Below are 288,358 nucleotides of genomic sequence, written 5' to 3' on the forward strand. Positions count from 1 at the left end.
ACTTGTGGCTGCTCCATCTTGAGAGGAGAAGGCTCTAGGGAGACCTTTAGAGAGGAACCAGAAGGATCATCTAGCTCCAACCCCACTGCCATGGGCAGGGACACTCTACCCTAGAGCAGGCTGGCCAAAGTCTCATCCAGCTTGGCCTTAAACACCTCCAGGGATGAGAACTCAACCACCTCCCTGAGCAACCCATTCAAGGCTCTCACCACTCTCATGCTCAACACCTTCCTCCTCACCTCCAGTCTGAACCTACCCATCTCCAGCTTCGCTCCATTTCCCCTAGTCCTGTTACTCCCTGATAGCTTAAAAGTCCCTCTCCTTCAGATACTGGAAGGCCACAATAAGATCACCTGGGAGCCTCCTCTTCTCCAGCCTAAACAGCCCCAACTCTTTCAGTCTATCATCATAGCAGAGCTGCTCTGATCATCCTCATGGCTCTTCTCTGGACACACTCCAGCACGTCTATATCCTTCTTGCAATGGGGGCTCCAGAACTGGATGAAGAATCTGCTTAAAACAATTCAACTGCAGATGCATGCTTAGAGTGTCAGAGCTATTCATCTTTATCATGGATTTTAGAACACTAAGAGATTGTAGCTGACAAAGTCCTGTGGAGGAATAAAGACTGTGAAGAGTTAAAAGCAAACACACAGTCCTTAGAACTTCACATATAGCAAGAGCACAGTTGTTTGTAATCTTGACTCACTCAGATAAAAATATATGTATAGAATAAAGAAATGTAAAACATAGCTGCCAAATGAAGTAATGCAATGCCTTGAGAAAAAATCCAGACACCATGAACAACCCTACAGTTAAGTAAGGACAATGGTGTGACAGAAGAGTCTAATGTATGCTGGTTGTCAGCCTATTCCACTCTTGGAATTTTACCCTGACAGAATCTTCACATAGTTACACAGGTTTTGAATAAAGGCTTCTTACTGATGGGTCTTAAGTTGTCTGCACTTCCAAAACAGGATGAAGGATGACAGTTGGAGAAAACAGTGAAATCCCTTCTATGCGATCAGTAGATGTGTAGCCAGAAGAAAAATCCCTTGTAATTTTCACCACTGTATGTGACAGACAAGTAACTGCTATGTAGAATTACACTGCCAGGTTGTTACAACGCTGGGGGAAAAAATGGAGGGATTACAGCAACAGCTACAAATTAATTTGGAGTTAATAAATAAATAAATAAATTCTTGAGATGAGATTTAAAAAGATAGGTCTTTAAAGTGACCAAAAAGTATTCTCTGATATTGGTTAAATTCAGTGGTATCAATGCCTTATGGATAGGCTGTGTCCTCTGGTTCTGTCACTGGTTGCCTGGCAGAAGAGGCCAACCCCCACCTGCCTGCTACCTCCCTCAGGTAGGTATAGAGAGTAATAAGGTCTGCCCTGAGCCTCCTCTTCTCCAGGATGCACACCCCCAGCTCTTTCAGCATCTCCTCACAGGGCTGTGTTCCAGCCTCCTCACCAGCCTTGGTGCCCTTCTCTGGACAAATGCTTTGTCCTTCTCTGTGTGTTGAGTAAGAACAACTGTTCTAGAACTTGTGGCATAACTTTATCCCATACTCTTTAACATGGACTCTAAGGTGTGGAAATTCTACCCTCACCATGCCTTTCAAGATTGTTGCCTTGTCCACCATGGAAATTAATAAATTTTTTTTTGGTTAAAATTCCTTTCTCCTTCAACAGGGTCTTAAGTATTTATTTTGCTCTACATCAGTGTCATGGAGGGGTTTTCTCTATTCCTCCCCTGTTAGGGGGAGGTGAGAAATTAATTTGAGGCAGTTTTTATTTTTATAAAATTATTTATTAAAATTAATATTTACAAATTTACACCACCCCAACCACTCTGAAATCCAGGGTTCGTTTGCAAGATTATGAAAATAGCTTGGGATATCTACAGGGATTGATTATTAAGTGGAAATATCAAATTATCAACAATTATTGACAGAGAGAAATATGTCTTAGGCTTAATGCCTCTTAACAACTCTAGTGTTTGCCCAGCAAGGGCTGAAACTGTGTGTGCTCTTTAGATAGAGACAACTTATATTACAAGAGAATTAAAGCTTACTTATGTGTGGAGCTCTTAAGTATTAATCATTAATCACCCTTACGAGAATCTGCCTCAGCGTGTGCCCAGTCTCTGGGGACTTGATGGAGCTGGAGATTTGTCCCGGCTTGCAAGGGGAATTGATAAGGATTTTCCCAGTCTCTGGGGTAACAGTATCTCTCTAACCTTCTCTTCTGGGGTGAAGGTAGTCTCTGCCTCGGTGCTGCCTTTCTTCTGGATGCTGTGTGTGTCCAGGGATGATCAGCTGGCAGGTTTTTCCCGATGCAGGAGAAGGATTCATCCGTGTAGCTTTTGACACGATTTGGGCAGCTAGCAGGCTGCTTTCGCAGGTTTGCAAACCATCTGGAAAGGGGTCTGCTGGCTCTGGGTCTTTCCAGAGTTACAGAATAGCTGGCAGGCAATATCCATGCTGTGCTGCAGGGAGATTTAACTCCATAGCTGAATCAAGATAGCTCTAGGCTAGGCAGGGGGTTCTTGGCTCCCCATATATGTATGGTGCAGGCATGAATGTGCTCTGCTTCTCAGAGGGCTTGCAGATAGCTTGGCTGCACCTTGAGATCAATGAATGAGGTCTAAGCCTCTGCAATGCTTGCGAGTGAGTGAGGCCTGATCCTGTGTCTAGGCCAATGCAAGCGGGTCAGGGCAGCAGGATGCTGCTGTGGATCAGAGCTGAGTCTATGTGCTCTAAACTAATGAGCAGTTTGAACCTCTGAACACGTGGTGCTACTATGCACCCCTCTTTATAGGCTCTGGGCTGAGATTTGTGGCTCATTGGACATCTAACATGACCAATCAGGTTGGCCATAAGGCAAACCTTGCCCCAATAGGCAATAGAGACATGCCTGGACCCTCTCAATAGGGGATTACCTGCCCGGACCTCAGGGGTACATGGGCTGGACGTGTGTGTGTTATGCAACTTATCTGCTGCCTCGTGGGTCCTGGCAGAAGAGCATGTCTGGGCATGCAGAGGCATAGAAAAGCCTCAGTTTTGGGGCTGCTGCCCCTCCACCACAATCAGTCTTACCATATTTCCCTTAAAAAACACTATTTTCCCCATATCTTCAGGAATTCATGTTTTCTATCTCTTCTCTTTTGGGCTCTCTCCAGCACACATTAACTATAATGTAGCCTCCTAAGTACTGAGTGATAGGATCATTTCACTTGATTTTTGGCTGTGTATTTGATTAAAGTGATTAAAATAAATATGACTAAAAATATATGTGATCCCATAAATATTTGATCTTGGCATATCTTAGATTTTAAGGGTCTATTTTTGCCTTGAGTACTGTGTTCAGTTCTGGGCCCCCCAGTTTAGGAGGGACATTGAAATGCTTGAGCGTGTCCAGAGAAGGGCAACGAGGCTGGGGAGAGGCCTTGAGCACAGCCCTACGAGGAGAGGCTGAGGGAGCTGGGATTGGTTAGCCTGGAGAAGAGGAGGCTCAGGGGAGACCTCATTGCTGTCTGCAACTACCTGAGGGGTGGTTGTGGCCAGGAGGAGGTTGCTGTCTTCTCTCAGGTGGCCAGCGCCAGAACAAGAGGACACAGCCTCAGGCTGCGCCAGGGGAAATTTAGGCTGGAGGTGAGGAGAAAGTTCTTCACTGAGAGAGTCATTGGACACTGGAATGGGCTGCCCGAGGAGGTGGTGGAATCGCTGTCCCTGGGGCTGTTCAAGGCAGGATTGGACATGGCACTTGGTGCCATGGTCTAGCCTTGAGCTCTGTGGTAAAGGGTTGGACTTGATGATCTGTGAGGTCACTTCCAACCCTGATAATACTGTGATACTGTGTGATACTGTGATACTGTGATGAATGTTCTTTAAAAAGTTGAAATAAAATAAAATAAAATAAAACCCAAATAATTCACCTGTGTAATGAGCAGTGTTGAGACTTTTAGTACTCAAAACTCTTTAAGTACTGGAGAAACTTATCAGGATTCAAATGCACTGCTGTTGACATGTGTGTTAACAAGTTGCTTCAGGCATGCATGAAGCCAAAGCAAAAAAAAAAAAAAAAAACACCTGTCAAGGCATGGTAATTTCACTTTGATTTCCAGGTGTCTTTCTATTATTTAGCAATTCTCTTGACTATCCCAATAACAGAATTTCAGACTCCCAAGCAGCTAAAGAAAGCTTCATCAGTACTTTTGTAACATTCAGTCTCAACATTAGCATTACCAAATGTTTGTTGTTCTGTGTTTAAGCTGTTGTTTTCAAACATGGTGAGAGTTTCTTTTCCTTGACAAGTTTTCATAGAATCATAGAATCAGTCAGGGTTGGAAGGGACCACAGGGATCATCTAGTTCCAACCCCCCTGACATGGGCACGGACATCCTAGCCTATGTCAGTCTGCCCACAGCCTCATGCAGCCTGGCCTTAAACACCTCCAGGGATGGAGCCTCAACCACCTCCCTGGGAAACCCATTCCAGGCTCTCACAACTCGCATGCTCAACAACTTCCTCCTCATGTCCAGTCCCAACCTCCCCACCTCCAGTTTTGCTCCATTCCCCCTAGTCCTGTCACTACCTATAGCCCAAGAAGTCCCCCCCCCCAGTTTTTTGTAGGCCCATTTCAGACACTGGAAGGCCACAAGAAGGAGGTCACCTGGGAGCCTTCTCTTCTCCAGACTGAACAGCCCCAGCTCTTTCAGTCTCTCCTCACAGGAGGGCTGCTCCAGCCCTCCAAGCATCCCTGTGGCCCTTCTATGGACATGCTTCAGCACATCCACATCCTTCTTGTAATGGCTGCTCCAGAACTGGATGCACTACTCCAGATGAGGTCTCAGCAGAGCAGGGTAGAGGGGAAGAATCACCTCCCTCGACCTGCTGGCCACACTTCTCCTGATGCAGCTCAGGACCTGGTTGGCCTTCCAGGCTGCAAGTGCACACTGCTGGCTCACATTAAGCTTCTTGTGCACCAGCACCCCCAAGTCCCTCTTCTCAGGGCTGCTCTCCAGGCAGTCACTGCCCAGCCTGGATTTGTACTTGGAATTGCCCCAACCCAGATGCAGGACCTTGCACTTGGTCTTGTTGAGCCTGTCCAGGTCCCTCTGGACAGCCTGGCTGCTGCACCACACAGCTTGGTGTCTTCAGCAAACTTGCTGAGGGTGCACTTAATGCCTCTGTCCATGGCAACAACAAAAATGTTGCACAAGACTTATTCCTGGGAGACTCCACTTGTCACTGGCCTCCACTTGGACACAGACCTGTTGACAGCCACTCTTTGAGTGCAGCCATCAAGCCAGTTCAATCTCCAGTATGCAGGTCTCCAGAAGACAAGGGTTAGGGTTTGGGATTTTTCAGTTGTAATTGGCTTTAATCAAACTGTGGATTTGCTTTTTCTTTCTGCTTTCCTCTTCCTTAGATTTTTTTGCACTTCCCTCCATACAGCTGAGAATGAATTCTTTCTGAGTAGCTTTTAATCCACTTATGATAAATGGAACAAAATTCCAGCTTTAACATCACAGCATCCAAAAAGCAACTTCTCTCAACATGATCCTTCAAATCTATGGTTTAGTATGGTTTGATTGTGGCTTGTACTTGGAGCCTGAGTTCAGTGCAACATACACACACCAACCCACTCATGTAATTATGGCTTCTGTGCCTGGTGCACTGCATCATTATGTTTTCAAGGCTGCACCTGTTTCTTGAGAGTGTAGCTTCTGTGCAGCTTCTCCAACTGCCACTTTTACAGGATGGGTATGCTGGAAAATTAAGACCAACATTTTTACATCTTGTTACAAACATATTTGAAGTCATAAAGAGACCTGTACACCTCTCAGTCAGTGCCAAAACAACTCTTATCCCTTCCCTTCATACTCTGTCTCTGAACAAGGAAAACTCCAGCAATACTTTCACCATGTCAAATTCTGCAGATGTAGAATTCAGTGATAATTTAGTTTTAAATCACAAGACCTTATATACTTGATGAACCTGATAAACTTGATGAACACCTGAGGGATCTGGACAGGCTGGAGAGGTGGGCACAAGACAACCTCATGAGGTTCAACAAGACCAAGTGCAAGGACCTGCATCTGGGTCAGGGCAATTCCAAGCACAAATCCAGGCTGGGCAGTGAGTGGCTGGAGAGCAGCCCTGAGGTGAGGAGAGGGACTTGGAGGTGCTGGTGCACAAGAAGCTCAACGTGAGCCAGCAGTGTGCACTCGCAGCCTGGAAGGCCAACCAGGTCCTGGGCTGCATCAGGAGAAGTGTGGCCAGCAGGTTAAGGGAGGTGATTCTCCCTCTGATCAGACCTCACCTGCAGTATTGCATCCAATTCTGCAGCCCCTATGACAAGAGGGATGCGGAGGTGCTGGAGTGCGTCCAGAGAAGGGCCGAGAGGATGCTCAGAGGGCTGGAGCAGCTCTGCTGTGAGGACAGACTGAAAGAGTTGGGGCTGTTCAGTCTGGAGAAGAGAAGGCTCCCAGGTGACCTTCTTGTGGCCTTCCCTTATCGTCTGAAGGGAGCCTATAAAAAAGCTGGGGAGGGACTTTTTAGGCTACAGGTAGTGACAGGACTAGGGGGAATGGAGCAAAGGTGGAGATGGGTAGGTTCAGGCTGGAGGTGAGGAGGAAGCTGTTGAGCATGAGAGTGGTGGGAGCCTGTAATGGGTTTCCCAGGGAGGTGGTTGAGGTCCCATCCCTGGATGTGTTTAAGGCCAGGCTGCATGAGGCTGTAGCCAGCCCGACCTAGGCTAGGGTGTCCGTGCCCAAGTCAGGGGGGCTGGAACTAGATGATCCTTGTGGTCCCTTCCAACCCTGACTGATTCTACGATTCTGTGATTTTATGAACTGACAGGTTTTGTGTCTTGTTCATGTCTTGGCAAAGATATTTTATCAAGGCTTTCTGTAGACAATACCTTCTCCTAGGCAGAGTCTCTCTAGTCTTGTATGATAAGACAAGTTCAGAGCTACATATTTGCTCTGTAGTATGTGGAATATTGATACTTTATCCTAATACTTCATGTAAACAATGAAGTTCTTTCCTTGGCTGTTTACTTGATATGTTCAGTCTGTCCCACTTTTATTTTTCAGGTGCCAAAACTAAAGCTTTGAAAAATAGAGCACTTCCTGCAGCAGCGCTCACCCAAGCTATGCCTGTATCACTCCCTGCTAGGGAGCTGCAATCTACTTCATCAGCCTCTCACCTACCCTTTCAGTCCCTAGAAGTTCCTAGCCTGCCTCTCAGAAGCATCAAGCCCAGCTCCGAATCAATGTAAGTGAACACAAACACAACCCTCAGATTCTTCATATTCTTATGTTTTTTCTCTCTTTTGCTTAGCTCATGTAGCAGCAGATTAAAGCTCTAGGAGTCCTAGGTTTCTGGGGAGTGAGGTCTCACACCATTTTCCATCTCCTACCATGCCCCATGCCTGTTTTGAGCTAGTTGTTGTGGAGGCAGGGAATTAATGTGGCCGAGTCAGGGATTTACACAAAAATAGAGTTATTTTGTTTTCCCAAAAGCCCACCCCCAAACTATGTACAGAAATTAATTTAGTTTTAGTTACCAGATTCAGTTCCTTTGAGAAAATCTACAGAATACCATCGATAATCTGACTATTTTGGAAGTCAGAAGTTGGAAAAGGCTTTTTAGCTATTAAATGAGTAGCGTTTCCCACTTAATAATAAAGCTGAGCCAAAATAACTCACAGTCAGGCTGACTTGGTCCAGTGACCTGTGCTCTCCCTCTCTCTTCTGATGCCGTCGTTAAGAGATGTTAAGAGGTATTCAGGCGCAGAAAGGGTGCCAATGGTGGGAAGCCTTCCTCCCACCAGGGGCTCCTGCTCCAGAATCTATACAGGCCAGGCGAGGTGGGGGGAGAAGCCTCAGGCAGGCACGAACGTTCAGGCAGGGGTGAACTCCAAGGCAGGAACCCCAAGAGTGGGCAATCCCCCAATATTTATACCTTTCCTAGACAAAGAGCAAAGTTACCACTGCCTAGGTGTGAAGACCACAGCCAATCCCAGCCCGATTCCAGCGCGGGCACTGCACAGGCACCCCTCATGCCGGAAGGGCCCCTTGCTCACCCCCTTCATGCCTGCAGGGTGGGGGGGGAAACAGGTGCATTCGTGCCTTTCCCTCTCCCAGTCAAACCACAGAGGGAGAGGAATTTAGGGGAATACAGTACTCCAGGACATTAGTACAAAAGAGGAGCCTCCCAGTAACAAAGAGTTAAAGCAGTCTGGACAACTGTCAAAACTGAATCTGAATAACAAGCTGCTCTCTGGCCAGCAATGACCACAAACAGCAGCAAGTGGGAGGACATGCTTGGCATTAGAGAGGTGTGTGTCAGCATTCATACTGTATTTCAATGCAGATCATTTCGTATCCATACAGCACTCTTGCTCCTATGCTGAGAGATGTGGGAAATGCCTGACCAGCCCTGCTAGGCCAGCCTCAGGAGCTGCAATCACCACTCAGTCAAAGACAGGGACCTCAAAAACTTACCTCCACATTGTGATTCTGATTTGACATTCCTGCATGCTTCCTGGACTCCAGCCTCTGCTGAAAATGTGTGCCCCAGTGCTGACACCTTCTTTTACCTTGTTTTGGGAATTTCAACCCAATTTTAATAATTCACATTCTACCATCAAGTCCTTTCTTTGATTACACTTCTTTGACTGTGACTGTCAGCCCTGGCTTTCTGTTATCAGAGACTCTTTCTTGGGCCTAATCTTATACCACACTTTCTCTTGTCTGTTGCTTGGACTTTAAGCCTTCTAAGCAAAGCAAATTATATTTCTCATTGAGCAGAAGTCTGGTGCATTGTGTAAGAAGCACACACCTGTGAAGAAGGTTGAAAAGCCCAAGAGATTATTTTCAGTCCATCTACCTATTATATTTTTCATCCTATATGCATGTCTATAGTACCTGAGTACCTTTGGCACATTTTCTTCTTTTATATTCAGGATCAGGGTGGCCTCACGTGAAAAAAAACAAATTGTAGTCAGGATCAACATGGAAAATATTGTGGGTACCTAAGCAGCATATAGAACCCACAACTACCTGAAGGGAGGTTGTAGCCAGGTGGGGTTGGTCTCTTCTCCCAGGCAACCAGCAGCAGAAAAAGGGGACACAGACTCATATTGTGCCAGGGGTGGTCTAGGCTGAGTCTTACGAAGAAGTTGTTGCCAGAGAGAGTGATTGGCATTGGAATGGGCTGCCCAGGGAGGTGGTGGAGTTATCATCCCTGGAGGTGTCAAGCAAAGCCTGGATGAAGCACTTAGTGCCATGGTCTAGTTGATTGGACAGGGCTGGGTGATAGGTTGGACTGGATGATCCTGGAGGTCTCTTCCAACCTGGTTGATTCTGTGATTCTATGACCCCACAGACTGTATAGCCATTGTATGAAGTAGCTAATAAAACCATCATAAATCAAAGGGAATTGAGGATGGTAGGCTAGAGCTAGGGGTAAAAGCAGCAGCCCAGCTGAAGTGCATGTACACTAATGCACACAGTATGGTAACAAACAAGAGGAACTGGAAGATCTGGTGCTGGAGGAAAACTATGATATTGTCGCCATCACTGAAACGTGGTGGGATGGCTCACATGATTGGTGTGCTGTAATCAGTGGCTACAGACTCTTCAGGAGAGACAGGCAAGGGAGGAAAGGTGGGGGAGTGGCTCTGTATATTAGGGATGCTCTGGATGTCATGGAGGTGGAAATCAAAGATGATCAAGTTGAGTCATTATGGGTGAGACTTAAGGCGAAGGCCAACAAGGCTGATATCCTGGTTGGAGTCTGTTACAGACCACCCAACCTGGAAGAAGAGGTTGATATATTACTCTTTAAGCAACTGGAGGCTGCCTCAAGATCACCTGCCCTTGTTCTGGTGGGCGACTTTAACCTACCAGACATCTGCTGGGACTTCAACACTGCAGAGAAGAAGCAGTCTAGAAGGTTTCTGCAATGTGTGGAAGACAACTTCCTATCCCAGCTGTTACGTGAGCCTACCAAGGGGGCAGCCCTGCTTGACCTGCTGCTCACAAATAGAGAGGGGCTGGTAGGGGATGTGGTGGTTGGAGGCTGCCTGGGGTCCAGTGACCATGAAATTATAGTGTTCAATACATGGAGAGACCAGGAGGGGCATCAACAGAACCTCCACACTGGACTGCCCAAGGGCAGACTTCAGCCTATTTAAGGAACTAATTCAGAAAGTTCCTTGGGAAATAGCCCTTGAAAACAAAGGGTCCAGGAAGGTTGGAGCTGCTTCAAGAAAGAACTCCTGAAGGCACAGGAGCAGGCAGTGCCACTGAGCCGGAAGATGAGCCGACGAGGGAGGCAGCCAGGCTGGATGGGCAGGGAGCTGCTGAAGGAATTAAAGATTAAAAAGAGAGTGTATCACCTTTGGAAAAGAGGGGAGGTGTCCCAGGAGAAGTTCAAGGAGGTTGCTAGGTCTTGTAGAGGAAAAATTAGAGAGGCAAAAGCCCACTTGCAGCTCAGGCTGGCCACAGCTGTGAAGGAAAATAAAAAGTGTTTCTTTAAATATATGAATGGCAAGAGAAGGGCCAAGGACAACCTCCAGTCCTTGTTAGATAGAGAGGGGAACATAGTGACAAAGGATGAGGAAAAGGCAGAGGTGCTTAACACCTTCTTTGCCTCAATCTTCACTAGTGGGACAGGTTGTCTCCAGCACAGCTGGACTCCTGAGGTGACAGATGGAGTCAGGGACCAGTACAGTCCCCCTCTAATCCATGAGGAAGCAGTAAGGGACCTGCTGAGACACTTGGATCCCCACAAGTCCATGGGACCGGATGGGATCCACCCTAGGGTGCTGAGAGAGCTGGCAGCTGAGCTGTCCAAGCCACTCTCCATCATTTATCAGCAGTCCTGGCTCACTGGAGAGGTCCCTGAAGACTGGAAGCTGCCAATGTGATACCCATTCACAAGAAGGGTCATAAGGAGGAGCCAGAAAACTACAGACTTGTGAGCCTGACCTCAGTGCCAGGCAAGGTCATGGAACAGATCATCTTGGGTGCCATCACAAAGCACCTACAGGATGGCCAAGGGTTCAGGCCCAGCCAACATGGGTTTAGGAAGGGCAGGTCCTGCCTCACCAACCTGATCTCCTTTTATGATCAGGTTCCCTGCCTGGTGAATGTGGGGAAGGCTGTGTATGTAGTCTACCTGGACTGCAGCAAAGCCTTTGACACTGTCTGCCACGAGAAGCTCCTAGCCAAGCTGGCAGCTCATGGTTTGGACAGATTCACTCTGTGCTGGATCAAGAACTGGCTGGATGGCAGAGCTCAGAGAGTGGTGGTGAATGGTGCCACATCCAGTTGGCAGCTGTCACTAGTGGTGTGCCCCAGGGATCAGTGCTGGGCCCAGTCCTGTTCAATATCTTTATTGATGATCTGGATGAGGGGATTGAGTCCAGCATCAGTACGTTTGCAGATGACACCAAGCTAGGAGCAGGTGTGGATCTGTTGGAAGGTAGGAGAGCCCTGCAGAGGGACCTGGCCAGGCTGGATGGGTGGGCAGAGGTCAATGGGATGAGATTGAATAAGGCCAAGTGCAGGGTTCTGCACTTCGGCCACAACAACCCCAAGCAGCACTACAGGCTGGGGACAGAGTGGCTGGAGAGCAGCCAGGAGGAAAGGGACCTGGGGCTGTTGGTAGATAGTAGGCTGAAGATGAGGCAGCAGTGTGCCCAGGTGGTGGAGTCGCCATCCCTGGAGGTGTTCAAGCAAAGCCATGGTCTAGTTCACTGGCTAGGGCTGGGTGCTATGTTGGAGTGGATGATCTTGGAGGTCTCTTCCAACCTGGTTGATTCTATGATTCTATGATCAGAACAATGATGACTGAAAATTAAATCATAAAACCATCTTCATAGGTTTCACATGTTCTCTCTTTTGTATTTACAGCACTTCAGACAACCAGGAAAATTATGATGATGTGGAATTTGTTTCACGGGGTAAGGTACATGTATTTTAACCAACAGGAGCTATGAGAAACTCTAAGAACTCTGTTATTTATAAAGATAAGGAAAAGCACTTTGTATTCAGTGGCAGCTTGTGTAAATAGTTGTACTAGTTCTGCAGTAGTAGGGGTGAGAATGGTTGTCTTGTAACAGTTACTGCTTTATGATTAATATGACAGACTCATTAACTGAGTAACTCAGTAACTGTTTCCCCCTTTTTTTTTTTTGTGGTTTTTGTTGTTGTTGTGGGTTGGTTTTTTGTTTGGTTGGTTTTTTTGTTAGGAACATGCTGGGACTATAAATTACCAGAATTTCAAACCTGAACCAGCATCAAAGCTGCTCTTTCACAGTTGAGGTTGTGTGCTCTCCAGTGAAGCAGGCATTGCTTTATACTTGATTAAATAAAATAATTGTTGACTGTGCTTTTAAAGTCTCTTTCTGGTCTGGCTTCAATGTGAGGCAATGTGCCAGTCTATTGTACCAGGAGCAGCCAGAGAAGCAGGTTGAGGCAGAAACAATTTCAATCTGCCTTCTGATCTTTGCTTGGGAGGACTTGACCTGTACCAGGCACATTATGCATTGTATAGAGTGTTAGCCACCCATGCCATACAGTGACCTGAACTATGCAGCTGAATCTAAATGCCTCTTTTCTTACTTAACTACCTGCAGAGTAAGAAGTAAGTGAGAAACTCAGTTTCTTGCCCCCCAGCCCAAAGTAGAGGCTAGCTTTCCAAAAGAGACCTTGGCCTGGCCTCCTTATTCAGCTGGTGGACTATGACAAGCAAGTTGTTCAAAGTCAGACTTAGGGAGTCATTCTGGAGAAGAGGAGGCTCCCAGGTGACCTTCTTGTGGTCTTTCAGTATCTGAAGGGGGCCTACAAAAAAGCTGGGGAAGGACTTTTCAGGCTCTCAGGTAGTGATAGGACTAAGAGGAATGGAGCAAATCTGGAGATGAGTAGGTTCAGACTGGACATGAGGAGCTAGTTCAGCATGAGAGTGGTGAGAGCCTGGAATGGGTTGCCCAGGGAGGTGGTCGAGACCCCATGGCTGGAGGTGTTTAAGGCCAGGCTGGATGAGGTTTTGGCCAGCTCAATCTAGGTTAGGGTGCTCCTGCCTATTGGCAGGGGAGGTTAGAATTGGATGATCCTTGTGGTCCCTTGCAACCCTGACTGATTCTCTGATTCTATGATTCTCTTTAGATTTATAACATTATATACTATTATTTCATGTATAGATATTTTTTGTAACCAAATAGCACAGGTAAATTCATCAATGTTGCCAAAGAAGCTTCAAAATTCATTTTCCACTTTCAACAATACATACCAAAATATCCTGGTTTGTAGGTACTTCTGGTTTGCAGTGTACTATAGTAATATGGAAGAACTCTGGACTTTGCATTCATATTGTCATTAAAAGCCAGAAGCCTGCACATATTTCTAGCTAATATCACTGGCATTATTAGCAGTTTGTAAGTACATCATGCTAGAATGCTTTCTGTACAGCAAAAATAAATACTCTCTTTTCTGTTTTGTCATATAGGTCATAGAGACACAGACGGGGTAAGTGTTATCTTCCATAATCACAGAATCACAAAATGAGAGGTCCTGGAAGGGAATTCAAGAGATCCTCTCCTACAGCAGGTTCACCTAAAGAAGGTAGCACTGGATTGTGTCTGAATGGGTTTTGAAAGTCTCCAGAGGCAGAAACTATACAACCTCTCTCAGCAGCCTGTTCCAGGGATCTGTCACCCTCAAAGTGAAGTAGTTTTCCATATGGTTAAGAAGAACTTCCTGTGTTCTCTTGCCCCTTTTCTGGGCACCACTGAAAAGAGTCTGGCCTGATCCTCATATTACCTGCCTTTTAGATATTTCTAGGCATTAATAAGACCCACTCTAAATGGTCTCCTATCCAGGTCTCCAAACAATAGAGACACTCCAGTTTCTTCATTGTCTTTCTAGCTCTCCATTGGACTCTCCAGTAGTACCTTGTGTCTCTTGAACTGGGGAGCCAGAACACAGTATGGGACATACTACACCAGATGTGACCTCACTAGGGCAGAGTAGAGAGGGAGGGGACCACCCTGTACTCAGCACTGGTCAGGCCACACCTTGAGTCCTGTGTCCAGTTTCGGGCTCCTCAATTCAGGAGAGATGTTGAGATACTGGAACGTGTCTAGAGAAGGGTGATGAAGCTGGTGAGAGGCCTGGAGCACAGCCCTGTGAGGAGAGGCTGAGGGAGCTGGGGGTGTGCAGCCTGCAGAAGAGGAGGCTCAGGGCTGACCTCGTTGCTGTCTATAACTACCTGAAGGGAGGCTGTAGCCAGGTGGGGGTTGGTCTCTTCTCCCAGGCAAGCAGCAACAGAACAAGGGGACACAGTGTGAAGTTGTGTCAGGGGAGGTCTAGGCTGGATGTTAGGAGGAAGTTGTTGCCAGAGAGAGTGATTGGCATTGGAATGAGCTGCCCAGGGAGGTAGAGGAGTTGCTGTCCTTGGAGATGTTCAAGCAAAGCCTGGATGAGTCACTTAGTGCCATGGTGTAGTTGGTTGGACAGGGTTGGATGCTAGGTTGGGTTGAATGATCTTGGAAGTCTCTTCTAACCTGTTTAATTCTATGATTCTATGACTCAACCTGCTGGCCATGCTGTTCTTAATGCACCCCAGGGTTTTATGATTTCCAGATTTAATTCAGAGAGCACCTTCCTCTTTGCATCCCTACATACTCCTGCATTACTCCAACTGATGAGTCATTTTCTTCACATTTCCTTCTTCCACCTTTTCCAGAAGCTTCTTGCTCACCAGTGCAGATCTGTGTTCTTTTCCTCTGTTAGATGATGATAAGACTACCAGTGTTAGCACAAAGTTATTAATTTAGTAAAATCTCTTCCACATGTTAGAAAATTAATTGCAGAATTAATCCAGTACACTGACAGTAAATTGTAGAAGCACTTGCTCATTGTAAAAGAGAAAAAAAACAAGGTCAGCAGGGCAAACTGAAACTAATTACCAAAGCTGGATGAATGCCAAAAAATGATTTAAAAAACCCAACAAAACAACAAGCCCACTTTTTCTGTTTCTACCGACACTGAAATTCACTGAATTTTTCCAGAAGCAAGGATCTTTCTCTGTTCTAGTCATGAAGCACTTGTTTCTGTTAAGCACAGGTTTGTATCAATGTCTTTAGATTGGAATGGGCTGCCCAGGGAGGTGGTGGAGTAGCCATCCCTGGAGGTGTTGAAAAAAAAGACTGGATGAGGCATTTAGTGCCGTGGTCTAGTTTATTGGACAGGGCTGAGTGATGAGTTGGATTGGCTGATCTTGGAGGTCTCTTCCAACCTGGTTGAGTGGACAGGACTGGGTGATAGCTTGGACTGGATGATCTTGGAGGTCTCTTCCAACCTGATTGATTCTATGATTCTATACACAGCTGCACTGAAACCAAAATGGTCTCTGGGATACTAACCTAAGTCCCATTTAGATCCCTAGTGTCCTAGGTCAACCCCAGTACCTTCATCATGGCAGTGCAATCATCAATACAGGTAAAGACTTTCCAGGATTAACATCATACTTAAAACCTCCACCTTAGAGTAATCGAGTATGTTGCTGTGACTGTAACAATCCAGGAGGTCACAGCTGTGGTATTGTGGAAACAAAGTGTAGTGGTTTAAGGCTGATTGGAATATTCTAATGAGAGAAATTAGATCATTGGTTGTAAAATGAAAATAACTATAAAGTCTATATCGTTCATTGGTTTGCTAAAAGGGATATAAAAGCCAAAGTATAATCAATCCTTTGCTCTTTGCTCTGGGGCACTTCTTTCTTTGCTTCTCTTTCACCTTGCTCTAACTTCTTCCACTAATCTTGGCTAATACAAACCCTATGAGGAGAGGCTGAGGGAGCTGGGGTTGTTTAGCCTGCAGAAGAGGAGGCTCAGGGGTGACCTCATCGCTGTCTACAACTACCTGAAGGAATGTTGTAGACAGATGGGGGTTGGTCTCTTCTCCCAGGCAACCAGCAACAGAACAAGGGGACACAGTGTGAAGTTGTGGCAGGGGAGGTCTAGGCTGGATGTTAGGAGGAAGTTGTTGGCAGAGACAGTGATTGGCCCATCAGGAATGGGCTGCCCAGGGAGGTGGTGGAGTTACCATCCCCGGAGGTGGCAAGAAATGACTGGCTGAGGCACTTAGTGCCATGGTCTAATTGATTGGAGAGGGCTGGTGCTAGGTTGGAGTGGATGATCTTGGAGGTCTCTTCCAACCTGGTTGATTCTATGATTCTATGTAAGTTTTCATGATTGTTTTCTGTTTTGGGGAGAGAGAGGGTGTAGTGTTTGGCCCATTCTGGGATTCTTTTCTTTGTCTGGGAGAGAGGTTTGGATTCATAGAATCATAGAATCATAGAATCAATTCCTGTATTATTTCTCAATTGTATATAATTGTAAAGACTTGTAAGTATATTGTGTATATATGCTTGTAAATTTGGCTTTTCTGTAAGGAGACCTTTATCTTACTTTCAAGCCACATGATATGGTCTGCTAAATTTTTGTTTGGGGGAAGGGAAGTTCCCACCCCATGACACAAAGTCAGGAAAAAAAAGTAAACAGCTGGTCTGACTAATATGGTAACTTGGTTTGGGAAGATGAAGTTAATTTCTATTCACATTTTGCTGTGACTTTTTTTGTATTGTTTGTATGAAGCTTAGATAGCAAGTCCACCTTCTTCATGTCTTTCGAAATGTATCTGAAAACTCATTTTTTTCCTGAAAACTGATTTATTTTTTTTCTGCAGGGCCAGGAAAGTGATGTGGAGATGTATGAAGAAATAAGTGCAATGAGGTAGTAACCTATATGATATTTAATAGTGCAACTGAGATAAGAGAAATCTGATTTCTGATCTATGCAACATGTCTGGATCACTGTTTGGAACTATAACCTAGAAAGTAAAAAAGGCTCAGTTCCTAGGGTACTATGATCCCAGATAGGGCAGCCACCCTGAAAGGGGGACTGCATTTACTTTTCTTGTTTTCTAGATAAATGCACTTAGAGCTCCTATGAGAGCTAGATTTACACTTCTCATTGCCTGAGTCCCCTGGCATAGCTACAGCAACAGCATATGAACTCTGCTCATTCTTCTGCCTTTGAGCCCTTTAAGAAGTGTCTTGCCCTGCTGATGTCTAAACGTATGAGATTTACTGTATGACAACAGCCAAAGAGAAGCTCAAGTTCCCTCAAAGTAACAGTCTAATGTTACCATACAAAAATGCTTCATTTCAGATGCAGAATGCCTAAGTCATCTTTAGCCTTTTTTTGGTTTTCTCATATAATTTGAGCATATCAGCTTAACAAAAGTATCAAAAAGGAAGGAAGAGGGGGCCTTGCTGTTGTGGAGGCAGGAATTAATGTGTGGCCGAGTCAGGAATTTTTATACAAAAATAGTTATTTTATTTTCCCAAAACCAGCCCCCCAAACTATATATACAAAGATTAATTTAGTTTTATTAACAGATTCAGTTGCTTGAGAATATCTACAGGGATACCATCGATAATCTGACTATTTTGGAAGTCAGAAGTTGGAAAAGGCTTTAGCTATTAAATTATAGTGTTTTCTTACTAATAAAGCGGAGCTGAGCCAAAATAACTCACGATCAGGCTGACTTCGTTGCAGCCTGTCCTTCTCGTTCTCCTTCAGAAGCTGCTGAAGAGTCATTAAGAGGTATTCAGCTCTTACAAAAGGTGTCAATGGGTGAAGCAATCCTTTTGGAGCAGAGCACCAGGTGGGGTTGGGAGGGGGAAGTTTCAGGCAGTTATGAAGGCTCAGGCAGGGATGAACTCCAAGGCGGGAACGAACTCCAAGGTGGGAACCCCCAAAGGCGGGAAGACCCTCTCTAGACAAAGAGCAGAGTTACGACACCTTAGGCGTGAAAGCGCACAGCCAATCCCAGCCCGATCCCAGCGCGGGCACTGCATAGGGCACTCCTCGTGCAGGCAGGACCCCTTTGCTCACCCCCTTCATGCCCGCAGGGCAGGCGAGGATGGGGAGAACCAAGTCACAGCAGGAGAGGAATTTAGGGGTATACAGGAATCCAGGACACTTGCTCAGTCAGTTTCACGGAGTTTGAACTGCAAAGCTCTTCTAGCTAGATTGCTGGCAGCAAGTGGCAGAGCTGTAGTTACAGTTTTGATTACATCCCAGAGCCCAGATCTCTTTGTGATGCAATGCAGAAGACTGACTGTCATTTGCACAGACTGCAGAAGTAGGTTGCATTTAGGTTTAAAACCACAGTCCGAAGGTAGCTCAGGCTTCAGTTCAGGTTGCATCAATGCTCAGTGGCCTAGGTAAGTGCTTACCATCTGCAGCCAGTGCCAGAACACTCAGACTGCTACCAGCTTCCAAACTTGCTTCCCACATTAACTCAGCGATGTTTGGACACACACATGTAGAGCCAGATAACATTTTCTGGCATACTGTCCTGTTCAGAACAGCCATTTTAAATGAAGTATGCAATATAAGAGGTAGAAGTTTTCTCTATCTGTTGCAGCCATACTTGTTGTGGAGGGCCTGTAGGCCCGAAAATAGGCTTATTTATGCCTTGCCCTGCCTGGACATGTTTTTCTGCCCAAACCAGAGGTAAACACATTAAATGGATCAAAGGGGCACAATAGGCCTGGTGCCATGAAGTCTGGTCTGCCAGGACCCCTGTTTGTAGACATGTTGTGTCAGCCCCACATGCCCAGCTCCTGCCTGCCTAGTGCTAGGCCCATGTGACTACCATATCTGGGAGAATGCAGGCCTGCGGTGTTTGTCTATTATGGTAAGCTTTGGCTAACTGCCATAACCCGATTGGTCATTCTAGTGGCCAAAGGGCCATTAATCTCAGCCCACATTCAATAAATGGAGGTACACAGGTAAACAACGTGCTCCAACCCTCCCCCTGCATAGCTTGGACTCCCACATTACTTGCCTGCCTGCATACTCACTTGCAGAGCTCACTTAAGCCTGCCTGTGTATATATGGAGCCCATAGTCTCCCCAGCAGCAGTGCACACCTTGCATGCCCGCTGCCTATCATTGCCTGGTAAGCACCACTGCTGCCGAGTTACCAGGAAGCAGGCTCTGAATTGTCTGCACGTGATCAGCCTGTCTGGCCAGTGTTACATCATGCTGAGACTGCATGGCACATATTCCTTCTGCACCTGAGATCCTGCCTAAGAATCCCTGGACAGAGCATCCAGAAGAAGTCAGCAGCATATGGTCAGAGACAGTCATTTCCCCTGAAACTGGAGGATTTCAGCCTCAAAGTCCATGGACAAAGACTCCCCTGAAGTTTGGACACTAGGCATAGGCTGTGACGTAGCTCCAGAGGGTGACTGATAATAAGAATTGTGAGTAAATGCTTTGATGCCTCTGTAATAATCTGTTGCCTCTGCCATAGAGCAGAAACAGTTTCCAGCCCACTCTGCTGGGCAAATAGTGTGTAGACCCCAAGCAGCATTAAGCTGCAGGGAAACTCCTCTCTCTGTTTATAGTTTGAATGTTCGCTCTTATTAATAACTTATTAATAAGTTATAGTGTGATATCAATCCTAGAATGTTTTCCTGACTGTGTAGAATCCCTTTAATATTAAATACAGTGTTTGGGGGTGGCGAGAGTTCAGAATATTGAGTTTAATAAATATATATTTTTATTAATAAATATATATTTTTATAGACTATTATCTCACACCAATTAATTTCTCCCCTCCGCAACAAATTGGCATAGGCAGTAGAATACCCCTCCATGACAAGTACTAGAGTATAAAATTCACAGATTTGATTTCACTGGGAGAAGTCTTTCCTTCACATGTACTTCTTTATTAACATTGGGCAGCTACGCTCTAAGAAGATCTGTTTCACATCTATATTCAGTCCTGGCAATGCACTTTCAGATCACCAAGGGGAAAAGCAAACAAGATGGACAAGGAAGAAAAGAGAAGAATGGACCTAGAGAAGAAACAACAAAAGGAAAAAGAAAAGCAAGAGCAGGAAATAAGGAAAAAGTTTAATGTAAGCTTTTTGTTTCATAATCTGGCCAAAGACATGTTAAGAACCATTACTTAGAAATGTCAGGTTCAAACCACACTCTTTATCTGGCTTCAAAACTATTTCTTACTATAGACAATTCAAGCACCTGGATTAATTCTGAGTAAAGGTTTAAGATATGCTTTTGTGTTTCCTATATACCTGTTCTTCACAGAAAGAGTGATTGGCATTGGAGTGGGCTGCCCAGGGAGGTGGTGGAGTCAGCATCCCTGGAGGTGCTTAAAAGGAGGCTGGATGAGGCACTTAGTTCCATAGTTTAGTTAATTAGAAGGTGTTAGGTGATAGGTTGGACTCGATGATCTTGAAGCCCTTTTCAAACCTGGTTAATTCTGTGTGACTACAGCCAAAGATCTTTTTGCAATGCTTGCATAGTTTTCATTAAATTATCTTCTCACATTATTTCTATATAAAAAAAAAAAAAAACACTTAAAATCACTCACTTTCACTTTTCTGTTTAAAAAGCATTTACATTGCTAGAATGGCATCAAAAATCCTTCATGAAAATGAGAATTTGAGCCCCTACATTTGGTGGGGATTTTGCTTCACCGGAATCCAGCCTGTAAGAGATTTCAACACTGTATTGGGACACATCGCCCTTGCTTTGATTTAGAGGGGCCTTAAGGGAATTCTGATCTAAATGGGGAGGAAGAGAATAGGACATATGTACGAAATCTACACTCGCTGCCAAAGTCTAGAGGCAAAATGTTAAGGCAGTTCCTTCTGGCTTGTATGTATATATATATATATATATATATATATATATATAAATTAACTAGACATTTTCAGTTAATTAATGCCTGTTTATTTCAGTGTCATTGTACATAGTGGGCAGCTTTGTGCTCTTTTTAGTTGGCTGTTACACTCTGTACACAGTAAAGGCTCAATGATTCTCTCATGTCATGGCCTTGGTCTGCTGTGGAGTGACGGACATTTACTGAGGAGCAAATATTAAAGGAAAATATTAATAGCTCATGATAATGAGTTAGCTGGCATTTGTCAGGCCCAAGTCTATTTCTCACTTATGTGAAGTTTAGACATAAGAGCACTGAAGGCTTCCAGACTGCAAAATGCTCTCTGGTGGCCAGTGGAATTATGTTACTGTTCTTAAATGCAAACAAATATATTTTAGTGCATATTTTCTTTCCTGTTTCTTCAACATCTACAGAGCTTACTATTTCTGATCTAGTCTATAATTGTCAAAAGCCACAAGCACCTGCAAAATCACATGCAGCCAGGAAGAAAAAGACCTGGGGTTACTGGTAGATAGTAGCTGAACATGAGCGAGAGTGTGCCCAGGTAGCCAAGCGAGCCAATGGCATCCTGGCCTGCATCAGGAGCAGTGTGGCCAGTAGGACAAGGGAGGTTATTCTGCTCCTGTACTCAGCACTGGTCAGGCCACACCTTGAGTCCTGTGTCCAGTTCTGGGCCCCTCAATTCAAGAGAGACGTTGAGATACTGGAATGTGTCCAGAGAAGGGCGACAAAGCTGGTGAGAGGCCTGGAACACAAACCCTATGACGAGAGGCTGAGGGAGCTGGGGGTGTGCAGCCTGGAGGAGGCTCAGGGGTGACCTCATTGCTGTCTACAGCTACCTGAAGTGAAGTTGTAGCCAAGAGGGGGTTGGTCTCTTTTCCCAGACAACCAGCAACAGAACAAGGGGACACAGTCTCAAGTTGTGCTGGGGCAGGTTTAGGCTGGGTCTTAGGAGGAAGTTCCTGCCAGAGAGAGTGATTTCCCATTGGAATGGGCTGCCCAGGGAGGTGGTGGAGTCACTGTCCCTGGATATGTTCAAGAAAAGAGTGGATGAGGCACTTAGTGCCATGGTCTTGTTGACTGGTAAGGGCTGTGTGCTAGGTTGGACTGGACGGTCTTCGAAGTCTCTTCCAACCCAGCTGATTCTATGATTCTATGTATCTTACAGCCACAAATACTGAAATCCAAAATGGCTTTTTCATAGCATACTAAAGATTTGTGCTGGTTTGAAGCTAATTGGGATATTTTAACGAGTACACTAGATTACAGGCTGTGAAAAGAAAACAATGGTGATGTCTACTTCACTCATATGTTTGCTGAGATGTATAAAAACAAGGATGCAAACATCGATGAGAGAGTCCATCTGTTGGTGCCTGTCAGTGTCTGTCTATGTCTGTGGTTTTTTTCCTAGGCTTCTGTTGCTCTGCTTGGATCTGTGTAACCCAACTAATCACATTCTGCTTCTAACCCCCCTTGCCAATCCTCCCAACTCACCTTGCATGTAAGGCAGGCTGTGGGATAAGAGAAAGGTGTGGGAAGAAGGTGGAAGAGTGGTTGGGAGCCTCTCCTGGGCACTGACTTCTGGGAGGGATATTGTGTTTCTCTATTGCTTTTAACTTGTCTATTTCTGTATGTAGATGTAAATATTGCAGTGTATTGTATATATCTGCCTATATATTGTTCTAAACTTCATTCCTTAACTTCCAACTGGTTGAGTCTAGTCACTGGGGGGGGGGGGGGGGGGGGAGGTTGGATAGAGTAACTCCCAAATCATTACAAGATTTCACAAAGAAGATCCTGCATTCTCATAACCATTTCTTGTGAGTACTTGCACATTCAGTTCATTCACTTATAGAATGGAACTGTAAACACAGAACGTTAAGTGGTAGATTTATTCACGTTGATTCATATGAGCAGTTCTGCTGGAAATGTGTGGAACTGCCCACCGGAATTTAACTCATCTGCTTTATGAACCTGTGAAGATCTCCATAGATGAGCCTGTTGATTTTAGTCTTTTAGTTGTTGGGGTCACTCTTCAGCTGCTCTGCTGCTGTGTTGTTGCCTTCTCTTTTCACTTTTGTTTAGTATTTAGACTGTGTAGTTGAGGACAGAAGTCATGCCTAGACTATTTTAAATGTCAATTAAACCAATAATCATCATTACAGTTACTTTCTCCTCCTTATGAATATTTGTGAAAGAAGTCCATTTTTACACATCTGTGATTTGTTTTGTTTCTTCTTCTCTGAAGTTAAAAGGACCCATCCAAGCCCTTCATCAGGCACGAGTTCGTGCTGACCACAAGGGAGGGAAGAACGAGCTGACTGTCAAACAGGGAGATCAGATCGAAATCATTCGCCTCACAGACAACCCAGAAGGAAAGTGGCTTGGCAGGAGCAAAAGATGTTGTGAGTTTCTGGTTTTTTTTACTCTGCTTCTGAGTGGGTTTGGTGCATGACTCTAAACATGTAAGCATTACACCAAGGAGTAGCCTTACAAGCACTGAATCATCAGTCACCAGAGTTAATAATTGCCATAATTTACACTCCTGTCTTTAGCTGGCATATGAGGCTTAGTTCATAGTAAGAAGTTATTGTGCAACATAATGTAACATCTACAGGCAATAGAATAAGCTAGGAACAATACACTGGGTTCTTCATGAGAGGTAGTTCCATGTCAGCCTTCAGGACAAGGGGCAATGGGTGGAAGTTGAGGCATAGGAGGTTCCATGTGAACCTTAGGAAGAAGTTTTTCCCTATGAGGGTGACAGAGCACTGGAACAGGCTGCCCAGGGCAGTTGTGGAGTCTCCCTCTCTGAAGACAGTCAAGAACCATCTGGATGTGTTCCCATGTGATCTGCTCTAGGTGATCCTGCTCTGGCAGGGGGGCTGGACCAGCTGATCTTTCGAGATCCCTTCCAGCCCCTGACGTTCTATGGTTCTATGATTCAAATAGCATCAGAATGTGGCTCTGTGCAAGTAACAAGGATCACATTTTTGTCATGTCTTAGTATTAAAAATAACACTGGTGTTCCTAAAATTAAATGCAGATAATGCAAGGTTCTATTTTAAGCACTTGTCTTGTTTCTATTCCTATGGAAACTCTCTGACTGCAAGATTCTATTTTATCTGAAATCCAAGATGTTTCTCAAATTGCATCAATTTCATCAGTGGATCTGGTGAATGGAAGGCTCAGAGGGCATTTTGTAATTATTCATAGGATCATAGAATGATTTAGGTTGGAATTGATCTCAAAGATCATCTAGTTCCAACCCCCCAACACAGGTAGGGACACCTCCCACTAGAACAGGTCGCTCAAGGCCTCATCATAAATATCTGGTGGAAAGGTGTAAAGAAAATGGATCCAGGATCTCAGCAATGGTGCCCAGTGTCAGTGCAAGAGGCAATGGGCACATACAAATTTTTGTCTGAGCATTAATTAACATTTTTCCTGTAAGGATCACCAAGCAAAGGAACAAAGTGCCCAAAGAGGTGGAGGAGTCTCCATCCACGGAGATCTTCAAAACCTGAGGGACATGATGCTGGGCAACCTTCTGTAGTGGATCTTGCTTGGGTAAGGTTTTGGCCAAGATGATCTCAAGGGAAGGGTCCCGTATCAGCTTTTCTGTGGCACTTTGTTTAGTAAACAAGTCTTTTTGATAGATCTTTTTGAACAGAGGAAGGCAAATCTTGGTGAGGATTGAGAGGAGTATTTTGTTGAGCATATGATAGCAATTAATTGATTTATCATTAATTAATTTACTTTTCACAAACCAATTCTTGTGTTAGCAAAACTTTAAACTGTACAAGGCTTCTCAGTGACAAGTGTTAGCAGTACAGCCCAATTTGTTTCACCAGTGCTTCACCTTTCAGTGTTCATAATCCAGCAAAGCTCTGTAAAGAAGACCAAATGACAGAGGGAAATCAGTTCATAGAATCAAGCAGGTTGGAAGAGACCTCCAAGATCATCCACTCCAACCTAGCACCCAGTCCTAGCCATTCAACCAGACCATGGCACTAAGTGCCTCATCCAGGCTTTGCTTGAACACCTCCAGGGACAGTGGCTCCACCACCTCCCTGGGCAGCCCATTCCAATGCCAATCACTCTCTCTGCCAGCAACTTCCTCCTCACATCCAGCCTAGATCTCCCTCAGCACAACTTGAGACAGTGTCCTCTTGTTCTGTTGCTGGTTGTCTGGGAGAAGAGACCAACCTCCATCTGGCTACAACCTCCCTTCAGATAGTTGTAGACAGCAATGAGGTCACCTCTGAGCCTCCTCTTCTGCAGGCTGCACACTCCCAGCTCCCTCAGCCTCTCCTCATAGGGTTTGTGTTCCAGGCCCCTCACCAGCTTTGTCGCCCTTCTCTGGACATGTTCCAGCACCTCAACATCTTTCTTGAATTGAGGAGCCCAGAACTGATCATTTAAATAAAAGCAAAATGTTAACGTGGATCTGAGGTGAAACACACCAATACCTGGGTTCTGTCAGAAGCAGAGGAGTTTTCCAGAAATGTATGAGCATTTTCACCCTTGAGAAATCCCATTTGTACTCTTTCCTGTGCACTCTTTTCAGCAGAGACACAATTCCCAATCTCAGCACAACTGCTCTGGTGAGTTTTCTCCGGAGTCATTGTACCCAAGGGCATAACCAGACGTCTTTAGCTGAGACCCAGGAACAAGACAATAGAAATGCAGTGACAATGTTTCTACCAACCTGTAGAAAATCCATGTCCCTCCCTCCTAGTGACCGATTTGTCAGCTTTGTGTCATGGACTGCCCTAAAAGATGCCACGAGATGGCAGTGGTCGTAAGGTTAGGTGAGAAAAGGGAGTTTGCCTCCTAATTTCTGGGGCCTGCGTAGAAAATTCCTCTGCCGTACGTGAAAAACAAATAAAGGTGAAGTTAACTTCACAAGAAGTGAGAAGGATTTGGGGAGACATCTGAAACAAATCTGAGATTTGCAGCTGGAAACTCAAGCTGAGATTGCTTGGAACGAGGCGTTGCTTCAAAAGTTGTCAAGGATCATACAAAACAATTCGGTCACTGATTCTGAATCTTCTGTTACACCCATCCTTTTACCACGACCTTTAAAACTATCTCTGCCTAATTACATGGTTTCATTCATTTAGATGGATACATTAAAACAGCCCTGGTGGAGATTGATTCTGGTTCTTTGAGAAGAATACAACAGCTATCTGCTAGCACTGCTGTGAAATATCTGGATGTAGACCAAGAAATGAATGATACCGGAGAGCAGAACAGCATTAGCAGGTATGTATAAGGAATGCATGACAAGGAACCAATGCTTCACCTCAGCCAGCCTAGACAGGGGAATCAGAGAATCATGAAGGGTTAGGGTTGGAAGGCACTTCCAAATGTCATCTACTCCAAATCCCCTGCAGTGAGCAGGGACATCTTCCAGATCAGATCATTCAGAGCCTTGTCAAGCCCGACTTTGAATAGCCTCAAATACCTGCCTGGGCAATCTGTTCCCATGTTGGACTACCCTCATGGTAAAAAACTTGTTCCTAACATTCTTTCTAAATCTACTCTTCTTTAATTTCAAACCATTGCTCCTCATCCTACCACTACAGACCTTTGTAAACAGTCCCTCTCCAGCCTTCTTATAGGTGGTTCAGACCCCTGATTATCTTCGTGGCCCTCCTCTGGACCCAGTTCCTCATGGCCATGTTCTTCCTGTGTTCAGGGTTCCAGAAGTCGATGCTTCTTTTCACAGGATCACAGGTTCACAGGATGTTAGGGGTTGGAAGGGACCTTCACAGATCATTGGGCCCAACCCTCCTGCCAGAGCAGGACCATAGCCTCTAGCACAGGTTGCACAGGAACACATCCAGATAGGTCTTGAAAGTAACTCCAGAGAAGGAGAATCCAAAACCTCTCTGTGTGCGTTTTATGAAGGGGCTAATTGAAATCTGACTTTGGGGTGAAATGCAATGAGGCCGATTCAAAAGTTATTAGATAATTTACTAATATATACAAAGATAATTCCCCCCAAACTCATTTACAACTCTCCACACAAGTTCTTGGATGCGCTTAGCAGAACTATCTTACAGAATGTCTATAGACAATGGAATTTTGAAAGGTTTTAGAAATGTCTTTGAAATGGGTTTGTGGCTTTATTCACTGCTTGTGAGGTTAACCAAATTCTTTTAGCAATTTGAATAAAGAGAATTCAGAATACTCACTGTTGTGGAGGCAGGAATTAATATGTGGTCGAGTCGGGAATTTATACAAAAAAAGTTATTTTTATTTTCCCAAAAACCCGCCCCCAAAAGTATATATACAAGGATTAATTTAGTTTAATTAACAGATTCAGTCGCATGAGAATCATCTACAGGGATACCATCAATAATCTGACTATTTTGGAAGCCAGAAGTTGGAAAAGGCTTTAGCTATTAATTAATAGCAGGTTTCTTACTGATAAAGTTGAGCCAAAATAACTCACAATCAGGCTGGCTTCCTGGTGAGGTTTGTCTCTCTCATTCTCCTGCAGAAGCTGTGGGAGAGTCGTTAAGAGGTATTCAGCTCTTACAAAGGTGTCAATGGGGAAGCAATCCTTTGAAGCTTTCTGTATTCACCTTAGGCGAGCGAGGGCGGGTGGGGGAGTCTCAGACAGAAACGAATGTCCAGGCAGTAACCAAGTCCAAGGCAGGAACCCCCAAAGGTGGGAAGACCCCCAATTTATACTCTTGCTAGGCAAAGGGCAGAGTTACCACACCTTAGGCGCGAAAGCGCACAGCCAATCCCAGCCAGATCCCAGTGCGGGCACTGCACAGGCACTCCTCATGCGGGCAGGACCCCTTTGCTCACCCCCTTCACACCTGCGAGGCAGGCGAGGGGGAGGAGCCAGGCGGCTTTCCCTCTCCCATTCAAGCCACGGCAGGAGAGGAATTTAGGGGTACAGGACTCCAGGACACTCACTAGTCCTCAGTCTTTGTGGCCCAAAACGTACACAGGAAAATATTCAATAGAAGGCCTGTGGCAAATTCCACCTGGGTTGCGGCGTGGAATCAGCTGCTGGCAGGCGAGCAGCGGGTGAGTGAGGAACGAATGAGCACGCAAGCCCCTTATTCACCTGCTCACCCTCTTTACAGGACAATGCCTGAGGCTAATGGTCTCACTGGACACACTATCACCCAATCACCTTTGGCAATCACCCAAATATACTCAAAAAAGGAAGAACCCACAGGCTGTTCTCCTCCAAAAATGGGGGGCACATACGCCTTGCACGTGACAGGGGTGCGGGCCTTATGAAACCCCTCTCATGCAACCAGATTAAACCGGACTAGGTTGTCTGGGTTTCTTTGGTCCTGTTTTCCCACCTCTGGCTGCAATGCAGACAGGCAGGTAAACATGTCTGGACAAGACAGGAGATGCTCAAGCCTGTTTTGTGACCTTTTGGGACTCTCCACCACAGTATGCAGCTGGCTTTCTGGGCTCCCAGTGCACATTGTTGGCTCATGTGCAGCTCCTCATCCACCAGAACTCCCAAGACCTTTTCCACAGCGCCCCTTACCACTGTGAATTGCACCAGTGGATGACTGCTGCAGCCCAGGCTGCCTCCAGTCTTGACATTGCTGATAACCTTGCATGCATTAGTGACCAACAGATCCAGTGTCACATCCCCTTGGGTAGCAGTGTCTGTTTCTTGTCTCAGGAGGTTGTCATCAAGGTGCCCACGAGCTTCCTGGATTGTCTACAGATCACTGATATTTTTCTAACAAACGCTGGGGTGGTTGAAATCATCCAGAAGAATAGGAGCCTGTGAGTGCAATGCCTCCTGTAGCTGGAGTAGGAATGCTCCATCAATGGGCTCCTCTTGATTGGGGTCTGCATTAGACTCTGACCACAAGGCTCCTCTTATTGCCTTGATCTCTAATTCCCCCCCATAAGCTTTCAACTTGCTCTTGGCCAGTCTTCAGGAACATGTTTTCACACTCTATCCATTTATTAACATAGAAGGCAGCAGCTCTGCTCCTTCCTTCCCATTCTGCCCCTTTTGAAGAGCTTGTAACCACACTCCAGTCACACAGTTTGTCTCGCCAAGTGTCAATAATAGCCACTATGTTGTAGCCTTCCAGCAGCAAGGTAGCTTCCAATTCCTGCTGTTTGTTGCCGTGCTGTGTGCATTCCTGTAGAGGGACTCTCAAACAGCCCCTAATTCCCTTAAAGTGTTCCTTTAATGTTTCCTTATTTGGTGCTACTACCCCAGGAGGCCCTGGCTCATGTTCAAAAAAACCCTGAATGAGACACTTAGTGCCATGGTCTAGTTGATTGGCTAGGGCTGGGGGATAGGTTGGAGTGGATGATCTTGGAGGTCTCTTCCAACCTGCTTGATTCTATGACTCTGTGATACTTGGGGCATGCTGTTGTTTCCACAGCATGCTTCATGGCAATGGGCTGAAGGCCCTCACTGGCCCACATCCCACCACCCCTGATGTGTTGTCCCCTACCTTTTCACATAAAAGACATGATATTGCCCCCCCCCCCCCTTCACATCTAAGTTTAAAGCCCTGTCAATCAGCCCTGAAAACTCCTTGAGTGATGAATCTCTTCCCTCTTCAAGAAAGATGTCTCCTGCTTGATGTCAACAACCCTGGTGCTGTGTAGGGCATACTATGGTTGAAGAACCCAAATTTGTGGTGGTGACATCAGCTGTGGACCCATGTATTAATGGATTGGATTGGATTTGATTGTTCACTCTAGTTTCACTGCCTGTGACTGAAAGAACAGAGGAAAAGATGACCCATGCCCCAGAATCTTTCATCACTTGTCCCAAGGCCCTAAGGTCTCTCTTAATTGCTCTTGGGCTAACAGTCCTCTCCACCTACATGGAAGATCACTAATGAGTAGGTTTCCTAGTGATGTCCCTAACTCAGTCTCCAGGAAGACAGATCATGTCCCTATGACAAGGGCCTGACAACACAGTGGAGCGTCTTTTCCCCTCAGAAGGGAGTCACCTATGATTATAACCCTTCTTCTTTATCCTGTGGATGATGTTGTGATAGAGGTGTTAGACTTTCCTGAGTGTGGGCATACCATGGGTGTAGGATGCCCATCACCCAAGTCTTTGTTTGGCTGGCCTTTCCCAACCAGAGCCTCATAGCTGTTTTCAGTGGCACCTGGCAGGGTGAGATGGGCAAAGAAGGAGGATGTCTGCTGCCTTTACCGTGAGGCAGACTACATTAATTTCCTTCATCCAGTTTACTGCTTCTGGTCTGACAGGGGCAGGATACAGGGACTCTCCAATCCTGAGTACAACCAGATGGGTGCCCCTGTTTCTGTTTCAGGGAGAGCAGAGCCTGGCTCCAACAGTTTATCTCCTACATGGCCTCCCTGATACTCCACAACCTTTCATCCTCCTTGCGCCGCTCTGCCACAAGGTCTTCTTGAAGCCTTCTCTTCTCCAGGCTGAAGATCCCCTACTCTCATAGCCTGTCCTTATAGCAGAGCTGCTGCAGCCCTCTGATCATCTTTGTGGCCCTCCTCTGGACTCACTCCAACAGTTCCATGTCCTTCTTGTGTTGGAGGCTCCAGAGCTGCACATAGGACTGCAGGTGGGGTCTGACAAGAGCAGAGTAAAAGGGCAGAGTCCCCTCCCTTGCCCTGCTGGTCATTCTGCAGCCCAGCACACAGTTGCTGTCTGGGCTACACTCATACTGCAGGCTCATGTAGAGCTTTTCATCAACCCAGACCTCCAGGTCCTTTTCCTCAGGGCTGTTCTCAGCCATTCCCCACCCAGCCTGTATCTGTGCCTGGGATTGTACCGAACCAGGTGCAGGACATTGCACTTGGCCTTGTTGAATGTCATGAGGTTGGCCTGGGCCCACCTCTGCAGCCTGTCCATGTTCCTCTGGATGGGTCCCTGCCCTCTAGCAAGTCAACTGTGCCACACAGCTTGGTGCCATCTGCACACTTACTGAGGGTGCACTGATTCCTCTATCATTGCTGCTGACAAAGACGTTAAACAGCACTGGTGCCAGCACTGACCCCTGAGGGACACCGCTTGTCACTGGTCTCCAGGTGGACGTTTTTCCCTTGATCACCACTCTTTGCAAGTGACCATCCAGACAATTCCCTATCCAGCAGTGCTCCACCCATCAAGTCTGGTTTTTTTTCCAGTTTTTCTGGTTATTTTTAAAAGTTTTTTCGCTAGTATTGCACTGAAGTATTTTTGCTAGTTTGCATTTGCTAGCTACTTCTTAAAGTATTCTTGTTTTTCCTGTTCCCTGTGTGTATAAGCACCCAAACCATGCTCTCCAAACACTGTTAATAAGTTTTCTGGCAAGATTTAATGTTAATAAACAATTTTCATAGTTATTAACAATCTTCACCTGGATATCAAAATTAATATCAATTAATAATTTTACATATCTCGTAACAATCTGCCCCTCTGCTAAACTGCCAGAGGCTGACCTCAGAGGCTGATCTCTATGACTGCTTTTACAACAACAAAGCAGACTCTTGTCATGGCAGAATAGCCATTTATATTAGAAACTTTTAACTCAGCTATTCAGACTGAAATAGTCAGAGGAACAAGAATGAGTTCTGGAATCCAGCATCTATAAGCACGCATACGAACACGCCACCCATGCTATTTGCAGACGAGCTAGAGTGTTGCAGTTCAGAGGAGAGCCACAAAAATGCTTAAGAGAATGCAACATCCCTCTTACAAGGAGAGGCTGAGGGAGCTGGGGCTGTGCTGCTTGGAGAAGAGGAGACTGAGAGGTGACCTCATTCATGTTTATCAACCTGTAATGGTGAGTGCCAGGAGGCTGGAGCCAGGCTCTGCTGGGTGATACCCAATGACAGGACAAGGGGCAGTAGGTAGAAGTTGAGGCAAAGGAATTTTCAAGTAAACATGAGGAGGAATTTTTTCCCTGTGAGGGTGACAGAACACTGGAACAGGCTGCTCAGGGGGGTTGTGGAGTCTCCCTCCCTGGAGATATTAAAAACCTGGACACATTTCTGTGTGATGTAGTATAGGAGATCCTGCTTTACAGGGGAGTTGGACTGTATGATTTTTGGAGGTTCCTTCCAGCTCCTGACATTTTGTGATTCTGTGAAAATATGAAATGTGCATGATTACAAATCACCTGCAGGAAGTGCAACTCTCTTCCCTCCCTCTCTTTTCCTATACTGCCTTTTAAAGTAACATGCAGAAATTGAAGACTCTAACAGCACTGGGAATATTCACTGCACTAGGCAATTCCTGACTACCCTCATTGCTCTCATGAGTCTTACTGTGAGTCTACCAGTCTTACCACCTCTTTCCTTTTAAAGAAAACAGACATCTGGAAGCACGACTAGGGTGAACCCTCAGAAGAGTGTGGTTAATGTGTTCAGTCTTAAAAATAAGGCCTATGAGATGGATATTCTGAACTCTTGCCACCCCCAGCCACTGTATATTAATATTAAAAGGATTCTTACACGGTTATGAAAACATTTTAGGATGAAATATCTACAGTGACTTATTAATTAACCAGCAAACATTCAAACTATAAACAGAGAGAGGAGTTTTCCCCCGAGGCAAATACCTTTTGGGGTCTATACACTACTTGCCCAGCAGAGAGGGTTGGAAACTGCTTCTGCTCTATGGCAGAGGCAACTTATATTACAGAGATATTAAAGCAGTTGCTCACAACCCTGATTAATTATCAATCACCCTCCAGAGATACGTCACAGCCTATGCCTAGTGTCTAAACTACAGGGGAGCTCTGCCCGTGGACTTCGAGGCTGGAATCCTCCCAGCTTGAGGGGAAAGGATGAATCTTCCCAGTTTCTGGGGAAATGATGGTCTCTGACCTTGTTCTCCTGGTGAAGGATGCAATCTCTGCCTTTGTGCTGCTGACTTGTTCTGGATGCTCTGTCTAGAAATTCTTAGCAGGCAGGATCTCAGGTGCAGGAGGAGAATATTGTGCAGTCTCTAGCATGGTCTAAAGCTGTCCAGACAGGCCGATCACATTGCAGTCAATTCAGAGTCTGCTTCCTGGTAATCTCAGCAGCAGTGGTGCTTACCAGGCAATGACAGGCAGCAGGCATGCAGGATGTGCGTGGCTGCTGGGAGTCTGCGCTCCATAGGTAAAGGCAGGCAATGCAGGACCTGGTCCTGATAACACAGTGGCATGCAAGTGTGCACAGCTGGCTTAGGAGACTATGGGCTCCACATATATATATATATATATATATATAGGCATGATTAAGTGAGCTCTGCAACTAAGGTACACAGGCAGGCAGCTGCAAGTGAGTCAGAGCACGAGGTTCTGAGTGTCCAAGCATGTTGTTTACCTGTGTACCCCTATTTATTGAATGTGGGCCGAGACTAATGGCCCATTTTGCCACTAGAGTGACCAATCAGGTTGGCAGTCAGCCAAACCTTACCATAATAGGCAAAAGCCACTTGCCTGGACTTTCCACAAATATGGGGATCACATGGGCTTACCCCAGGGAAACACGAGCTGGGTGTGTGTGGCTTACACAAACTGTTTACAACCAGGGGTCCTGGCAGAAAAACATGTCCAGGTAAGCAAGGCATAAATAAGCCTCTTTTCACACCTACAGGCCCTCCATGACAGTTACCTGATCACATACAAAAGTCTGCTCCTGTTATGTGAGTCAGCAAACCAGACATCATTCGTCACTATATATTCCTATATGCAGAAATATATACCCCAGGATTAAGATAGCAGATCTGCACATGGATGTAGAGGATTGCAATTTGCAGGACAACAGTCTTGAAGCACTCAGCTATTGCACCTGCTTTTACTGTTTCTCAGTACCTTGACTTAGAGGCCTTTTTGGAATGAAGAGACCACAGCTGGCTAGCTGCTGGAACATCCCCACAATCTCCAGAAACAGCATTTAGAAAGACTCTGCCTCCGGGATAGAATTCTTTCAGCTACTAATATAGCTTTGCACATGACATTTTTCCAGGAATTTCAATATCAGTTTTCCTCCCTGCACATTGGTATCATAGCATCATAGCCTAGCCAGAAAAGTTGCTGTAATTGTTCTGGGTTTTAGGTAAGGGATTTCATTGAAGAAGTATCTTTGGCCAGTCCTTTTCACTGGCATTACAATTAGCCACCTCAATGAAAGAATGTGGAAAATGTCTTGAATTCAGAAGCAAGCAAGAGTGCTTATACTGTTGCATACTGAAATAGCAGTGGAAGGAACTTGGAAGGATGAATGAATTGCTCAGATTTATTCAATCCTTTAAGCTGCATTTTGACATTTTAATCTTCCCTAGTGATTAACAGCATTCCTTTCAGTTCACGAGCATGAATTGTTGTTGAAACCACTGCAAGAATGCCATCACAGAACCAGAGAAACATTCAGATTGGAAAAGACCCTCAGGATCACCCAATCCAGCCAATAACTCTGCTGTGCAAGGTTCACCCTAAACCATATCCCCAGTGTCCAGTCCAAACCTACCCAGTCGCAGCTTGAGGCCATTCTCTCTCGTTCTACCACTATTTACCTGTGAGAAGAGATCAGCAGCAACCTCTCTACAATCACATTTCAGGTAGCTGTAGACAGCAATGAGGTCTCCCCCCAGCCTCCTCTTCCCCGAACTAACCATGCCCAGCTCCCTCAGCCTCTCCCCATAAGATTTATTCTCCAGACTCCTCCTCATCTTCATTGCCCTCCTCTGGACCCGCTCCAGCACCTCCACATGTCTCTTGTATTGCAGTGCCTAAAACTGAACACAATACTCGAGGTGTGGCCTCACCAAAGACAAATCCAAGGAGACCATAGCCTCACCTCCCTACTGCTCCTGGACACAGCATTTTTAGTACAAGCCAGGATGCGCCTTCATCCCATTAATGTTAGCCCACTGATCCAGCCTATCCAAGTCCCTCTGAAGAGCCTCTCTTCCCTCGTGCAGATCAACACTGCCACCCAACTTGGTGTCATCTGCAAACTTACTGCTGACACTTTCTATGCCTGGATTGAGGTCATCAATAAAGATGTTAAAGAGAAGTGCTCCCAACACAGATCCCTGAGGAACACCACTTGTGCCCAGCCACCAGCTGGATTTAACTCCACTGATCACCGCCCTTTGGGCCCTTTCATCCAGCAGTGCTTTATCCAGCAGAGCTGTGCCCATCAAAGCCACCAGCAGTCAGTTTTTCCAAAGGAATTATGTGGGGAAGAGTGTCAAGGGTTTTCAAAAGTCTAGGTAGACAATGTCCATAGCCTTTTCCTCAGCCCACAGCCAGGTCATCTTGTCATAGAAGGAGATTGGTTTCACGAGGCAAGACCTGCCCTTCATAAACTTATGCTGACTGATCTTGCTCCCCTGGTTGGTCCCTATATGGTATGTATTGATGCTAGACATGCTCTGCTCCATGACCTTGCCTAATCAGACTGACAGGTCTATAGTTTCCCAGATCTTCCTTTCCTCCTCTCTTGTAGATAGGTGTCACATTTGCCATCCTCCAGTCCACTGGCACCTCCCCAGTTAGCCAGGATTTCAGGTAAATACAAACACAGCACATCTGCCAGCTTCTTCAGCACCCACATCTGTCCCCATAGACTTGTGTGCATCTGAGTGCCATAGCAGATCACTGACCACTGCCTCCTTCATTGTGATGACTTCATTCTGATTTCCCTCCCTGACTCCTAGTTCATGGGGTTGGGTGTCCACAGCACTGCTGATTTCAGTGCTAAAGACTGAGGCAAAATAGGCACTGAGAACCTCAGCCTTCTCATCCTTAGTCACTAGGTTTGCCTCTGCATCCAGTAAGGGTTGGAGACTTTACCTACTCCTCCTTTAGCTGTTACTAAAGAAAGCTTTATTGAAAATTGGTAATGGATACTGACAATGTGGACTATTTGTCTCAGGATTGGCTATGATAGCGTTAATTTTCATCACAAGAAGTTCAGAGAGGCCATACAGGATAGCCAGCTGAATCAGCCATTGGGGTATCCAATACCATAATCATCATGCCCCTATACACAAAGGGTAGGGAGGTAAGAAGGGGCTGGCTGGTGAGAGCAGTGTCAATGTTTTTTCGGGTGCAGCAGGTTCCTTGGTTTGCAGACCTCGTGAGAGCACATCACATTTTATACTACTCATTTCTCTCTATTCCTTTAGTGCTGTTGTTACTCCTGATGTTCATCCATTATTTGTCTTCTTATATTAAACTCCTCTTACCTCAGCCCATCCACGGTGTTTTCATTTCACTCCCTATGTCTCGTTCCCAGTTCATGGGGAGGGGGAAAGGTAAGGGAGTATTGGGACAGTTGTGTGAACAGCTGCATAGAGTTCAGCTGCTGCTAGCCTTAAAACCACTGCAATGTTCTATGAACATGTGTGCCTTCATTGGCTTGAATCATAGAAGTACAGAATCAAGCAGGCTAGAAGAGACCTCCAAGATCATCCAGTCCAAAATAGCACCCAGTCCTGTCCAACCAACTAGACCATGGCACTAAGTGCCTCATCCAGGCTTTGCTTGAACACCTCCAAGGACAGTGACTCCACTACCTCCCTGGGCAGCCCATTCCAATGCCAATCACTCTCTCTGCCAACAGCTTCCTCCTAACAGACAGCCTAGACCTCCCCTGGCACAACTTCACACTGTGTCCCCTTGTTCTGTTGCTGCTTGCCTGGGAGAAGAGACCAACCCCCACCTGGCTACAGCCTCCCTTCAGGTAGTTATAGACAGCAATGAGGTCACTCTTGAGCCTCCTCTACTGCAGGCTAAACACCCCCAGCTCCCTCAGCCTCTCTTCACAGGGCTGTGCTCCACACTTCTCCCCATCTTCATTGTTCTTCTCTGGACACATTCCAGCACCTCAACATCTCCCTTGAATTGAGGAGCCCAGAACTGGACACAGTACTCCAGGTGTGGCCTGACCAGTGCTGAGTGCAGGGGAAGCTTAACCTCTCTTGTCCTGCTGGCTACACTGTTCCTGATGCAGGCCAGGATGCCATTGGCTTTCATTGACTTACAGAGAATTTGCCTCGTGTCTTTATGTATAAAACATTGCCACTTGATTTACATTAATTTAAACTTATTTACATTACTGAAGATTATATTGATAACTGCTACAGTTTTAGGACAAGGGTCCTAAATTGTAAATAAAAGTTTTCCAGAGAATTTGAGAGTCCAAGAGGATGGACTCTACTCTCTCAAAGGGGCTGAACAAAATATAAGAGATCGATTTATCCCATTCCATTGCTCTGAAAATTTCTATATAGTTGCGGTGTGTTCTTCTCTCTCTCATATTTTTTTTCTGCACTCCTCTGAACTTTGCTTTACTCTCCTGTGTTGATGATTCTCCCCCTCTACTCCACTCTCCTGAGACCCCACCTGGAGTACTATATTCAGTTCTGGAGCCCACATTACAAGAAGGATGTGGAGATGCTGGAGTGTGTCCAGAGAACGGGCACAAGGATGCTCAGAGAGCTGGAGCACATCTCCTATGAGGACAGACTGAAATAGTTGAGGCTGTTCAGTCTACAGAACAGGAGGCTCCCAGGTGACCTTCTTGTGGCCTTCCAGGATCTGAAGGGGGCCTACAAAGAAACTGGGGAGGGGCTTTTCAGGATATCAGGGAGTGACAGGACTAAGGGGAGTGGACCAAAGCTGGAGATGGGTAGGTTCAGGCTGGATGTAAGCAGGGAGTTGTTCATCATGAGAGTGGTGAGAGTCTGGAATGGGTTGCACAGGGAGGTGGTTGAGGCTCCATGGCTGGAGGTGTTTAAGGCCAGGCTGGATGAGGCTGTGGGCAGTCTGGTCTAGGTTGGGTGTCCCTGCACATGGCAGGGGGATTGGAACTAGATGATCTTGGTGGTCCTTTACAACCCTGACTGATTCTATGATTTTATGATTCTACGTTGAGATACTGGGACATGTCAAGAGAAAGGCAACAAAGATGGGGAGAGGCCTGGAACACAGCCCTGTGAGGAGAGGCTGAGGGACCTGGGGGTGTGCAGCCTGCAGAAGAGGAGGCTCAGGGATGACCTCATTGCTGTCTACAACTGAAGGGAAGCTGTAGCCAGGTGGGGTTGGTCTCTTCTCCCAGACAAACAGCAATAGAACAAGGGGACACAGTCTCAAGTTGTGCTGGAGGAAGTCTAGGCTGGATGTGAGGAGGAAGTTCTTGCCAGAGAGAGAGTGATTGACATTGGAATGGGCTGCCCAGGGAGGTAGTGGAGTCACCATCCCTGGAGGTGTTCAAGCAAAGCCTGGATGAGGCACTTAGTGCTATGGTCTGGTTGACTGGCTAGGGCTGAGTGCTAGGTTGGCCTGGGTGGTCTTGGAGGTCTCTTCCAACCTGGTTGGTTCTATGTTACTATGATTCTATGAACACTGACTGGGAGCTGCAAGAGCTAACCCTGTTACCCGGTAATAGTTCCTGACCAGGGTGGGTAGCTGGGCTATTGTCTCATTGTATATGAATATATATATTTGTATATGTTTATTTCCTTTTATATTTAGCCTACTTTTGTAAATAATAACTTCATTGTACTTCCAAATTCTGTGTAAGCCTGGTAAATTACTTTCTGGGGGTAAATCCCAAATTCTCTGTGACGCAAAACTACCACAGTGATCTTCTCTCTAAATTAGCATGAAAGCCATTTTAAAACACTCTTTTCTGATCTATAATTACTTCTTTCTCAAAAAGGAGAATAGGGAGGAAGGGAAACAAAACAAACCAACCAAGTAGTAAAAGAAAAAACCACAAACAAGTCTTTTCCCCCTGGTTTACCTAACTCTACAACAAATTAATCTTCCTCCTCTTAAAGCCAGTTCAGTTATGAATCAGACAACACATTCACTTTAGAATTACTTGGAATGCAAGTACTATTTGACCCTAAGATGCTAGGGTGAGTGTGGTGAAAACTGAGATCAAAATAGAACTGGTGCATTTAGCTGTTGGCCATATAGAGCACAGAAGTATGTGCCTGAGTGTCCAGTGAACAATTTGTAGTGCTCAGCTGGCCATGGAGACTGGTGCCAAAGACAAAAGGTTTAGAATTAATAACTATAAAAGTGATAGGTGATTGTGATGGGTTTTTTTTCCCAAGAGATGACTGTTCCCCTCTAAAATGTCTCTTGTTTCCCTTTGCAGTCAGTCTGGTGATCGAAGTGGAGTTGGAAGTAAGTTGTACAGAGGCTTTTGGGGGAAATGTTCACTGTGTACTGTTTATCTTAAAATTCAGCCCTCTGCAGCTTCCAAATAATGTAGCAATTATTCATAAGCATGGTAAGTGGTAGCTAACAAGCAACAGAGAACAGAGTGGCCAAATTAACTTTCTTCCCACCTATGGGAAATTGGGCAAGACAGAAGATTGGTCTTGAGATACTGTGAATCAGAAGCACGCCAGAAGATGACTTCTAAATTTCTCTCTGTGTGTGAAGGTGAATCATCTCCTAAAAACATAATAAAAATAATTGGCAAAATATTGGCATGAACAAGAGAGTGTGTGCAGGAGAAATGCAGTTCTGAAATATTCAGTGATACTTCTAATTAAGGCTGCATTTTTCAGACAGTTAAGGGGACACTGGAGTCCTAACCGGTGTGGCTGCAGTAGTGTCACACTGTCAAGAATACACATTCAAAGCCAGTTTCCCCTTTGGTAGCACATGTATTTATGTGGCATTCTCTGTTGATCACAAGAGCACAGCTCATCTTTCTCAGAGTTTAGATACTAGTCATGGCACAAGCATCCTCTGGCAGTGCTAAATGAAGCTGCTGCCAGCTAAGTACAGATTTCAGTGATTACTCTGATCAGTGGGTAGAATTGGACATGGAAACTGAGCTCACACTGCACTGAAGGAAGTGGGACTCAAAGGTCAGCTGAGACCAAATTTGGAGTTTACATGCCCTTTCCTCTGGCTTCTGTGGATGTCATTCGCTGACAGTGTTATCTTCACATGGAGAGGCTGAGGCAGCTGGGGTTGTTTAGCCTAGAGAAGAGGAGGCTCAGGGAGGACCTCATTGCTGTCTACAACTACTTGAAGGGAGGTTGAGCCAGGTGGGGTTGGTCTCCTCTCCCAGGCAAGCAGCAACAGAAGAAGGAGACACAGCCTCAAGCTGTGCCAGAGGAGGTCTAGGCTGGATGTTAGAAGGAAGTTCTTCACAGAGAGAGTGATTAGCATTGGAATGAATGGGCTGCCCAGGGAGGTGGTGGAGTCACCGTCCCTTGAGGTCTTCAAGCAAAGCCTGGATGAGGCACTTAGTGCCATGGTCCAGTTGACTGAATAGGGCTGGGTGCTAGGTTGGACTGTATGATCTTGGAGGTCTCTTCCAACCTGGTTGATTCTATGATTCTACATCTCCAATCATCACCTGAGTCACACACACAAATTTAGAAGTCATCAGTGATCATACTGATTAGGCCAAACCCAGACATTTAGAACCTAATTGAATTCAGTGTAAGAACACTTGTTTTCAGTATTTGTGTTCTTGTGATTGGCAGTACCATACACAGTATGGTAACCCCAACTGGGAGAAGTCTAAATCACTTTTTCAATAAATAGGCTGTGCTGGTTTACAGAAAGATTCTGTTTGCAAGGATATTACACAAACTGCACACACACATCTGACATATTTAGGAGGTCGGTAATGAATGCTCTGTTCAGTCGTGTTAAATATGAATCCGTTAATTCACTGTCTGATCTGTTAAAGATGATTTCCCACCTCCTCCTTCTGAACAAGAAATGTATCATGGGATTCATGATGAAGATGATGTAGCTAGGTATGTTTCTATATATTTTATGTCATTCTCTTCAGTAGTATTTTCATTTAAGTTGTTAGTATTTTTGAAGAAGTTATACTAATCAGCAAGTATTAGGACAGTTGGTGTTGCAGAGGCAGGAATTAATATGTGGCTGAGTCGGGAAATTATACAAAAATAGTTAATTTTATTTCCCAAAACCCGCCCCCAAAACTACATATACAAAGATTAATTTAGTTTAATTAGCAGATTCAGTTGCATGAGAATTACCTACAGGGACACTATCAATAATCTGACCATTTTGGAAGTCAGAAGTTGGAAAAGGCTTTAGCTACTAATTAATAGCGGTTTCTTACTAAAGTTAAGCTGAGCCAAATAACTCATGATGGGGCTGGCTTGTTCGAGGTCTGTCCTTCTCCACCTTTCAGTGGCTGCAGGTGAACGATTAAGAGTCGTCAAGGACCATTAGGCTCACAAAGGTGTCAATAGGGAACAGTCCCTTTGAAGATCTCTGCAGCCAAGGCAAGGAGAGTGTGTGAGCTCAGGCAGACACATACGTCCAGGCACAGGCAAACTCCAAAGCGGGAACCCCAAAGGCGGGAAGACCCCCAATAGTTATAACCTTGGCTAGACAAAGGGCAGAGTTACCACACCTTAGGCGCGAAAGCGCACGGCCAATCCCAGCCTGGCTCCAGCGCGGGAACTCACGGGGCAGTCCTCCCCCCCTTCACGGCTGCAGGGCAGGTAAGAGGGGAGGGAAACCAGGCGGCTTTTCCCCTTTCCCCCCGAAGTCCGGGCAGGAGAGGAATTTAGGGGTACAGGACTCCAGGACAGTTGGGTACTGTGCTAGTTTGAAGCCGGATAGAATCTTTTGGTGAGAAGAACAAGATTAGAGGCTGTGAAAGGAAAACAAGGCTGATGTCTACCTCACTCATAGGCTTGATGACATGTATAAAAACAAGAATCCAAACATAGATAAGTCACCTCTTCTGCTGGGGAGCTCTGAGATGCATCTCTCTCTAACCTCACCCTGTCTCTCTGACTAATCCACTTTGCTTCCTAACCCCCTGGCCGAACCTTCATTCTTCCTTGGGACTGGGATAAATTTGAGAGGTATAGGGGGAAGGTGGAAGGGCAGTTGGAAAGCCCCTCCTGGGGACTGAGGTTTCTGGGAGGGCTGTTGTGTTTCTGTATTACCTTTTAGCTTGTACATTTCTGCACATAACTGCATATACTGTAAATATCTGCTTGTATATTCTGCTAAGCTGTAAGTAATAAGCTTCATTCAATTTCCAGAGGTGACTGAGTCTAGTCTGGGTGATTTCCAAAGTGTGTGGGAGGTGGGGAACACCCAAACCATCACAGGTACACATCACAATAGATTTGTAAAACTAAAAGAAAGTGTTCTTCTGTCATTTGTACAGGTTTTGTTCTGCATTTAATTTGGGCATGTCAGCAAAAGCAGCTGCAGTCATGAAAATCCCCAAATCCCAAACTAGACACAGTAGCTCTGAAATGAAAATAAACTAAAATATCATTTTGCTGAATAACATCAAAAGACTGAGCAGAGTAATATTTATACCTACAGATATGTCTTAGTATCTACAAATAACTTAAGATACATACTTATAGTTTAGCAATAAAGAAAGTCTCCTCATCGGTAGTACATAAGTTGTTGGCATTAATGAGTGTTATCACAGAATCACAGTAACATCCATGTTGGAAAAAACCCTCAGGATTACCAAGTCCAACCTGTAAGCCTACTCTACAAGATTCACCTTAAACCATAACCCTAAGAACCACATACAAAAGACCCTTAAACATATCCGGGGTGGGTAACTCCACCACCTCCCTGGGCAGCTCATTCCAATGCCTGAACACTCTGTCTGCGGAAAACCTTTTCCTAATGTCCAGTCAAAACCTACCCAGTCACAGCTTGAGGCCATTCTCTCTTGTTCTACCACTATTTACCTGTGAGAAGGGACCAGCACCAACCTCTCCACAATCACCTTTCAGGTAGCTGTAGACAGTAATGAGGTCTCCCCTCAGCTCCTCTTCCTCTAATTAACCATCCCCAGCTCCCTCAGTTGCTCTTCATAAGATTTACTCTCTAGGCCCTTCCCCAGCTTCATTGCCCTCCTCGGGACCCACTCCAGCACCTCCACATCTCACTTGTATTGTGGTGCCCTGAACTGAACACAATACTCGAGGTGTGGCCTCACCAAAGTCAAGTCCAAGGGGACAACAGCCTCACCTCCCTACTCCTGCTGCCCACAGCATCTTTAATACAACCCAGGATGCCATCGGCTTTCTTGCCTGCCTGGGCACACTGCTAGCTCACATTCAGCTCCTGTCTATTACAACCCCCAGATCCCTTTCTGCCAGGCAGCTCTCCAGACACACCGCCCCAAGCCTCTAGTGTTGCTTGGGGTTGTTGTGACCCAAGTGCAGGTCCTGGCATTTGGCCTAATTGAAACTCATCCCATTAATATTGGCCCATTGATGCAGCCTATCCAAGTCCCTCTGAAGAGCCTCTCTACCCTCAATTAAAATAAACACTGCCACCTAACTTGGTGTCATTTGCAAACTTACTGCTGACACTCTTTATGCCTGACTCAAAGTCATCAAGAAAGATGTTAAAGAGAAGTGGTCCCAACACAGATCCCCAAGGAACACCACTAGTGCCTGGGAATTATGTGCATCAATTTGAACTGGACCTTTTAGAAAGAATGTTACAATTTACATTTTTACAATTCCATGCATGCTCCAAAGGTCTGTATCACAGCATGAAGAATGATATCTGGTCCTGAGGAATCATGAAGAGGTTAAAGGTCAAAGATGTCAAAAGGAAAGTGTATGAGGAAAAAAAAATTAATCAAATTCAATGTGGCAGAAGATAATGGAAATTCATTGTAAGAGCCTGTCAGGAAATCACAGTGCACATTAACTAATTCTAATAAAGCACTGATCACATGCTACTAATGAGCTCTCCCAGCAGCCTAAGGAATTGTGCATCAAATTTCAGCTCAGGATGGTATTTTTCTGCAGAAACTCTGACCTCCTTTCTTTTCACCTGCATAATATAATTATTCCTTTAAGAAGCTGTACTTGTTGCATAAGTAATTAAAAGTGTACCCCCCAAAAAAAGTGTTGCTGAAAAGCACCAAAATAATAGGTGATTTTTGTGCCACTCTGGTTTGCTGTATGCTTAGTTAAAATGTATTTTGCTTACCAGGACAATATAGCTGAGATAAGCTGGTAAATTGAGTCACATTAATCCAAATTTTTGGAATAATATGCCAAACAGAAAAATGCAAAGACTCCTCTTCTTGCCTAGAGTTTAGATTTGCAGCTGGTACTTTTACCGTCAACAACCCCAAGCAGCGCTACAGGTTGGGGACAGAATGGATGGAATGCAGCCAGGAAGAAAGGGACCTGGATGTACTGGTAGATAGTAGCTGTACATGAGCCAGCAGCGTGCCCAGGTGGCCATGAGAGCCAATGGCATTCTGGCCTGTATTAAGAACAGTGTGGCCAGTAGGACAAGGGAGGTTATTCTGCCCCTGTACTCAGCACTGGTCAGGCCACACCTGGAGTACTGTGTCCAGTTCTGGGCCCCTCAATTCAAAAGAGGTGTTGAGGTGCTGGAATGTGTCCAGAGAAGGGTGATGAAGCTGGTGAGGGGGCTGGAGCAAAGCCCTATGAGGAGAGGCTGAGGGAGCTGGGGGTGTTTAGTCTGCAGAAGAGGAGGCTCAGGGCAGACCTCATTCCCTGTCTGCAACTACCTGAAGGAAGGCTGTAGCCAGGTGGGGGTTGATCTCTTCCACCAGGCAAGCAGCAACAGAACAAGGGGACACAGTCTCAAGTTGTGCTGGGGGAGGTCTAGGCTGGATGTTAGGAGGAAGTTATTGATGGAGACAGAGATTGCCATTGGAATGGGCTGCCCAGGGAGGTGGTGGAGTTGCCATCACTGGAGGTGTTCAAGCAATGCCTGGCTGAGGCACTTAGTGCCATGGTCTAGTTGACTGCTAGGGCTGGGTGCTAGGTTGGACTGGATGATCTTGGAGGTCTCTTCCAACCTGGTTGATTCTGTGATTCTATGATCTTTCATTCAGTCCTGCACCAGTTTAGTTTGATTCAGTGGTAAAAATATACTTTGTCCATGGCTATTGCTGGTCTCAATGGAGCTTCACAATGTCTGGAGATTACTTGGAGCCCTTGTGTTTTAATCTTTTAAAGTTATTTAAACTATGCAAAAGCATAGTAATGTGATATAAATTCTTAATAAGTTTTTATTTCTTCTTTGCAGCAGGTCTCCTTCAATGGAACAGTTTGAAAAAGGTAACTAATACCTTATTGTTCAGTCTCCATATTTTTTTCCTGTATGCATTACTCCATATCATATCATGGACAGGCTATGAGAGTCTGGAGAAGAGAAGGCTTCGAGGAGACCTTATAGTGGCCTTTCTGTATCTGAAGGGGGCCTACAGGAAGGCTGGGGAGGGACTATTGACAAGGTCTTCTAATGACAGGATGAGGAGGAATGAGTTTAAACTGGCAGAGGGGAGATTTAGACTAAATGTTAGGAAGAAGTTCTTTCCAGAGTGGGTGGTGAGACACTGGCACAGGTTGCCCAGGGAGGTTGTGGCTGCTTCCTCCCTGGAGGTGTTCAAGGCCAGGTTGGATGAGGCCTTGAGTGACCTGTTCTAGTGGGAGGTGCCCCTGCCTATGGCTGGGGGTTGGAGCTGGATGATCCTTGAGGTCCCTTCCAACCTAAACCATCCTATGGTTCTGTTAGACACAAAAACACATCCAAAGTATAGGGTTTCCCATTCCTTATCCAGCTCCAGAAAATGAATTTCAAAGATCGTGACTGATTTGGTTGCAGACTACACTGCAAGCTCTCTAGAACATCATTTGATGTGTTTTTAAAGAAGCTGTGTTTTTTCTGTGTGAGACTTCCCCTAGTTCCTTTTGTTTGACATTGAGTGTGAACAGGTACAATTGGAAAGAAGTACTTAATGCAAGACTTCAGAAATAAAAAGATTCTTGTAATTATTATCACTGCTTGCAGTATGTTTGCAAGGCAACATAGAAATATCTGTTCAGCCATGGAATGAAAAGCACATTCTTACAATTTTTGAAGCTGTCACCTGAACCAAACTTTAAATGTTTTACCTCCTATTGAATCATAGAATCATAGAATCAATGAGGTTGGAAGAGTCCTCCAAGATCATCCACTCCAACCTAGAACACATCCCTGCCCAATCAACTAGACCATGGCACTAAGTGCCTCATCCAGGCTTTTCTTCAACACCTCCAGAGATGGCAACTCCACCACCTCCCTGGGCAGCCCTTTCCAATGCAAATCACCCTTTCTGGCAACAATTTTCTCCTAACATCCAGCCTAGACTTCCCCCAGCACAACTTGAGACTGTTCCCCCTTGTTCTATTGCTGGTTGCCTGGGAGAAGAGACCAACCTCCACCTGGCTACAACCTCCCTTCAGGTAGTTGTAGTTGGTCATTGATTTGATGAGCTGAACAATTCCCTCCTCTTTATCAGTGATGCAAAGTGTGTTATTGGGATAGGAATTCTTTCACTGCTTGGGCATTGCAAGATAATCTGAAAACTAACGCACATATGATTCATACTCACTTCTGAGCAACACCAAACCAGAGTGCTATAGAAGTGCCTAAGTGTGCATTAAAATCAAACCCCAAAAATACACTTTGATACAACACAGTGGGAAATGGACTAATTAGGCTGAAGATTAAAGGCTATTGCATTAACCAACATGTGCTAAAACTTGCTCCAGCTTAAGAAGATTAAAACATCAGTGAATACCTCTTATTATGAATAGTCTTATCCTGAAAATGTTGGCTGGTGTTTGCTTTACACAGTGGATTGTGAAAACCACAGAACCTGCAGTTACTGCAGCCAGTGAATGGCTACAGTAATTGCCATAATTTCTATCAATTTAGTTATACTGACATGGATTACAACACAATGTAGTCAATACTCAAGGATTTAGTAATGATTTTTCCCTTCTTTTAAACATTGTCGTTTCAGATCAAGGAGACAATGATGTTTATGATGACGTAGATTCCTCAGACTTCCCTTCTCCACTGCCTGAGCTTGAGTAAGTGCAAAGGGTGCAGAAAGAGTTAAATCCCATTGGCAGACAGGCACTAGTGGTGTTTCTTGGGGATCTGTGTTGGGACCACTTCTCTTTAACATCTTTCTTGATGACCTTGAGTCAGGCATAAAGAGTGTCAGCAGTAAGTTTGCAAATGACACCAAGTTAGGTGGCAGTGTTTATTTTAATTGAGGGTAGAGAGGCTCTTCAGAGGGACTTGGATAGGCTGCATCAATGGGCCAATATTAATGGGATGAGTTTCAATTAGGCCAAATGCCAGGACCTGCACTTGGGTCACAACAACCCCAAGCAACACTAGAGGCTTGGGGCGGTGTGTCTGGAGAGCTGCCTGGCTAAAGGCATCTGGGAGTTGTAATAGACAGGAGCTGAATGTGAGCTAGCAGTGTGCCCAGGCAGGCAAGAAGGCAGATGGCATCCTGGGTTGTATTAAAGATGCTGTAGGCAGCAGGAGTAGGGAGGTGAGGCTGTTGTCCCCTTGGACTTGACTTTGGTGAGGCCACACCTCAAGTATTGTGATCAGTTCTGTTGTTTCAGTTCAGGGCACCACAATACAAGTGAGATGTGGAGGTGCTGGAGTGGGTCCAGAGGATGGCAATGAAGCTGGGGAAGGGCCTAGAGAGTAAATATTATGAAGGAGCTGGGGATGGTTAATTTGAGGAAGAGGAGGCTGAGATGAGACTTCATTGCTGTCTAAAACGACCCAAAGGGACATTGTGGAGAGGTTGGTGCTGGTCCCTTCTCACAGGTAAATAGTGGTAGAACGAGATAAAATGGCCTCAAGCTGTGACTGGGTAGGTTAAGATTGGACATTAGGAAAAGGTTTTCCGCAGACAGAGTGTTCAGGCATTGGAATGAGCTGCCCAGGGAGGTGGTGGAGTTACTCACCCCAGATATGTTTAAGAGTCTTTTGTATGTGGTTCTTAGGGTTATGGTTTAAGGTGAATCTTGTAGAGTAGGGTTATAGGTTGGACTTGGTGATCCTGAGGGGCTTTTCCAACCTGCATGTTTCTGTGTGGTCCTGGTGAGATCACAGAATCATAGAATCAACCAGGTTGGAAGAGACCTCCAAGATCATCCACTCCAACCTAGCACCCAGTCCTATCCATTCAACCAGACCATGGCACTAAGTGACTCATCCAGGCTTTGCTTGAACACCTCCAGGGATGGCGACTCCACCACCTCCCTGGGCAGCCCATTCCAATGCCAATCACTCTCCCTGTGAAGAACTTCCTCCTAAATGGGAACTACTCTCCTGATTGGAAATCTGTGATATGCTGTGACACATATTCAGAGTATTAACTAGAGGCAGTTGCTTCGTCTTGCCAGGTTTTGTAGTTCTTGTAACCTTATGGTTGACAATGGCAGCTGAGTGCTCCTGCCTTCATTTCAGAATGAAATAATAATTAGACTACAGAATTAATGAGTATGCTTTGAATTTCAACAAATTCAGTCCCTGGTGGACAAGAGGTAGAGGTGAATGAATGGCCTAAAGGTATTTAATTGTAGAGTCTCTGCATGAAGTCGTCTTCCTCTTGAAATGTGGTAACTGTGCAGAGAGGTACTTGATCTCAGCTGCTGCAGTATTTTAAGAGGAAAATAGATAGTGGTAGGTACAATAACCATGAAATGCATTGTAGACGTAAAGTCATTGTGGTTTTAGGGAACAGAGAGAACTAAAACAATTTTACTATCAAAGACAGTAAAATAAAAATGCTTTTGGTGAACTGGAGTGGAATACAGAGTTAAAGGTGAACAGGAAAATACAGAATGCGTGAATCCTTCACACTTAATACAGCTACAGGATACATGAGAACTCCCTCAAAAGCTCCCCCCTGCCACAAACATTTTAGACTACCAAATCCCACTGCTCAAAGATGTTCAGCATCTTTATTGATGATCTGGATGAGGGGATTGAGTGCAGCATCGGTAAGTTTGCAGATGACACCAAGCTAGGAGCAGATGTTGATCTGTTGAAAGGTAGGAGAGCCTTGCAGAGGGACCTGGCCAGGCTGGATGGGTGGGCATAGGCCAATGGGATGAGATTGAACAAGGCCAAGTGCAGGGTTCTGCACTTTGGCCACAACAACCCCAAGCAGTGCTACAGGCTGGGGACTGAGTGGCTGGAGAGCAGCCAGGAAGAAAGGGACCTGGGGGTATGGGTAGATAGTAGGCTGAAGATGAGGCAGCAGTGTGCCCAGGTGGCCAAGAGAGCTAATGGCATCCTGGCCTGCATCAGGAAGAGTGTGGCCAGTAGGACAAGGGAGGTTATTCTGCCCCTGTACTCAGCACTGGTCAGGTCACACCTTGAGTGCTGTGTCCAGTTCTGGGCTCCTCAATTCCAGAGAGATGTTGAGGTGCTGGAAGGTGTCCAGAGAAGGGCAACAAAGCTGGTGAGGGGCCTGGAACACAAACCTTATGAAGAGAGGCTGAGGGAGCTGGGGTTGTTTAGCCTGCAGCAGCGGAGGCTCAGGGCAGACCTCATTGCTGTCTACAACTACCTGAAGGGAGGCTGTAGCCAGGTGGGGGTTGGCCTCTTCTCCCAGACAATCAGCAACAGAACAAGGGGACACAGTCTCAAGTTGTGCCGGGGGAAGTATAGACTGGATGTTAGGAAGAAGTTCTTCACAGAGAGAGTGATTGGCATTGGAATGGGCTGCCCAGGGAGGTGGTGGAGTCACTGTCCCTGGAGGTGTTCAAGAAAAGCCTGGATGAGGCACTTGGTGCCGTGGTCTGGTTGACTGGGTAGGGCTGGGGGATAGGTTGGACTGGATGATCTTGGAGGTCTCTTCCAACCTGGTTGATTCTATTAATCTATGATTTTCTCCCACCCCTCCCTTGTTGTCTCCCATTAGGCCTGATCATGCAGCAAGAAACTTGCTGCAGCCTTGAAGGCCACAGGCAGGTTACTCCCTGAATTAGTTGAGGCAATTAACGAGGCAGTAATTATAAAATATATAATTATTTTATTTCTGAAAAGCCCCACTCACAAACTATATACAAGCCAGTTACATCTGGGTTCTAATTCAGTCAGGAAAATCTTCACAAGGATGCTTTTGGGCAATTCAGTAATGTAGGAGATTCAGAAAATTGGAAAAGGTTTATCCATAAAAATGGCTCTGCCTCACTTATAACCAGGCAGCCTGGGGCCCTAGGGAAAGTCTGTTCTACTCATGGTGGTGAGTCAATTTTAGAGCTAGTCCCTGGCTCCTTTGTGGTGGTGCTGGAGCTGCTCAGCATGTTCCCACAAACGGTGATGGTTTGCAGCAGCAGCAGCAGCAGGTCCTTCCAGCAGGAAGTTAGGGTGCAGTGGTCTGAAAACTGGGACTGCAAGCTTTCTCTTCACCCTTCTCCAACATGCTTCTCAAGGTCTGCCTAGGCAACGTGTCTTCTGGTACACTTGCAGCACTTTAGTTTCCAGGTAGTTCATAGAATCATAGAATCAACACAGTTGGAAGAGACCTCCAAGATCATCCAGTCCAGCCTAGCACCCAGCCCTACCCAGTCAACTAGACCATGGCACTAAGTGACTCATCCAGGCTTTTCTTGAACACCTTCAGGGATGGTGACTCCATCACCTCCCTGGGCAGCCCATTCCAATGCCAATCACTCTCTCTGCCAACAGCTTCCTCCTCCTAACATCCAGTCTATACTTCCCCTGGCACAACTTGAGATTGTGTCCCCTTGTTCTGCTGCTGGTTGTCTGGGAGAAGAGACCTACCCCACCTGGCTACTGGTCTGAAGAACAAGGCAGACCATGTTGTCTGAGCAGAGCAGAACACATTGTCCAAGCTCAAAGCAGTGAGGCAGGGCAGAGCAGAGCAGCTTAACTGCTTGCAACTTAGCTTCATTTGTAGCATTTGCTGGAGTGTAATGGCTCCTTTGTCCACAGAGATTCACCAACCAGAATGGCACTTTGCCAAACTGACCATATTAGGTGCAGCCAGGGCTTGCTCACCCTCATCTGGGGAAGCCACTCACAAGTGCATCAATACCTGTGGGTACCTGTTTATCACTTTGGAAGGGGACATAATGGCCCCAGCCTTTTTTTTTTCCTCTCGCCCTTGCTTCCCCCATCAGCAGAAGGGTGGGGCAAGCAGGACATGTTTTAGGCCTATTAGCCTTCCATAACACTCTCCCATGATTTTTTCAGATAAGAGTTTCTCTGGAAAGCCGAAGGAAGGGAGAGAGATAAGAGAAAGGTTTGGCATTGCTACCCACTTGTAAAGTGATTGCAGGATTATGGGCTTGAATAACAAAATTATTATTTCTGGGGTCCACCTCCTGGACCTCTCTGGTCATCTTGGAGAACTCTATGCCTTTCTTGAGGGGACCTGGGTGAAACCACCACACAAGCTCAGCCTAGAAAACTTCAATTCCTGAATGAGGAAGTTATGGCCATCGCTGGAGCACAGGTCCATTTATGAATGTGATTACATACCATGTTCTGTTGTCACTATGTCCACTCAAGTGGAGCTACAGAGTCCAATAAAATTTAGTCTGGAGGCATTAGAGAGAGAGAGCTCTTTGAACTGTGTATCCAAAGGAAACAACAAGTCTCTCCTAACCTGAATCTGGGTTACCACACACATCCGTGTAACATTCATCATCAGTGAAACTGTCACCCACAGAGATCAGTAAGGATTAAAAACTAAACTCTGACTGTAACTTCCCAGGTACAGGATGAGGAAGAGCAGTTAGGGCATGAAACACTTCCATGCTCATTACCACAAGACAACACAGCACCATGGACGTGACAAAAAACAACAGCATTTGAGATGGAGCTTCTAATGCAAAGTCTTCTGTGTGCGCACAGGACTAACGCACTGTATGAAAGGCATTCCAGCTTCCTCCACAACAGGATGTGTGCTGTTGAAAGATACACAGACTTCACAAAAGTTGCCCCTTCTCTATAGAGTCTAACATGATGGTTACTATTTACCTAAAGTATTTTTGTTAGATATGAAGTTCTCATAGCTGTAGCAGATAGATACTTCAGACAATTTTTCCTATTTACCTATCTTGCAGAACATGAGGTTCCATCTCAACACAAGGGGGAACTTCTTTACTGTACAGGTCACAGAGCACTGGAAGAGGCTCCCCAGAGAGGCTGTGGAGTCTCCTTCTCTGAAGACTTTCAAGGCCTGTCTGGTTGCATTCTTCTGTGATCTCTGCAAGTGCAGTGTGCATTTGCAGCCCGGAGCGCCAACGAGATTCTGGGCTGCATCAGGAGAATTGTGGCCAGCAGGTCGAGGGAGGTGATACTGTGACCTCACCTGGAGTACTGCATCCAGTTCTGCAGCCCTTATTACAAGAGACATGTGGAGATGTTGGAGTGTGTTCAGAGAAGGGCCAAGAGGATGCTCAGAGGGCTGGAGCAGCTCTGCTAGGAGGACAGACTGAAAGAGTTGGGGCTGTTCAGTCTGGAGAAGAGGAGGCTCCCAAGGGACAGGAGTAGGGGGAATAGAGCAAAGCTGGAGATGGGTAGGTTCAGACTGGATGTGAGGAGGAAGTTCTTCATCATGAGAGTGGTGAAAGCCTGTAATGGGTTTCCCAGGGAGGTGGTTGAGGCCCCATGCCTGGTTTAAGGCCAGGCTGGATGGGGCTTTGGCCAGCCTGATCTAGGGTAAGATGTCCCTGCCCATAGCAAGTGGGTTGGAACTGGCCAGTCCATGTGGTCCCTTCCAACCCTGACTGATTCTATGATTTTATGACTCTATGAGATTGTGTTGTCCCTCTCTGGTTGGGGGGGCTGGATGAGATGATGTCCTTGGGTTCCTTCCAACCACTAGCATCCTGTGATCCTGTGGTCTTATAGATACACTAACATCAGAAAAAAAGTAGGAAAGGCAACCCCAATTTTTTATTTCCTGTGATACCAATTCTGTATTGTATTATCTGTATTAGTTTTGTAGAGCAACCAAAGCATACTAAATACATATGAAGGCAAATGCATTTTCACTGCAATTATCAGAGAAGTTGTAAATACCGCAAACACGTTGCTAATTTTTTTTGATCTGTAACCTCTTGTTTTAGATCATCACAATCAGCAAGCTCTGGAAAACATAAACAAACATCTAAAAACATAGGAGGAGAACAGAGAGAGCTCAGAAAAAAAACTGAAGTAAGTTTTGCTCATACAAAACATAAAGCCTCAACCCTCTGAATGGTGTTCTCTAATCTGTAAATAAACCAGTAGTTTGCCTTTGAACTATTATTTCTTGTAAAAACAGTGGTCCAAGCTGTCCAAAGGACAAGCATGGGCATGTAAAGGTAGCACAAACAATTATGTGCCTAATTCAGAAACAAACAAAAAAAATTAGTAATAAATGGGAATATATTGATCAACTGGCTGGATGGCAGAGCCCAGAGAGTGGTGGTGAATGGTGCCACATCCAGTTGGCAGCTGTCACTAGTGGTGTGCCCCAAGGATCAGTGCTGGGCACAGTCCTGTTCAATATCTTTATTGAAGACCTGGACCAGGGCATTGAGTCCAGCATCAGTGAGTTTGCAGATGACACCAAGCTAGGAGCAGGTGTTGATCTGTTGGAAGGTAGGAGAGCCCTGCAGAGGGACCTGGACAGGCTGGATAGGTGGACAGAGGCCAATGGGATGAGATTTAACAAGGCCAAGTGCAGGGTTCTGCACTTTGGCCACAACAACCCCAAGCAACACTATAGGCTGGGGACTGAGTGGCTGGAAAGCAGCCAGGAGGAAAGGGACCTGGGGGTACCGGTAGATAGTAGGCTGAAGATGAGGCAGCAGTGTGCCCAGGTGGCCAAGAGAGCCAATGGCATCCTGGCCTGTATCAAGAAGAATGCGGCCAGTAGGACAAGGGAGGTTATTCTGCCCCTGTACTCAGCACTGGTCAGGCCACACCTTGAGTGCTGTGTCCAGTTCTGGGCCCCTCAATTCAAGAGAGATGTTGAGGTGCTGGAATGTGTCCAGAGAAGGGCAACAAAGGTGGTGAGGGACCTGGAGCACAAACCTTATGAGGAGGGGCTGAGGGAGCTGGGGGTGTTTAGCCTGGAGAAGAGGAGGCTCAGGGGTGATCTTATTACTGTCTACAACTACCTGAAAGGACATTGTAGCCAGGTGGGGTTGGTCTCTTCTCCCAGGTAACCAGCAAGAGAACAAGGGGACACAGTCTCAAGTTGTGCCAGGGGAAGTACAGGCTGGATATTAGGAGGAAGTTGTTGTCAGAGGGAGTGATTGGCATTAGAATGGGCTGCCCAGGGAGGTGGTGGAGTCACCATCCCTGGAGGTCTTCAAGAAAAGCCTGGATGAGTCACTTAGTGCCAATGTCTAGTAGACTGGATAGGGCTGGGTGCTAGGTTGGACTGGATGATCTTGGATGTCTCTTCCAACCTGGTTGATTCTATGATTCTATGAAAAAAAAAAAGCCTTATCATAAGATTTACATTGGTGGTATTTAACCGACATCTATTTATTTTTTTTTTTCATTTCTTTCAGTTTGGAGGTGAAATTAAAATTCCTTACCTTACCAACACAGTGTGGAATCTTTCCCAGAGAACTCTGGGATTTAAAGACTTAGAAGTTAAACCAGGGGAGTCCCCTGAATTGATGGAAGATGCAGAGGATAACGAGGTTCTCCGCAGGAAAAAAGAAGGAAAATGTAAGTTCTTTTCTTGAAGCAGGTCCAACCTTCCTGGACCCCTTTGTTTCCAAGGGCTTTTTCCCAAGGAACTTTCTGAATTAGTTCCTTAAATAGGCTGAAGTCTGCCCTTGGGCAGTCCAGTGTGGAGGTTTTGTTGATGCCCCTCCTGGTTTCTCCATGTATTGAACACTCTATAATTTCATGGTCACTGGACCCCAGGCAGCCTCCAACCACCACATCCCCTACCAGCCCCTCTCTATTTGTGAGCAGCAGGTCAAGCAGGGCTGCCCCCCTGGTAGGCTTATGTAACAGCTGGGATAGGAAGTTGTCTTCCACACATTCCAGAAACCTTCTAGACTGCTTCTTCTCTGCAGTGTTTAAGTCCCAGCAGATGTCTGGCAGGTTAAAGTCTCCCACCAGAACAAGGGCAGGTGATCTTGAGGCAGCCTCCAGCTGTTTAAAGAGTAATAAATCAACCTCTTCTTCCTGGTTGGGTGGTTTGTAACAGACTCCAACCAGGATATCAGCCTTGTTGGCCTTCGCCTTAAGTCTCACCCATAAAGACTCAACTTGTTCATCCTTGATTTCTGCCCCCCTGACATCCAGAGCATCCCTAATATACAGTCTAAAGTTGTGCCGGGGGAAGTACCGGCTGGATGTTAGAGGAAGTTGTTGCCAGAGAGAGTGATTGGCATTGGAATGGGCTGCCCAGGGAGGTGGTGGAGTCACCATCCCTGGAGGTGTTGAAGCAAAGCCTGGATGAGGCACTTAGTGCCATGGTCTAGTTGACTGGCTAGGGCTGGGTGCTAGAGTGGATCTTGGAGGTCTTTTTCTACCTGGTTGATTCTATGATTCTATGATTTTTCTAAAAGCTGTAGTACAAATAAAAATCATCAGGGAATGATTAAATCAGGATGTGTAAAAGTCCTTTCCACTGCCATAATAATGCAGAGGCTAATGCTTGTCTTTGTCCTTACTTGGTGATTGACAAGAGGCAGACTGTTGTCAGTCCATTATTGTATTTTAAGAGACGCTTACCTTAAAAACTCTAAACCTCCAAAAGACAAGGCTTAGCAAATGTGAGGAAAAGGATGACTTACATAATATCTTGCTTCAGACCAACTATGATTAGCAGATGTTTTTGTTGTTTCTGACTATTTGCCAAAAAAAAAGTACAGCTATGATGCATCACAGAATCAAGTAAAAGTAAAATCCTACCTGCACCCCTGGGAAGCAATTCCTATTGATTGTGGACAAAGGAAAATCAATGGCAAGACACTTACTTTAGATTGCCATATAGAGTTTATATTTTTTTCAGGAAGCTGGTGGGGAAACTGTTTAGGAGCCTTCCCTCCAGCTCTTAGCAGATCCAAGGCATACATCCCCATCGCCAGGAATATTTGTTACAGGAGCAGTGCAAGGCCTTTCTGTGTTTCTTGGAAGTCCATGGCCAGGCTGAGCATTGTCAGAAGGCTTTGCATTTTTGGAGAAGTCTACCAATGGTTCAAATTTCTTCACGTGCTCCTATTGCAATGCTTTACAACTCTTTTGTGTATCATAGAATCATAGAATCAACCAGGTTGGAAGAGACCTCCAAGATCATCCAGGCCAACCTAGCACCCCGCCCTGGACAATCAACTAGACCATGGCACTAAGTGCCTCATCCAGGCTTTGATTCAACACCTACAGGGATGGTGACTCCACCACCTCCCTGGGTAGCCCATTCCAATGCCAATCACTCTCTCTGTGAAGAACTTCTTCCTAACATCCAGCCTATACTTCCCCTGGCACAACTGGAGGCTGTGTCCCCTTGTTCTGTTGCTGGTTGCCTGGGAGAAGAGGCTAACCCCCACCTGGCTACAGCCTCCCTTCAGGTAGTTGTAGACAGCAATGAGGTCTGCCCTGAGCCTCCTCTGCTGCAGGCTAAACAACCCCAGCTCCTTCAGTCTCCCCTCATAGGCCTTGTAGCAGCATCCTTCTGCTCACATACAATTTTCTACCTCTGACATATGTAGAATCCAGTCCAATACCACAGACCTGTGAAGTGGAGTCAGATATTTCTATCTTTTTCCCCTCTGTACTCAACTATTACAGTTTGGAATACAGCCTTCTTCTTGGCTAGGTCTGCAGGTCAGGAAGAATTTCTTGCATAACAACACATATGCTTTTCAAAACACGGATTGGTTGCACTAGTGCAGCCACTTTCCAAAAAGCAGCTTTCAGTGCTTCATTTTTTTTAAACCAAGCTAATAAGAAAGTAGAAACTAGTTCATGTTGGCTGTTTTCCTCACATAGTCTTCAAAACCTTTCAAAACCGACAGGAGATACTGCTTTGTTATGCATAAAAGAGCAAAACAAATAAAAATATCCTCCCTGGAAACATCTCAATAGCTCTCTGTCAATTTTCACAATTAATTAGTGAAGTCTGAATCCTACTTTAGTTAAGTGAGTGACAGTTTTTTAAGGTAGGTGCTGTTAGATTTTTTTTTTTTTTTTTTTTGCTCTAGCTGCTCTATTTCTCATATCCTAAAGCTGTGATTTAAGCTTTTGAAGGACAGATAGGCTGCAAGTTAAGAGTTTCAGATCACAGAATAATAGAATCAACCAGGTTGGACGAGACCTCCAAGATCATCCAGTCCAACCTAGCACCCAGCCCTACCCAATCAACTAGACCATGGCACTAAGTGCCTCATCTAAGCTTTTCTTGAACACCTCCAAGGATGGTGCCTCCACCACCTCCCTGGGCAGCCCATTCCAATGGAAATCACTCTCTCTGGGAAGAACTTCCTCCTGACATCCAGCCTAGACCTCCCCTGGCACAACTTGAGGCTGTGTCCCCTTGTTCTCTTGCTGGTTGCCTGGGAGAAGAGACCAACCCCACCTGGCTACAACCTTCCTTCAGGTAGTTGTAGACAGCAATGAGGTCACCCCTGAGCCTCCTCTTCTGCAGGCTGCACACCCCCAGCTCCCTCAGCCTCTCCTCATAGGGTGTTTTTTGATACTTCCTTACACATGCCTTCTTCCATTTGATCATTAAACTATGAAGCACTTCCATACCTTGATGTGCCTACTGGCAATTAAACAAAATTATAAATTATATTTATTAGATTATTTTAAATTTATTAGATTATATTAGATTACACATTATATTATAATGTCTTCCCACCTTTTCAAGCAAGGTCTGATGTTCTTAGGAATGTATTCTGTTATTATCTATTTTAATTGTTATTATACTGCTTGAAATTTCAACAGTGCAGCAAGAAACCAATTCTCATTTACCCTCTCAAACTCCTTCTTATTTTTGCTATGGTCTGACTGCTGTGTCTTTTTCATTTTCATAGACTGTGCTTAAACATGGGCTATAAATTGACTTGAGTGTCTGAAAATTAAGTTGTGTCCTCTCTAAGTTTCCTTTACACTGTTAGAGAGCAGCTGGCTTGATGTGTCATAGCTTTCTGTGGTACTGACTAATTGAGACGGAGTGTGCTGACCTGCTGCCTTGTTCCCTATTACAGAAGCCACATAAACATGACTGCTTTAGTCAGAAACTTGAACTTTGAATGTGTAAGTTTGGATTAGTAAATATGAAAGAGTGTGAGACCAGGAGGTGTATATTTCCCACATCTTTAGGGGCTAGAATCTTTCAGAAGGGTCTGGATTATGCTTTGCAGTGTTAGGAGGATTGTCACAAACACATCTGGCTTGCAGGCATACTCTGTTTGTACACCATGACTGTAAAAGAGAAGAAAATTTGCTTTCATGTACTTCACATGAGGAAATTATAAGAAACAGAGATTAGACTAGTCAAACAATGTAAAATGATTCCAAGGACACTTCAGGAGTCCTGTAAATTATTGCATTCTTCTTAAAGACAATTCTAAAAAGATAAGAATAAAATAACAAACAAACAACCTAAACTAAAAATTCCCAACCCCCCCCAAAAAAACCCTAAACCAACACAACTTTCCATGTCTTCATCCTATGAGGAAAGGCAACCAGGCTAAGGCCACATCCAGTTGGCAGCCAGTCAGTAGTGGTGTTCCCCAAGGATCAGTGCTGGGCCCAGTCCTGTTCAACATCTTTATTGATGATCTGGACCAGGGGATTGAGTCCAGCATCAGTAAGTTTGCAGATGACACCAAGCTAGGAGCAGGTGTTGATCTGTTGGAAGGTAGGAGAGCCCTGCAGAGGGACCTGGACAGGCTGGATGGGTGGGCAGAGGCCAATGAGATGAGACTGAACAAGGCCAAGTGCAGGGTTCTGCACTGTGGCCACAACAACCCCAAGCAGCACTACAGGCTGGAGACAGAGTGTCTGGAGAGCAGCCAGGAAGAAAGGGACCTGGGGGTACTGACAGATAGTAGGCTGATGATGAGGCAGCAGTGTGCCCAGGTGGCCAAGAGAGCTAATGGCATCCTGGCCTGCATCAGGAACAGTGTGGCCAGTAGGACAAGGGAGGTTATTCTTCCCCTGTACTCAACACTGGTCAGGAGACACCTTGAGTGCTGTGTCCAGTTCTGGGCTCCTCAATTCCAGAGAGATGTTGAGGTGCTGAAGCATGTCCAGAGAAGGGCAATGAGGCTGGTGAGAGGCCTTGAGCACAAGCCCTATGAGGAGAGGCTGAGGGAGCTGGGATTGGTTAGCCTGGAGAAGAGGAGGCTCAGAGGTGACCTTATTGCTGTCTACAACTACCTGAGGGGAGGTTGTGGCCAGGGGGAGGTTGCTCTCTTCTCTCAGGTGGCCAGCACCAGAACAAGAGGACACAGCCTCAGGCTGCACCAGGGGAAATTTAGGCTGGAGGTGAGGAGAAAGTTCTTCCCTGAGAGAGTCATTGGACACTGGAATGGGCTGCCCGGGGAGGTGGTGGAGTCGCCGTCCCTGGAGCTGTTCAAGGCAAGGTTGGATGTGGCACTTGGTGCCATGGTCTAGCCTTGAGCTCTGTGGTAAAGGGTTGGACTTGATGATCTGTGAGGTCTCTTCCAACCCTGGAGATACCGTGTGATACTATAACAAGGGGACACAGTCTCAAGTTGTGCTGGGGTAGGTCTAGGCTGGATGTTAGGAAGAAGTTCTTCACAGAGAGAGTGATTGGCATTGGAATGGGCTGCCCAGGGCGGTAGTGGAGTCACCATCCCTGGAGGTCTTCAAGAAAAGACTGGATGAGGCACTTAGTGCCATGGTCTAGTAGACTGGATAGGGCTGGGTGCTAGGTTGGACTGGATGATCTTGGAGGTCTCTTCCAACCTGGTTGATTCTATGACTCTATGATTCTAAGATAGTAACAACTCAGAAATTTTTCAGACCATATTAGTTCACTGTGCCTTATGCTTAGATGTAAGAAAGACCTAATAAAAGGTTATTTAGCTAAACATTACTGTGCATTAAAAGAAGAAAAAATAAAGAAAGGGAAAAAAAGACAAGGAAAATATATTTTGATGTCTTGTGTAGTTGTTTTTGTAGTTATGTTGTAATTTGTTTCATGTGTAGTTGGAAATAATTCCTTGAGATGAAACAGTAAGATCTGGAGATTCAGCTAGACTAATCTGAAGAATTGCCACCAGAAATACTAGCAGAAAATGGATATTTTCCAAATGATGATTCCTCTAAGTACCCATAGCAGCAGCACCCCCAGGAATTTAAGGAACTTTACAAGTCAAGCTCGTAAATTTATTCTAAACCCTATACATTTTATATGGATGACTGAAAACCTGTCATTTCAGGGTGACTACTTAAGCCTGCTAATGAATAAATGAAGGAAACATGTGTAGTAATTTCAAGTGTGGTACAAGATCACATTTCTGCTTTAGAATTGTCCTAATTTTGCACCAACATACTAATGTCTAGTTAAAAATGTATAGTTTATGTTGTGACTTCTCCTCGTATGCATTGTGCCAATTGACAAGTATTTCAGTAGGACACTTTTGCCAAAGACAGCAGACATTCTTTTTTTAAGAGATGAAATATATTGCAGAGGAATGTGTTTAGGTTTATCTGATTGCACCAGTGATGTAACAAAGCAGCACAATAATTCACAAATAGCTTCTCTACAGTACTTCCACTAGGTAAATACTTATTGTCAATATGATAGTTAATTTATCAAAAAAAAATTTGGTCCTGCATCTGGGTCGAGGCAATCCCAAGCACAGCTACAGGCTGGGCAGTGACTGCCTGGAGAGCAGCCCTGAGGAGAGGCCCTTGGGGGTGCTGCTGGATGAGAAGCTCAACAGGAGCCAGCAGTGTGCACTTGCAGCCCAGAAAGCCAACCAGAGCCTGGGCTGCATCAGGAGAAGTGTGGCCAGCAGGTCAAGGGAGGTGATTCTTCCCCTCTGCTGTGCTCTGCTGAGACCCCGCCTGGAGTACTGCATCCAGTTCTGGAGCCCCTATTACAAGAGAGATGTGGAGATGCTGGAGTGTGTCCAGAGAAGGGCCAAGAGGATGCTCAGAGGACTGGAGCAGCTCTGCTAGGAGGACAGACTGAGAGACTTGGAGCTGTTCAGTCTGGAGAAGAGGAGGCTCCCAAGGGACAGGACTAGGGGGAATGGAGCAAAGCTGGAGATGGGTAGGTTCAGGCTGGATGTGAGGAGGAAGTTCTTCATCATGAGAGTGGTGAGAGCCTGTAATGGGTTTCCCAGGGAGGTTGTTGAGGCCCCATGCCTGGAGGTGTTTAAGGCCAGGCTGGATGGGGCTTCGGCCAGCCTGATCTAGGGTAGGGTGTCCCTGCCCATAGAACTAGATGACCCTTGTGGTGCCTTCCAACCCTGACTGATTCTGTGATTCTATGATTCTATGATTCTAAGCAAATAAGCATACTTTAAACAAAAATAGGGCAAAGCAAAATTTCCCTCCAGGATATATCTCTTGTACATTGCTGTCCATTTATTATCTTTTCCATTTGAGGTGTATCTTAAAGAGAAAAAAAAGACAATAAAGCTAGTAATCCTGCTGGTCAGCAGGAAGAAGCCAAGGAGCAACAGCTACAAACTGGCAGAGAGAAGGTTTCAGCTCAACATCAGGAGAAACTTCTTTGCAGTGAGGGTGACAGAGCCCTGGAACAGGCTGCCCAGAGAGGTTGTGGAGTCTCCTTCTCTGGAGACTTTCCAAATCCACCTGGATGCATTCCTGTGTGAACTGCCCTGGGGAGGATGCCTTGGCAGGGAGGTTGGACTGGATAATCTGTGGAGGTCCTTTCCTATCTCTGAAGTTGTATGATTCTGTGACTAAACACATCTATATATTACTTTCACAGGTGGCTATGCTTCACAAAGAAGATTAGTCCAGGAGTAAGTATAAAATTATCTTCTTGAGAAATTGTTATAGCAGTCAATTCTGTTCTTAGCTGTTTGTTAAAAAAAAGTGAGAAGTGACTATTTTTAGCATGTCATCCTAGTCCTGCAAATCGAGATATTTTTACAGAGCACAGATTTCTCAAGAACTAGTCTATATACATCCATGCTGGAAGTTTTCCAGAGCCACAAACTCTGATCTATACCACGAAAAATGACATAAAGCCAGCATTATTTGTACTAGAATCTATCAATGAACTGCACATTAGTGTGATTAAGTGCATCAAAGACATTTCCAAATGCTTAACTAAGTTGGACCAATTTTTGTTCAGCTTTATTTTCATTTCAGTGTTGCTGGGATTGAGTAGATTGGATCCAATGTTGCTCAGCATTGTGTTTTGCTTAGCATTTAGGTTCTAATCCAAAGCCTTCATCACGCAAAGCCTTTCCCTTTCCTTCAATGGGCTTTGTGTAGAATTCAAGTCTGCAAACACTTAAGCACATGTTCAATTTATAGGTAAAAAGAGATTTATTAGCTTCCATAGGCTTGGACATGTGTCTAAGTGACAGAACGTGCATCATTTACAGACATTAACTAAATTCATTACCTTAAAAGCTGATTCCCCAAATTCTTCACAGCATTGCCAAGTACAGGAACAATTAAGAATTTCAAGAGCATACTGATTTTTGTTTTGTTTTGTTTCATTCATCTTTTCTGATTTAAAAAAATCAGTATTTAATCTTTTATGGAAATATCTCTATGGATTTGTTAGGATAGCTACTTCACAACTAAAACCCCCAAGCTTTTACCACAGCAAGCTTTTCACATTAGAAGGAAATATAGCCAGCTCTACCCTTCACTGAAAATCTCTTGACCTGACCATCTTGCTCAACACTCTTCTGTTAGGAGGTTACATTCTTCTAATTAGCAAATTAATTACTTGATACCAACTCTGCACTGTACTGCTCCCCTATTTAGTGTCTGCATGCAAACAGTAATTGTCGTGGAGGGCCTGTAGGCCCAAAATTAGGTTTATTTATGCCTTGCCCTGCCTGGACATGTTTTTCTGCCTGCACCAGAGGTAAACACATTAAATGGATAAAAGGGGCACAATAGGCCTGGTGCCATTAAGTCTGGTCTGCCCAGGACCTCTGTTTGTAAACTCGTTGTGTAAGCCCCTATACGTCCAGCTCATGCCTGCCTAGTGCTAGGCCCATGTGATCACCATATTTGGACAGTCCAGGCATTGTGGCTTTTGCCTATTATGGTAAGGTTTGGCTGACTGCCAACCTGAATGGTCATTCTAGTGGCCAAAGGGCCATTAATCTCGGCCCACGTTCAATAAATAGGGGTACACAGGTAAACAACGTGCTGGGACTCCCTGCATTGCTTGCCTGCCTGCGTACTCACTTGCAGAGCTCACTTAAGCCTGCCTATGTATATGTGGAGCCCATAGACTCCCAGCCAGCTGTGCACACTTGCACGCCACTGCGGTGAGTTATCAGGACCAGACCCTGTATTGCCTGCCTTTACCTACGGAGCCCAGACTCCCGTGCAGCCGTGTACACTGTTGTATGCCCACTGCCTATCATTGCCTGGTGAGCGCCACTGCTGCTGAGTTACCAGGAAGCAGACTCCAGTTGTCTGCACGCAATCAGCCTGTCTGGCCAGCGTTACATTGTGCTGAGACAGCACGGCATCCTGCCTCTGCACCTGAGATCCTGCCTAAGAATCCCTGGACAGAGCATCCAGAAGAAATCAGCAGCACAAGGTCAGAGACTATTTCCCCTGAAGCCAGGAGGATTCCAGACTCAATGTCCACGGGCAAAGACTCCCCTGAAGTCTGGACACTAGTAAGAGGCTGTGACATAGCCCCAGAGGGTGATTGATAATTAATCAAAACTTGTAAGTGAATGCTTTAATGCCTCTGTAATAATTTATTGTCTCTGCCATAGAGCAGAAAGCGTTTTCAGCCCACTCTGCTGGCCAAATAGTATATAGACTGCAAGTGGCATTAAGCCACGGGGGAAAACCCTCTCTCTGTTTACAGTTTGAACTGTTTGCTAGTAATTAATAAGTTATAGTGTGGTATTAATCCTAGAATGTCTTTCATGACCGTGTGGAATCCTTTTAATATTACAGTGGTTGGGGGTGGCGAGAGTTCAGAACATTGAGTTTAATAAATATATATTTTTATAGAATATTATCTCGCACTCATTAATTTCTCCCCTCCGCCACAACGGGCGTAGGTGGCAGAATACCCCTCTGCAACAGTAATACATATCTGATGGCTCCATTTTTGAATACATTATTTTTCTTCTCTTAATTTACAGTGAAGGAGAGATCTATGATGACATCGGTGATGGTATGTTGAACATGTAAAAAAATACAATGAGTATATTAAATGACCCCAAATAACTTCACCCTTAAGCCAAAGTACCACACAATACTAATGTTTTTGTTGTGTACTTCCATTTCAGATTCCATCTATGATAATGAATAATACAGAATTTCAAGCAAGCTAGGGCTTCATTGCAACTCAGCTTCTCTTTGAAGCCGCTGCTTGTGAAAGCCAGGGATGTCCCTGAAGCCCTACACAAAGCTCATCTACAAAAATCCACGTTTAATAGCTTTTAGGACTACAGAGTTTTGTCTTCTCTTGCTTTGCATTATTGTTTCTGTTTTTTTATTCCTATTATCATTTAGCGGAACAATTAATATGCAAGAAATTTGATTCAGGTTAAGGTTATAGTTTTCCACTGTTAGGTCTGCAAAGAAGAGAGAAGAGAACAAACCCCAGCAGCAGGTTTTTCTTGGCTCAATATCTTTTTCTTCTAAGTGTTTGCAATCCCAAGCACAAATCCAGGCTGGGCAGTGACTGCCTGGAGAGCAGATCTGAGGAGAGGGACTTGGGGGTGCTGGTGGACGAGAAGCTCAGCATGAGCCAGCAGTGTGCACTTGCATCCCAGAAAGCCAAGCAGAGCCTGGGCTGCATCAGGAGAAGTGTGGCCAGCAGGTCAAGGGAGGTGATTCTCCTCTACTCTGCTCTGCTGAGACCCCATCTGGAGTACTGCATCCAGTTCTGGAGGCCCCAACATAAGAAGGATGTGGAGATGCTGGAGTGTGTCCAGAGAAGGGGCACAAGGATGCTCAGAGGGCTGGAGCACGTCTCCTATGAGGACAGACTGAAAGAGTTGGGGCCGTTCAGCTTGAAGAAGATGTGGCTTCAAGGTGACCTTATTGTGGCCTTCCAGCATCCAAAGGGGGCCTACAAAAAATGCTGGGGAAGGCCTTTTCAGGATATCAGGCAGTGACAGGACTAGAGGGAATGGAGCAAAGCTGGAGGTGTGTAGGTTCAAGCTGGATGTGAGGAGGAAGTTGTTCATCATGAGAGTGGTGAGAACCTGGAATGGGTTGCCCAGGGAGGTGGTTGAGGCCCCATGCCTGGAGATGTTTAAGGGCAGGCTGGATGAGGCTGTGGCCAGCCTGATGTCGGGTAGGGTGTCCCTGGGCATGGCAGTGAGGTTGGAACTAGATGATCCTTGTGGTCCCTTCCAACCCTGACTGATTCTATGATTCCAAGTTCTACCTTCCTTCTAGGTCCTAAGTACTATCACACTTGGCTAAATAAGACTATAGAAATGAAACAGCCACTGAGTTTTGGTGTCAGTGTAACTGAGATTTCATCTTACTGAAGTGCCTTTTACCGAACGTTTAAAATACAGTAAGTTAAGGAGGCATGAGCAGAACAAGCATAACATTAGCTGTAAATAGCCTAAAAGCTATTATTCTATACTGCATGTAAAATCAAGGCCTACACTGAAAAGCCATAGAACAGAGCTGATTTCCCTGTTCCTTACTTGGTAGTTGACCAGCATCATGGCATACTGATACCAATTCTGAGTTCCCTGTTCCTTACTTGCTATTTGACCAGTGTCAAAGTACACAGATACCAATTTCACATGTAAACAGCAGCATCCAAATTTAAACCTAACCTTGTATCTAAAGTACAGTGGTATGTCTGGTTGGTGGTTTATTTATCTCTCAGGGACATTTAGGAAGGTATCTGAATCAAGTTACTGAAATGCCATAAAATTGAGAGGGAACACGGACATTCAGAAACAGACAACAGCTTCTCAGTTAACAGTAGGATAAATATTTTCAGGCTTTTCATGGATAATTACCTCAAAAAGAGTTTGTGTTAAATTTAAACATATATGCTTGGCCTCATCCTATTTTTATCTGATAGTAGAACTTCATGTGTTGCAGTAAGACTGACAAATGACCTTCCCTTTTGAGTATCATTTATCTTGTACTAAAGGATTTCAGTAGAGCACAAGCTTCCTTTGTCTTCCTGAAAAACAAGTGAACTTTATTCTTTGTAAGAATTTTTTGGCCACCTACCTCAAATACCTTTCTGAGGTTCCCAGCCTTGATGTGTTGTGGGTACTGTGCTTCCTCGATGATTATACTGACCAAACTAGGCATTATAATACATTAAATCATAAACACCCCATCCAAAAATAAACCTTTAAGCTGAAAATCTGTACATTGTTTGCACAGATCAAATACAATGTGACAGTCACAGGAAGTTGAAATGTATTAACTTGCATTGCATACTGAAAAGTTACTTGTATTGTATAGGTTTTATTTTCATTATTTTACTGATACCTATTACTGGATGAATTGTCTTCTTTCTTCTGAATAAAACTGTATTTTCTAGCAAGAAATGTGGATATATTTGTTTTTCCTTTTTTTCTTTCTCGAAGTAGGAACAACATAATCTAAGCAATAACCTCCAAAAATTATCACTGAGCAGCTGACAGTGAAAATCAACTTCATTATTGCTGCAAAGGCAGCACAAGTACAATATGCCATTTGTTTATCTGCAACTGCTATCTAGAAAGTAAAATGTAAGTAGCAAATCTTCCAGAAAATCTCTATTTAGTTAGTTTAATAAAGTTTGCAGGTTTTCTCACCTGTAATCTATTCTATTCTTTAGCATTTATCTGTTTTGAAAAAATCATAAAGAAAGAAAAGGAAATCTGTTCTCCCTCTTGGTATTTTTTTCCCCTCTCCAAACTCAGTCTATAATCCTGGAGTATTTGGCCGTGCCTGCTAAGATGTTCAGCAGTAAAAACATCAAAATATTGACATAAAATTTAGACTTCATCATGAACGCCCCAGTTAAGGCAAATAGTGTTGGTTTCCATCTGTGTTATACCTCTCTGCTGTCCCAGTAAAGAAGTTAAGCAAAACAAAACTTGGATGGCAAAAAAAGACTTCTCTGATTCAACAGCTTTAAATAATTTCTCCACTGTTTCTGCAGGCTCTGGACTGAAGGAATGCAGTTGATCTCCTGTGCATTCCTGTATAAGAGGTTTATATTCCCAGTGCACATAGTTGCAGATCCCTTGACTACCCCTCCTAGAGTAGTAACAAAACCCTCCTCTGTATGCAGTCTTGCTGCATAATCCACCTCAGTTGCGCACATCAGTTGTGGAGATCAGAGTGTTAGCAAGAAGGAAATTCAGTGGAGGAACCTAGATTCACTGTGTGAACTGAATCATGACTTTACAACCCTACCACTACAGTACTCCATGCATGTATCTCTGTGTGTGTATTTTATGCCAAACAAGACAACTTAACAGACCTGTAAAGCGGTACTCATACAACTTCTGCTCAGCAGTTCCAGACCATCTTACAAGGAAAGGCTTTTGCATGTAGCTTCACTAGAGAGTGAAGCTCACAAACGCTAGGAGATGCAAGAAATTATTTTCTATTCGCACAGCCTCAGCTCTGCCTTCTGGTGTGGATAACTCATCTAGCTGTGTGTGCAGTCTATAATTACATGATGGCTCAGTATTTTTTTCCACAGGATACCCGCCTCATTTAGTGCATGGGTTGGATGAGAGTAAACAGAAAAAAGGCAGTTGTTCAGCCAACCTCATTCAGTTTCTAACCACTCCTTTATTTAGTGCAAATCTTCCCAAGCTTACGCTGCACCCACAATTATTAGTTTCTCATGGCATTCATCACAATGATAGCTCAGATTACCATGAATAGTAATTGATTTGTGAGACAGAAAAAATTTATCTCTATTTTTAGCGTATGAAAAAAAAAAGGCAGAGAGAACAATTTGTGGCATATAGCTGTTGATCCTGGATACAAACCCCAACTGCTACAGCTAAATTAATTATATTTTTAGTCCTAGATTAGGACTCACTATTTCCCTCTTCTTTGTCTTTAATTCTGATCAAACACCCCCGAAAGATGAGAGAAAACATCCAGAGTTTAAATTATTAGCATGCATATTTAACATACATAATGTTTATAGTAATAAAAAAAGGGGACAGATAGAATCATACACCAGATTCATAGAATCATAGAAGCAACCAGGTTGGAAGAGACCTCCAAGATCATCCAGTCCAACCTATCACCCAGCCCTATCAAGTCAACCAGACCATGGCACTAAGTGCCTCATCCAGGCTTTTCTTGAACACCTCAAGGGACGGTGCCTCCACCACCTCCCTGGGCAGCCCATTCCAATGCCAATCACTCTCTCTGCCAACAACTTCCTCCTAACATCCAGCCTAGACATCCCCTGGTACAACTTGAGACTGTGTCCCCTTGCTCTGTTGCTGCTTGCCTGGCAGAACAGTCCAACCCCCACCTGACTACAGCCACTAATAGCTCAAACTGTAACCCAAAACTGAATAAAAACTGAGGACAGACTAGAATGGTCTAGATTATTAACTCCACTAGCATCACTTGAGGTTGCACCAACTCCCACATCAACAGGAGTTCTGTTGGCATAATTTTGAGGTAGGCCTATGGCTTTTGCCAGCATTAAACCCTCCCATATGTATGGCCTGGGGATACGTGACCTTGAGAAACAATTAATGCTTATCAGAAGCCAACACCACAATCATAGAATCATAAAATCATAGAATCAGTCAGGGTTGGAAGGGACCACAAGGATCATCCAGTTCTAACCTCACTGCCATGCCCAGGGACACCCTACCCGACATCAGGCTGGCCACAGCCTCATCCAGCCTGGCCTTAAACACCTCCAGGCATGGGGCCTCAATTACCTCCCTGGGAAACCCATTCCAGGTTCTCACCACTCTCTTGATGAAGAACTTCCTCCTCACCTCCAGCCTGAACCTACCCACCTCCAGCTTTGATCCATTCCCCCTAGTCCTGTCACTCCCTGAGAGCCTAAAAAGTTCCTCTTTTGGAGGCCCCATTCAGATACTGGAAGGACGCAAGGTCACCTGGGAGCCTCCTCTGTTCCAGGCTGAACAGCCCCAACTCTTTCAGTCTGTGCTCATAGCAGAGCTGCTGCAGACCTCTGAGCATCCCAGTGGCCCTTCTCTGGATATGCTCCAGCATCTCCACATCCCTCTTGTAATGGGAGCTCCAGAACTGGATGCAGTACTCCAGGTGAGGTCTCATCAGAGCACAGCAGTGGGGGAGAATCACCTCCCTCCACCTGATGGCCATGCTTCTCCTCATGCAGCTCAGGCTCTGGTTGGCCCTGCAGTCCCAGGAGTGAACCTTGAGGGACTCCACTTGTCACTGGCCTCCACTTGGACATGGAGCCATGGACAGCCACTCTTTGGGTGCAGCCATCAAACCAGTTCTTTATCCATCTGGTGGTCCACCCATCAAACCCAGGTGTCTCCAGCTTGGAGACCAGGATGTGGTGTGGGACAGTGTCAAAGGCCTTGCTTAGGTCCAGGTAAATGCCATCAGTTGCTCACCCATCATCTATTAATGTTGTGACCTGTTCATAGAAGGCCAAAGCACAGATAGCAACGAACCCCTCAAAGCTCTCCACCTTTGCCACTTAGCCTAGCTAAGAAAAGTGGTAGTAGTGCAGATGAAGTATCATTCTAAGTAGTCTCAAGCAGTCTGTTATCTCTCTGTCATTCAGGTTAGCCATGGTACTGCGGAATGCCAATGCAACATTTTTCCCTTGTGTAGAGCAGCAGGGTAGCTCCAGGTCCTCTTCTTTACCTTGGTGGAACAAAATGACAAGAGTCTCACAAAAACCTTGCTTCTCCGTGGCTCACTCTAGCAAGCTGGTAAGAGGCCTGGGACACAGCCCTGTGAGGAGAGCTGGGGGTGTGCAGCCTGGAGAAGAGGCAGCTCAGGGATGATCTCATTGCTGTCTACCAACTACCTGAAGGGAGGCTGTAGACAGATGGGTGTTGGTCTCTTCTCCCAGACAACCAGCAACAGAACAAGGGGATACAGACTCGAGTTGTGCTGGGGGAGGTCTAGTCTGGATGTTAGGAGGAAGTTCCTCACAGAGGGAGTGATTTGCATTGGAATGGGCTGCCCAGGGAGGTGGTGGAGGCACCCTCTTTGGAGGTGTTTAGGCAAAGCCTGGATGAGGCACTTAGTGCCATGGTTTAGTTGCTTGGCTAGGGCTAGGTTGGACTGGATGATCTTGGAGGTCTCTTCCAACCTGGTTGGTTCTTTGATTCTATGAAAGTACCTCCATTCACCTCCTTCTATAGTGCTCGGAGAGGAAGGACTAAAACATATAGAGCTTCTTGCTTGAGACTTTCTATACTGTGGGCATTGCTGATAAGAATACTGCAAACTTTTATTTTCTGTCTTCAGACATAGGCACATAAATATTGATTACACTTAAAATGTTTACTGCATGGCAGAAAGGGAGTATACAAAAAGGCAACATATACATGAATGAAAAGTGAGTTTGATGGATACCACTGTTTTTTAAAAATGCAGTAACATTACTAAATTCAACAGGCCAAGAATCATGAGACAAAGAAAAGCAAAATCAGCACTGGCTTTTTTCCCCCTGCCTTTTAATTCTTTTTTTGGCTTGATTCCCGATTTTCAAGCAGGAGAATCTAGATTATCCTTCACTTGAGTGTGAGTGCACTTCAGGTGGAAAATGTGCACAAAACACAGACACAGAATGCAGGGGACCCATGTCTTTTTTTCCTGACAGAAGAGGCATCCTTCCAAGCTCCCTTCATGTCTTCTGCATCTCAGCTTCTTTCATGTTCTGTCCTGGACAGTACCATCGCATACCTTTCAGTTCACCGAGGCCAGTCCAGTACCTTCTTCTGCACTAATCCAAAGACAACCTTTTTTCTTCATGTTTTTGGTTGCCATTGCCTCCTTCCATCATCTCAGAAAGTGTCTTCTACTTGCTTTCTCAATTACTTCCTGTTCCTTAGAATTATTCCTTTACTTTTCATCCTTTCAAGCCATTCTCCTACTTCTGCATTCCTGCCCCTGGCACTTTCACTTCTATCACATTTTTAAAAGCTGCTCTGTTTAAATGCTTGTTTAATGAGCAAGGTTCCTAACTCTGTCAGTGACACTAGCAGAGGTTTTATGACTCATCAACCACTGAGAAGATTTACAATTCTCGCATTTTGCATGCTGCTCTCTTTATCCCACAGCATTCAAAATCAGGCCAGACATACTTTCCTTCTGCCATCAGTATTTGGGGGATTTTTGTTCCAGACTTAAGTTGAAATGCTATATATGTTAATTTTACAACTGCAAATCTGAATTAAAACAAATGTTTTAAACCCCCCCCCCCCCTTCTTTCCTATGCCATTCCTTTTCTGTGAAGGGAGCTGAATCCTGCTCCAACGATATTCACTAACTGTAGGGGGCTGAATCCTGTTCCAATGGCATTCACTGACTGCTGAGCACCTCAGATACCCACAAACGTCATAGAATCATAGAAGCAACCAGGTTGGAAGAGACCTCCAAGATCATCCACTCCAACCTAGCACCCAGCCCTAACCAACCAACTAGACCATGGCACTAAGTGCCTCATCCAGGCTTTTCTTGAACACCTCCAGAGACGGCAACTCCACCACCTCCCTGGGCAGCCCTTTCCAATGCCAAACACTCTCTCTGCGAAGAACTTCCTCCTAAATCCCCTTGTTGTATTGCTGGTTGACTGGGAGGAGAGACCAACCCCCACCTGGCTACATCATGGTATCAGTGGACAAAAGGATTGCTATCAAAATGTCAGACAGCTTTTGTTTGGTCAGCCAGTGCTCAAAGAAAATGCTAAACCAAAAATGTTACACTAAAATGTTAAACCAAAGAAAATGTTTAAAACACAAATCAACCACACATACACACAAAACCCCAAACAAAGAAACAAACAAACAAAAACCACAAAAAAAAAACCAATAAAAACACACTTACAAAAATTAGTTTCTGCTGCTATATGGATTTTGAATCAGGTGACAGTAAATCATCCTTACATACAGTTTCAACATTATTATTGGAGTTCACTTGAACTGAAACACTTAATAGCTGTGGGGTTTTTAAAACACTTTTTACTCAGGTGCATTTAGAATCATAGAACCATAGAATCAATCAGGTTGAAAGAGACCTCCACAATCATTAATATGTTGACCATAACCAAACTCAACAACCGTTGCTTTTCACAGTTTCAACAGGATTATGCAGTGTGGAACAATGTGAAAAATCTTACACAAAGGGGTGTCCAAATGAGAGGTTGCACTAATTAACTAAACTTGCCCTGCTGATCAGGAAGGCTTGTTGCATCACTTGACATTCTGCTATTTCGCAGCTCATTGTTGTCGCTTTATTATGATACTCATTGTTACTCTTGCTTAATTTTCTGCTACACACTTGTCGTGGAGTGCAGTTTCATGGGAAATTCATGGGGAAAACACGCGAGGCTGACTTGTAAAGATCAAGTGATTTATCGCTCAAATACGGAGATCCCCTTCCCAAAACTAAACTACCCACGTGAATTCTTTGATGAGGTTGCAGGATAACATTGCAGAAAATGGCAAATAAGAGAGAATCTGTGATTTAAGAGTTCTTTAAGTCTTCAAAGGTTTGCTCAGTCTTTAGATAAGAGTTCGTTGGTTACTCACTGTTAAGCAGTTCAACAGGGTTGAAATATTATTGAGTTCGGGCGTGGTCCCTTCTCCTGGTCAGGATCGGGCCTAAGCAGGCCCTCGGCCTCTGAGGATCAGGCGTTGCCAGTCTGGTGCCGAGCAGGCTGACCAGGAGCAGGAACGAGCGCGAGCTGGAGCTGAGGCTGGAGCAGGCTAAAGCAGGCAGGCAGGCAGGCTGGAGCAAGCGAGCAAGCGGGCTCAAGCATCCCGATCCAGGCAGGCACACCATTTTATAATGTTCACAAGAGGTGTGCTCACCGGTTCAGGCTATTTTTTACGTTATTCTCACAGATTGGTACAAAGTTATAATCAACCTGCACAATTGGACAGTTCTTACCAAAACAACCTGTAAGACTACCCAAAGTTCGGCCCATCAGCAGGTGGTCAGTGTGCATGAGAACCAAGGCCGAGAGCTGGAAAACAGTGGCTGATGTTTACCTTTTATCTTCACTAGGGAGGAAACTTCTCATGGGTTCTGAAGATTGTTTTGGGTTTTGCGATGCTTTGGCCTTCAATGTGAGACGCTAACATGCACAACATGGGGACCTGCTAGGAAGCTTTTGCTACCCTCCATGACAACACTCTATGTTAATTTTTAATTTCTTCTCTTACTGGGTATCAAAGAAATACTAACATTTTACTTATTTCCAGCTTTTATTTCTAGATGAATATAAAGGCACTACGTTAATCATAGAATCATAGAAACAGTCAGGGTTGGAAGGGACCACGAGGATTATCTAGTTCCAACCCCCCTGGTTACAGCCTCCCTTCAGGTAGTTATAGACGGCAATGAGGTCTGCCCTGAGCCTCCTCCTCTGCAAGCTGCACATCCCCAGCTCCCTCAGCCTCTCCTCACAGGGTTGTGTTCCAAGCCTCTCATCAGCTTCATCACCCTTCTCTGGACACGTTCCAGTATGTCAATGCCTCTCTTGAATTGAGGAGCCCAGAATTCAACAGGTTAACTTCTTATCTGCACAGCTTCAGTCAAGTTTGTTTGTTTTCAAATTGTACATGTATATAAATGGCAGGCTGGAACTGGTGTAAACTGTAAATTTTTACTAATTTCTGTGCAGTTTAAACAACTTACACCAGCTAAGGCTCTGCTCATAGCTTGTTGCTCATACCCATTTGCCCCCAAATGGAAAGCTCTTCTCTTTGGTTGTTGTACTAGATTTTAGATCTTGAATATTTCTAATTAACATAGTATCCTCTACAGTATATTGCAAAATATTATTTGGCATATAAATCTGCATGTAGTGCAAAATTATAGCTGTAGTTTTAGAAGCTCCTATCTACCACTGAACATTTTTACATCTTTTACCATGGTTTCAAGATTAACCTCCCTCTACAAGCCTCCAGATCACAGTGAAGACCTGTTGTTGTGTTCTCCTATGCTGTGCTTTTCAGGTGGGAAAGGAAGTATGCCAGTAGCTCACAGGAAACTGCTGTCCCTGGATTTAGGCAATTAACTTCCTTGTATTTACATAAAATAAAAAGTTAAGGAAATTTGAACTGGTCTGACTCCCCATTTTGGCTAATAAAACACTTAATTTGATTCTTAGTGATTTATTGTAATTTAGGCATTGAGAGGCAAAAAGAGTACATTGAAGAGGCTGCCTTAACACTGCGTCAGCTGTAATACGTGACACAGACAATGCATCAGACCAGGGAAGAAGTTGTTAATTTTCTCTTTGATTCTCCTCTCAAAATGAACAAAGTGGCTGTGTTTTGTGTTGTTTTGATTGGTTGGTTGGCTGTTTTTTCCCCTCCACATTTCTCTCCTCTTGTGTACTCAGGAGCAGAGGACTGAAGAAAACGTGCAGGAAATCTGATAAATAAGGAACCTTTATAATTTTTTAATTAAACCTTTGTGATGGAAGGAAAAGACTTCTAATGGGATGGAAACATGGGAAAATCTCAAAACACAGATCCAAAAATGTCCTCTGCTCTCAAAGGGTGAAGGTGCCTCATAGCAGCAATGGTATGACTCAGCAAGGGCCAGACTCACTCGGTAGCATTTATTTATTATGCAGCTATTGGGAAGCTCCTGTGCATTTAAGTTGTAGTTGGGAGGGGGTTAAACATAATAGTACTAGAAAAAAAACTGAAGGAGTTTGAGGGTGGAAGGCCAGAGATAGGGGTAAAAGCAGCAGCCCAGATGAAGTACATGTATACTAACGCACACAGTATGGGTCACAAACAAGAGGAGATGGAAGCCTTGGTGAAGGAGGCAAACTATTAAGTTGTCGCCATCACAGAAACATGGTGGGATGACTCGCATGATTGGAGTGCTGTAATCAATGGCTATAGACTCTTCAGGAGAGACAGGCAAGGGAGAAGGGGTGGAGGAATGGCACTGTGTATTAGGGATGCTCTGGATGTCATAGAGATAGAGATTAAAGATGAACAAGTTGAGTCCCTGTGGGTGAGAATTAATGGGAAGGCCAAAAGGGCTGACATTCTGGTTGGAGTCTGTTATAGACCACCCAATCAGAAAGGAGAGGTTGATTTATTAAACAGCTGGAGGCTGCCTCAAGATCACCTGCCCTTGTTCTGGTGGGAGACTTTAACCTGCCAGACATCTGCTGGGACTTAAATACTGCAGAGAAGAGGCAGTCTTAAAGGTTCCTAAATTGTGTGGAGGACAACTTCTTATCCCAGCTGTTACATGAGCCTACCAGGGGGGCAGCCCTGCTTGACCTGCTGCTCACAAATAGAGAGGGGCTGGCAGGGGATGTGGTGGTTGGAGGCTGCCTGGGGTCCAGTGACCATGAAATTATAGCGTTTTCAATACATGGAGAAACCAGGAGTGGCATCAACAGAACCTCCACGCTGCACCTCCAAGGGGCAGACTTCAGCCTATTTAAGGAACTAACTCAGAAAGAAAGGAGCAGCTGTGCAATTGCATTGGCAGACAAGCCGACGAGGGAGGCAGCCAGACTGGATGGGCAAGGAGCTGCTGAAGGGATTAAAGATAAAAAATAGAGTATATCGCCCTTGGAAAAAAGGGGAAGTATCCCAGGAAGAGTCCAAGGATGTTGCTAGGTCTTGTAGGAAAAAAAATGAGAGGCAAAAGCCCATTTAGAACTTAGGCTGGCCACGGCTGTTAAGGAGAACAAAAAATGTTTCTACAAATATATTAATGGCAAGAAAAGGGCCAAGGACAACCTCCAGTCCTTATTAGATGGAGAGGGGAATATAGTGACAAAGGATGAGGAAAAGGCAGAGGAGCTTTTCACCAGCTTTGTTGCCCTTCTCTGGACAGCTTCCAGCGCCTCAACCTCTCTCTTGAATTGAGGAGCCCACAACTGGACACAGCACTCAAGGTGTGGCCTGACCAGTGTTGAGTACAGGGGGAGAATAACCTCCTTTGTCCTACTGGCCACAATGTTCCTGATACAGGCCAGAATGCCATTGGCTCTCTTGGCTACCTGGGCACACTGCTGCCTCATCTTCAGCTACTATCTATCAGTACCCCCAGGTCCCTTTCTTCCTGTGATGAGAGACTGAGAGAGCTGGGGGTGTTTAGCTTGGAGGAGGCTCAGGGCAGACCTCACTGCTGTCTACAGCTACCTGAAGGGAGGCTGCAGCCAGGTGGTGGTTGGTCTCTTCTGTCAGGCAAGCAGCAACAGAACAAGGGGACACAGTCTCAAGTTGTACCAGGGGACGTCTAGGCTGGATGTTAGGAGGAAGTTATTGCCAGAGTGATTGGCATTGGAATGGGCTGCCCAGGGAGGTGGTGGAGGCACCGTCCCTTGAGGTGTTCAAGAAAAGCCTGGATGAGGCACTTAGTGCCATGGTCTCTTCCAACCTGGTTGATTCTATGATTCCATAAAAGGCCTCAAGAGAAAGAAAGGTAAATTCAAGAGTAGAAAATTATTTGACTGCAAAACAGGAAAACACTTTTTTCCAGATTGTGAAGCTATTTTTATATAGCTGACTACTTTTACACTTCCATTATTATTTGCAGTGTTGGTTCCTGAGATTTTGGGAAGGCTGAGTGCAAGATTTTTCTTTGTCTACTTCAGCCTGAAGCTTATTTAAAGTTTTGCCTAATACAGACAAGAAGAAGTGTACACAAATGTATAGGTACCTTCTAATGAGATTTAAAATTGGTTGGTTTGGCGTTTTGTCGGTTTGTTTTTTAGATGCTCGCCCTTCTTTTTATCAAGTACCGAGGTAAGGATCAGCACTTGAGACTGCAGAGAGCCACTGCGCACAGAGAACGGAATCAAATTGTTTCCCGTTTTCAATTGCTTCGCCTATTATGAAGCGTTCAGCAAACATCCGGAGCACAAAGCCAGTGGTCATGCCACATCCACGTGGATTACCATCCCATCACAAGGCAAGTGCAGCTCAAATAAAAATAAAATTTAAAAAAAGAAAAAGAAAAAACGAAAAAGAAAACCTAAGCAGGCAGACCTCATAAAAACAAAACCAAAAGAAAAGCAGTCATTTCAGTTCACAGACCGGTCTTCAGATGTGGTGACGCTGCCGTTATATAGGAAACCAGTTCCCAGATGCGCAAAGTCTTCCTGAAAAGGAGGCATTTCGCCCCATTTCGTAGCGTGGCGGGGAAGGCTCACCAGATAACGTTTCGTTCCCACCACTCTTCTTTCCCCTCAGCGCTGAGCTGCCTAAGAATCCCCTCAGGGAACGCGAGGGGCGGTCCCAGCTACTAAGAGAACACTGCTCCTTCTCACCCAGTCACGCCTCGCAGGCGTAAGGGCGGCGAGGTGGGCGGCCTGGACGCCCCAGTGCCCACCACGCCGCCCCAGAACCGCTAGAAGCGTCCGCCCAGGCTGCTGGAACCCTCTGCCACCGGTTAGGCTGCGAATCGGCAGCTCTCACCCGCTCTCTAGTACTTCAGCTCCCTTATGGGAGCTACCACGCACGACTCCGACACCGCAGACGCCACGGCCTCGCTGCTCGCCTCGCCTTGCCTTGAGCCGCCGCGCTCCTCCTGTCGGCGGCACAGCGACAGGGGCGCAGGGAGGGGAAGGGCCGGGAGGGGACGGGGTGCGCTGCCGGCGGCTTCGCGGGCTTCTCCTCGCGAGAGCGGGCGAGGTTTCCGGTGTTGTGACTGAGGGGCCGTAAACATGGCGGTGAGTCTCCGAGCTCGCTCGTTGAGGCACCTCCGCATCCGAGGTAAGGGAGCTCGGGCAGGCCGCGGCGGGAGGCTGGCCCCTCGCCGACTCTCGCGCTACGCCAGTGCCCAGGCACCTGCTTTGTTCCTTGCCGCCCTCTCTTTCTCTGTCTCCTTCCTCCCCGCCAGCCTAACGCTCTTCTCTCTCCCCGTTCCCGCAGGTCGGAACGACAGCGGTGAGGAGAACGTTCCCCTCGATCTCAGCCGAGGTATGGCCCAGGTGCTGACGGTGCGGGAGCCGCCGCCTGCTTCTTGCCGCGTGCCTACAGCGGGGAGGGTGGGGGTGGGGTGAAGCTGCCGGCGACGAGCGGCCTTGTGCTCCGAAACGGCTGCAGGGGCTCGGTGGGCGGTGAGAGGAAGGCGAAGAAGGAGCAGGGTGCCGGTACCCGCTGACGATGGGCGGCCCGGCGTTCTGTAGTGAGCGCCGCTGCCCGTAGGTGGAAGCCTCTCCTCAGCCCCCGCCGACTGCGGGGCATCTCGGGCACCGCGGTGCCGTATCGGGGCCGCAGGGCTGACGTCCCCAGTCACAGTCGAGGGGAGCCACTGTCTGTGGGCAGAAGCCCCTCGGGCGCGTTTGGGGTTGTTTCGGTGGAGGTCGTTGCTTGTAGGTGGGACTGTTTACAGCGACCGTCCCGCAGTGGGGCTGCCCGCGCCGCGCCCTTCGGCCTCGCTGCCGGGGCTCCCTCTCTGGCTATTGCTCCGCTTGCGGGGTCGGGCCGTGAGTCTCTTGGGAGCGCTTCGGCAGCGGAGGCAGGTCCTACCTCCCATCTCTGTTGTACCTCCATTCCTCACCTAGGCCGACCGGCGGCGGTGCTTGCCGTGAGCGTCTTGCCCTAAGACCACAAGGCTCTTAACTCCCGTTTTCTTGTTAAATTGCTGCAAACATGCTCCACGCCTCTCAAGTGTATAAGGAGGGTGTGGATAGGATGGAGGAATCAACATTAACAGCCGTGGCACGCTAATTTTGTTTCAGACAAACAGGACCTCATTCCCTACCCAAATACATAGTTCATCGTGTCATTCTGAGGGCTAAGGTACGGGAAGGCTTTCCCGAAGAGTAGAAAACTAAGTGACACAGTAGAAGCAATGGGGCAGGTCTTGGTGTGGAAGAGGGAATAAAGTTGATGCTTAAAGTAGAAGTACTCGGCGTCAGGAGATCCAGGACTGCTGCTATCCTGAATAGATCCATTTTATGAGGCAGCATGCAGGACTGTGAAATATAAGGGAGTGCAAATTCTAGCAGCATCAGTAATGTTTTTAGCTTAGTAGGAAGCTGTATCAACAATTTCACATTTAATTGTTTTTTTCACCAGTATAGTCTGTGTTTAGAGGTGGTTTTCTATTGAGCAGTTTTACCATGGGATGAAAGTTATCTTTGTGTATAGGTAGCATATTTGCAAGTGTGTTTTAGTTCCTAGGAAAAGTGCAAAGGGTGTGTTGTTTTTTTGTGGATGTTTTTATTGTTTTTTTCAGTTTAGAGAAGCAGGCTCTTAGGTCTCTTCCCATGGGTGTGATTGCTCTACTGTCTTTAAAATTAAAACAAGTAAAAAAAAATGTGTGACAGAGGCCTTAATAGTTCATAAACATGGCACAGTTATTACTGCAAGTGATGTTAGCAGTTTATGAAATTTATAGAATCAGAATTTTAGTTAGTACGTTTAGTAACTTTTTAATGTTGTGTAACATACTGAAGTACACAGTTTAAATGCTGTAGTGGTAGTTCTTAGTTATAATCGGTTTGAAATGTTGTGCTTGGAATTCAGTAGGCAGCCAGCATTAGGATGCTGATTTTTGCCATGAGATCTTTTCAGCCACCTAGTGATTTTATGAGACTTTATTAATAGCATAGCTACTTCATGGTTGTTGTAAAAGAAGCACTTGGGTAAGATGCAAAAAAATTTTCATTGTGATGAAGGAAAAATGTTTCACACTATGACTATGTAGCTGGCTTCTGTTGAAAAAAAAAAAGTTGGTTATGGTGGTGCTTGCAGTTAAATAAGCTGCTTTAAATTTAGTTGTGAACCTTTTACCAAAAAGTGATGGCTTGTTTTTTTTGTCAGAGAAACTACAGCTGCTGATCAGTTAGCATATAGCAGTTCATGGTAGATATTAACTTTTTACTTTCGTATTCTCTTTTAAATGAAGTTAAGTCTCTGCAAGACGTTAAGATAAGTGATAACTTGATTTGCACACTGCACAGAAGGAATGCATGTTTTTTTTCCTAGCTGGTACAATAATTATGTAAGCAATTAGCTTAGATATTTTAAATTTGTTATCTTAACTCTGAACTAGTAGTACTCACTGTGTGCTGATCAATTTTCCACTGAGCTTAGATTTTCAGTAACAAAAATATACTGAATTTTTTGTTTATTTCTTCAGATAACCAAACTTTATTGATTAGTAAAATAACAGATCTGGGCAAAGTGGAGAAGTGCCATAAAGAGTGCCTCAGCCACATGGACCTATTTACGGTGGCCTCTATATTACAGACATGTGAAATTAGATTGCTGTTGCCTTGTTTTAAAGAAGTTCCTGTTAGTGATGGCTTGACATGACTTAGCATGTACAAGTTAGACCTTCACTAGTTCATACACTCTTTCCATGCAAGATCCCACTACAGTTATTAAATATTTCAGAACTAGTAATAGTGTAGGGAGGATGATAGTGCTGCTTTGGGTCCTACTTATTCCTGCCTTTTCATACACTAAGGCTCCTTTGAGTGCTTTGCTGCTTGTATAACTGATCTACCTTTCTCTGCATGCTTTTCATTTGCTCTTTTCTCTGTTGCCATTGCTCATGTTTTTTTCAGAACACACCACACTGTTCTCTTATGTATTTTTACCACGAGTGTTTATTCTTTGGAGCTTTTTAGTTCTTCGCCTTTCTAAAAATCATATGCAGTAATATTTGTGAAAGGCATTTTGTATTATGGCATGTTGTGTTTATGTGTGTGTGCTCCATATGCCCAAGACAGTTGGAGTTTACAGACTAGGTTAGTGCCTTTGATAGGAATTCTAGCATTGATTCTGGTCATGTGGCTGCATAAACAACCAATACAAGTGTTATATGATTTTTAGCATAATTCATCTTTGTTTCTAACTCTTGCAGGTGTTCTGAGATTCTATACATCCCAGTGCTCAAGGCACTGTTAAAGACGTGTAAACCGTGCTTTGTTTGCTGTTAAGTTCTTTGCTTGCCTCTAACTGAATTGCCTTACCCTGTAGGATGACCACCACTTCTTCATTTGCTGTGGTTTCAGCTGAAGCCTTTGGGTTACAAAGCCTAAGCAGCTCAGAACATGCCTAGTTGTGAGCCATGTCTCACACTGCTCTTCAAGTCAAGTTCTTAAATATCCTTCAAGGGTTCCCTGTTTTGTTTGATTCCTGTGGCTCTGAGCCTGCAATAGCTATTAGGAACTTCTACAGCTTACTGAAGCTTCAGTGAGATATAAAGATGCTAACTGCTGACGTTCAAATGCTACTCGCATCTGTATGTCTTCATTTCCACCCTTTGCAAATAAGTCTTTGCTTTTTGATAACTGTATCTGTACCTAAAATGTAGTGACCTTCAACATCAATACTTTATTATTAATAAAAGTACATTATGAGGTAGATACTTGGATTTAGGTGCTTTTCTAGTACAGCCACTTCTGAGTCTTCTAGCTACAAGACAAGACATATATGAATAACAGAATACTGGCTTTTTTTTCCTCCCTGAGTGTGAGTTTCTCAAAATTGGCTAGTGCTGTCAGAAAAAAATCATCCCCTTTTCATTTTTTGTCTCCATTGTCCATAATTTTTTTTCTATCACATAGGTAAAAATAAAAGAAGTTCCATTTAACATCATATGATGTGAATTGTGTTACTTCTCATAACTCTGCATGGCTTTAAACCACGTAGTTTTTTATTCCATGTGTTCACATGGCAAATCTTAATGCATTGCATGCAGGGCAAGCATCTCAGGATGCTCTGCAGTTTACAGCCCACAAAAATGTTGGGCATTTCTAATGGTTATTTGCAGAATCGCCAAAGAAGGTTGGATGACTTTTGTTTCCAAATTCAACTTGAGATTTGATGACCACACCATTTCCAGCTACCCTCACCAGTATGGAAAAAGCACAGAGGGACACTGTGCACCTGTCTGGTGAAAGTGCAAGTAGTGAGTGAGGCGGGGACAAAACATTTGAAGAGTGCTAGAAGCAAGGCAGTAGGGAACCAGTGCAGAGATAGCTGGTATATACACTTTCTGGTGCTTAGAAGCAGTTCTTCTACACTAGTGGGAAGACTGTTCCAGAAAGCTTTTAAGGTTGTCTTGGATTAGTTTTGCAATACCACTTCTGTCTTGAAAATATGGAGCACTGGAGAAACAGTATTTTAAAACTATGCAAATAAAGTGTGTGGCCACCTTTCACCATTGCTTTGCTCTATGTGGTCATTGTGATAGGTAACTACAGAAGGACACTTGTGTTAGATCACAGAGCAATAGCTGTATGTTTTGCTGTGTTTGTGGATCTGTAACAGAAGCTGTAATAAGAACAAGAAGGAAATTAGTAATATTTTTTAGTTCTTAAAAGGGCAAATTTAAAAACAGTTGAAGAGAGATCTTGTCTTGATGAGAAGTTTTCTACCTGCGTTATTGTATGTTGCAGTTTTTATATAAGGGGAAGTGTTTGGTGATAATGATGACATTTTGAGTAACATGTAACCTTTTATCAAGTTCTAAAAGTAACTTTAAAAGGAGTTAGAGGTAGTGAGTATATGCAGTCCAAAATCAAATGGGTAGCTTTACTTTCTGCACTTCAGTTAACTCTTGTTTTGAAACTGCATTAAGTGCACTGGCATGGCTAACTTGATAACACTTGTGTACCTTTGGGTTAGGTTTTTGAGGTATTAGTGCTTTTACAACATAAAGACTTCTCAGAAATACTAAAATGGTGTGTGCTTGCAATATTTTCACTTTTCATTTCTCAAAACCAGGTACACTTTTAATTGAAGGGAAATATTAAGGCAGCTTTAAAACTTTGACTGGCTTACATAGTCTTAAAGTATCTGTAGGAGCTGGACAATCCTGTATCTTAAAAGGCAGATAGGAAGGCAGATCTTCGGAGTTGTGTGCAGCATCTCTGAATTTGTTTCTGTGAGTTCTTTTATGTTTTTGCTGCTGTAGTTCAGAGTGGTCAACAAATGTCAGCACTTTTCTGAAGGGCAGAGAGTAAAATGACTGCTCTAATATCTTGTTGTTTCTATTTTTATTTGGCAAAGGAGAGTGTTCTGCAATTTGGATTGGTATAAATAACTTAGGTGTTTAAGCAATGCTGGGGTTTCTACATTATAGTATTCTGCCTTTTCCCCTTTCCCACCCCCAGCATTTAACTCTTAGAAACTGTTAAAGTTTCAAAATCTCTGGTTTCTGCCACCTTCTTCATATAAATGTTTTGAAGTCTTTGTCATAAATGTTCTTCAGTCTTTTTTCCTTTCCCCTAGCTCCACCTCACCTCCCTCTGAGATTAATGTAGTTCCTAGTTTCAGGATTTTTTTTTTTGTCAGAGCCTATCCAGTGTAGATGCTATGTAAAGAAACACACCCCTCATCATAATTACAGTAATAAGGAAGCTATGTCAACAAGAACCTACCCAGAAAGAAATGCATCACTTATTTGCCCAATCTCATGACCTTCATGCATACTTTACCAATTACCTTGCGATCTTGAAAGTGCTCCCCTAATAACACTAGAGACACTCAACATCAGGTAGTTCTTCTCTCTACAGGTGGAAGAAGTGAAATAATTATAGTGAAAACTTGCTGTTCTCTAACACTTTGTATCCTTACAAACACAAAACATGCAGAAAACAACTGTGCTTAAGAGGGTTACAGGATGGCTTAAGAATTGGTGTTGAAATAATGGCTTACCAGTTTAGTGAAAAGTACTGAAAAATCAGATAAGCTTTTTATCTTTCATGACAATTTGGACTCCTGCCGTAGAGATTTTTGTTCTGTTGTGTCATTATTTAAAAGAAAACAGAAGTCATCCATCGTGAAAACAGCTAGCTTCCTTACAACTAAGACATAAGTGCATAACTTAAGGCTTTGATAACTACACAAGATTAAATAAGAGGTGTTTTTTTTGTTGGAAGCTTCAAACCACATGCAGATAGGCAAGTGAGTGTATAGTGAGCTCATCACTCCTGTGGTGAGTTCTAATACAGGCAAGAAGGTGCTGTAACACTGCTATACAGAGGGTGGCTGATACTAGAGTAATGATTTTAACTGGAGCAGTCATGACTTTTACAATACAATGTATTTTGCTTTATTCTTGTTATAAAATACGTAGTACTGGTATACTCACATATATGATGGAAACAGGTTTTTTTTTGTTTGCCACCCATCTGCTGTGTGATGGAATGCTTTGGTAGAATGGATATTAGGGGAAAGTTCTTCCCAGAGAGAGTGATTGGCATTGGAATGGGCTGCCCAGGGAGATGGTGGAATCACCATCCCTGGAGGCGTTCAAGAAAAGACTGGATAAGGCACTTAGTGACATGGTTTAGTTGACTGGCTAGGGCTGGGTGCTAGGTTGGACTGTATGATCTTGGAGGTCTCTTCCAACCTGGTTGATTCTGTGATTCTATGAATAAATCAGAAAGAAAAATAGGAGTTAGGAAAACTTCAGAACATGATTAGGCAAGGGTAAATTTATCAAATCCTTGTACTGGTAAAGAAGAGGTGTCTTGGCAAAGATCTGTAAAGCAGAAAGTGAAAAAATGGAGTGAAAAAAAATCCAACACAAAACTCAATTAAAAAAAAAAACTTAACAGCCCCAAAAAACGAAAAAACTGTACTTACATTTGTACTTTATTAGGTATGTGACAGAATTTTAATCTTTGCACTTAACCTGAAAGCTCTGTAGACTCTTGTCATAATTTCTGAGCCATCTCTAAGCTTGTTTTAGACTAAATGCTACTTAATGCTATAGTTTTGGCAATATCCGACCATTGATTGGTGGCTGCTCTAGAATGCTTCAGAATGCTACTTCTAAGTTTATAATTTATCTCTTTTGTAGAAATATGCTAAATTGTCTCAGATATAAAATTAATTCCTTTCCATTTGGAGAAGTGGGTAATTAATAAAATTTCATGCTGTTTATCAGTGATACTTCAAATAACCATCTAAGACTGAAAGGATGACAAAATAGTAAAGATGTTCTGGGACAGTTAGCCATATTTGAAATGCCTCCTCTCAGCTCTTGTTTGCATCTTTTTCATTTTAACCATCTCTCAACTCTGTTTGTAGAAATTTTGTTTGTTGTGAAATGAACTACAGCTGTAAGGCTCCCTTTACAGACCTCTATTAGTAGGAGATACCTTTGCATAGAGGAATGATATTTAAAATTAAACAATAAGTCACAGACTTTAGGACAAAATTATAGTAATTATGAAAGAATAACAAAGAATAATTTCATTAATCTCTCCATGTAACTATGTGTGGTGAACAATACAGAGATTTGTTGTTGTTTTTTTTTCACCTGCATAAAAGATTGGTTCCCTGTTTGGTGCACACAGACTGAATAATTGTTTTTTAAAAACAATAAGTATAGAGGACTATCAGGAACAGCTGTTGCATGGAAATTACTCTTTTGTTTAAGACATGATTAAATCTGTAAGTAATCTTTTTTTCTTTGTTTTCCTCTAAGTATCAGTGAAGTCAGAAATTAGCTTTAGCAACCTCATATCTAGAGAATTTAGAATGTGTTCTTCTTTATGCAAACCATATGTGATTTTCATGAGTGGACTTACTTGGTTTGTTTGGTTTTTTTTTTTCATGAAATACACAAAGAGGAAATGGATAAAAACTTAGTTTTTCCATAAATATGATATTTCTAGATCAGTTTTTTAGGTTAGCCGATTACTTCAGTGAAATAGATTTTTTCCAGGTTGAAATTGGATGTCTTCTGTGTTTAAAGAATTACGCGTACATCTTCATCTGAAAGTCTATAAATGATGCTTCCTGTTCCTTCTCTGAAAATGACCTTTTCAGGAGAAAAGGTCCTCAACAGTCACAGCTGTTGGATGAGACCTGTCCTATGAACAACTGGTGTTCCCAAGCATCATCAGTGTGGAAACTATTTTGAAGTCTGGTTATAGCATTTAGAGGGACGTAGTACCACACTACACGTTTCCCACAGCCTAAAGGTTTCCTTGCTGCAGCTAGTGCTCTTTTGGTTTCTAGTTGTGTACCTCTGTTAACATTTGAATTTGAGAAACTGCTTTACTCTTTCTATGTTTGCTAATTGTCCTTTGTTTCCACCAGCAAACACTGAGATCCTGCATCTGCTAATGTTGCTAGCATTTTTTCTTCTTACCCTGTTAGACAGGGTGTCATATATCTCTGGGGACAGTGCCTAGCTCCTCATATCTATAGTTTATCAGTAAGGGCCATTTAACTGGATGGCATTTATGATTTGGGGTTTTTGAAATATTTGAAATGATAGAGAAGAAAATTAGAATGTCAGCTGGGAAAATATTCTTAAATACAATAATTTCTCTCACAAATTGTCTTCTAAGGTTAGTGGCATTATTTTTATTTTTGTTCTGATAAGTGAGTTAACATGTATAGAATTAATCAGAGTACCTTTGGGTAGTTCTGAAATACTTGTTTAATATGCTATCCAGTTGGTAGTTGCATGATAGGAAATGTTCACAGTATAGCCTTCATTAAAGCAACTGAAAATTTTGACTGTCTTGAATTTTCTATTTCTAGAATTGGTGGCAGAAAAGAAAATGGGTTGCAGGAACTGAAGTTAATGTTTATCATTCAAATTCATAGCTGATATTCTGCAAAGTAATAATTTGATTTGTATACCAACATAACCAGTGTTCGGAATCTGGCAAAGGCTTATCATCCAGCTTTTTATTGGCTTTTGAACGTAAGAACCAGCTCTACTGGGTCACAGTGTCCTGTCTTTGACAGTAGCTGATGACTGATGTGGAGGAGTAGAACAACAGGGCAAACAAACATGTAGTCACGTGGCTTTGGAGCTTTCCCCACCCTCCAGCATTTTGTGCCTCTCTTCTTTTGGTAGTGTTTTTTTTGTTTTATTTTGGGTTTTTGTTGGTGTTTTGGGGGTTGTTTTTGTTTGTTTGTGGGTTGTTTGTTTTTGTGCTTTGGTGGGTTTTTTTTTTATTATTTACTAGTTTGTTTTGTTTGGGTTGGTTTTTTCAGCATTTTAATGTCTGGAAATGTTAGAGCAAGTTCTTCCACAGCTTACTTGTGTATTCTGGAAGAATTCAAATTTTTGTTGTACTATGAAGTGGTAATGAGGGAACTTTTCTTAGCAGACTGTAATCACATCTTGCTTTTAGTCATCATACTGTGCACTAGTTATAGTTGAGTATCTCTTACTGTACAAAGATGACATTGTTTTTCAGGGAGGAAGGGAAAATAAGTATGTAATAAAAAAAAAAAACTGTATATACCAAGAACGATTGCTAAGATTCTTGGCATTAACATTGCATTTTCCTGAGAGTTGAGGACATAACTGTAAATTTAAGTAGAGATCCATGTTCTGTATGAATAGGCAAGTTGTCTGAAGAACAACAGTTTTTTAAACCCTCTCTGGTACTTTGATGTAGTCCTAATTTTTAATATTATTTTAATAATTAATATTTAAGTAATTCCATCCAGGACAGTGTGCATTGGTATAAAACATAAAAGGGCTAGTTTATCAAAAGCTATATGTTACATTCAAATAAGCATGGTATGTCAGTTTTTTTTTTTACTCTTCAGAGTTTAAAGATATTTTGTTGTGCATTTCAATATTTATGTAGCCAGTTTTCAGCTTTCTCTTGTGCTTCTGCTCAAGTAGTAGAACCATAGCTTTACTGGTAGCAACGCTGTTAATGTTTCAACCATATAACCTATTTTTCAGAGGTTTTAACAGTAAAACAATTCTGTTTTTAAATTGTTAAATTAAATTTGTTACATGAGATCACACCAGGAATAATTAAGGGTGAATCATAGAATCAGCTATGTGGAAAAGGACCTCCAAGATCATCCAGTCCAACCTAGCACCCAGCCCTAGCCAGTCACCTAGACCATGGCACCAGGTGATGGTGACTCCACCACCTCCCTGGGCAGCCCATTCCAATGGCAAATCACTCTCGCTGCCAACAGCTTCCTCCTAACACCCAGCCTATACTTCCCCTGGCAAAACTTGAGGCCGTGTCCCCTTGTTCTGTTGCTGGTTGCCTGAGAGAAGATACCAACCCCCACCTGGCTACAACCTCCCTTTAGGTAGCTGCAGATGGCAGTGAGCTTCCTCTTCTCCATGCTAAACACCCCCAGCTCCCTCAGCCTCTCCTCACAGAGATGTTACAGACCTCTCACCGGCTTTGTCACTCTTCTCTAGACACATGTTCCCGTACGGAAGGATGGCTTTTCTATACAGAATCTCAGTGTCTTTGTTAGAAGTAATATAAGACAAAAATTAAGAAAGTAGTTAATTTTTTAACTGCTGTTACTTTTTCAGGCTGGCTGCACCAGCAGAATTTTCCTGTCACCTTTATCTGTACTTAGGAACATTTTTTAAACTATCCTTCAATTTGCAGTATTTTATGCACATCTGCGAAGAAGTCTCTAAAGTCACCATAGACGTTTAAACTTTACTTTCCTGTTTACTTGTAGAAGAATTTATATGCAAGTCTAGATGTACAGAGCTAGGTATGAAGGATTAGAGTCCTAAGTGTAATCCTGCTGGACAACTTTTGATCTGTGGTTATAGTGATTTCTAGATCCTACCTTGGATATGCAGTTGCTTGCACTGCTTTCTAGTTAATTAAGGCAGAGTTTTTTTTTAAACATGAAGCTTACTTTCTGATGTAGGAAGAGCAGTTCTTTTGCTTTATTTACTGACTGCCATGAAAGGGAGATGTGCTTTTTCCAAATTTCTGAGCTGCTTTTATCTATTTGTAACTTTTTTAAGCAGCAAGATGAAAATAATTTGAGTTCTTAGCTTCTATTTTCTTTCTATTTCCATGAACACAAGTTACTGAAAGAGGTACTCAAAGCCCTTTATCTTTATTTAACTTGTGGAAGCTATAGAAATCAAACTAAAACTCTGTGTACATTCTACAGAAGACACTGCATGTGATCACTTGTACTTTTCAAGGGAATGATCTCAATTGTTAAGATTTGCTTTACATTTTCAAGCTTTTTTTAAACTAAATGGAAACTATTTGGCAAAACTTAGACATCACAAACAATTATTTGTAAGTTTTTACTTTATAAATTGAGACATACCTTCAGTCTAAGCTTGTATTACAGTGTTTTTGAAAATTGCAGACTGTAAATTGTTCATGTGAGCCTTTTTCTTTTCAGTCTGGCAAAATGAAGTTGATGCGTCAGTATAAATAATTCAGGAGTGATCTATCATGGAGTTTGCTTTTTTAAATGTAGCTTTCTTCCATTGTTCTTAGAACATAGTTGGTTTTCCCCCCTCTGACATTGGCACAGTTTTAATTAGATGTAAATTAAGAATGCTTCATATTATGAGAGATTACATAATTGTCCTGGTTTTTCTTTTTGTCACAGCAAGAATTAAAGGTGTTGATATTAAAAATCTTTTAGGAGACTGATGACCTGTCACCTAGGCTTAAATTGGACACCTTTAACTGATTTCTAATGTTCTGGTGCTTTTAATAACTGGCAACTCATGATTATTTTGGTGGAAATTGGAGAACAATGCATTAATGTTTCCAGTTGGTGTGTATTTCACTCAACTAACTTAATTTTGGCAGCACATATTTTAACAAGCCTCTAACAGCAGCTTTGTAATACAGTTTCATAGCACTTAGACTTTAAAAATCTCTAAAAAAATGAGAGAGGTGCATAGTAGTTCCCTAGGATCACCCATTTACATTGTGATTCTTTCAGTAAAAGGAAGGTACCTCTGGTATTCTTAGTCAATTCTGAAATGCTTAATTGTAGTGAGGTATGACTTCTTTATGAGAAATCTGTAGGTGTATAACTTTTTTAACACTGATCCTAGTAGTTGTGATAGCAGCTTTTAGTGCAGTCTCTCTTGAGTTTACTTACTGTACAGACATTGGTTACTGTGTACAGCTGCTGTTCCAGTACGTACTAAGTGATGCATATAAAATATACATTCCTCACTTTAACTCATTATGTCTGACTTCAGAGTTACTGAATTATTTGTGTGCTAAAGTCTACCATTCTTTTTGTTTGCTTTATATCCATGCATGCATAACAGACTAGTGGACTGGCATGCTGGTAGCTTACTGAATGTGATCAAACAATGCTGCTAAATCTGTCAGGGGAAAGGAACCATCAGTTTTGCTAATATAGCTGTTGCTGGTCCTGTTTCATCCCTGCATTAGCTAGTGCACTTGATGTTTTGTGTAGCGGGAGCTCTGTGGTGTTTTTTCTCTCTGGAGAATGGGCTCTGTCAGAATGCATCATGATTCTTACTGGGGAAGAATAATATCACAGTCCTGAAGGGGTGAAAGAATGAGTCAAGCCCTGAAAAAGGTCATGAGAGTTTAAAAACAAACAACACAACTTAGAAGGTTTTTAATACTCATGCACCTACAAACTCAAGATGTAGACAATTAGGGAATTTGTAAGGTTAGAGTGTTGAAATGCTGATTTGATTCTGTTCTAAAGATTATCATTCTGTGTACTGGGTATTACTTATTTCAGTGGTGATGAGACAGTGTTTGGTGTAACACAACAAAGATATGTGATACTTCAAAGCGCTTGCTGTCCAGAAAAGAGCCAGACACACAAAATGGTCAGCAAGTTAAGCTGTTGTTGTAGAACACAAGTGTGCTTGTCTTGACATTTTTGCATATATCAACAATTTTCCAGATGAAGCCACTTTGCCTTAAATCTCATGTGTATTAATCAGGACAACTTGGCAAGTGTAAAAGTGCATTTAAATAAACCTCTGAAGTCTGACTTTTTGTTCTTTTCTGGAGAGGGTGCACAATGCTTCCACCAATCTACCTGTGAATGGCTTAGTGTCACAACCACTTTTGTGGATATTTTTGTAAGATTTTTAGTATTCCATTTGGCTCTGTAACCCAGTAGAAAACTAGCACAGACAAAAAGTGAGTAGCGTTCTGCTGGCTTAGGTAGCAGAATTATTTTAACATGAAATGGGCGGGTACCAGAGTAGTAGTGTGAAGGACAAGGTTTGTCATGTAGTGAGACAGAGTAAAAAGAATAAAAGCAAGAGAAAGAATTGTCAGTCTTTGGCACAGGAAAGCAGTAAGATTGTCTTGGCCATTTTGCACAATTCCACCCTCAGAAGCACCGTGGGAAAGAATGTGAAAATAATTGTTGTTGCTATGGACCAGTTCAAGATCATAAAATGACAGAATCATTTATGTTGAAAAAAGACCCTTGCAGTCAAGTTCAGCTGTAAACTTAACACAGTACCAAGTCTACCACTAAACCATTTCCGTAAGGACCAAATCTGTATCACTTGAATAATGATGTTTGATGACTTCTCCACTTCACTGGGCACTGTTACAGCGCTTGACAATTTTTTTGATGAAGCCTTTTTTTGCTGACATGAGTAAGCATCTCAGTAATAAATGAGATAAGTCAGGAAAAAAAAATGAGAGATCTTAAAATTATAACAAATAGCTTCACTTATTTTTGTTAGTTTCAGATAGAAATGCAGGGAGACCTAAAGAGCAAGGGTTAATCAGGACTAAGAAATCTCTGCAGTGGTGGCCTGAACTGAGATCCTTAAGAGACCAACCCTTAAAAAAAAAAAAAAGGCAAAAACCCCCCACAAAAACAGACTGAAAAAGCCACCCCCCTCCTCCAGGCAAAAATAAATGTAAAACAAAACAATGCCAGAACACAAAACTAATGATAAGGCACTGATACTTCTTTTGGGAGACAAACCTCTGTTTTTTTGCCATATTTTTCCATTCCTGCATTAATCCATGTTCTTCAATGCTGTTGCATGAGATTCTTATAACAGGAAGATAGGCAGAGCTGCTTCTGATCTTTGATAATGGGAAAGCGACATGACTTATTTGGCAGAATCCAGAATGTATTTAATCTATTTGAAACTCATTTTAATGTGAGAAACAGATTAACTAACCTTCACATTTTTGAAGGTGCATTATATTGTTTAAATTCTTTTACTTACATCTACCACATGTGAAGTTCTGTTGGGCCTATCTACCTTTCTTATTGGCTTTATTTTTAATAAAAATTATTCATGCTTGAGTAACTAAGTAAATATTATGCCTTCTCCTAATATGTAATGTATTTCCAGAAGAGGAAATACAGGAGAGCCAGTCTTTCCTTCAAGTTAATATGTCACAATTCTCTAGGTAGCTTTTTTCTTTGGGAAAAAATCTTTCAAAAAGTTTTTTTTCTGAAGTTTAAAGTGAGACTTGAACTTTTGACACAGCTTAGAATCACAGAATCAACCAGACTGGAAGAGACCTCCAAGATCATCCAGTCCAACCTAGCACCCAGCCCTATCCAGTCAACCAGACCATGGCACTAAGTGCCTCATCTAGTCTTTTCTTGAACACCTCCAGGCACGGCAACTCCACCACCTCCCTGGGCAGCCCATTCCAGTGCCAATCACTCTCTCTGTGAAGAACTTCCTCCTAATATCCAGCCTATACTTTCCCCAGCACAACTTGAGACTGTGTCCCCTTGTTCTGTTGCTGGTTGTCCGGGAGAAGAGACCAACCTCCACCTGGCTGCAGCCTCCCTTCACGTAGTTGTAGACAGCAATGAGGTCACCCCTGAGCCTCCTCTTCTGCAGGCTGCACACCCCCAACTCCCTCAGCCTCTCCTCATAGGGTTTGTGTTCCAGGCCCCTCACCAGCTTTGCCGCCCTTCTCTGGACACATTCCAGCACCTCAGCATCTCTCTTGAATTGAGTGGCCCAGAACTTGTGATGGTTTGGGCTCTTACCCCCCCCCCCCCACACTTTTGGAATTGCCCCAGCTAACTCAGAAGGCCTCCAGGAGTATAAATGAAGCTATTTATTTACAAGCAGCACAATATACAAGCAGATAGTTACAGTATATACAGTTATATACAGAAATATACAAAGGATAAACAATACAGAAGCACAACTCCCCTCCCAGAAACCTGAGTCCCCAGGAGGGGCTCTCAAAACACCCCAACACCTCCCCTTGCCCTCTCAACCTACCCCAAATCCTGAGAAAGGAATAGAAGTGCAGCCAAGAGTTTAAGAAGGAAGGGTAGTGGCAGTGAGGTTAAGGAGATGTGGCTTGGTCTGAAGCTCAAAGCAGAGAGAGAGACAAAAAGGACAATGTTATCTGTTGTTTACTTCTTGTTCCCAGAGTTCTCAGCGGGACTGTGAGAGAAGGAGACACAGCCATGTTTACCTTTTCACAGCCCATTATCTAGTTCTTTTCACCAAAACATTCCAGCTTGCTTCAAACTAGCACAGAACTGGACGCAGTACTCAAGGTGTATCCTGACCAGTGCTGAGTACAGGGGCAGAATAACCTCCCTCATCCTACTGGCCACACTGTTCCTGATGCAGGCCAGGATGCCATTGGCTCTCTTGGACACCTGGGAACACTGCTGGCTCATCTTCAGCTATTATCCACCAGTACCCCCAGGTCCCTTTCCTCCTGGCTGCTCTCCAGCCACTCTGTCCCCAGCCTGTAGTGCTGCTTGGGGTTGTTGTGGCCAAAGTGCAGAACCCTGCACTTGGCCTTGTTAAATGTCATCCCATTGGCCTCTGCCCACCCATCCAGCCTGTCCAGGTCCCTCTGCAGGGCTCTCCTACCTTCCAACAGATCAACACCTGCTCCTAGCTTGGTGTCACCTGCAAACTTACTGATGCTGGACTCAATCCTCTCGACCAGATCATCAGTGAAGATATTGAACAGGACTGGGCCCAGCACTGATCCTTGGGGAACACCACTAGTGACAGCTGCCAACTAGATGTGGCACCATTCACCACCACCACTCTCTGGGCCCAGCCTTCCAGCCAGTTCTTGACCCTTATCAGAGTGAATCTGTCCAAGCCATGAGCTTCTTGTGGCAGACAGTGTCAAAGGCTCTACTGAAGTCCAGGTAGACTACATCCACAGCCTTCCCCACGTTCACCAGGTGGGTAACCCGATCATAAAAGGAGATCAGGTTGGTGAGGCAGGACCTGCCCTTCCTAAACCCATGCTGGCTGGGCCTGATCCCTTGGCCATCTTGTAGGTGCTTTGTGATGGCACTCAAGATGACCTGTTCCATGACCTTGCCTGGCACTGAGGTCAGGCTCACAGCTCTGTAGTTTTCTGGCTCCTCCTTACGACCCTTCTTGTGAATGGGTATCACATTGGCAGCTTCCAGTCTTCGGGGACCTCTCCAGTGAGCCAGGTCTGTTGATAAATGATGGAGAGTGTCTTGGCCAGCTCAGCTGCCAGCTCTCTCAGCACCCTAGGGTGGATCCCATCCGGTCCCATGGACTTATGAGGATCCAAGTGACTTAGCAGATCCCTTATTGCTTCCTCATGGATTAGAGGGGGACTGTACTGGTCCCTGACTCCATCTGTCACTTCAGGAGCCCAGCTGTCCTGGAGACAACCTGTCCCACTAGTGAAGATTGAGGCAAAGAAGGTGTTAAGCACCTCTGCCTTTTCTTCGTCCTTTGTCACTATGTTCCCCTCTCTATCTAACAAAGACTGGAGGTTGTCCTTGGCCCTTCTCTTGCCATTTATATATTTATAGAAACATTTTTTATTTTCCTTGGCAGCCGTGGCCAGCCTGAGCTCCAAATGGGCTTCTGCCTCTTGATCAAGTAGTCATCTGTAAGCTTAGTTCTTCCGAGCTATTATGTTATTAGAGGGTGCTTATTTCTTCACTGTATTTGTGGTTTTTTTTCCCTGCAACATTAGTGTTGCTGTTGTATTGAAGTGTAAGCTAGATAACTTGGTGTATTCATATTATCAGAAGTGTCCTCGTAGCTGTAAAATTTTACTCTGAGGTCTCAACTTTGAGTAAAAGTACTTACCTGCTGCTGAAGCTTCTGAGAAGTACCTGGCTGCTCTGCCAAGTACTGCAAACATGGTTTTCTTCAAACTTTTCTGTTTTAGAAGTGAGAGCTTTTTAAGCAGAAAGATGACAGTCTGAGGAACAGTTTCTGTAACTGCAGTTTTTCATACATACATAAAGTAAAATGGTTTAGTACACATTTTAATTGCACAGTATCATTACAAAGATCTGTCATTGCTACTGAATTTTTACTGTAAGAGGTATTGACATTGCCATGTTCTGGTTTCTTCACATCCAAATTGGTTGCCTTTCTGATTAGCATAACTTTCTCACTTCTGAGTTTGTCTGCTCTTAACAGAACAGAAATTTTCATTTCTAGTGGCATACAAGAGGCCTCTTGCAGTAGTCTCATGGGTTTTAGACTCCATATAGTATGCATAGTTTTGGTAGAGTTTTTCCTTGAGTATTTAGCTGTCTGCGCTTTCAAAATTAAATCTTAAAGGCATATTTCTAGTAATTTTGTAGAGTTATTGTTGCTGCTTGTTCTCTAAAGAATTCAGGAAGAACAGTCTGGGGAGCTGCACACCTGTGGTCTTTCTTGTGACGTAATGGAGTGTGTTACAGATGCAAAAGTGATGTGAGCCAGAGAGATTTTGTGATGGTTTGGGGGTTACCCCGCCCCCCCACACTTTGTATTTGCCCCAGCTAACTCAGACGGACCCTGGGAATATAGATGAAGCAATTTATTTACAGCTAGCAAAATTTACAAGCAGCTATTTACAATATATACAGTTATATACAATTATATACAGAAATATACAAAGGATAAACAATACAAAAGCACAACTCCCCTCCCAGAAACCTGAGTCCCCAGGAGGGGCTCTCAAACCACCCCAACACCTCCCCCCGGCCCTCTCAACCTTACCCCAGTTCTCAGGAAGAATAGAGGTGCAGCCAAGAGGTTAGGGAGCAGGGTTAGTAGGAGCAGAGTTAATGAGATGTGACCAGGTCTAAGGCAAAAGCAAGAGTGAGAAACAAAATGGAGAAAAAGTCTTTCTTCTTCCCAGAGTTCTCAGCGTGACTGTGAGAGAAGTTGACATCAATTGTTTTTCATTTCACTGCCCGTTATCTAGTTCTTGTACCAAAACATTCCAGCTTGCTTCAAACTAGCACAGATTTCCACCCATTACATAAGGCAGGCCAAAGTGTAGAAATCAGCCCAAGTGATATCCATTCTGGATATATCCTGATGAAATTGCTGGTTATGTTTGCTCTTTCCAAATCTGTTGTGTTTGAAGTTTTTCAACTACAGAATGATATAAAACCATCTTGATTTGTAGAGGGGTGATGAGGAAGGTCCTTTCTTTACATCTCTGATGCTTTGAATACCTTTGTGTAATGCAAAATATACATATATCCCTTCAGGCTGAACAGATAAGTAAAAGATGTATAAGCCACAAACTCATCTGTAAGCTGTTCATACTGCAGTAGAAAGCAAGTTTCTTTCACTGGAGTTAATGTGGGGTGCCTTTGTCTTTGTTGCTTTCTGGATGTCCAGTGGTTTGACTTTTATTTTTTCCCCCTCAAGATTTTCTTAACCTAGTGAGATTTGGGTTTTTTAATGTCATTTTTTAATTCTGATAATATCACAGTATCACAGTATCATCAGGGTTGGAAGAGACCTCACAGATCATCAAGTCCAACCCTTTACCACAGAGCTCAAGGCTAGACCATGGCACCAAGTGCCACGTCCAGTCTTGCCTTGAACAGCTCCAGGGATGGCGACTCCACCACTCTGTGCTGCTTGTCCTATTCTGCCTCTGCTCTCAACCTTGTTCCAAAAAGCAGAATAGTCTTGTCTCTTCTTGCTGTTTGGTAGCCTTTTTCCATTTCCTAGCACAACGTAGAATCATCAGCTCATGACTGAATCCTGATTTGTGGGTTTGGGGATTATTTTATATTGGACTGGTGGATATTTAGGGAGAAACAAGAATTCGTTCCTAGTCCACCTGTTTACCTTGTGGTTCACTTCTCATGTCACTGGAAAGTCCTAGTTCTTTATTAGATTTATGATGGTTGTGGACAGAGAACAATATGGAGAGTAGAAAAGAGTCTTGTCTTCCCAAAATCTCAGCAGCCCTTTGCCTGGAGGGAAAAACATTGCATAGTGTGGAGGTGACATGCTGTCTTTTTACTTCTAACTTTAAATTTATTGCTGGTCTTTAAATAACAAGAGAATTAAGGATGAAGTTGCTTATTTATGAGATATTAGGACTCGAGTTTTAGATGCTAAATTGATTTCATTGTCAATTGGAAATGTAAGATAGTAAATTAATACCTTTTTTTTTAAAGAGGTCTCTTGTTATTTCTCTATGTGCTAGAGAACTTGGATATGCCTGGTTTAGGTTGTAGACATAAATCCAATTTATCCTTATTGAGGTGAAAATTACCTACATCCTTAATTAAGATGGGGAGAGTACCTGTTATATTTACAAAAATGTGTGTTGAATTCACATTTATTTTTTTATTTATTTTTAACTGTATCTGTTAATAAACTGTTTTCTTTTGCAGAACCCTGTGATAATATGAGAGAGATCCTCCAAAATGTGGCCAAATTACAAGGTGTTTCAAATATGAGAAAACTAGGTCACTTGAATAATTTTACTAAGGTAAGAGCTAAAGTGGTACAGTACACACAAAATATTTTGTATGTGCTCTATCAGACAGAGGCTTATTGATTCATGAAACAGATTAATATCCTGGAACTTGAAATCTGCATGCTACAGGAAAGGAAAAGTGCAGATTAGGACAAGTAAATATGTCAATACAGAGTTATGCTGAAGTTTGTCTCTATGTCCTACTAACTGAATTTTTGTAATATTTCAGTGCTTAGAAGCCTGAAATATCTCCCAGTTAATCACTTCAGTTGCACAAGTAGAGCTAAAGATTGGTTCCTTCTCCACATGATTGAGTCAAAAACGTGAATGTACACTGATAAAGTATGGTGAGGGGGAGGACTGGATCAGAATGATCTCCAGTAGTTTGGATGCCAATAGAATAGGAACCTTCAACTTTCACTGCAGTTTTCACAATGAAAAAAATTTAAGGAGGCTATTTCTGGAAATGGTCTGTATTACTGGGTTTTTTTACCTGCTTCGAAATTGTAGGATTGTGGCAGATGCTTTGGTAGATGCTTGTTTGAAGGTATGACGGATACATTAGGAACTGTCATTTTGAGTTGCCAGGAGGTGAAAATCAAAACTTTCTGCATGGTGACAGTATAGGCTGAAGCAAGAAGCCGTGAAATGCCTTTAGAATGACAGCAAGTATAATTTTTTTTCTTTTGGTAGGTGAGGAACAGAGGAGCAGAGAGGACTGATGCAAGGTGGGCAGGGAGTTAGGAAAAAGGTGGATTTTGTAGCATACTGAATGGTTGTGTTTAGACCAGTGTTCTGTTTGGCAAGGCAAGGGAAAACTGTGTTGCAGTAGCTTAGCTAGGAGACAGTGGAGCTTCAGTGTGACTGTTGCTCAAATTGGTGGACTGAAACTCAGAAGGAGCCTTGTAAGTTGTACAGCTTTGACAGCGTACCACAGATAAGGCAGCATATCTGAAGATGAAATCCATGTTTCTGTATCAGAGGATGACTCTGGAAATCATTATTGGCCAAGAAACAAGGTAGTAGTGAAGAATTTTAGGGGTAAAGTAAGTTTTAAATTATTGTTGTTGTCAGTGAATTGCTAACAAATTACTAAGCTAAATAACCAGAAAGCTACTTGATAGTTTTGAGACAATCTCAAGTGAAAGAATCTGTGCTCAAGGGCAGGTTTCAAGGACCAATTGATATTAGAAGGACAGATGTACATGATAATCTTTGAAGTAGGCATGCTTCTTGGCTGTTGAAAGCATTCCTTGTAAGATTGAACAGCACTTCAGTATATAAGATTCAGTTATCAGGAGGGCGAGTAATGAAAATAAAAGCTCAATGGCAAACTTATCTTCTAGTACATTAATACCACATCTGTAAATGGTCTATATACTGAGTCACTTCAGAGCCTGGGTAGCTGCATAGTATTCACCGAGAAACTGAGTTTAGTTACACTGAAGTGCTTCCTTTAAGTCATTGCCTTATTGTCTCTCAAAGTCTGTCAGACACCCACCACTGACAAAATGTTACTGTTCTTACTGAGATTCCAAACTCTGTTGCAAGAAAGCCTTTTGGTCTCCTTAGGAGAGGCCCGTGCTTAGCTGTGGGGTGTTCTCTTGTTCTGGAAACTTCTAAATGTGTGTACCTCCAAGTTATGTAGTTGCCTTAAAATTAGAGTTAGATCAGGTTTGCAGCTGAATTGCAGCAGTGGCAGACTTAGATTTTTTTTTTCTTAACTTCTGCCTATCACCTAGTCAGTGAAGCTGCAGTTTGTGGGCAAAAACATTTATGAAATACCTAATCTGTATTAGCCAAAAATAATCTTGTTCCTTTCAAACCACCTCTATCATTATTTAAGCTAACCTGAACCATGACCTGAATCCTGTTTGAGGATTTCACACTAGTGAATAGTCAGTGACACTTCTGTTGTCACGGCAGTCCACTGTGCCTTTTGGCTTCAGTCAACTGAACAGGATTACCCATCTTTCATTTATAAGGCCAACTACATAAGGCAAGCACCTTGAAGTTTCCCAGCTTCTGCTGAATAATACCAAAGTATCATTTTTACTACTTTGGGGTTTTTCCCCACCCCCTGAGATGTGGTAAGTGATAAATTAATGAGAACCAGAAGGACCTGTACAATTGCATTTACCTAATGGTAAATACCTTTTGGATTTGAAGTATTTAGGTGGAATCCTTTATTATAGAAGGTATACTACCCTGTCAACTTCTGAGAGATCCTTTATACCTTTTTAAATCTAAAATGGTATTTAAATAATGAATGTTGTTACAGGGTTTTCCATTTCATATTAAAAAAAAAAGGTGTTTCTTTAAGAACACACAAAAAAACCCCAAAAACTTTAATTTGCTTTAGCTTAAACTTGGCAATTGGATAGCATCAGTCATATGGAAAATTGTATTTTCAGTGTGCTGAAAATGAATTCTGCCATTACAAAATGAAGCTCTTTTATTCTACTGTGTATATCTTACAGCTTGTGACTGTGTTGCTGAATTTCACTAGGATATGAATTGAGTTCCAGGCTATAGAGGCTTCCACGGATTCCATCTGTCTGATTCATAGTCAGTTGTTTTAGAGTCTCAGCTGTTATTTGCAAAACCCAAGTATGTTGTACTCTGAATGTAATATTGACTGACTGTAACATTCATTCAAATAGCTAAACCACTACAGACAAAACTTGAAATCTTTTGATGAAGTATTTAGTACATAGGAACAGAACATATGTTTAAGTACATTCACTTGTGGCAAAAAAGCTGGAGGGCTAATAAGTCTAAATCCAGGATCTGTAATTTCATTACAGGTTTCTCTTAAGACTGGGATCTACTAAATTAGTACTACCACTAGTGGTTCAAATATTTCCTTCATTATAATCCACATAATTTTGCCTACATAGCCTAATATTGTACCTAGTAAGTGCTGATAAAAGTTCAGTTAAAAATGAATTTGAATGGTCTCAGTGTGCAGTCAGCTCATGTACACTGTTGACCTGTGGTTTTGTTGTTTTGAGCTACTGTTTTCAAGACATGTTGATGTGTTACTCAGATTGTTATGACTCATCCAAGTAGCATGAAAAACTCATAGCTGTCAGTAAACATGTAAAAAAACCTTCACTGTAAGTTCGTCACTGGCTGATCAGTGTAAGCACCAAACAGACTGTGCTATTCCCATTCATTTACTATTATATTTAATATTTTTAGTTTTAGAGAGGACTTAACAGTTTTAACAAGCAGGTACACTCTGTGTGTCTATATATATATTTGAAATACATAAAATGTGCACACAGAAAAACACACAAATTTATATATGTGATATATATATATAGAGGTATATTTGCATTATTTCAGGCATCTCCATTATACGATAGTCTGTCACTATTTTAGTGCAATAGAGCAGCATATAGCCAAAAGCAGACTTTAATATTTTGATACTGCTTGCTGGCAAATTTATACTACAGTGATAATGCATGTTAATTCACAGAATCACAGAATTAATCAGGTTGGAAAAGACCTCTAGAATCATCGAGTCCAACCTATCACCTAACCCTTGTAATTAACTAAGTGCACTTACTTCATCCAGCCTCCTTTTTAAACACCTCCAGGGATGCTGACTCCACCACCTCCTTGGGCAGCACATTCCAATGGGCAATCACTCTGTGAAGAATTTCTTCCTAATATCCAGGCTGAACCTGCTCTGGCACAGTTTGAGACTGTGTCTTCTTGTTCTGTCACTGGGTGCTTGGGAAAAGAGACCAACCCCACCTGGCTACAACTTCCTTTCATGTAGTTGTAGAAAGCAATGAGGTCTCCCCTGAGCCTTCTCCAGGCTGAACAGCCTCAGCTCCCTCAGCCTCTCCTCACCGAGAGAGTGTGCTGCAGGCCCCTTACCAGCCTTGGTGCCCTTCTCTGGACTTGTTCAAGCCCCTCAACATCTTTCTTCAATGGAGGGGCCCAGAACTAGACACAGTACTCAAGGTGTGGCTAACCAGTGCTAAGTCCAGGAGCAGAAGGACTTCTCAGTCCTACTGGCCACACTATTCCTGACAGAGGCCAGGATGCCATTGTGCCCACATGGGCAAACTGCTGGCTCATATTCAGTAGCCATTGACCAGTACTCCCAGGTAGGGACCACTCTGTCCCCAGCCAGTAGTGCTGCATGGGGTTGTTGTGGCCAAAGTGCAGAACTTGGTGCTTGGCCATGTTAAAACTCATGGCATTGCACTGTGCCCATCTGTCCAGCCTGTCCAGGTCTCTCTGCAGAGCCCTCCTGCCTTCTAACAGATCCACACTTGCACCCAACTTGGTGTTGTCTGCATTTTGAATTCTAATTGGTAAATACTAGAGTCAAATATGTGACAGTTACTTGGCACTGTCTGCAATTTACTGCATTTGGGCCAGAATCATTGACCTGCTTAATGTTGTTTGAAATGGAAACGAAAAGCAAGTGGCAAAGTTTTCCCTATATCTAAGACTATACACTTGCAATTGAGGAAATACCTAAAGCACTGAGACCTGCTGAACAGCAGCTTCCGTGACTTGTTTTATTTTAAAGTTATCAGTCCAACATTTCTTTGATCTTTTTTTTTTCTAGACTAAACAAACCCAGAGGCTCAGCCTTCATAGTTGTATTTTCTTGATGCCTTGTACATTTTCATACTGCTTTTTCCAGCTTGCCTTCTCTTAAAATGTGGTGCTCAAAATTTTTTTGAGAGCAGCCTGTGAAGTGAGGTGGTGGAAAATGTCTTTTAATCACAAACATAAAATAGTTCTATTAGTATTTCTGAAGGTAAAACTCTCTTTTTTTTTTGTGCCACTTCTTCTTGAAATGACATCACATTAACTCATTAAGTTTTATAGTTTGCTGTAACTTGGAGATCTTGCTTTCCTTTTGAAATTTTTGTATTTATCATTCTGAATGTTTTCTAGATGTCTTTTATTTGTCTGCTTGACTCCTTTTGGTTTTTGTGTTTATGTAAAGTGTGTTAGTCTGAAAAATATGTTGTACTGTACTTTTAAATGAATTAAATTTTCTTACTGAGTTTGAGCAGTCCTTTCATATCACTGAAACATTCTGAATTCTAATCTTGCTGTCCCAGCTTTTGAATTCTTTTCTAGCTGGAAATTCTGTAAGCCTACTTCCATATGTAAATAGCAAAGAGCACTAATATGTGAGTAATGTAGGGCTATCGAAATGCAAGTAAGTCAACAGCTGAGGTAGCTAATCTTATACTCAGATTTTTAGCCAATTTTAACAGCATATTGGGAGAAGTATTTTGAATGTACAACCAGACACTGTCAAATACTTCCCGATGATTATAGTAAAACTCAGAAATTTGTATGCACACATTGGTTAAACTTGGTAGAAGTTTTAACTCTTGCCAAGTTAGATGACTCTGAGTTTCAAGATAAAAGTTAAGGTTCTTTCTATATCAATGAGGATGTGCACAGTGAGAGTACCTAGACAAGAACAGTTGTTAATAACAATCTAATCATAGAATTAATCAGGTTGGAAAACACCTCTGAAATCATCAAGACCAACGTATTGCCTGACCCTTCTAATTAACTAAACCGTGGCATTAAGTGCCTCCTTCAGTCCCCTTTTGAACATCTCCAGGGGCACTGACTCCACCACTTCTCTGGGCAGCCCATTCCAATGCCAGTCACTCTTGCTGTGAGGAACTTCTCTCTAACATCCTGCCCTTGTGCAACTTGAGACTGTGTCCTCTTGTTCTGTCACTCGGTGCCTGGGAAAGGAGACTAACCCCACCAGGCTACAACCTCATTTCATGTAGTTGTAGACAGTAATGAGGTCTTCCCTGAGCCTCCTCTTCTCCAGGCTGAACACCCTCAGCTCCCTCAGCCTGTTCTCACAGGGCTGTGGGTCAGGCCCCTCACCAGCCTTGGTGCCCTTCTCTGGACTTGTTCAAGCACCTCAACATCTTTCTTCAATGGAGAGGCCAAGAACTGGATGCAGTACTCAAGGTGTGGCCTAACCAGTACTAAGTCTAGGAGCAGAAGGACTTTCCTGGTCCTGCTGGCCACACTATTTTGTTAGAGGCCAGGATGCCATTGGCCTTTTTGGCCACCTGGTCACAGCTCATGTTCAGTCAGCTGTCAACCAGTACCCCCAGGTTCCTCTCTACCTGGCTGCTCTCCAGCCACTCTGTCCCCAGCCTGTAGTGCTGCATGGGGTTGTTGTGGCCAAAATGCACAACAGTCACATTACACACAATCGTTAAGAGCAGATACTTACAACTAGAGTTGGTCCAGTAAACCAAACACTGTAGCACTTGCCCAAGATAGGTGGGTTCTTGGAACACGGCATTTGCTTTAGTTTCATCCTGGGACCACACAAGATACAAATTGATGGTAAGTGCAATGATAGGAGGCTTGCTTCGGAAACACACTAATTCTTCCCTTACACATTTATAGTTCTGACATAGGGGAAAAAAATAATTCTCTGGTGATTTTTTTTCTAGTTGGAAATAAAGAACTAGGTAATTTTAAATGTTAAATTAGGGTTTCTCATTGGCATGTGGAATGAAATGATGGGAAGAGGTTTAAAAGTATAAATGATTAGCCTAAGCAGCTATCGATGGACTTGTCTGCAACTGAACAATAAACTGTTATTACTCACTATCTTCTCACAGTTTTGCTTACACTCTGCCAGCCAATTTTTACAGTTCACAAGATGTCAATAGAAATGCTAAAGCAGCATTGGTGGCCTTAGGCAGTTCAACAACATGGCATAAATATAGATTAATGCTAGGAAGTGACGTACTCTCATAACCAGTTAATGCACCAATTGTCTTGTTTTATTATCATTTAAATTTGGAAGGTGAGGTGAAAAGAGGTTACATAATAACTTCCCTTATGTTTTATAATTGTCTGTGGTTACAGACGTTGTTAAGGAAAGTGCAAAATCCAAAATATTTTGGTTAAATTTAGATTATTTGAATCCAAATATGGAGCTGATCCAGGCCAGCTTAATAATGTCTTGTTAACAACTTTGGATTTCAGCTTTATCATTATGCATTTTTCCCACAATATGAAAAATAATTTCTTTACATGTACTGCGATTCTTGGAAAAACTTGTTGAGCATAAATATAAGTATTGTTTGAATTTAAACTATCGTGCTAATAAAATGGGTTTAGTTAAAATCAGTTTCTGTGCAATATTCTGGTTTTAGTTTGTTATAAATTTCTTATTGTCGGCAGTAAATGCATACAATGAATATGGCACAGAGTTTGATGTGTCTAAATACTTCAGTGCCAGGAATCTTCACTAGTTAGCATGAACTTCCTGACTCCCTCACTAAGAAGAAACTGTTAATAGCATTCTGGCTTCAAAAAGAGAGGACAAAGTGCAAAGCTGTTGCAATCAGTATTAGTCCCTCGAGTTTTTGGACGTTCTTGGAAAAATACTTAGTAATCTGGATTTGATAATAAAGATTTTTGTAGTTTTAGATGGGTGTAGTAAATTTTATCACTAGGAGTTCGTTTGTCACTCTTGTGAAAGAGAGACTTCTCATTTCCTCAAAAGGCTAAAAGCATTGGCTAGATGTGCTAGATTACTGCTTTTGAGACTGGGCTTGGGTGTAAAAACTGCATTTAAAAATCTCCAGCCTTGGGTTCAAAATGGTAGGTGTTTTTGAAGTGCTCAGAACTTGCAACACGTTATAGGTGTCTTTGTGTGCATAAATTAAACCTTTGCACTGATTTTTTCAGCGGTACATGGTCTGTGGAATTGTATAATCATTGAGGTTGGAAAAGACCTCCAAGATCAAATCCACTGTTAACCTAACATTGCCAAGACCAAATTGATGGCAGGCCATACCTAATATCAGTTGTGAGACACTTAAAATGGGCAGCACTTTCTGATCTGCCTTTTTTTCATGTGCCTGTGCTGCTCTGGCAAAACATGGCAGTGGACCATCAGTGTCAGTCTGTGCTTCGAACCTGTCACCCAAGCCCTTCTTTTGAATGCCGATGTGGTTTGATGTCAGTCTTTTTCATATCTTTGGTTACGAGTTGGCAAACAGCTACCTGTAATTGAAAAACTGAACAGTATGCATGTGGCCTTTCTAGTATGAGAGGCCACAGATTTGTCTGGTGTGTTTATGAACAGAATACTGACAGCAGAAATTGTCAGGGAAGTCGGAAGATGGGACACTTTCCCTTGCCATGAATTAAATTACTCAGATTTCTCTGAAAGCATTGCTGAAAATCTACTGTTTTAAGAGTAACTTTCAAAGAGTCATCAATAACAGTTGTTTTCTTTTATTTTCAGCTTCTTTGTAATACTGGCCATGCTGAGGAAAAGCTAGGTTTTACGTATGACAGTATCATAATATGGTAAGTAATAAGGAGCACTAGAATAATATTTGGGTACTTTAATTGTTTTAGATCTATTAAATAAACTTTATTTGTAGTTTTCAGCTATTTCTCAGATGTAAGAATACCTCTGAATAGTTTTGTGCTTCGAGAAAGCACTTTCAGTAAAACTGTGCACCCACAGAACTTAATGGAGCATACTCTTGATTTAGAATCAAGATTTAAAGATAAACATTTAATATTAATTTGGTGTGCACGTCTTTGGAAGAGTGCTTTCTCTGCTACTGTAGCAGCCTCTATGTGTACTTTCAAGTGGACTTTTTGTCTATTTTGTTGCTATTTCTGTCAGTCAAAAAGCAACTATACATTATTTCTAGATCTTCTGTGTTAGTACACAGACATGGGTGAATTGATGTTGGGGCTCAGCATTGGTTGCAGAAACAAGATTTAGTATTTAATGTATGGTTTTGCAGTCTTTCAATTTAGCTAGCTGGCTTTTAGGGAAAGCAGGCTTTAAAAAGCTAGTCACTTTCAGTGGATGATTTGAAACATGATTCCTTGTGGAAATCCTGTAAGTTGATTTCTGAAATAGAACTTACTGCCTTGCCAGAAATAAAAAACTAAAATAGAAGAAAAAAAATTGTAAAAGTGTATTTTTTGTGAATGTGTATTTTGCTATAAACTGTAATGAGTGTATCTTCTGATTCATGTAATTATAGGACTTTACCATAAGAGTGTAACTTCAGAGTTCTCTGTTAAATACTGTAAAATGTCTTAAAACTAGTGCTTGTGGAAAGATCCAGTAGTGCAAACACTATTATTGATATTAATGAGGAAATATAGCCCCCTATGCAGAAAAACTCTGAAAATGGCTTCTAAAGAAGTAAACACATGACCTTGGTTAGTGTTGTTGTTTCTGTCAATCTAATCATCCCTCTGTGCATACATGAGAAGCATTTTTTTAATGTATAGAGAGGTTATTCTGCAATAGTGGTGTTTCTCCAACTCAAGAACACCATTCAAATACCCACAGTTTAATCATGCTGATTGGTGGTTCTGGGAAATGTTTAGATGATGGATTTTTTTCGTGAAATACAGATTTCTCTGGGAAACTAAAAGAAAAAATTGGACAGTTTCTGCCACAGGGGTGTGTGAAGTGTATCAAAACAGTTGTCTTCATCTGATAGCTATTTAGAATTATGTCATAGCAGTTTATAAGTCTTTGTCTTGATATGCATTAAGTCACACCTCACAATCTTCCATGAATTTTCCTTAATATCTGAACTACACATCCAGATACTTACTTACTAAGTTCTCTTAAAATCTCATAGTGGTATTAAAATACACCATTGTTATCTGAATTTCTGTGCCTTCATAAGTAAGAATTATATACTAAGCACCATTTATAGAAGGAGATTAATGAACCTGAGTTAAAATGATTACAAAAATTATCAGGATAAAAATCTTCCATTTACCTGTGCTCTCTTCAGAACATGATTGTGAAGCTGCTTTTCCTCACTATCTAATCTCATTATGCCCCTCGTTACAGACTGGAGTGGTAGAATATAGTTTGTGTAAACATTACTGGGTGCTTCACGTGGATGGCTAATTTTATTTTGAGATAATTTTGGTTTAAACTAATGAAGAGTCTTCAGGATGCCTTTCTATATAGGCCTCTGTCACTTCTTTCTACATTACTGCTACTACTGTTAATAATACAGTGCTAGCAGTATATGCAGATAATTCATTTTATTAATATTCTCCTCAAACAGGTGTGAAGCTTAGTGTGTTGCTGACAATACTTACTGATAGAGTTCCTCCTGTTCTTTCACCATTTTCACTTCTTTGTCTAACTCATTTTGTATAATGAAGAAAACATTAAGATAGAAATCTTCATGCAGATCTCTAAAGCTAAGTCTTAGTATGAAGAAAATGCTTATTTCTGTCACGCCTCTGTCTTTTTTTTTTTGCTTTATTCTGTCTTTTCATAGATTTTCCTACTTTTTTTTTTTTTTTTTGCCTGCTATAGTGTTTCTTCATTGTCTTTGTAAGGTCAGGTTTCTCTCTTTTCTTTTCAGTGTAGTCATTGACTAGTGAGGGGGTTTTTTTGTTAGATATTTTTTTATTTGGAGATATTTTTTTGTTCAGCCTTATATATAACATTGCTTTCACTGGACCTTTATGGATTTTTATGACCTTTAGATCTGTATCTTTTTATCTAGCTATATGTTTTCTCACTATTTCAAGACAGTGCACATCCATTTGGGTACCTTCTGCTTTTGTGTGTTGAATCTCACAATAGTGTTCTCCTTAGAATCATAGAATCAGCCAAGTTGGAAGAGACCTCCAAGATCATCCAGTCCAACCTAGCACCCAGTCCTGTCCAACCAACTAGACCATGGCACTAAGTGCCCCATCCAGGCTTTTCTTCAAGGCCTCCAAGGACAGTGACTCCACCACCTCTCTGGGCAGTCCATTCCAATGCTAATCACTCTCTCTGTGAAGAACTTCTTCCTAGCATCCAACCTATACCTCCCCCAGCACAACTTGAGACTGTGTCCCCTTGTTCTGTTGCTGGTTGTCTAGGAGAAGAGACCACCCCCCAGCTGGCTACAACCTCACTTCAGGTAGTCATAAACAGAAATAAGGTCCCCTCTGAGCCTCCTCTTCTCCAGGCTAAACAACCTGCAGCTCCCTCAGCCTCTCCTCATAGGGTTTGTGTTCCAGGCTTTTCACCAGGTTCATTGCCCTTCTCTGGACACGTACCACTATCTCCACATCTCTTTCGAACTGAGGGGCCCAGAACTGGACACAGCGCTCAAGGTGTGGCATGACCAGTGTTGAGTATAGGGGAAGCATAACCTCCCTCATCCTACTGACCACACAGTTTCAGTACTTTGCTCTCCTAATGAGAAATGTCATGGGTAGCAGAAACATCATTTACATGAATAAAGGAATCTTTGCTGAAGTGTCTTAAACTGGCACATCCATACCTATTGGAAACTGTAAGGTGAAAGTCCAACTAGAATGATACCATTGAGTATAACTGAGTCCTGTGTGCTCATCTCTCAGACTTCCATTTCTCCAAAGCTGCAAAACTAGAAACAAAGCATGACTCAACCTGAAGAATGCCTGTAATCTGCTCAGCACAGCTGAAGAGTTATTTGTCTGATTCTTTTGAATGCCTTTGGAAATAATTCTCTTTTATAGAGTGACAGAATGGTTTGGTTGAAAGTTGTGTTGCCATGGAAAGGGACACCTACTAGACCAGCTTGCTCAAAGGCTCTTCCAGCTTGGTCTTAAACACTTTCATGGATTAGATGCCAACAACTGTTCTGGGCAACCTGTTCCAGTGTTGGGCCATCATAGTAAAGAATCTCTTTCTTCTCCTCCATTAAAACTTTTTTTTTTTTAAATGAAGTCTCAGAATTTTTTCAGTTGGAAAAGACCTCTAAGGTCATCGAGCCCAACCATCAACTTAATGCCACTGTAGCCATTAAACTGTCCTGAAGTGCTATGTCAGCACATACTTTGAATATCACTTGGAACAGTGATGCCTTCATCTCCCCAGGCAGCATGCTCCAATGCTTGACCATGCTTTCAACAAAGAATTCATTCCTGATATCCAAGCTAAATCTCCCCTGGCACAACTTGAAGCTGTTTCCTCTTGTACTATCATTTGACAGTAGGGAGAAGAGGCAAATACCCACCTTATTATGACCACTTTTCAAGTAGTTTTAGAGACCAGTAAGGACTCCCCTCAGCCTCTGTTTCTCCAGACTAAACAGTCCCCGTTCCAACAACTGTTGCTCTTAAGACTTGTTCTTCAGACTCTTCGCCAGCTTCTCTGCCCTTCTCTGGACATGCTCCAGCAACAAAATGTCCTTGTAGTCAAGGGCCCAAAACTGAACACAGTACACAAGGTGTGGCCTCACCAGTGCTGAGTACAGGGACAGGATCACTCCCCTACTCCTGATGGCCATGTTATTCCTGGTACAGGTTAGGATGGCATTGGTCTCTGGCCACCTGAGCACACTGTTGGCTCATGGTAAGTGGGCTGTCAGTCAGCGCTGACAGGTCCTTTCCTGGGCAGCTTTCCAGTCACTCTGCCCCAAGCGTAACTTGGGTTGTTGTGACCCAAGTGTAGGACCTGGCACATAGCATTGTTAAACCTCATACAATTGACTTTCCCCATCAATCCAGCCTGTCTGGATTGCTTTTTAGAGCCTTGCTACCTTTGAGCAGATGAACACTCTCACCCAGTTTAGTGTTGCCTGCAAACTTAGTGAGTGTGCACTTAATCCCCTTGTCCAGATCATTGATAAAGATACTGAAAAGAACCGGCCTCTAAACTGAGCCTTAGGGAACACCACTTGTGACTAGCTGCTAACTAAATTTAACTCCATTCACTACCACTCTTTGGCCTCAGCCATCCAGCCAGCTTTTTACAAAGATGGATGTCCACCCACCTAAGCTATGAGCAGCCTGTTTCTTGAGGAGGATGCTCTGGGAGACAAAGTATAGGGTTAACACTCCACGGGGGGTGTAACCCTGAACCTGACCCTAGGGGTCTTGGCCCCTCCCCAGGGGTGGGCCACACTCCAGGTGATGGTTAGCCCACTCCCCCCACTTCCTGAGGAGCTTGCCTCAGTGGTAGAATTCTCACCTGCCATGCAGGAGACTCAGGTTCAAATCCCGACCAATGCTCCTAAGAAGGGGAGCAAGGTGATAGAGAGAGCAAAGACCCAGAAGCAGGAAGCCCCTCTCTTTTATAGCACAGGAAGTGGGGGGAGTGGGCTAACCATCACCTGGAACGTGGCCCACCCCTGGGGAGGGACCAAGACCCCTAGGGTCAGGTTCAGGGTTACGCCCCCCGTGGAGTGTTAACCCTATACAACAGTATCAAAGGCCTTATTAAAGTCCAGATAAACAACATCTGGAGTCTTTCCTGCATCCAGTAAGCGGGTCTCCCCGTTGTAGAATCACATCAGGTTCATCAATCAAGACTTGCCCTTCATGAACCCATGTTGACTAACTAGGCCTGATGACCTGGCTGCCCTATGCATACTGCATTTTAACACTCAAGGTGATCTGACTCATGACCTTCTCTGGCATCAAGGTCAGACTGACAGGTCTGTAGTTCCCTGGATCTTCCTTTCAGACCTTCCTGTAGATGAGTGTCACATTTGCCAACCTCCAGTCAGGTGTGACCTCCTCAGCTAGCCAGGGTTGCTGGTAAATGATGAAAAGTGGGTGGATGAGCAGTTCTGCCAGCTGCCTCAGTACTCTTGAGCATATGCCATCCAGCCTCATAGACTTATACATCTGTAAGTCATGCAGCAGGTCACTAACCATCTCCTCTTGGATCATGGGGGCTTTGTTCTGCTCCCCATCCCCATCTTCCAGCTCAGGGACAGTATGCAGTGAACAACTAGTCTTTATACTTAAAACTGAGACAGAGAAAGTATTGAGCCTTTTTCTCCTCCCTGGTCACTTTGTTTCTCCATGCATCCAAGACTGAGATTCGACTTAGTCATCCTGTTGCTAATGTATCTGTAGAAGCATTTAGTGCCATGGTCTAGTTGACTGGCTAGGGCTGGGTGCTAGGTTGAACTGGATGATCTTGGAGGTCTCTTCCAACCTGATTGATTCTATGATTCTATGATTCTAAAGGGCTTGCAGCATTTTTGTAGGGAGAAATCCTAATTCCTACATGGCAGTTCTCAGGTGCTTCTTTAGTTAGTAATTAATCAATGGCCATAACATCACATCATTTTGGAGAAAGAAATTTTCTTAACCTCATAGTAGCAAGAATCTGTTTCTTCCTTGCTTCTAGCTCAGCTTAAAGTAAATAAATACAGTTAGTGATACACTTTTCATGGGGAGAATCGTATTTGCTATTACAGCAGAGACAACCTTTCTAAAGTAATTCTCTACTTGTTGCACACAGTATTGCAGATTGTATACTTCATCTCAGTATCAGCTGGAAGTAGGCTTCTTTTAGGGTTATTTTTATGTAAGCTGATTATTGTCCGGAATGATTGAAAAGTTTTTTGTCCTTGGAGTAGCTGTTTACCATGCATTAAGGTCCTAGAGTAAGAAAAGATCTGTCTGGAAAAAAAATCAAGCAAGCAAATTTTGATGATATGTTAAAATGAAATCTGCAGAAATCTGTGCTCTGTGAGGCTACTCAAGTTGTGACTCATCTTCCACGTAAATGTAATGTGGTGCTATAACATCTTTAGTGAGTGGAGCATGTAATTCCTTAAGGTGCAGATTTGAGGTGTCAAGACACTCTTTTGAGGACTCTTGCTTATGAGCTGTCTAACTGGTAAAGAGCATTCCCTCCTCTGCTGGTTTTCTTGGGATAGTATTGGATTCAGCTGTCCTGTCAAATGCCAAGTACTATTCACATCTTTGTCTTTATGGATGTACAAGTTGTTCTTAATGATAAAAAGAGATTGGTTATTTTAGATAAATTTGGTATTTCAGATCAATACTGTAAACATCTACTGTCAGGGTGAGAACGTTCTTTCTGGGCTGTACAGGTGAATGTCTCCAAGACAGAACAGTAAAGCAGAGTATTTTTTCTTATAAAATCAGACCTTTTTATTTCAAATGAGGATGTGGTATCTGCAATTCAGATGAAGTCTTTCTTGATGCTAAATAATTGTTGGTCCATCTTATTTTCCTCGTTGTAGTCTGAGGTTAGCTTTACTAAATGAAGCAAAAGAGGTGCGTGCAGCAGGATTGCGAGCCCTCCGCTATCTCATTCGAGATTCCAGTATTCTCCAGAAGGTGCTGAAGTTGAAAGTGGATTACTTGATAGCCAGGTAAATTTTTGTCTTCCTCCTTGTTGTAAATTGTATGGTCATGAATCACTTGCTTTTTCATGGTTGAGAAAGGTGTAAAAAATGTATTTCCATATGCCTTTATCTTCTTTATATATAGCTTTATAAGTGGCATGTTTCCTCAAAATGAATAATGTCCTTTTAAAGTGCAGTTGATGGCATTAGTAGAAAGTTGGTACACCAGTAATTTTTATGTCTTAAGTTGTTTTGTGGGAGTTGTTGTGACTCTATTATAGAATCATAGAATCAACCAGGTTGGAAAAGACCTCGAAGATCATCCAGTCCAACCTATCCTCCAGCCCCATCCAGTCAACAATAGTGCTTTGGAGCCTTTAGTGTAAAGTCAGGACTATAAAGTAGATTGTGCCCAAGAATTTGTAATCTTAACATGACAACAGAAGAATACAAACTAACAAACTAACAATGAGGTTACAAGTTACATGTGGTGAGTACATGTAAATATTAGCATTTCTAGTGCTTCCTTCACTAAAATCTTATTGGATTTAATACACTGATACAGATGTGCGTGTTTCTGTTTATAAATATATGTGTAGTCATTTTTAGTGTACTGTTTAGTTTTCTTGAAACAAAAGGACTCTTCCAGTAAAAGAACTCAAAATACATTGATTTGAAACATTGCAAATACTTTGTTTAGTCTGATTTAAGATGACAGATGCTACCAACACAGAAAATATTTATTGAAGCTGTTATGCCTTGACTTTGCATATTTGAAAACATTTTCGTGATTTAATTTTAATGAAGATAACTGGGAGGGGGAAAGCAAACCCAATCCAAAGCTCATTAACCAATAAGTCTTTCAGCAGTAGGCTGCAAGGCTGATTTTTCACAGCCTGTCATGATACTTTTTTTTTTCTTCTCTTTATTCAACTGCGTAAATTCTAAATTGTGATGTTAAGGTGCAAGTTACTGCTGTGTGATGGTTTGGGTGTTCCCTACCCCCCACACTTTAGAAATTACCTAGACTAGACTCAGACGGCTCTAGAAATATGAATGAAGCTTATATTTACAGCTAGCACAATCTACAAGTAGATATTTACAGTATATACAGTTATAGACAGAAATATACAAGGTAAAAAGGTAATACAGAAACACATCAGCCCTCCCAGAAACCTGAGTGCCCAGGAGGGGCTCTCAACTGCCCCTTCACCTTCCCCCTACCCCTTGCTACCTTACCCCTGTCCCAAGGAAGAATACAGGTTTGGGCAGGGGGGTTAGGAAGCAAAGTGGGTTAGCCCAAAAAGGAGGGTAAAGTTAGGGAGATGCAGTTCAGCCAGCAGCCCCAGCGAGAGTGAATGCCCAGTGTGTGTTATCAAATGTTTTTATTTCTTGTTCCTATATTTCTCAGCAAGACTGTGAGCGAAGTGGACATCACCATTGTTTTCCTTTTACAGCCTGTAACCTAGTTCTTCTCACCAAAACATCCTAGCCTGCTTCAAACTAGCACACTGCAGTTATAAACAAAATGTTTTTTTTAACTTACTTCAGGTGCATTGACATACAACAGAGTAATGAAGTAGAAAGAACACAAGCACTTCGATTAGTGAGAAAGGTAAAGTATAACTCCATATGGTCTTATCAGCTATCCAAGTCAATTGTGCTGACTCTTGTTTTTTTTCCATCAGCAGATTTTTTTCATGTGGTCTCTAATTACTTACCTTAATTTAGCATGTGAGAAGAAATGACAGCTGATAATTCAAAAGAGGGATGAAATGGTAGTGCTGAGATTTGGGTTAATTTTTTTTGTCACTAAGAATTTTGAGCAGGCTAGAGAACCTGCTAATTTTTCTTTGATAGAGGTTATTCCTGGAGAAGATTGGGGAAAATTTTACCAAACTATGAAGGCAAATACAGAAGAACCATATTATTAAGTTCCATGTAATGTCATAGAATCACAGAGTCATAGAATCAACCAGGTTGGAAGAGACCTCCAAGATCATCCAGTCCAACCTAGCACCCAGCCCTATCCAGTCAACCAGACCATGGCACTAAGTGCCTCATCCAGTCTTTTCTTGAAGACCCCCAGGGACGGTGCCTCCACCACCTCCCTGGGCAGCCCATTCCAATGCAAATCACTCTCTCTGTGAAGAACTTACTCCTAACATCCAGTCTATACTTCCCCCAGCACAACTTGAGACTGTGTCCCCTTGTTCTGTTGCTGGTAGTCTGGGAAAAGAGACCAACCCCCGCCTGGCTACAACCTCCCTTCAGGTAGTTGTAGACAGTAATAAGATCACCCCTGAGCCTCCTCTTCTCCAGGCTAAACAACTCCAGCTCCCTCAGCCTCTCCTCATAGGGTTTGTGTTCCAGGCTTTTCACCAGGTTCATTGCCCTTCTCTGGACACGTACGAGTATCTCAACATCTCTTTTGAACTGAGAAGCCCAGAACTGGACACAGTACTCAAGGTGTGTCCTGACCAGTGCTGAGTACAGGGGAAGAATAACCTCCTTCATCCTACTGGCCACGCTGCTCCTGATACAGGCCAGAATTCCGTTGGTTCTCTTGGCCACCTGGGCACACTGCTGGCTTATCTTCAGCCTACTATCCACTAGTACCCCCGGGTCCCTTCCTGGCTGCTCTCCAACCACTCAGTCCCCAGCCTGTAGCGTTGCTTGGGGTGTTGTGGCCAAAGTGTAGAACTCTGCACTTGGCCTTGTTAAATCTCATCCCATTGGCCTCTGCCCACCCATCCAGCCTGGCCAGGTCCCTCTGCAGGGCTCTCCTACCTTCCAACAGATCAACACCTGCTCCTAGCTTGGTGTCATCTGCAAACTTACTGATGCTGGACTCAATCCCCTCATCCAGATCATCAATAAAGATATTGAACAGGACTGGGCCCAGTACTGATCCTTGGGGAACACCACTAGTGCCAGCTGCCAGCTGGATGTGGCACCATTCACCACCACTCTCTAGGGTCTGCCATCCAGCCAGTTCTTGATCCAGCACAGAGTGAATCTGTCCAAGCCATGAGCTGCCAGCTTGGCCAGGAGCTTGTTGTGGCAGACAGCGTCCAAGGCTTTGCTGCAGTCCAGGTAGACTACATCCACAGCCTGCCCCACATTCACCAGGCGGATTAACTCTTGCATCAAAAAGAGAGCCTGAAAGCTTAAACATCATCACCGTATCCAAACCCAGACAAAGAAACACAACAATATGAGAATGGGTATTTGAGGAAGGTGCAGTTTATAAAAATTCTTTGTTAGTCTGGTTTTAGTAAGGGCTTATTTATAGAGCCAGAGTAACTTAAATCAGAAGAGGGAATGGAAACACATTTATAATTGATTTTATGTGGGTCAGAAATTTACTTTCATTATTCTTGGGCTTTTTTAAGCATTTGCTAATTGTGCAGACTTTTGTCTTGCTTGAGATAAATGAGAGGAAGCAAGAGAAGTAAGTCCCTTAGTTTGAGTTGACACAGCAATCCTGAGTGAAATAATGAAAAGTCTTACAACTGACCACCAATGTTTGGGGCTTTCTTTCATCTATCATTGTACAAGGATGCTGTGTGGATGTGCATGTATAGAATGTACGTATGGCCTGGGGATGCTGACAATTCTTTGATGCTGAGAACTGCATTTCCTAACATGTTTTGTTGCCTAGAATGTATTTTTTTTCTTAAAAGGCAATGTCAGACAAAGCCACCCAACATGTCTGCCAGTAAAGTTAACATCTTTTTCATGTTCTGTCCAGGCTACAGCAGTTAAGCAGCATAGTCAGTACTTGAGACTCTCTGAAAAGGAATACTGTGGCACATGTCCTCAATGGCATATTCTCTGTTTCCTATAATTTTGCTATCCTGCTCCTGCCGTTTTCACATCTCTCCATCTCACTCTGTATCTCAGACTCGGTGATTTATACCAAGATGCCTAAAAGATTTATTAAAAAAATGTCTAGAAGAAGAGGAATAGTGACAAATAGTCAGAGCTGATTTATTTGTGCACGAGATAATTTACTTTGAACCATGAAAGAGCTGAACTGGGTTCCACCAGCATCAACAAATTACCGTTTTCAGTTTCAATGTCTAGATTCAATTCTTTAACCTCATACTTTATGGCAAACATGCCTATGTAAAAGCATAGATACAAACACCTTTCTTACATTGTTCTTTTCCTGTTTGTAGGTGAGAGAAGCAAAATAGATAAATCCTGTTTTATGAATCATAGAATCATAGAATCAACCAGGTTGGAAGAGACCTCCAAGATCATCCAGTCCAACCTATCACCCAGCCCTAACCAATCAACTAGACCATGGCACTAAGTGCCTCATCCAGTCTTTTCTTGAAGACCCCCAGGGACGTTGCCTCCACCACCTCCTTGGGCAGCCATTTATAAAAGGCACTTAATGCAAAACTTTAACATGCCCTTTTTTTTTTAAGTATTCTAGGAAGAGAAAAAGAACTTTGGAAACATTTTTTAAGTTGATTTGCATTTTTTTCTGGCATGTGTTTTCATGGGTTTTAAGGTTTTTAGTTCTCATTGTCTCTTTTGATTGCAGTCACCTCTACATCTCTTACAGCTTTTTAATTCAGTGTTTTCAGTCATGGGCAGGATGGTGTAAAGATGCCTTGGAAAGTGCCATTATTTTTGGTTTTTCTACAATTTAAAAGGCATAATAAAAGGTTATTTTCAGAGTAGAACTCAGGATGACATACACTGTGAACCACATTCTTTCCTCATCTTTTAAACAACAATCTTTAAAGACCAAATTCACAGTCTTTGTTACTTATTTCATTATAGCTGCTTGTAAGTAGCCTTGCATCCCCTTTCCTTAGTCTTTAGAATTGCATTTCAATGACTAGAACAGAATGAAAGCAAATGCAAAGGTTTATATTTATTCTACTAGTAGAATCATAATTCAAAAGTATTCCACTGTTTGGAATTGAATATTAAGAGAAATCTTTCCTTCTCGTGTTGTAGAAGAAAACAGTGAGACGAAATAGGTGTAAGAGGCTGCTTGTGTCCTCACACTAAGTATATATAAATATCACTAGAAAAAAAAAAAGAGTTAGAATTTTGTAGGCTGGATGTTGCACCTCTTCTGTGGCTAATTTTGCTACTTTATATAATTTTAAAAGTGAAAGAACATGCAGGTGGGGAAACACTTTGTTTTTCTCTTTACAGCGCTGTTTTAAGCCTTCCTGTTTTGTGGGTGACAATATGTATGATAAGTTTCTCAAAAACTTGTCTTTAAAATCAGCTTGCTAAAAATGTTCCAGTGTATTTGCCATAATGGTTGATCTTTCCTCATTTTATCATCCACTGTGGAGGTAAAACAACCAGGTGCTGTGCAAGAGAGGATGTATGGGTGTTACTGGCAGTTGCCTTTCAGCTACCACTGCAGCCGCGCCTGTCGACTGTCCTTTTGTGCTCTGCAGCGACTTAAGGATCTTACTGCACAGCAGGAGATTTTAGTCATACCTAATGAAACCATTGAATTAAGTACTCAGGAATCTGCTGCAGTGTGAATGAATCTTCTAGGACAGTTTGTCATCTACTCTATGTCATTGGATAGCATTCTATGTCAATAAAAAAATGACTGGGGGAAAAGTACCAAAAAAGTCACTGTAACTCTCTGTAATAGTCATCTTTTTAAAAGCTTTCTTATTACTACAAAGTAATGTAAAAATACACTGAAGCAGAAGGGGAATAGTAAATTGACAAATGAAAAATTTAAAGAACTAAAGATACTTTCAGGGTTTGCCAGATAAAAGGAATTAATAATGTTCTGTCTGACTTTATGTAGGAAACAGAATACTGGTACATGTAGAGAAATACCAAGAAACCATAGACTTTTTTTCTGTCTTTTTTGTCAGATGATCACTGTGAATGCTTCATTGTTCCCCAGTTCTATAACTAATTCTTTGATAGCAGTTGGAAATGATGGTCTGCAAGAAAGAGACAGGATGGTTCGAGCATGTATAGCCATTATCTGTGAACTAGGTAAGTTAACTGAAAGCTAAGAAAAAAAAATGATATGATTATCATCACTTTTCTAAAAGATTCTGTTGTATGGGTTTATATTAAATAGTTTATATTCAAGTAGTTAAGGGTACTTCTTAATAATGAGTTAGATGCTAAATGTTGTTAATGTCAGTTTCATGAATTTTAATAATAAGTTTGGTGTAAAGCAAAATCACTTCAATGTAAAATCATCTTCTTACATGCAGTATGTGAAGATTCAAGTACTGTTCCTTCCTTCAAGACTTGGCAATTTTTGATGTACCTTTAATTTCCCTGCTGCAGTTGGTGTTTCTAAAAGTGATGGATTGGAAGCAGGGAAATTCCATGCATGAGATTCTGACAAATGTGTAAGAGTTCTTAGGCCTACAAAATATAGAATCATAGAATCAAGCAGGTTAGAAGAGACCTCCAGGATCATCCAGACCAACCTATCACCCAGCCCTGTCCAATCAACTAGATCATAGCACGAAGTGCCATCTTTTTGTTTCCTTTTTAACAATGGCTAATGTGCTTAGCTGGCCTCTGGAAGTTGGTATTTGTGTGCATGTAAAGGCTACATGGACAGTGTTTTATACTTGCTTCCTGTACTTGTATGTAGATGCAGATTTAGAAGCTTTTCCAAAATCAATGAGAGATAATTTCAGACATGTTTTTATTTAAAAAAAAAAAAGAGGATCTCTTGCTGTTCTGTGTTCTAGTACAAATCCTTTATGCGTGTCAGTCCAGTGAAGCACAAAACCTTTTTCACAAGGAAATCCAGAAACTGAATAGAAGATTGCCTGGAAATGAGTTGGGAAATTGTTGCACAATATTTCTGGACTGACATTTTTTGTTAATGATCAATTATTTCAAAATCTCAATTAATTAATATTGTCATTTCCTTAAAAGCTTCATGTCTGACTCAGCATTGTTCAGGAATAAAAAGACCTAGGTATTAAAGAGATGACAAGTTTGTCACATGGGCAGCTGTGAAAGGTTTGTTTCCTGTTGTCGACCAATATGATTTGTTTTCCTTTATTTAGCACTTCAGAATCCTGAAATGGTGGCTCTTCGAGGTGGTTTAAGTACCATCTTGAAAAATGTGATTGACTGTCAGTTAAGTCGAATAAATGAGGCTCTGATAACCACAGTTTTGCACCTCATTAATCATCCAAAGACCCGACAGTATGTGCGAGCAGATGTAGAATTAGAGGTGGGTTCAGTTTTACTTGTTTAATGCCAGAAATTAAATACTGAATTACTAATAGAAATATTTAATTTTCATATAAATTTTCATCCTCTTATGTTTGTGCATAATGTTTAAATTACAACATTTTAGGCTATGGGTGTGTTTATTTATAAAACAAAAATAGCTGACAGATTGGAATGGGACTGAGGAAAGGAAAAGACCCCTTTGACTGTGTTCTCATGTGAAAATAATGCATGTCTCTCTTTTGTTCAGCGAATTTTAGCTCCTTACACAGATTTTCACTACAGGCACAATCCAGACACAGCAGAAGGACAGCTCAAGTAAGTGGTAGTGCTTGTATTTATGCAGCACTATGTGTGTTCATGCAGACACTGTCCCCAAAACAGCAGCCTTTCAAGTGCCCACAAAAGTGTTACCAGGGAGGTGTTGTCAGGGCCCTTCATGGTAGTGAAGGCTGGGAGGACAAGAAGCTGCAGAGAAATTGAGACAGGAGAGGTCCCAACTTACAATGGGGTTGAGTGTGTTTTCTGTGAGGTCAATCAAGTGCTAGAACAGGCTGTCCAGAGAGGTTCTGAAGCTGTCATTCTTGAGAACTTCTAAAACCCAACTAGATAAAAACTTTATTATCACTGGCAGTGATTTCATAATAGACAGATTCCTTATGCAGGAGTTTGGATTGGAGACCTTCTGAGATTGCTGCCAACTTGAGTTACTCTTTTTGATTATCAAATTACACTAGATGCTGAAGTCTGGGTAATTGAATAAGGTCCAAATCTTTAGGTCCCTGCTGTAAACTCACTGTCAGTGGAAGCACGGGGTGATTCATCTGACCACATAGGTGTTTACTTTGTGATGATATCCTTCTTCCTTGGAAACTCCCCTGAAAAAGCAGAAGTAACAATGCTTTAAAATTCTAATCTGTGTGTGTTACACATTGTGTATGCACACGTGCATATGCAAAAGGTTTCTTTTGCTCTGGATTTGTGTCTCTGTTTAACATCTCAGTTAACTATTTTTTTACTTGCTATGTAACTAACACTGTTAAAGTGACTAACTTTATTGTGACATTTATTATTTTAATGACAGGGAAGACAGAGAAGCACGGTTCCTAGCTAGTAAAATGGGAATAGTGGCAGCATTTCGCTCATGGGCAGGTAAGAGTTGTTTGTTTGAAGCTGAATGATTGGAATGGTGCAGCTTCCTTCCTCCCCATATATAGTACCTTATAAGTTTTACCTTGATGGTTGCCTTGTAACTTGCTTTGGCACTTTCACTTTTAGATGTTCTTTGTACTTTATATTACTTGTTATGTTGGAGACCAACGTCCTAGTACTTCAAGGTTTTGGGGTGTTTTGAGGTTTTCTTTAGGCTTTTAGGATTGGTTTTATTGTCTGGCCATACTATCCATAGTCAGTTATTCTTCAGAGCTGCTGGATATTATGTCATTTCTCCTCGTGTGTGATCATGTCCTTAGGGATGAAAACAGGGCATGCAGGGTGTGGTGGTTTAGGTGTTATCTGCCCCCCCACACCTTAAGAAACACCCAGCTAACTCAGTCGGGCTCTGGGAATATGATTGAAGCTATTTATTTACAGCTAGCACAATATACAAGCAGATATTTACAGTATATACAGTTATAGACATAAATATACAAGGTAAAAATAATACAGAAGCACAACTCCCCTCCCAAAAACCTGAGTCCCCAGGAGGGGCTCTCAACCACCCCTGCACCTTCCCCCTGCCCCTCTCAACCTTACCCCAGTCCTAAGGAAGAAAAGAGGTTCAGCCAAGAGGTTAAGAAGCAAGGTTAGTGGCAGTGAGGTTAAGGAGATGCAGTTCAGTCCTAGCCCAGCCAGAAAGTGAAGACAAAATGGCGAAAGTGTTATCTAATGTTTACATTTCTTCTTCAGCAAGACTCTGAGAGGAGGAGACATCACCATTGTTTTCCTTTTTCACAGCCAATAATCTAGTTCTTTTCACCAAAACATTCTTGCCTGCTTCAAACTAGCACACAGGGATGACTGCATATATCTGAGTTATTTCCGTGTGTACAGCCAGATGTGCATGTCTTGTTTTTGTGACATGGCAGTTTTGAAATGGAGGACTTCAAGTTCATATAAAGCACATGTCATTAAGGTTAAAGTTGTGTTAGTGAAATTAAATACATTAGTAGATTGTATTTTTCACATTGCAGGAAATTTTAAGGAATAATTGTTTAGTTTTATTTATGATATGTAAGACAGAAAGGTGTGCAGCCCTTGATGTTTTTATTCATTCAGAGTTGCATTTTGGAGAAACTTGTTTGTTTTCTGCATAGAAGGTTTCTGTAAGTTTCAGTTGATTCTGTGAATTATGAAGAAAAGTGGTCAGGGAAATGGGCAAGGTTCTATCTTTGAATCCACATTTTTAGTGAAGAGGCTGCATGTAACTTGAGGGTGAAAATCTGGGTAATTATAGAATTGATCAGGGTTGGAAGGGAACGCAAGGGTTGTCTAGTTCCAACCCCCTGCCATGGACCAGGACACCTCACACTGGATCAAGCTGTCTACAGCCTCATCCAGCCTGGCTTTAAAAATCTTCAGGGATGGGGCTTCTACCACCTCCCTGGACAACCCAGGGTCTCACCACCCTCATGGTGAGGAACAACTTTCTAACATCCAGTCTGAATCTAACCATTTCTAGCTTTGTGCTGTTCCATCCCGTCCTATCACTATCTGACATCCTAAAAAGTCCTTTCCCAGTTTTTTTGTAGGCCCCCTTATGATACTGAAAGGCCACAATAAGGTCACCTGGGAGCCTTCTCCTCTCTAGACTGAACAGCCCCAACTCCCTCAGTCTGTCCTCATAGGAGGGGTGTTCCAGCCCTCTGATCATCCTCATGGACCTTCTCTAGACACCTTCCCATGCATCCATATCCCTTTTGTAATGGCTTTAGAACTGGATGCAGTACTCCAGGTGAGGTCTTATTAGTGCAGAGTAGAGGAGGAGAATCACCTCCCTCTACCTTCTGGCCACACTTTGCTTGATGCAGCCCAGGATCTGATTGGCTCTCTGGGCTGCAAGAGCACTCTTATGGCTCATATTGAGCTTCTCATCCACCAGCACCCCCAAGTCCCTCTTGCCGGGGCTGCTTTCAAGCCCAGCATATATTGGTGCTTGAGATTGCCTCAACCCAGATGCGGGACCTTGCACTTGGCCTTGTTGAACTTCATGTGGTTGGCTTGTTCACACCTTTCCAGCCTGTCTAGGTCCCTCTGGATGGATCCCTTCACTCCCATTGTCAGCTGCACCACACAACGTGGTGTCATCGGCAGACTTGCTGAAGGTGCTTCATTGTCACTGTCCATGTTGGCTGACTTGAAATACTAAAATAGTTGAGTAATAATGCAGTATAAAAGGACCAGATTATACAAAGCTAAATTTACTGTGTGTAAACTTAGATGAGCACTTGTCTTTTAGGAAAAGATGGTTTAAAACCATGCATAGAGAATGTTATTGCACGTATGTTTGAAGTAGCTACTTAGAATTCTCCCCAGACTCAAACTGGATAAACTTGTTAAGATGGAACTTTTGATGGAGAAAGTTCTTAGAGTTCTGCCAAGCTGATGCAGATTTTTTGGGTTTGTTGCATTCTTTACTGACAACTTTGTCTGCTCTTTACCTTTTCTTCCATGTAAGTGTTGGTTTTGTAAATAATTTGGAAATACTGATCACAGTAGAAAGTGCAAAAGCAGCTTAAAATTTTAAGGAGAGAACAGGCTTTGTGATTAGAAACTGTAAATAAATATAATCAATTGGAAAGTAAGAGAAGGAGAAAATGAAGGAGAAAATGTTTACAGTTCATAATTTTTGTCATCTGTCCTTGTGCTACAAATGGAACTCAAAATTGTCAGTGTGTCTAATACTATTTCTTTCATTCAATGAGGGAGCATTATTATGTTTCTAATGTTTTATAGGTATTATCAGCCTGTGTAAACCTGGAAATTCTGGGATTCAGTCTCTTATTGGGGTACTCTGTATACCAAATATGGAAATACGGGTAGGTAGTAAACACTTTTTACTGAGGTAGGAAAAATACTGCCTATTTTGTTTAATGTATTCTTAACATTAAATTGTTAAAATAGTTAAACACTGGTGTCAGTTATCACAGTATCACAGTGTTATTAGGATTGGAAGAGACCTTGCAGATCATCAAGTCCAACCCTTTACCACAGAGCTCAAGGCTAGACCATGGCACCAAGTGCCACGTCCAATCTTGCCTTGAACAGCCCCAGGGACGGCGACTCCACCACCTCCCCGGGCAGCCCATTCCAGTGTCCAATGACTCTCTCAGTGAAGAACTTTCTCCTCACCTCGAGCCTAAATCTCCCCTGGCGTAGCTTGAGGCTGTGTCCTCTTGTTCTGGTGCTGGCCACCTGAGAGAAGAGAGCAACCTCCTCCTGGCCACAACCACCCCTCAGGTAGTTGTAGACAGCAATAAGGTCACCCCTGAGCCTCCTCCAGGCTAAACAATCCCAGCTCCCTCAGCCTTGCCTCGTAGGGCTGTGCTCAAGGTCTCTCACCAGCCTCGTTGCCCTTCTCTGGACACACTCAAGCATTTCGATGCATTTGACCCTCAAATTCCACATCTGCAGTGCCTGTATGAAATTCTTGAAAATGGAAGCACCTCTGTGTCTGAGAGGGGGGAATAGAGAAAAGCACATAAATTAACTTTTACTCTGACAAGTCAAAGCAAGTACAGAGTGACTGCAGTTATGAGTTTAAAGCATAGCAATCAGTGTTGAATCAAAGATAAATATTATTTTTTCCCAATGACCTATCAAACCAAGAGGTTGATGGTGCAGCATGAACTGTTCTAAAACCCTGTAAATCAGGTAGCCTGAACTTCTGTAGAGTACATTGTGACATAGTTCTAAACTAAACAAGCCCTTAACCTTCCTCTTCTCCAGATTATTTCATTTTACGAAAATAAGCATATTACTAACTAAACAAACAGTGAAACAAATAATATTAGCACAACATAGAAGTCTCGTCTTCAGTATTGATAATGAACAAAAGGACAGTTTTTGTAAATCTGTAAAATTCCTGTTGTGTGTTTTGTTTGTTTTGATTTTTTTTTGTTGGTAGCGAGGTCTGCTTGAAGTTCTCTATGATATATTTCGCCTTCCTCTCCCTGTTATTGCAGAAGAATTTATTGAGGCACTTCTCAGTGTAGGTAAGTGTTCCAAACCAATTCACCGATGAATTCTGTCAGTTAAATTCTTGCACAAACTTGTACCTTTCAGTGTCTCCCCTGTATTATTGTAAATTATATCAATATTAACTGTTTCATCACTAAATTGATTTGTCTGAAGTCAGATTCTTTATCAAATGTCAAGTGTTTTAAGTTGGTAAAAAATCAGCAGTGAAGCATAAGGAGCATTTACACAAAGGACTGTATAAACATTACTGTAATTTAGGCTTCTTTTAAGTGTTAGGAGTGTAGAAGTGTTGGTTGGTGTTACAATTTAATAAACTGAGTCTTTTCAATTTATTATCTGTCTGCTAGCTATGTACAGCGTACTTTAGCAGACTTACTTTTCACAGAATCACAAAACCACAGAATGTCAGGGGCTGGAAGGCACCTTGAAAGTCCAACCTTCCTGCCAGAGCAGGATCACCTATACCAGGTCACACAGGAACACATCAAGGCAGGTTTTGAATATCTCTACAGCAGAAAACTCCACAGCTCCCCATGGCAGCCTGTTGCAATGTTCTGTCACCCTGACAGGGAAAAAAATCCTCCTCATGTTTAAATGAAGCTTTCTTCCTTCCCTTGTCCTGTCATTGGGCACCACCAAGCAGAGCCTGGCTCCATTCTTCTGGCACCTTTACATATTTATAAACATTCATGAGGTCACTTCTCAGTCTCCTCTTCTCCCAGCTAAAGAGCCCCAGATCTCTCAAGCTTCCCTTATAGGAGAGATCTTCCATTGCTTTTGTCATCTTTGTGGCTCTGTACTCAAGCAGTTCTGTGTCCCTCTTGAACTATGTTGCCCAGAACTGGACACAGTACTCCAGATGTGGCCCCACCAGGGCAGAGTAAATGCTCCTAAGGCAAGTACCTGCATCATCATATCTCTAGCGGACCAAGTCTTTTATCTTTATGATTACTTCTCTGTAAACTTAAGAATGTCCTTTGTAAACTTAAGAACTGCTTTGTCTTGCAGTGCAAAAGTGTGAATTCGAAAAGCTGCTAACTTCAGCCTTTAATGTTCCAGCAGTTCTCTTCTCCAAACTCTGGTTATAAATGTGTATTATAGAATCTTAATGCATGCTTGCTTCTTCTCAATAAGCACATTAATTTTTGTCGCTGTTTTGTGACGTCTGAGTTACATTTTCATAGAATCATAGAATCAACCACGTTGGAAGAGATCTCCAAGATCATCCAGTCCAACCTAGCACCCAGCCCTAGCCGCTCAACTAGACCATGGCACTAAGTGCCTCATCCAGTCTTTTCTTGAACACCCCCAGGGACGGTGATTCCACCACCTCCCTGGGCAGCCCATTCCAATGCCAATCACTCTCTCTGTGAAAACTTCCTCCTAACATCCAGCCTATACTTCTCCCGGCACAAGTTGAGACTGTGTCCCCTTGTTCTGTTGCTGGTTGTCTGGGAGAAGAGGCCACCCCCCACCTGGCTACAGCCTCCCTTCAGGTAGTTGTAGATAGCAATGAGGTCTGCCCTGAGCCTCCTCTTCTTCAGGGTGCACACCCCTAGCTCCCTCAGCCTCTCCTCGTAGGGTCTGTGTTTCTGGCCCTTCACCAGCGTTGTTGCCCTTCTGTGGACACGTTGCAGCACCTCAACTTCTCTCTTGAATTGAGGAGCCCAGACCTGGACACAGTACTCAAGGTGTGGCCTGACCAGTGTTGAGTACATTTTCAGTGTTAGGATATTTTCTGTTTAATGTCTTTATGAATTGGAAATGCCCTTTTTTTTTTCTGCTCTTGGTTGATATTTGGATGCAGTGTTTAGCTTTGAACTTAGCTGTGCTTTGTTCAGGAGTGTAGATGAGACTTCCTGTTGGAGATCCCTTCTGGCAAAATTTTCTGTAACTTGAAATCTGAAATGTCATGTTTTGGGAGTAATTCCTTACTGACAATCATAAAATAATAGTATGGAATCTAATGTTATAATTGCCATTGTCCATATTTTCTTCTAGATCCAAGCAGGTTTCAGGACTGCTGGAGACTTTCTGATGGCTTTGTAGCTGCCGAAGCTAAAACTGTATTACCCCATCGAGCCAGGTCAAGGTGAGCTTTCAATGAGCTTAGTCTAAACCCTTGTTCTTGTTTTGTGTTATTGACAAAATGCTTGTTGTTTTCTTGCAGGCACAGTAAGAAAAGAGCTTTCTAAACTATTTCCATACTTCTTTTTTTTTTGTCTCCATAGGCCTGATCTCATGGATAATTATTTGGCTTTAGTGCTTTCAGCTTTTATTACCAATGGACTTCTAGAGGTAAATAATGATTTTGAATAGATGCTTGCTACTTTTCTCCTATAAACACTTAAACAAGATGTTACACATTAAATGTAATGTTCATTTAACTTTTTGAAGGGTCTGGTTGAAGTGATTACGAGTAGTGATGACCATGTATCTGTTAGAGCAACAATTCTCTTAGGAGAGCTTCTGCACATGGTAAGTAGCACTTTTTGCTGAGAGTAAGCTGTAGTATTTTTTTGAGCAGAAAGTTTTCAGTAGAAGTCATCACTTTGAATCACATTTCAAATTTTAGATGTGTTTTTATGCATGACATGAGGCAATATCATGCTTTGCATACTTTTGCATATTACCACTTTAAAAGTCACCAAATGCAGACATACAGATGAGAAGGCTGAGACTATCTTAAATTACTTTCAGTTGTATTTCAGATTAAATTAAATTGCATTTCAGTTAAATCTCATATTCAAAATAGTACATGTAATTATTGATCTGACCATTATGCAAAAGAATTTTGTGGTCATGCATTTGAAATTTGTTAAAGTAGTAAATTCTTTCAATCTTGATCGTGAAGAGATATCTGAAAGTATTGTGATCCTGTTCTAATTAGTCTTGTTTTTATTTAGGCAAATACAATTCTTCCTCATTCTCACAGCCATCACCTGCACTGCTTACCAACGCTAATGAATATGGCAGCATCTTTTGACATCATGAAAGAGAAAAGACTGTAAGTTAAGTTCTAAGTTACACTTAAAAGCAAACATTTACATTACTCTTCACTTTTTTGTACTCGTGAACATATCTAATAGCATGAGAATTCCCATTTTTTGTTGTAAGAAAGTGGATTTGTAGTAGCATCTTTTATTTGGCATTTTTGTTTTGATCATTACTGTCTATTGTTTCATGCTTTGAAAAACTAAGCCCTGTTAAATTGATACAATTTAGACAAATGACCAAATTCAAAGATATTTGAAGATAATTTGAAATAAAAACACTCTCCTACACTATTAGAATTATTTTTATGGTAAAGAAGGTAGGCTTGCTTGGACTCCTTTGTTTCATTTGCTTATCAGAGTTTATTTTCTGCTGCCCCTACTTTGTAATCATCTGTTTCAGCCATTGTTAGCTGTCATTTTTGTTACTTCCTATCTTTTCCTGGAAAACTTGTTGCATGCTGTTGCTGAACTCTTTAGATATAAAGAGCAGGAAACATAGTACTGATACTCCTAGCCACCCTCTTGTAGGGAGGAGGAGAGAAATGACAAGAAATAATTGGCTAGTTAGAGTTTAAGCTATAGCCCCTTCAACTCTCATCTTTGCTGCAGAAAACTGGTCTGCTGTGGCCCCTCTTATTGCAAAGTTTAAGATGATGTTGTTTGAACTGACATAGACACTGCTAACTGCACACTATAAAGAAAGGTGTCAGTAAGATCGTTTCTTAATTTCTAGTACTGAAGAGAGAACTTCTGTTTAGTTTTGGTACAAGTCAGGCCTATGGATGTGTGAAAATCTTAGACTGTTGTTTTGAAATAGTTGGTCATTTTTTTTCTGAGTTATGTTTATTTACTCAAGATGCAGCAGTGGTATGTTTCATTTGGATGGCAGTTACCAAATACTGATTGAAGGTACTTTTTTCTTCTATCAGTCGAGCAAGTGCCGCACTCAACTGCTTAAAACGTTTTCATGAGATGAAGAAAAGAGGACCTAAACCTTACAGCCTCCACTTAGATCATATTATTCAGAAAGCTATCTCAACACACCAAAAAAGGGATCAGTACCGTGTGCAGAAAGACATATTTATTTTAAAGGTATTAAAGTTTTTTATTTTTCAAAATTGAATTTGACTTTATATTTTGGAAACTTAGATCCTGCTCCCAAGCTTAGCTCTGAATTTGATAAGAAAGTAACTTAAACAATTCCTTTCCAGTAATTTGTTTAATTTACTGTATCTTTTATATACTTCTGAGTATTCTTTGCATTTCTAGAAATTTTAATTTCTTAAAGTTTTTATGATCAGTTGTGATCTCTTACTATTAGATTCATAATGCATTGTAACAATGCAGTTTATTTTCAAATCATAGAATCAACCAGGTTGGGAGAGACCTCCAAGATCATCCAGTCCAACCTAGCACCCAGCCCTATCCAATTAACCAGACCACGGCACTAAGTGCCTCATCCAGGCTTTTCTTGAACACCTCCAGGGACGGTGACTCCACCACCTCCCTGGGCAGCCCATTCCAATGCCAGTCACTCTCTCTGCCAACAACTTCCTCCTAACATCCAGCCTAGACCTCCCCCAGCACAAGTTGAGACTGTGTCCCCTTGTTCTTTTAATGCAAGGCAAATGCACCTTTTTAATGATTATATAAACAGCAAACACATCATGTGAGAAGACTGAAAAAAAATATGCAAGGAAACCTACCTGTAGTTTTCCATTTCTGTATTTCAGGATACAGAAGAAGCACTTGGAATGAATCTTCGAGACAGCCAAGTTCTGAATCATAAAGAGAACCTGGACTGGAATTGGAATCTAATTGGGACCATATTGAAGGTATGCTTAAAAAGGACATAATTTTCATTGCTTTAATTGTTTGGAAAAAAGGTTTCTATTTTACCTGTGAACCTTGATTTTGTAGTATTTATTCCATAGTGCATCTCATAACCTGTTTTACTTCAGAAAATAAGGATCTTGTGGCTTTTAATCAGTGCTGCTAGTCTCTGTATACAAACCATAAACTAGATGTGAAAACACAGATGTTAAATTCACAAATTTCTTAATAAGAATGTATTAGGTTCTGTATATAACTTCATTTGTATAGAAACAGGCCTTACAGGGTTAGCTGTAACGAGTTTAAAGCTGCTGGTACTTTAGGCCTCACTTCAGACTACACAGGGATAATGCCTTGTTCAGTTTCATAGCAGATTTTTCATTAAGTACCATATCAGCTGGTATTTTAAGCTTTTGATTCAGTATTTAAAGTATTATCAACAAACTGCTTTTCAAAATATCACTGTTAATGAATTTCTGAAGTGCTAAGGTGTTTGGTCTCTACTTGAAATTCAAGTCAAACTGTTTCTCATATTTTCTAGTGTCCTGTCAAGCAGTTGCTAATGTCTCAACATCAGAAATGTTTCTGAAAGAGGTTACATGTTTTTCTGGTTTAATTCTAACCACTTCTGTTCCTGTTAAACTGTTAAACACCAGCACAGGTGGTGTTAGCACAGTGGTCCATATTTAGTCCTTGAATGAGCGAGATGCAGATTCTGGTGTTTGGACTTTGCTATCTCACCTCCCTCTTGTCTTTGTCACTGCCTTACAGCTGTGGAGCATCAGCTTTCTAACCACCTCACCTCTCAGGTGATCCCATAGTGGCTCCTTTTTTCCACTTGCTCATTTTACTGTCTAAGCTGTGGAAAGAGCAGCAAAAGTGATCAGGATGGAAAAATGGTTACCTTGTTGTTGACTATATAGGGCTCATACTTTGTTTGGCACTTTCACTAGTACAGTTGGTTTTACTAATGATGTACTAATAGTATACCAGTTGGTAGTGTAGAATTCCGTTGCTTAGGGAAGAATGTTTCATGCACTTGTTACTGTCCTTTGCAAGAAGATAGTTAGTAGTAACAACAAAAATAAATCTAAAACCACAGAGATAAGGGATGGCTCTAAAAACAGAGGAAAATAAGAAAGAAGAATAGATACATAAGAGAGCACTCTTCATATGATCATTCTTTAAACATCTTCTGAAGTATCAACCGGGGAGTTGAAGTACCATTTTAATAAGAAGTATTTAAGTGATCTGTATGAAAATAATAATTATTTTTAAACAAATCTGATCAACAATGAAAGCAGCAACAAAATTATTTCCCTGTTATGCAAATCACTTTTTTTTATTTGGAGAGAGAAACGGAGTAAAATTGTTTATTTTTTAATTAGCTGTACGCAGAGTGCTGTTTTCATTAGAGTTGTTGCCTTGTACACAGAGCCTGTTCTATAGAAAAAAAATCATTCTTGGAGCAAGAAATGTAGGCTTTTCAATAAAAGGGTATATTATAGGTAACATTAGATAGCAGAAAGCTTAGATTTCTTATTAGGTAACTATAAGAAGTATAAGTCAATATTGGTGACTAATCAAGGACCGATATACATGTTTCATATAATGCTATTTTTGCTGTTTTCTTCTAGTGGCCAAATGTAAATCTAAGGAACTATAAAGATGAACAATTGCACAGGTATGTAAAAATTATATAGACTTCTTTTGAAGAAAAATCTGGAAAAACTGAGTTTTCGTATTGCAATATAAACTACTCCTGGGGTATGTCACATTTCTAAAGCTGTAACCTATTGAAAAGCAGAAAAATGAAAATTTAGATAATTAAGATGCAATGTTTGCCTTAAATTTAACACCTCTTTAAATACCAGCAGTTTCTTTTCCATGCACAGATACTTTCTATATTTTCTCAAGAATCATACTAGCTTTGCAAACACTATTTTGTTTTAAACCTTAAAGTATTGCCTCTTTGATATTCCATACAGTCGTGTTTGGTCTCAGCATTTAACGTATCTTTGGCAGTGTAGGTTTAGAGTCATACAGTTATGTAGTTACAGTTTTCATCAAAAAAAAACCAAAGGGAATTTATTAAGTTGATCTTAATGGCAAAGGAAACCATAAAAATATATAAAACTCCACCCCCCAACAAACAAAACACCAGTACAGCTCTGGTTCCTTTCTTACCTGTTGGCATTAAGATATTTTTTCTTTACTGTGCAAATAGAAGTGTTGCTAATTGGCTCTTGGATAGCCTTTTAAAATACACATTTCAGAAATATTTGATTGAATTATTCTGAATAGTAGTTCTGCATTTGTGGGCACGGTAAGCTGCTTCTGTATGAATTTGATGATTAAAATAAAGCTAAAACATAGGCAAAAATGCTTCTGCTGCTCCATTGAAAATTTTCACTAAAAAGAATGAGGCTACTTTTTGTAAAGTATTACTAACATAAGCGTTAGTTGCTTTGTACTTGCAGCTGTAATTTAATTTTGAGTTTGTATTTTTCTTTTTATTATCTGCTTTTTCTTGTTTGATTGTTTTCTGTGGGGTGGGGGTGGGGGGTGTTTCTTTTGTTTCCCGAAGCATTACTTGCCAATCTGTATTTTGTATTTTCCAAACCTGGTGGGTTTACAGCATTACTTCGCTAAAGCAATGTCTGCAGTCCCAGCTGTGATACTTGTACCCTCTCTGTACCTACCTATGTGTGAGACAGTGTTCCTTTTGTCCTGCTTTGAAGCAATGTTCAGTGCCTAAATGTAATTCCAAATAAATTGAGAAAATCTAGCACCAGTGTAAAACTTATACAGCTCATTAATCCTTTTACTGGGATTTTGGTAAGATGCTTTAATGGCTTTGAAGTGGTGTTGCTCCTGTTTAACTAATTAAGTCCTAAACCTTTTTAGTTTCATTCCTGATCATAGAAGATTTTCATGCTTTTTTTTTTTTTAAGTGTAAAATACAGGTGTTGTCCTTCTGTAATTTGATTTTGTTTACTGTTAAAAGTGTTCTTTTGATGATCTTGCAGATGTTAAAGTGGTATTCTAGATGCTTTTATGTAGATTACTTAATTTTATAATGACAGTTAATGCAATGTGTGTACACACATGTATATACCTAAATTAATTACATAATTACACAATTAATTATGCATATATACACACTTGTTTAAATGTTTGTGTTAATGTATAGAGTGTGTCTATTGCTAATAACCCAGTATTTTTTCTGACATTTAAAGAAGTCCTGAGATTTCCTTTTCAGTTGGTCCTGTGTTTGGAGTTGACAGTAGTGGCTTACTTTTCTTAAGTAATAGTGTAGTGTTTCCATTAAATTTTTATTAATGCTTGACATAGCTACCTTCAAACAGAACTTCCTGTGTTATTTTAAGGCACAAAGGTATGTTTATTTTTTGATGCAAGAATTGAAGAGGGCAAGCTCTTTGCTGAATATTTGTTCTTGCAGTGCAACCTCAACCTATATTGATCATTACTATTATTTCAAAAAGTCTTGAGTGAGAGGACATTGCAATCACTGTATCAAGCTACATCAGTACTTAAGTAAGGTGAATGGAAATACTGCTGCAGAATAAACACAATCTTTTCCTGGCAGAACAAAAAAATGTTTTTTCATAATAGAATTAACTGTTAACATACCTTCACCACTGTTAGAGGTGAAGGAAACTCTTGTCACAGATTTTTTTTTTAGCAATTTGTAAGTCTAGATGGTATAATCTTTGAAACTCAACACAAGATGAATTACTTCAGAGTAAATTGTAAGCATGAGGATGAGAAGAAGCCATGGCTTCCAAGAGCATACAGATTTTTACTTCCTTTGCTTATTTATGAAACTGCTCACTGCTATCTTCTACTCTTAATAAGTTTTGAGAATTCATTCCCCACAAGCTGATATAATGATAACATACCTTTTCTACCACCATTATTTTCTGTGTTGAGACTATCATTGTCATACTGAAAAATGTCAAAATCTGTTTTTACTTTGCATAGGTTTGTAAGGAGATTGCTGTATTTTTACAAGCCTAGCAGTAAACTGTATGCCAACTTGGATCTGGACTATGCCAAGGCTAAGCAGCTGACTGTGGTGGGTTGTCAGTTTACTGAATTTCTTCTTGAGTCAGAGGAGGTAAGAAATTTTTGGCTACAAGACTGGAGGGAGAATGAGTTGTCCTGTATGGCACTTACAGAAGAACCTTTTAGTAAAGACTTAAGTAGACTTGTGTTAGATCTAAAATGATGAGTCTAATTAAGAGATATAACTTGGAATCTTGAATTGTAAATGAGACTTTAAGGAAGATGACTGTGTTCGGTTAGATGTCTTGTTAAATGCACCTTAAGGATTGAAAATTTAGAAAAATATTGCAATGTGTATCCTTCCTTTCTCTGATTTCTTCTCGCATGCTAAATACTTTCATGCCTAAGGACAGAAGAAAATGTCATTGAACAATCCTTTTCGTGGAAAGAATAGAACTGGTCTTACGATGTCTCCAAGCTAGACTCCTTTTATTTGCTTTGAACCTTTTTCTTTACTCTGTTTTCCAGACAGCATTTCTATTTTTTGACTGTATTGTGTATGTACATTTTCAGAAACGTGAAATGATGGATTTCAGCAGAGAGGCCAAATTCTGTTACTAGTAAATGTTATTACTCTTTGTTTTGTTAGGATGGGCAAGGTTACCTGGAGGAATTGGTTAAAGATATTGTACATTGGCTCAACTCTTCATCAGGAATGAAACCTGAACGTAGTCTTCAAAATAATGGGTTACTAAATACCCTTAGCCAGCACTACTTTCTGTTTTTTGGTACTCTCTCTTGCCACCCTCATGGAGTGAAAATGCTTGAAAAATGTAACGTGTTTCAGTGGTGAGTGTTTTTATTCTGAGTTGTGTTCATGGGTGTAGTAGCTATGAAAATTGTAACTTGCATGAGAACTACTGTAAAGCTGGGAAGTCCTTTTGATTTCCTTGTGAGTCAAGTCCCCCAGTTCTGAGGGTTTACAGGTTGCTTTTTAAGAAGGGATGGTTTAATCTGTCATTACTGAACAGATAGAGGTGCTCATGTCACACAATAGCAGCTGACAGAAATCAGTATCAAGAGGGATGATGCTGTACTCAAAAGACTGAAATAAGTATTACCCAAATGAAAACCAAACCAAAAACCATACAAACCACCAAACTGGCAGATACTATACTGTAGTGATGCATGCTGCACCTGAACTTCAGTCCAGTATATTTGAGCGAAGCTCTGAAGCTCAACGTTTTGTTCAGTTACAAACTCCTTTTGGGAGAAAATTGGATAGTGGCTACTATCAGTTTATTTTAAATGCAGTAAAATGTAAACAAAAATTAAGGTGTTCTAATGTAAAGAAATGTCTTAAGTAAGCCTTGATTATCAAAATTCAGGTTGTTTACTGGCTTCAGAAAACTTGTATTACAACAAAATTTAGATGGTTAACAGGATTAATTAATGTCAGGCTTTATACACAGAATGTTATTCAGTGAAGTAAGTTGTCCACAGAGCTTTATGAACGTCAGTTTTTGTACTTAACAATCACTGAATATATACTGGGAAAATTATTACAAAGCAATTATAAAAAATAGGGTAGGATTGTTCTCTTTGCAGTTCAGTGCATTTTGTCCTTGTTTGACTTTAGCAGTTGTACCAGTCTAAAGTTGATCTGTTTCGTATGAGAGCTGACTTCGTATTCTGTGTTTGTAGAAAAGAAAGTTGAAATTCAAAGTATTTAAGTTTAAGTTATTAATTGAACAAAATACGAAATTGAGTTGGTTTAAACACTAATTCTTTTTTTTAATTCCCTCTCATTCCTTCCCAGTCTTCTTAATCTTTGTTCTTTGAAGAACCAGGATCACTTGTTAAAACTGACTGTTTCTAGTTTGGATTACAGCAGAGATGGGTTAGCACGAGTTATCCTTTCTAAAATCCTGACAGCAGCCACTGATGTGAGTTCAATTCAACTTAACTTTACATTCTTATTTGTCACTAGACATTTGTTTTATTATTCAAGGTGACTATTTTTAAGGTATTATATATCCAGAAAGGTTTTTATTTTTGTATTCAGAGAAATTAAGCTCCCAGTTACGTCTCTCTTTAACTTGCTTAGAATTTCAGACTGTGTATTGAACTGATACTCAAGAAATTCAGTCACTCAGGTAGAGGTTTCTGTCACATATGAAGGTGGCTACAGTCTTCAAACGCATAGATGAAATGCAGCTGTTATGATTTAGGTCATTGGATAATCCCGAAGAAATCGTGAAGGCATTTCACACATGCACACCACTCCCCCCAAAAAATGCTAATTGTGCTTGCAGGTTTATCAGGTCTCTAACCATAATGATCTCAAGCTCATGGCTGAGATGTGTTGTAACATAAATTCTTACTATATAGAGTTCAGTGTCGCACTGCATGAGACTGTACCCTGATTTTTTTTGGGTTTTTTTTTGTATACTGCAATACCATGGCAATCCCTTCAATATTTTCTTTAAAGCAAAAAAGGAGAAATTATGATAACACATGCAAGAGTTACAAAACCTTGAATCTTACTTGCAAGTGTAAGTTAATCTTTTACAGTAATATACTGAAAAACAATGAAAACATACTCTGGACCTCTTAAGCAGAGCTTAACTTCCTTTGTGAAACACGGTGAGCCCTGAGAGGTGGATAAGACTACTTCAGGGTATTTTGTTTCTTTAAATAGTTGACCTGCTTGGCATTCTTGGAATTTACAGGGAGGTATTTTGTATATTTAATCTTGAAAAGTAGTAGAATCACAACTAAAACGAGCTGTCTTAGCCTGAAGAAATGGGTCTGTTTGCTGCATGAAACAGCAGATGATTACATACTTCGGTAACATTTATTTATTTCCTTAGATTCTTCTCCTGTTTTACTGTATGCCCAACCCCATCTATTCTTATGATGGAAACTGAATTGATGGGGTTTTTGCAGACAAGAATTTACTGAGGACTTCTTGACAAAAAGACTAGAATTTGACCTGTCAAAAGAACCTTTTGGCAATGCTTGTTGTACACAGCATTGCCAGTGTCGTCGCTCAAACAACGTTCTTGTCTTCGGCATTTCTGGTGTTTATGTTTCCAATAGAAGATCAAAGTTTTTCAGAGCTAATCCAAAGGATAAACCCTTTTGATTATTCTGATTGTGTACTTGGGTAATTTTTTCTGTTACTTCAGTTGACAAAGCACAAGTGTCTTCCAGATTTTAAAACTGGAAATAGTTTCAAGGGGTTAAAATGCCTTAAAGAGTATGGAAATACTGAACTCGTAGGTATTTACATGGGAAATTCCACTGCCTGAGCAGTAATTTGGAAGTAGCTCTGCAGGTGGTGGAGAAAGATATCTGCCATTTTGTGAATTTTACAGTCTGGAAATAGCACTGTCAACAGTGAAAGAAAATTTATTCATATCTTTTAATCAGTTTAGGAAAGATTTGATACTCGTTCAGTTTTTACCACTTGCTGTACGTACTACCAGAAGTGACATTCTGCTGTCTTGGACAAGTGAACACTGGTATTAAAAAAACCCATGCAATTCTATGTAAATACAGCACTTACAAGCCTTTTCACCTTCCCTTTTCAAGGATTTCTGATAAGGACCTCATGATATGAGTGGAGGCTGTGTAGTAAGCCTCTGAAAGATTTTGTGTGTATTCGTAATTGTCCTGGCTTCAGTTAGAGTAGGGTCTCTTCCAACCCTGATGATACTGTGATACTGTGTGTGATAATTTCACACAAGATGTTGGGAGGGGCCATGCAGGATAGCCAGCTGAACCAGCCAGTGGAATATTTGCTACAGTAATGGTGTTGTGTCCACTGTATTAAAGACAGGGCTGGCCTAGGCAGGAACAGTGGGTTTTGGCACGCAACGTTCCTGTCAAGTGAGCAAGTTGCATTTTATATCACTTGTGTGACGTACCTACTCTGTGAGTTTTATTCATGTTGTTCCTTCATTGTTTGCTGTTGTCTTAAACTTTCCTTATCTCAACCTTCGGTGTTTTACGTAAGTGGCTGTGTGGAGCTTAGCTGCTGGTTGGGCTTAAACCAAAACAATAGTCCATAAGAAAAATAGTGATTTTTAGTTTTGTATACTGCCTCTGGGTTCCATATTCTGTTAAAAAAAAACAAAACTAACCAAGACTGGATAAAATCACTGAAAAGCTGAGTTTTGTACAGGAGAAAAAACATCTCCATTACCTCTTCTTCCTTTCGGAAGTTTTAATTCCCTGAGATGTTCATTAATGAAATACCATAACGCTTTGTTACAACAGCTGAAGGTTCTCCTTTTACTGCTTTCACTGAGATTATAGCCTCATACACCTTCTGAAGCTACCCAGAACTATAAAGCAGGTTTGTTTGGTGTTTGCAAATATCTCTGAACAAAGAAAAGTCATTTCTGTAGCTGACGTAGTGTTAGAACAGGACAGTAATGTTTTGAGTTGACTGTGTACAATGAAAACATTTACAGAGCAATATCATTGCAGATCACTGAAGCGGAAGCACATCTTAACCTACTTCCAGATGTGCTTTGATCATTCATGCTAAAGCAAATTAGTACTGCCTCAGCTGCCTTTCTGCCAGTTTATGGTAGGAACAACAGAGTAGCTAACATGCCCACAAGTGCTGCCATTCATGACCTAAAAATTCTTCTTATAGGTGGCTAAGCAGTGAACTTACTCTACATCTACTGCCATCTGCACTAAGCTGTATGTATCACTCTGTGCTAAGCCCTGTATATCAGCTGAGCATAGTGACCTCTGACTTCTTTCTTCACTTCTAAGGATCTCAAAGCCATTTAATAGTAAAAGTAAGAATCTTCTGACAGTTTTAGAACAGGGCTTTATCTGTTTTTCACGTATTTCATGGACAAGGACTAGAGGGGAATGTCTGCTTACTCAGATATCCTCTGCACTTTTTTTCCTGTCAGTTCTCATCTAAATTAAAAACATTCCAGGATTTTGTTTATCGGGAAAAGGAATGCTGGGCTTCACCACTCTATTCTGAGATATACAGAGTGGTTTTGCAGCCCTGGGTCTGAAGTGTGAACATCTTGGTCTGAGTCATCCCTTGAGACCTGAGACCCTTTTCCATACCTTCACATTACTTAAAATTTAAACTTCTGCTGTTCCTTCTGTCTTTCTAATTGTTCTTTCTGATGATGATAGAAGAACCAGAACTGTACACAGTCTTCGGATGTCAACCTGTAGTGGATTTATCTAGTGATAAAGCTGATGCATTTTGTTCTGTTCACTTAGAATCACAGAACTTTGTAGACTGGATAGACCTTTATAGAGTCCAACCATCATCTAGCTCTACCAAGTCTGTTGCTAAGCCATGTCCCTTAGCACCACATCTGATTCTTTTAAACACCTCCCAAGGATGGTGATTCAACCACCTACCTGGCAAGGCTATTCCATTGTTACATAACCCTTTCATTGAAAAAGTTTCTTCTGATACACAATATGAGCCTCCTCTGGTACAACTTGAGGCCATTTCCTTTAGTCCTATCACATGGTACTAGGGAAAAGAGACTGACAGCCACCGTGCTACAACCTCCTTTCAAGAAGTTGTAGAGAGCAGTTTGGTTTCTTCTCAGCCTCTTCTACAAACTGAAAAACTCCAGCTCCCTCACTGTTCCTGATTTATCTGCAGTGAATTTTATTTGCCATTTTATTGTCCCATGGGAGTCATGAGTTGCTTCTTATCTTTCCTTCTCCAAACAGAAAATTAAAATTGTCCTTATTCTGTACTAGCTATCTAGATAGGTTAATTCATGTTCAGGAAGTACTTCAGGAAGTGAACATTGTTATTTCTTGTTTTCTCTATGACAGTTAGTGTAGCTATAGCAGTAACAACGATTTATTTTTATACAGAGATTTTAATGCTTGAACTACATGATGCTGAATTCTGGTTTCCTATTACTGTGCTATTCTTTAGGCTTAATGCATAGTTTAATGAATGAGGTAATCATTTTGATAAAATTTCTATTATGTTGTTCAAATATGCTGCAGATTGTCTATGCCTTGTACAAAACAGTCCTCTAAAAGGATGCAGGGCATCTGAAACAGGTCAGAGCTGCAAATCACTGTTCCGCGCTCTATCTTGATGTGTGTTACGTCATTCCTACATCCCTTCCAAAGACAAGCCAATGTACAGTGAATAAGTAAAAATATGCACATGATTTTTGAAGGTGAAACACTGAGACACAATTTTTGAAACGTTCACATTTCACACTCCTCTCAGGCCCTGCTTGCCAGGTACTTCTGTGCGGAGGTGGGATTTGGGAAAATCAAGAGACGACTCAATATGAGTTAGCTGCGAGGCGATCCAAAGTTTTATTGCGAGCATCAGGCTTTTATACTGAGAGCACAAGTGTACATGTTAGTGCCAACCCAGAATGCCTTTTAGTACTGCTATTTAGTGATTGGAGCATCTAAAGGTTGGAATTTGCATGGTCCTCCTACATGCAGCTAGCTTCCCTTTCTATCTGGACACAGTCCTGCGGAAGTTGTTTATCAGAAGGCTCAAGGACAAATGCCTTTGAGCTTCATCACATACACTACTGCGGCTTACTGCGTTTCAATACACTCAGACCTCAGACTTGATCGTACAAAAGATTCTAGGGACTCATGTCCCCTATCCTTCAGCTATTTCCTAACACTTCTGGAGGAAAAACAGCAATCCAAAAGATTTTGCTAACCTCGATGCTATCCAGTTCAGCTTCTCTCTTGAAGTACTTGTATCGACATGTATCTCTACATAGGTTTATTTCAACTTACAGAAAATTTACTTGCTTATAGATACCACAGCCTTAAAGATTAGAGTTTAAATACCTGAAGAAATATTTAGGCACCTAATAAATTTTTCACTCCAGCTACACTTAGACAAGTATAGGTAACACCTTTCGTAGTAAACCTACATTGTCAGAATTCTTCTGTGCTTACACCAGAATCACTGCAAATTCTTGCCAATTAAGCCTATTTATGTCTATTTTGTGTGCCTTTTTTTTTTCCTCACAGAAAATTGCATTAATCAGTTTATGCCATTCACTCAGCAGGCATGTATTCAGGAAATGGCAGGGTATTTACTTCTTTCTCCTGTCACTTGGAGAACTTCATAATAATAAGCTAAGTGTTGGGAAACTGTCTTATTTAGGGAAAATAACATTTTTCTATTTAAAAGGCTTTCAGAGATGTTTTGAAGACCAGATAATTTTGGGAAACAATTTCAAATTTATTGAAATAAATTCCTCAGAAGTTCTAATATTTACTTGTCACAGTTTTTTTGGCAGAACACTGCATACATGAAAGTACACTGACCATGTACTATGTACTTTTCTTTATGATTTTGTGTGGTGCTGTCACAGTGAATGAATGACTGACTGATAGCAGCTTTTCAAGAAGACTTGCAGTAACTGTATTACTTGTCATCTCAAACTCGTATTTCCCATTCAATAAGACAGAAAGTAACTTTCTAATAGATGGTAGTTTTAATAGGTAGAGTGTGCATCACAGTTGCATGCTGTAAATTATGGTACTTGTATTCTTTAAAATGATACATCACTCACTACGTTAGCTATTTTTCTTCTATTAAGAAAAATATTTTCCTTGGTTTTCGCAGAGCTGCAGGTTATATGCAACAAAACACTTAAGAGTGTTACTGAGAGCAAATGTAGAGTTCTTCAGCAACTGGGGGATTGAGTTACTGGTGACCCAGTTACATGACAAAAATAAAACCATTTCTTCTGAGGCACTTGATATTCTAGATGAGGCATGTGAAGACAAGGTGAGCATCCTATTCCCTTTTCAACCTCTTTTTAGTATGTGACTCTGTAAGCCATTTCACACCACTTCCTCCAGTAACAAAGTAAAATATGCAAGAAGATACTGGTGATTTCCTTGGTTGTCATTGATGGACTCAATAATACTTTATAGACACACCTTCCCCTTGCTGAAAATACCACAGTATTAATGGCAGAAAAATAACTGCTTCTGTGTTATGCCTGCTTTTAAATATGAATTCAGACTAGTTCAGCTGTTTGGACCATTTTATTTTTCATGAAGTAATGTTTAATGACAGAAAATATCTAAAATGGATAATGATGAGATGAGGTTAGTGCTGTTTTTTACTTCCTATTATGAAAACCTTGGTGCTTTATTGCTAGTAGAGTGTTGCAATTGTCTTTGGTAGGATTAGGTAATACTCATGTACTCCTTCTGTGTTTTTGATCATTTTAGGCCAATCTTCATGCTCTTATCCAAATGAAACCAGCTCTTTCTCATCTTGGAGACAAGGGTTTACTTCTCCTCCTAAGGTAAATGTTGATTATGCTGTTTGACTTTACACTGAAAACAAGTAAGTGTTTAATTTTGTTCAAACTATGTGATTTAAGTGGAGTACTAACCACTTGATGTTACTTTACAGATTTCTGTCCATCCCAAAGGGGTTTTCATATCTAAATGAAAGAGGTTATGTAACAAAACAAATGGAAAAGTGGCAAAAGGTAATGCTAAAAATATCATACTTGCTATTAGGAGGAGGCAGGGTGTAAACATGTAGGTTTGGAAGATTAAAGAGCATTTAAATTTTTTTTTGAACACTTATATACATTTATTGCTAATGCAGATACATTTATTGCCTCAGCAACTTAATTTTGTTGAAAAAGATTTACAGGGTCTTAACAGTTCCATAAGTCCTCTATATGTGAGTGCTTTTGATGATCCATGCCTTTTACATACTCCTGATATTTCAGCAAGTATTTCAGAATCATAATGATTTTAAATAGGTTGTTCTGTAGTACCTTCTCTAGAGAAGTGTTCAAAGGCATACCATCTTTCAAGATGACCTGTTACTTCTGGTTGTTGCTGATTAAGGTTAAATCCACAGCTCATGAAGATGAATTAGCTTGTGTTGTTAGACAGTGAACAGAAAAAAAATTATTGAGAAAAATGCTTAGTAGTTATAAACAGAATAAAACTCTCATGCATTTTGTTTTCATAATTGATTACAACTGCATGGTCTCATTCCTGTTGGCGATTTTTTTACTAACTTAAGAGCTGTCACTTCTCTAGGAATAATGAAATATGTAGTGGTCTTTGGAGATTATTCAGGTTAAAATGAGATGTGCACTATTTCCCACTTTACTTTTGTAACAAATTCAGTGAAATAGTTGTGGAATTAATTGCTGACTCTGCAGATTCATTGCACGTATGAAATGTAGTGATTTCGGTGAGCCTCACCTTGAGATCATAAAGAAATTCAGGGGGACTCTATTCCTTCCTTGTAAAGCACCGTGCTATAAAACATAAACCACTCAATGTAGTGTCAAACTTTACCTTGTCTTCTTTTAGGAATATAACTTAAAGTATGTTGAACTGATTGAAGAACAACTCAATGAAGCACTTACAACATACCGCAAACCTATTGATGGGGATAACTATGTTCGTAGGAGCAACCAAAGGTAGATTTGGGAAGTAGTGCCTTTGGGTGTAAGCTGGTGGAACTGATGAGAAAGGCTTAAACTCTTTTTATGATGATATGAAACTGTTTGGTGCTGTTGACTCTTTGGAGGGACAAGAAGCCTTGAAGAGGAATCTAGATAGATTGGAGAACAGGACAGCAATTAGTGGGATGAGATTTAACAAGTCCAAATGCTGGATTCTACACTCAGGATAGAGTAATACCAGGAACAAGTATAAAATGGGAGAAGAGTGGCTGAAATGCAGCTCTGCAGAAAGGGATCTGGGGGTACTGGTCAACAGCAGACTCAGTATGAATGAGGTGTTCCCTGACATCCAGTGGGGGTCAAACAGCATCCTGGACTGCATAAACAGCCAGGCAGAATAGGTTATTACCCACTATATTCAGTGTTGGTGCAGCCTCACCTTGAATACTGTGTACAGTTGTGCGCCCTACAACTTACGAAGTGTGTGAAAGTCCTACAATGTGTCCAGAGTGCAACAAAGTTGATGAAAGGGCTGTAAGGAATGTTCTTGAAGGAGTGGCTGAAGACTTGAGACATCTCTAGTTTGGAGAGAAGTGGGCTGTAGCTGTGTCCTTGTTTTCTATAGCTTCCTGAAGAGGGGAAGTGGAAAAAAATGGTGGTCTCTTCACCCTGTTATGTAGTGTTAGGGTGTGTGGGACTGGTTCAAAGCTGGTTCAGGGAAGGTTCAAAATGAATATAAGAAGGCTTTTCTTTATCAGAGAACCGCTGGAACAGGCTTGCTAGAAAAGCAGTCAATGCCCTAGGACTGTCAGTGTTAAGAGGCATTTGGACAGTGCCCTTAGTAACATGCTTTAACTTTTGACCAGCCTTGAGTTGGTTGAGCACTGGAGTAGCTGATTGTTGTAAGTCACTCCTAACTGAAATACTCTTCCCTGCGTTCCGTAAAAGACCTCTCTTTCATCTTACACGCAAGAGTAACTCATTTCATTACAGTGCAGTGTAATTTCAAGAGTACCTGACAGAGCATCTGAAAGCATCATTTCTCTTTAAACCAGATTACAGAGACCACACGTCTACCTGCCAGTTCACCTCTACGGCCAGCTGGTGCACCATAAAACAGGCTGCCACTTATTGGAGTCTCAGGTGAGGATAACTACTGTTAATAACTTGAAAAGTTTCAGAGAGTACTGCAACCTTTTTAAAGCATGTTTTAAAAGAGGTGGAATTTGAATAGACTTTGCAAAATAAGTTGATTATGAATGGCTTAAGTTATATAGGATCAAAAAATTGTGAAGACAGTCTTGGCCATCCAATCTCACATAAAATTCCTTCCTCCTACTGAAATATTGGAGAAATACCTTGGACTATTCTTCTTAAAAAGGCTAGCAAAATCTTAAAATGGAAAAGAGTTCACAAATAGAAGTAACTTATCAGTTTATGTGGCCGAGTTGTATGTTGACAAGACAAAAACGTGAAGATGAGGGAATAAAATCTTTCTCTAATATCCTGAAAAGCCAGTTCATAGCTGCTTAAATGAATTCATTTTAAACATGAGTTTGCAAGATGATGTAATGAACTTTTCAACTGCACTTAATTCAAGAGAAGGCTTATATATTGCAGTGTACTAGTCTGATCAGGCTGTTATATTTTTAAGATCTGAATTATCTTGATGTTTTCAGTGGTAACATTAAAATTTTTTACTTGCATTAGGATTGATGTTAATTTATGCTTATTACTCTGGAAGTGCTGCTGTTTGCTATAGGGTGCATACTTCAGATTTATGCTTTACCTTTTGTTAAAAATATTTGAGGGCTTCTTTTACTTTTTAATGAAGAATATTTATTTTTTTAAATTCTGTCTTTCTCCTCCAGAGTATTGTCACAGATCTAAGTTACACTGTTCGTTCACCAGTGCTGGATAAATGGGAAGGAATTAAGCAGCTGAAAGCAGCCCTTTGGGCCTTGGTTAGTAATAAATCTACAAACTTTTTGCTGTTGTTTGCAGTTCTATGACTCTTAGTTCTGAAATAAGTAAGCAAAGTCCCATAAAATCATTAATTGAGATGTGTGAATTTTTTTTCAAGTTGGCATTCTATAACCTAATCAAACTTATAGTTGAAAATGATTCACTGAATGTCTTTTTTTTCTGCTGAGGTTTTTAATAGTCATTCTTTTTTTTTTTTTAACTTTCTTACCAATTTAAAGAAGAACTATTACATGTGGCAGCAATATTAGTATGGAACCAGTAGTTGCCAGTTCTTGTCATGTGACTTTAATGTCTTTACTGTACTGGCCCAAGATTCAGTGTTTCTGGAATGTGGTGGTTTGGGTGTTCTCTGCCCCCCACACTTTAGAAATCACCCAGACTAGACTCAGCTGGCTCTGGAAATGGAATGAAGCTTGTATTTACAGCTTAGCAGAAAAGACAAGCAGATATTTACAGTCTATACAGTGATAGACAGAAATAGACAAGGTAAAAGGTAATACAGAAACACATCAGCCCTCCCAGAAACCTGAGTGCCCAGGAGGGGCTCTCAACTGCCCCTTCACCTTGCCCCTACCCCTCTCAACCATACCCCACTCCCAAGGAAGAATGGAGGTTCGGCCAGGGGGGTTAGGAAGCAAAGTGGGTTAGTCCAAAATGGAGGGTGAGGTCAGAGAGATGCAGCTCATCCAGCAGCCCAAGTGAGAGTGATGCTGAGTGTGTTATCTATGTTTTGGCTTATATTTTTATACATCTCAGCAAGCCTATGAGGGAAGTAGACATCACCATTTTTTTTCTTTCTCAGGCTGTAATCTAGTTCTTCTCACCAAAACATTCTAGCTAGCTTCAAACTAGCACCTGGAGGAACGCTTGCTGCCATTGTTGACACATGTGAATATATACATGACAACCCCAATACCTGAAATAGACAACAACCTAGTGTGTGTCTATCCAGTCTACATTGCTAAATTTACTTTGCCACCTCAGTATCTCCTTCTTTCTTGTCTTCCCCAAAGTTTATTTTAGAAGATGTATCCAAAGTGACTGTTACTGGCATGAAGGGCAACGAAGCTGGTGAGGGGGCTGGAGCACAAATCCTATGAGGAGAGGTTGAGGGAGCTGGGCCTGTTTAGCCTGGAGAAGAGGAGGCTCAGGGGTGATCTTATTACTGTCTACAACTACCTGAAGGGAGGTTGTAGCCAGGCGGGGGTTGGTCTCTTTTCCCAGACAACCAGCAACAGAACAAGGGGACACAGTCTCAAGTTGTGCTGGGGGAAGTATAGACTGGATGTTAGGAGTAAGTTCTTCACAGAGAGAGTGATTTGCATTGGAATGGGCTGCCCAGGGAGGTGGTGGAGGCACCGTCCCTGGGGGTCTTCAAGAAAAGCCTGGATGAGGCACTTAGTGCCATGGTCTAGTTGATTGGATAGGGCTGGGTGCTAGGTTGGACTGGATGATCTTGGAGGTCTCTTCCAACCTGGTTGATTCTATGACTGTGTGATTCTATGTTGTAGGTAGGTGTGTAATAAAAGGACTGCGCAAGGGGAATGTAAAAAATGAATGAACCAAGATCATTCTGCTGGATGGAGTTGTTGGGGAGGGGAAATTAATTTCTGTGAGATGATATTTTCCAAAGTTAATATTCAGAGCTCTCTGCCACCCCTGACCATTAATTTTAATAATATTTTGGTTCTTACATGGTCATGGAAACATTCTGTGGATAATATCTACATCTGATATAACCAGCAAAATACAGAAACATTCATTGAACTGGAAGAGACTATTTCCGCGATCAAATTCTGCTTGAGGCCAGTGTGCCGTTTGCCCAGTAGCTGGGCCCAAGCTCTTTCTGCTCTGTGGCAGAAGGCAGTAGAGAATTACAGGTAGAGCAGAAAAACATGCCTAGGCACGGCAGGACATGGATAAGCCTATTTTGGGCCTATGAGGCCTACCACAACAGGAGTAGAATTGGTAAGGCAAAGAACATAGAGTAGTTAACTGAGTGCAGTTTTAGGTGTTACATGTAGTGTGATGAGTAACCTTTTGCATTTGCCCAGAAATGCCAGCAAGGGTACTTGACTCTGGATTTCTTTGAGAAGATAGGTCTTAAAAACTGTACTAACAGCAAACAAATGTGTTGAAAGCTTTACACTGATAGTACTGCAGATGACATACAAATCAAAACTTACTTAACAAACTTTTATTCCAGGGCAATATTGGATCATCAAATTGGGGTCTTAACTTACTTCAGGAGGAGAATGTGATACCTGATATAATGGCACTCGCCCAACATTGTGAAGTTCTCTCTGTCAGAGGGTATGTATGTCTGATTTGTATGTAAAATTTACAGATGATAGTTGCTATAGGTTTTCAGATAGCCTTATATAATTGACATGAGTACAATTTTGCATTTACCTGGAAATAAGTTGTTAAAGATCATTGATGATTAAAGTGTCAATCTCAATCCTATACAGTGGCAGAATTGCATAGGGAGTCTGAAAGAAAATGCAGTATGCAAATGAAACCTATGAAAAAAGATACATACTACTTTTCTGCTTTTTTAAATTAAAAATATTTGCTACTTCTGTCTTATTTTAATCTCTTAAAGCATAAGTGATCTTTTGCCTAATATTGCTAAAGTGTTAATATTTGGCTTTGGAGTTTGCTTCTGTCCGTGTGGGTTTTTTTAAAGGCACATTCCTACTTAATATATGAATTAAAAAGCCCCTTGGCAGTTTTGTGAAGTTTATGCTGAATTGGTTTGAAACTGTTTTTTTTTTCAAAAGAAATTACATGCTATAGTTTTTGGTCTTTTTTTCTATGTATACATCAAATACAGAACCTGTGTCTACGTGCTCGGCCTGATAGCCAAAACTAAGCAAGGATGTGACATTTTGAAGCATTACAACTGGGATGCAGTGAGACACAGTCGTAGGCAGCCTTGGCCAGTGGTCCCTGATGACATGGAGCAGCTTTGCAATGAACTTTCTTCTATACCCAGCACTCTTAGCTTGAACTCTGAGTCCACCAGTTCTAGGCATAACAGTGAAAGTGAATCTGCTCCTTCAAGTAAGTGACAACAACCACAAAACAATAAAAAGCAAACACCTGCAAACCTACCACATAACTGCATTTTGATAGTCTTAAACAACCTGTCATCAAGATGAGGTTCAGGTAAATTATGTGAAGGTATTAGTGCAGGAAAGAACAGTGCAAGCACGGAGAGTTCTGTGCATTCAGTGAGAATGCAGACAAATGAGAGGGAAGAGAATGTGTCTTAGGTTTGCATTTGTTGTAGAAGTAAGAAATGTACTAGTTTTTATGTTGAATCACAGCAGCTTGGTGGAATACTCAGCAGAAATCTGCATGCTTCAATACATTTAGTTGCTTGTCCTTCAAAGGAATATTCCAGAATATAAATACATGTATTCTGTGTGTACACACACAGTGTTGCTGTATTTAAATTTATGTATATTTCGTGCATCTAATGCATTTTAACTTTGCTATGGACATTTGGAGTCTAAATCCAGAAATATACCATATTTATATGTCACTGAAGGGGAATGAATTGGTTGTAATCCTAATAGCTGGGTATTTACTCTGCAATAAGATAGCGTGACTTATCTTTCAAAGCAACAAGACCTTCAGCTCAAGTACTTGAGATACTTCATTTACACTGCTAAGTTCTGCAGAAAAAAAACATTAATTTGTAGTAAGTCAGCAATAGTCTTGCACTTTCGTCTTCAGTAGAACTGCTCACTGTTTCTCACCACAGTTTATATGTTTTGAAGGAATGTCCATTTTCAGTGACAAAGTCTCATGTAATTCCAGGTATGTTCATCATGGAGGACGACCGCTTTGGTAGTACTTCCACTAGTACATTTTTCCTAGATATTAATGAAGATGCAGAACAAGTACTGTGTGACAGACCTGGACCTTCAAAGGACAAAGACCGTAGTCCTTTTCCTTTCTTTTCTTCTAGCAGACTTGTGAAAAATCGCATCCTAAACTCTCTTACTTTGCCTAATAAGAAACACAGAAGTAGCAGTGATCCAAAGGGAGGAAAGCTGACATCATCTGACAGTAAATCAGGCCCTAGGCGAAATCGTACAGTAACAGAACCTTCAAGTGGCATAGACTTTCCTCCTGGGGAAGAGTTCAACCCTGTTTTCAAAGTTCCTAAAATCCAGACTTTAAGATTAGAAACTTCCTTTGTTGGAAGTAAGCACATGGAAGATACTGATAGTACCCCAAGTATCGGAGAGAATGATCTAAAGCTGCCAAAAGGTCTTGGAAATGAAATTCACCGGGAAAACACCAGCAGAGAAAGGCTGATAGGGGATGGTACTACACAAACACATTTCAAAAGTCGTAGCTTAAGTTTTAACACAGACACCACAACAAGTGGCATAAGCTCAATGAGTTCTAGCCCTTCAAGGGAGACTGTAGGTGTGGACACTACAAATGTAGATACTGACTGTGGAAGCTTGAGCACTGTGGTAAGCACGAAGACAGTTAAACCAAGTCACTGTTCAACACCACAATCTAACCACCTGCCTCTCTCAAAGTCCAACTCTGTATCCCTGGTACCACCAGGGTCTTCTCATACACTGCCCCGAAGAGCCCAGTCTCTTAAAGCTCCTTCTCTTGCTACGATAAAAAGTCTTGCTGACTATAACTTCAGCTACACAAGTTCTCGAGATGCCTTTGGCTATGCTACACTAAAACGCCTACAGCAGCAAAGGATGCATCCTTCACTGTCACACTCAGAAGCCCTGGCATCTCCAGCAAAGGATGTGCTGTTTACTGACACTATTACCATGAAGTCTGGCAGCCTGGATTCTCGGCTAACCCCAAGCCGGTAAGACATAATGTGCTCATTTCTTACTTGAAAACTCTAAGAGAAAGATAAATCTATTATTAAATTGCTGTGGCATTTTTTCCCATCTCAGCTAAAAGTGACAGTTGTTGCAGGATGATTCATAACTTCACTAAAAGCTGTATCAATATTAGGAAAATATTCTCAGTGCTGTCAGAAGCCCAGCTCTCAGAGCTGTGCTTAGCCCAGCCGCCTGAGTACTGTTAGTGGCAGAAGAAAATACTTTTTTCTCACACTTGCTTCCCATGTAACTTCTTTAGTTTTTAAATGCAGTTGCATTCCTAACACTACTAGTGTTGCAGTTGCACAAAATTGCCCATGTCAGAGCTACCCTTCAGAAGGGAATTTTCTCAATGTCACTTGCTGAGTTTTTAGGACAGAGGCTCCTGCCAGTATGCTATATATATGTTCAAAGTGACATTGAGGCCAGTGATGAGATACTGGTACCACTGCTAGGAATGTCAGTTTGGGTACTTAGCTGCAACAGAACAAAGATTTTATTCCTGGTATTTATTTTTAGATGTCAATGTCACCTCTTTATTTTTGAGTAATATTAGATGTTCTGAAGACTAATTGGATGGTTACATAACATATCTTGCTCATGACATTGACACTGTTCCTGGCAGCAACTGTTAGTGCTTAACAACTTCCTCTTAAAACCTCTTCTAACAATTTTTTCCTTTCAAATCATCTTTTGGCAAGTGCACTGGATTTTTCACAATATTTTTGAAAGGGAAAAGACACTTCCTATCTCTCTTCTTACCTGAACACCTCCCTCAGATGAGAGGAAGGGGAGAAGCTACCAGTATGAGTCATCTCACTGCACAAAATAGCAAGTCCTTGAACTGTGCACTTCATACCAAGTGGAGTGTATATAGTGCCTGTTTATTACTGTTAATTTTTGTACTGGTTTCACAGGGTTCTACAAAGGTGTCATGACAGATAAGTTTTGTTCCCCCTGTTTAATTAAGTTAGAATTAGACTTGAGTGTGTTGACAGGGGGGAATTTCAGTAGTTAAGCTGCACTTTCCTGGAAATCAGAAATGCTGTTCCTTGCTCTGTCACTGGCTTCTTATGCTAATGAGTGAAAAAAAACCAGTGTCATTTTACTGGCAGTAGTAATGTACTATTGAGCATTGCTGCAGTGGACTTCCATCTTGAGGCTCTGCATGCAATGTAAGGCTGATAGTATTCTGGTACTTAGCTGTTCATGGTCTCTTACGTCAGTGGTTAGGCTCGAGGATTTGAGGTGACATGTTTAATGATGTGCTTAAGTGGCTGACGTGCTTTTATATATGAGAAGGTTAAAAAAATGATAGTGTAAATCTTTGAGATTGACAGATTATTTTGGTTCCTACTATAATCCTTTACTGGCTGAGCATCTGCACTGAACAATTACGGTCATTTCATATCTGAGTGTACTGCTACTTCCAGCTAAATATTGTTCTTAACTGCTGTTTAAATAATGAATTGGAAAGAAATAATTTTGTCTTTTTGTCTGACAAGGCAATGTTCCAGTCTTCAGAAAGTTTCTTTGGCTTATGCTTCTTGACAGATTCACTTATTCATAGCAACTGGCATCTGTGAATTGATTTTTGTGATATTTCTAGTTGTTTTTTTCATTCAGAAAGTTCAAAAAGCTTATTTCTTTGGATAAGTCACATTTTGAGGCTAGATTTTCCACCTTTCTATTTAAAAGTTAACCAGAAATGTTAATGTGCATGTCTGAAATCATTACCATGGCTCATGTCCTTTCAGCTGCAGACTTGCTTTCTTGGGAATGTCTTAGTGTTTATCACTGCTAGTGATATATCTGTTAGCTCTTACAGGAAATGGAGGGACAAATGCCTAGGATTAATACTTCTGTCTTTAATTTTTCGTTGACAGTAAATCTAGAATGTTTTGTTACGAAATAGTAACTAGTGCAATTTGCAACTTTTGGAGTTATAGAATCACAGAATCATTTAGACTGGAAAAGACCTTTAAGATCCAGTTGTTAACCTGACACCGCCAGAGCTGTCACTAAACCATGTCACTGTGTGCCACATCTATACAATTTTTAAATACCTCCAGGGATAGATGACTACACCACTTCCTGGGCAGCCTGATCCAGTGCTTGACAGCCCCTGATGTTCAATCTAAATCTCCCTTGGTGCAACTTGAGCCTGTTTCCTCTTACTTGAAGTGTGACTTGACTTTTAAGTCCTCTGCCATTCCCGTTGGCACTGGTCAGAATTAGTAGGAGGAAAATAATTGATAGCAAATAATTTGTGGTATGTGCATTCACACAAGCACTAATGTCTTGAACCTTATGTGGTCAAACATAATTTTGTATCAGTATAAATCTTTTGACTTGTCAAGGATAGAGAAGGCATTTTAATTACCCCTCTATAATTATATCTAGGGAGAAAGTAATCAAATGATTACTGTACTTATCTCCCAACATACAATAATTTGTGGTAATATAACAAAAATAATCTCTTCCTCTACTATGTCTTCTTTTACTAAAGGCTTTAATCCACTGCCAGTAGACCATCCATGTAGCTGACTAGCAGAACAGCTTTATAGATTTTTTTTTCTTTTTAATCTTCAATGAGAAGCAAGATGACAAATGGCCAGATGTGAAATTTCCATCATCAGGACTCTGATCAGCAACGAGAACTTGTTCTCCAGCCTCTCATCTCACTTTCTCAACCTATTTTTTTTTGTTATTCCCTGGGTTCAAGCTTTGTATTTGCAGACATGTTCCTGATCAGCTTGGAGTTTGTGACTGCCCAGGGAAGGAATGTGCAGTGTATAGGTACACTTCAGAATAAGGTAGTGAGTAGTTTAAAAGCTTGAATCTTTACTGACTATGCCTGGACTGTCTAATCTCAATGCCATGCAAATTGGAGAAACTACATGGTTTTGCAGTTGGCAGTGTTCTGCCCTGCTATCTTTCAAATTCCTGTCCCTGGCCTTTTGAATAAAAAAATAAATTGTGCAAGGAACCACCAAACTCTGCAATGCTGCATGGGAAGAATATGAGACAGAAATAAAGCAATGAATGCATGGCTCTAATTGTGACAGAGTAACAAGCTCTGAGTTCTGAATCAGGAAGATGTATGTAATCTTTGAGTCAACAGCCATTCTTACTTCTGATGTTCCATAATGAGAGATCTACCAAGGTTGTGACTTAGTTACTATTTCAATTACAGGTTCATGAAAGCTTTAAGTTATGCTTCATTAGATAAAGAAGATTTATTGAGTCCTATAAACCAAAACACTCTTCAGCGTTCCTCTTCTGTTCGCTCCATGGTTTCTAATGCTACGTATGGTAGCTCCGATGATTACATTGGACTCGCTCTGCCAGTGGATATCAATGAAATATTTCAGGTATGTATGTGGTAACTGTGGGGTTCATTTGCATCTCATACTGACAGGTATAGATTTTTATCAGAATGTATTAGATCTAAGGAAATTAGGAAAAACAGATGTACATGTAAGGAATGCATTTTGTGGAACAAAGAGTCATAGAATCATAGAATCATAGAATCAACCAGGTTGGAAGAGACCTCCAAGATCATCCAGTCCAACCTAGCACCCAGCCCTATCCAGTCAACTAGACCATGGCACTAAATGCCTCATCCAGGCTTTTCTTGAAGACCCCCAGGGACGGTGCCTCCACCACCTCCCTGGGCAGCCCATTCCAATGGGAAATCACTCTCTCTGGGAAGAACTTCTTCCTCATATCCAGCCTATACCTACCTTGGCACAACTTGAGACTGTGTCCCCTTGTTCTATTGCTGGTTACCTGGGAGAAGAGGCCAACCCCCACCTGGCTACAATGCCCTTTCAGGTAGTTGTAGACAGTAATAAGATCACCCCTGAGCCTCCTCTTCTCCAGGCTAAACAGGCCCAGCTCCCTCAACCTCTCCTCATAGGATTTGTGCTCCAGGCCCCTCACCAGCTTTGTTGCGCTTCTCTGGACATGCTCCAGCACCTCGACATCCTTCTTGAATTGAGGGGCCCAGAACTGGACACAGCACTCAAGGTGTGGTCTGACCAGTGCTGAGTACAGGGGAAGAATAACCTCCCTTGTCCTACTGGCCACACTGTTCCTGATGCAGGCCAGGATGCCATTGGCTCTCTTGGCCACCTGGGCACACTTGTAACTTTGTTTACAGAAAATGTTTAATCCGTCTGGAAGTACGATGCAAATAATGACGCAGGCTGGATTAGAGGAGCTTTAACCAATGATAGCATAAATATGCTGTCCTCAGATTTGTAATACAAAGCTGGCTTTCATTCTAAAATTAGCATAGTCTGTGGACGTTTGTTAATACCTCTTTAGCCAACTAATTCGTGTGGTTGTATATATGCTTTGTCGGGGGATTGGACTAGATGACTTTGAGGTGCCTCCCAACTCCTATAATTTTGTGACTCTGTCATTGCCTGATTGTATAATCCTGTGGTCAGCCATAAATGGTGTGCATAATTGCATTTAACTTCCTCCTACCATGTTTTTAAAGTGAAGTATTAGTTTTATTTTTATGTATTTTACTATATTGTCTTAATCTTATAGAGAGCTGTCTTGGGTTCAAATGCAAGTTCCCAGAGACTCTAATAAATTTAATAGACCCGATGACAATTTTTAGAATTTATAGAGTGCCCTCCCCTCTTCCCCCTCCTTTTCCCAAAGATAGGGAGAGAGAAAAGAGATAAGCACACCCCAATAAATCAATCTCACTCGATTTGGAAGTTAAAAAAGGAAAAGTTTAACAATAACTTAGAAAAGGTATTGGAGGTAGGGGAGTTTACAAAGGATAAGGAAGGGAAAACAGCAAAATACAAAAAAGGGATGGATACAACCCGAGTAATGTGATGGTGTCTCTGCCTCGTGGCTGCCACGAGGTGTGCTGGTATGCAGTATGAGTGTGTGGGTCATGAGGGAGCCAAGGAAAGAGAGAGAAAGAGACAGGCAGCTCCTGTCTCTTTTATACCACAGGAAGTGGGGGGAGTGGGCTAACCATCACCTGGAGTGTGGCCCACCCCTGGTGAGGGGCCAAGACCCCCAGGGTCAGGTTCAGGGTTACTCCCCCAGGAGTGTTAACCCTATACAAGAGCTGCTTTTAAATCAGATTACTTTTCATGTCTAACTAACTACCTTCCCTGGAGGTGTTCAAGAAAAGACTGGATGAGGCACTTAGTGCCATGGTTTAATTGACTGGATAGGGCTGGGTGCTAGGTTGGACTGGATGATCTTGGAGGTCTCTTCCAACCTGGTTGATTGTATTGTATTCTTTTCTATACTGTTCTATTCTACTTGGTTAAAACACATTTCTCGCTAACAAACTGCTACATCAGAGAGTTTAATGTTCCTTTACTGAATTACTCAGAGCACTTGGTCTATGTGAAAGGTAAATCAGTGGACTTCTTTTTGCTTACTTCAGCCTTTGAAGTCTTTATTACTTCCTCACTAATTTAAAAAAATAAGAGCACAGGAAAAATTTTTCCATCATACCTGTTTCTATGCCATTATGAAGTGGCTATCTCTTCCTTCCTCCTTGACAGTCTTTATGGCATGTGGAGAAAAACCTTTCGGTGGAGCGCTATGGGAAGATGACTCTTTGTTCACCAATATGGTTAGATGGTCAAATCCACTTTATTTCCATGATGCAGTGACTTACATACACTTCTAGCAATAGGCGTGCTCCACCAAGATTGGTTACAGTCAGAGGGTCCAGAGTTACATGTAAGGTGTGCATAGGTTAGCTTATCACAGCATTCTAAGGGTCAGCCTCCTAGACCACCCACTCCAGCCCCTTTGGTTATCTAGTCTCTGCCCACTGCAGCTGTGTGTGGGGTGCTCAGCTGTTTACAGCTCGATTTCCTGGGCTACCAGGGCTCCAAGGACGTTCCCAGCACGGGTTGCTCATGTTTATCAATTCTTGTGTGCTGTGCTAACAAGAATTTCTCCAACAATGGCATATTTGTTGCCTAATTTCTTCTGTTAAGGTCCTTTTTGTAGAGTTAAGATGTGTTGACTGCAACATCTTACAGACAACATTTTAGATGGTCCAGGTGTTCTTGCAGTCCTCTCTTTCAGTGGTTCAATCATAGACAGGTCACTTAACAGCCACTTCTAGGTCACTGGTTTACTTGCAGCTTGTCAGCTCTGTTACAACATTTACTGACTCTCCCTAAGCCTTGCATAATAAGTGTTCATTCACAAATGTATAGTTTTTCTCATTGGTTGTTCTTTAGTATTTAGGAGCCTGTCTTAATTTCTTCCTCTGATTATGTCTTTTTCCTGAAACAAAAAAGAGATGTTTTAGTTCCTCATGAAATCTATTTTCCTTTGTGTATGATTGCCACTTTGCTGAGTTTAGTTTTTCATTTGAATATTCCAGGTGAAGGAAACTCCATACTTCCAGAAGAAAACCACACCTCCATTTGATGACCGTGGAGCAAGAGTCTTTGCACCTGATGCAGGAGGTACCTGTTCTGTTCCTTTCTATAACCTTTCTGTCATTTATTTGTTCATTGGATGGGGTGTTGGTTTGTTGCTTTCTTGTTTTCTTACAGAAATGTTTGATTTTAGCGGTTAAGTTTCCAGAGCTGTGATGCAGATACAGGGTAGCCAGCCAGCCATTCATTATTTCATTTAGCTCAGCATATGTTGGTGCTGTTTCAAAGCAATGTAAGTTTTATCCTACTCTAATAACAAAAGGGAGAAGGTGAATAAGTTGGGGCAATTAACAAGGCATGAATTATAAAATACATAGTTATTTTATTTCCAAAAAGCCCCACCCACAAACTATATATATAAACCAGTTAAATTTGGGTTCTAATTTGTTTGGGAAAATCTTCACAAGGATGCTTTTGGGCAATTTAGTAATTTAGGAGATTCAGAAAATTGGAAAAGGTTAGCCACAAAATGGCTCTGCCTCACTTATAACCAGGCAGCCTGGGGGCCTAGGGAAAGTCTGTTCTACTCATGGCAATGGAGTAGAATGCAGAGTTAGTCCCATGGCTCCTTTGCATCAGTGCTGGAACTGCTTGGTGTCTTGATAGCCTTTGAGAGGGTTCTAGAACTTCCCAGGCTCTGGCAGGGTGCTGGGAAAGAGGCAGACAATCTCTGACCTGATCCTGGTTCCTCTTGGCACAGAGGTTTGCAGAGATGCAGGCAGGATCTCTTGCAGATGTGCAGAGAGCACAGTGTTGGTGGCACTTCTCACCATGTTATGAGGCATTTATGCCTTCTCCTGGTAAAATTGAAGCACTTAAGTTTCCAGGTAATTCAAGCCCAAAACATCAGAGCTAAGCTGGTCTGTAGCATGAGGCAGAACACGTCCCAGCAGAGCAGTGAGGCAGAGGCAGCACAACTGCTTGCAACTTGACTCCATTTATATTTGCCCAAGTGTAATGGCTCTTTTGGCCACAGAGCTTCACCAATCAAAATGGCATTTGCAAAGCTGACCATATTACGTGAACCCAGGGCTTACTCACCCTTATTTGGGCAAGACACTAAGAAGTACCTAAACACCTGTGGGTACCTGTTTATCACTTTGGGAGGGAACATAATGGCCCAAGCCTTTGTTTTACTCCCACCCTTGCTTCCCCCATCAGCAGAAGGGTGGGGCAAGGCAGGACATCTAATAGGCCTATTAGCCTTCCCTGACAGAAAGCTACGTATCTTCAATGTGGGCTAATGCTTATTGAAGTCATACAGTGACACTACATTAAAGAACATAGCAAAGTCCAAGCTAAGATTAAATATGTACATCACATGAGCTGTTACATTTTGGATTCCCTTTGGTTACGTATGAATTCTTAAGTACCAATAAAGGTGTTAGTTGTGTATTTCTTGAGGTATATTTTCACTCTGTATCATGTTTCTATGATAGTTGATCAGCAGAGGTGATGGGACATGGTTCAAGACAATTATAAGTGCTCTGTGTTGCCTGGATTATTCTAGAATACACTTCCTTTTTACTCCAGAGTCAGAAGTCTGTAGGGCATCAATATCTACCTTTTCAGGAGGATAACTCAAAAAGTATTTGAACTGGTCCTAAAGCATTTCTGTTGTCTTGCCCCCTACTTAGCTACAGCTTTATTACAAGCACTTTGGACATCCAAATAGACACACTTTACTGATACATTTATTTTCTTTTGTGTTGTGTGAATGTAATTATAAAACTAATTTTCCAGAATTTCTGTTTCAGTGGTTTGCTAAGTTCTGTGCAAAGTTACCCTTCTTCAAAATTTGTTGGTATTTTCCACCCAGGGAAGAGCACATCACCTAAAGTGTCTTGGGCTTGTTTCTGTGTTGTTTAATCTGTTACAAGTACTGAGGTAGTGTGTTTTCAGTTGTGCTTCTGTGTTTAATTGGTGCATTTGTCATTTAAGCACCTGGTGTATTATCAAACAAATCTTGTTTGGCATTACAAAAACTGTTAAGGTGTTAGTGTTACCTGGCCATGGCTATTACTGGATTGTAGTGGGTTGAGGAAACTCCCCCCAGCCCCCCTTCAACTAGAATTTTTACCAAACCAACTCAAATGGCTTAGAAGTAAGGTGAAGCTGTATTTACAGCAAAGCTAGATTTACAAGAATATATACACAATATATTTACCATTGAGAAATACTGCAGAAATCCAAATTCTCTGCTGGACAAATATGAGAAGCCCAGAAGGAGCTCGAAGCCACATTCTTTCTCTTTCTCTTTCTCTTTCTCTTTCTCTTTCTTTTTCTCTTTCTCTTTCTCTTTCTCTTTCTCTTTCTCTTTCTCTTTCTCTTTCTCTTTCTCTCTCTCTCTCTCTCTTTCTCTCTCTCTCTCTCTCTCTCTCCCTGACAGACAAACAACACGCAAAGCTTGCTTGTTACCTGTTTAGCCAAGATTAGTAGAAGATACTAAATAGAAGAGATCTGAAGGGAACAAGCACTCTGAGGCAGAGGGACAAATTGTTTATACTTCAGCTTTTTATCTCTGTTAGCAAACCAATGAATGATAATAAACTTTATCATTCTTACTCTTTTATAACCAATGATCTAATTTCTCTTATTCGAATATTCCACTTAGCCTCAAACCAGCACACTGATGTTGCTGTAATGACAGGGTTTGCCACACCACCTTATAGTGTATGTATACTGTAGGTATGTTTAGAGGTCGGATTCTGTCCTTTGCAGTGTTATGTTCTGTGATAATCCAGGAATAAAACATGTTTTTTTCCTCAATGCTGGTAATCTTGGAGTTTAACCACTCAAAAGTTTCAGTATCATCACACTTCCTTGGGTTCGTTGGTTTTTTTTTCACACCCAGTTGCTTATCTGCAGGTCTTCCATCAGGTACAAGTGATGTTGTCAAAAGCCCTTTTCAGATGCTCCGACAGCAGATCAGTCTCACAGAGATAATGAATACCAGCCGCTCAGATGCCTCCCAGTTTTTGGACAACACAGAGGATACAGGGCTACAGGAACACACAGATGAGAACTGCCTTTACTGTGTGTGCATTCAGATACTGGGTTATCAGCCTAACAACAAAGTCAACTCTTCATATGGTCGTGCAGGTTAGTATTATTTGTGGAGAAGTACGATGGAACTGAATGAAAATGCTGAATTTTGGATCATGTTTAAAGTTGAATTGTCTGTAAGTTTTTTTTTCTTAATGAGGTGGTGGAGTCTCCATCCATGGCGGTGGTCAGGAAAAGACTGAGTGAGACACTTAGTGCCACGGTCTTGTTGATTGGACAGGGCTGGATGCTAGGTTGGACTGAATGATCTTGGAGGTCTCTTCCAGCCTGTTGGATTGAATGATTCTATGACTATAAGCTTATTGTGCTTCTGTGGTCATCTCAAGCTTTTTAATTTCTCTTGGTGTTAGTGTCTGCTTGTTTTTTTACCTACCTCTAAAGAGTGCAGTAAAGCACAAAATTTGAAAGTTTCTTTAGTTATTAAAATCCCATGACCTGGAAGCTGACACTTGGCTGTCAAACTAATTAAAAGTCTGATTTGAAAGCCAAGTCTTTACCGTAAAATGATCAAGAAAATCTGAAGAGTTTGAACTCTTGCTGTAATCTCTTGGTTTAGTTACCTTTATTCACATTTTGAGATTTGGGTCAAATTCATAGCCATGTTTTCCTAAGGTACTCCACAGAGTTTGCAGTTACTTCCTATTTTGTAATGTCTGTAATCAAAAGATAATACAGTAAATATGCTTAGTAGGATCCTCACCACTTTACAACAGTCATACGTTCAGCTAGTGTCACATAAAGAGCGCTGTTGGCAAGGAATCATAGAATCATAGAATCAACCAGGTTGGAAGAGACCTCCAAGATCATCCAGGCCAACCTAGCCCCCAGCCCTAGCCAGTCAACTAGACCATGGCACTAAGTGCCTCATCCAGTCTTCTCTTGAACACCTCCAGAGACAGTGACTCCACCACCTCCCTGGGCAGCCCATTCCAATGCCAATCACTCTCTCTGTGAAGGACTTCCTCCTAACATCCAGCCTATACTTCCCCCAGCACAACTTGAGACTGTGTCCCCTTGTTCTGTTGCTGGTTGCCTCTGGTGCCCTATTATCTGTTGTTCAAGGGCAACTGAGGAGGTGAGGATGGCTGGAAGGGCCTGCCTTTTCTGGCAGGCACCTGGGTCCATTCTCCCTTGTTTCTTGGTTCACCTCTGCTTAGGGATCTGCAGAACATGGTGCCGTAGCTCAACCCCCTTTAAAGTTTTTAGGCTTCTGTCAATGTCTGGAAGTTTACTTGCACTCCAGTATTTTAAGAGAGAAAAAAAAGAAATTTATTTGTAGGCATTTTGTCCAAAATCCTGCACCTCATTTGTGTGCACAGTACAGTGAAGCACATCAGAGTTTTGCATGTTTACCATTGTTGAAAAAAGTAGAAAAAAAAAAAAAAAAGAGAGGAAAAGTACAAATAACAAAGATGCAACATCTTGTTTATGTCAGATTTTTCAGACATTCCATATACTGACTGGTGTGGACAGACCATACACAATCACTTAGATGTGCATTCCTCCAAGTTTTCTGGAATTTCAGGCTGTAGTGATGCTGTATCCCATGGTTCTGCTAGCAGCACCAAGAGCACAGAGCTCGTACTGGGTAAGTTTGAAATCTTTGTCATTATTAGACTAACTCTAAAAAATATTTCATTTATATATACTGCAATAGACTGATGCTTATTATTTAAAAAAATAAGGAAATTGCTGCAATTCTGTCAAGACAAAGACATTTGCCTTTTAGGTTGATGCTTTACCTTTTGAATTACCCTGTTTTCTGATGAAGCAGCTGGTTGCTAATTTGTCCAGCAACTGTCAGAAACAGAGGAGTTAATCACTTGCCCGGTTCACAGCATATGATTGGTTGATAGAACCAGCACTGCAATTGAATCTTACATGTTTTACCCCTTATGAAATTGTAGTTTACCTTTCTAAGACATTTCTGTGTTAGGATTTCTGAAAGCAGTTGGGTTTTCTGTTGCAGTAGAAGTCTTCTTTTGATATTTCAGAAGACATACAGGAATGTGTGTGTATATATATGTTCATGGGGTGCTCAAGTGCACTTCTATGTTATCAGATTAACACAGGTCAAAGACTATTCTGTTTTAAAAGCCCACACTGTGTAATTGTGTTTTCCAGGAGTAAAATCAATCCCAGATGATACACCAGTGTGCAGAATACTTCTGCGGAAAGAAGTCTTACGTTTAGTAATCAATTTGAGCAGCTCCGTAGGAACTAAGGGTCATGAAACTGGACTCCTCACGTAAGTTCAATACCTTTCAGATGGTTTAGCAACATTAACTCTGGGATAGCCATTGACCTTATTTCTGACTTCTGAAAAAAATGAAAAGCAAATATGGTCGAATGCAGCATAAAATCTAAACAAATAATTGCTCTTTTAATATTCTGTCCCCTGTCTTACCTTCTTACTCCAGTCTTCTTAAAGTTGTCGTGATGCTTTGCCATATACCCAGTGTATTATTTTCCTGGGTTGGGCTATGATGGAGAGTCAGTTTTCTTCACAAGAGATTGGGAGGGGCTGCAGGACAGGTAGCCAGCTGAAGTGGAGTATTCCATCCCATGCAACTTCATTCCTGCTATAAAAATGATCCCTCTGCAGGCTTTTGGTGCACAGCAGGTGAAGACATTGCATATTACTCACTATGAATGCGCTACTTTCTTTGCTGTTGCTTGTAGCACTGTTGTTCACCCATTCTTTTGTAACATTCTATTAACGCCTCCTTATCTTGCCCTGCAGAGTTTTGCATTTTAATGCAAATTTCTCCTTCTGTATTGGCAGCAGAGGGTGAAGGGGGCAGTCCTGTGAGCAGCTGTGTGGGTCTTGGCTGCAGTTTGGCTTAAAACCACAACAATCATGCATCTTTAGTGAAGAAACTACAGTGCTTTTTTTGTTATTTGTGCCAAGTGTTTTTTGTTACTTGTGCCAAGTAATATATCAGATAAGCAGAACAACAAACAAGGTAATTTTTGGAGAAATACAGATTTTTCCACGAGCAGGAATACAACTCCTGGAATAAAACCAAAACAGTAATATTTTAAAATACCGGAATGAAAATCCAGGGGCCAAATGTTGTAATAAAACCTTTTGATGTCTGAGCTAGTAACATTGGAATTTGACTCGACAACTACTAAAACAAAATGCAGAAATGATCAGAAATTCAGATATTTTTTTCCTTCAGTTTGCTTTTCTATCATTTGTATTGCTGTTGTAGCCTGTTAACGATGGCAAAATCTAATTGAAACATTTCTTACAAGGTGATGTCAGTCTATTCAACAGTTAAATGTTGGGTTTGTTTCTGTTTTTCAGAATTAAGGAGAAGTATCCCCAGGCATTTGATGACATATGCCTTTACTCTGAGGTGTCCTACTTGCTAGCACATTGTACATTTCGGCTTCCATCTCGAAGGTTCATTCAGGAGCTGTTTCAAGATGTGCAGTTCTTACAAGTAAGTGGAGAGTTCAGGTGCGCTGAATGCACCAAAGTATGCCAACTGAGTGCAGGTTTCATGGTCTCAATAAAAGATGTGTTCAGATGTGTCTTAAAGGAAACTGATTTGTAATATCTCAGGGCTGCCCAGGGAGGCGGTAGAGTCACTGTGCCTGCAGGTGTTCCAAGACAAGACTGGATGGAGCACTTCATGCCATGGTCTAGTTGATTAGCTAGGGCTGGCTGATAGGTTGGACAGGATGGTCTTGGAGGTCTCTTCCAACCTGGTTGATTCTATGACCTAAAAGCATTATCTGTCTCGTCTCTTCTAGATGCATGAAGAAGCAGAGGCTATCTTAGCAATGCCAACAAAACAGCCTGTAATGGATGCACCAGCTGAATCCTGACCTTTGTCTTGTGTGTAGTCCATGACATACAGACTTTTTTGACATCCTCAGACAACCTCTGACTGACTGGACATAAAAGCTTGGAGCATCATCTTTTAGACTGTTCCAGAAATTACTGGTACCTGAAGACTGAACTGAAAACTTTTTTTTTTTTTTCTTCTTCAGCCAATTACTGTCCCAATATTTTGGGCAATTTGGGGATTAACTAAACATTACCATAGTTTTAATAATTGTATTTACCAGTATATGCAAGAGCCAAGCACTGAACATCTCCGCAATGTTTCATTTCATTTTCTACCATAAAGTTAAAAAAAAAAAAAAGGAAAAAAAAAACCCAAACGAAAAAACATAGGACAACATGCACAGACATCTTTTTTTATTGACTTCCAATTCTGTTCCAGAGCAGCAGAACAATGCCTTGCTTTTTAAATTCTGGATAATAGGAATCGGAGAGATGAGGATGCATTTCATTGCCAGCAATGGGGAGTCGTGCTGTGATGGCAGATATATGGGGATTAATGTTAGCCTTTCTCTGTTGTTTTTATTTGTACTGTTTATAACACTACTTGGGGGTTTGTAACTTCAGATAGAAAGAAAAGCCTTTGTGAATCTGAGGTTTCCTTTAAGTTATTTTGATATTGCTATAGTTGTAAGTCATTTATTAGCAGTCTCTTCATTACATTTACATTCATGTATTGTGTCAGAAGCAGTTAAGGATTTTCACTACAGTTTGGTTTTAAAAAATAACCAATCATTTAAACTTAAAATTTTGGAATTTGATTGTGTTCCCTGAATGATATGCATGTGTTTGCAGTTTCTACACTCATATAGTGCTGTTATAGTACAAATGTTGGTCTTACTCTTAACTAAAATCCTTTAAAAAGCATGATTCATATCAGATAAATGAATAATGTGTGAGCTAAACTTGAAGACATTTAATCATTGCTGCTTTTGTGAGAAAACATAATGTGTGTTTTCCAAGCACCATGGAAACAGCCTTTTATAAAAAAACAAAACAAAGGTTTATTTGACCTTTCAATGGATGAGTGGTCGAGCATCAGATAGTACTAATAATTGTAGTGAAAAGCCTTAAGTAAAATTTTGGAGCAGCAGTGCTTATAATTTTATACAATATTTAAGATTTGTTGCAAAAGTTAAATGATAAAATGACTGTTAAGGACTGAAATAGTTGCCTCTATTATGTTACTAGCGAGGTTTCTAGGTTAATGAGTGCAAGCTTTAGAGTAAGAATCCACATCACTTTTGTCACGGATATTAAAATCAGAAACCTTTATACGAAGGTAATATAAATATATGCAAATGTGTATATACAGTAGCATGGCCACCTTTGCTAGAATGCCTGTAACAGAAGGGATTACCCTTTGATTTTGATATAGGTGAATAATTCAGCTGGACTGTACTAAGTAGAACATATTTTTATCCATTCACTTTTACCATTTTTTATATCTTGTCAGATTAATACCTTTAGTAAAGATAAGTGGAATTTATCCTGATGCTTAAAAACCCTGTTCATACTAGCTATGCTACTGGAGATTTCAATGAGTAGTCCTGTGAACAGTAAAACACAGTTCCTAGTGAAATGTAGTATTTCTCTGTTCTTGTTGGAAACTTAGTCTTGCCACAGTAAGCACTGCTTTGCAGCTGTCACTTCACTGAGTTTTCGTGTGCACCGCATACATCAGATTCTGGTAAAGCAGATCGTAAGTTGCTGCTCATAGGCAAATTCAGTTCCTAAAGTTATCTTTTCATGAGTTCCCACTGAAAGAAGGAGCAAAGAAACCGATTCCACACTTCCATGACACAAATAACCTGTCTGTGTGTTGTGGCATGTTTGAAATGCTCTGAAAAACATACCACACTGGTAACTATTGGACTTCTCTTGTCATAGGAAATTAATAACTTCCATAAAACCAAAATATCAATCACAGTAGACCAAATAGTGGTATAAACTCCAAAGGAAATAATGTAGTCTTCCCCAGAATGGGGCTAGCATATCTTATACCGTAGTTTGAAACACTACCTCAGTTAGGCTAGATATAAGATTTGTTCTAATAGCTAGATGGGGTTACACCAAACAACTCCATGTTATTTTTCTGCAGTTAAAGCGAAATAAAACGAGTTTTGTCACCTGTATTTAAAATAGCTTTGTTCATTTGTTACAAGTTTAACCCGTTAGCACTTACTGTAGAAAGCGCCATAGGGAGAGGCCTCTGGTTGTAAAGAGGTAAGCAAAAGCAGTGTCAGTTTATGTGTTAAAGAATCTCCCTCCTGAGATGGTTTTGTGTTCTGAAGTACTTGCTTCTGTGGGGATCCGTAACAATGGAAGCTTGACGTACAAATTATGGCTGCAAATTGTTCCAAAACACGATGAATTTCTATTTTTTCTTCTGAAAGTGTGTGTCAGAAGATTTCAGGATGTAAAGTCTGTACTGTACATAACACAGCATCTCTGGAATTGATTTACCTATTTACATTAAGCTTACATTACTGTTTTAATTGGCAAATGAAGGGATACTGTCAGTGAAGGAGTTTGATACTGACCTAGTTATAAACTGTGAATTTCTGATTCTGCAGATTTCTTTCTGAGAAAATATCCCTTTCAAAGTTCTCATTTGGGGGTTTTACTCATGTCATGGTTAGTCTTCAAAACAAAACAGCAGTAAATAAAAATTATGCTTCTATTAAGCCTAATAAAGAATACTTCTACTAAGAAAGCTTGCAAGGGAAGCTGACAGACCACCCACTTTGTGTTTCTTCTGTCCGGATGGTAAATCGTAAAGCACATAGTGTTCACTTAACACTACGTACAAACATGATTTGGTTGCTGTAGCAAAGAAATTCTGCAGTGATTCAGTATGCCAGCACAAAATTCCCAGCTCTGAGGCAAACCCCTTTATGGGAAGGAGTGGTGTCCATGTGCAGCCAGACACCTTTTCAGCTCTCAAAGATGCAGAATGCTCTTGGACATCACTTGGAGCTGGAGACATTTAACCTTTGAGATGCTTAACTCATATGCTGGTCTCTTGGAATGTTGTGCTTGAAACACAAGTGTTTTTTCTCTCATTTGACAAGTTTTACTTGACCTGACATACCTACCATAAGTGTACTCCCACTGGGTTTTGTCATGTTGGTTGTGTTTTTGCCCCAAGACAATAGGAGATTGCAAAGCAGTTTAAGGTGTAAGTAAGTAAGTTTAAGGTGTAAGTAAGCCAACCTTATTGCAGTTAAAATGGCAAAAAGGTGAACAGGATTATGATTCTGTTTTGAAATGTACATAGTGGTCTTGAATGAGAGCTGTAGTTTGCAGTGGGAAAACTTACAACAGCTTTACTAGGCACCTGAAGAGAAAGGCAGCTATTTAAGAAAGATGTATTAATCAAAGCCTTCCAATAGATCAAAGACTTGCTGCTGCTTAATTTTTGTCCTGGTCTTCGTATTTGGCTCTTTGGACTACAGGAAGTTGGTGTTACCATGTCAGTGAACAGGAGCTCAAGCTGAGCAGCCACAGTGGAAGGATTCTTTCCAGGCTTCCGAGTGTCTCCAAGGTTTCTGCTCACTTCCTAGCAGGGCAGCACAGAAGTCCTGTTGCTCAGAGCTTCGCTGGAGCCAGCTGAATGCAGGTCCTGTAGCTTTTAATTTATACTTCTATTAACGTGCTTATTAAAGGTATACTAGGTTAAGAGTAAAATCTGAGAACTGTAAAAGATCATTGGGAACATGCTTCCAAGCCATGTTTGTGTTTTGCTAGAAGCCACCCCTCTCCCTCTTCCTGTGTTTTAAGTCCTGATTCCAGTTCTCTGGATGTTTTTTGTTTTGAGCAGACACGTAATGTTCAGTAAAGAATGTGGATCTTCCATGGACTATTTTTGTAACGTAGACAGACAGCAAATGTCACAGCACGGACAAATTGCACATTTTTTGCTCAAGTTGCTTTGTAAAATACTCTATTTTATTTGAGAAATAAAATTTATGCCAAAAAAAAAAAAACAAAACCCAAAACCCAAACCTGCAACATGCCATTTTGCCACTGAATAGTCTTGTTCTAGCACAAAATGCAATACCCGAGGGGCAGGGTGGGCAAAGCAGACATCTTATGGATTTAATTGAAGAGTTGCTCAAATACTGGGCTGTCAGCATCCCTAAAACTGCATTGCAAGAGATAATCTCAATTAGTCATTTGGAGAAGGGAAGAGATTAAGGAATGTTTTATTCTTCCTGTCCCATGCAGTCTTTCTCTTTTTATTTAGTACTACGCTGCTACGTATTTGGAGGTTCCTAGAGTTTGTAGGTCACTGAACAGACATGGAAATCTTGATTTATATTGTATACCTGTAACATAGAAAGAAAAAGTATTTATATTTTCCATAAGAATATTGCATTGAGCTGTGTATAATTTAATCAGAGGCTTGTCCCAAAATGGTATTGCCCACCTTGAATTTTTTCAATTTATTTTTTTTTGTGTGTGTGTGTTTTGGGGTTCTTTTATTTTCTTTTATTTTTTTTAATAGTGTGTACAGTTCATGTCAATGGGCATTAAAAGCCTCCAGAACCATAATCTGATCAAAGGGATGCATTGTTAATAAAATGTACTTAAACTTCTTATACTTGTTCTGGTCTTGTATGTACTTCTCAGCACTAGAAAAGGGATAGAATCATAGAATCAACCAGGGTGGAAGAGACCTCCAAGATCATCCAGTCCCACCTAGCACCCAGCCCTAGCCAGTCAACTAGACCATGGCACTAAATGCCTCATCCAGGCTTTGCTTGAACACCTCCAGGGATGGTGACTCCACCACCTCCTTGGGCAGCCCATTCCAATGCCAATCACTCTCTCTGCCAACAACTTCCTCCTAACATCCAGCCTAGACCTCCCCCGGCACAACTTGAGACTGTGTCCCCTTGTTCTGTTGCTGGTTGTCTGGGAGAAGAGACCAACCCCACCTGGCTACAGCCTCCCCTCAGATAGTTGTAGACAGCAATGAGGTTATTTAAATTTGTAAGCTACCAATTAAGTAGAACAGCCTGCAGCTTTCCAAATAAGCATAGAATCATAGAATGGTTTAGGTTGGAAGGGACCTCAAAGCTCATCCAGTTCCAATCCCCTGCCATAAGCAGGGACACTTCCCACTGGAGAGGTTGCTCAAGGCCTTATCCAACCTGGCCTTGAACACCTCCAGGGAGGGAGCAGCCACAGCCTCCCTGGGCAACCTGTGCCAGTGTCTCACCACCCTCACTGTAAAAACTTCTTGCTAACATCTAGTTTAAATCTCCCCTCTTCAAATTTAAACCCATTACCCCTTGTTGTAATAAGACCTCGTAAATAGTCCCTTCTCAGCCTTCCTGTAGGGCCCCTTCAGATACTGGAAGGCCACTATAAGGCCTCCTCAAAGCCTCCTCTGCTTCAGGCTGTAGAGCCCCAACTCTTGTGGCCTGTCCTCATAGCAAAGTTGCTGCAGCCCTCTGAGCATCTTCATGGCCTTCTCTGGACTCATTCTAACAGTTTCATGTCCTTCTTGTGTTGGGGGCTCCAGAACTGCACACAGTTCTCTCGGTGGAGTCTGATGGGAGCAGAGTAAATACTTTTGCACATCTGCAAAAGTCTTTACTCGCTTTTAATACATTGCTGCTTTACAAGACGTCTTACAAAAACAGAAGGGGCCTCCTTTATAGGTTGTGCAGTATTTTTTATTTTTAAAATTCAGCAAACCAATACTGAGAAACTTTCCTGGTATGAAATAGTTTTAAGTGTTACAGTTTCAGCAACAGCTGTTAAAAGTTGAACTCCAAACAGAAATACAACAGTTTAACAGTTTAGAATTCATTCATTGCTATTAATGCAAGACACAAGTATAAAATTACACATGCCTCTCCACCCATGCAAAAATACTTCTGTAATCTTTAGTTCTGGTTGTAGTGCCTGGACTGTATCCTTTGACAGTCACAAAGACATTATCCCCCTTGGAATCCCCTCTCTGTGCCGTTTCAAGCACAAGTGATTTCATGAAACATATCAGGGCCAGTGAGCAGGAAGGTTCATAGATAAAGTGAACTTACTACTACCCTCCCAAGCAAGCTGGTAGACTGTTTCCTTGCTCTCCAGATAAAGAAATTTCATCAGTGCAGGATCTCTCCAGGGAAAGACCTAGAGAGCTGAGGTGGTAACAGGCCACAGCATGCACAACTGCCTGTGTCACCCCCTACCCGCATCCCTTCCTGGGCTGCATTAGCAGAGCCAACTGCAGCTTTTTCAAAAGGAGGAATTTGGTTTAGTTGCAGCTGTCCTCTGGCACGAGTAAGTGCTGAATTTTGCATTTTAAGCAAAGCCTGACTTCTGTGTCAGAAGCTCCTTAGATGTCTTAACTCTTGGTTTAGGATTTCTTTTGAAACAGTTCTAGAACAGGCCTGGTCTTCAAAATGCACAGCTAGGAAGTTTCACACCGGTAGTGGCAAAGCAGCTCCATTCTGTACCTTGATCTTTTTTTTTCCCAGCAACAGAGTGTTTTAAACTACAGAAGTAGATAGGATGAGATGTGATGAAATGTGTTAGAGAAGGAAATGTTCTAAGTTTTAATGGTACTGTGGTACCAAACTTGAAAGTGGATTGTAACTCAGAGTGACACAGAGGAAGGAGTAGTTTCTTTGGGATTTTTCCATTGAATACAAGCACCCTCCTCTCTTCTCTGTTCTTGGTCAAGCTGCAGTTGATAGACATGATTCCTTACTCTGTCTGGGGGCTGAAAGGAAGGCTCATACTGCATTTTTTTTTTGCTATTTCTCAAGTAAGTCAGTGTGCATCACACATGGCCACAGCACAGAGTACTTCTACTGCTTACCTCTAACCACAGTTGGCCACACAGTCTGTGTTGCCTCAGGCCAGCCTTAAGACTTACCCCTTTGCAGTCCATGCTTGTCTTGGCCAAAACCTACATAAGGTCTTGTTGGCTTTCCTGCTGCAACACAACTCGTGGACATTACAGCAATACCTGTAAGCAGTAGTATTAAACCCTACTGATAGATAGTAGACTGAAGATGAGGCAGCAGTGTGCCCAGTTGGCCAAGAGAGCCAATGGCATCCTGGCCTGCATCAGGAAGAGTGTGGCCAGTAGGACAAGGCAGGTTATTCTGCCCCTGTACTCAGCACAGTTCAGGCCACACCTTGAGTACTGTGTCCAGTTCTGGGCCACTCAATTCAAGAGATGTTGAGGTGCTGGAACGTGTCTAGAGAAGGGCAACAAAGCTGGTGAGGGGCCTGGAACACAGACCCTATGAGGAGAGGCTGAGGAAGCTGGGGGTGTTTAGCCTGGAGAAGAGGAGACTCAGGGGTGACCTCATTGCTGTCTACAACTACCTGAAGGGACATTGTAGCCAGATGGGGGTTGGTCTCTTCTCCCAGGCAACCAGCAATAGAACAAGGGGACACAGTCTCAAGTTGTGCCAGGGAAGGTCTAGGCTGGATGTTAGGAGGAAGTTGTTGGCAGAGAGAGTGATTGGCATTGGAATGGGCTGCGCAGGGAGGTGGTGGAGTCACTGTCCCTGGAGGTGTTGAAGAAAAGCCTGGAGGAGGCACTTAGTGCCATGGTCTGGTTGACTGGCTAGGGCTGGGGGATAGGTTGGCCTGGATGATCTTGGAGGTCTCTTACAACCTGGTTGGTTCTATGTCCATCACCATCACCTGATGTGGTTCAGTATCAAAACAGATTCCTATCTGTAGCTGCTTAGTTTTGAGGAAGCTTCCCAACGCAGGGAAGATGAGTAACTGAATATTAACAAACTAACCAAAGTTCAAATTGTGAAAGACACTTTTTTGGTTCCCTTTTGAGAACTGCTTGTTTTGTGCTCTTAAGCTTGGATTCTTTCATTTGTGAAAGATTCCGTGAAGCATTACAATTGCACAAGACCAAAGGGTTCCTTGTGCACTAAGTAGGTTAATCTGGTGAGACTTTCTGCTTCACTGCAAATGTAGAGTTTTATTTTTAATTCAGATGGAAGACCAAACTCACCACTGCACAAACTGTGAGGATTCTGAGCACTACAGGAGAAAAATAAATACATACTAAAGTAATGTGGGGAAATCCTGCTGACATGCAGCCATGGCTCACTAATGGGACATGTACAGCACTGCCTCTGACTGTTGTCAGGGTGGACTCAGTCTGGATGTGAGGAGGAAGTTCTTCACCAGGAGAGTGGTGAGAGCCTGGAATGGGTTACCCAGGGAGGTGGTTGAGGCCCCATCCCTGGAGGTGTTTAAGGCCAGGCTGGATGAGGCTGTGGCCAGCCTGATCTAGGGTAGGGTGTCCCTCCCTATGTCAGGGGGCTTGAAACTAGCTGATCCTTATGGTCCCTTCCAACCCTGACTGATTCTATGATTGTGTCTGCTTACCTGGTTGTGTGGTGCTTGTTATGTAAGTGCAGCAGTTAATGCCAAAAGAAGCTAAGTTCATGTGCACAAGCAGAAGGACAAACAGAGGTATCACCACTGTAAAACAGCTGTCCTGGTGGAAAAACAGTTCCTTTCTGCTTGACTGTCCACATTTCTTCAAGAGGATTTTGTTTAGTATTTGAAAGGGTCATTCTTTTAGGCAGAGAAAGCAGGAGTGTGAGGAGCCCCAGTGGGAAATGGGAGTGGCAGCCCACAACAGTGGTCTCTACTGTAAAAATCTGGTTTCTGTAGTCTCTCTCCTGCCAAGCGTAGTTAGAAGGCAGGCAAAGAAAAAGACAGGACAATCACTGGATTTCAGTGCCCAGGATAAACCTACACATAGAATGCTCAAATCAAATACACACCTTGAGCACCACCAACCTACCTCCTTGTTTAATCTATTCCTCTGCCTTCTGAGTAAGTTTTTAATCCCTGCAAATTTCTTTGCAGCTGGGGCACGAGGAACTGCTGTGATCTAACCTCCTACATAATACAGGCCACAGAACAGCTTGTAAATCCTAAACAATGTCCGTAAGTTGTGATGAAACCATAGGATGCACAAGTCACTATTTTGAAACTATTCCTGAAGCAAGAGCTTTGCCTTGTTAGAAGAAGTAGGGCAGCTGGGTTTGTGAAAGCCTTCACCAAAAGACAGTGTTGTGGGTTTAGAAATCCTCATGTTATGTTGTGTAACCAAGCTCTGGTTGGGTCAGTAGAGGAAAGCGCATCAAAGCCTCCTCCCCAGGCAGTGCACATCTGTTTGTGAAATGTATCTCAGACTGGTCTTTCTGCCAGCTGTTTCTCTGGGTGCCGAGACAGCATCTTCATTTAAAATACCAGAGTAGTGGTGTGGCTGATACAAAACTTCTGACAGTCCTGACATGCTTGCTTCTAGTGTCTCCAGTATTTGATACTGATCAGAGTCACCTGCAAGATGAGAAGCAAAATTTGCACACCAAGTATGGGTCTGAGGTGTAGATGTGGATGTAAAATCTCTCTCTTCATTTTCTTTAGGGTAACTCCAGGAAGAATTGTGTCCAACAATCTGATCTTCTATTGATGATAAAGGCAGCTGGCTCTGTGGATTTAATTTCTGGGCTTCAGCCTTACTGTTGTCCACTGCTAGCATGTCAGGGATGCAATCACTTAGCTTCAAGGTTTTCTCAGAACCAATCTATAAGAGAACGGGAAAAAAAAGGGGAGTGATTGCTGCAAGTATTTCTGATACTGTCTTACAAATCCATCCAGAGGGACCTGGACAGGCTGCAGAGGTGGGCCCAGGCCAACCTCATGACATTCAACAAGGCCAAGTGTAAGGTCTTGCACCTGAGTAGGCACAATCCCAGGCACAGATACAGGCTGGGTGGGGAATGGCTGAGAGCAGCCCTGAGGAAAAGGACCTGGGGGTCTGGGGTGATGAAAAGCTCAACATGAACCTGCAGTGTGAGTGCAGCCCTGACAGCAACTGTGTGCTGGGATGCAGCAAGAGCAGTGTGGGCAGCAGGGCAAGGGAGGGGATTCTGCCCCTTGGCTCTGCTCTTGTCAGATCCCACCTGGAGTACTGTGTGCAGTTCTGGAGCCCCCAGCACAAGAAGGACATGGAACTGTTGGAGCCAGTCCAGAGAAGGGCCACGAAAATGCTGAGAGGGCTGCAGCAGCTCTGCTATGAGGACAGGCAGAGAGAGTTGTGGCTCTTGAGTCTGGAGAAGAGACGGCTTCCAGGAGTCCTTGTAGTGGCCTTCCAGTATCCGAAGGGGGCCTACAGGAAGGCTGGAGAGGGACTATTTATGAGGTCTTATAATGACAGGACAAGGGGTAATGGCTTTAAACTGGCAGAGGGGAGATTTAGACTGGATGTTAGGAGGAAGTTCTTTGCAGTGAGGGTGGTGAGACACTGGCACAGGTTGCCCAGGGAGGTTGTTGCTGCTTCCTCCCTGGAGGTGTTCAAGGCCAGGTTGAATGAGGCCTTGAGTGACCTGTTCTAGTGGGAGGCGTCCCTGGCTATGGTGGGGGGTTGGAGATGAATGATCCTTGAGGTCCCTTCCAACCCAAACCATTCTGTGATTCTATGTTTCTGTTTGGGTTTTTCAAGTAGAGGAGCAGTTTGAAGGAAAACATACAGCATACTCAATGGAAACTGTATTTTATGTGGAATTTACCCTGGGTTCATTTGGAAATTTAAAGTAAGCTCAACATGACTACACTTGAAGAAGGAGCCATGTCCCTCTGCTTTAGACTTTGCTTGGTGTTCTACATGGGCAGTTTTTAGGCCAAATTTCCGCTAGAAGTAGAGAGCAGCAGAATGGGCTGTGAGATTGTACTGACTCATCCCCGTGGTGCTGGTGTTCATAGAATCATAGAATCAACCAGGTTGGAAGAGACCTCCAGGATCATCCAGGCCAACCTATCACCAACCCCTATCCAGCCAACTAGACTATGGCACTAAGTGCCTCATCCAGTCTTGAACACTTTCAGGGACAGCAACTCCACCAGCTTCCTGGGCAGCCCATTCCAATGCCAGTGAACACCCACAGCAAAAACCTGCAGCAGACCCACATGTGCAGAAGACGTGCACCTAGTTTTGTGACCAACTTAAACACAGCATAGAAACAGCAGCTCCTGGTTTAAAGGGCCTGCAGAAGATGCTGAAAGCCTTCTTCCATACTTTTCCTCCCAGACAGACCTGGAAGTGCTTAGGAGAACCCTCTGCATCTCCCCAAGGGCCAGCAACTGCATTACTCTACTGTCTCCTACTGCAGAGGTATGTGGGGTCTGTGGGATTGAGCAGGTACAGGTCACAGGCTGCTGCAAGGTGCAGTATTGTCTGCTTTAGTGTACCCACACAGTGCTAAGTTTCGAACAACAGCACTGCCTGCTGTATTAAAGGGTTTTTTTTTGCTCTCCAGGTTGTGCTTTCACTTTTTGCACTGCAGACTGCAGAATGGAAACTGATTGCTGCAGAGTCACATGAATAGTGAAAGGAGAATTTTCCACTAATTGATGCCATTAAACACAAGTTACAGAATCACAGAAACATCCGGCTTGGAAAAGACCCTCAGGATCACCAAGTCCAACCTATAACCCTACTCTGCAAGATTCACAGAATCATAGAGTCAGCCAGAGTTGGAAGAGACCACAAGGATCATCTAGTTCCAACCCCCCCACCATAGGCAAGGACACCCTACCCTAGATCAGGCTGGCGCTAAGTGCCTCATCCAGGTGTTGCTTGAACACCTCCAGGGATGGTGACTCCACCACCTCCCTGGGCAGCCCATTCCAATGCCAATCACTCTCTCTGACAACAACTTCCTCCTAACATCCAGCCTAGACCTCCCCTGGCACAACTTGAGACTGTGTCCCCTTGTTCTGTTGCTGGTTGCCTGGCAGAAGAGACCAAACCTCCACCTGGCTACAGCCTCCCTTCAGGTAGTTGCGGACTACCTGAATGAGGTCACCCTGAGCCTCTTCTCTAGGCTGAACACCCCCAGCTCCCTCAGCCTCTCCTCACAGGGTTTGTGTTCCAGGCCCCTCACCAGATTTATTGCCCTTCTCTGGACACGTTCCAGCACCTCAACATCTCTCTTGAATTGAGGAGCCCAGAACTGGACACAGGACTCAAGCTGTGGCCTGACCAGTGCTGAGTACAGGGGCAGAATATCCTCCCTTGTCCTACTGGCCACACTCTTCCTAATGCAGGTCAGGATGCCATTGGCTTTCTTGGCCACCTAGGCACACTGCTGGCTCATCTTCAGCTGCTACCCCCAGGTCCCTTTCTTCCTGGCTGCTCCCCAGCCACTCTGTCTCTAGCCTGTAGCTCTGCTTGGGGTTGTTGTGGCCAAAATGCAGAACCCTGCACTTGGCCTTGTTCTGTCTCATCCCATTGGCCTCTGCCCACCCATCCAGCCTGTTGAGGACCCTGTGCAGGGCTCTCTTGCCCTCCAAAAGGTCCACACCTTAAACCATATTAAACCGTATTCACCTTAAGCAATATCTGTAAGCAAGACATCCAAAGGTCAGCACAACTTAGTGAGTGTCATTCATTTTTAAGTGTAGTCAATGTGAAAAAAATACATTTTTTTCTGAAATGTTACTTATCAAAGAATGGGGAAAAAAACAAAATACTTGATTTTCAGTGATTTTACCTTGAAGTCTTTGAATGACAGCACTTTGCTCTTGTTAGGACTGGGTATTATAGGACAGCAGCACTCCTTCACCCTGGAAATAAGAGAGCATAACAAATGATAAATGTTTGTTCTCTCATCAGAACATATTCTACCAGTAGAAGCCATATGTAGATGTGTACAGAAACAGCAGCAGACGATGAGCATCTCAGAAATGTCACAAGCCAAATACTTAAAAACATTTGCACAGCTGGAGAGCTAAAGCCTGGGGGGGAAGGGAGGAAGAAAAAAAATGAATGAGGCCTTATGACAGGCTGGAAGCAAAAAGCTGCAGCTGTGGTTTGTGAGTTATGCTGGTTACATTGTCTGTCTGCAACAGAGACATGCGCTGTGACTTACCACTTCATCTTCCAGCAGCACAAAGCTGCTGCCAGTGATGGAACTATCACTAGCAGGACGAGAAGGTACAACATGTTTGCTGTGAAAGAAAAAACCTTTTAACGTTTGTTTCCAGTTCTTCACCTGTTAAAGTCAATACAGCCTGAATTTGTGGAACAAAAGCATCGAGCCCACGTGGGATGCCTGCCAGTAGATCAGCAGTAAAACTGTGTGTGTTGCAGCCACAGGACAGCTTGCCAGAGAGTACTGGAATTACAGCTCTCAGCCTTTGGACCTCGATTATCACACAGAAACATCCAGGTTGGAAAAGCCTCTCAGGATCACCAAGTCCAACCTATAACCCTACTCTACAAGATTCACCTTAATCCATACCCCTATCTTTACCAAGGCTGAATAATTGCTAGGTTACTTTTCATTTGCCCTCATGTTTACACCTTAGAATTATAGAATCAACCAGGTTGGAAGAGACCTCCAAGATCATCCAGGCCAACCTAGCACCCAGCCCTGTCCAGTCAACTACACCATGGCACGAAGTGCCTCATCCAGGCTTTGCTTGAACACCTCCAGGGATGGTGACTCCACCACCTCCCTTACCTTAACTCTAAAGATACATTTCCAAAAGTTCAGGCAATTATAACCTCACTTAGCTGTTTTGGTCTTCTCTCAGATCCCCAGAGGAGATGGATTTTTACTGTGAGCCACTGACAGAATTATCTGTAGTTCCACTATGGATAGCCTGTAGAAAGACAGACACTACACAAGTGTTCACGCTGTCCAAGGACACAAGAATTCCAGTGTTTCCTTCCAGCCTTGGGCTACATTTCTCACAAACCTTCACCTCCACCCCCAACTTTTTTTTTTTTTTTTTTTTTTTTTTTTTTTTTTTTTTTTTTTTTTTTTTTTTCCAAAAGCAGGCCCCTCTGATTTGGATCCTAAGTTTCACAACAAGTGCTGAGTGGTGTTTTCAAGGGAAAAGAACTATAGGCAAGTGATTTCCTGTTCTGCTTTGATGACCAAATCTGCCCAGGGAACAAACTGTGTGGCCATCCAGTGAGACCTGAGCAGAGGAACCAAATGAGGTTCAACAAGGACAAGTGCAGAGTCCTGCACCTGGGGAGAAATAATAAACTGCACCAGTACAGGTTGGGAGGTGATCTGCTGGAGAGCAGTCCTGTGGAGAGGGACCTGAGAGTCCTGCTGGATAACATCCATGGCACAGCAATGTGCCCTTGTGGCCAAGAAGGCCAATGGGATCCTGGGATGTATTAAGAAGAGTGTGTCCAGCAGACTAAGGGAGTCCTCCTCCCACTCTATTCTGCCCTGCTGAGACCTCATCTTGAATACTGTGTTCAGTTTTGGGCCCTCCCAGTTTAAGGAGGACAGGGATCTGCTGGAGAGGGTCCAGTGGAGGGCTACGAGGATGACTAGGGGACTGGAGGGCACTGTCAGATGAGGAGAGGCTGAGGGACCTGGGGCTGTTTAGTCTGGAGATGATGGAGAGGGGATTTAATCAATGTTTATAGACATCTGAGGGCTGGGGGTCAGGAGGTGGGGACAGGCTCTACACACTTGCTCCCTGGCATAGGACAAGGAGCAGTAGGTGTAAGCTGCAGCACAGGAGGTTCCACCTCAACATGAGGGGGATCTTCTTGACTGTAAGGGCCACAAACCACTGGAAGAGGCTGTCCAGAGAGGTTCTGGAGTCTCCTTCTCTGGAGACTTTCAAGGTCTGTCTGGATGCATTCCTCTGTGACCTGAGCTAGATTGTATGGTCCTGCTCTGGCAGGGGGGTTTGTCTCAATGATCTCTTTGGGTGCCTTCCAACCCCTGACATCCTGTGAGCCTGTGAACCCCTATGCTCAAACACACAAACCTTTCTTACTGATGTATAAAGGAGTTACTTGGCAATGGATTTCTTAAATAGTAATAAAAGTAAAAATCATCATCACAAGTTCAAGAGTCCACACAGGCATACTTGTTGGCAGACAAATCTCTACTTTTTCCCATAAGTTAAAAAAAAAAAAAAAAAAGGTGAATCCAGATGCAATTCTTCAATGCATTCCAGTAAGCAGGACCCATTAGTCATGCAAATGTGCACATGTTAAGCTGTTTCCCAGCTCAATAGGGCATTGAGTCCAGCATCAGCAAGATTGCAGATGACACCAAGCTAGGAGCAGGTGTTGATCTGCTGGAAGGTAGGAGAGCCCTGCAGAGGGACTTGGCCAGGCTGGATGGGTGGGCAGAGGCCAATGGGATGAGATTTAACAAGGCCAAATGCACTTTGGCCACAACAACCCCAAACAGCATTACAGGCTGGGGACAGAGTGGCTGGAAAGCAGCCAGGAAGAAAGGAACCTGGGGGTACTGATAGATAGTAGGCTGAAGATGAGCCAGCAGTGTGCCAGAGAGCCAATGGCTTCCTAGCCTGGATCAGGAACAGTGTGGCCAGTAGGACAAGGGAGGTTATTCTTCCCCTGTACTCAGCACTGGTCAGGCCACACCTTGAGTACTGTGTCCAGTTCTGGGCCCCTCAATTCAAGAGAGATGTTGAGGTGCTGGAGCATGTCCAGAGAAGGGCAACAAGGCTGGTGAGGGGCCTGGAACACAAACCCTATGAGGAGAGGCTGAGGGAGCTGGAGTTGTTTAGCCTGGAGAAGAGGAGGCTCAGGGATGATCTTATTACTGTCCACAACTACCTGAAGGGAGGTTGTAGCCAGGTGGGGGTTGGTCTCTTCTGCCAGGCAACCAGCAACAGAACAAGGGGACACAGTCTCAAGTTGTGCTGGCGGAGGTCGAGGATTGATGTTAGGAGGAAGTTGTTGCCAGAGAGAGTGATTGGCATTGGAATGGGCTGCCCAGGGAGGTGGTGGAGGCACCATCCCTGGAGGTGTTGAAGAAAAGCCTGTATGAGGCACTTAGTGCCGTGGTCTGGTTGACTGGCTAGGGCTGGGGGCTAGGTTGGCCTGGATGATCTTGGAGGTCTCTTCCAACCTGGTTGGTTCTATGATTCTATGAGTGAGACATACATATTAATATGTAATATAAGACTTTAAGGATATAAAACTATTTCCGTGTTAGAATAAAACCAACCCAACAAAAAATACTTAAAAGTGGGTATGGACATTACTCAGCTGAATCTTTTCCCAAGTGCATGCTGCATTGAACTGTCTTCCCTTGAGAAGATTATTCTATCCTTGTAAATCATCCCACCCTTCTTTCACAGCCAGTACTCACAGTTTAGTGGTGTATCTATGTATATAAAGTTAGCAATGGGAGTTTCTCCTCCACCACTGTATGCTTTAACCACTAGCTTGTATTTTGTGTTGGACAAGAGGTGTTTGACAGTGTATCTCTTCTCTTCTGGGTTTTCAATTGTGTATTTACATAGCACTGAGTCATCTGAAATAAACAGATGAGATAAAAGTCACAAAATGGTTTGAGCTGGAAGGAACCTTTAAAGATTACCCAGTCCAACACCCCTGCTATGCTCAGAGACACCAACTAAATCAGATTTCTCAGCTCCATCCAACCCCACGTTGAACACTTTCAGGAAGGAGACAACCACATCTTCTCTGGGCAACCTGTTTCAGTGTCTCACCACCCTCATTGTAAAAAGCATTTCTTCCTTATCTATAATCTAAACCTACCCTCTTTTGGTTTAAAATTGTTATCTCCAGTTCTGTAAGAACAGGTCCTGGGTTTTAAACAAACAAACAAACAAACAAACCACAAAAACATACAAACAAAATCCCCAAACCCAACAAACTCCATCTTAGGCAAGCTTGGGGGTTCTACCTCTCTGAAGGGGAATTTAAAAGGAGAGTAGGCAGGGAGGTCAAAGTGGCCACATCTGGGGTGGGAGGAGATTCCAACAGAACCCCAGGTCTGGGGGATATAAGGGGGAAAATGGGGCAAGTGGGGTGGAAAAGGAGTAGATATGGCCTTATAGTGTTATCTGGTATAGCTGATCCCATTCCAGCAGGGAAGCTGGACTAGATGATTTTTTAAGGTCTCTTCAGGTCTCCCTGACATCTTTCTTATAAGCCTGCTTTCAGTATTAAAAGGTTGCAGTAAGGTCTCCCCAGAATGTAACAAATCAGCTTGACTGAGACCTCCAGACCACTGAAACAACAGCACATTTGCAACCCTCCTCCTTTGTAATTTGCACTTTCTTCGTGGAAGGATGATTCATCCTGAGTCACAGCCACTGGGCTGAACTCACATCCGTTCTAAATGAACTGTCGACAGTATTGCCCATCCTCCAGAGACCACCTAATAAGTTGTTGTCAGAAGCTGCAACTCTTCATTTTATTTTCCTTTTACTAGAGCTTTTTATCAGAGTGATTTGGCTTTTAACTTTCTCACCAGAGTTTTGTAGCCCTTAATCTTAGGTCAAGTACTTCAAAGGCAAATCAAAAGCAAGAAATCTCTCCCTGGAAATAAAACCTCTTTTGCCTGTTGTGCAACTCCCAGATCCCAGGGAGACAGGGTTATCTTATTCCCCCTGCTCCTGGTCACAACCCTTGTCTGGTAGCTCAGACAAACTGGGAAGCAGGAAATCTTTGATTTAAACAATTTGAAGTCCAACTGGGATTACTTGCAGAGTTGTGACAGTTCTGTTTTTGGTTCAGACATAAACCTTGTTCATTTCACACTAAGCTTTTCATCCTGCTACCAATCTAATGAGAAGAAGGATCTAATTTAAGACAAGACCAAAGTGGGAGAAGAACCAAGGGGGGAAAAATCAGCCATAAAAATGTTGGAAATTTATCATGGAGCAAAGTCATCTGCAGCAGTTTTGCTTCCAAAATTTAAACATGGCTTTGTGCTACCCCACAGCTCAGTTCTTCTGAAGCACAGGCTGTGACAATTGGGGATGTTCAACCTGGAGAAGAGAAAGCTCCAGGGAGACCTTACAGCAGTCTTCCAATACCTGAAGGGAGCCTACAAGAAAGCTGTGGAGGGACTTTATACAAGGGCTTGTGATAGGACGAGGGGGAGTGGATTGAAGCTGGAAGAGGGGAGATCTAAGCTGGTTGTGGATGGTCCCTCCCTGAAGGTGTTAAAGGCCAGGCTGGACAGTCCCTTGAGCAACCTGGTCTGGCAGGAAGTGTCCTTGCCCATGGTGGGGGTGGTTGGAATTGGATGGTCTTTAAGATCCCTTCCAACCCAAGCCATTCTATGATTCTGTGATTCTATGAACGATACTGTACAGCACAGCCACAAATACTTTCCCTATCAAATAATTTAAATGGGGAATGCTGACAGTGCTCCAGTCATAAAGGAAATAAACTGCATCCCATCTGTCTCTAAAATACCCCAAGTCCTAGTAAAACTAACATGCTTCCTATGGCTCCCATCCAGGCAGACCACAAACAGATGTTTTTAAAACTCATCCAGAACTCAGACCACAAGAGGCAGAAACTCAACTCCTTCTAGAGTACTGCCAGAATCTTTCCTGGAGCTCAGACCAGAGTTAAAAGGAGCTGTGGACAACAGGACAGGTTCCATAAACCTGTATAAATCCAAGGACCACTTCTGCCTCACACATTAGTGAGAAATCAAAACCACCAAGTGCTGAAGTCTTTATATTGCCTAATGAGCTAATTTGCCTGCCTAATGTGAACCTTCTAAGAGGCTGCAATATGAAGGACTGCCACGAAGAGTTTCACCTGTATCAAACAGGCAACTTTCTAAATCCCAGAGCTGAGTTACCTTGAAGAACATGTTTTTGTGATCCTTCCAAACTGCAGTCCTCTTGTATAGGTGATAAATAAACATGGTAGCCTCTTACAAAGCCAGACTGTGACTCATTTGTAGGGTAAGAATCCCAATACAATGTTAATGCATTGAAAGTCAGTTCAATCTTTTCCACTACAGGGTCAAACAAAGGAGCTGGAAGAAAGGAACTTCAAGTTAAACTTGCCATTATTCTTCACAAATGTTTATCTTCTCACTTGAATAAGTATGAATTTCCATATGTTGCTTCTGTTTACATCTTACTTGCATTTAAAAGCTGAACAAAGCCAAAGCACTTCAAAAAAACTGCCAACTTCACAGAGCCTTCACACAGTCCACATTATACACAAAGCAGTGACTGTTGTCAAAGTTACTATCATGGACTCCACCTGGTCACTACACTGGTCTGCATTTTTAAATGCCTCACTGATGATACCAAAACAACATATGAATGTACCTCCTTTTTTTCAGCCAGATGCAGGAGGAAGGCTGTGGAATTCTGTTCATGACAGATTAGTTCAGCAAACACACAAACCCTAATTATGCTGCCAACTTACGTAACTCCCTGAAATAACCAGTCTTCTTCTCCAGTAAGGAGGGTCTATTAGCAACAGATCCATAGATGTGGAAGTTGTATCTCACTCCCGGAACAAAAGCAGCTGGAAAACAGTGAGATTGGTTACAAAATGAGGTTATGGTTTGTCCTTTGGTTTTGTTTTTACTGAACTGCTCTCTACAGAGATCTATAGCCCGTTGGAAATCTTGTGTGCTATTGCAGCAGTAAAGCAGCTGAGGGAGACAGAGCAAACCAATTCTTAACGCTCATAGTAGGCACGGATCACATTTGCTCTGTCTGAAGGAGAGAATTGGGAGGGAGGGTTGTGATATATTTGTTGCACTAGAGTGTTTAAGGTGAGTGCATCGAAAAGCAAGGTGATTTCACTCCCATTTCTGGCACAGGCAAAGGTAGTGCTTTGAATTGCTTGGTGTGGACATATGCACACACAGCAGCATTCCATGTTACATTGGACAGCTTAGTGTGGACATATGCACACACAACAGCATTCCATGTTACCTTCACTGACATCTGCTCCCATTTGGGAGCATCCACTCCTAAGTGCAACCCAACTGCAGAACTGGACAAACTTTTCCCCACGTGATAACACACTTTCTTTCACTCAGGACACAGGTTCCCTTGTGTTTGTATGAACTGAAATGCATACTGCAATGTGTTCAGTCAAATTTTGTTTGAATGTGCTTCATTCCCAGGTGAACCCAACTCAAGAGACTCCAGGAAGGCCATATTCTTGCAGCCTAGAAACGACAACAACTTTTACAGAGCCAGAAATTATTCAGGTCTAATGGCCACCACTGGGATAAAAACCACACAACTGGTCCCAAGCAAGGTCTGGTGCTGAGTCACATTATTTGTGGCACACTGACAGCACTAATCCTTTCACTACATATTGGATGTTAAACTGCCAAAGTCTGAATTTCTGACCCATATTACAAAATAAAAGGCAGAAGCTTCTCATTGCCTCTCTCCTGCTAGGAGATTTTTAACTTCTTCATTAACCTCATCATCCTCCTCCAAGATGCTACTACAAGCTACTCAGAAGAGTATTCTAAAAACATATTATGCTGACTTCCATGGCTTAGTGGTGCTGCACATTTGTGGTGTCTCATTCATTTACTAGTAAAATATGATGCCATATGCCTTGAAAGAATTGCACTTGCACTGCACATACTTCCAAATCCCATAGGATTTGTTTCTTAAATTTAGTTAATGCCCACATGATGCAAGATTACAGCAGAGATGTCAGAAAGAAAAAATTTTCATCTTCTCACCTGAGCTGATCAGAGCACTGGAAGTGTTTGGCCCAAATCTCTTCCACTGCAGATCACAAGGGTGTAGTCTTGGAAAGTTACACCAATCAATAATGTAACTGTCATATGTATGTCTGGGCTTCCAGGAAAGAAAAATGCCATCTTCTGTACCATTAACCTGTTCTTCCTTAAGCTCTTCGCTGCCTAGGAATGAACAAAACAGTGTCTTTTATTTCCTGCAGAGACCTCAAAGTCATAAATGGAGATCAGTGCAATTTCTATGCTGAGCTGTCAAAGCAACAATAAAATCACTGCATTCCTTTGCTATCTGACACATGTTCTGAAAGCTGATCTCTGTGTGTGCCATAAGCTGACAGCTCAAAACCCAAATAGTTCTGTATAGTTGTAAAAAGAACTGCATAAACCTGGAGTTATGAACAAAAAGCCACAAGATGTTAATCGCACATAACAGTTTTCTATAAGGCACTGGCTGCACCTTCACAGCACCTGCCAAGCCCAAGCAGTGATTCAGGCTGGGGACAGAGTGGCTGGGGAGCAGCCAGGAAGAAAGGGACCTGGGGGTGCTGGTAGATAGTAGGCTGAAAATGAGCCAGCAGTGTGCCCAGGTGGCCAAGAGAGCCAATGGCATCCTGGCCTGGATCAGGAACAGTGTGGCCAGTAGGACAAGGGAGGTTATTCTGTCCCCTGTACTCAACATTGGTCAGGCCACACCTTGAGTGCTGTGTCCAGTTCTGGGCTCCTCAATTCAGGAGAGATGTTGAGGTGCTGGAAGGTGTCCAGAGAAGGACAACGAGGCTGGTGAGGGGCCTGGAAAAAAGCCCTGTGAGGAGAGGCTGAGGGAGCTGGAGGTGTGCAGCCTGGAGAAGAGGAGACTCAGGGCAGACCTCATTCCCTGTCTACAACTACCTGAAGGGAGGCTGTAGCTAGGTGGGGGTTGGTCTCCTCTGCCAGACAACCAGCAACAGAACAAGGGGACACAGTTTCAAGTTGTGCTGGGGGAGGTCTAGGCTGGATGTTAGGAGGCAGTTGTTGGCAGAGAGAGTGATTGGCATTGGAATGGGCTGCCCAAGGAGGTGGTGGAGTCACCAGCCCTGGAGGTGTTCAAGCAAAGCCTGGATGAGGCACTTAGTGCTATGGTCTGGTTGACTGGCTAGGGCTGGGTACTAGGTTGACCTGGATGATCTTGGAGGTCTCTTCCAACCTGGTTGATTCTATGATTCTATTCTAAATTTCTGAGGTCCTAGTTCTGTGGAGACTCTTTGTGCAAAACAAACATTCTGTTGGAAGGGATGAATCAAGTCATGTAAGCTTAATATACACACAGTCACCACCCTACAGGCAAAAAGGCAGTGATGGGAGTTAACAGGCCAGGATAATTTGTTCCCTCAAGATAATAAATTATCACTTCACTTAAAACAGGTAAAACCAAAACCCATAATGGAAATGTGACTGAAAATACCCTTGTCATTACCTGTAGATCTAGGAATGATCAATACTGAAGGAAGCGAATAATTAACATTGTTCTTTGCCTTGACAGTGATTTTGTAGGAATGATTATCAAGGAAAATCTTAGTCCTGTTGTAGACTGATGAAAGGGAGATGCTTTCAGACTTAGATCCATCTTCTAGGTTTTCCCAGGTTACTTCATATGAAATGGTTCCTCCATTTGCTTGAAAACTGTCTGCTTGCTGGGGGAAAATATTATGGGAGTAGACACTAATTGATCAGCATATATTTTGCCAAAAAAAAAAAAAAAAACACCCCAAAAGCCAAAAAGTAATGAAAGGAGCACCTAGAGCTTCAAATAATTAGGTTCAATAGGTCTGTAAGATTAGGAGCACTTGTTTCCATACATGCATGTCTGTGTCTACATCAATTGGTTGAAAGGGATATGCAGAAACCTGAGAAACTGAATCTATCTTATCCTCTGGAGAGGTCTCCAGGGAGGCCTAAAAGTAGCCTTGCAGTGCCTGGGGAGGGCTGTGGGAGGGCTGCAGAGGGATTGTTTGCAGGGGTCTGCAGTGATGGGACGAGGGGCAATGGTTTGAAGTGACAAAAGGCCAGATTTGGATTGGATGTTAGGAACAAGTTCTGCACCATGAGGGTGTCAGAACACTGCAATAGGTTGCTCAAGGAGGTAGTTGAGGCCCCAACCCTGGAGATCTTTAAGGTCATGCTGTACAAGGTTGTGAGCAACCTGCTCTAGTGGAGGATGTCCCTGCTGACTGCAGGGTGGTTGGAGTAGATGAACTTTGGAAGTCCCTTCCAACTCAACCCGTTCTACCATTCTAGGTTAGAGAAAACAGAACTATGTATCTGGGATGTCAGGACAGCACATCATTATGCAGCTACATATGTTATGAAATATATGTAATATTTGTCTTAAGAGTCTTAAAAGACACTCCATACTGAATTGCTATTAAGTGCACACAACTTGTTGACATCCATGAGAGAAGTTTCTAACCCCTTTATGGAGGGCTTTGTTTCTGTCTCTGCACCATTGTCTCACCTTCCAGAACAAGGTGACATTCTGCCCACCCAGACCTGGAGTGATTTCTCTCCAGATGTCCAGTTCTCCTGATGGTGCTGCAACAGACACAGCAGAACAAAGATAACGTCAGTGCAGAAATGGTAAACTCACTTAATTGCTTCCTCTCATTTGAAGAAATTCCACCCCAAACCCTCTCTGGCTGGTGAGGGGCCTGGAGCACAGCCCTGTGAGGAGAGGATGAAAGAGCTGGGGGGTGTGCAGCCTGGAGAAGAGGAGGCTCAGGGCTGGCCTCATTGCTCTCTACAACTACCCAAATGGAAGCTATATCCAGGTGGGGTTGGTCTCTTCTCCCAGACAGCCAGCAACAGAACAAGGGGACACAGTTTCAAGTTGTGCTGGGGGAAGTATAGGCTGGATGTTAAGAGGAAGTTCTTCCCAGAGTGATTGGCATTGGAATGGGCTGCCCAGGGAGGTGGTGGAATTGCCGTCTCTGGAGGTGTTCAAGAGAAGACTGATGAGGCACTTAGTGCCATGGTCTAGTTGATTGAATAGGGCTGGGTGATAGGTTGGCCTGGATGATCTTGGAGGTCTCTTCCAACCTGTCTGATTCTATGATTCTATGCTGGCTCTCCACTCGAGGAGTACTCCATTTGCGTCTTGTTTTAACTGGGAATCATGGCAGCCACGTGTCTGCAGCTTGCAGCTAATTCAGTTCTTCTCTTCTTCTCTCTGCCTGGAATACTTTGTATTTTTACCCCCAGGATCATAATCACAGTTTTAGAAGCATCTTTATATGGGAAACATACCCAGGGAACCAGTGGGTCATGAGTATATGTGCCTGCAGTGTAGTTTTGGATTTTCCTTGTTTTGCTTCCCTTTTTAACAAGTTCTGATTGTTTAAACAGGTTAATCCTGTGTTAACAAATACCCTTGGTGCAGCTACTTCCTGTCAACTGAGAATCCAAAAGAATCTTAGGGAATTTTCTTGAATTCTTGACTATTAATGATAAAAAATAACATTCTGACCAAAATGAATATTCATGATTCATATTTGAGTACTAATTTCCATAACACTTCCCTAGGAAATCTTCTCTGGCTTGTAGTTCCCAGGTGTGCCTTCCCATCCCTGCACCATTCTGCTCAGTCTGACCACTTTTTCAGTCATCTGGATTTTCCACTGCCTGCACTGGATGAAGTGGCAGAGAGTGGTGGGTAGGACAGGAGTTGTTTTAGAAGCTTAGTGTGCTTCTACTTCTATTCATGCAACACCCCTGGCATCCCTTCCCCTCTGATTTAGCTACATAGTGGAACAAAGGTGGCAAGTGAAAAACACCCTTCAAGATTTCCCTGTCAGTAGGCTGGACATACTTGATTCCTTTGTTCTGATGGTTAAGGCCTTGCTCCATTCACTCCACCTCCAGAAATGCTTAGCTGCCCCACAGCGTACTCTAACTCTGTATTCAGTGTATGGCTGCAGTCCACTCAGAGTGATGTTGGCATAATGGAGATGTGTGTCTGAACTATTGTGCTGCAAGACAGAAGAACAGAATGGTCCGAGCTCAGTTCTGCTTGGTTAGCAAGAGTTTTCTGTCTGAAAAAGAAAAAAGAAGTCCAAGAAAAAACCAAACCCCAAAAGATATACACAAGATCAAAATTATAACATAAAAAAACCCCATGATAAATAAAGATTAGCAATCACCAGCAGCAATTACAATGCCTCTAAGTATCTTCATTTGCTTTGACAAGTCTCAGAACACATCCAGCACAGGAGAGAGCCACAAATGCAGAACCAGTCACACTTCAGAGAGAAGCAGAGGAAGTGTGGGGAGTGTGAATTAACACTAGCAAAGGCTGGCCACATGGACCACATCATCAGTGCAGAGAGACTGGTGACAAGCACATCCAGAGAACAGGCACAGCAGCACACTCACACAGATTTAGAGTGTGTTCATATTGCTGGAGGATTCCTTTGTAACCTCACATCAAAAAGACTCTTTCTAGGGTTCTGTGGATAAAATTCAGGTTTCATACCAATTGTACTTTCCCATCAGGCTGGATGACTTCAGTCTGACAAAAGAGTTTGATTCCTTTGTTTTGATGTTTCCAATATAAAGCAATTTCTGTATCTGTGCATTGTCCCCAGAGCTGAAAAGGTGCAGCAGGATGAACTGGCAATGCAAAAATCTGAGTTAGCTCTTGTAAATCAATTAGATGCAAAAGTATTTCAAGGTATTTCAGGTGAGAAGTAAAATCAAGCAAGAAATATGGATTTTTCTAATGGTCTAGAAGAAGCAGATAAAAGTTATCAAACATCCACTTCAGAATGCAAATGTAGGTAGATGTTATATAAGATTAAAAACTCCCTGGTGTTGACTTGAAGTATTTTACAACATAATGAAGAAAACAAAGAGTTAGAGACTTTTACTGCAAGCCCAGTAAAATTCTCTAATCCAGGGCCTGGCAGAAGCCCCTGGTGTATCACACTGAGTAGCATCTGTCACATTTCTGTACCTCAGAATCCAGCCTCTTCACCAGCAGTTTAGTCACAGCACTTATGCTGACTCAGAATCAGAGTTGTCAGGGCTGCAAGGGACTGCAGGGATCATCTAGTACCAACCACCCTGCCATGGGCAGGTACACCTTCCACTAGAACAGGCTGCTCAGAGCCATGTCCAGCCTGGCCTTAAAAACACCCAGGGATGGGGTTTCCACCACCTCCCTAGGCAAGCTGCTCCTGGGTCTCACCACCCTCATGGTGAAGAAGTTCTTTTTAAAGTCTCATCTAAATCTCCCCTCCTCTAGCTTGGATCCACTCCCTCTAGTCCCATTACTAACCAACACCCTAAAAAGTCCCTCACCAGCTTTCTTGTAGGCCTCTTCAGATACTGGAAGGCCACAATGAGGTATCCTTGTAGCCTCCTCTTCTCTAGACCAAATTGACCCAATTCTTTAATCCTGTCCTCATAGCAGAGCAGCTCCAGCCCTCTGATCATCCTCGTGGCCCTTCTCTGGACACCTTCCAGCAGATCCATATCCCTCTTGTCACAGGGGCTCCAGAACTGGATGCAGTACTCCAGGTGGAGTCTCATGAGAGCAGTGTAGAGAGGGGAGAATCACCTGCCTCTACCTGCTGGCCACACTTCTGATTTGCTCTCTGGGCTGCAAGTGCACACTGCTGGATCATTTTGAGCATCTCCTCCACCAGCACCTCCAAGTCCTTTTCTTCAGGGTCACTCTCAAGCCAGTCACTGCTCAGCCTATATTGTTGCCCAGGATTGCCCCAACTGAGATGCAGGACTCATGCTAAGAGTTACCCTTGGATAAAAAGTACCAACACTACTACTTCAAAAGACTTCTGAATTCCTTTACTGCTATGTAAGCAATGTGCAACGAGAGCAGCAGATCACAAACTCAGATCAGCTATAAAGAGTAAGTTAAGGCAATGCAAGTCAGTGGTATGTTCACAGCTTTGACCATTATCCTAGAACTTCATGGACCATAATTTGCAATGTGAGGTCTTCCAGACTGAAAGGATCTTTCATTTGATACAGGAGGTTCCAGGCAGAACAAGCATGTCAGTTTTCCTTTACTTGGTGACCTCTTTTAAGTAAGGAAAATGCTACTGCAAATATGTCCAGGATCAGAGAAACAAACATAAAGGACTTTACAGCAATCACTTTTTAAAAGGTTAAGACACCATTTAACATTATAATTTCATTAACTAGTGATAGTCACTAAAACTGGAGAAGGCAGATGGTAATACAACTTTACTTAGCACAATGAATGTAACTTATTCTAGCCTGATTTCCCATGAAAAAACTACTTTACAGTAATGTTGCCCTTAACAACAACCTGTCCGTTTATTCCTCCACTTTCTTCCTGGTCTATTTCTCCCACTTTCAGAACTCACATGACTCCTTGAGACAAATCTAACAAGGACAGCCATTTGACATACAGGTCACATGAAAAGGTTTGCCTAGCAAAACTCTAATCAGTGTCTTCTGAGGAAAAGAATAGCTGCCACAATGCTGCAGTTTCGGTATTGCCCTGCCCATCCATCAACCTGTCAGCTTCAGAGCTAACAAAACACATTGTCTCTTTCTAACAGGTAAGGCCTTGGGAACACTAAGGCAGATGTGAAGCAGAAATGATGGAGAACACAGGAAATACACAGGTGTTTTGAGGCAGGAGTAGGCACAGCAGGCACACAGTCAGAAAGGACATCATTGTCATGGAGGGTAGCAGAAGCCCTTAGCAGGCCTCTCTGTTGTGAAGGTTACAGTGTCTCACATTAATGCCAAGAGCATCGCAAAACCAAAACAGTCCTTCAGTCCCATGAGAAAGTCTCTCCCTGGTCGAGATAAAAGGTAACCAATGGCCACTGTTTGGGTTAGGGGGAAGGGCAGTTCTCATGCCCGCTCGACATCTGGTGTGGGCTGAGCTTGGGGTGGTCTTAGAAATTGTTTTGGTAAGAATTCTCCAGTTGTATAGATTGATTATAACTTTGTGCCAATCTGTAAGAATAACATAAAATAGCCTGGGCTGGAGGGTTACACCTCTCTGAACATTATAAACTGGTGTGCCTGCCTGGATCGGGGCGCTTGCTGGTACCTGCTCCTACCTGCTCGCTCGCTCGCCTGCCTGCCTCGCTCCTGCCCCGGTGACCTCTCACTCCTGATCGGCCCTGCCCGACGAGGGGCCCACAGAAGCCTGAAGCTGCTTGGGCCCGATCCTGACGAACAAAGGGACACCGCCCAAACTTTGAGTCCTGCTAATCTGAACCGCTGAATCGTGAGTAAACCAAAGAAAGAACTCCTCACCTAAAGACTGAGTAACTTTAAAGACTCAAAAGAACTCTAAGGAAATCACAGGCTCTCTTTTATTTGCTATTTTCTGAAATGTTATTCTACAACCTCAGATCAAAAAGAACTCACCTGGGGAGTTTAGTTCGGGAGGGGGATCTCCGTGTTTGAGCAATAAATCACTTGAACTATACAAGTGAGCCTCCACGTATTTTCCCCACAACCTCCCAAACTACCTTCCGTGACAATCATCAGGAAGAAGGAATCATAGAATGGATTAGGTTGGAAGGGGCCTCAAAGATCATCCAGTTCCAATACCCTGCCACAGGCAGGGATACCTCCCACTAGAACAGGTTGCTGAAGGCCTCATCCAACCTGGCCTTGAACATCTCCTGGGAGGGAGCAGCCACAACCTTCCTGGGCAACCTGTGCCAGTGTCTCACCACCCTCACTGGAAAGAACCCTTTCCTAACATCTAGTTTGAATTTCCCCACTTTCAGATTAAACCCATTGCCCCTCCTCCTGTCATTACAAGATCTTGTCAATAGCTTTCCTGTAGCCCTCCTCTTCAGATACTGGAAGGTCATTCCAACATCTCCTCAAAGCCTTCTCTTCTCCAGGCTGCAGAGCCCCAACTGTTGTAGCCTGTCCTCATAGCTGAGCTGCTCCAGCCCTCTGAGTATCTTCGTGGCCTTCTCTGGACTCATTCTAACAATTCCATGTCCTTCTTGTGCTGGAGGCTCCAGAACTCCACACAGTGCTCCAGAACTCCACACAATACTCCAGGTGGGGTCCAAGGAGATCAGAGTAAAGGGGCAGAATCCCTGCTGGCACACTTCTTTTGCTGCTGTGCTGCACACGGTTGCTATCTGGGCTGCACTCACACTGCCAGCTCATGTTGAGCTTTTCATCATCCCAGACTTGCAGGTTTTTTTCCTCTAGGCTGCTCTCAGCCATTCGCCACCCAGCCTGTAGTTGTGTTTGAGATTGCACCGACCCAGGTGCAGGACCTTGCACTTGGCCTTGTTTAATGCCACGAGATTAATCACAACTAGTAGTTATTACTCACAGAATAATGTGCTCTATTTCACTGGTGATGAACTACTTTTCCTCCCTTACAGTAACACAGTGGCCATAACTGACAAATTAGCACTCCCTCTTTCCTGGGATATATCTGCAACACATCCTGCTTGGAGTGCTAGTAATTTTATTTACTCACTTTTCAAAACGTGCATCTCCAGTTTATTTTGGAAAGACAGTAACATCAGCAATAATATTTTGAAGAAGAAAAGTCTAACTTCCCAAGTAACCTACACAGACGTTTTTCTTGAACTGTCTGTTTATAATCTTGAGTAATGTCACCTTCCTATGCTGTGAACCAGCTTCAGCACAGGAGCAGATTTTGAAGCATTGAGACTGCATTTCAATAACCAAATCTGATCTTTGGATGGACGATGTTTCCTACCACTAACTACCACAACTTTGCAAACCTGAACCTGAAGCCACAACAGATAACCACAGCAGAGACTGACAAAAAATGACCCAAAACCTGTGAAGACAAAAATCAAAGACTTCTATACGTGAACTGGGGCACTCTGGTATTAAGATCAGGAGGAGGATGGAGCCTGCAACAACAACAAGAAAAAATCAACAAGGATGCAGAAAAGACCTTACCTCTGTGAGTTATATCAAACACATCTGAGGCAGTTTTCCTTCCCAGTGGGTTTTCCACAGTCACTGTGATATTATAGATTCTCTGCTGGCCTATACCCCAAGAACACAGGCACTGCTCAGAACAGCTGTCTGTGCATGGAATCACTTTCTTTGAAAACCTGCCAAAGAAGGAGGGACAGAGGATAAGGATGTTTTTCTATAAAGGATAGTAGGCACAGATGTTGAAATTTTTGAAGCCAAACTAGAACACAGGATCGAAATATCAAGATGAGGACTGTTAAGAAGCTACCTGTTTCCCCTAGCCTGAAGTAGGATAAGGTTTTGTAAAATTAGAGGAAAGATTTCTTCAAAGTCTAAGTTTACTTTATCCTTTTTGAGACACAGGCAAATTGCTTTTCGTGATTTCCTTCTGGACATTCTAAACTGTGGTTTTATTTGCTAAGAATTAATCCATTCACACATTTACCATTAAGTTTTTTAATTAATCAGTAATTTCATAGAATCATAGAATCAACCAGGTTGGAAGAGACCTCCAAGATCATCCAGTCCAACCTAGCACCCAGCTCTGGCCAATCAACTAGATCATGGCACTAAGTGCCTTATCCAGGCTTTACTTGAACACCTCCAGGGATGGTGACTCCACCACCTCCCTCGGCAGCCACAAGATTAGAGGCAAGAAAGCAAAGCCCAAAGCCCAGCTGGAGCAGAGAGAGAGAAAGAGAGAAAAAGAGAAAGAGAGAGAGAGAGAGAGAGAGAGAGAGAGAGAGAGAGAATGAGAGAGAAAGAGAAAGAGAAAGAGAGAGAGAAAGACAGAGAGAGTGAAAGAGAAAGAGAAAGAGAGAGAAAAAGAGAGAAAGAGAAAGAGAGAGAGAAAGACAGAGTGAAAGACAAAGAGAAAGAGAGAAAGAGAAAGAGAAAGAAAGAGAGAGAGAAAGAGAGAATGAGAAAGAGAGAAAGAGAGAGAGAGAGAGAGAGAAAGAGAATCTGCAGAATATAACCTATTTCTTCATGTTTAACCTATTTCTTCAGTCTGATTGAGTGAGACGGACTTACTTTTATTGTAATATGAAGTCTGCAGAGTCCACCTCTCTTGAACTGTCTGAAACATCTGGGAAATTCTGCTTACAACTAAAATTTTAATCTCAGGCTGTAACATATGGAAATCACCAGTCTGAGTCAGCTCTAATACTCAGCCTGTCATCTGATTATAACCTTGTTATCTGTTGTGTATGTCTATAACCTGACTACAGGGTGTCCTCATACCTACTGAAGGATACCCAAATGGATTAACCCAAAAGAATGGTTAGAATCAGCTTTATCAAGGAAGACCTAATCTGATGGACCTACAACTCTGTTATGGATACTCTAAATCAGAGCAGTTTAATGCCACTCAAATTTTCCTAAGCTGCTCAGTGAGCTGGAAAGAGGTAGGCAGCTGAGTGCAATGAGGATTTAAACAACAACGACAACAACAACAACAACAACAACAACAAAAATCATTTCCACAAATTTTAAAGTAAAGAATGTCAATATAGCAAAGTCAGTGTAACAATGAGGAGTCTTACTCTTCAAACAAGGTGTATTTCGGTAAGTTGTGGCCGTAAAGGTAGGTGTCTCCTCCTTTGCTCCACGTGCATGTGGCTATTCTCATGTCTTCAGTTTGGCAGGAAAAATTGTTAGGTGTATCAGGAGGCTCTTGTCAGAGGGAATAACCAAAGAAACACCAACAGCACATCAGTCAGCACAGGAGTCATTGATCCTGTTACTGTACTAACAAACTGGAAGTAATGAGTATATACAAAGTCTGATTTACTACAGATGCTTTTACTGCAATTGCATTTACTCACTGACCACTCTGCAGAGAAAATCAGGACAACACCACGAATTAATTGCAATACAAATGCTTCTGTACACTGTAATATTCATACAAGGCACAGAATCACAAAATAAACCAGTTTGGAAAAGATCTCTAGGACCATCGAGTCCAACCTATGACCTATGCCTTCTCATTAACTAAACCATGACACTAAGCACCTCATCCGGTCTCCTGGATGAGACTGGATGTGACTCCACCTCCCTGGGCAGCACATTCCAATGCAAATCACTCTTTATGTGAAGAATTTCTTCCTAATATCCGGATCAAATCTGCCCTGGCACGGTTTGAGAATGTGTCCTCTTGTTCTGTTTTCTATGTGTAGAAAAATCACTGGCCAGCCTTCCAAGGAGACCCATGCTGAGTTTTTACCACATGCACAGAAGCAACAAAGCTACCTTCCTAAATGGGCAGGTGTGCTTAAAAAAGTTAGTCACCTGTCCTAGGATCAATTAATGAGATTACTATGAACATATTTAATGCTGTACTTTTAATGTAAAGCTGTGCTTTCTACATGCAGGTATGGAAATCTAAAGGCAGACTTTAAACAGAGTTTAGCTGGACCTGACAGGACAAAAATAACTCACAACAAGCTCTGGAGCTTTTTCCACCCCCATTACTCACAGCGATTCTTGGCTTAATAACTCAAAAATAGGACTGTAATAGATCATTGACTTACTACCCACTAAGAAAACTGCAGACTCCAAGCACTCATCTTCACTGCAAGACTCTTGGCAGTAGACAGTCATGTGGCTTCTCTGTTGATACACCACGTTTTTCACTGTGAGAAGTCCAACTTGGCTATTTATGTGACTGAAATCGTGAGCAGCAGGCTCTCGAAATAACTGCTCAATGATTTTCCCTTCTCGTGCAACGCAACAAAAACTGATGTCAGACCCTTCCTCTACAATTTTTTCATTTGGAAAGATTTGTGGTCCACTGTTATTTGAAGTGTCCAGGCCTGCAAATGAATGCATAATAAATCATTTCAGAACCTGTCCATGGTAGCAGACTTCAACCACAGCACCACCACTTCAAACATCGAGTACTTAACACAAGAATCCGCTAAGGTTATATTATCCATTCGTGAATATTTGTTTAGTACTCTTCCCCATTCAGAGATCAACTTCACAGGTGCCCTGAAAAAGGGCACTGTCCACCCAGGAAGGGACCGAGACCAGGTCAGAAACTGTGCCAAACCCAGCACCCTGCCAGAGTCCTGGGGAAACTTCAAAAGTCTCCAACAGTTATCATACCACCAACAGCACCCCCCCCCCACGTGTTTTGAGTACTGTCCGTGGCTACAACGCAGCCCCAGAAATCCAGAGATATTATTGTGTGAGTAAATAAAAAGCCTCTTTGTAATTAAAGCTTTTGCTTTGGTTTGGTTTTGTTCTGTATCTGGTTGTGTCTTCTGCCTTAGCAGAAAGGGGCCTCTCGAGTCTCCCTAGAGGGCAAGCAGCATATTGCACTGCAAGAACCTCTGTCCAAAAGCTCCAATTAACCTCTGCATTTTACTAGTTTTGCTTAACTGTTTGCATTTGCCTGTTCCCTGTGTAAATACAGGGATAACTGTGCATTCAAATGTTAGTGGTTTTTTTTTCAAGGTTTAACATTAATAATTTTTTTCATAGTTTACTAGTATTTCTTCCTGGTCATTAATATTAAAATTAACAATAATAAATATAATTAGATAATTAATCCATAATATCACATCACTTACCCAGGACAGTCTCCCACAGACTCCATTGACTCCAAATTCTTGATGCTTCTGCTTTGCTCCTAATTCTCACTGAGTGTGACATACACTCCAAAGGTAAGTCTGAATCCCATATCCAATGAAGAGGGTCTCCTGATTTATCAAGTGTGATATTATGAAACTCCTATGAAGGCCAGCAAAGGAAAATACTGAAAACACAGCAATTTGTGGACATTTTGGAAGTACAAATTGAAAAAAAAAAAAAAAAAAAGGGTGAAGTGAGAGCTCAAAGGAGAAAAATGTTTTGGAAAAATTAGCCTCTTAAACATCACTTGCTACACTAATTACACAGTAAGATAAGTAACTGCTTACAAATCTGAACCAGCAGCAGTGCAGCAACTGATGTGCTGGTAAGAGTACTTGATTCTGACAATGTAGTTGTGAGCCAGGCCCTGCATCTCATGAAGTGGAATCCTTTTCAGAGACTTTCAGTGAGTTCTTTGTGCCTGCCATTATAGGAGCAATAGTGTGCAAAATGCTACTGCCCTCGACTGCATCTTGTTTAATGCTCTGGGTTACATGTCCCTCATTCTGAACTAAGAGAAGGAATTTGAACTGGCCAGTAAGGATTTATGCACATGCTATCTCATTGTAGTTCTGAGGAACAGTGTCTGAGGACACTAAGACCATCAGTGACAGGGCAAGTAGAATCATAGAATCATAGAATCAACCAGGTTGGAAGAGAAGTCCAGGATCATCCAGGCCAACCTAGCACCCAGCCTTATCCACTCAACTAGATCATGGCACTAAGTGCCTCATCCAGGCTTTTCTTCAACACCTCCAGGGATGATGACTCCACCACCTCCCTGGGCAGCACATTCCAATGCCAATCACTCTCTCTGGCAGGAACTTCCTTCTAACATCCAGCCTAGACCTCCCCCAGCACAACTTGAGACTATGTATCCTTGTTCTGTTGCTGGTTGCCTGGCAGAAGAGACCAACCCCCACCTGGCTACAGCCTCCCTTCAGGTAGTTGTAGACAGCAGTGAGGTCTGCCCTGAGCCTCCTCTTCTCCAGGCTGCACACCCCCAGCTTCCTCAGCCTCTCCTCACAGGGTTTGTGTTCCAGGCCTTTCACCAGCTTTGTTGCCCTTCCCTGGACATGCTCCAGCACCTCAACATCTCTCTTCAATTGAGGGGCACAGCACTCAAGGTGTGGCCTGACCAGTGTTGAGTACAAGGGATGAAGAACCTCCCTCATCCTACTGGCCACTCTGTTCCTGATGCAGGCCAGGATGCAGGCCATTGGCTCTCTTGGCCACCTGGCCACACTGGTGGCTCATCTTTAGCTACTATCCACCAGTACCCCCAGGTCCCTTTCTTCCTGGCTGCCCTCCAGCCACTCTGTCCCCAGCCTGTAATGCTGCTTGGGGTTGTTGTGGCCAAAGTGTAGAACCCTGCACTTGGCCTTGTTAAATCTCATCCCACTGGCCTCTGACCACCCATTCAGCCTGGCAGGGCTCTCCTACCCTCTACCAGATGCACACCTGCTCCTAGCTTGGTGTGATCTGCAAACTTACTGATGCTGGACTCATTCCCCTCATCCAGATCACCAATAAGGACAATGAACAGGACTGGGCCCAGCACTGATCCTTGGGGCACACCACTTGTGACAGCTGCCCACTGGACATGGCACCATTCACCACAACTCTCTGGGCCTGGCCTTCCAGCCAGTTCTTGACCCAGTTCTTGATTTCATAAATACTCTGCATTAAATCACAAACCTGTACAGCAAAGATATCTGCACATGCATCTTAACATGTGGTTTTCCTTTAGCTTCCATTATATTGTCAATAACTAATACACCTGGTTTTAAAATGCACTTACTGTCCACACAGTAGTATTTTCATCTGCTCGGCAAACTTGTATTTCAAAAGACATTGCAAGCTCAGCATCATGAGCTGAATTATCAACATCCCATTCCACAAGCAGCTGCTGATGTGCTGAATCCTTGGAAATGTTGAGGTATGTTACCGGAAACACAAGGGCATCTAGGAGCACAAAAACGGCACAACTATTACTATTATTACTACTACTACTACTACTACTACTATTTTTGCTATTACTACTACTATCATTATTAAATTATTAGGAAGAAGAAGAAAGAAAGAGGAAAGAAGAAAGAAGAAAAAAGGAAAAAAGGAAGAAGTAAAGAAAGAAGAAAGCAGAAAAAAGAAAGAAGATGGACAAAGGATGAATAAGAAAGAAGAATGAACACAGACCATCACCATTTCTTTAGTCCCTTAATTTGCTAGTTACTTTATGGGAATTTTGATACATCCCTTTAAAGTGTTAGAAAGAACAAAACAATGTATTAGTAGGTATTGATTCTCAAGAAATCCTAACCCTCAGGAAGCCTTCTCATTATTTGACAGAAAATCTAGGCTCACTTTAGCTGTGTGACCTAATTTGAGCAGGATAGCACAAGATTTCCTCTCCACTAGCTAGCTCAGATAATAGCCTAGTTCTAGGCACATCCCTGGTTGCTTTACACAGAACTTGGGTACTCTTGACAGGATTCTTCTATTAGAATTACACACCTGATTACAATGGCACCTCCATCCTTTTTGCAAGTCAGGAGTTAATTCCCAGAATCAAATAATGTTTAAAGGTCACACTGAAGTCCCTTTTGCTGTTAGGAGTGGAAAGGTCCCTTAAGGCATCTGCTGAAAACTATGGATCACATTATGAGTGGCCTCTCTTTTTAGATGTTTACTCTTGGAAAAGACAAAATAGAGTGCTCACTGATCTGTATCTTCTCTCCTGCTTGAAAAATTGGGGAAAAAAACAAACCACAAACCCCAGAACGAAACCCCCAACCCAGCAAAAGCAACCAAACAAGACTATAATAAACAAAATGAAAAACTGACAAGCAAACAGAAAACCTAAACTTATCAGACAGATTGTTAATGAGCAACCTGTTAATGAACAACCTGTTAATGAGGGCAATGCAGCTGGTGAAAGGCCTGGAACACAAACCCTGTGAGGAGAGGCTGAGGGAGCTGAAGTTGTTTGTCCTGGAGAAGAAGAGGCTCAAGGCTGACCTCATTGCTCTCTACCACTACCTGAAGGGAGGTTGTAGGCTGGTGGGGGTTGGTCTCTTCTCTCAGGCAACCAGCAATAGAAGAAGGGGACACAGTCTCAAGTTGTGCCAGGGAAGGTCTAGGCTGGCTGTTAGGAGAAAGTTGTTGGCAGAGAGAGTGATTGGCATTGGAATGGGCTGCCCAGGGAGGTGGTGGAGTCGCCATCCCTGGAGGTGTTGAAGAAAAGCCTGGATGAGGCAATTAGTTCCGTGATCTATTTGACTGGCTAGGGCTGGGTGCTAGATTGGACTGGATGTTGTCAGAGGTCTCTTCCAACCTGGTTGATTATATGAAACCAAGGAGCTGAAAAGTCCACATAAATAGGCTTTTTCTTTTGCCACAGTTGCTTTCCAGTGTGCTTCTGCTTATTAGAATTAACAGGGTCAGAACATTTGTACTAACTAGGACACAGAAATCATAAAAGTAACTATATGTTTTAGTAAGACAGAACCTATTCTGAGCATTACTGCTCTACTACAACCACAGTCGTCAGGGATATGGTGGATCAAGCAACCTCAGCAGCTCCTTCTCACAACATGCCAACTTCAGTCATTTCTCCAAGATGCCCTTCAGCTGCTGACCCAGTGATTATCTGAGACTTCTACAGAATATTTGTATCAGAAATGTTGGTATACAGGAAATTTATTCTGAGAATCTGCATTTTGATAGATGATTCTGGCAGTTACCAGATGTCCAGCCTGTTTTGTCCTGCAGTGCCTGATCTGCACTAACTTTAAAGCAGCAATTTCACTACAAATTAACTGTAGGAAATCACAGAATGAAAGGCTCAAGACAGGCAGCAGTTTTTAAGTCTCTGATCAAAATAAACAAATAATACTTTTCAAATTAATTATGAGAGTATCTAAATAGGAGACTACACACACATATGTATCAATTACCATTATTATATGCTTATATAATATAGAAGCACTGACATAGTTAAGTTGTTCATACAAGTCCAGCGTATCATTCCAAAATAAAGGCAGGAAAGTATAATTTGTACTATTAGTAACAGCTTGTTAAAAAAATAAAAGAAAATACCATCTACAAACTCTGCTGGTGTATCTTACAATCCATTCCACTTTGAAAGGTATTAGAAGTCAAAGTAAAATGAAATCTACTTGCTCTCAATCTAGAGGGAGCTAGTGTCATAACTTCTTCAGATATGCCTGGAGGGAGAAATCAAAGTTTCATTGTTCAAACACTTGGTCTTAGGAAAAGGGTTGTGATATCATAAAAACAGTTTTGAAGAAGTACACACATACAAGTGTGTACAAGTGAAGAAGTATACACACACATATAAGCACACATACCTGCAGTCTTAATATATATAACATGCATACATTACATAACATAATATACAGTGTGCACCTATGTGGGAATGCAGAATGCAGAAGAGTTGTGGGGTGCAGGTGCAGGAGAGCTGTGGGAATGGAGTGAAGAGAAGTGACAACAGGCAGATCCTTGTAATCATAGACCTTGGGTCTCACATGCAGCTGTCCACCTTACCTCAGAAGGGGTAGATAATAGACCTTCACTAATGAGAATAACAAGGCGTGTACTTATGCAGATGTGGTGGGTCGTCCCTGACTAATTATGCTAATGTGTAGGCATGTGCTCTACTGGCTGAGTGTATATATTCAGGCTGTTACATCAATAAAAGAGGCTTCTGCATAATTCTCATTGAATCATCTGGAGACCCTCACGGCTGGCCCACACCATACTGGTCTATAGGCTTGTTTACTGCGGCTCCTGCCCCCAGGCAGAAATAGCAGGCAGCGTGGCCTGCAACACACCTAGACAGCAACTGTGTCCTGGACTGCATCAAAAGAAACGTGGCCAGCAGGGCATGGAAGGTGATAGTTGAGGATGCTTCTGATGACTGCAAACGGGGTTGGACTAGATGACCTTCAGAGGTCACTTCCAACCCAGACCATTGTATGATTCTGTGATTCACATATGCAAAGAGGTGGCTGATCTAAAGCTCTAGCCCTTGCCATTATTGTGTTTTCATTCTGCAAAGGAAAGCAAACAGGGAGGCAGATGGGCCAAGCACAAATAAGCAACCTTAAAGGAGGGACCTAGACAATGGCTAAGTGGAACTCACAGGAGCAAAGCAAGACTCTCAAGTAAAGGAAACTAATATGCCTGGAAGAAAAGCCAGCAATTTGGCAGAAACAGGATACACCATTAAAAGAAACCCCTGCACAGGAAACAATGCTTATCTTCTTGATTTCCCTATCTTCTTTTTGTATCCTTCTCCAGCCATTTTTAGTTGTAGGTGTCACTGCTATGCTTATTGCATTAATTATGAAGTTGCCTCTCTTCTCTACATCCACCTCTTTTTGTCCAGGCTATAATCTCAAACCATTGCTCATCATGGAAAATATTTTCATCTGCCACATATTAATTATATGACATAATTAACTGACAAAAAAATCCCATTACCATCTGCTTTTTTTTCTCCATCTACATAAGTGTTCCTCCACTGTCTCATTTTAATTAGATGATGTATCACTTAAGATCTCACAAAAATTCCTCAAAGTCTGGCATAATACAGTCTAGATCACCAGTCAGGGCTTATACACAGTACCAACAAACAGAAGAAACAATATAGTTGAGGACATATCCAAGATCTGGAAGAAGGTTGACTTAAAATGCAGAATTTAAGGACTATGTTTTAGTATAATTTACACATGTAGAAATACTTGCAGCTCTCAGAATTGTAACCTTCCCCTCCAAGCAAAGTTAAATAATTGAGTGTTGTGGAGGCAGGGAATTAATGTGGCTGAGTCAGGAAATATATAAAAATAGAATTATTTTATTTTCCTGAAACCCCACTCCCAAGCCTATATACAGAAATTCATTTAGTTTAGTTAGCAGACTCAGCTTGATCGAGAATATCTTACAAGTATACTATAAATAAATCTGGCTACTTTAGAAGTCAGGAAATGGAAAAGGCTAAGCTATAAACACAGCTTTCCCCCACTATCAATCAGGCTGAGCAGAAAAGCTTACTCACGGAGTGAGCTAGGCTGTGACACGTTACCGGCGATAGCCAAGATGAATAGATCTGAGATGAGTTACAGAGTGCCAAACTCAGAAATGTCTCTAGCAGTTCTTCCCAAGTGGGATGCTCTCACAACGGGAGGCAGTCAGCAATTAGTTACTGAATAGGATCTGAGAGAAAGAGCAGTCCAGCTGATTGCCAGCTCTCTCTCTTTCAAAAGGATATCCGAGGCTCAGTAAGCCTGTTAAGCTTGCACAAAAAAGAGCTTACAATGGGGAAATCGTCCAAAGCAGGGGTGCTCCAGTCGTGGCAGGACCTTGTCTTTCTCAGTGCCAAGGGACTCTCTCTGCAAGAACTATCAAGGCAGGAAAACCTCAAGGCAGGAAGCACCCAAAGTGAGAAGAATCCAAATATTTATACCTGTTCCTAGACAAAGAGATGAATTACCATTTCCTAGGTGCAAAAAACACAGCCAATCACCAGCCCGATCTCAGTGCAGGATGAGTCATATAGTGCCATGGTCTAGATATCTGGATAAGGCTGGGTGCTAGGTTGGACTGGATGATCTTGGAGGCTTCTTCCAACCTGGTTGATTCTATGATTCTGTCTGCACAGGTCATCCCCTTTGCCAGAAGGACCCTTTGCTCCCCCACCTTCAAGCCTGCAGGGCAGGGAAGGGGAAACAGGTTTTTTTACACCTTTCCTCTCCCACTCAAACCACAGGGTGAGTGGAATTTGGGGTATCCAGGACACCAGGACATTGAGACATCTTGAGGCTTGCTTTAACTTGAAAGCTAACTCAAGACTGTATGAACAGCTTTATGATTAACAACAGAGGCTAATTTTATTCCTGAAAATTTGCATATGAAAACAAGTGACCAAGTTACTGTAACATGCTAATTGTTTGGACTTGCCTGCATTGTGACATTTTGCCACTTTAGGGGCATTGGTAAGAGAATCTCAAGACTGAGGAACCAGAAGTTTGGGTGAATAGAGTATGAATACTGAATTTTGAGATTGAAGAGATGAAAAATTATCTACTGGAAATGTGTGCTGGTGGCCCAAAAAAAAAGCCAATAATATCCTGGGCCGCAACAAAAACCACATGGCCAGTAGGTCAAGAGAGGTGATTGTCTCTGCACTTTTGAGACTCCATCTGGAACACTGCATCCAGCTTTGGACACTTCAGCATGAGAAGGACAAGGACCTGTTGGAAAGGATGCAGAGGAGGGCCACAAAGATGATCAAAGGGATGGAGCACTTCTGCTACGAGGACAGGCTGAGAGAGCTGGTTCTGTTCATCCTGGAGAAGAGAAAGCTCTAAGGAGACCTTATAATGGCCTTCCAGTACCTGAAGAGGGCCTAAAGAAAAGCTGGAGAGGGACTTTTTATAAGGGCTTGTAGTGATAGGACAAAGGATAATGGTTTTAAAGTTAAGAAAGGTAGATTTTCATTGGACACTAGGAAGAAGTTCTTTACTCTGAGGGTTGGGAGACACTGGAAAGGGTTGCCCAGAGAAGTTGTGGACATGTTATCCTTGGAAGTGTTTAAGACCAGGCTGGAGGAGGCTTTGACTAACTTGATCTAATTGAGGTGTCCCTGCCTCTGGCAGGAGGATGGAACTAGACAATCTTTGAGGTGCCTTCTGGCTCAAGACATTCTGTGATTCTGTGAAACAGAAGTCTAAAAAAGATATATATGCCTCCTTCAGTATGATAACAAGTACATCTATACAAAAAGACAACCCAATCCTTCACCAACTTAGGTAGAGCAATGCAACTTCCATAATGTAGCCTGTAGTCCAGAAAGTTCTGCCTTGTTAATTGTCACCAAAAAAACCCAGACCCCAAAACCACTAAAAACACTACTTTATTTTTTTTTTTCTCTTTTAATGGAGTCAGTCCCAGTGCTACTGCCAGCAGAAAGCATGCCAGAAGTACTTTCACAATAAAATATAGCCTTCTGGAAAGTTATCCCTATATTCAACTTGTTCCCTCTGAATACGCATGCTTTCTTTTGCCTTTGTATTGGGTGCCTATGTGAAGTATAAGGAATAAAAATCCTGATTTTGGAACTTTAGGCACTGTAGTGGAGGACCTGTAGGCCTGAATATAGGCTTATTTATGCCTTGCCTTGCCTGGACATGTTTTTCTGCCCAAACCAGAGATAAACATATTAAATGGATAAAAAGGGCACAATAGGCCTGGTGCCATGAAGTCTGGCCTGTCCAGGACCCCTGATTGTGAACATGTTGTGTATGTCCCACATGCCCAGCTCCTGCCTGCCTAGTGTAAGGCCCATGTGATCATCATATTTGGAAAGTCCAGGACTGTGATTTTGCCTCTTGTGGTAAGGTTTGGCTAACTGCCATCCTGATTGGTCATTCTAATGGCCAAGGGGCCATTAATCTATGTCCACATTTGATAAATAAAGGCACACAGGTTAACAACGTGCTCGGACTCCCCTGCTCCCGGTCACTTGCTAGCATAGGCTGCCTTGCTTGCTCACTCGCTCATTATTAGACTTAGACTCACTGGCACTGCTTATGCCTAATTGCTTTGCTGTTATTATAGAGCTCAGACTCCCAGTCAGCTGTGCACACTTGTACGCCACTGCGGTGAGTTATCAGGACCAGATCCTGTATTGCCTGCCTTTACATACGGAGCTCAGACTCCCATGCAGCCGCATATACTGTTGTATGCCTCCTGCCTTATCATTGCCTGGTAAGCACCACCACCACTGAGTTAACCAGAAGCAAACTCCATTTGTCTGCATGTGATTGGCCTATGTAGCCAGCATTACATCATGCTGAGACAGCACGACATCCTGCCTCTGCACCTAAGATCCTGCCTACATATCCCTGGAGAGAGCATCCAGAAGAAACCAGCAGCACAAGGTCAGAGACTATTTCTCCTGAAGCCAGGAGGATTCCAGACTCAAAGTCCACAGGCAAAGACTCCTCTGAAGAATTGGACACTAGTAATAGGCTGTGACATAGCACCAGAGGGTGATTGATAATTAATAAGAATTGTAAGTGAATGCTTTAATGCCTCTGTAATAATCTGTTGCATCTGCCATAGAGCAGAAAGAGTTTTCAGCCCACTCTGCTGGGCGAATAGTATATAGACTCCAAGCAGTATTTGCCGTGGGGAAACTCCTCTCTCTGTTTATAGTTTGAACTGTTTGATAGTTATTCACAAGTTACTGTTGATATTAATCCTAGAATGTCTTCCATAACTATGTAGAATCTTTTTAATATTAAATACAGTGGTTGAGGGTAAAGAGAGTTCAGAATATTGAAGTTAATAAATATATATTTTTATAGAATATTATCTCACACCAATTAATTTCTCCCCTCCACCAAAATAGGTATAGGCGGCAGAATACCCTCCACAACAGGCACAACCAGAAAACAAAAGCTAATAGAAGCATGGAAGTTTGCATAGATGAGACAAAGGAGAGAAAGTGAAAGGAAAAGGTAGAAAATGTTGTCAAAGAGAAAATAAATCATTGTGAGATGACAGAGAACAGAATGAAAACACAAGAGACAGAGGGAGGACAGATAAATAAATACACTTCGGCTTCACATTATTGCAAGTCTTTGATTCAACAGGCAATTTTGCATGATAGGATTACAGAAGGTAACAATGAAAGTTTTGTCATCACTACAAATGAGACAAGCCCAAAGCTTCAGTGGTAGATTGTTTCCAAATAAAAAAAATGAATGTTCAAACATTTACCTTGATGTGAGTAGCAAGTCCTCAGGGGGAGAAGTACTGCCAGAATCATGAAGTAATTCATCATTCATCTGCCAGTTCCTGCATCAGCCTTATTAGGAAAGAAGACAATTATATTTATTTATTTCACAAAAAATGCATGCCAGAAAACAACCTGGATAATATTACTGTATTTATAAGTTAATAAAACCCCCACAAACAAACAAACAAAATCAACTACACAGAATCCAGGCAGTTTTAGAGAAATTGAAAAAGAATCAATAATTAAAGATAAGGAATGAAAAAATTTGCTTGTTTTTATGACCTAGTTATAGCATAGCAAAAAAATACACCCCACTTAAAAAGTTCAGTTCAATCTAAATGAATAAACCATACAATATTGTTGATTTTTTCCCCCTCATTTATTACTAAGGAATATAAAAACAAAAGTTTGTCCTGATATATTTAGTCTTTCCTCTTGCACAAGTAACAAGTTATTCATCCTAATAAGGAAATAAGAAACAAACACAACTAATGTTGCAAAAGGCTCGTGGTTTTTACTCCACAGGGCCTTGCTGGTGAATCCAGTAGACTTCAGCAAGTGTGGTCTTGCCTGTCAGCACCCAGGACACAACACAGAAGACTTCAGTCAGACTAGAGTTGAAATACATACAACAAAGTGCTAGCATATTCCATTAACAAAGTGTTAATACGTTCCATTCCTCTAAGAGCCATTATCTCAGGAAAAATATGTCTCTGCCCAGTGATCCTTTCACAGATTTTACACTCCTGGAAAGGATAAAATTCTATTTGACTTGTGCAGCCCAGAAATGAGGGACTGATCTCACGTCAGATCTCGTAAGACATCAATCACCTGCAAACTATTCCATGTAAAAACCAGGAGACGCAAGGACTCCGTAGCAGTGTGTTTAAAAGAACTCATAGTAGAGGAGCCCAAATAACAGGAGCAGGACTATAGATACAGTTATCTTTAACATTTAACTTCCACTCCTTACATCAGTAGAGCTCCATAGAATACTGATAAAGAGAGCCTTCTACCACTGCTTTCAGAAGAGAAGTTGAAGCTGGACTGATAAACAGGATGAACTTCTGACATTGCTAAAGCCAAGAACAGAACATTTTATGGTTTCTGAAAGGTCCTCCAATACCTCAGAGCTACAGACACTTAACATTTCATAATCTTCCTTAGATTCACTTCTTTCTGAGGAGCTCTAAATTTCTTCAAAGTATCAAAAGAGAGTATTTCAACTTGCTGTTCTTGTTGTTGTTTTGGCTTTTTGGTTTAATTTCTGCATTTTGATTGGTGTTTCTTTTGTTTTGGTTGGCCATGATTTGGTTGGGGATTAATTGGCCGAGGCAGGAATTATAAAAATAGAATATTTTTTATTTTCCCAAAAAGCTCTGCCCCCTAACTATATATAAAGGACTAGTCAGGGTTTATTTACAGGTTCTAATTTGGTCAGGAAATCTTTACAAGGATGCTTATGGGCACATTTAGTAATTTAGGAAAGTCAGAAAATGGAAAAGGCTAAGCTAGAAGACAGCTTTACCCCACTTACAAATCAGGCTGAGCAGAGAACTTAAGGGAACAGCAGACTTCACTCACAGAGGTGAGGTAGGAATTTAACGATGATACCTGATGAATTTCTCTGCAGCAGCCTCTGAAACTGCAAGTTATATCCAATCGTGGATCCAAGCAGCAAAAGTCCCAGGTGAATAAAACCTGCCAAAGTCAAAGTGCCTCAGACACGAGGCAAAAGATCATGGAGCAGCACTGCCTTAGCAGCACAGGGAAAAGCCAAACTGCTGGCATGCTATGCACATTGGGTAGCAAGCAGGAAGTCAGGGCACAGCATGGTCTGAGAGAAGCCAGGTCCAGATGCTGCTGGCAGCTCTCTCTCAAGTGGACCTAAGGACCTGCCAAACTTGCAGGCTTGTTGGGAAATGGCAAGAACTGTGCAAGAGTGGGACTGCACAGAATGGTGCAAAGTGGGAGCTGCATAAAAGAAGGAGCTGTCCAAAAGTGGCAACTCTCCAAAGCAGGAACTCTGCAAGGGCTGGGGACTCCATGCTTTTTCCCTCTCTCTATTTGTAATATTTTTCTAGACAAAGTGTCCACTTGCCATATACACTGGGCATGAAGAATCCAGCCAATCACCATCCAATTCCAGTGTGGGCTTTCCCACAAGTCAGTACACATGTGGAAAAGGCACCTTTGCTGTTCTCCCTTTGAGCCCACAAGGGGGTGGGGAAATCAATTTTTACACCTTCTTCACCCATTCAAACTTCTGAAGATGGAGTGGGAGAGAAAAAGGGATTTGGGGTGCCCTACAACAGGCCTCAATAGAATTCTGATTTCTGGATTCTAAATCTGGAGAGCAGCCCTCAGGAGAGGGCCTTGGGGGTGCTGGTGGATGAGAAGCTCAACAGGAGCCAGCAGTGTGCACTTGCAGCCCAGAAAGCCAAGCAGAGCCTGGGCTGCATCAGAAGTGTGGCCAGCAGGTCAAGGGAGGTGATTCTCCCCCTCTGCTCTGCTCTGCTCTGCTCTGCTGAGACCCCACCTGGAGTACTGCATCCAGTTCTGGAGCCTACATTGCAAGAGTGGTGTGGAGATGCTGGAGCACATCCAGAGAGAGGCCACAAGGATGATCAGAGGGCTGCAGCACCTCTGCTACAAGGACAGACTGAAAGAGCTGGGGGTGTTCAGTCTGGAGAAGGGGAGGCTCTAAGGTGACCTTATTGTGTCCTTCCAGTACCTAAAAGGGGCCTACAAAAACACTGGGGAGGGACTCTTTAAGCTATCGGGGAGTGACAGGAATGGAGCAAAGCTGGAGGTGGGGAGATTTGGACTGGACATGAGGTGGAAGTTGTTCAGCATGAGAGTGGTGAGAGCCTGGAATGGGTTGCCCAGGGAGGTGGTTGAGGCCCCATCCCTCGAGGTGTTTAAGGCCAGGCTGGATGAGGCTGTGACCAGCCTGATCTAGGGTAGGGTGTCCCTGCCCATGGCAGGGGTGTTGGAACTAGATGATCCTTGTGGTCCCTTCCAACCCTGACTGATTCTGTTATTCCAATTTTTAAAACATCAAATATCTTTAGACTTGGATACAAAGTTATTTGCCCTATTTGTCCTGTATCACTTAAATTCACCATCAATTACTGTAGAAAATTGTTGTGGAAGTCATGACTACCAAGTAATTTGCTTAAATAGCTTCCTATTTAGAGAAAAATCCAAACTCCTTTCTGCTCTTAAGAGGCTTTCTCAACTACTGTACTGTCTAAGAGCCATTTACATTGTCAGTTTGCTAATGGCACAGCCTAATTCACTTTTATTAATGCAAAGTACAAACACCATAGACTGATAAAAGGAGAGTAGTATAACAAATGACCATGAGAATAAAAACGTCTTTTGGACAGCCACAATGCTTTTCACTATTCAGTACGTGTGCTGGTACTTCCTTTTCACAACCAATGATTTAATTTCTCTCATTGAAATATTCCAATTAGCTCCAAACCAGCACATTATGTTTATGTTCATGATTGAATTTAATACTGTATATACATACCAGAATTGCATCTCTAATGAAAGAGGATATAAAGTAAAGTAAATGGAACACTACTGAAGAAAAAAAGAAATAGAGCCCTTTATATATGAATAATATTTTGTTCAAGAAAAGCCTGCATGAGGCACTTGGTGCCATGGTCTAGTTGATTGGATAGGTGATAGGTTGGAATGGATGATCTTGGAAGTCTCTTCCAACCTGGTTGATTCTAGGATTCTATGACTCATATGACTAACTAGCTAATCATGTACACTACGTACTGCCAACTATTTTCAATTATTTGGTTTGTATTATCAACAATTAAGTACTTTTAAACAATTATAATTTAAAAATCTGTGTCATAAGAATTACACACTTACACAATTAACCAGGTTGGAAGAGACAATAACAGTGATAACAGCACACCTGAGGGATGGTAAAGGGCTCAGGTCCAGCCAACATGGATTTAGGAAGGGCAGATCCTGCCTCTCTGTGGTGGTTTGGCTATTATCCGCCCCCCCCCCCCCACCACCACTTTAGAAGGTACCCTTAGAAGGTAACTCAGTTGTGCTCTGGGAATATAAATGAAGCTATTTATTTACAGCTAGCACAATATACAAGCAGATATTTACAGTATATACAGTTATATACAGAAATATACAAGGTAAAAATAATACAGAAGCACAACTCCCCTCCCAGAAACCTGAGTCCCCAGGAGGGGCTCTCAACCACCCCTGCACCTTCCCCCTGCCCCTCTCAACCTTACCCCAGTCCAAGGAAGAAAAGAGGTTCAGCCAAGAGTTTAAGAAGCAAGGTTAGTGGCAGTGAGAGTAGGGAGCTGTAGCTCAGTCTGAAGCCAGAAGCAGAATGAGAAGACGGCAAAAAGTGTTATCTAATGTTTATTTTCTTGTTCCCATACCTCTCAGCGAGACTGTGAGGGAAGGAGACATAACCATTGTTTTCCTTTCACAGCCTATCATCTACCTTTTCTCACCAAAACATTCTAGCCTGCTTCAAACTAGCACACTCTCCAACCTGATCTCCTTCTATGATCAGGTGAGCCGCTTGGTGGATGTGGGGAGGCCTGTGGATGTGCTCGGTCTGGACTTCAGCAAGGCCTTTGACACTGTCCCCCACAGCAAACTGCTGGCTAAGCTGTCAGCCCATGGCTTGGATGGCAACACTCTGTGCTGGGTTAGGAACTGGCTGGAGGGCCGGACCCAGAGAGTGGTGGTGAATGGTGCCACATCCAGCTGGCAGCTGTCACTAGCAGTGTCCCTCAGGGATCAGTGCTGGGCCCCATCCTCTTTAACATCTTCACAGATGATCTGGATGAGGGCATGGAGTCAGTCATCAGCAAGTTTGCAGATGACACTAAGCTGGGGGCAGATGTGGCTGGGTTGGAGGGCGGAAGGGCTCTGCAGCGGGACCTTGACCACCTGCACAGATGGGCAGAGTCCAATGGGATGCTGTTCAATAGCTCCAAGTGCAGGGTGCTGCACTTTCATAGAATCATAGAATCAACCAGGTTGGAAGAGACCTCCAAGATCATCCAGTCCAACCTATCCCCCAGCCCTATCCAGTCAACTAGACCATGGCACTAAGTGCCTCAGCCAGGCTTTCGTGAACATGTGCAGGGACAGTGCCTCCACCACCTCCCTGAGCAGCCCGATATATTTCAATATATTGTACATGTGGTAGTTTGAGGGGTCCCAGGTTCCCTTAAGAAAATTAGAGAGACAGAGTCCTGTCCCAGGGGGATGAGTCTGGTTGTCCTAGGATATTGTAACGTTGTTATTCTATTCCTCTTTCCAGTGTTATACAGCTTATAAGGCAGTGCCTTCCCCTCCCTGCCTGTCCTCCCTCTACTTCATTTCGCTGGGAAGAGCAGATGTCCCTCCGTGTCTCACAGTCTGCGTGTGGGAGATGGCCTCTGGCTGGCAAGGAATTCTGAGCTGTGTCATGCAGCCTGCTATTGAACACTGGTGGAACACCTGGGTACAATGACTCTTTGGTCACCAATGTGGTTAGATGGTCATAGTCCGCTTGATTTCCGTGATGCAGAGACTTACATGCATTCTTGCAAGATGCTCCACCAAGATTGGTTACAATCAGAGGGTACAGGGTTACTTGTAAGGCATGGGTAGGTCAGTATACCATAACAATCTGAGGGTCAGCCTCTGGGGCTGGCTAACTCTGCCCACATGCAGCTGCACTCCACCCCCTGCAGCTGCATGAGGGGGGAACTACCCTGTGCCTGGTATCTAACTCCCAAGATGGATTCAAGGATGCTCCCAGCACGGGTTGCTCATGTTTGGCCACAACAACCCCATGCAGAGATACAGGCTGGGGTCGGAGTGGCTGGAGAGCAGCCAGACACAGAGGGATCTGGGGGTACTGATTGATACCCACCTGAACATGAGCCAGCAGTGTGCCCAGGTGGCCAAGAGAGCCAGTGGCATCCTGGCCCGCATCAGGAATGGTGTGGTCAGCAGGAGCAGGGAGGTCATTCTGCCCCTGTACTCTGCACTGGTTAGACCACACCTTGAGTACTGTGTTCAGTTCTGGGCCCCTCAGTTTAGGAGGGACACTGAGATGCTTGAGCGTGTCCAGAGAAGAGCGACGAGGCTGGGGAGAGGCCTTGAGCACAGCCCTACGAGGAGAGGCTGAGGGAGCTGGGATTGGTTAGCCTGGAGAAGAGAAGGCTCAGGGGTGACCTTATTGCTGTCTACAACTACCTGAGGGGTGGTTGTGGCCAGGTGGGGTTGCTCTCTTCTCTCAGGTGGCCAGCACCAGAACAAGAGGACACAGCCTCAGGCTGCACCAGGGGAAATTTAGGCTGGAGGTGAGGAGAAAGTTCTTCACTGAGAGAGTCATTGGACACTGGAATGGGCTGCCCGGGGAGGTGGTGGAGTCGTCATCCCTGGGGCTGTTCAAGGCAGGACTGGACGTGGCACTTGGTGTCATGGTCTGGCCTTGAGCTCTGTGGTAAAGGGTTGGACTTGATGATCTGTGAGGTCTCTTCCAACCTTGGTGATACTGTGATACTGTGATACCTTCGAGATCACTGCATCCAACCTTCTAATTAAATAAACCACGGAACAAAGTGCCTCATTCACTTGCCTGAGAAGAGGTTTCAGTGTGGTGAGGGTTGGTTCTCCTTGCCCTAGTATCAGGTGATAGAACAAGAGGAAAAGGCCTGAAGCTGTGCCCAGGGAGGTTTAGGTTGGAGATGAGGAAATGTGTCTTTGCTCCAGGAGTAGTCAGGCATTGGAACAGGCTGCCCAGGGAGATGGTGGAGTCCTCATCCCTGGATGTGTACAAGAAAGGTGTGGACATAGCACTCGGGGACAAAACTGTTGTAAAAAAATACATTTTCAGTTTCATTTAAACCTCTACCATGATGTTACTAGACATTAACAACAGCCTTACCAAAATGGAAAATAACTGAAAAACAAAGGAAAAGAAGACAGGTTTTTAGGTAACTAAATAATTCACTCTGAAAGAGGCAAAGTATTGGTTCTGAGAAATAGTAACCAACTATTGAACGTCATGAGAAGAGTGATTATCGCAACCATTGCTCCAGTGAATAGCTCAATGCAGATTTACCAGTCTGAAAACAGATGAACACCAACCACATCAGTACACTTCAGTTCTTCATCTGAGAAAGAATCACGGTGGATTTTTTATATTGTTTAAGCATAAAGGAATTAATGTTCATAAACTAATAGAATCAAACATGTTGGAAGAGATCTCCAGGATCATCCAGGCCAACCTAGCACCCAAGCCTAGCCAGTCAACCAGACCATGGCACTAAGTGCCTCATCCAGGCTTTACTTCAACACCTCCAGGGACGGTGACTCCACCACCTCCCTGAGCAGCCCATTCCAATGCCAATCACTCTCTCTGGCAGGAACTTCCTCCTAACATTCAGCCTATACTTCCCCCAGCACAACTTGAGACTACGTACCCTTCTTCTGTTGCTGGTTGCCTGGCAGAAGAGACCAACCTCCACCTGGCTACATCCTCCCTTCAGGTAGTTGTAGACAGCAATGAGGTCCCCCCTGAGCCTCCTCTTCTCCAGGCTAAACACACCCAGCTCCCTCAGCCTCTCCCCATAGGGTTTGTGTTCCAGGCCCCTCACCAGCTTTGTTGCCCTTCTCTGGACACATTCCAGCACCTCAACATCTCTCTTGAATTGAGGAGCTCAGAACTGGACACAGTACTCAAGGTGTGGCCTGACCAGTGCTGAGTACAGGGGAAGAATAACCTCCCTTGTCCTACTGGCCACACTGTTCCTGATCCAGGCCAGGATGCCATTGGCTCTCTTGGCCACCTGGGCACACTGCTGCCTCATCTTCAGCCTACTCTCTACCAGTACCCCCAGGTCCCTTTCCTCCTGGCTGCTTTCCAGCCACTCTGTCCCCAGCCTGTAGCACTGCTTGGGGTTGCTGTGGCCAAAGTGCAGAACCCTGCTCTTGGCCTTGTTAAATCTCATCCCTCTGGCCTCTGCCCACCCATTCAGCTAGGCCAGGTCCCTCTGCAGGGCTCTCCTACCTTCCAACAGATCAGCACCTGCTCCTAGCTTGGTGCCATCTGCAAACTTGCTGATGCTGGACTCAGTCCCTTGTCCAGATCATCAATAAAGATATTGAACAGGACCAGGCCCAGCACTGACCCCTGGGGAACACCACTAGTGACTGGTTGCCAGTTCTTGACCCATATCAGAGTGAATCTGTCTAAGCCATGAGCTGCCAGCTTTGCTAAGAGCTTGTTGTGACAGACGATGTTTGGTCACCATATTCCAACATGAAATGCCCATGTAATGTTACCGTGAGTGGCAGGTAAGAATAAGAAGCTCTTGTGCCAGTGATTTTGAACATAGGCTGTTGACTGTTTTAGTGTGAGGTGTCTCTGCCTATGGCAGGGGGTTCGATCTAGACGATCAGACGATCTTTAAGGTCCCTTCCAACCTGAATTATTCTATGATTTTGTAACACAAAATCTGATCCTTTTTGTTTTCCAGAGGGTTTTCTTTGTCATTCAGATAATGATCTGATGTCATTTGTCTAGTTTACCACAGAATCACTGAGCAGCCTGTCCAAATAAGTTTTAAAGAACTTCATGGATGGACATTCCACAACTTCTCTGGGCAACTTGTTCCAGTGCTTAACTGCCCTCACTGTGAAGGGGTTTTTCCTCCTTATATTTTCATACATTCATATATTTTCCCCTTGTATTTTTTCTCCTTATATTTTCATTACTACAATTTGTGTCTTTTTACTCTTGTCCTTTTGCTGTACATCTCTGCAAAAGCTTATCTCTGTCTCCTAAGTAACTTTCCACTCATTTGGTAAGGACTGCAGCTAGAGCTGCCTTCACATTTCCCTTCCTCAGCCTAACCAAACTCAGCACCCTCAGTAACTCCTACATGTAATCAGGCCTCCAAAGTTTCTTCATGTCTCTCTGCTACACTCAGTCCAGTCTGCCAATCTTGTTTGCACTCTGAGAACAAAACTGGTCACAGCGATTTAGATATGGACTCAAAAGGTCCATTGGAAGGAAATAATCAGTCCCCTAAGATCTAATTCTTGGCCATCATTAACATCATTGCAGTTCTGATTTCTGTGATAAATCTGGTTAGTGGGACATTGTGATATTATCTATAACATCAAAAATAATAAATACTAAGTAGTAAGTTGAAGATGATTCTGTACAAAATGATCTCTTGTAGCTATAGAATGTAGCTAAGAGATTTTTCATTTTAACATATATTCTTTCTCCTAAAAATGCCACACCTGTGGGGAAATAAAGCTTTGTTTTTTTCAGTCTGTAGTTTGATCACTGATAGACTTTAACTCAAGGATGGAAGCCAGCCTGTAATTATTTGCTTTGACAAAAATGGTAACCTGAGGTGTGATAAAACAGGTAAAAATGGAATCAGGACCCTCTAGCCTAATTTGAAATTACAGAATCACAAAATAATTCAGGTTGGAAAAGACCTTCGAGATCATCATGTCCAACCTATTACCCAACATTATCTAATCAAGTAAACCATGGCACCAAGTGCTACATCCAGTCTCTTTTTAAACACTTCCAGGGATGGTGACTCCACCACGTCCCCAGGCAGCCCATTCCAATGCCAATCACTCTCTCTGGCAACAACTTCTTCTTAACATGCAGACTAAACCTGCTCTGGTGCAGCTTGAGACTGTCCCCCCTTGTTGCCTGGGAGAAGAGAGAAACGCACACCTGGCTATAATCTGCCTTCAAACAGTTATAGAGAGCAACAAGGTCTTCCCCGAGCCTCCTCTTCTCCAGTCTGAACTCCCCAGCACCCTCACAGGGCTGTGCTCCAGCCCCCTCACCAGCTTTGGTGTCCTTCTCTGGACAGATTCAGCATCTCAACATCTTTCTTAAATGGAGTGGCCCAGAACTGGACAAAGTACTCAAGGTGTGGTCTAACCAATGCGGATTACAGGGGAAGAAGGACTGCTGGCCACACTATTCCTGATACAGGATGCCACTGGATTTCTTGGCCACTTGGGCACATTGCTGGTTCTTGTTCAGCTGCCAACCAGTTCCTCCAGGTCTGTCCCTGCCACTCCGTCCCCAGCCTGCAGTACTGCTTGGGGTTGTTGTTGCCAAAGTGAATAACCTGACACTTTGACTTGTTAAAACTCATGGGCCCATTTGTCCAGCCTGTCCAGGTCCCTTTGCAGATCCACACTTGCTCCTAGCTTGGTGTCATCTGCAAACTTACTGATGCTGGACTCAATCCCCTCATCCAGATCAACAATGAAGATATTAAATGGAACTGAGTCTGTCACAGATCCCTGGGGCACACCACTAGTGACAGCTGCCAACTGGATGTGGTTCCATTCACCACCACTCTCTAGACCTGGCCCTCCAGCCAGTTCTTAACCCAGCACAAAGTGCGCCTGTCTCAGCCAAAGGCTGCCAGCTTGGCCAGGAGTTTGCTATGTCAGACAGTGTCAAAGGCCTTGCTGAAGTCCAGGTAGACTACATCCACCGCCTGTCCCACATCCACCAGGCAAGTCAACCTGGTCATACAGTATCACAGTATCATCAGGGTTGGAAGAGACCTCACAGATCATCAAGTCCAACCCTTTACCACAGAGCTCAAGGCTAGACCATGGCACCAAGTGCCACGTCCAATCTTGCCTTGAACTGCCCCAGGGACGGCGACTCCACCACCTCCCCGGGCAGCCCATTCCAGTGTCCAATGACTCTCTCAGTGAAGAACTTTCTCCTCACCTCCAGCCTAAATTTCCCCTGGTGCAGCCTGAGGCTGTGTCCTCTTGTTCTGGTGCTGGCCACCTGAGAGAAGAGAGCAACCTCCTCCTGGCCACAACCACCCTTCAGGTAGTTGTAGACAGCAATAAGGTCTCCCCTGAGCCTCCTCTTCTCCAGGCTAACCAATCCCAGCTCCCTCAGCCTCTCCTCGTAGGGCTTGTGCTCAAGGCCTCTCCCCAGCCTCGTTGCCCTTCTCTGGACACACTCAAGCATCTCAATGTCCCTCCTAAACTGGGGGGCCCAGAACTGAACACAATACTCAAGGTGTGGTCTGACCAGTGCAGAGTACAGGGGCAGAATGACCTCCCTGCTCCTGCTGACCACACCATTCCTGATGCAGGCCAGGATGCCACTGGCTCTCTTGGCCACCTGGGCACACTGCTGGCTCATGTTCAGATGGGTATCAATCAGTGCCCCCAGATTCCTCTCTGTCTGGCTGCTCTCCAGCCACTCCGACCTCAGCCTGTATCTTTGCATGGGGTTGTTGTACCCGAAGTGCAGCACCCTGCACTTGGAGCTATTGAACCCCATCCCATTGGACACTGCCCATCTGTCCAGGAGGTCAAGGTCCCGCTGCAGAGCCCTTCTGCCCTCCAACTCAGTCACATCTACCCCCAGCTTAGTGTCATCTGCAAACTTGCTGATGACTGACTCCATGCCCTCATCCAGATCATCTATGAAGATGTTAAAGAGGATGGGGCCCAGCACTGATCCCTGAGGGACACCACTAGTGACAGCCACCTGCTGGATGTGGCACCTTTCACCACCACTCTCTGGGTCCGGCCCTCCAGCCAGTTCCTAACCCAGCACAGAGTGTTGCCATCCAAGCCATGGGCTGACAGCTTAGCCAGCAGTTTGCTGTGGGGGACAGTGTCAAAGGCCTTGGTGAAGTCCAGCTAGACCACATCCACAGGCCTCCCCACATCCACCATACAGAGAGACCAGGTCGATCAAGCATGGCCTGCTCCTCCTAAATCCATGCTGGCTGGGTCTGATCCTTTGTCCACCCTGCAGGTGCCCTGTGACTGCACTCAGAATGATCTGTTCCATAATCTTGTCTGGCATTGAGGTCAGGCTGACAGGTGGATGGGCACCATATTGGCCAGCTTCCAGTGATCAGGGAGATCCCCAGTCAGTATCAAAGGATACATTAATAGAACAGAAATATTTTTGAAATGTGGTGGCAATTGTAAGAATATTCAGGAGCAATAGGGATTGTTCAGAGACCTAACAAAGAGTAATCACTCAAGAAGTAAAGACAGCACAGGATTGAATTACTTTGGGAAGATAGGCAATCTCCTTCAGTAGGTAGCTTCCAAATAGTATAAATATCTCTAGGTAAACTATTTCTCTAAGTAAACTACTTCTCCTTCTGAGCAAAAGACTAGCTTACATGATTCACAAAGTCCTGTCCTGTAACAAGATAGATGAGAGAAAAAAAACAAAAGACATTCCTGTTATTCATCCTGTAAACATTTTCCAGGATAAGCATTTCATTGAATCTCTCTTCAAATAAATTAATGCACCAAAAATCCAGCTGTAGTTTCTTTTGAGATCAAGCTTATCATGTTGAGGTGGTACCAGCTGGAAGTCAGCATACACTCTGTGTGTATTGCTGCAGTACATGGAATACCCGTGCTTGTAAGAAAAGGAAGTGCAAGTGCACTGTCAGTAAGTTTATTGATGGTACAAAACTGGGTGGAGTGGCTGACACACCAGAAGGCTGTGGTGCCATTCAGCAAGAGCTGAGTAGGTTGGAGAGCTAGGCAGAGGAGAACCTCATGATGTTCAGGAAGGGCAAGTGTAAGTTTCTGTACCTGTGGGGGAACAAACCCATGCATGAGCATGGATTAGTGGTTGTTCTGTTGGAAAGCAGCTCTGCAGAGAAGGACCTGTAAGTGCTGGTGGACAGCAAGTGCACATCAACCAGCAATGCACCTTCACAGCCAAGAAAGACAAAGCTATTCTGGAGTGCACTAAGGAGAGTGTGGCCAGAAGTTCAAGGCAGGTTCTTCTCCCCTTCTGCTTTGCCCTGGTGAGGCCACAGCTGGAGTATTGTGTCAAGCTTTGGGCATCCTAGTTCAAGAGAGACAAGGAACTACTGGATAGAGTCCAACATATAGCCACAAAGATTATGAGGGGACTGGAGCATCTTTCTTACAAGGAAAGGCTGAAAGCTCTTGGGCTATTTAGCTGGAGAAGGGAAGACTGAGAGGGGAGTTTACAAATACACACATTGTGTTCATGACTAAGTGCAATAGATTTGACATACCTCACAGGGTTGGTGAGAACCCTACAGTATCACAGGATCTGTGCAGGGTTCTGCACTTTGGCCACAACAACCCCAAGCAGTGGTATAGGCTGGGGACTGAGTGGCTGGAGAGCAGCCAGGAGGAAAGGGACCTGGAGGTGCTGATAGATAGTAGGTTGAAGATGAGGCAGCAGTGTGCCCAGGTAGCCAAGAGAGCCAATGGCATCCTGGCCTGGATCAGGAACAGTGTGGCCAGTAGGACAAGGGAGGTTATTCTTCCCCTGTACTCAGCACTGGTCAGGCCACACCTTGAGTACTGTGTCTAGTTCTGGGCCCCTCAATTCAAGAGAGATGTTGAGGTGCTGGAACGTGTCCAGAGAAGGGCGATGAAGCTGGTGAGGGGCCTGGAACACAAACCCTATGAGGAGAGGCTGAGGGAGCTGGGGGTGTTTAGCCTGGAGAAGAGGAGGCTCAGGGGGGACCTCATTGCTGTCTACAAGTACCTGAAGGGAGGCTGTAGCCAGGTGGGGGTTGGTCTCTTCTCCCAGAAAACCAGCAACAGAACAAGGGGACACAGTCTCAAGTTGTGCCGGGGAAAGTATAGGCTGAATGTTAGGAGGAAGTTCCTGCCAGAGAGAGTGATTGGCATTGGAATGGGCTGCCCAGGGAGGTGGTGGAGGCACCGTCCCTGGAGGTGATCAAGCAAAGCCTGGCTGAGGCACTTAGTGCCATGGTCTAGTTGACCGTGTAGGGCTGGGTGCTAGGTTGGCCTGGATGATCTTGGAGGTCTCTTCCAACCTGGTTGATTCTGTGATTCTGTGATTCTGTGATCACAGGACATTAAGGGTTGGAAGGCACCTCTGGAGATCTTCCAGTCCAATCCTCCCTGCCAGAGCAGGACCAGAGAATCTAGTGCAGGTTGCACAGGAACACATCCAGACAGGGCTGGAAAGGTTCCACAGAAGAAGAATCCACAACCTGTCTGGGCTAACCCCTACCATTCTGCGATTCTGTAAAGCCCCTAAATGGAAGTTATTTGTAACTGACCACAGAGTCACTGGTTTGCATCAGCTTTCCTAAAGACCCATAGTTTAAATCGTAGTTCATGCAACTTTCCTTGCCCAGTGCCCATTGTTCTGCTTATTTAGAACAGCTGCCATTCATAATCCATATCCTCACACGAGCCACAGCCTTTACACAGGCTGGGAAAATAACCTGCTAGAATCCATAAAAATTTATCCATTTTAAGAAGAGATGTGAACATCAGTCATAAACACTACTGATCAAGCAAGTTTTCCTAGACCAGACATGGAAGATGACTGTCAGTGAGGCAAGTGCATTAATAACACTACTTTAGATTTTATATTGCATTTTACATCCTATTTTCTAGTTCTCTCTACTTCACAGATTGAGGATAGAAATCACAATTCAAGTTCATACCATGCATTACATTGCCAAGAGAAAGAGGCATTTTAGAAAGTACATCAGATCATAAGTACCTCACCCCCTGGAGGACGGGTATTGGTTATTTGGTTTTTGTTTGTTGGTTTTTTTTTTTCTGGGGGTGGGGCTGTTGTTTGTGTTGTTGATTGAGGAGTTTTTTGTTGGGGTTTTTTTTTTGGGGGGGGAGGTGTTTTTTTGTTTGAGGTTTTTGTTTGTTTTTTCTTAAATAAAGAGATGACTTGGTAAGTTAGACCTTTGCTTTGGTCATTGTACTCTGGCTTTCTTCCCTCAAGCAAATTCAAAAACAGTTTCAATTACACCTAGCACACAATACACTTCTGTCTAGAAGACACTGAAAGCACCTAATAGGACTTTGGAGACTAATGGGTGAGCCACAAGTTTAAAAAGCTGGATATGGAAGAAAGGAATAGGCATGCAATCATTTGATCGCTTAGAGGTAGCTTTATGTCCTGAATCATTTGATTGCTTAGAGGTAGCTTTATCTCCTGGGGGTTTTGATGACTACAACACTCTTGGACTTTTCTAAAGAGCTTTGCCAAAACAGGAAAACATTATGTACTTGCATGGGGGAGGGGGGGGGAACAACAAAACAAACCCTTAAACAGTGGGGGTGGGGGGAAAAGGAGTTTAAAATGTAAAGCACTCAACAAGCTGTACAAGACTACTCCTGCCCAATCTGAAAGCAAACAGTTGTGAGGAAGGAATCACATAACGTGGTGTTACAACTCGTACCAACAGGAAGAACAATTGTACTATGTTCTTTTACCATCTTCTTACAATAGTTTTAGGTTCTGGATTACTTTGCTAGTACTGTGTCCAGTTCTGGGCCCCTCAATTCAAGAGAGAGGTTGAGGTGCTGGAATGTGTCTAGAGAAGGGTGACAAAGATGGTGAAAGGCCTGGAACACAAACCCTATGAGGAGAGGCTGAGGGAGTTGGGGTTGTTTAGCCTGGAGAAGAGTAGGCTCAGGGGGGACCTCATTGCTGCCTACAACTACCTGAAGGGAGGATGTAGGCAGGTGGGGTTGGGCTCTTCTGCCAGACAACCAGCAACAGAACAAGGGGACACAGTCTCAAGTTGTGCTGGTGGAAGTATAGGCTGGATGTTAGGAGGAAGTTGTTGGCAGAGAGAGTGATTGGCCTTGGAATGGGCTGCCCAGGGAGGTGGTGGAGTCACCATCCTTGGAGGTGATCAAGCAAAGCCTGGCTGAGGCACTTAGTGCCATGATCGGGTTGACTGGATAGGGCTGGGTGCTAGGTTGGAGTGGATGACCTTGGAAGCCTCTTCCAACCTGGTTGATTCTATGATTCTGTGAAGTAGGGACTGGTACTGGCATGCAATATTTAGATAAAAAGGGAGAGATTTCAAGGCTATGGATTTTAAAAAAATAAATGAGGCAAACTCCAAAGAACGCAGGAACCACACTGGAATTTATGACATACTGTCCTTTACTCCAGGGGGTTGGAGATTCAGCAACTGATTCCAGATCCTTTAAAGAAAGCAGGAGTGGCACTTTCTCTGTAAGATGCTAGACACAAATGTCCAGGCTTGCATTTCTGAGCTAGCCAACACTTTTCTCGGAGTAGAAGGAACAGGAGATGACAAAACCAAACCTCATCACCTGGCAGGAGCGCTGCCCTCATTCTGTGATGTGTGTCACCTCAGTCGTTTTCACTTAGGTCAAACCAGCAGCGTCTATGCTTTAGTAAAGCGATTACATTTTGAAAGTAGGCAAGGTTGAAGGGTAAGGGCTAGGTCATAAAACACATTAAAATCGACGTTATGTGATGGTGCTGCTGGAGCAGCCTGTGTCTGGAGAGCGAAGGCGCAACAGCGGGACGGCGGCGATGTGTCGCTGGCTCCGCTGCCTCCCGCAGCCCTCCCACACCCAGCGTGACGAGGGATAACTGGAAGAACGGGAAATAAGGGAGAGGCAAGGGGTGAAGAGAGTTTAACGGGTACCAGAAGGACTCAACTTCAAAGTAAAAGAGTTCTTTAAAAGGAGCTGAGGTGGAGAGGGGTAGATTTTCCTCGGCAGAGAAGGCTGAGCTTCTCTTCATCGAGGGCTCTGGGGTGCCCTGCACAGGAAGAGGGGGGAAGCGGGGATGGATTGATGAGGGAATGAGGAGTTGCCGCGACAGGGCGAAACAGACATAACTCACCTGCCGCAGCCGAAAAGCTTCTCAAGGAGCGAGGGGCGGAAGGGTCTCCGCCGCCCGGCGGCCAGCGGGAAGAGCCGGCCCTTCCCCGGTCTGCGCCGCCAAAAGCCACAGTACAGCTGCGCTCGGCCTTCCCTCCCCCGGGCAGGGCGGTGCTGCCTCGCATCTCGGGAGGCAGGGCCACCAGTGCTTCGGGAATGTCTCAACTCCGCTCCGGGAAGCGCGGCCAGCTCAGCTGGCTGCTCTCCCACAGCGCCAGTCGTCAGCAGCCTCCTCCGAGAGGCAGCCGCGCCTCAGGCGGCGGAGGGGCTGTAGGGCTTGGGGTTAGCGGCCCGGGGGCGGCCAGGCAGCGAGAGGAGTACAAGCAGCGGTCGTCTGAGAGGACTGTGAGGAGCAGAGAACGGATACTTGGGGCAGACGCTTCCCTGATCCTCCCAGTCTCGATATGGGCAGAAACCACAGGTAGGAGTGAAGTTTTCGAGGTCATAGAATCATAGAATCAGCCAGGTTGGAAGAGACCTCCAAGATCACCCAGTCCACCCTAGCACCCAGCCCTAACCAGTCAACTAATCCACGGCATTAAGTGCCTCACCCACGCTTTTCTTGAACACCTTCAGGGACGGTGACTTCCCCACCTCCCTGGGCAGAGATGTGATGTCTATATACAAGAAGGGCCAGAAGGGGCATCTAGGGAGCACCGGGCTTGTGAGCCTGACCTCGGTGCCAGGCAAGGTCATGGAGTGGTTCATCTCGAGTGTGCTGGTGTGCATGTGCAGCTCAGCTGGATGATCAGGTCCAGACAAGCATGGATTCATATCCTGCTTGATCAGTCTTGTTTCCTTCTTTGACCAGTGACCCACCTCGTGGATGAGTGAAAGACTCTGGATGTTGTCTACCCAGACTTCAGCAAAGCTCTTGACGCTGTCTCCAACATCATTCTTCTGGTGAAGCTGGCAGCTCATGTTTTAGACAGATGTAGTCTTCATTGGGTACCACTGGCTGGATGGCCTGGACCCAAAGTGTAGTGGCGAATGGAGTTAAACCCAGTTAGCATCCAGTCACGATCGGTGTTCCCCAGGGCTCAGTTTGCAGTCAGTCACATCTGTTAACTTTATCAGTCATCTGCATGAGTGCTGTGGTTTATTAAAATATCAGAGGATTGACTTACCCTCAGTAATTTGCAGATGACACAGAACTGGAAAGAAGTGTTGACCTGTTTGAAGTTAGGAAGGCAGAGGCATCTGGACAGGCTGGATCCATGGTCCCAGACCAGTGGTATGAGTTTCAACAAGGCTAAGTGCCAGCTCTGCTATGTAGGTTGTAACTACCCCATGCAATGCTATATGCTTGGTCAGAGTAACTGGAAAGTTGCCTGGCAGAAAAGGACCTGGTGGTGCTGCTTGACAGCTGTCTGAACACGAGACAGCTGTGCTTTCAGGTGGCCAAGACAGCAAACAGCATCCTGTGCTGCATAAAAAATATCCAACAGCAGTAGGGAATGGTTGTGGCCCTGCACTCAGCACTGGTGAGGCCACAGCTTGCGTGTTCAGTTCTGGGTGCCACAGTGTAGAGAGACAAGGGTGTAAGAGAAGGGCAGTGAAGCTGGTGAGGAGTCTGGAGATCAAATCTTAGAAGGAGCAGCTGAGGGCACTGGGATTGTTTAGTCTGTGGAAGAGGAAGATGAAGGGAGACTTTTTTAGTTCTCTACAATTCCCTGAAAGGAGGTTGTAGTAAGTTAGATGCTGGTCTGTTCTCCCAAGAAACAAGTGACAGGACAAGAGGAAGTGGTCCTAAATTGCACCAAGGGAGGTTTTGCTTGGAACTTAGGCAAAATTTCTTTACAGAAAGAGTTGTCAGGCGTTGACATAAGCTGCACAGGGAAGTAGTGGAGTCACCATCCCTGGAGGTGTTTAAAAAACAATAAGACATAGCACTTCAATGGTCATTTAGTGTTGGACTGGAGATTGGGCTTGATCTTAGAGGTCTTTTTCCAGCCTTAATGATTCAACAGTTCTGTGTCTGTGTCTCTGGTGCCATGGCTGCAGAGTTCCTGTATCTCCTAGGTCTCACTCTGGCCAACAAGGCAGACAGGGTAAGGAAATGGCCTAGTACTTGCAGCAGGGCTCAGGGCTAAGGCTGTAACTGGTCTGGTGCTATACCACTGTCTCACATGCAGTTGTATGATGAGATCCCAGTGAGAAGGCATGTTGAGGAATGTCGTGGCTCACAAAGTTTCCACTCCTGAAGCTGTTGACCCATAAGGCAGAAAAGGAGATCAGGAGTTGATGTCATCTGTTGCACTGCATTTTGGCTCTTGGTTGTGATCCAACAGGTCTTGATAAGACATCCAAAGAGATGCAGTGTGCCACAGCCTACCTGGGTCACTGATTCCATCAGAAAATGTAGCTATGAGAAAGTTTTAGTTAAACTTATCATTTTTGGGGTGTTCATAGCACAGTTTTCTCCACTTTTGCATAAAAAAGTCTACTACCTCTTCTTTCTCCTAAGCTGCATTCACTGGTGAAACATAATGCACACATTTTCCATGCTTCCCTTTGCATGGTCTCAAATTCTCAAAGTTTGATTGCTTTTTTTCCTTGCAAGGATGTGGACTGGGGAGTATTTTGCCTTACAGATTATGTTACTTTTTATATCTCCTGATAGATATTTTGCCTCTTTTTGTGGCAGCATAGTGTTAAGAGACATATATTCTTCGTAAGTTGCTTCAGCACCTCGATCCTTTTTGCCTAAACTGGCATCTAGCCAGTTGTTCCCTTTCCCTTTGTATTGAGATCCTGTGCTTGACTCTGTTAACACCCTGCTTTTTTAGTCACATTTTCCGTTTTCTCTTGATGCCGTTGCTTTCTAGTCAAGCAAATAATTTCCTGTCAAAGGATAGTTCTATTCTTCACATTCTTAATCTGGAGAATTACATCTAATTCTTCTGCAGAGTTCCTGTGCATGTTGTGAGTCATAGAGGGTCATTCGTTACTCATTTTTCGTTGCCTGCATGCCAATCTGGAAGCGTGAGAACCAGACATGCACTGTTGTGTCAGACCTCAGAGAAGGATGTACAAGAAAGGTCACAGAACCACAAAAAATCAGAAAAGAGTCATCTAACTGCAGAGTTTCACTCAAAATGCAAATCACAGAAATCTAAAATTGGATGCCAAAATTTTGAGCTATTCCTTCTGTTTTTTTTTTTCCCCTTATGTTTATTAACAAGTCTCTGTAATGTTAATTTGTATTGGTTCTAGTTTAAGCTTCCCAGAGCCCAAAACCTAACAGAACGATAAATAATAGGATGCCTTTCCCTCTCCCCACTTTGGAAAGAAAGAAGGGGAGATGTAGAGAATGAAAAGAGGTAAAACACCCAAAGAATAGTCTTGTTTTGATTTGGAAGCTAAAAGAAAAGCTTTAACAACAAGTAAAAGGCCTTTAAGCTAAAGGGAGTTACAAGAAAGGTATAGGGAAAGGAAATAAGGTACAAAATATATATACAACCAGATTGATGGCAATGAATGGAGGTAGATGCAGGAAGTGGCTGTCCCACCATGTGGTAGGGCAGCCACGTGGCAAAGCAGGAGCAGCAGGAACAAGTGAGGCAGGTCAGGTTAGAGAGAGAGAAAGAGAAATGGAGAGTTTCTCCATTTTTATCGGGGACAGGAATTATGAGAGGGCTTAGCCATTGCACCAGCTTCAGGTTCAGACCACCCCTAGAGAGAAGTCAGGGGGACCTGGGGTCAGGATCAGACCACCCCCAGGAGGGTTAACCCATCACACTCTTAATATTTTTACTGTACTTTGAAAAGTTTACTGGAAAATCATCAGTTTTCTATATAAAGGTAGGGTTTGAACAATATCATAGAATCATAGAATCATAGAATCAACCAGGTTGGAAGAGACCTCCAACATCATCCAGTCCAACCGAGCACCCAGTCCTATCCAGTCAACTAGACCATGGCACTAAGTGCCTCATCCAGTCTTTTCTTGAACACCTCCAGGGACGGTGCCTCCACCACCTCCCTGGGCAGCCCATTCCAATGCCAGTCACTCTCTCTGGGAAGAACTTCCTCCTAACATCCAGCCTAGACCTACCCCACCACAACTCGAGACTCGGTCCCCTTGTTCTATTGCTGGTTGCCTGGGAGAAGAGGCCACCCCCCACCTGGCTGCAGCCTCCCTTCAGGTAGTTGTAGACAGTAATAAGATCACCCCTGAGCCTCCTCTTCTCCAGGATAAACAACCCCAGATCCTTCAGCCTCTCCTCATAGGGTTTGTGCTCCAGGCCCTTCACCAGCTTTGTTGCCCTTCCCTGGACATGTTCCAGCACCTCAACATCTTTCTTGAATTGAGTGGCCTAGAACTGGATACAGCACTCAAGGTGTGGTCTGACCAGTGCTGAGTACAGGGCAAGAATAACCTCCCTTGTCCTACTGGCCACACTGTTCCTGATGCAGGCCAGGATGCCATTGGCTCTCTTGGTCACCTGGGCACACTGCTGCCTCATCTTCAGCTTACTATCTACCAGTACCCCCAGGTCCCTTTCCTCCTGACTGCTCTCCAGCCACTCTGTCCCCAGCCTATAGCGCTGCTTGGGGTTGTTGTGGCCAAAGTGCAGAACCCTGCACTTGGCCTTGTTAAATCTCATCCCATTGGCCTCTGCCCACCCATCCAGCCTGGCCAGGTCCCTCTGCAGGGCTCTCCTACCTTCCAACAGATCCACACTTGCTCCTAGCTTGGTGTCACCTGCAAACTTACTGATGCTGGACTCAATCCCCTCGTCCAGGTCAGTCATCAGTAAAGATATTGAACAGGACTGGGCCCAGCACTGACCCTTGGGGAACACCACTAGTGACAGCTGCCAACTGGATGTGGCACCAATCACCACCACTCTCTGAGCTCTGCCATCCAGCCAGTTCTTGATCCAGCACACAGTGACTGTGTCCAAACCATGAGCTGCCAGCTTGGCTAGGAGCTTTTTGTGGCAGACAGTGTCAAAGGCTTTGCTACAGTCCAGGTAGACTACATCCACAGCCTTCCCCACATTCACCAGGCAGGGAACCTGATCATAAAAGGAGATCAGGTTGGTGAGGCAGGACCTGCCCTTCCTAAACCCATGCTGGCTGGGCCTGATCCCTTGGCCATCCTGTAGGTGCTTTGTGATGGCACTCAAGATGACCTGTTCCATGACCTTGCCTGGCACTGAGGTCAGGCTCACAGCTCTGTAGTTTTCTGCCTCCTCCTTGCAACCCTTCTTGTGAATGGGTATCACATTGGTCAGCTTCCAGTCTTCAGGGACCTCTCCAGTGAGCCAGGACTGTTGATAAATGATGGAGAGTAGCTTGGCCAGCTCAGCTGGCAGCTCTCTCAGCACCCTAGGGTGGATCCCATCCGGTCCCATGGACTTGTGAGGATCCAAATGACGCAGCAGGTCCCTTACTGCTTCCTCATGGATTAGAGGGGGACTATACTGGTCCCTGACTCCATCCACCACTTCAGGAGTCCAGCTGTGCTGGAGACAACCTGTCCCACTAGTGAAGATTGAGGCAAAGAAGGTGTTAAGCACCTCTGCCTTTTCCTCATCCTTTGTCACTATGTTCCCCTCTCTATCTAACAAGGACTGGAGGTTGTCCTTGGCCCTTCTCTTGCCATTCATATATTTAAAGAAACCCTTTTTATTTTCCTTGGCAGCCGTGGCCAGCCTGAGCTCCAAGTGGGCTTTTGCCTCTCTAATTTTTCCTCTACAAGACCTAGCAACTTCCTTGAACTTCTCCTGGGACACCTCCCCTCTTTTCCAAAGGTGATACACTCTCTTTTTAATCTTTAATTCCTTCAGCAGCTCCCTGCCCATCCAGCCTGGCTGCCTCCCTCCTCGGCTCATCTTCCGGCTCAGTGGCACTGCCTGCTCCTGTGCCTGCAGGAGTTCTTTCTTGAAGCAGCTCCAACCTTCCTGGACCCCTTTGTTTCTAAGGGCTATTTCCCAAGGGACTTTCTGAATTAGTTCCTTAGATAGGCTGAAGTCTGCCCTTGGGCAGTCCAGTGTGGAGGTTCTGTTGATGCCCCTCCTGGTTTCTCCATGTATTGAAAACTCTATAATTTCATGGTCACTGGACCCCAGGCAGCCTCCAACCACCACATCCCCTACCAGCCCCTCTCTATTTGTGAGCAGCAGGTCAAGCAGGGCTGCCCCCCTGGTAGGCTCACGTAACAGCTGGGATAGGAAGTTGTCTTCCACACATTGCAGAAACCTTCTAGACTGCTTCTTCTCTGCAGTGTTGAAGTCCCAGCAGATGTCTGGTAGGTTAAAGTCGCCCACCAGAACAAGGGCAGGTGATCTTGAGGCAGCCTCCAGTTGCTTAAAGAGTAATAAATCAACCTCTTCTTCCTGGTTGGGTGGTCTGTAACAGACTCCAACCAGGATATCAGCCTTGTTGGCCTTTGCCTTAAGTCTCATCCATAATGACTCAACTTGATCATCTTTGATTTCTACCTCCATGACATCCAGAGCATCCCTAATATACAGAGCCACTCCCTCGCCTTTTCTCCCTTGCCTGTCTCTCCTGAAGAGTCTGTAGCCATTGATTACAGCACACCAATCATGTGAGCCATCCCACCACGTTTCAGTGTTGGTGACAATATCATAGTTTTCCTCCAGCACCAGAGCTTCCAGCTCCTCTTGTTTATTACCCATATTGCATGCATTAGTGTACTGCACTTCAGCTGGGCTGCTGCTTTTACTCCTAGCTCTAGCCTACCATCCTCAATTCCCTTTGATTTGTCTCTGGTGCTGTCATGTTTAACCCCCTCCCCCTTCCACTCTAGTTTAAAGCCCTCTCAACAAGCCCAGCCAGCTTATGTGCCAGGGTCCTTCTCCCCTTCTGCGTCAGTTGTATCCCATTTGTTGTTTGCAGACCTGTGGCAAGATGAAGTTCCCCAAGATCAAAGAATCCAAAGTTATGTTGGAGGCACCAACCTCTGAGCCACTTGTTCATCAAATACGCTTTCCTATTCCTCTCTGTATTCCAACCTGTGGCTAAGGGTATAGATGAGAAGCCCCTGCTCCCTCAACTGCTTTCCCCAGTGTCTTAAAGTCCCTTTTGATAGCTTTTAGCCCTCTGTTATTAATCTCATCATTCCCTGCCTGTATAACTAATAAGGGATAGTAATCAGAGGGCTGCACTACAGTAGGCAGCCTCCTGGTAACATCCCTGACTCGGGCTCCAGGGAGGCAGCAGAGCTCCCTGTGGAAGGGGTCTGGCTGGCATATGGGGCCCTCTGTTCCCTGCAGAAGGGAGTCACTAATAACAATCACCCTTCTCTTTTTCTTCTGGGTACTTGTCCTGATGCGAGGGGGCAACTGATTTGTCTCAGTTGCCCTCCCAGCCGGTGATGCTTCTGCCTGCTCCAAGATCACCTCATCCTCAAACTCTAGTGCCCTACATCTGTTGTGTAAGGGCAGCTGGAGATGTGAAGGTGGCTGGAAGGGTTTTCCCTTGCCTCTTCTGGCAGGCACCTGCATCCATTCTCCTTGGTTGCTCTGTTCATCTTCCTCTGGCAAGGGGGACTGTAGAGCATGTTGCTCTCTTTTACATTCCCTTTCAGCCTTCAGGCGTTCCACCTCTCCCTTGAGTTCAGCCACCAGGTTAAGCAGCCTACTAATCCGCTCACACCTAACACAGCCAATACCTGTGCCTCCCTCGACTTCGAGTGCCAGGCTCCAGCACTCCTCACATCCAGATGTCTGCACACCTGCATTCCTACAGGTGTGATTAACACTCCTGGGGGAGTAACCCTGAACCTGACCCGGGGAGTCTTGGCCCCTCACCAGGGCTGGGCCACACTCCAGGTGATGGTTAGCCCACTCCCCTCACTTCCTGTGGTATAAAAGACAGGAGTTCTCCTGTCTCTTCCTCTTTCTTCCTGCGTTCACACACACACTGATACTGCATACCAGCACACCTCGTGGCAGCCATGAGGCAGAGACACCATCACACTACTCGGGTTGTATCCATCCCTGTTTGTATTTTGCTATTTTCCCTTCCTTATCCTTTGTAAACTCCCCTACCTCCAATCCCTTTTTTCTAAGTTATTGTTAAACTTTTCCTTTTTTACTTCCAAATCGAGTGAGATTGATTTATTTGGGTGTCCCTACCTTTATCTCTCTCCCTGTCTTTTGGGAAAGGAGGGGGAAGAGGGGGAGGGCACTCTATAAATTCTATAAATTGTCATTGGGTCTACTAAATTTATAAGAGTCTCTGGGAACCTGCATTTGAACCCAAGACAAGGTGGGCTCTGTTTGGGTGCCCACAGTTTTACAAGTATTGCACAGCTTGGACCTGGTTTGCACCATGTCTGGCTTTCCTGAAGGTCCAATGGGAGGTTTTTTTTGTTTGTTTTTTTGTTTTTTTCTTCCCCCCAGCGCACGCTGCGCTGGGCTCAGCAGAAACAGCAGCGAGCTCCTCTTTTGAATCTACCACTCGCCAGGCACCGCCCCCTCTGACTCACCTTCCTGCGAGCACTTAGCGCCTGCCTGCCACTCCCTAACCCCCTTCTGGGCTCCTCAGAGTGAGAGAGCCTCAAAATGGAGGAGAAAAAAGGCTTCGAGAAAGTGCGTTTCAGCTGAGCTAGCCTCGGTCCTGCTCTCTTGGGGAACCAGGCTGTGATATGTAATAAAACATAAATACGTAATAAAACATGAGGGTGTTTCTATATTAAGAGTTTTGATGAGTAAAAATGGCATATCATTATGCAGACAAAACTAAAATAAATAGAGACAGCTTAGATATAGCACTGTAAAAAAAAATTGAATGTGTGGTATTTTGTCTTTTCATGTCGGCGTGGGAAATTTTTGCACTTACTGTTTTAATGATAATACATTCAGTCATTTTTCTGCCTTCAGACCCCTCATCTGTGTTTGAAAATGTTTCCTTTAGGTTCCTATTGGAAGTATCTGTTAAAATTTGTCAAAATTTGTCAATATATTTAACATTTTCAGAATAATTTCAGCTCTGCTGCAGATCACAGGTGTTCAGCTCTCTCTTTCCATTTAGTTAAGGGTAATAATCTCTGTTGTTGGTGCTGCTTATGTGCACTGATATGCCTAATCATTAAGTTCCAGAATGCACCCTCTAGTGTATTATCCTCTGAATGCTCTTCCGTTCTTATGAACATACAAACTCACTGCTGCCTAGAAATAATGCTGAAGGTGTCAATTAGCACCCAAAACCCTAATAAGTTATTAAATAATGCATGTAAGAAATTTTCACTGTGTCGCAGAGGGGAAATTAATTGATGCGAGATGATATTTTATAAACATATATAATTTATTAATGTTAATATTCTGAACTCTCTCCACCCCCAACCACTGAATTCTAATATTACTATTTGTTCATTAACATGGTTATGGAAGACATGCTAGGAATAACACTAAACAGAACTATTGTTATCTAGCAAACATTCAAACAATAAACAGAGAGAGAGAATCCCTGTGGTCAATATGCCTCCTGGGCTCAATATGCCGTTTGCCCAGTAGATAGGCCCAAGCTCTTTCTGTTTATGGCAGAAGGCAGTAGAGAATTACAAAGAGGCATTAAAGCATTTACTCACAGATTATTATTATTATTACCCTCACAGGGGCTAGACACAGTCCAGAGAGTGTGGGAATGCAGAATGCAGAAGAGTTTTGGGGTGCAGGTGCAGGACTGCCATGGGAACAGAGTGAAGAGAAGTGACAACAGGTAGATCCTTGTAGTAACAAACCTTGTGTCTCACATGCAGCTGTCTTCTTATCTCAGAAGGGGTAGATAATGGACAATCACTAACGAGAATAACAAGGTGTGTACTTATGCAGATGTGGTGGGTCATGTCCTGGAGTCCTGTATACCCCTAAATTCCTCTCCCTCTGTGGCTTGACTGGGAGAGGAAAAGGAGTGAAAAGACCTGTCACCCCCCCCTGCCCTGCAGGTGTGAAGGGGGGTGAGAAAAGGGCCCTTCCAGCACGAGAGGTGTCCCGTGCAGTGCCCACGCTGGGGGTACTGATAGATAGTAAGCTGAAGATGAGGCAGCAGTGTGCCCAGGTGGCCAAGAGAGCCAATGACATCCGGGCCTGCATCAGGAAGACTGTGGCCAGTAGGTCAAGGGAGGTTATTCTGCCCCTGTACTCAGCACTGGTCAGACCACACCTTGAGTACTGTGTCCAGTTCTGGGCCCCTCAATTCAAGAAAGATGTTGAGGTGCTGGAAGGTGTCCAGAGAAGGGCAACAAAGCTGGTGAGGGGCCTGGAACACAAACCCTATGGGGAGAGGTTGAGGGAGCTGGGCTTGTTTAGCCTGGAGAAGAGGAGGCTCAGGGGTGATCTTATTACTGTCTACAACTACCTGAAAGGGCATTGTAGCCAGGTGGAGGGTGGCCTCTTATGCCAGACAACCAGCAACAAAACAAGGGGACACAGTCTCAAGTTGTGTCAGGGGAGGTCTGGGTTGGATGTTAGGAGGAAGTTGTTGGCAGAGAGAGTGATTGGCACTGGAATGGGCTGCCCAGGGAGGTGGTGGAGTCACCGACCCTGGAAGTGTTGAAGTAAAGTCCGGCTGAGACACTTAGTGCCATGGTCTAGTTGACTGGCTAGGGCTAGGGAATAGGTTGGCCTGGATGATCTTGGAGGTCTCTTCCAACCTGGTTGATTCTATGAAACATAAATACACCATAAAGGTCATACACAGTTATGAAAACAATTTAGGATAAAATATGTACAAGGATTTGCTCTTTAACTAGCAAACATTCAAACTATAAACAGAGAGAGGAGTTTTCCCCATGGCTTATAGCTGCTTGGCATCTTTATGCTGTTTGTCCAGCAGAGCGGGCTGAAACTCTTTCTGCTCTATGGCAGAGACAACTTATATTACAGAGGTATCAGAGCTTTCACTCACAATTCTTATCAGTTATTAATCACCCTCCGGGGCTGTGTCACAGCCTGTGCCTAATGTCCAGACTTCAGGGGATCTCTACCTGCAGACTTGGAGGCTGGAATCTTCCTGGCTTGAGGGGAGATAGGCGAATCCTCCTATAGGAGGATAGGTTTGTGGGGAAATAGGTTTTCTCTAACCTTTGTTCTCCTGGTGAGGGATGAGCTCTGCCTTTGGTGGTGTTGTCTTCTTCTGGATGCTTTGTCCAGGGCTTATCAGCTGGCAGGGTGTCTCTGGCATGGTTCTTCATGGATTCAGGCCGTGTGTGCAGGCAATCCAGAGTCTGCTTCCTGGTTCTCTCAGCGGCAGTGGCTTTTACCAGGCAATGATAGGCAGAGGGCATATAAAGTGTGCGTGGCTGCTAGGAGCCTGAGCTCTGTAGGTAAATCAATGCAGGATCTGGTCCTGATAGCACGATAGTGTGCAGATGTGCACACCTGGCTTAGGAGGCTATAGGCTCCTTTTATATATATATATGTGCAGGCTTAAATGAGCTCTTCATCTAAAGTATGCAAGCAGGTGAGCTGCGAATGTGGGTCAGAGCTGTGTCTGAGCTGTGCAGGTGAGTCAGAGCAGCAGGGCGCTCCAATGTGTCTGAGCTGAGCTGCGGGTAGGGTCCGAGCACACTATTTACCTGTGCATTCCTATTTATTGACTGTGGGCCGAGATTAATGACCTCTTTGGCCACTAGAATGACTAATCAGGTTGGCAGTCAGCCAAACCTTACCATAATAGGCAGAAGCAACTTGCCTGGACTTTCCCAAGTATGGGGATCACATGGATTTATGCCAGGGAGACATGAGCTGGGTGTGTGGGGCTTACACAACTTGTTTACAACCAGGGGTCCTAGCAGAAAAACATGTCCAGGCAAGGCAAGGCATAAGCAAGCCTCTTTTTGGGCCTACAGGCCCTCCACAACATGGACACAGTCTCAAGTTGTGCTAGGGGAGGTCTAGGCTGGATGTTAGGAGAAAGTTTTTGGGAGAGAGAGTGATTGGCATTGGAATGGGCTGCCCAGGGAGGTGGTGGAGGCACTATCCCTGGGGGTTTTCAAGAAAAGCCTGGATGAGGCACTTAGTGCCATGGTCTAGCTGACTGGCTAGGGCTGGGAGATGGGTTGGACTGGATGATCCTGGACTTCTCTTCCAACCTGATTGATTCTATGATACTGCTGGTGGTGTTAAGCTTGAATTTCCATTTTTATTGTCTCAACTTCAGCTCTACTAACTTTAGAACTGTTTTGTTTTAATGACATCTGTCTGTAAAATAAAATATTTTCCCTTTCACATGTCAAGTTTCTGTAGGTTGTCAGGATCTAAACCTGATTTTTCTCTTGTGAAATCTATGTTCAACAATGTGCTTGTAATATCATATCATCTACTTCCAACATTTGTGGAATCTACCACTGATGTTGGGTATACTAGTAGTTTTTACTCATAATGACTTATACAGTGCAGCAAATGTTCTGTTTTATGAGTAATAAAAAGGCAATTTTCTGCTTTCTCCACCCTTCAGGAAGAAAGTAAGTCCTTGGAACAATGCTATCTACATTAACAGGAGAATTTCAAAGGAAAACAAAAAAGACAACACCTTTTGTCTGCGTGAAAAACTTGGAACAAAAGAAATAAGGTAATTAAAAGTTCCTTACTAACCAAGGCAGTAAAATACTTTCCTTTACAGTGTTATCTAAAGTAGAAACAGAAATATTATTCTGTATTTCAAGAGTTTCTGATTCCAGTGAGTTAGTAGTCATATCCATGGGTTTCTGGGCTGTTTGCTAGAGATGTTGACTCTCCTATTAAAAGACAGTAATGTGTAAGAAAAAGTCTGAATTTGTTTTACTTGTGGATTTATCTTTAACACCATGTGAAAGAGGCAGTCTTTATCCTCAAAGCAGTATGAGTCACACTCACATCCAGATTCTCAGAGTTTTTCCTTAAAAAAACCCTTCTGCTACCAGAAATTCTGCTGCCTTCCAAGGCAGTCTCTGGCTAGGATCTATTTGCAGCAGCAGAAAGTAAACAAAGTTTAAAACTTAGTAGGTCATTGTATCCTCAACTGTCTGCCTACAAAATGCTCACGAACCAAGTTACTGTTTTCTGTTTTACAGCAGCATTTGAAAAATGGAATATTAATGCTCAGACCCCCTGAAACCTCTTAAGGTTAAACAAACTCTTTCCATGCTTTAAAGACCACAGATTATCACAGCTATTCACATCTCTCTTCAAGTCAGTGTCTGAAAGAAGAGGGAAGACACAAGACCACACCTTGAGTACCAGTTTAGAAGGGACGTTGAGATGCTTGAGCATGTCCAGAGAAGGGCGATGAGGCTGGGGAGAGGCCTTGAGCACAAGCCCTAAGAGGAGAGGCTGAGGGAGCTGGGATTGGTTAGCCTGGAGAAGAGGAGGCTCAGGGGTGACCTTATTGCTGTCTACAACTACCTGAAGGGTGGTTGTGGCCAGGGGGAGGTTGCTCTCTTCTCTCAGGTAGCCAACACCAGAACAAGAGGACACAGCCTCAGGCTGTGTCAGGGGAAATTTAGGCTGGAGGTGAGGAGAAAGTTTTTCACTGAGAGAGTCATTGGACACTGGAATGGGCTGCCTGGGGAGGTGGTGGAGTCGCCGTCCCTGGGGCTGTTCAAGGCAAGATTGGACGTGGCACTTGGTGCCATGGTCTGGCCTTGATTTCTGTGGTAAAGGGTTGGACTTAATGATCTATGAGGTCTCTTCCAACCTTGGTGATACTGTGATACTGTGATACTTCCCAACAGGAGCCTTATCAAGGCTATACTTACAGATGACACTTTGTTTCTACTTGTCTATTTGTTGTATCCTCAGCAGCAGAACATTGTTTAAGATTCACCTGTGTAGGACACAGACCATTTTGTCTTGCCATCTCTTCTTTTTCCTGCTAGTTAAATTACTTCTGCTTGAAACTACAACTTTGCTCTTTTCCTGTTGAGACACCATTTCTCTAATATGCCAAGAAGCTTTTGGCTCTTAATCCTGTTTTCTGACATGCTTGTGAGCTGTTACAGGTTCCTGTCACTAGGAAACCCTAGGCATCTTCTGGTTTATCAGATTGTTGACTACTAACAGCCAAGACAGATCTTTTCATCTCCACTCAAGACGTTTTTCCTTCACCACTGTTAACTGATTTCTGACTGCACAGCAGCTACGTTTGGCTAAATCCAAAGAAAACCATTGTTTTCCATAAACTGTGTTCCTTGGGCAAGATTTAATTCCCAGACAGGTACATTTTCTATTTAGAGTCAACAGTTGCAGAAATACTCTTTCAGAAGAACAGACATTGAAGTATTCCTGAACTGAACTGAACTGTACTGAATGGAACATCTTCAGCTGTACTTTCTAGTGGATCCAGAATGGCTACACATTTTTAGCAGTTCGTGGAGTTTCTCTGGGAGTAATTTTGGTCATACCACAGCTGCAGAAGAAACCGGTTGAAACTGTATAGCTGTATTAGTGCTGGACCAAGAGAATATTCTTTGCTTCTCAATATGTGTGATGGTTTGGGTGTTCCCTGTCAACCACCCCACCCCCACCCCCCCCCCCCCCCCCCCGCCACACACACTTTTGGAAATCACCCAGACTAGACTCAGTCATTGTGGAAATTGAATGAAGGTTGTATTTACAGCTAGCACAATATACAAGCAGATATTTACAGTATATACAGCTATAGACAGAAATAGACAAGGTAAAAGGTAATACAGAAACACAACAGCCCTCCCAGAAACCTGAGTCCCCAGGAGGGGCTCCCAACTGCCCCTTCACCTTCCCCCTACCACTCTCAACCTTACCCCAGTCCCAAGGAAGAATGTAAGTTTGGCCAGGGGGTTAGGAAGCAAAGTGGATTAGTCAGAGAATCAGAGAGTGAGATTAGAGAGAGAGATGCAGCTCAGAAAGCTCAGAGATCCCCAACAGAAGTAGTGCCTTATCTATGTTTGTATTCTTGTTCTTAATTTCATGCTCACTGCACCCCAGGCAGCCTCCAACCACCACATCCCCTACCAGGGGATATGTGGGCAGAGGCCAGAGGGATGAGATTTAACAAGGCCAAGTGCAGGGTTCTGCACTTTGGCCACAACAACCCCAAGCAGCACTACAGGCTGGGGAAAGAGTGGCTGGAAAGCAGCCAGGAGGAAAGGGACCTGGGAGTACTGGTAGATAGTAGATTGAAGATGAGGCAGCAGTGTGCCCAGGTGGCCAAGAGAGCCAATGGCATCCTGGCCTGGATCAGGAACAGTGTGGCCAGCAGGACAAGGGAGGTTATTCTTGCTCTGTGCTCAGCACTGGTCAGACCACACCTTGAGTCCTGTGTCCAGTACTGGGCCCCTCAATTCAAGAGAGATGTTGAGGTGCTGGAACGTGTCCAGAGAAGGGCAACAAAGCTGGTGAGGGGCCTGGAACACAAACCCTATGAGGAGAGGTTGAGGGAGCTGGGGGTGTTTAGCCTGGAGAAGAGGAGGCTGAGGGGGGACCTCATTGCTGTCTACAACTACCTGAAAGGAGGCTGTAGCCAGGTGGGGGTTGGTCTCTTCTCCCAGGCAACCAGCAATAGAACAGGGGGACACAGTCTCAAGTTGTACCAGGGTAGGTCTAGGCTGGATGTTAGGAGGAAGTTGTTGGCAGAGAGAGTGACTGGCATTGGAATGGGCTGCCCAGGGAGGTGGTGGAGTCACTGTGCCTGGAGGTGTTGAAGCAAAGCCTGGATGAGTGTGGCCGTTTGAGCTGATCCTCTAGCTCAGACATAGGGGAGAGATGAACATTCCAGGGATAGGCCACATAAATGGCAACAATAGATAAATTAATATAATTTCATTGGAGCATCAAGAACTTAATGTCTAGAAGCACAGCTTGTTCTCCCCCATCTCTCTTAAGGTTATTGTATTGTTTTTTTTTCCTTTCCTTCTCTAGTTATTATCTCTCTTCACATTGTTATACTTATACTATAAGAAAATACAATTTCATCTTTCCCTGACTTTCAAGAAAGGAGGGGGGTTTGTGTTGTAAATTTTCTTCCCGGGGGAGGGATCAGCCCAAACCCGGGACAGGATTCTTTTGTCGCCCAATGTGGGGCATGATCTTGGCTTGTTGCTTTTTTTTTCCTTTCCCCCTGTTGATTGATAATCAGAATAAGAATATCAGGCTGTCTCCATTTTCACCATCCTTTAGTCATTCTGTTTGTTTGTTTCAATTATGTATCTGAACTTTCATCTGAAGAGAGAAGTGAATCCTTCTCCTTACTTTCAAGTTGAGCAGCCTGGACAGTAGACTGTTATAAAAGGACTGTGTGCCATCACATTCTAAAAGGGGATGTCTTCCTGTGAAGGACAAATATGTGCAGCATGTAATAGTCATTTCCTGACAAATTAACTTCCTGGAAATTCTTAGGTTTTCAAATCCAAATTCATTTTTACAGGGTGCATGCAATCATAGAATCAGTCAGGGTTGGAAGGGATCACAAGGATCATCTAGTTACAACCCTTCTGCCATGGGCAGGGACACCCTATCCTAGAGCAGGCTGGCCACAGCCTCATCCAGCCTGCCCTTAAACACTCCCAGGGATGGGGCCTCAACCACCTCCCTGGGCAACCCATTCCAGGTTTTCACCACTCTCATGCTCAATAACTTCCTCCTCATATCCACCTTGAACCTACCCATCTCCAGCTTCACTCCATTCCTCCTAGTCCTGTTAGTCCCTGATAGCTTAAAATGTCCCTCCCCAGCTTTTTTTGTAGGCCCCCTTCAGTTACTGGAAGGCCACAAGAAGGTCACCTGGGAGCCTCCTCTTCTCCAGACTGAATAGCCCCCACTCTTTCAGTCTGTCCTCATAGCAGAGCTGCTCCAGTCCTCTGATATTCCAGTGGGACTTCTCTGGACACGCTCCAGTGTGTCCACATCCCTCTTGTAACAGGGGCTCCAGAACTGGATGCAGTACTCCAGGTGGGATCTCATCAGAGCGGAGTAGAAGGGGAGAATCACCTCCCTCGACCTGCTGGCCACACTATGCATGGTTCTCTTCAGGGAAGAGTTTTGTGCATATGAAGTCTAAGTATGTGGGAAACATGAGCACATGCCAAGTGCCTTCAGACTTTCAGGCTTAACTAACTGCTAGACGGGATTGCAGAAAGTTACTTAGCTTCCATCCAAGATCTTCTTTATGTGACAGTGCCACTTACTGGCTCACACCTACGAGATTAAGATCCAAAACTTCCACTGTCTAGGTCCCAGATTTGAGACCTAGGTGTAATTGTCGCCTTTTGTTCGTTTCTTTGCCGGGTTCTCGTTTGGGTTGGGTTTGCTTCGGGTTGGTGTTTTTGAGCAGAAGCTGTCTGCTGTCATCTGGTGGTCAATTGCTGGAAGAGCAGCAAGGACAAACATTCACACGGGCATTGGGGGTTAAAATTTGTTCCATATTTTGAATCGGACTAATACATTACTAGACTAATAGAACTAATAAATTACCAAGAGTATGGTAATAAAATTGTACCATACCCTGGATAGGAAAAGACCTTTAAAGTCATCTCGTTCTGGCTCGTCTGCTGTGAACAGGGGCACCTTCTGCTAGATCCAGTTGATCAAGACCTCATCTAACCTGGCCTTGAACACTTACTGGGAGAAAACATTGAAAGAAATAGACAAACTCATGCTGTTAATGCACTGCCCTGTGGGTGGTGCCACCATCATAGTTTTGGGGAGTTTGATGAAGACATGGTCTACATGGCACCGCACTTCCTAGCATCAGATAACTTTTGCCTTTCTCAAAGGACAGTTGCTCAGAAGCTTGCAGAGATCTCTGGAGGAGAAAAGCAATAATATCAGAATTGCCTCTGAAAAGCGGTGGCATGACAGACACAGATGGCACATGCCACAACATGACAACCTAAGCACCCAACAGAATCACAGAAACATTCAGGTTGGAAAAGGCTTTCAGGATCACCAAGTACAACTCATAATCTGACTCTGCAAGGTTCACTCTAAATCATAGCCCTAAGTACCTGTGGTGGAGGGCCACACAGGCCCAAATGTCCGTGTTTACAAGTCTATTCTTGCCCGGACATGTTTTCATATGATTCTATGATTCCCCCCAGAAGGTGTTGTCCTGCCCAAACCAGGGGAAAACAAATAAAGGGGGACAAAGGAGCACAATTAGCCTGGTTCCTTCAAGTCTGGCCTGCCTGATTGCAAGGTGGAGGTAAATACATTATGTAAGCTCACGTGCCTAGGGTGGGGATCCACCAGAACCCTCTCCATATTTGGGGGAACTGGACCCGTGGATTTCACCTTATTTGGTGAAATCTGGCCTGTTGCCAGACTCTTTTTGGATAGAATTGTGGCCAAGGACCATCAATCTCGGGCTCATATCTCATAAAGGGGGCAATTCAGTGTTCCTGCCACCCTCCTCCACCCACCACTTCTAGCCTCTTTGCCGCCTTTGGGGCCATCGCCGCTGCATGATTTCAGACCCACGGCACTTCACACCGGCCCAGGGGAAAATTCGACCACGGCGCTCTCAGCCAGCTGCTGCTCCAGCCTGTCGTTCCCAGCTTGATCGTGCCCGTGGAGCCTCCTCAGACAGCGCGCCCTAATAATACCCGAACTGAACTATTCAGACCCACAAGGGTCAACAATGTGGCTTTGCCACACATATTTGGGACCACAGAGACTATGCCTCCAACTTGTGAGTAACTGAACAATCTCAATTTGATCAGCGTAGACTTTCAGACTACCCGTGGCACCTTTTGTGCCACAAGACTCTATCCAAAACCTTTCCAAACCTCTACCAAATTCCTTATTCCTGCTGCAAAGAGACATTTGTAAAATAATTTCGCAACCACATACAAAGGACTTGCGTAGGTTAATTGTATATAAGTTTGGGGAGGGGGAAATTCCTTTTGTATATAATATTAAATCATATAAAACCCTTTTAAATTCAGCCTCATATTTAATCCCCTATAATCCAAACAAAACCCCTTCACAACAGTACCATATCTAAACAATTCCTAAACATGTCCAGGGCTGGTGACTCAATCACTTAGAATCATAGAATCATAGAATCAACCAGGTTGGAAGAGACTTCCAAGATCATCCAGTCCAACCTATCACCCTGCCCTATCCAATCAACTAGACCATGGCACTTCCCTAGGCAGCCCATTCCAATGCCTGATCATGATCACTCCTTCTGTGAAAATATTTGTCCTTCACAAGGTCCTTTCAGGTAGTTGTAGACAGTGATGAGGTCTTCCCTCAACCTCTTCTTCTTCAAACTAACCATCGCCAGCTCCCTCAATCACTCCTCACAAGATTTACTCTCCAGGCCCTTCCTCAGATTCATTGTCCTCCTCTGCACTCATTTCAGCACCTCTACATCCCTCTTGTAATGAGGTGCTCAAGACTGAACACAATACTCAAGGTGTGTCCTCGTCAGAGTCGAGTCCGAGGGGACAATCACATCCCTACTGCTCCTGGACACAGCATTTCTAATCCAAGCCAGGATGCCATTGGCTTTCTTTGCCACCTGGGCTCACTGCTTGCTCATATTGAGTTATTTGCCCCCAGGTCCCTTTCTGCAGGCAGCTTTCCAGCCATACTGGCCTGTAGCATTGCTTGGGGTTGTTGTGGCCCAAGTGCAGGACCTGACATTGGGCCTTGTTGAAGTTCATCTCATTGACATTGGCCCGTCCAATTTATCCAAGTCCCTCTGGAGAGTCTCCCTACCCTCCTGCAGATCAACACTGCCAGCCAACTTGGTGTCATCTGCAAACTCACTGCTGACACAGTCAGTGTCTTCATCAAGGTAATCAATAACTATGTTAAACAGAAGTGGACCCAACATGGATCCCTGAGGAACATCACTTGTGCCCAGCCACTAGTTGGATTTAACTCCATTGACCACCACCTTCTGTCACGGAGGGGTATTCTGCCACTTGCACCTGTTTTGGCAGAGGGGAGAAATTATTGGGGCAAGATAATATTCTATAAAAATATATATTTATTAAACTCAATGTTCTGAACTCTCACCACCTCCAACCACTGTATATTAATATTACAATGGAATCTTACATGGTTATGAAAGCATTCTAGGATAAAATATTTACAGGGACTTATTAATAACTAGCAACCATTCAAACTATAAACAGAAAGAGGAGTTTTCCCTGTGGCTTAATGCCACTTGGGGTCTATACACTATTCATCCAGCAGAGTGGGCTGGAAACTGATTCTGCTCTATGGCAGAGACAACTTATATTACAGAGGCATCAAAACAATTACTCACAACTCTGATTAATTATCAATCACCCTCCGGGGTTACATCACAGCCTATGCCTAGTGTCCAAACTTCAGGGGAGCTCTGCCTGTGGACTTTGAGGCTGGAATCCTCCCAGCCTGAGGGGAAAGGATGAATCTTCCCAGCTTCTGGGGAAATGATGGTCTCTGACCTGGTTGTCCTGGCAACGGATGCAATCTCTGCCTTATGCTGCTGGCTTTTTCTGGATGCTCTGTCCAGGGATATGTAGGCAGGATCTCAGGTGCAGGAGGAGAAAATCATGCTGTCTCTGGCACAGTTCTCATGCAGCTAGCAGGCCAACAGCATCTGCAAACAATTCGGAGTCTGCTTCCTGGTTATCTCAGCAGCAGTGGTGCTTACCAGGCAGTGATAGGCAGCGGGCATGCAGGATGTGCATGGCTGCTGGGAGCCTGAGCTCCGTAGGTAAAGGCAGGCAATACAGGATCTGATCCTGATAACACAGTGGCATGCAGATGTGCCACTAGGAGACTATAGGCTCCATATATATATATATATATATATATATATATATATATATATATATATATATATATAGGCAGGCTTAAGTGAGCTCTGCAACTAAGGCACATAGGCAGGGAGCTGCAAGTGGATCAGAGCATGAGCATTTGAGCGTCTGAGTGTCTGAGCATGGAGATCTGAGCATGTTGTTTACCTGTGCACCCCTATTTATTGAATGTGTGCCAAGATTAATGGTCCCTTGGCCACTAGAATGACCAATCAGGTTGGCAGTTAGCCCTGTGTGATGGTTTGGGCATTAACCCGCCCCCCCCACACTTTTGTATTTGTCCCAGCTAACTCAGACAGCCTCTGGGAATATAAATGAAGCTATTTATTTTACAGCAGCAAATATACAAGCAGCTATTTACAATGTATACAGTTATATACAGAAATGTACAAAGGATAAATAATACAGAAGCACAACTCCCCTCCCAGAAACCTGAGTCCCCAGGAGGGGCTCTCAAACCACCCCAACACCTCCCCCGGCCCTCTCAACCTTACCCCAGTTCTCAGAAAGAAGAGAGGTGCAGCCAAGAGGTTAGGGAGCAAGGTAAGTGGCAGCAAGGTTAATGAGATGTGGCTTGGTCTGAAGGCAAAGGCAGAATGAAAGACAAAATGGAGAATGTTTTACTTCTTCCCAGAGTTCTCAGCATGACTGTGAGAGAAGGAGACACAATTGTTTTTCATTTCACTGCCCATTATCTAGTACTTTTACCAAAACATTCTAGCTTGCTTCAAACTAGCACACCCTGGATGGTCACCAACCTTTACTTTCCTCACAGGTTCTTCCCTGTTCACAAGAAGCAGGTTCAAGAGGGTTCCTTTCCTGATTGGCTCCCTCACCAGTTGTGTCAGGAAGATTTCTTCCACACACTCTAAAACTTCTCTCCCTGCTGTATTGTATATACAGTAGACACCTGGGAAGTTGAAGTCTCCCACTTGGTAGACTTGGTAGAGTTAGATAATGCTTGGTATCAATGACATTAAAGACCTTTTTCAACCAAAGTGATTCTATAACATGGCATGGTTAGAAGGAAGGGGTGCTAGTAGGGGCCTTCAATCTCCTTCTCTGAGGCATTCTGGGGACACTGCACCACACTTACAGTGTTTCAGAGATGAGGCAGGGGTTCCTGAGGTGATGGGGTCCACCAGAGAAACACCAAGTACACGCCCCAAAGGAATTAATGGTGCTTCCTCTAAGAAAATGACATGGCCAGCAGCCCCACTGAAGCACTGCTACAGAAATGCATGCATCTGGGACAGAAATGCATGCATCCTGGATGATCCAGGAGCCACTGTTCTGCTGGAAAGCTGTGAACTGAAATTTGGTGGAGCAAATCCCATGGGTGTAGTGCAGCTATTAATGACTACAGGCTGCTCGGAAAGGACAAGGCAGGAAAGAAGGGTGAAGACACTGGGCTCTACATCAAGAAATGGATGGAGTGTGAAGAACAGACATTAACAGGTCAAAAGCTTAATAGAATCATAGAATGTCAGGGACTGGAAGTGGCCTCAAAAGTTCACCATAGGATCACCTGAAGGAGATCACACAGGAACACATCCAGACAGTTCTTTAATAACTCCAGAGAAGGAGACTCCACAACCTCCCTGGGCAGCCTGTTCCAGTGTTCTGTCCCTCACAATGAAAAAATTCTTCCTCAGGTTCACATGGAACCTCCTATGCCTCAACTTCCACCCATTGCCCCTTGTCCTGTCACTGGGCATCACTGAGAAGAGGCTGGCTCCATTCTTCTGGCACTCACCCCTTACAGATTTATAAACATGAATGAGGTCACCTCTTGGTCTCCTCCTCTCCAAGCTAGAGTCCCAGCTCCCTCCCAGCTCCTATTATAGCTAAATCAGAAAAGTTACCCTTGTAGGAAGAGGCTAGGTCTGCTAGCCACTTTGCCTATGCCAGAATGGAAAACATTACATTGCTAAGTGTTACAAGTCCAATGCTGTGCATGGCTCATAGCTCAGTGCCAGCACACCTCACATCAGCAGAAGAGCTACTAGTTGTCAACAGCTATTTTTCTCAAGGAAGCAGTATGGACAGCAGAGGCTTGCTGATACAATGCCAGGACTGGAATAGCTGGAGTGAGAATGGCCACAGTCCCCTGAAGCACACACAATATTTGTGAGTATGCTCACAAACTGCTCTAATGATGTATCCTTTGGGCTGTTCCTTTCAATCCCTGTCTCCTCCCTTGTTAATTGTCATTAACTGGCACTATTAGCCACAGAGATCTCAATTTCTGGCACTCTGTGGACTGTCTGGTTGATTGGTGCTCTCAGTTGACTACTCCAGGATGTGTTTCTAATACCTCATCTTCCACAGGCTAGACTTCCTTAGCTTTGCCTAGGTGCTTTGGTAAATGCAATACTGGTTTTGCAGCAAAGATTCATTTATTCAGTACAGCAGAGATGAAACATGGCACCAAATGTCAGCCATCAAACTGCTGAGCCTCACCATCCAAAGCATTCAAGCTGTAATACAGACAGTACTCAGTACATTACATCATGCATTCATGTATCTTCCTCTCTTTGCAGATGACACCAAGCTAGGAGCAGGTGTGGATATGCTGGAGGGTAGGAGAGCCCTGCAGAGGGACCTTGGCAGGCTGGATGGGTGGGCAGAGGCCAATGGGATGAGACTGAACAAGGCCAAGTGCAGGGTTCTGCACTTTGGCCACAACAAGCCCAAGCAGTGCTACAGGCTGGGGACAGAGTGGCTGAAGAGCAGAAAGGGACCTGGGGGTGCTGGTAGATAGTAGCTGAGCATGAGCTACCAGTGTGCCCAGGTGGGCAGGAGAGCCAATGGCATCCTGGCCTGCATCAGGAACAGTGTGGCGAGTAAGCCAAGGGAGGTTATTCTTGCCCTGTACTCAGCACTGGTCAGGCCACACCTTGAGTGAGTGATGCTTCCAAGTCTGGGCCACTCAATTCAAGAGATTTTAAGATACTGGAATGTGTCCAGAGAAGGGCAACAAAGTTGGTGAGGGGCCTGGAGCACAGCCCTGTGAGGAGAGACTGAGGGAGCTGGGGATGTGCAGACTGGAGAAGAGGAGGCTCAGGGGGACCTCATTGCTGTCTACAACTACCTGAAGGGAAGTTGTAGCCATGTGGGGTTGGTCTCTTCTGCCAGGCAACCAGCAACAGAACAAAGGGACATAGTCACAAGTTGTGTCAGGGGAAGTATAAGCTGGATGTTAGAAGGAAGTTCTTCCCAGAGAGAGTGATTGGCATTGGAATGGGCTGCCCAGGGAGGTGGTGGAGTCACCATCCCTGGGGGTGTTCAAGCAAAGCCTGGATGAGCCCTCCAGTGGAGGGCTACAAGGATGATTAGGAGACTGGAGGGGATGACTTATGAGGAGAGGCTGAGGGACCTGGGGCTTTTTAGTCTGGAAAAGAGAAGACTTAGAGGGGATTTGATAAATGTTTATAAGTATCTGAAGACTGTCAGGAGCAGGGGGACAGGCTCTGCTTACTGATCCCTGGGACAGGACAAGGAGTAATGCGTGTAAGTTGCAGCAGAGGAGGTTCCAGCTCAACACAAGGGGGAACTTCTTTACTGTAAGGGTAACAGAGCACTGGAACAGGCTCCCCAGAGAGGTTGTGGTGTCTCCTTCTCTGGAGACTTTCAAGGCCTGTCTGGATGCCTTCCTGTGTGATCTGTGTTATAGTATTGTCCTGCTCTGGCAGGGGGGTTGGCATCGATGATCTCCTTGGGTGCCTTCCAACCCCTAGCATGCTGTGATCCTGTGTGATCCTGTGAATTTTTCCAGGAAATGCATTAGACTTCATGATGTTTGTCATGCAGAACATTTCAACACTATATAAGGAAAGGATTCTGCTTGCTGATGAGGTATTTTGAGTTACAGAGCACCTGAGAAACCTGACCTCGTCTTCTGCAATTCGATTCTGCTTTCCATGGGACTTCTACTGCGCAAGACCTGAACGCAGCAGTTCAAAGCAAAGATGTAGGGTGAAGCAAACTTTTTTCCCCTTCTTTTCCCTGTTTTTTTTTTCTTTTTCCTTTTTAAAATATTTTTCTTTTTTTTCCCATCCATTTTTGTCACAAAATAGCTTACAAAGCCTTCTTCTGATTAATTTCATGGACTATTGTGACCTGGCATATAAGCAGGTATATAAAGATAGCACTATCATTTAATGGCACTGTCAGTTACTTATTCAGTCAAAAAACTCATTTGGTCTAGATTTTTCCATGCCAGTTCTCTGTTGTTGGCTGCTGTCTGCTTTTTATCCTTCAGCCCAGATGACTTGCCAGTTTCTGAGAATGATATTTAAAGGAAATCTGGGGACTGCTTAGAGCTGTTTCACCACCCTCCAGCACTTTGATACAGTAGAAATCCCCACAAACATTTTAAATAACTAGCAGAGGTCTCAGAGTATCTGGATGCAGCAAGCACATCTACACACCAATTCAGATCTCTCTAGCTAGCTGCCCTTTCTCCAGGTTAAAAAAACAAAACCAAACTCTGTTCCCTCAGCTACTCCTTGTAAAACCTGTTCTTTAGACTCAGCACCACTTTAGTCACAATTCTCTGGGTGTACTCTGGGATCCCAACGTCTTTCTTGTACAGAGGGGTCCAAAACTGAATCCAGTGTTTGAGCTATAGCTGTAGCAGTGTCCACTAAAGGGGGATAATCAAGCCCCTAGTCCTGTGTGCCACTGTATTTCTCATACAAGCTAGTATGTTGTTGGCCTTTCTGGCTTCCTGGACACACTGTTGACTCCATATCTGCTCTTCAGAGTAAAGGTCCATAGCACAGCAAGAATCCACAGGGATACTTCTTCTGGATTTGTCCATCTCCATTGCAGAGTCACTCAAAACAGGCTGTTATAGAAAATAAAAGAATAGAATGATAACTGCCTGAACATGAGCCAGCAGTGTGCCCAGGTGGCCAAGAGAGCCTGCATCAGGAATGGTGTGGTCAGCAGGAGCAGGGAGGTCATTCTGCCCCTGTACTCTGCACTGGTTAGACCACACCTTGAGTACTGTGTTCAGTTCTGGGCCCCCCAGTTTAGGAGGGACATCGAAATGCTTGAGTGTGTCCAGAGAAGGGCGACGAGGCTGGTGAGAGGCCTTGAGCACAGCCCTACGAGGAGAGGCTGAGGGAGCTGGGATTGTTTAGCCTGGAGAAGAGGAGGCTCAGGGGTGACCTTATTGCTGTCTACAACTACCTGAGGGGAGGTTGTGGCCAGGAGGAGGTTGCTCTCTTCTCTCAGGTGGCCAGCACCAGAACAAGAGGACACAGCCTCAAGCTGTGCCAGGGGAGATTTAGGCTGGAGGTGAGGAGAAAGTTCTTCCCTGAGAGAGTCATTGGACACTGGAATGGGCTGCCCGGGGAGGTGGTGGAGTCGCCGTCCCTGGGGCAGTTCAAGGCAAGGTTGGACGTGGCACTTGGTGCCATGGTCTAGCCTTGAGCTCTGTGGTAAAGGGTTGGACTTGATGATCTGTGAGGTCTCTTCCAACCCTGACAATACTGTGATACTGTGAGAAGCAACCAGGTTGGAAGAGACTTCCAAGATCATCCTGTCCAACCTATCACCCAGCCCTGATTCAGACCAGGATGCCATTGGCTCTCCTGCCCACCTGGGCACACTGCTGGCTCATCTTCAGCTACTATCTACCAGCACCCCCAGGTCCCTTTCTTCCTGCCTGCTCTCCAGCCACTCTGTCCCCAGCCTGTAGCTCTGCTTAGGGTTGTTGTGGACAAAGTGCAGAACCCTGCACTTGGCCTTGTTAAATCTCATCCCATTGGCTTCTCCCCATCCATCCAGCCTGTCAGTGTCCCTCTGAAGGGCTCTCCTACCTTCCAACAGATCTACAATACTGAATACTTAAATGCACTTCTTGATTGATACACTTGTGATTGATTCTTGACTGATAGACTACCCTATGACATCGCCTCTGATTCCGGAGGAAAATACCCTGCAGGCAAGGCTAGGTGGCGCAGTATGTTAAGGCATGGAAGTTTTTGAGATGTTTCAAGGTCTGCAAATTCCTGTAAATTTCCATAACCTCTTATGTTTATTGGCACATCAATGAGATTCTCCCACATCAACGCATCCATTGATGTGGGACAACCTCACTGTTTTTTTTTTTCTTTTTGTGTGTCTTTTCTGATTCATGACTCATCCAGGTGAGTGAAAGTCCACAGGAAAAAAAACTTCCAAGGTACTTTCTGTACAAAACAAAAGCATTTCTCATTTTGCCTTGGAGACTGCCCTCCACACAGCTGAGGGCAAAGAGTGCCTGGCTGCTTCCAATTTGGGAAAATCAGAGTTTATTTCATTCTTACTACCCTCTTGAATACCACAGGGGGTTGTGTTTATAGATGTTCTGTATACTAACAAACCACTGTCTCCAAATACTTACTAAGCATTCAAGAAATCTACACTGTCAGCTTTTTCTTTTGCTCCACATAAAATGAAAAACTTCTGAGAACACTTCATTACTGTGGACTCAGTACTTCTTCCTTCTACCATGAGGAAAAAAAAATAAAGAAAAGAAAAAGGCTAAGTTCAGCAGTCAAAAACTGTTCCTTAGCTTTGAAAGAATTGGAAGAACTACCTGGACAAGTTTGTGACTCTAGTTGCAGGCATTAAAGAGAATAAATGTTTGTTAACAAATTAGAATGGTAGAATCAGCCAGGTTGGAAGAGACCTCCAAGATCATCCACTCAAACCTAGCACCCAGCCCTAGCCAATCAACCAGACCATGGCATTAAGTGCCTCATCCAGGCTTCGCTTAAACACCTCCAGGGACACTGACTCCACCACCTCCCTGGGCAGCCCATTCCAATGCCAATCACTCTCTCTGCCAACAACTTCCTCCTAACATCCAGCCTATACCTCCCCCAGCACAACTTGAGACTGTGTCCCCTTGTTCTATTGCAGGTTGCCAGCACACCCCGATCTCCCTTAGCCTCTCCTCACAGGGCTGTGCTCAAGGCCCCTCACCAGCTTTGTTACCCTTCTCTGGGCACGTTCCAGCACCTCAACAGCTCTCTTGAATTGAGGAGCCTAGAACTGGACACAGCACTCAAGGTGTGGTCTGACCAGTGCTGAGTACAGGGCAAGAATAACCTCCCTTGTCCTACTGGCCACACCGTTCCTGATACAGGCCAGGATGCCATTGGCTCTCCTGGACACCTGGGCACACTGCTGGCTCATGCTCAGCTACTGTCTACCAGTACCCCCAGGTCCCTCTCTGCCTGGCTGCTCTCCAGCCTCTCTATCCCCAGCCTGTAGTGCTGCTTGGGGTTGTTGTGGCCAAAGCACAGATTCTTAGGTTGTAGCAGACTGCTAGTTTCTCAGAGAGTTATTATTTACATTCAAAGTCGAAGGTCTCATATTTGCAGGTTATAACTAAATGAGGATTGAGTTATTAATATTCTTCAAAAGAGATTAGGAGAGGAGTTATCAATATTTGAACAGCAGTATGTTGCATTTGAAAACAAAAAGAAAAGTCAGAAGGATTGAGGGTAACAGTCAGATGGTTAATGTTCTGAGCATTTAGCATCTGCTGCTGTGAGGTGCCAAGTGCCTTCACAAGGCACTGAGTGCACTCAAATTACATTAAAATAATGAAGGAACACACTTCCTTACAGGAGAGCCTCAGACACTGGCAGGATGAAGCCATTAGCATCCTCTCAGTAATGAGCAGTAGGAAAAATCCATTTCCTTCTTTCATTTATTTAATAATTTTTGGGGGGGAGTTTTTATTTTGTTTTGTTCCGTTTTGGTTTAATTTTCAGATTTCTACTATTGAAATGGCTTGCAGAGTTTTACAGTGCTTTATGTCTTTCACCAGGCTGAAAGCTGACTGCCTAAAAGCAAAATATCTATCTCCTGTCTGCTCTGAGACATAGGGTAAATACAAAAGCTCAAGACAATGGAGGGAAATTGGGGAGAGAGAGGCCATGAAAACCTTTTTGTGGCAGATATAACCCTTCACTACAATCTATTTCAACACCAATAAGGCAGCTTTAGGCATCTCCCTGTGATGTGGCCTGCTCTTTTGTGCGCAGACACATTGGTGTTATCTCCCTGTGACCAGGTTGTTGCCCTGAGCTAGAAGTGCAGTTGCTTAACAAGCTAGTTCTCCACAAATCCCAAGAACCACAACACACAGCTTATATCAGCATTTGCAGCTCATATTCACAACTGGTTCCAGGACAATCTCCTCATTCTAGCATGGGGTTAAGGAAGGAACTGGTTCAGATCCACTTTGGTAGTGTTCTGTTCAAATTCCTACCCTTAAAGTTCACAGAGCTGTGCCAAGTCTTAGTGGTGTTTTTGACCTCTGCAAAACTCTGGCCAGCCTGATCTCGGATAGAGTGTCGCTTCCCATGGTAAGGGAGTTGAAACTAGATGATCCTTGAGGTCCCTTCCAACCCTGACTGATTCAATGATTCTATGATTCTATGTTTATGCAGGCTGAGACCAGAAAGATAGTTCTCCCGTGAGAGAGGAACAGCATCTGCAAGCAACCAGGTGGATCTGGAAGTGTGAACCAAAGTGGTGCTGCTTTAGAAAAGCAAATATCCTTCTTAGGCACAGCCCAGTTTTACTGAGACTGTGCAAATTTCCTACATCCTAAGAGATTGCAAGAGGGTGCATGAGGAGCTGGTAAGGCACCCTGATGAAAAAGCCAGCAAAAGAGCCTCCATCTGCCATGCTGCGCACGTATTTGACCAAACAGGTGTAAACATCATGCAGCTGTGGTAATTTAAAGACAGGTGATAGTTACATGCAGAAAGAGAAACACAAAGAAGTATTTGTTATGTGCTAAGTATCAGCAACAGGATTATATGACAGTCTATCTGTGGCTGAAATTTCAACAGCCTGAAGATACTGAGTATGAAGGGGCTATGGGGTAGCAAACACATTACATGCATTTCCCAAGCTCTTCAAGTGTGGATTCCACTCTAGGTCTGTCTTGCTATCAGGGCTGCTCTGGAACAGGCTGCTGAGTATTTTCAGCTGCTCCTTGCGGGACAAGTAAGCCAGCAGAGGTTTCTGAAGCTGGTTTTGTGAGATAATGCTAGGATCCAGCTTACCCCAAAACCACAAAGAGAACTGTAGTTCTTTTGGGGAGCCACTCTCATCTCTGTAGAACAACGATCTTCCTCATTCAGCTCTCTATGGGATATGGTGACTGTCCTGTGGTTCTTAGTGCTTTGGCTTAAGGGTCAGAAAGGTTGTCTGTGCTTGGGCTAGTTCATGAAAGGCTTTGAAAAAAGAGATGTCAGTGTTGTGGTATAGAAAGAAAACTAATCAGCCAAAGTGGAAGAGAACAAAGTTTTGGTAGTAGTATACTGGATACATATGAGAAGGTCAAGCTCGCAAGGCTGAAAGGAGAATTTCTTAGTGGTTGACATGTGGGACAACAGTCTTCAGAAGAGTTTTAGCTAGCTATATCAGTAGAAGAGAGCAAGTTGTAGAAATTTCATATGGAAAGGATGCTTTAAATGTACACAAAACCTGCAGATAAAGACATCAGAGACTGTAGTCAGTAATTCCTAGGTTATTGGCTTATGAGACCAGGGGGTGTTATCTCAGAAAAGGAGAATGTGGGAAATGCAGTGGGGTTCTGAGAAGGGTGACAAAGCTGGTGAGAGGCCTGGAACACAAACCCTATGAGGAGAGGCTGGAGGGAGCTGGGGGTGTGCAGCCTGGAGAAGAGAAGGCTCAGGGGAGACCTCATTGCTGTCTACAACTACCTGAAGGGAGGCTGTAGCCAGGTGGGGGTTGGTCTCTTCTCCCAGGCAAGCAGCAATAGAACAAGGGGACACAGTCTCAAGTTGTGCCAGGGGAGGTCTAGTCTGGATGTTAGGAGGAAGTTGAGAGAGTGTGGCATTGGAATGGGCTGCCCAGGGAGGTGATGGAGGCACCGTCCCTGGAGGTGTTCAAGCAAAATCTGGCTGAGGCACTTAGTGCCATGGTCTGGTTGACTGAATAGGGCTGGTTGATAGGTTGGGCTGGATGATCTTGGAGGTCTCTCCCAACCTGGCTGATTCTATAATTCTACATGAGAATACTTGAAAGACAAGTTGATGATAACAGCGTTTCTGTTCTGATCTCTGTGAATGCTATCCTGAAGCTCTCTCTAACATCCTGTGTTGGAAGATAAAAGGATTTGTGAAAGACCTTTATTCCCACCCCCCCACCCCCACCCCCCCCCCCGCATCATTGATGTTCTTAGTCCTTGATTATCTAGAGGATGGAGAGATGCAATTTGAGTGATTGTACTGAGTTTGGCTGCATTTAGCTCACAGGAAGATATCACAGAATCGTGATAACTCTATTGTGGTTTCCCATAGCTGCACTTCTTCTGTCTGTAATGTGCTGGAGTAAAATGCCTTGAAAGCTACTATGAAATTTGCACAATGGCTTCACTTACTGTGGATGTCTCACCACATATCAGTGAAAACAGACAGTAGTTGTTTGAATGTTGTTCAAGCCTTCCAGACAGATTAAACCCATAGAAAATCAGAACTACTACGTTGAGGCGATTTTGTCTGTTTAAAATTAACTTAGGAATTTTTTTCCATGGTCCTCATCCAATTATAGATTTCTTTGTAATCTTCTGCTTTCCTTGGCAATCGTGAGAATTTTCTAACTTCTAATTAGTATTAATTAATTAATATTAATTAATGTAACATAATATAATAATTGGTTATTTTAAAATATTGTTTCACTATCCCAGAACAGACTTCTTTTTCTTAGAATCATAGAATCAGTCGGGATTGGAAGGCACCACAAGGATCATACAGTTCCAACCCCCCTGACATGGGCACAGACATCCTACCCTAGAGCAGACAGCACACAGCCTCATCCAACCTGGCCTTAAACACCTCCAGCCATGGGGCCTCAACCACCTCCCTGAGCAACCCATTCCAGCCTCTCACCTGGAACAACTTCCTCCTCACCTCCAGTCTGAACCTACCCATCTCCAGTTTCACTCCATTCCCCCTAGTCCTGTCACTCCCTGAGAGCCTAAAAAGTCCCTCCCCAGCTTTTTGTAGTCCCCTTTCAGATACTAGAAGGCCACAAGAAGGTCACCTGGGAGCCTCCTCTTCTCCAGAATGAACAGCCCCAACTCTTTCAGCCTATTCTCATAGCAGAGCTGCTCCAGCCCTCTGAGCATCCTCTCGGCCCTTCTCTGGACATGCTCCAGCATCTCCACATCCTTCTTGTAATAGGGGCTCCAGAACTGGATGCAGTACTCCAGGTGGGGTCTCAGCAGAGCAGCGTAGAGGGGGAGAATCACCTCCCTCGACCTGCTGGCCACACTTCTCCTGATGAAGCCCAGGTTCTGGTTAGTTTTCTGGGCTGCAAGTGCACACTGCTGGCTCATGTTGAGCTTCTTATCCACCAGCACCCCCAAATCCCTCTCCTCAGGGCTGCTCTCCAACCACTCACTGCCCAGCCTGGATTTGTGCTTGGAATTGCCTCGACACAGATACAGGACACTGCACTTGAACTTGTTGAACCTCATGAGGTAGGCTTGTGCCCACCTCTTCAGCCTGTCCAGCTCCCTCTGTCTGGCATCCCTTCCATCCAGCCTGTCTGCTACACCACACAGCTTGGTGTCATCAACAAACTTGCTAAGGCTGCACTCAATGCCTCTGTCCATGTCACTGACAAAGATGTAGAACAAGACTGGTCCCAGGACTGATCCTTGAGGGACTCTGCTTGTCACTGGCCTCCACTTGGACATGGACCCATTGTCAGTCACTCTTTGTGTGCGGCCATCAAGCCAGTTCTTTATCCATCTCATGGTCCACTCCTCAAACCCATGTGTCACCAGCTTTTCTTCCCCCCACCTTTAATACATATATATATATATATATATATATATATATATATATATATATATATATATATGCTCACCTAATAAATAGTTACTGAAAAGGTTATTTGAATTTGTTTGTCTTCTCTTTTTCTTCCAGGAATCATTCTTTAAAGTCTGGTAAAATAGTACCTCTGTCATATGGCTCTATGTATGTCTATAGGTGTAAAACCTTTTTGCAGACAAATTATAGCCAAAGTGGAACATAAACATGTCTGATAAAGGCTTCTAGTTTAAGTTTCTAATTCAGTAAATTAATCCTATCTCCTGCTTTAAAAATGAAACTTAGGAGTTTTGTGTAACTTTGGACACTCTGTAAATGTTTACTCTGCATCTGCAGAGACATGCAGAGCACATCTTCTAACTCAGCATATATTGCTAACCACTGAAATAGTTCCTTACTAAGCCAAATGTTTACAGAGTGTTCTGCCATAATTTTCCAGCATGAGCACTCCCTGAGGCCCTTCACCAGTACTTTCTATGGAGCTGTATTAGTGAACTGACTCATATGTGGGTTGCATGGCTGTGGTGGTTTGGTTATACCCCGCCCCCCCCCACTTTTAGAAATAGCCCACTAGACTCAGCCGGGCTCTGGGAATATAAATCATAGAATCAACGAATCATAGAATCAACCAGGTTGGAAGACACCTCCAAGATCATCCAGTCCAACGTAGCACCCAGCCCTAACCAATCAACTAGACCATGGCACTAAGTGCCTCATCCAGGCTTTGCTTGAACACCCCCAGGGACGGTGCCTCCACCACCTCCCTGGGCAGCCCATTCCAATGGGAAATCACTCTCTCTGGGAAGAACTTCTTCCTAATATCCAGCCTAGACCTACCCTGGCACAACTTGAGACTGTGTCCCCTCGTTCTATTGCTGGTTGCCTGGGAGAAAAGGCCACCCCCCACCTGGCTACAATGCCCCCTCAGGTAGTTGTAGACAGTAATAAGATCACCCCTGAGCCTCCTCTTCTCCAGGCTAAACAGGCCCAGCTCCCTCAACCTCTCCTCATAGGGTTTGTGTTCCAGGCCCCTCACCAGCTTTGTTGCCCTTCTCTGGACATGTTCCAGCACCTCAACATCTTTCTTGAATTGAGGAGCCCAGAACTGGACACAGTACTCGAAATGAAGCTATTTATTTACAGCTAGCACAATATACAAGCAGATAGTTACAATGTATACATTAATATTCAAAAATATACAAGGTAAAAATAATACAGGAACACAACTCCCCTCCCATAAACCTGAGTCCCCAGGAGGGGCTCTCAACCACCCCTGCGCCTTCCCCCTGCCCCTCTCAACCTTACCCCAGTCCTAAGGAAAAATAGAGGTTCAGCCAAGAGGTTAAGGAGCAAGGTTAGTGGCAGTGAGGTTAGGGAGATGCAGCTCAGTTAAAGCCCAGTCCAAGAGTGAAGACAAAATGGAGAAAGAGTCATCTAATGTTTTCCCTTCTTGTTCCCATACCTCTCAGTGAGACTGTGAGGGGAGTAGACATAACCACTGTTTTCCTTTCACAGCCTATCATCTAGTTTTTCTCACCAAAACATTCTACCCTGCTTCAAACTAGTACAATGGCTCATGGGGATTTTGTGATCCAGAGTGGCTGATCTCCTCCGCATAGACCCTTGCATTGCCCTTGCCAGTAATATGGTAATATGAATGGACAGGGCTGGATTCTAGGTTGAACTGGATGATCTTGGAGGTCTCTTTCAACCTGGTTGATTCTATGATTCTGTGATTCTATGGTATGTTTTCATCTCTGTCCTCTAAGTTAACATTGGAGGCCTGATTGTTCCTTTGCATCCAGGAGAATTTCCTGTCCTGTTTATTTGTTACCTATAACTTCTACTTTTGCAAGTAAGCAACTAAGAAATTTCTTGTATCATTTACCACACAGATTCAGATTCTCTAGTAAACACAGATTTTTTTTTAGCTTGTACAGGGCTTGCTTCCCTTTCCACATTCCCCATGTCTCTGCCTACTTCAGTGCTTACTGAATGTATCAGTTTTTATCAGCAATTTGGACCAGAGGGATTTTTAACAGGTGCACCGGAACAAGACTTTGACATGCTGGATGGGTGGGCAGAGGCCAATGGGATGACATTTAACAAGGCCAAGTGCAGGGTTCTGCACTTTGGCCACAACAACCCCAAGCAGCGCTACAGGCTGGAGACAGAGTGGCTGGAGAGCAGCCAGGAGGAAAGGGACCTGGGGGTACTGATAAGATAGTAGCTGAGCATGAGCCAGCAGTGTGCCCAGGTGGCCAAGAGAGCCAATGGCATCTTGGTCTGCATCAGGAACAGTGTGGCCAGTAAGACAAGGGAAGTTATTCTGCCCCTGTACTCAGAACTGGTGAGACCATACCTTGAGTCTGTGTCCAGTTCTGGGCTCCTCAATTCAAGAGAGATATTGAGGTGCTGGAACGTGTCCAGAGAATGTCAATAAAGCTGGTGAGGGGCCTTGAGCACAGCCCTGCGAGGAGAGGCTGAGGGAGCTGGGGGTGTTCAGCCTGGAGAAGAGGAGGCTCAGAGGTGACCTCACTGCTGTTTACAACTACCTGAAGGGAAGCCGAAGCCAGGTGGGTGTGAGAATACAATGTGATAACAAGCAAATGCTGGCCTTGATTCCCACAGCTGCTTGCTACCTTATCTGAGACAGGATAGATAAGTGGGCATCTTGTGAATGAGAAAACAAGGAATGGGTTGTCCTTGCCTAATGTGCTAGTTTGAAGCAGGCTAGAATGTTTTGGTGAGAAAAACTAGACCATATGCTGTGAAAGGAAAATAGTGGTGATGTCTGCTTCCCTCAGAGTCTCGCTGAAGAAGAAGAAAGTAAACATTAAATAACACTCTTGCCATTTTTGTCTTCACTCTTGAGATGGGCTTTGACTGAACTCCATCTCCCTAACCTCACCTTCCACTCACCCTTGCTTCTTAACCTCTTGACTGAACCTCCTCTTCTTTAGGACTGGGGTAAGGTTGAGAGGGGCAGGGGGAAGGTGCAGGGGTGGTTGAGAGCCCCTCCTGGGGATTCAGGTTTCTGGGAGGGCTGTTGTGTTTCTGTATTACCTTTTCATTTATATATTTCTGTCTATAACTGTATGTACTGTAAATATCTGCTTGTATATTGTGCTAGCTGTAAATAAATAGCTTCATTTATATTCCCAGAGCCGACTGAGTCTAGCTGGGTACTTCTAAAGTGTGGGGGGGTGGGGTACACCCAAACCATCACACCGAATTATGCTAATGTGTAGGTGTCTGCTCTGTGCTCAAACCTATATAATGAGAGTCAGAACAATCAATACAGGGCTCTGCTGTAATTCACATTGAATGGCCTGGAGTCCATGTGGCATTGCTTTTGATCACATTGATCTGTGCAACCACGTTCGTGCTGCTGCAACCAGTGTAGCTGCATGTATAGGGTTAACACTCCAGGGGGAGTAACCCTGAACCTGACCCTAGGGGACTTGGCCCCTCCCCAGGGGTGGGTCACACTCCAGGTGATGGTTAGCCCACTCCCCCCACTTCCTGTCCTATAAAGGAGAGGGGCTTCCTGTTCCTCCCTCTCTCTTCTCTTCGCTCTCGCCCTCACCACACTCCACACATCTCTGCCTGCATACCAGCACACCACGTGGCAGACACGAGGCAGACACAGCCACCATCACACACACAGTTTGTATTTATACCTTTTGTATTTTGCTATTTTCCCTTCCCTATCCTTTGTAAACTCCTCTACCTCCAATACCTTTCTAAGTTATTGTTAAACTTCTCCTTTCAACTTCCAAATCGAGTGAGATTGATTTATCGGGGGGTGCTTATCTCTCTCTCTCCCTATATCTAATCCCTATCTTTGGGAAATGAGGGGGGAGAGGGGAGGGCACTCTATAAATTGTTATTGGGTCTATCAAATTTATTAGAGTCTCTGGGAATTTGAATTAGAACCCAAGACACTGCAACAAGTGAGGGTTGCTCTCTTCTGCCAGGCAACCAGCAACAGATCAAGGGGACAGAGTTTCAAGTTGTGCTGGGGGAAGTATAGGCTGGATGTTAAGAAGAAGTTCTTTTTGCCATTCTGATTTGCCATTGGAATGGGCTGCCCAGGGAGGTGGTGGGGTTGCCGTCCCTGGAGGTGTTCAAGCAAAGCCTGGATGAGGCACTTAGTGCCATGGTCTAGTTGATTGGTTAGGGCTGGTTGTTATGTGCTAAGTAATCAACCTGGTTGATTCTGTGATTCTGATTCTGGATGCAGAGCTTTGGTTACTTATGCTCAAATTAATCTCTCAATTTGAGAAGCACAGTCAAGATGCTCTCTGTATAGGTCTGGATTTCCAAGTCAGTGAAGAACGCTAATCAGCTCTAATGCGACTTTACTCCACTATTAGCAAGCTGCCTACATGTAGAAGCATAATACAACCACTATTAGACTCTGCTTGCTTGTGACTGCATTTATGTCCTAAAAAGAAGATGACACAATGTTTCTTTCAATTTAGCATCTGTAATCCCTCATGGAACAGTGAAACTATTGGCAATAAGGTTATGACTGTAGGCATTTTTCAGTTGTGCTTCAATTTATGGTGACAGGCAAAACCTGACTTTGGTGTGCTTTAATGTTCCAAACGCCTTCCATGAAATTCAAGCACAGCTATCTTATAGAATCATAGAATCATCCAGGTTGGAAAAGACCTCCAAGATCATTCAGGCCAACCTAGCACCCAGCCCTAGACAATCAAGTAGACCATAGAATCATAGAATCAACCAGATTGGAAGAGACCTCCAAGATCATCCAGGCCAACCTAGCACCCAGCCCTAGCCAATCAACCAGACCATGGCACTAAGTGTCTCATTCAGGCTTTGCTTCAACACCTCCAGGGACGGTGTCTCCACCACCTCCCTGGGCAGCCCATTCCAATGCCAATCACTTTCTCTGTCAACAACTTCCTCCAAACATCCAGCCTATACTTCCCCCAGCATAACTTCAGACTGTGTCCCCTTGTTTTGTTGCTGGTTATCTGGGAGAAGAGACCAACCCCACCTGGCTACAACCTCCCTTCAGGTAGTTGTAGACAGCAATGAGCTCTGCCCTGAGCCTCCTCTGCTGCAGACTGCACACCCCCAACTCCCTCAGCCTCTACTCATAGGGTTTGTGTTCCAGGCCCTTCACCAGCTTTGTTACCCTCCTCTGGACATGTTCCAGCACCTCAACATCTCTCCTGAATTGAGGAGCCCAGAACTGGACACAGGACTCAAGGTGTGGCCTGACCAGTGCTGAGTACAGGGGCAGAATAACCTCCCTTGTCCTACTGGCCACACTCTTCCTGATGCAGGCCAGGATGCCATTGGCTCTCTTGGTCACTTGGGCACACTGCTGCCTCATCTTCAGCTACTATCTATCAGTACCCCCAGGTCCCTTTCCTCCTGGCTGCTCTCCAGACACTTTGTCCCCAGCCTATAGCGCTGCTTGGGGTTGTTGTGGCCAAAGTGCAGAACCCTGCACTTGGCCTTGTTCAGTCTCATCCCGTTGGCGTCTGCCCACCCATCCAGCCTGTCGAGGTCCCTCTGCAGGGCTCTCCTACCTTCCAACAGATCAACACCTGCTCCCAGCTTGGTGTCATCTGCAAACTTACTGATGCTGGACTCAATGCCCTCGTCCAGGTCATCAATAAAGATATTGAACAGAACTGGGCCCAGCACTGATCCTTGGGGAACACCACTAGTGACAGCTGCCAACTGGATGTGGCACCATTCACCACCACTCTCTGGGCTCTGCCATCCAGCAGTTCTTGATCCAGCACAGAGTGAATCTGTCCAAACCATGAGCTGCCAGCTTGGTCAGGAGCTTCTTGTGGCAGACAGTGTCAAAGGCTTTGCTGCAGTCCAGGTAGACTACATCCACAGCCTTCCCCACATTCACCAGGCAGGGAACCTGATCATAAAAGGAGATCAGGTTGGTGAGGCAGGACCTGCCCTTCCTAAACCCATGCTGGCTGGGCCTGATCCCTTGGCCATCCTGTAGGTGCTTTGTGATGGCACTCAAGATGACCTGTTCCATGACCTTGCCTGGCACTGAGGTCAGGCTCACAGCTCTGTAGTTTTCTGGCTCCTCCTTCCAACTCTTCCTGTGTATGGGCATCACATTGGCCAGTTTCCAGTCTTCAGGGACCTCTCCAGTGAGCCAGGACTGTTGATAATCAACACTGTCAGCATGTAATAACTCCAGGCTAAAGCAGGAAGTATTGCATTAGTTTATTTATTAGAGCAGGCATGAATGGATTGTAACCGGCCACCTGCAAATCTCCTGAGAAGGTAGGAATGGTTAAGGCGTGTCAGAAATGGTTGGATTTTTCATCTACATCAAAACTCCACTGCATAAATGTCAAGTCTCATCTTTATCTGTGTGTTCATGTGTGAGTAGTAGATTTTGCAGCCAGTTAGCATGAAGAGAAAGATGGTAAATTTAAAGGATTGAGAAGAGTGGTGCTGCCAGAAGTCATAGATTGAGTACACATTTGTGTACTCGACAGTCTTTTCACAAGGTGTCCAGTCTCAGTAGGATTTATCTGCAGTTGACCAAGCTCCTGGACAATTCTGACACTTGTGTCCAAGTCTTTGTCTCAGTCCAACAGGGACATTGCAGCCCTTTAAGCTAAGAAAAATGCAACTCAGTGTAGTCACACAAGAATCAAGGACAGGCAGCAATATCAAAGTCAGTCAGTCAATCAGGTTTAGAAGGGACCAGAAAGACCATCTAATTCCAACCCCCCTGCCATGCCCAGGGACACCTTACCCTAGAGCAGCCTGCACACAGCCTCACCCAGCCTGGCCTTAAACACCCCCAGGGATGGGGCCTCAACCGCCTCCCTGGGCAACCCATTCCAGCCTCTCACTACTCTCATGCTCAAAAACTTCTGCCTCACATCCAGTCTGAACCTACCCGTCTCCAGTTTCACTCCATTCCCCCTAGTCCTGTCACTCCCTGACAGCCTAAAAAGTCCCTCACCAGCTTTTTGTAGGCCCCTTCAGATACAAGAAGGCCACAAGAAGGTCACCTGGGAGCCTCCTCTTCTCTGAACTGAACAGCCCCAACTCTTTCAGTCTGTCCTCACAGCAGAGCTGCTCCAGACCTCTGAGCATCCTCCTGGCCCTTCTCTGGACATGCTCCAGCATCTCCACATCCTTCTTGTAATGGGGGCTCCAGAACTGGATGCAGTACTTCAGGTGGGGTCTCACCAGAGTAGAGTAGAGTAGAGGGGGAGAATCACCTCCCTCAACCTGCTGGCCACACTTCTCCTGATGCAGCCCAGGCTCTGCTTGGCTTTCTGGGATCCAAGTGCACACTGCTGGCTCATGTTGAGCTTCTTATCCACCAGCATCCCCAAGTTCCTCTTCTTAGGGCTGCTGTCCAGCCACTCATTGCCCATCCTGTGTTTGTGCTTGAGATTGTGTCACTGAGGGGTATTCTGCAGCCTAAGCTGATTTTGGCGGAGGGGAGAAACCAATTGGTGAGAGATAATATTCTATAAAAATACATGCTTATTAAACTCAATGTTCTGAACTCTCACCACCCCCAACCACTGTATATTAATATTAAAAGGATTCTACACGGTCATGAAAGCATTCTGGGATTAATACCACACTATATCTTATTAATAGCTAGCAAACAGTTGAAACTATAAACAGAGAGAGGCTTTTTCCTTGTGGCAAATACCACTTGGGGTCTATATACTATTCACCCAGCAGAGTGGGCTGAAAACTCTTTCTGCTCTATGGCAGAGGCAATAGATATTACAGAGGCATTAAAGCATTCACTTACAACTCTTATTAATTATCAGTCACCCTCTGGGGCTACATCACAGCCTATTACTAGTGTCCAAACTTCAAGGGAGCTTTGCCCATGGATTTTGAGGCTGGAATCCTCCTGGCTTGAAGGGAAAGGAGATTCTTCCCAGCTTCTGGGGAAATGATGGTCTCTGTCCTTGTCTCCTGACTTTTTCTGGATGCTCTGTCCAGGGATTCTTAGCAGGATCTCAAGTGCAGAGGGAATACATGCCGTGTGGTCTCAGCATGATGTAACACTGCCCAGACAGGCCAATCACATGCAAACAATCCAGAGTCTGCTTCCTGGTAACTCGGCAGCAGTGGTGCTTACCAGGCAATGATAGGCAGCGGCCATGCAGGATGTGCACGGCTGCTGGGAGTCTGGACAGGCAATGCAGGATCTGGTCCTGATAACACAGTGGCATGCAAGTGTGCACAGCTGGCTGGGCTCCATATATATATATATAGGCAGGCTTAAGTGAGCTCTGCTAGTGAGTACGCAAGCAGGCAATCACTGTGGGGAATCCGAGCAATCGGGAGAGTCCGAGCTATGCAGGGGAATCCAAGCGTGAGCAATGGAGTCCGAGCACATTGTTTACCTGTGTACCCCTATTTATTACATGTGGGCTGAGATTAATGGCCCCTTGGACACTAGAATGACCAATCAGGTTGGCAGTTAGCCAAACAATACCATAATAGGCAAAAGCCCCTTGCTTGGACTTCCTCCAAATATGGTAATTGCGGGCCTTACACCAGGCAGACATCAGCTGGGCGTTGGGGGGCTTAGACAACCTGTTTACAAAGAGGGATCTTGAGCAGAACAGGCCTTATGGCACCATGCCTGTTGTGCCTATTTTATCCATTTAATGTGTTTACCTCTGATTTGGGCAGAGAGACATGTCACACAGTATCACAGTATCACAGTATCATCAGGGTTGGAAGAGACCTCACAGATCATCAAGTCCAACCCTTTACCACAGAGCTCAAGGCCAGACCATGGCACCAAGTGCCACATCAAATCCTGCCTTGAACAGCCCCAGGGACGGCGACTCCACCACCTCCCCGGGCAGCCCATTCCAGTGTCCAATGACTCTCTCAGTGAAGAACTTTCTCCTCACCTCCAGCCTAAATCTCCCCTGGCGCAGCCTGAGGCTGTGTCCTCTTGTTCTGGTGCTGGCCACCTGAGAGAAGAGAGCAACCTCCCCCTGGCCACAACCACCCCTCAGGTAGTTGTAAACAAGCCTATTTTTGGGCCTACAGGCCCTCCACAACAGATTGCCTTGACCTAGATGCACGACACTGCAGTTGATCTTGTTGAACCTCATCAGGTTGGCTTGTGCCCACCTCTCCAGGCAGTCCAGGTCTCTCTGGATGGATCCCTGCCCTCCAGCCTGGCTGCTGCACCACACAGCTTGGTGTCATCAACAAACTTGCTGAGGGTGCACTGAAATGCCTCTGCCAATGTCACTGACAAAGATATTGAACAAGACTGGTCCCAGGACTGATTCCTGAGGGACTCCACTTGTCACTGGCCTCCACTTGGACCTGTACCCATTGACAGCCACTCTTTAGGTGTGGCCATCAAACCAGTTCTTTATCCATCTCATGGTCCACCCATCAACCCCATGTGTCACCAGCTTGGAGACCAGGAAGTGGTGCAGGAGAGTGTCAAAGGCCTTGCTCAGGTCCAGGTAAATGACATCAGTTGCTTGCCCCTCATCTATGAATGTTGTGACCTGTTTGTAGAAGGCCACCAGGTTTGTTAGGCAGGATTTGCCCTTGGTGAGCCATGATTGTACCAAATCACCTCTTCACTATTCTCCTGCCAATATGCTGTGTGCCCGCTTCAAAAAGATTTCCTGAGTAACTCACATTTCACATCTTTACAGAGACTGTTTGGCCACCTGGCTCAGCATCTACCAGGGTTACAATTTCAGTCTTGTGGGAAAATGTGTTTGTACATATGAAATAGCAGTTCCATATGTATGGCAGCACAGAATTCTTCAACAATAGGCAGAAGCAACCACAATTTTTCTTTTCCAGGGTTCAGTCACAGACAGACAAGAAAGCCAGAGTTAGACTGTCAACGGGCAGATGTAAAAGATGTATCTGCTGTCCCCTATCTTCACTACAAGAAGTGGTTTCACCGTCCTTCAAAACATACAGACCGTGCCAGTTCAGAACATGGTTAGGATGACACAGGGAGAAGCTGCTCTAGTTCTCAAAACTGTATGTGTCATGGACCTGTTCTTTTCTTGTGTGTCATTGATTCCATCTTTATGCTTGGAAAAATGGCTTTGAAAATACAATTTTTGTGAGGACTGGGGGGGTTCAGTCCGATATCTGGGGCTCCCTTTAGGAAGAGTTCTAGAGCCTCCATTACAAGAAGGATGTGGAGATGCTGGAGCATGTCCAGAGAAGGGCCATGAGGATGATCAGAAGGCTGGAGCAGCTCTGCTGTGAGGACAGACTGAGAGTTGAGGCTGTTCGTTCTGGAGAAGAGGAGGCTCCCAGGTGACCTTCTTATGGCCTTTCAGTATTGGAAAGGGGCCTACAAAAAAGCTGGTGAGAGACTTTTTAGGCTCTCAGGGAGTGACAGGACTAGGGGGAATGGAGCAAAGCTGGAGGTGGGTAGGTTCAGACTGGAGGTGAGGCAGAAGTTTTTGAGCATGAGAGTGGTGAGAGCCTGGAATGGGTTGCCCAGAGAGGTATTTGAGGCCCCATGGCTGGATGAGGCTGTGTGCAGCCTGCTCTAGCGTAGGGTGTCTGTGCCCATGTCAGAGGGGTTGGAATTAGATGATCCCTTACAACCCTGACTGATTCTATGATTCTAACACAGAGAGAAGTGACTGCAATGGTTGGGACAAATTTGCAGCGGGGCAAAGTCTTCTTACAGTCATATTGTGATGGCAACACTGCAGTTATTGAGCTTGCTTTTCCTTCTGAGTATGCTGTTGCCTGAGATGCAGGATTTCTCACCATGAACAGTTGTGAGATCATAACGTTGCAGTCTCTTCTGAGGCTGAGCTAAGAATAGAGACTACTTTTTGCTCAGTGTGAGTCAGTGCCACTATTTGAGAAATGCAGCCTGTCTTTTGAAGTGCCACCTGTTGTAACCATGGGCTGTGTTTAAATCAGCATGTCTCAGGACCTTAAACCTTAGCTGACATGCTTATGACCTGCTCTTTTACAGTCGCAACATTATCTGCTAGCTGCTGTCTCCACTTGCCATACTCTAGGAGGGGTTTGTGATGCTATGAACCTCCTAAAACCTGCTGAGACACTGAGTCTGAGATTTTAAAAGAGAAAGCAGAAGTCTTTTGGACCTCAGATGCTACCAAAGGAGTAAATCTCCTGATTTTGCACTAAAACTTGTAAGTCGGTCATGGGGGCGCTCCAGAAGGGCAACGTGTGGGCACTCATCTGGAAGACTGGGACTCATATCTGACACTTACTGGCATGAGTGGCACACAAGCAAAAGGGGTTTGGTTTGCTTATCATCTCTTTCTCAGAAAAGTGGAAAATGCATATAGGAGATATTTCCATTTGCAGCAGAAGGCAATAGGTAGATAACATTCAAATGCTACTTCCAGCATCCATTTTTAAAAACTCCTCCTTGTGAGAAATGGATTTGTGTTTATTTCCAGCTTCACAGTGTGAGGCAGACACCATTTCTATACAGTAAAGCCTACTGTAAGCTCCTTGTTAAATTATGGAAGTATACACAGTGCTGTCATGCTTATTTTCCATTCTTATTCTGAAAGCACTTCTTTCCCGTTTTATTTATGACTATGAAAAATACATTCTTTCTTTGACAGTCAGCTTCACTGAAACTTTTCCTTTTTCCAGGTTTTAATATTCTTGCCTGTATCAACATAGAACCATAGAATCAGCCAGCTTGGAAGAGACCTCCAAGATCATCCAGTCCAACATAGCACACAGCCCTGCCCAATCAACTAGACCATGACACTAAATGCCTCATCCAGTCTTGAACACCTGCAGGGAGGGCAACTTCATCACTTTCCTGGGCAGCCCATTCCAAGGCTAAACACCCACAGCTCCCTCAGCCTCTCCTCATAGGGCTGTCTTCCAGGCCCCTCACCAGCTCTGTTTCCCTTCTTTGGATGCCTTCCAGCACCTCAACATCTCTCTTGAATTGAGGAGCCCAGAAATGGACACAGCACTCAAGGTGTGGCCTGACAAGTGCTGAGTGCAGGGGAAGAATAACCTTCCTTGTCCTGCTGTCTACACTGTTCTTGATCCAGGCTAAGATGCCATAGGCTCTCCTGGCCACCTGGGCACACTGATGGCTCATGTTCAACTACTACCTCTCAATACCCTCAGGTCCCTTTCTGCCTGCCTGCTCTCCAGCCACTCTGTCCCCAGCCTGTAGCACTGATACAGATGTGGGTTGTATATCTTATGTGACCATGAACATGTTGCACTCCCTTTCAGTTTTGATCTTTGTAGATGAGAAGGCTTTTTTGCAATGTAGTTCTGACTACCCCCTATCTTGGTCTAGAGAAGAGAGACTAAAAATGTCTCAGTTCAGGGAGGGAGATTTGTTCTTTTCTGTATCCATGTTGTGGAATTAAGGTAGAAGCAAAACCAAATATCAAAAGCGAGACTACTTATTAAGGGATAAAGTGAAAGAAACAGAGGAAGAGAGAGAAAGAGAGAGAGAGAGACAAATAGAGGAAGAGAAGAGAGGAGAAAAGCAGGAAAGGAACTGTATTACCACATCCCACACTCCCTCAAGATGCTTTCTCTGGCTGGAAGAGGTCCAAGGAGGGGTGCTGCTGTTTTGGCTTGGAGGAGGCGTTCCCAGGCTCATGCTTGTCAGCTTCTGCTGTCCTTGGTTGGACAAGGGGAGGGAGAGAGTCCCCAGAGTCCAAGTCCTTTTCAATTTGTGTTGAACAGAAATGTTTCCAGTGAGGGATGTCTTCAGTGGAGTGGGGACAACCACCTCACTACTCCTGCTGCACACAGCATTTCTAATCCAAGCCAGGATGCCACTGGCTTTCTTTGCCACCTGGGCACACTGCTTGCTCATGAGTTGATTGTCAGTTACAACCCCTAGGTCCCTTTCTGCCAGGCAGCTTTCCAGGCACACTGCCCTAAGCCTGTAGCATTACTTGGACTTCTTGTGCAGGACCTGGCATTTGGCCTTGTTGAAGTTCATTCCATTAACATTGGCCCATCCATCCAATCTGTCCAAGTCCCTCTGTAGAGCCTCCTAACCCTCCTGCAGATCAACACTGTCACCTAACTTGGTGTCATCATCAAACTCACTACTGACACATTGATATGTCTTCACCAAGGTCAGCAATAAAGATGTTAAACAGAAATAGTCCCAACACAGCCCTTGGGGACACCACTTGTGCCCAGCCACCAGCTGGATTTAACTCCACTGACCACCACCCTTTAGGCCCTTTCATCCAGCAGTGCTTTATCCAGCAGAACTGTGCCTATCCAAGCTACAGTGATCAGCCAAGATGATGATCAGGAGAAAACAAACATGACATAAAGGAGAGTATTGAGTTTCTTAGGTTTCTGAAAGATCTTTTGTAACACTCAGAACACCTAAATAATTTGATGAAAATAAAACATAACAAGGACTCTGGCAAAAGAGGTTTTCACAGTCACTCTGATAGTGTTCTTGTGTCTTCTCTGGAACGTGTCCAGAGAAGGGCAGCAAGGCTGGTGAGGGGCCTGGAACACAAACCCTATGAGGAGAGGCTGAGGGAGCTGGGGGTGTTTAGCCTGGAGAAGAGGAGGCTCAGGGGTGACCTCATTGTTGTCTACAACTACCTGAAGGGACATTGTAGCCAGGTGGGGTTGGTCTCTTCTCCCAGACAACCAGCAACAGAACAAGGGGACACAGTCTCAAGTTGTGCTGGGGGAAGTATAGGCTGGATGTTAGGAGGAAGTTGTTGTCAGAGAGAGTGATTGGCATTGGAATGGGCTGCCCAGGGAGGTGGTGGAGTCACCGTCCCTGGAGGTGCTCAGGAAAAGCCTGGATGAGGCACTTAGTTCCATGGTCTAGTTGATTGGCATGGGCTGGGTGCTAGGTTGGCCTGGATGATCTTGGAGGTCTCTTCCAACCTGGTTGATTCTATGATTCTAAGGGAGATGCTCCAGGAAGCCACCACAGACCATGTTTTCTGACTTCAGTGGGACATTTTATGGGTTGGGAATTTCAGTGGGCTTTCATCAGCTCCACAGTTCTGTGGAGCACATTGAATCAGTATTCTTTCTGAACTCTGTTTTTCCCTACACAGAACTGCAAGGAGTGCTGTACTAGCCTGAGTATAGCAACACTGAAGCTATATTGAGAAGCTGCATCTGGGCACTTCTGTTAAAACAAGCCTTAAGGACTATATTTCAATTTGTTCTAGAGCTGAACTGAGCCTTTTATTCCAGGCTGGTGGCTTAGAAATGCTTTCTGCCTTCCCATGTAATAATTCTGGGGTCCTTGCTTGTGATAGTCTGCCAGGAAGGAAACCACATAGGTAAGGTCATGACCGTTGAGTGTTCAGAGTTGGTTACACACTGGTTGTTTGCAGTGCAGCTAGCCTTCCAAAACTGCTGAGAGCTCAGACCATGACTTTTTTGTTGCCTGGCTAAATATAATCCTGGGTCTCAATTTTCCAGGCCTACTAAGTTATGGCTAACCAGCACATTCTAGGGCAGAAATTACACAGGATATTCAGTTTCTGAAAGACCGCTAAGCACTTTTAGGAGTGCTTAGAAGTCTTTTAAGAAGACATTTTTCACTACCATGACTAACAGTAAAGCCACTACTGACACAATGAAATAACAGTGACTTTCTCTCTCTCTCTCTCTAAGTGATGTGACAAGGTGGACTTTTAATTTGCCAAGCAGTAGTTTCCTAATGCAAAACTCAAGAATAGCTGCCGCTTCCATCTTTCAAACATCTGAAGTATAATTTGACAAATCTTAAGTACTTCTGAGCACTTTGATCCAAGATGACTGCACTGATCCCATGTTAGAGCACAGCTAAAGCAAGCCTCGACATACTGCCTTTGATGCCTTCTGTCTTTTTGGCAGAAACATCAAAAATTGATACTTATCTCTTGGCTGCAGGCAGTCAGAAGCTCTCCAATCATTGTGGCAGCATATAGAACTACAGCTGGTAAATACAGGTACACCTTCCTTTTTCTCATTCTCACTGCTCTGGCACTTGCATTATCTAACTTGCCTCATGAAATTGATTGCAATGAGGAGTCAAAGATCCTAGGCTTTGTTGGCAGATGGCTTTGTTTAAAGGACTTTCTTTATTTTTTTTTCTTTTAACAAAAGTTTGAATATCATGATGGCCTCACTTCAGGAAGACAAACAGAACTGTTTTGTCTTCTGTTAGATTCTGATTTTCATCTTAGTGTGGAATTGGAGGGAAACCACAGAGCAGTTAGTGCTAGTAGCACTAGCCTGCATGCAAATTCAGGGAAGAAGTATAATTAACAACATGTCCTCACATTGCACATAGGCACCCACATGGCTTTTACTCCTACAGGCTTCTCTGCATGCCAGAAAATGTAGCACAAGTTTTCTGACAACTCCTGCAGAAAGGTTCATGTCATGCATCTTTCAAGACATATCAAAGCCATCCACCTGTGCCCAGGTGGCCAAGAGAGCTTGGAATGTGTCCAGAGAAAGGCAAAAAAGTTGGTGAGAGGCCTGGAAAACAGCCTTGTGAGGAGAGACTGAGGGAGCTGGGGGTGTGCAGCCTGGAGCAGAGGAGGCTCAGGGGTGACCTCCTTGCTGTCTCCAGCTACCTGAGGGGAGGCTGTAGCCAGGTGGGGTTGGTCTCTTCTGCCAGACAACCAGCAACAGAACAAGGGGACACAGTCTCAAGTTGTGCTGGTGGAAGTATAGGCTGGATGTTAGGAGGAAGTTGTTGGCAGAGAGAGTGATTGGCATTGGAATGGGCTGCCCAGGGAGGTGGTGGAGTCACCGTCCCTGGAGGTGCTCAGGAAAAGACTGGATGAGGCACTTAGTGCCATGGTCTGGTTGACTGGACAGGGCTGAGTGATAGACTGGACTGGATGATCTTGGAGGTCTCTTCCAACCTGGTTGATTTTATGATTCTATGATCAGCAACTAATAGAAGGTTCACTTCCTTTAATTGGCATTTTCTGTTAGCTGTATTTGTTTCTTTTTTTCTTTCACTCTGCAGGCAGGATTTTGTCCTGGTTTCGCTGGGACATAATCACAAGCCTGTTGTGGTCTGAAGACACAGTTTGGAGCCGTGTGGGCAGCTGACCTGATTTGGCTCACAGGTATGTCCTATACCATGGATGTCGTGCTTACTATGAAATAAGAAGTGTGATAGACGGGAAAGCACTTCTGCTCAAATGGAATCATACTAGACCATGGCACTAAGTGCCTCATCCAGGCTTTTCTTGAACACCCCCAGGGATGGTGACTCCACCACCTCCCTGCGCAGCCCATTCCAATGCCAATCACTCTCTCTGCCAACAACTTCCTCCTAACATCCAGCCTAGACCTCCCCTGGCACAACTCGAGACTGTGTCCCCTTGTTCTGTTGCTGGTTGCCTGGAAAAGAGACCAACCCCCACCTGACTACAGCCTCCCTTCAAGTAGTTGCAAACAGCAGTGAGGTCCCCCCTCAGCCTCCTCTTTTCCAGGCTGAACACCCCCAGCTCCCTCAGCCTCTCCTCATAGGGTTTGTGTTCCAGGCCCCTCACCAGCTTTGTTGCCCTTCTCTGGACATGTTCCAGCATCTCAACAGCTCTCTTGAATTGAGGAGTCCAGAACTGGACACAGTACTCAAGGTGTGGTCTGACCAGTGTCGAGTACAGGAGAAGAATAACCTCCCTTGTCCTACTGGCCACACTGTTCCTGATGCAGGCCACGATGCCATTGGCTCTCTTGCCCACCTGGGCACACTGCTGCCTCATCTTCAGCCTACTATCTATCAGTACCCCCAGGTCCCTTTCCTCCTGGCTGCTCTCCAGACACTTTGTCCCCAGCCTATAGCGCTGCTTGGGGTTGTTGTGATCAAAGTACAGAACCCTGCACTTGGCCTTGTTCAGTCTCATCCCGTTGGCCTCTGCCCACCCATCCAGCCTGTCCAGGTCCCTCTGCAGGGCTCTCCTACCTTCCAACAGATCAACACCTGCTCCTAGCTTGGTGTCATCTGCAAACTTACTGATGCTGGACTCAATCCCCTCGTCCAGGTCATCAATAAAGATATTGAACAGGACTGGGCCCAGCACTGATCCTTGGGGAACACCACTAGTGACAGCTGCCAACTGGATGTGGCACCATTCACCACCACTCTCTGGGCTCTCCCATCCAGCCAGTTCTTGATCCAGCACAGAGTGAATCTGCCCAAACCATGAGCTGCCAGCTTGGCCAGGAGCTTGTTGTGGCAGACAGTGTCAAAGGCTTTGCTGCAGTCCAGGTAGACTACATCCACAGCCTTCCCCACATTCACCAGGCAGGGAACCTGATCATAAAAGGAGATCAGGTTGGTGAGGCAGGACCTGCCCTTCCTAAACCCATGCTGGCTGGGCCTGATCCCTTGGCTGTCTTGTAGTTGCTTTGTGATGGCACTCAAGATGACCTGTTCCATGACCTTGCCTGGCACTGAGGTCAGGCTGACAGGTCTGTAGTTTTCTGGCTCCTCCTTGCAACCCTTCTTGTGTATGGGAATCACATTGGTCAGCTTCCAGTCTTCAGGGACCTCTCCGGTGAGCCAGGACTGCTGATAAATGATGGAGAGTGGCTTGGCCAGCTCAGCTGCCAGCTCTCTCAGCACCCTAGGGTGGATCCCATCCTGTCCCATGGACTTGTGAGGATCCAAGTGACTTAGCATGTCTCTTACTTCTTCCTCATGGATTACAGTTGCCTTTAGGATAACTAGAATTTTGTCCAAGTTTTTTCTGCATCTGGGCTACCTGAGAACTGAATCTGAGAGTTCATTTAACATCACCTTCAGAAACAAGTGTTCTGTTTTGAAAAGCTCAAAGAAATAATGTGCTTAAAAATTCCAAGACAAAGCAAGTGAAAGTCATGAGTAAAAGAGTGTTGTAAGAGAGAAGAGATCTTGTGGGAAAGTCTCCTAGGAACTACTTGTTCCAGCCACTGAAAGTCAATACTGTTTTAATGTGCAATAACACTTTTTTCTTTCCTTTGGTTTGGCTTCTCTTTAGAAAATGTTGCACTGCAGCCGAGTGGTAAGGAAAGAAGCTGACTATTTCAAAACAGTTTTACTTACTGTTGTCTTGCAGTTATGTATTGAACCACAGCACTGTACAAGATCTCACCTGTGCCACAGAGATGAAAATATCTTCTATCCACCTACTCTTCCAATGATCTCAGAGTTTTCCACCACTGAAGTCAGGAGAAACTTTCCTATTTAATGAATGCAAAACCAGCCTAAAACACAGAAATGAGAAGGTGATGTTTGAACAGTATGGCCAGTAGGAAAATGGAGGTTATTCTTCCCCTGTACTCAGCACTGGTCAGGCCACATCCTGAGTACTAAGTCCAGTTCTGGGCTCCTCAATTCAAGAGAGATGTTGAGGTGGTGGAACGTGTCCAGAGAAGGGCAACAAAGCTGGTGAGGGGCCTGGAGCACAAACCTTATGAGGAGAGGCTGAGGGAGCTGGGGGTGTGCAGCCTGGAGAAGAGGAGGCTCAGGGCTGACCTCATTGCTGTCGACAACTACCTAAAGGGAGGCTGTATCCAGCTGGGGGTTGGTCTCTTCGCCCAGACAAGCATAGAATCATAGAATCATCGAATCAACCAGGTTGGAAGAGACCTCCAAGATCATCCAGTCCAACCTAGCACCCAGCCCTAACCAATCAACTAGACCATGGCACTAAGTGCCTCATCCAGTCTTTTCTTGAACACCTCCAGGGACGGTGCCTCCACCACCTCCCTGGGCAGCCCATTCCAATGGGAAATCACTCTCTCTGTGAAGAACTTCTTCCTAACATCCAGCCTATACCTACCCTGGCACAACTTGAGACTGTGTCCCCTTGTTCTATTGCTGGTTGCCTGGGAGAAGAGGCCACCCCCCACCTGGCTACAATGCCCCTTCAGGTAGTTGTAGACAGAGAGAGTGATTGGCATTGGAATGGGCTGCCCAGGGAGGTGATCACCATCTCTGAGGCATTCAAGACTGGCTGAGACACTTAGTGCCATGGTCTGGTTGATTGGCTAGGGCTGGGTGCTAGGTTGGACTGGATGATCTTGGAGGTCTCTTCCAACCTGGTTGATTCTATGATTCTATGAAACAACGTAAGTCCCGTATGTGTCTTGGTCCTGGATCTACTCTGCGCACATTATTTCCACTACTTGACCCATTACAGCAGCCAGAGGGCTAAATCCAGCACCCCCACAGACCCATTATATTCATTAATGTGCAGCTTTATCTGTACCTCCTCCTCATAACTGTTTCTCTTTTCCCTCTTCAGCCTCTTTAAGCTCATTGCATGCATAACAGGAACAACTCTGATCCCAGTCCACAAAGAGAACTATCAATGAGCTAACGTGGAAAAGCACAATGTCTGAAAGTAAAGCTGCTGAGCCTGACAAACTGTAAGACATAAAGTAAGTGAGGTTCAGCTCTTCTCTTTGGGAGCTGGGAAGGTGCCAGGAAAAAATAATTAAAACCACAGATCTTTTGATCAGATTTCCTACCTAACAGCTGCTGAGCAATTTTATACAAATGAGACATGAATCCAGGTCAACTGGAAGTTAAGACATACCTGGCACCTGTCAATCCACCAAAGTTTTCCTGCTGTAACTCCAAGTGCTGTCAGATATTTCCCCTGGAATTTCATGAAGAATTAGTTCAGGACCTGCTGAGCCATCTGGACACCCACAAGTCCATAGGACCAGATGGGATCCATCCCAGGGTGCTGAGAGAGCTGGCAGCTGAGCTGGCCAAGCCACTCTCCATCATTTTCCAGCAGTCCTGGCTCACCGGAGAGGTCCCAGGAGACTGGAAAATGGCCAACGTGGTCCCCATCCACAAGAAGGGTTGGATGGAGGAACCTGGGAACTACAGACCTGTCAGCCTGACCTCAGTGCCAGGGAAACTGATGGAGCAGGTTATCTTGGGGGTGATAAGAGCGCACCTGAGGGATGGCAAAGGGCTCAGGTCCAGCCAGCATGGGTTTAGGAAGGGCAGATCCTGCCTTTCTAACCTGATCTCCTTCTATGATCAGGTGACCCACTTGGTGGATGTGGGGAGGCCTGTGGATGTGGTCTATCTGGACTTCAGCAAGGCCTTTGACACTGTCCCCCACAGCAAACTGCTGGCTAAGCTGTCAGCCCATGGCTTGGATGGCAACACTCTGTGCTGGGTTAGGAACTGGCTGGAGGGCCGGACCCAGAGAGTGGTGGTGAATGGTGCCACATCCAGCTGGCGGCTGTCACTAGTGGTGTCCCTCAGGGATCAGTGCTGGGCCTCATCCTCTTTAGCATCTTCATAGATGATCTGGATGAGGGCATGGAGTCAGTCATCAGCAAGTTTGCAGATGACACTAAGCTGGGGGCAGATGTGACTGAGTTGGAAGGCAGAAGGGCTCTGCAGAGGGACCTTGACCACCTGGACAGATGGGCAGAGTCCAATGGGATGGGGTTCAATAGCTCCAAGTGCAGGGTGCTGCACTTTGGCCACAATAACCCCATGCAGAGATATAGGCTGGGGTCGGAGTGGCTGGAGAGCAGCCAGACAGAGAGGGATCTGGGGGTGCTGATTGATACCCACCTGAACATGAGCCAGCAGTGTGCCCAGGTGGCCAAGAGAGCCAGTGGCATCCTGGCCTGCATCAGGAATGGTGTGGTAAGCAGGAGCAGGGAGGTCATTCTGCCCCTGTACTCTGCACTGGTTAGACCACACCTTGAGTGCTGTGTTCAGTTCTGGGCCCCCCAGTTTAGGAGGGACATTGAGATGCTTGAGCGTGTCCAGAGAAGGGCGATGAGGCTGGTGAGAGGCCTTGAGCACAGCCCTATGAGGAGAGGCTGAGGGAGCTGGGATTGTTTAGCCTGGAGAAGAGGAGGCTCAGGGGTGACCTTATTGCTGTCTACAACTACCTGAGGGGTGGTTGTGGCCAGGAGGAGGTTGCTCTCTTCTCTCAGGTGGCCAGCACCAGAACGAGAGGACACAGCCTCAGGCTGCGCCAGGGGAGATTTAGGCTGGAGGTGAGGAGAAAGTTCTTCACTGAGAGAGTCATTGGACACTGGAATGGGCTGCCCGGGGAGGTGGTGGAGTCGCCGTCCCTGGAGCTGTTCAAGGCAGGATTGGACGTGGCACTTGGTGCCATGGTCTAGCTTGAGCTCTGTGGTAAAGGGTTGGACTTGATGATCTGTGAGGTCTCTTCCAACCCTGATGATACTGTGATACTCTGATATCTACACAAAGGACCATGAGAAGTCCCAGCAAGTGTACGACCTCCCTGCATTGCATGCAGCTCATATGTATTGAGAGGACAGAAAAAGAGAGGTGTTTAAGATGAGGTGCAGCAAATGATTCAATAAACTGACAGGCTAAGGATCAGCAGTCAGGAACACACAAGTATGGGTTTAACCTAATGACTAATTACCTCCACTGGGAAACCTACCCTAACCTTGGTGTATCTGAGTTGCATCATTTCAGGGAATACTGCCCTTGCACTGCAGGTCAAAAGGTCTGAACCATGACTTGTTAGGAAAAATGAAAAATAAATATGATTGTTTAATCTGGAGAAGGAAAGGCTGTGGGGAGCAATGCTAAAACTTCAGTTATAAAGACAAAAACCATTGTAGAGAGGAAAGGAAGTAGTGGGTATGAGCTGCAACAACAGAGAGACATGCTCAAAGCATTAGGTATAAAGTTTATCTCTGGATGAAATTGCTTGGGATACTGCTGAATCCCCATCAGTGACACTAAGAATTTATTAGATAATTATTACTGAGGGACACAGACACTGGGGGGGGGGGGGGGGGGGGGGGGGAGGAGGCAGAAGAAGATGATCTAGATGACCTCATGCATTCTTCTGCCAGTAGTTTCAGTAATATTTGTAGTGTCTCTGTGTACTTAAAATACACAGAAGTCTGTGTATCTTAGAAGCTGTTTATGACGGGCCACTCCTAATCTTTAGGGTTGCTGGGTTTTAGACAGCTTCATTGGACACTGTGAAGAAAAACAAGGAGTTTTTTTTTCTCCTCTCAACCTTTCTTATATTTGAGTGGAATAGGGAGAGCTCTTTGCAGTTTTAGTACTCAATAATAAAAAGAAGTGTTGCTTTGTTTCCTTCTTTGTGTCTGCTGCCTTGACTTCGTATTGCTAATTTGTGCTGCCACCAGGTTCAAAGCAGAGAATCAGAGAACCACTGAACCTTAGAGGCTGGAAGGGACCTCCAGAGCGCAACCTCCTAGCTAAGACAGGATCCCCTAGGAGAGTTCACGCAGGAACAAATCCAAGTGGGTTTGGGAAGTCTCCAGACAAGGAGAGTCTATAATCTCTCTGGGCAGTCTCTTCCAGGCCTCTGTCACCCTCACACCAAAGAAGTTTCTCCTCATGCTGAGCTGAAACCTTCTCTCTTCCACTTTGTAGCTGTTGCTCCTTGGCTTATTGCTGCTGACCAGCAAAAAGAGATTGGCCCCTGCCACTTGACACCCACCCCTCAGATATTTGTACACATTGATCAGATCTCCTCTCAGCTTTCTCCAGACTAATCAGCCCCAGGGCTCTCAGTCTCTCTTCACAGGGGAGATGCTCAAGTCCCCCAGTCATCCCCGTGGCTCTCTGCTGGACTCTCTCCAGCAGGTCCCAGTCCCACATGAACTGGGGAGCCCAAAACTGGACACAGAATTCCCGGTGTGCTCTCACCAGGGCAGAGCAGAGGGGAAGAAGAACCTCCCTAGCCCTGCTGGCCACACTTCTGATGCAGTCCAGGGAATGCCACTGGCTCTCTTGGCCACAAGGGTACATTGCTGGCCCATGCAGAACTTGCTGCCCACCAGCACTCCAAGGTCTTTCTTCATGGAGCTGTTTTCCATCCTGCACTGGTGCCTTCAAGTTAAAAATTGCCTACTTTCCTAAGAACCAGAAATCAATTGGTTCATCATTGTCTCGAGTGGTACTGATGACAAACAGGAGAGCTGGCAGTATTTGGACATTGTTTCTGTTACACTACTACTTGACTTCATTTTATTTAGCCAAGTATTAATCATTGAAGAAGTGTTGCTGCACTGTTCTAGTTTGTTCCTAGTTTTGGCAAAACACCACCTTGATTCCTGAGAGCAAAGTAAGGAGAAAACAGACTATGTTACATTCAGTAATTATGTTCACAAAACTTAAAATAGTTTCATTAAACTTTCCAAAATAATAATGGGGCATTCTGAGAAGAGAAGGGTTTTTATTGCTCCCATGAAAACATCTCCAGGTTTGGCTAAATCACAAACTAATAAAAATGTCATAGAATCAACCAGGTTGGAAGAGACCTCCAAGATCATCCAGGCCAACCTAGCACCCAGCCCTATCCAGTCAACTAGACCATGGCACTAAGTGCCTCATCCAGGCTTTACTTCAACACCTCCAGGGACGGTGACTCCACCACCTCCCTGGGCAGCCCATTCTAATGCAAATCACTCTCTCTGCCAACAGCTTCCTCCTAACATCCAGCCTAGACCTCCACCAGCACAACTTGAGACTGTGTCCCCTTGTTCTATTGGTGGTTGTCTGGGAGAAGAGACCAACCTCCATCTGGCTCCAGTCTCCCTTCATAGTAGTTGTAGACAGCAATGAGGTCTGCCCTGAGCCTCCTCTGCTGCAGGCTAAACACCCTAGCTCCCTCAGCCTCTCCTCATGGGGTTTGTGTTCCAGGCCCCTCACCAGCTTTGTCACTCTTCTCTGGACATGTTCCAGCACCTCAACATCTCTCTTGAATTGAGGAGCCCAGAACTGGACATAGGACTCAAGGTGTGGCCTGACCAGTGCTGAGTACAGGGGAAGAATAACCTCCCTTGTCCTACTGGCCACACTCTTCCTGATGCAGGCCACGATACCATTGGCTCTCTTGGCCACCTGGGCACACTGCTGGCTCTTGTTCAGCTGCTGTCTACAACTACCTGAAGGGAGGTTGTAGCCAGGTGGGAGTTGATCTCTTCTCCCAGGCAACCAGCAATAGAACAAGGGGACACAGTCTCAAGTTGTGCTGGGGGAAGTATAGGCTGGATGTTAGGAGGAAGTTGTTGTCAGAGAGAGTGATTGGCATTGGAATGGGCTGCCCAGGGAGGTGGTGGAGTCACCGTCCCTGGAGGTGGTGAAGCAAAGCCTGGATGAGGCACTTAGTGCCATGGTCTAGTTGACTGGATAGGGCTGGGTGCTAGGTTGGCCTGGATGATCTTGGAGGTCTCTTCCAACCTGGTTGATTCTATGATTCTATCTACCAGCACCCCAGTTCCTTTTCTTCCTGGCTGCTCTCAGTCACTCTGTCCCCAGCCTGTAGTGCTGCTTGGGGTTTTTGTGGCCAAAGTGCAGAACCCTGCACTTGGCCTTGTTCAGTCTCATCCCACTGGCCTCTGCCCACCCATCCAGCCTGTCCAGTTCCGTCTGCAGGGCTCTCCTACTCTCCAACAGATTCATGTGTTATCTGCAAATTTACTGATGCTGGGCTCAATCTCGGGGTCCAGATCACCAATAAAGATACTGAACAGGACTGGGCCCAGCACTGAGCCTTGGGGCACACCACTATTGACTGGCTAGTTTAGAAACACCTGAACTAGGACTAAATAAGGTGCAGCACCCTGCAAATGTAGTTATCTGGGTCCTAGACCAGAATCTCCCAGGGGCAGTCTTTGATTATTGCTGCCTACATTTCCGCATGAGAGAGTAAATCAAGCAAGCATAATCTTGCTGTACATCTTCAAGTATGTCTAATCAGAGCTGAGAGACAGCCTTACTCTTAAGAAAACGGGAGGGAAAAAAAGAAATCACACTATTCATTAAAAAAGGTTTCATGAAACATAATCACAGAATCAGAAGAGAAACGGAGTGACCGCGTATTTGAAAGACAATCTCAGTACTGGAGCAGCGAATACTGCAGTGGAGTGAACAGCTGAAGAAGTGATTTCTCTCTACTGCAACACTAACAAGTTGTGATAAGTAATCTGTCAGTTCTGTGCTCTTGCTGTGTTACTTTGCTACAGAATGAGACAGCTACCTCTGTGCACCTCTACACGTTCGGACTAGCTGCTCTTGATTTGACTTAGACCAGCCTTGACTGTAGTCATGGCATGTTTGTTTTCCACATGCAGCCCAGAGAAGTAGAAGCAAACTGTAGTCATCAATATACTCTGATGAATGATTGTCAGTGTTTTACTAAGTCTCTTCTGACTATCTTCTCTGGTGGGCAGCAAGTTCTGCATGGGCCAGCAATGTGCCCTTGTGGCCAAGAGAGCCAATGGCATCCCCTGGGCTGCATCAGAAGTGTGGCCAGCAGGGCTAGGGAGGTTCTTCTTCCCCTCTGCTCTGCCCTGGTGAGAGCACACCTGGAATACTGTGTTCAGTTTTGGGCTCCCCAGTTCATGTGGGACTGGGACCTGCTGGAGAGAGTCCAGCAGAGAGCCACGGGGATGACTGGGGGACTTGAGCATCTCCCCTGTGAAGAGAGACTGAGAGCCCTGGGGCTGTTCAGTCTGGAGAAGAGAAGGCTGAGAGGAGATCTGATCAATGTGTACAAATATCTGAGGGGTGGGTGTCAAGTGGCAGGGGCCAATCTCTTTTTGCTGGTCAGCAGCAATAAGCCAAGGAACAACAGCTACAAAGTGGAAGAGAGAAGGTTTCAGCTCAGCATGAGGAGAAACTTCTTTGGTGTGAGGGTGACAGAGGCCTGGAAGAGGCTGCCCAGAGAGGTTATAGACTCTCCTTGTCTGGAGACTTCCCAAACCCACTTGGATTTGTTCCTGTGTGAACTCTCCTAGGGGATCCTGTCTTGGCAGGGGATTGGACTGGATGATCTCTGGAGGTCCCTTCCAACCTCTAAAGTTCTGTGATTCTGTGATTATACCCTGCAGCACTGAAAAGCTAACTCTTGGGTGTGCCGTGACCTTTACATTTCTTGTGACAGCCAAGGTAACTTGGCATTGTTAATAAAAAGGTATTTGGAAATGTTGTTCTAGCTCTGGGCTGCTGAATGGGTGTGCACTTGTGTTATCAGCTGACTCTCTCCTTCATACCTTCTTAGGGAAGTAAATATGTGGCAAATGGGTATAAGCTGCAGAGTAGGAGGTTCCATCTAAACACAAGAGGGAACTTCTTTACTCTAAGGGTCACAGAGCACTGGCACAGGCTTCCCAGAGAGGTTGTGGAGTCTCCTTCTCTGAAAACTTTCAAGATCCATCTGGATGTATTCCTCTGTGATCTGAGACAGTTTTTATGGTCCTGCTCTGGCAAAGGGATTGGGCTCGATGATTTCTTTGGGTCCCTTCCAACTCCTAAAACCCTGTGAGGCATGAAAACCTCTAGTCAAGATAATCTGCAGGGAAGCTGGAGGTGCTGGAGATAAAAAGCCATGATGTTTGGCAAATACCTGCCCATATTATTGGAAGGATGTTATCTGTGAAAGTGATTTGGTTCAACTCCTTTTAGCTTTTTATTTTTGCAGCTGGTAGTCCTAGAACATAAGGGCACTGCCTTATGAGGAGAGGCTGAGGGATCTGGGGCTTTTTAGTCTGGAGAAGAGAAGACTAAGAGGGGATTTATAAATATCTGAGTGCTGGGGGCCAGGCTCTGCTCACTTGCTCCCTGAGATAGGACAATGAGCAATGGATGTAAGCTGCAGCACAGGAGGTTCCACGTCAACACAATGGGGAACTTCTTTGTTGTAAGGGTCACAGAGCACTGGCACAGGCTGCCCAGAGAGGTTGTGGAGTTTCCTTCTCTGGAGTCTTTCAAGGCCTGTCTGGATGCCTTCCTCTGTGACCTGTGCTATATTAGAATCATAGAATCAACCAGGTTGGAAGAGACCTCCAAGATCATCCAGTCCAACCTAGCACCCAGCTCTATCCAGTTGTATGGAGTCCTGCTCTGGCAGGGGGGTTGGACTCGATGATCTCCTTGGGTGCCTTCCAACCCGTAATATCCTGTGATTCTGTGATCCTGTGAACATAAAACATCTCTTCTGACAGTAGAAGCTGGAGAGAGAAGGAGGCAAACCAAAAACCACTCTTACTGACTGCTGAACTCTTAGCATGCACAAGAACTGGACCATAGTAGATGCCTTAAGTGCATGGCCACCTCCTGAAAAAATGCAGAAGACAGGAGAATGAGTCACCAAAATGTTTGTTCTGTGTTGTTCTGTTTTTCAATCTAGCCCCACTTTCTTCCATTTTTGGTGAACTCTGCAGGATTAAGTCTATCCAGTCCCATCAAGGGCACAGCTAGCTGTCTGTTCCCCATCTACAGAAATACATGTGTGATTTATACAATGAATTCTCACAGAACTCTGCTTAGAGCTGTTGCCTCTCTCATGTTCCACACACCAGATGCTGCTGGTTGGCCTTGTTCTTCTTTGCTGAATCAGCAGCATCTGCAGATGCAGCCCCGAGTGGGGGTGGTCACTCTACAGTGCTGCAGCCAGGACAAGGAGGGATCATTTGTATCTATTTCCTATTATTACTTTAGAAATAAAAGAGCCCTGCCAGAGACAAGCTCCAGAACTGAGACAGGCCCTGCTCCACTGTGCCATATCGTGATCCCTGTTTTAAAAGGAAGTAATCCTGTGTCCTAGCATTCCCCTTTCTGTTGATATCAAAGACAAATTCTCCTGCAAGGGCTGCTGGTTCTCTTACATGTGAGCCCTTCCTTTCTCCTCTCAAAGAACAGTAAGGCCAGCCTCACTTTGCAAAGTCACAGAATCACAGAACTTTAGAGGTTGGAAGGGACCTCCAGAGATCTAGTCCAACCTGCCTCCCAGGGCAGGATTCCCTAGGGTAGTTCACACAGGAGTACAGGAATACATCCAGGCAGGTTTGGAAAGTCTCCAGAGAAGGAGACTCCACAGCTTCCCTGGGCAGCCTATTCCAGGGGTCTGTAACACCCACACTGTGAACAAGTTTCTCCTTATGTTTAGCTGAAACTTTCTTGTAGCCATTGCTCTTTGTCTTATTGCTGCTGACCAGCAAAAAGAGATTGGCCCCAGCCACTTGACACCCACCCCTCAGATATTTGTACACATTGATCAGATCTCCTCTCAGCCTTCTCTTCTCCAGACTAAACAGCTCCAGGGCTCTCAGTCTCTCTTCATAGGGGAGATGCTCAAGTCAGATGTACATTGAAGTTTCTATATTAAATATGAGCTTCACTAACCTAGTCAGATGCAGTTCTCACGTGTGACTCCTGAAGGCTACTGTTACCATAGAATCATAGAACCAGCCAGGTTGGGAGAGACTTCCAAGATCATCCAGTCCAATCTGTCACCCAGCCCTACCCAATCAACTAGAAGAAACAATTACTCAGTGGAGAAAAAGCAAACCACCTCTTCCTTTGATGCTCATAGTTTTTGTTAAGCCTGTGTTGGCAATATTGCTATCAATTTATAATAATGTGTCACTTTGTGTAGATCTCATGTATTTTAAGTGACTTTTTTTTCCCCAGCATTCCAAAGTGAAAAAAGCAGATTATGTCTCTGCATAAAAATAAATGCATGCATTATTAAATGGTAAATAATTATTTTATGCATACTTTTCTGCTGTGCCCCTGTACCAAGCAAGTGTCATAGAATGATTGCATGAGTGCATGCAAGCACAAATCCAGGCTGGGCAGTGAGTGGCTGGAGAGCAGCCCAGAGGAGAGGGACTTGGGAGTGCTGGTGGATGGGAAGCTCAACAGGAGCCAGCAGTGTGCACTTGCAGCCCAGAAAGCCAACCAGATCTTGGGCTGCATCAGGAGAAGTGTGGCCAGCAGGTTGAGGGAGGTGATTCTCCCTCTCTACTGTGCTCTGCTGAGACCCCACCTGGAGTACTGCATCCAGTTCTGAAGCCCCTGTTACAAGCAGAATGTGGAGATGCTGGAGCATGTCCAGAGAAGGGCCAAGAGGATGCTCAGAGGGCTGGAGCATCTCTGCTGTGAGGACAGATTGAAAGAGTTGGGGCTGTTCATTCTGGAGAAGAGGAGGCTCCCAGGTGACCTTCTTGTGGCCTTTCAGTATCAGAAGGGGACCTACAAAAAAGCTGGGGAGGGACTTGTTAGGCTCTCAGGGAGTGACAGGACTAGGAGGAATGGAGCAAAGCTGGAAGTGGAGAGATTCAGACTGGATGTGAGGAAGAAGTTGTTGAGCATGAGACTGGTTGAGAGGCTGGAATGGGTTACCCAGGGAGGTGGTTGAGGCCCCATCCCTGGAAGTGTTTAAGGCCAGGTTGGATGAGGCTGTGGCCATCCTGCTCTAGGGTAGGGTGTCCCTGCCTATGGCAAAGGGTTGGAATTAGATGATCCTTGTGGTCCCTTCCAACCCTGTCTGATTCTATGATTCTGTAATTCCATGATTCTAAGAGAAAAATGGTGACCAGTGGTTTCTTAGATCTATTTTGCCTTTGGGCAGGGATTGCCTGTAGGAAGGTTATGATTTTTGAAAACTGACTTATCCTTTGTATACAAAACAGCTAGAAATAATAACATTTTTAGATAAGAATTTAATATTACAAGTCTCATGCATTTTAAATCCTTTTTCTTCCTGAGAAGCCCCTGTTTACTAATACATGAAAATCCCCAGCATGTGGCTGATAGAAAGTCTGCACCTGAATTTGTTATCAGTTAGATGAAATTGTGAGCTAAGATTTCCCACAACAGAGCACTTCTTCAGCTGATGTAGTAGGCAAGATGAATATATTTTCCCTTTTATCCTGCTCCCTTGGAGGTCAAATAATTATTCTCACCACTTGGCAAGAACTGTCATGCTTACAAGCCTGTTAAGCAGACAAGACCTCTTGCCCAGTATTCCGTCTCTGACAGGAACTGGTAACAGATGCCTAGCAAAAGCTGGAACAATATGACCTGCTGCCTGGTGTACTGTCCTAGCTGTTGGTCTCTGGCAGCTTAATGACTTCCCAAGCCCGTGGCTGCATCTCGACAGTGCTTAAAAGCCAATGATAGATTCAGTGTAATATTTGTCAATCCTTTCTTGAGCCCACAAGGCTTGCAATTTACTGTGTGCATTCTTCTGGGAGAAGCAGGTCAGGCAATAAAGAGAATGTCTGCCTTGAATACTACCTGAATAGTTACCAGGGGCAGCACAGGAGAATGGGTAAATGGCACTTAGAATCATAGAATCAGTCAGGGTTGGAAAGGACCGCAAGGATCATCTAGTTCCAACCTCCCTGACATGGGCAGGGACACCTCACACCAGATCAGGTTGTCTAGAGCTTCATTCAGCCTGGCCTTAAACACCTCCAGGGATGGGGCCTCAACCACCTCCCTGGGCGACTCATTCCAGGCTCTCACCATGCTCATTGTGAGGAACTACTTCCTAACATCCAGTTTGAATCTACCCATTTCTAGCTTTATTCCAGTAAAGAGTACCTCCCCAGCTTTCTTGTAGTCCCCCTTAAGATCCTGAAAGGCCACCATAAGGTCACCTGGGAGTCTTCTCTCCTGACTGAACAGCCCCAACTCTTTCAGTCTCTCCTCATAGGAGAGATGCTCCAGCCCTCTGATCTTCCCACAGTGTGGGGTGGAACAGGCGTAAGAGAGGCACTAAGCCTGCATTTCTGTTTCTAAACGACACAAGCTTAGGAGATGATCTCAAACACTGAGCTGCTGCTCAGTTGCTAGCACACTCTGGTACAGTTTTAGCCCGTGCCAATTAGCACCCTCTGAATTACTGCTTGAGTGTGGTTCAGGCAATAAGCATGTGCCAGGCTGTTTTCAATAGACATTCATATGGTGAAGCCCTGTCCCTGAACACAGCCCTTTTTCTATTCTTAGACATCTTTGATTGAAAAAAAAAAACATGCCAAAAATGTTTCAGAGCCACATAATCACCACGTGGAACACAAAGAAGACCCAGAGCCAGCTAAGTACAGTGTGGACTCTGCCATTTGGCCCAGGACATGGGAACAGTCCCTGCCCTTGTGTCACTTAATAGAATGGATGGATTCAGAGAAACTGGGAAACCAATGAGAAAAGCAGGAAGCACACACACTCCCCCCCAGCCAGACCTCGGAGGTGGCAAGACAGAATAGGTGTTTTATGAACCTGAGGAGTTGCATGGAACTCGTTGGATGTCAGAGATCCACCACACAGCTGGAGTAAGAATGAGCCTGGATCCAACAGCAAGACAATTAGAAGGCTTATAAACCTACTGTCTACTCTATCTCAGCATTGTTTTCTGTGCTTCACAATAGGTTAATTCTCCTAGTTTCTGCTCTTTCTTCTCAAAAACATTAATACTTAAACTCATATATCTTGCAATACATGCAAAGAGAGGCATCTTGAAGTCCCCAATAGGCCCATGCTCTGGCACACTCATAAAACACTGGCTTGAGATGTGCTTTTCATCTGTCCTGAGCAGGATATTTGCTTTGTTCCACCAAGATTAATTAAAAAAAAAAAAAAAGAAATTAATTATTGAGTAAAATTTTATAGTCACTCCTGTTTGTAAGCTGTCATCTCTGCACCTTCTTTTCAGTCACTGTTTGACATGCAAAGTATGGTACTCTGGAATAGGGCAGTGCTGCTGGTATGAATCATAGAATCAACCAGTTTGGAAGAGACCTCCAACATCACCCACTCCACACTAACATCCAGTTCTATCTAGTCAACCAGACCATGTCACTGAGTGCCTCATCCAGGCTTTACTTCAACACCTCCAGGAATGGCAACTCCACCACCTCCCTGGGCAGCCCATTCCAATGCCAATCACTCTCTCTGGCAGGAACTTCCTCCTAACATCCAGCCTAGACCTCCCCTGGCACAACTTGAGACTGTGTCCCCTTGTTCTCTTGCTGGTTGCATGGGAGAAGAGACCAACCCCACCTGCCTACAGCCTCCCTTCAGGTAGCTGGAGACCGCAAGGAGGTCACCCCTGAGCCTCCTCTTCTCCAGGCTAAACACCCCCAGCTCCCTCAGCCTCTCCTCATAGGGTTTGTGTTCCAGGCCTTTCAACAGCTTTGTTGCCCTTCTCTGGACACTTTCCAGCACCTCAACATCTCTCTTGAATTGAGGGGCCCAGAGCTGGACACAGTACTCAAAGTGTGGCCTGACCAGTGCTGAGTACAGGAGAAGAAGAACCTCCCTTGTCCTACTGGCCACACTCTTCCTGATGCAGGCCAGGATGCCATTGGCTCTCTCGGCCACCTGGGCACACTGCTGGCTCATCTTCAGCTACTATCTATCAGTACCCCCAGGTCCCTTTCTTCCTGGCTGCTCTCCAGACACTTTGTCCCAAGCCTGTAGTGCTCCTTGGGGTTGTTGTGGCCAAAGTGCAGAACCCTGCACTTGGCCTTGTTCAGTCTCATCCCTCTGCCCACCCATCCAGCCTGTCCAGGTCCCTCTGCAGGGCTCTCTTGCCCTCCAACAGGTCAACACCTGCTCCTAGCTTGGTGTCATCTGCAAATGTACTGATGCTGGGCTCAATCCCCTCATCCAGATCACCAATAAAGACGTTGAACAGGACTGGGCCCAGCACTGATCCTTGGGGAACACCACTAGTGACAGCTGCCAACTGGATGTGGCACCATTCA

The 288,358-nt window shown here is 43.8% G+C and overlaps 2 protein-coding genes across 3 annotated transcripts; one reads left to right on the forward strand and one right to left on the reverse strand.

Annotated features, from left to right (window-relative positions):
• Window positions 1–77,082: 77,082 nt before the first annotated feature.
• Window positions 77,083–168,058, forward strand: RICTOR (RPTOR independent companion of MTOR complex 2). 2 transcript variants are annotated; one of them, XM_064176449.1, is made up of 38 exons: window positions 77,083–77,673; window positions 77,833–77,880; window positions 97,261–97,358; window positions 105,640–105,704; window positions 112,385–112,516; window positions 114,041–114,104; window positions 118,366–118,492; window positions 119,536–119,705; window positions 119,955–120,022; window positions 120,789–120,856; window positions 123,659–123,741; window positions 124,830–124,917; window positions 126,905–126,995; window positions 127,135–127,201; window positions 127,301–127,381; window positions 127,810–127,910; window positions 128,829–128,991; window positions 129,612–129,734; window positions 131,370–131,416; window positions 133,738–133,873; window positions 134,411–134,610; window positions 135,581–135,707; window positions 141,395–141,559; window positions 142,012–142,088; window positions 142,199–142,277; window positions 143,125–143,234; window positions 144,275–144,362; window positions 145,091–145,183; window positions 147,412–147,518; window positions 148,042–148,271; window positions 149,034–150,063; window positions 153,279–153,456; window positions 156,474–156,558; window positions 159,400–159,633; window positions 161,033–161,185; window positions 161,722–161,845; window positions 162,911–163,049; window positions 163,363–168,058. In XM_064176449.1, exons 1-38 carry the CDS (start codon window positions 77,625–77,627, stop codon window positions 163,435–163,437), a joined length of 5,163 nt encoding a protein of 1,720 aa, XP_064032519.1. In that variant the 5' UTR covers window positions 77,083–77,624; the 3' UTR covers window positions 163,438–168,058. The 2 variants fall into 2 exon arrangements, with proteins under 2 accessions (XP_064032519.1, XP_064032520.1); XM_064176450.1 differs by having other exon boundaries at window positions 129,633–129,734.
• Window positions 168,059–172,507: 4,449 nt separating this feature from the next.
• On the reverse strand, window positions 172,508–206,479 carry OSMR (oncostatin M receptor). Its single transcript, XM_064139993.1, has 18 exons — window positions 206,416–206,479; window positions 198,410–198,573; window positions 196,548–196,707; window positions 195,504–195,785; window positions 194,517–194,646; window positions 192,952–193,109; window positions 188,507–188,643; window positions 187,844–188,003; window positions 186,494–186,570; window positions 185,444–185,672; window positions 184,349–184,358; window positions 183,985–184,163; window positions 182,694–182,795; window positions 182,113–182,292; window positions 179,632–179,796; window positions 176,398–176,476; window positions 176,020–176,092; window positions 172,508–173,051 (listed from the first exon to the last, which is right to left on the reverse strand). Exons 1-18 carry the CDS (start codon window positions 206,477–206,479, stop codon window positions 172,605–172,607), a joined length of 2,796 nt encoding a protein of 931 aa, XP_063996063.1. The 3' UTR covers window positions 172,508–172,604.
• Window positions 206,480–288,358: the final 81,879 nt, after the last annotated feature.

Source organism: Pogoniulus pusillus, chromosome Z (genome assembly GCF_015220805.1).
Source record: "Pogoniulus pusillus isolate bPogPus1 chromosome Z, bPogPus1.pri, whole genome shotgun sequence".
NCBI classification, from domain to species: domain Eukaryota; kingdom Metazoa; phylum Chordata; class Aves; order Piciformes; family Lybiidae; genus Pogoniulus; species Pogoniulus pusillus.

Bases quoted from the DNA above. Each gene is read 5' to 3' on its own strand.
- RICTOR (XM_064176449.1), top strand. From the start codon at position 77,625: ATGGCGGTGAGTCTCCGAGCTCGCTCGTTGAGGCACCTCCGCATCCGA. The intron at 105,705-112,384 runs GTAAGTAATAAG...TCCTCGTTGTAG, and splicing joins TATGACAGTATCATAATATG to TCTGAGGTTAGCTTTACTAA. The intron at 124,918-126,904 runs GTAAGTGTTCCA...ATTTTCTTCTAG, and splicing joins TGAGGCACTTCTCAGTGTAG to ATCCAAGCAGGTTTCAGGAC.
- OSMR (XM_064139993.1), bottom strand. From the start codon at position 206,479: ATGATGAATTACTTCATGATTCTGGCAGTACTTCTCCCCCTGAGGACT. The intron at 196,708-198,409 runs GTAAGTGCATTT...TGGCCTTCATAG, and splicing joins AAAATACTACTGTGTGGACA to GAGTTTCATAATATCACACT. The intron at 195,786-196,547 runs GTAAGTGATGTG...ATTCATTTGCAG, and splicing joins TCTGTGGGAGACTGTCCTGG to GCCTGGACACTTCAAATAAC.